Genomic DNA, 257,975 nt, shown 5'->3' on the forward strand with positions numbered 1-257,975 from the left:
GCCGGGATCGAACCTGGGTCTCTGGTGCTATGAGCGCTGTAAGGCAGCAACTCTACTGCTGCACCACCGTGCCTTAGTCATTGAGCACCCCCAACACTTAGTGTTTTGCTCATCTTCATCTACCCTTCACTCATGCTCTTGTTCATGCTCTGCTATAGAACTTGCTCCAATAATGTAGAAACATGGAAATGCAGATGCTGGTTTACACAAAAGGAAAATCTGATGCTGCCTGACCTACTGAGTTACTCCAGCACCTTGTGTCCTTTCCTCCAATAATGTCCCATTTCAACCTTCCCGATCCTTCCAAGACATTTCCTCACGAGGGGTAATAATCTTTTACGTTACTACCAGTGGATAACAATATCTGTGAGATATCCATACATAAGGCACCGTCAAAGTACACATTGCTGCTGACTTACCGGAATTAGCTGTAGCATTCTTTTATTTGCTTGGAAAGTCATTGTGGTAATCTCCGCTGTGAATCAGAAATGTGAAAGTGATATTGATTTGTAATTTGGCAGAGAAGTCATGAAGCTGAGTGATTCCTGGAGGAGCTTCTGTATAGATTGGTTTAAAAGCATAGGTTTCATAAGTAAGCTGCCGCCCGAAATGAAATCTATGGGTTAGGAGGTCTGAAAGAAAAGTTTGCTTTGTGGAAAAGCAGTGGAGAACATTCTGAACTTAGACCTAAATTTACTTTTCATTATTTTGGACCTGCATTTTCTATTCCCACAACACAATTCATCTCTCTGGCCTGTTTTTTTTATCCCCTGTTGTTTGTTTCCTGCAGTCACCTTCTTTCATGAAGCTGAGCATTAATTTTAGCAGAGCCTTTTTTTAGTCCTTGCTGTCTGCCTATTCCATGAACCTGTTTAAGATCACTGGTGAGAGAAACATTGGGCAGTCTGGAACTAAGTGTACAGTGTTTGCAATGCCGAGACAACAGAAATAGCTGATGTGGAATTGCTTAAAATACAATTGGCCAGATCCTTCCAAAACTCACTGGGAGTAGCCATTGTAATGACTGGCACTGACAAGGATTTTCTCTTCAGAAGGCAGACAAGCTGGTGTATTTGTATGATGCATGTACACATGTGAGGTATGGTTAAATGACTGGATAAAAGATAAGCAGTGTGTTATTACATTACCTCAACATTACAACAGCTGGACAAGTAATGTACGAGTATAAAACATTAGAATGCAAGTGCGTAACAAACATGAATAATCCGCTCTGCCTCTCATGCCAGTTCTATCGTTCAATGAGAACATGGCTGATGCGCAATCTGTTCTCTGCACTAACCCTATTTCCATTGCAACTAAAGCCATTCACTTAACTCTTTACTCCAACTCTTTCCATGAACTCTACTGCAAGAAGCATAATGGTTTCAGCTCCATGGAAACACCGTCATTGGCAATTTCCCCTCCAAGTCCTGGTGATGGTACATCGCCACTCTGTCCCGTATGACCAATCTTCCACAAGCCACTTGGGCAGAGAATTCCAGAGATCTTCCACTCTTGGGGTGAAAATATTCCTCCTCGTCTCCGTCTTCAACAGTTAACCCTTTATGTTGAACAGCGACCTTTGGATCTAGACATTCCACCAGTGGGAAACACCACCTTTGTTCACGTAAAGTGTTTGAAATACGTTACAGCTTAGTCCCGAGATGTGACCAATGGATCTCACGTGAAGAAACAATCGGTGGAGTGATTTTTTGTGAAAACCCAAAGCTGCAGTTCATTGTGTCTTCTCTAAGAAACATAATGGTGTCAATTAAGAAGACGTTCATATGAGCAAACAAAATTAGCAACCACCTCAGCAATTTAGTTTAGCTCAGAGATACAGCAGGAAGACATGCCCTTCCATCCACTGAGTCCATGCTGACCATCAATCACCCATTCACACGAGTGCTGTGTTAAATCTGTCTCATCCGCTCTTTACACACCAGGGGCAATGTACAGAGGTCAATTAATCCACAATCCTGCACGTCTTTAGGATGTGGATGGAAACCAGAGCACCTGGAGGAAACTCACCCAGTCACAGAGAGAACGTGCAAACTCCACATACTCAGTATCCAAGGTCAGGATCGAAACCAGGTATTTCCCATTGTGAGGCAGCAGCTCCATCAGCTGTGCCACTATGCCTCCCAGTTTGGAACACAAATAATATTAATGAATGTAGCAGTGGCTCATACTTAACATGGCGAGAGTGGGCCTAGAAGGGACTAGTCTGCAGGGAAAAAAGTGCCACAAACCACAAACAGCTGCTCGAGTGGTTTGGGCAAGAGTGATAAAGTGGGAAGGGCTAATTTTTCATGTGTATTGCGTTGAGAAAAGAAAACCAAAGGGACGAACTGGTTTCAGTTTAATGAGTCCGAGATTATGGCCAATGAACTATACACACTGCAGGGATATTTTTTTCTGTCTTTGAGAGATGTCTTGGTGGGAAAGTTATCAGAAGAATACAAAATATCTGCTCCAGTCAAGGTGTGGTTATGTTGGAAGCCTGGGTGTATGTGAATAGGTGCGTGAGGCTTTCAGTTCAAAAAGAGAGGGCAATGGAATGAGTTTCGGCATGTAGGGTTGGTTCGTAATTTTCTAATGGCTGAAAGAGCAAAAGATGTTTTGTTCAGCAATGTAAAAATTACAGACTCATTCAATCCCAAACCATCAGAAATAGTGCAGAGCTACAGATTTAAAACTGGAAATCAGAACCAATGGAAAACGGCCAGCAAGCACTTCTCCTGGTCGAAGGTCCTGCCTCTTCATTGCATATTGTGTGCATTTGTTTCCTTGACTGTGCGGTGCCTTTGTTTGCTGTTTAATTGATGAGCAAATTTAAAGTTACCAAATGCAGAACATTGCATTTGATCTTGTGTCTTGAGTATTGAGAAATGATTCACGGTTTTGTCCTGTGCAATTGATTAATATATTGGCAGCTTGCACTCATCGTGGTGTTTTGAATGCTAATGTTTCAAAGCAGAGTCCTCAACATATGGATGAAACCAGCTTGAGTAACTGCCACATCTGTAATGGAAGACATCAAACATACCTAAGTCAATTTAAAACAACAGGGCAGCAACAGTCAATAAAAAAATATCCTCCGTACAAGCATCTAAAGCCAAAGTGGTGAATTAAAGCAAACCCAGTGTGATTCCTTCACCAAGAAGTGCTTTTCACAGCAAGAAGGCACAGAGTGGAGGTGGAAGCAGCGAGAACAAGGCAGAACTGGTGCTTATGTATCATTTTTATGTGGTTAAGGCAGAAAGTAGAATTAGTTTAATTCAAATGTATCGCTATATGCAGCAACATCAGCATCAATAACATGAAGATTGCTCAAACGTGGACTAGGGTACATATCTTGGTAAGTTCAGCCGAGCACTACTGACAAAAACAGCAGCGAACTTGAACTCATGTTCAGTTGAAATGCTGAATAATTTAGGCTGGCTGAAATATTTAGTGTGTTATGTGATCCAGCGAGTAAAATCACCATTGATTAAATTGACCACACTAATTGAGCAGCAGTGATGAGCAAAGATTGGTTCAATGAACTGAAGACTAGAAAAGGGAGCTCAGTATAATGCTTCCAAACCACTGGGATATATTATTGAAAGAGTATGCATTGATGCTCTAAGATACATCTGAACATAGTGCCCATCAAGACAAGTGAAAATAACCTAGCATCATCTTCAACTTGGCCGATATATATGCATTGATGAACCAAATGGAGGAAGAGTTAGATGAATTAGAATAAAATCGAATTCCATTGAAAATAGTATGGGCAGTCACAGTATATAAAGCAAACAAAATTGCTTGACTATGTAATGTTTACAAAGGCACATTAGACCAGGCAGTTGATAATAAGTGTTTAAGAAGGAACTGCAGATGCTGGAAAATCGAAGGTACACAAAAATGCTGGGGAAACTCAGCGGGTGCAGCAGCATCTATGGAGTGAAGGAAATAGGCAACGTTTCGGGCCGAAACGTTGCCTATTTCCTTCGCTCCATAGATGCTGCTGCACCCGCTGAGTTTCTCCAGCATTTTTGTGTACCTTCCAGTTGACAATAAGCCTTGACTATTATCTAGCTCACAGAATTTAGAGACAGAATTGGCAGAAGTTAATGTTTTAACCAAGCTAGTCTGTCACATGCACAGGTTCAGTCGAATATTGACAAGGAAAGATGGAAATATTTGATGATTAATACACACGAGATCCGGCAATCATTTTTAAAATACCATATGGTGTAATATCATTACCAAAGATCTTTCAAGCTACATTGAGCAGGACATGATGCATAATAATCTGCCAAGATGATGTACTAATGGCCGTAAGTACTGAAAATCCAATCCTTCAATTGAATTTGCGTCATGTACTTGGGCAAAGAATGAGAGAAATTATGCTCAAATTGAAAATAAGGGACATTTCAAATTGTCTTCTCCATTAAAAAAAAAAGAATTCCCGTCAGTGTGACATTTCACCTCAGTGTTGCGCCCAGTGCCTTTTTATTGTAATTTGTGGTAAATCAGCAACACCAAAATGGCTGAAGACGCAAAGTTGACCAATTCCTTTATTTCAATGTGATCACATTGCAATACATAAAAGTTTGAAACAAAATTCATTTTACCAAAGGACTGGCAAGGTTAAAATGTGAGAGTTCATATTTAGGGACAAGTATGAACATCACTTTGAAAATAATAACATGCGTTTTCTGAAAGTAGCCAAGAGGACAGCAAGGTATTGTTCCAAAATGACCATGAGAAAACTTTGAGTGGATAGATTGAATCAAATTAATTGTTTAGAGGAAGACGATGAAGCTGCATTGAGTTGTCAGGGGAATCAGATTGTGACACATGGAGGCACAAAGCTGACATTTTGTTAGTGCTGACACCCTCTGCGAGCGCACACCGGGGGCTCTAACACCAAGACCCGGTGTGCGACCTCGCACCACCCGGCGTGGCTTTAATGGCCGCGGGACAATCTCCATCGCCAGCCGGGGGCTATGACCTTGACTCTGACCTCGGGGGGAGGGAGAGCAGTGGAGAGATACGTTTATTTGGCCTTCCATCACAGCTATGTGATGGATGTTTATGTTAAACATTATGTTGTGTCTGGGGAATCTATTTGTGCACATGTATGGCTGCAGAAACGTCATTTTGATAGTGCTGACATCATTTTGGAAGAGATTCACAATGAACATCCTGGCAAACATAAGCCTGTTGATCATGGGTTTTTATCATTAACTAAAAGGCCAGTAAAGTGTTGGTGGCACAGTGGCACAGCAGTAGAGTTGCTGCCTTACAGTAGCAGAGACCTGGGTCCCGGGTTTGATCCTGACTACGGATGCTGCCTGTACTACGTGTGTACGTTCTCCCCTTGACCCACGTGGGTTTTCTCCAAGGTCTTCAGTTTCCTCCCACACTCCAAAGACTTACAGGTTAGTAGGTTAGTTGGCTTGGTGTAAATGTGAATTATCCCACGTGTGTGTCGGATTGTGTTAATGTGCGGGGATCGCTGCTCGGTGCGGACTCGGTGGGCCGAAGGGCCTGTTTCCGCACTGTATCTCAAAACTAAACTAAACTAAATGGCTTGGGTAAGTCAGGGAAAACACTTTCCAGAACTGGAAATGAACAACAGAATCTTTCCAAGGACAATCTATTGAACATTGTGTGTTAAACCTTTTAATAATCAGCAAAATTAACCAAGAGAAAATGTTTTGGGTGTTGCACTACAACGGTGAAGTATGAAAGAACTGAAATCCACTTACTTATCTCAAGACATAAGAAGAGCTAATATTGGACAACGATCTTCAATTTCTTTCATGTCCATTTAAGTTATTTAAGAAACGGTGTTTCACCATATCATTCAGTATCAAGTGATAAATGAGAATGATCAATACAGCACTGAAGAAACAGGGGTTATCAATGGTGCTTGAGGGCAGAATGAGAAGACAATTTGAAAACCTCTTACTTAACGGTTCATCCAAGAAGGCAGACGGAGGGTGAAGAGGAAAGTCGGTGGCTGTAAACTCTCCACAAACTTACCTCCGTGGAAAACAACTTCATGCTCCGTAATCAGCTCAGGAAGTTGGACGTGGCAACCTGGGTGCAAGGAAGCTTGAGCTGACAGATGGAGCATTTGTGGTGGTTGTGGGTGGTGGTGCGGGCGGAGGCGGCTGCGGCAGTCCCTACAGTAGCTGGCGGTGCAAGTGAATGGAGTACAGCCTGAGGCAGCTGCATGAAGCCGTGAGTGGAAGGAGCTGACAGCATGGATTCATTGATGCAATACCGCCAGGACACCAGGCCTAAAGGGCCTGTCCCACGAGCATGCGACTGCATGCGGCGAGCGTGACCAAACCGGAAGCGGGGGCCGCGCAGAGGTCGAGTGAGTGACGTGAAGTTCGAGCGAAGTCCGTGGGAAGTTCGCTTGTGACATACGGTGTCAAGATGCTGCGTATGCCCGTCGAGGCGGTGCGTACGGTGTCGAGGCGGCTGCGGGCCGGCAGGCCGTTGCCGCGCGGTATTTGTGAACACTGTCAGTCAGAGATGGGAGTGTTAGGCTCATTAACAATGAGCTGATAAATTGTGCAGCTGGTTGTTGAATTAGCTCGACATGAGAGAATTGGGAGAAGTGGAAAATAATATGAATTAAATGATCATTGCATCCCACTGGATGTTAGCGTGGGTCACAGAATTGGTCATAGATTGATATTATCTATCTCTGCTCCATTATGCCCGTAAAGAAGACCCAGAAATTGGCCTCTAGATCCACAACTGCTTCACATCTGTCAGAAGCGAAGTTTGCAGGATTTATCTGGACCTAATTTAGAGAAATGGAATTATTATTATTTTTTAAAAGAAACTTTCTCTCTTTTTAGAGAACAAGCTGCTGTCTGATGGATGCAGGTTTTCGAAGAGAAGAGATGAATAGTCGTGTGTTCTATGCTGATTGGATGAGCCGGCTTGAATCGATTTCACTCGGTGTAAATACTTTATGCTTCATAAATTTAATCTTTTTGTATGAAATTAAAGTTGTACGATACACCACATTCATACCAGGATAATGAAACGATACATACCATGATAATTAACACATTCATTCACATTAAATTCGTACAAGTTATACAAGTTTTATTGATCTTGCTATTGAGTGCACACGATCTGCATCAACATTCACAGCCTGGAGCCTCTGGTGAAGGAGAAGATTTAAACTGGCCGTCATATTCACGGCGTTTTCATTGCGAGTGCCACTGTCGGTGCCAGATGCAATGCCAGAATGTTTCAAGAATGGCGATGCTTGGCCTGGCAGCCAGCAAGCAAGTAATTAAGTTGTCAGCCAATTATTTCATTCTTGACCCAGCTGGCCAGGCTCCAACAGCCAGGTTTCACAACCCAAGATGATTAACAATGCACAATAAACAAACTGCTGCAGCAATCCAGCAGGTCAGGCAGATTCTGTGGAAGGGAGTGGACATTTTAGGTTGGAACCTTCCATCGAGAGCCTTCAGCAGTCTATTTATTTGGCTGAAAGAATATCTAAAATCTCTAGTGTTTAAAAAATGTAATGTGACTCTTTTGTTGGAGGGATTTGATCCTACATGGAAAAAGCCATAACTCCCATATCCTGCATCCTCCTTTGGAATATGCACCATGACCTGTGGAAGGTTTACAAAGCAATTTGTTCATAGTTTAAGTACTTCACCATAACATCTGTGTTTCCCTGCTTCCTTTGTTCCACAGTTTGTGACTAAGGCTTGGTATTAAGCTCCAAAATGCTTTGAACCACTTTGCCTCCTTATCATCCCTGATGATGCCAAGATTGTTCCTTTAGCAACCAGGTAGTCAAATGCCATAATGTTTTTTTTTTGATGTTTTGTTGGTTCATAAATTGATAATTAATAGTTGCAGAATTAGGTGATTCAGCCCATCAAGTTTACTCAGCCAAGTCTACACAATCATGCCTGATCTATCTTTCCTTCTCAACTGCCTTCTCCCCATAACCCCTGACATCCGTACTAATCAAGAATCTATCTATCTCTGCCTTAAAAATATCCATTGACTTGGCCTCCACAGCCTCCTGTGTTGATGAATTCCACAGATTCACCATCCTTCACCTTCACGTTGGCCTTCACCTTCAGGGAATTCATTACTTTAATTACATTAAGTGGCTTTCACTACAACCGAGGTTGAGTGGTGCCATCTGCATTTTGCAGTTTTGCTCAAGGGTAAACTGGGCGGATGAGCAGTCCTCTCCTAGTCAGACAATTCACCATGCCAAAAAATGCCTTTTAAAAGCATTGTTCTTTTCTCAAGAAATGGCTCCAAATTAATGAGTGCAGATAAATGCTGAATAACCCATCCCAAATCCAGTGAAAAGAAACACAAATCAGCCACGCCTCCTACCTGGGATTCAGTGACATCATCAGGAAGTACACCTGGCTGATTTCAGGTGAGACAGAAAGTGGTAATCACTCCCAACATTACATGTGTTGGATCACAAATGATGTAGGTCCATCGTTGAGACATTGGTGAACCCAGTACATCAATTACCCAGCAATTAGAGGTAGCCTGGGTAAGTGCATAAGGCAGATAGACATAGATGAAAATATTAATAGTCATACAGCTCAGAAACAGGCAGTTTGACCCAACACATCCATATTTACCTTTTTGTCAATTTAAACTAATCTCATTTACTTCCTTCTGTATCTTGACTATTTCTGTCCATCTAAATGCCTCTTTAACCGAGGAATTACAATCTAATTCCAATGTTGTTCTTTCATTTATTGAATGTTTTCATGTTTGTTTATGATATAATCTATTGACTTCAGTGTATGCAAATCTGTTGTGCTGTTTCAAATAAGAATTTAATTCTTCCCTTTTGTTACGTATGACAATTAAACACTCTTGACTATCTTGACCCCTGTAGGTATGTTGCAAAACTTACCTTCAGCGGCGCTGCAGTTCTGCGACTTTGGTGCCTTTGAGAGGGGGGGGGGCGGGTTTAAAACACGATTTTCTCTAGGCTGTTGAAATCGATGTTGTTCAGCCTACTTAGTTGCTGACGAAAAATCGCTGTGAAATTCGTTCGCTGCAGGTATTTTTAAACTAAATTGGGTTATTTAATTGTTATAGTAAATTAAAAATCATCCTCTAAAGCCGTGAACGCCGACAACGGGATGGATCTCATGTAGGGGACAAGGCAAGGTATGTTGTTTATTTTTACATTAAAAAGGGCTTCTTAAGATCCCTTTATACAAAATGTTATGTTGCGAGTAGCTGACTTGGGGGCCCATTCAATCCCGCAGTATCTTTCATGCCATATGGGCTTCACATTCACCGCCATGACAGCATTCCAAACCAGCACGTTCTACAAAATCCCACTTGCAAGCTGATTTAAATCACTAAATCCCTTCCATTTGACCTATAAATTAATGTCAATGAGATTTAAAAATCATGTTTTATTGTGAATTCTTGTGTGACTGCTCTTTGGACACTTAGGCTATTTAAAAATGTCAATCTTTCCTTAAGAAATGGATAGATGTTTAGATCTAGTAATTGAATTTTGGAATTAGCTACAATTGGGTAACTAACTAATTATATGCTTTAATTTCAGGTCATCCAAGTAAGATTGTTTAATATTTGTTTCAGAATGCTTCAACCAATAATAACTGAAAATTTCTTTCAGTTCTTGTAATTTTTAATAAAGTTATGGGCTTTAGACTGGTCTTGGTCACAGCTTTTGTGTTAAGTCAATGGAAAATCAATAGGGAACAAGATGCTAATTTCCGAGTATGAAAATGGCCATAACCTTTTTAATACTGAAGATATGAAAGTGAATTAGGTGTCAAATTAAACTTCTTTTTATGCTTTATCTGATGGGATAAATTGCAGACTTGATTTTTAAAATCTCAAAATTTTGTAACATTGCTAACTCCTGGGCTCCTCTGACACCGAGTTCCAGATATGAACCACTCTGTGTTCAAAACATGCCGCTCGGCTCCTCTCACCTTGAAAGTGTGCCTTATTGTTTTCAAGATTAAGTTTTTAAGATTAAGTCGGGATGAGAGGAGAATTGGCAGAGCTGGAAAAAGGCCTGTTCCCATGTTATAAAATTCTACATTAGCCAATGCCTTTGACGGAGAGGAGAAAAATACAAGCCACAATGGGATTTGAGAGGGGAAAGCTTAAAGGTTACCTACCAGGAGGGCATCTACAGACTGCCCCACCCGACGATGACTGGGTATCAGTAACATCTTAGCTGCACAGGCAGGACTGGGTGCAGCTCGGAGCAATGAAGTCCCATGGCTGACTGGGTATCGCAGTCTTCAGCAGGTGTGCTTGGCAGATTTGTGATTCAGCAATCTGGTAAAAGCCTAAAAGGGATTAAAAGATTAAATAGTTTCAGATTAAAGTATTAGCTTTTGGCAGATAACTTTAAACTGTCAATCTCTAAAGTGAAGAATGCGCTGGAAATAATCAGCAGGTTAGGCCACATCTGTGAAGGGAGAGATAAACACTTTCAACATCCCTTCCTATATAAATGTTTGTAAATGATGATGTTAATGGCATTAAAGTCTGATGAACGATATGATGAAAGAATTGGTCGACTGGGCTTGTATTCACTGGAATATAGAAGGACAGGCTAGATGCAGGATAAATGTTCCCGATGTTGGGGAAGTCCAGAACCAAGGGAAAAAAGTTTAAGAATAAGGGGTAGGCCATTTAGGACTGAGATGAGGAAACATTTTTTCACCCAGAGTTGTGAATCTGTAGAATTCTCTGCCACAGAAGGCAGTGGAGGCCAATTCACTGGATGTTTTAAAGAGGGAGTTAGATTTAGCTCTTAAGCCTAAAAGAATCAAGGGATATGGGGAAAAAGTAGGTACGGGGTACTGATTTTAGATGGTCAGCCATGATCACATTGAATGGCAGTGCTGGCTCAAAGGGTCGAATGGCCTACTCCTGCACCTACATCTTTCTATGTTTCTATCAAAGTTAGGCCTTGGTGGTGTTTTCTCCCAGTGTGAATATCAAACGCTCGCACACGACAGATGTTTTAAAGTCATAAGTTCCAATTACTTGTCCAAAGTGCTGCTTACTGTCCCTGTTAAACATCACCACCTCCTATGCAGCTGAATAGTCTCTGACAATCATTGTTTGATGTTAAAGGTAGGCAGCGTCACCCAGTCAGGCAACTACAAGCCTGGCCCAGGAATTCTGTGACCTCACAGGCCACGGGGTTCATTGTGAATGTACATGGACTCCTGGTGAACAGTGGTAAATTAGTGGATCAAATTATCATATGGGAGGGACTCCCACTTTCCATCTCCCTTTGGCAGGAATTTAGTCATACAGCAGAGAAAAAGGGCCCTTCAGCCCACTTTGTCCATGCAAACTCACGTATGTTAATCCCATTTACCTGCATTTAGGCCAATTGGATTGACCATCAACCATGCTGTCCCCCACCCCACTATCACGAGCACAAGCCTCCCTCCTTCTCTCCGCAGCTCTGATATGAGTGAGACATGAATGTTATGTTGTGCTCATTCGAACAAAATAAATAATAATCATGGGCTCCGTTCCTTACACCCGTCAGTAGCTTACATCGCGTCCACTCCCTGTTTTACGAACATTTGATTAATTCATTTTTGCTATAATACCTTTGCCTCTTTGAAGCACTCCTTTGATTTACAAAGCTATTTTTCACCACAATAACCCTCCCTTTTTCCTTTACAAAATTCTTCTTTACAAGATTTTTTTCCAACAACATATACCTTTCGTAAATCGAGGAATGGCTGCCCTAACTTAATGACCTCACTACAATATTGAAACATTGAATGTCACCCAATAAAATGTTGAGTCATAAAGTGGTCAGATAGCATGGAAAATGGGCCCTGTGTCCTAGCTGAGTTCACACCAAATATCAAGCAACCCTCACACTAACCCCATTCTATTTCATATGTGTTTTGATGTATTCATTGCTTGTCAGCATTGTACAGATCTGAAATTAATGTCAATCCCCAATTGCTACGTTGCCAGGCTATTTCAGTAGGCAAGGTCAACATTTCTGGGTCGAGGGTCACCCGTAGGTCACCTTCAGACTTTCCCCTGAAGGAAATCGGTGAACCAGCAAGAGGAATATACCGACTCCATCAACTGATGCCGAAAAAAATACCTTTGTCCCTGAGAATCACCAGTCAACGACCGAGAGTAACCGGTCGCCGACCTTGAAAGTGACCGATCACTGACCCGAAGAGTAACTGGCCATTGTCTCTGCAAGTGACCAGTCACCGACCACTAGTCACTAACCCTGTGAATGACCAGACACTGTCCATGAGCATGGTCACTGAGACCGAGAGTGACCACAAAACGCTGGAGTAACTCAGCGGGTCAGGCAGCATCTTTGGAGAGAAGGAATGGGTGACGTTTCGAGTCAAGACCCTTCTTCATACACTGTACTGATATTGTTTTGTTTTTTCACATTCCCATCAATTTTGTCACATTTTTAAACCCACGTACACGCTAGAACTATTTACTGTGGTCATTGTATCTACCCATCTACTTGTCTTTGGGATGAGGGACAAATCTGGAGCACCTGCAGGGAACCAGCGTGCAAACTCCCCACCAACAGTACCAGATCAGGAATGAACTTGGGTCACTGGCGATGTAAACCAGCTGCTCTACTTGCCTTGCCATTGTGTTGCTTAGCTCATTGAGAGAGGAAGAGGAGACAGGTGGAAAAAGCAATGTAGATGGCGTCTGGGCACTGTGCTTTGGGACGGTATTCTTCATCAACTCAATGCATTCTCATTGCTTAGAGGTTGGATGCTGAGCTTGGCATAAAAATACAATGCCTGGGTTCATGAGAAAGGGAGGAGCCCATTTTGTTTTCCTGCTTCTACCCATTTAAATAGTAAAGCCCAATATTGCCTGGGATGTACCCTATCTCAAGTAAACAGTGTGGGTCTTTAGTTGGAATTTGGGTGAGTCGGTTTTGTACCAATGGAAAAGAAGGCACAAAATGGAAATCAAAAATCTGCAGATGCTTTAACTCTGAAACAAGAACTAAATAATAGAACCTGACAAGGGGGACAATAGCTGGCAAAGCTGCTGCCACACAGGGCCAGGGACCTGGGTCGATCCTGACCTGGAGTGCTGTCTGTGTGGAGTTTGCACGTTCTCCCTAAGACCGTGTGAATTTCCTCTGGGTGCTCCGGTTTCCTCCCACATCCCAGACATTTGGGTTTGTAGGTTAATTGGCTTCTGTAAATTGCCGCTAGTGGGGACAGAGTCGATACAAAAGGTGGGATAACACAGAACTAGTGTGAACGAGTGATCGATGGTTAGCATGGACTCGGTGGGATGAAGAGCCAGTTTCCATGCTGTACTTGCAATCAGTTTCACCGGGGATCAATTTCAATGCTGTTGGTTATTTCTCTCCTATACGAGATATGTCTCTAGCATCATCCACTTCATCCTGCACTGCTTCAGTGTTGTGTCCAAACACTCTTCTGTGGTGTAAATATGAAGCTTTTACCAACGCTAACCCATTCTTACGGTGATGCTGAGTTTCTGATAGTACAAGGACTGAATGATTGCATACACACAAGCACACACATCCCTTGGCTCATGTCTACAGTGTACATCAACTGGAAGTGTTTTACTCAATGAGAACACTGATGTTTACGAATAACTTCCTTGAATCATCTATCCTAAAACCGCAGGATCACATAACATCCAAAATAACACAACCCCCACCCTGCCCCCCTCCATAATTACACTAATCCTACACTAATCCCAGTTTTTTAATTCTCTACCAAGTTCAAAAAGCAAAGTGCTGAATTAACTCAGCAGGCCAGGCAGCATCTATGGTGGGCAATGGACAGGCAATGTTTAGGGTTGATTCACTTCAAACTTTGTGTGTTCCCATCAAGTTGATTCAGCATCTAATACCTATACACATTTGGGCAATTTTCAGCAGCAAATTGTGCTCGGGCTGTGAGAGAAAACTCACGCAGTCACAGAGAGAATGCAAACTCCAGAAAGACAGCAATGGAATTGATAATTGAACCGGGGTTGCTGGAGCTGTGAGCTGCCAGTTCTATTGGCTGTGCCACTGTGGTATCCCAGGGGAGCAAGTATAATTGATCAGGTTTTGGACCTGCGTGCAGGACATTCTGCATGGACAAGGAAATGACAAAGCTGCCTTATATAACCAGGTCACTTTTAAATGTGCACCTGTCTGATTGGTAGAGGTGAGACTGCAATTTTGGAAATGTTCTGAATTGTTTGAAGGTTAGAGAGCTACCCTATGTCACATTGCAAGAGAGCACATTACAAAAGCCATTTAATGAGGGGAAGGAACAGTGAAAGGCTCCTTAGTTCTGACTTCAGCCTAGATTGGACAAAACTGTTGACAAATGAATCTGCCTGGCTTGCTTCTCGTTTTAGAAACATTTGCATGCTTCAGCTCAGGCTAGTTAGTACACCACTGTCAGACAATTCATCGCCAGCTACCTGCGATTCATTCTAAATGGAACAAATAGTCAATAAAGGAGAAAGTGAGACGTGCATCGATGCAGAAGCTTATCACAGCTCGCAGAAATGTCCCAGAGGTCTTCAAGCACATAGAAGTACCATCAATATTGCTCTGCAGCCAACCACAGCAGCTGTGCTGGACAAACGTGCTTCCATTAACTGCATTGCATATCTCTAGATTCCCTCTACCCTGACTCTCAGACTAAAGAAGGGTCTCGACCCGAAACGTCACCCATTCCTTCTCTCCAGAGATGCTGCCTGACCCGCTGAGTTACTCCAGCATTTGGTGTCCACCTTCGATTTAAACCAGCATCTGCAGTTCTTTCCCACACTGAGAGTGACCAGTCACACAAACCCTGAGAGTGAATAGTCATTCTCCCTGAGAACTGTCCTTAGTTGTTGCCTTACAGAGCTTGCAGCGCCAGAGACCCGGGTTCAATCTTGATTACGGGTGCACTTTTTAGAGATTGTACTCTCTGCCCATGACCACGTGGATTTTCTCAGAGATTTTCAGTTTCCTCCCACACTCTAAAGACATATAGGTTTGTGGGCTAATTGGCTTGTCCTGAGTGTGTGTGGGTAGTGTTAATGTGCGTGGATCGCTGGTCAGTACGGACTCGATGGACTGAAGGGCCTGTTTCCGTGCAGTAACTCTAAACTAAACTAAATGATTATGGCTGACCCTGAGAATGGTCTGATACTGTCCATGAGAATGAATGGTCAATGATCATGGGAGTGACCATCTCTGGCTCTTTCCAATGACTTGTGTTCACCTGCTCGGCCGATTCCCCACTCACCGCACGCAATCACTGGAAAAGCCTGCACTCGGGAATAGATTGCAAGGCGGGTTCGTTGACATTTAGATGTGATTAGCTCATCTCGAACAATCTTTCATGTCAGTGTCTTGACATGAAAAGGCATGAGAAATTTTTTCCTAGAGCTGGAACTAAATATCTCCGAGCATCGTTTGAATAAATTATGAAGAAATCCTTCAGACTATATTTATTTATCAGCATAATGAAAATCAGTTCTGGGTTTTAATTATACATCAAAAGCACTCATCTCTTGATGTGTTAACATGGGATTACGGTAATCGGAATTGGGATGGTATATATTGGAAAACCAGTCAAAATTTGGGACAGAATTTTGGCATTTAGTGTACAATGAAGAATCAATGTTTTAAATAGGTCCCCAAAGGTATATTTCAATGTTAAGTAGTCGTGATTGCATATTCTAGGAAGTATTTTCTGCCATACATTTGGCATTGCATCTACACTATGCAGTGCAGTAACCAGAGTGCATATTGCATGCATAGTGTGAGGGTGTCGGAGTATTCAAGATTTGAATTTGTACTTCACTCGACTGCATCTAACAGGGCTGCAAGGACCACATTTGATGGCATCTTAGAACCATAGTCAAACAGCACTCAAAACGTCACTTGACAGCTTACACAGCAGTGAATTTCACATTCTGTGTTGCTCAGATGCTTGATGTTTTCCTCATATTTTTCACTGCTGACCATGAGGCAATGACCTCCATGCACCCTCTGTGATTCCTCACCCCAGTCTCTATCACAAGCCCAGTCTGGAAGCCAACAAAAGGATTTGTGATCAGCATCAGGATGTCATGGTGGAGGTGGCCTTCCCCACCTCACCTGCAACACAACGATCCATCTGGATTTTTCACTCTTTGAGCCTCTGGCAGTTTTCGATCTTGCCTCTTATAATTTTATTTGACCTCCATTATCACCCAATGTTCACTCTCATGCTGTTTTCAAGAAAGGATTTTCGTTAGTGACCAATTGACATTAATCCCGTCTTCCAGCACTTGGCCTGCATCTTCCTACGCCTGCGCGATTCAAGTGCTCATGTAGGCAGTACATAACTGTTGTCAGTGGCTCTGCTTCCACCACTCTCTCAGGCAGTGTGTTCTAGGTGAAAAAGATTCCCCCCCAGATCTCTTTTAAATGTCTTAGTCCTTGCCTTAAATCTATATCCTCTAGTTTTATCTACCTCTGATGCTGGGAAAAGTTACCCCTCATAATTTTATTTACCTCAATCGTGGCCCCTGTTAACTTCCCCCAGTCCAGGGAAAACAGACCTGGCCTCTCCAGTCTCTCTTCATAACTTAAATGTTCCATCCCAAGTAATGTCCTGGTGAGTCTCCTCTGCACACACTCCTCTGCACCATCATCATCTTCCTCTCATGTAGTAACTAGAATTTCTCGCAACCGACAAATGAAAGCCACTATCCTGTGTGTCTTCCAAACCACATTATCTACTTGCACTACCAACTTCAAAGATCTCAGTGTTATTACTGCAAAGTCCCTCTGTTCCTTAATAATCCACAAGAGCATGGTGTATGTCCTCACCTCAATGTTATTCCCAAAATATATCACCTCACATTTATCTGGATTAAATTATATCTGCCATTTCTCAGCCCTTTTATCAACACATTAATGGAACCTAAAACTACCCTCCACACTATCTTCTTGTCAGCTGCAAATTTATTGACCTAGAGCAGGTCATCTGAAAGAGGATCCCTTGTTAACCCAGCCAAGGCTGGTGGTTTTGGTTGACGAGGTTGAGGTGGGATGGAGATGAAAGTTGAATGTATCAAAACATATCTGCCATTTCTCAACTCACAGAGTTCCTGTTCCTGTTCCTGTTCATCCTTTGCTGGTTGACCCACATTGCTTCTTCAGTTTTCCAATTATCCGTATTTACAGATCCCTCTCTCCCTGTCTCTGAAACATCCTCCATCCTTTAACTCTCCAAGATCTTCTACAGTCCAGAGTGGGAGAGCCTTCCATGCAGCTTCCCATGTAGTGAGGTCTGGAATTCTAACCATGCACCCACTTCACACCTCGGATTCTCCTTAAAACTCACCTCCTTAAAGAAGCTGGTGGTTAGTCCTAATATTCGTGCGGCCTTGATCTTTGTGTATTAAAGGTACTTTGTGCATGCAAGTTGTTGTGCACTATTTAATTAGTCGGAGTAATGTGAAGCATAGGAATTATTTGATAGTTAGCAGAACTGATAGAAGGGTGGAGTGGAGTATTGATTGTAAAATAATCTGGTCTCCTCAAGGTTGAAGCACAGTAAACACAAAGACAGGATGCATGAAGGAATTTAATGGAAAAATTGTAAATGTAATTACTCAATTTTTTTTTAATGTGACATTACGATTGGTTGGAATGATATGTTAAACCCGATGATAATGTAACATATTCTTTCCAAAAAGAACTTTGTTTCAGTACGGAAGGAAAGTGCTGACTCAGTCAAAAGCAATTTGTATTGACTTTCTATTTTGTATAATTGCTTGCTGTTGTAAACAAGTCTCTACTGATAGATGAGAAATTGCATTCATAGATCAGAGGTGGCTGATATGCATCTCAGGGCTTGGACTTTTCATTTTTAATACCCGGTTTTATTTTTTATTAGTTCTGAAAGCATTCTGCTTCAAAGCATGAAATTAAGTTAACTCTGATCATCTCCTGCCTGCCCTATTAGCCTTGATCCTATCGTTCCTTTCTCATATCCCTTCCCAATCAGTATCTCGTCCTGTCCTATTATATTTCGTCCTTGTACTTCATGGAGCAGTTCTTATTGCTGCCACCCTTGGCCACAGTGCAGCTACATGACAACCTTACTCTTCCTCTCCTCCAGATTTTGTTATTCATTTATGGGATGTGCACGTTGCTTGCAAGATCAGCATTTACAACCCATCACATTGCCCTTCAGAAGGTGGCGATGAGTTGCTGCAGTCCTGATGAAGGCATATCCACAAAGTCGCCAGTTCTGCAATTTAGATCTAGCAGCACGGTGGCACGTTGGCGCAGCGTTATAGTTGCTGCCGTACAGCACCAAAGACCCGGGTTGGATCCTGACTACGGGTGCTGTCTGTACGGAGTTTGTACGTTCTTCCTGTGACCGCGTGGGTTTTCCGGTTTCCTCCCACATCCAAAGACATACAGGTTTAGACAATAAACAATAGATAATAGGTGCAGGAGTAGGCCATTCGACCCTTCGAGCCAGCACCGCCATTCAATGTGATCATGGCTGATCATCCCCAATCAGTACCCCGTTCCTGCCTTCTCCCCATATCCCCTGACTCTGCTATCTTTAAGAGCCCTATATAGCTCTCCCTTGAAAGTATCTTGAGAACCAGCCTCTACTGCCCTCCGAGGCAGAGAATTCCACAGACTCACAACTCTCTGTGTGAAAAAGTGTTTCCTCATCTTCGTTCTAAATGGCTTACCCCTTATTCTTAATCTGTGGCCCCTGGTTCTGGACTCTCCCAACATTTGTAGGTTAATTGGCTTTCGGTAAAGATTGTAAATTGTCCCAAGTGTGTAGGATAGTGCTAGTGTACGGGGGTCGCTGGTCCACGTGGCCTCGGTGGCCAAAGGGCCAGTTTTGAGCTGTATCTCTGAACTAAACAGCAATGAAGGATATGTAAAACATTTATTTTCACAAGGATGTTTTGTGACTTGGTGGGAACTTGCAGGTGATGTTTACGTGCACCTGCTGTCCGTGTCCACCTTCCAATCGAGGGCACCATTCTGTGAGGGTTGGTGAGCAACTATCATGCATTTGTAGATGATACATATTGTAATACCCAATGGTAGAGAGCGTAAAGTTCTTAGAGCTGATACCCAATAGTTCTAGTGGACATACTATTGACATAGTTCTAGAGGCTTGTGGTCATTTTATCAAACAGGTGTGAGAGGTTATGGGGAGAAGTTGGGAGATTGGGGTTAGGAGGGAGAGATAGATCTGCCATGATTGAATGGCAGAGTAGACTTGATGTGCCTAATGGCCTAATCCTATGCTTATCACATCACATAAGTGCAATGAATGGCATCCAGCTGCTTGTGACTTGTTGGCTGCACCCATCCAGGTAAATCATAGTCACACAACTCTCGAATCTCCTGTGGATGATACTCACTGGAAGATACATTAATCGAGGACGGCAGTGGCAGGAATATGCTGTGCTTGTCTGTAGACTTATAAAGCAGAGGCTCTGAGCCATCTTAATAGTTGCTCGATGACCTGCATGCTTGCCCTGTGTCACTTGCATCTTCAATGCTGAGCAAAAAAGCTCATCTTTAGTCTTGAGTCGCCAGGCTTTGTATCATTGCTTCAATGCATTGCTTCTCTGTCCTGTATCACAGAACTGTGTCACTTTGCTGTTTGACAACAGTCTATTATTATATTTGGTATGTTGTGCCGATGTACTGTACATTGTGAGCTCAGTGAAATGAGACTTGTTGTTTCCGACACACTCCCGATGACAAAGAGCTTGGGAATGCAGGTGGCAACCTCACACTGCCAGATGATGATGATGTGGCAAAACTAGTAGGGCACAATAACACAAAATAACAGCTGATTGTGGTACTGTCAAACAAGAAGGATCTCTGCACTGTTCCTGGACCGTTCAAAACTGTCACAGTGCCACATTGATATGTTGTAGTTCTAGACATATACAGTATATCCCAGCGCAATGATCACACTTGGACAGATAGTTCCATCTCATTCTTTGTTTTCTCTACAAGAACCATTCACTTGGAAGCTGATATCAAATAAAACACTGTTTGAGGTGTCACGTTACGAGCCTGATTCTATGACAATGCTCTCTCTTCCACAGCTCCATTTTTCCAGCTCTATAAGAGGAACAAGACAAGAGAAGACCAAACCAGCCATGGATAAGCGATTGAACTGAGGTTCAATGTAGCTGTGCTACTGTGGTATCCCAGGGGAGCAGGTATAATTGATCAGGGTTTGGCTGGGCGTGCAGGACAGGGCACAGGGTAACTTCCCACAGGGAAACACTGGGTAGACCTTTTGCATTGTAGGAAATGACAAAGCTGCATTATGTACTTTTAAATGCGCACCTGTCTGATTGGTGGAGGTGAGACTGTAATCTTAGAAATGTTCTGAATTGTTTGAAGGTTAGAGAGCTACCCTATGTCACATTGCAAGAAAGCACATTACAACAGCCACTTAATGAGGGGAAGGAACAGTGAAAGGCTCCTTAGTTCTGACTTCAGCCTAGATTGGACAAAACTGTTGACAAATGAATCTGCCAGGCTTGCTTCTCATTTTAGAAACATTTGCATGCTTCAGCTCAGGCTAGTTAGTACGCCACTGTCAGACAATTCATTGCCAGCTACCTGCGATTCATCCTTAATGGAGCAAATAGTCAATAAAGGAGAAAGCGAGACGTGCATCGATGCAGAAGCTTATCACAGCTCACAGAAATGTCCCAGAGGCCTTCAACTACAGAGAAGTGCCATCAATGTTGCTCTGCAGCCAACCACAGCAGCTGTGCTGGACAAACGTGCTTCCATTAACTGCACTGCGGTGAATAACCTGCTCCTGTGTTTTAATGGCGTTTATTGTGGAAGGTAGTTGGCAAGAACATCAGGAGCTTTCTCTGTTTTGATGTGGTAGCACCAAGAGGTTCTTAACATTCAGCTCGCAGGCAACACTTTTGTTTAATGTCTTGTTTTTAAATTAATCCCAGTGTAAATGCAGCACGGCCTGGGTGCTGGGATGGTTCCCCGACTTAGATGAGGTGCTGACTTTGCAATGCGCGGCACAATGCCTGGGTGGGTAAACTAAGCTTGATACGTGAATCCGCCAGCTTAGTGGGTTGTGAGATGCGGAGTGAGCCAAGCTGACACCAGCAACGGCATCGATCCTCGAACGAGCTGCTTCCGCAGAACCGTAGTGCAGGTGGCAGCAGAATCAAGGGATGGATTGGCAAACTGTCTCAGCTGAAGCTAATTGCGTTCAAACCTCAGTGAATGGAAATGTGAAATCCTGAAGGGCAGGCAGGATCTCTTAGTTATAATCTGGCTTCTGCCATGTCACTTCCTTTTAAGTATCCTTTGCAGATTTAGAATAGTAATTCCCTGATAGCCCATTCTCCTGATCAAATGCCATTACACCGATCACATTGCTCAGGAGACCTAAAATGGACCCTCTTAGTATGAAGTGTGTTATATAGATTGATGGAATATTCAGCTTTTGATTTTTTAGGTTTATTATTGTCAGGTGTACCAAGGTACTGTGAAAAGTTTTGTTAAGTGTGCTATACAATTATATTAGGTAACTAGACTACGTGGGACCTGTTAGGTCACATGTTCATGCGAGAGGGCTGGTCCCCATTGCAATATTCCATCTCTCTGCCAATTCCAATACTGGTGGCCAGTGGGGGGGGGGGGGGGGCTTTCTGAAGCGCTAGTATGGGTGTTGTGGGCCAAAGGGACTGGTTTCCAGAGGGCTAGTATGGACATTGTGGGCCGATTGGATTCTTGGCTTGGCAGCTCAGTCACTCAGGCCTGGTTGGCTGGCAGCTCAGTCACTCAGGCCTGGTGGGCTGGCAGCTCAGTCACTCAGGCCTGGTGGGCTGGCAGCACAGAAACTGCCAGATATTATGCCCAAAACAGGTGAGAGACTGTGAGAGAGAAGGGGAAGAGTGTGGATAATCAATTTTAGACATTTTTCATCTTTTTCTGCAGATCACAGCAATGGAGGAGGAAAGTATTTAAGAAGGAACTGCAGATGCTGGAAAATCGAAGGTAGACAAAAGTGCTGGAGAAACTCAGCGGGTGCAGCAGCATCTATGGAGCAAAGGAATTGGGCAACGTTTCGGGCTGAAACCCTTCTTCAAGGAGGAAAGTCAATCCTGGCCTGGATCTCACAGGGAGTCAATGAAGGGAGGGAGAAAAATAAGGGGTGATGTTTAATACTTGCAGGGGGAATACTTACTGATGGGCCGAAGGGATTCTTCCTGGGCAGGTACAGGCCTGATGGGCCAAAGGGGATCTTTCAAAAAAAAATTTGAGTGAAATCTCAGTAAAAGACACTTTTTGTGGACATTTTTTTCCTGGCATGGGGCTTTTGGGCCAAAATGCTCTTCCTGGGAAAATACGGACATTTTGGGCAAAAGGGACTGGTTTCTCAGCTAATAGGGGCTTTGTGGGCCGAAATTAGTGGTTTCAGGCATGCCGAGCAACTAATTTCCATTTCAATTTCAAGCAGAGGGCAGGCCAAACAGCTCATTGCATTTTCATTTCATTTCCATTTCCATTGCAGTTTCAGGCACAGGGCAGGCCATACAGCTCATTGGATTTTCATTTATTTTCAATTTCCATTGCAGTTTCAGGCAGAGGGCAGGTCAAACAGCTCATTGCATTTTCATTTTATTTCGATTTCCATTGCATTTTCAGGCTCAGTGCCGGCCAAACAGCTCATTGCATTTTCATTTCATTTCCATTTCCATTGGAGATTCAGGCACAGGGCAGGCCAAACAGCTCATTGCATTTTCATTAAGGGCTAACAAATCATTTATTGCAAGTACATTGCAGACTCACTGTTCAGTTGATTCACCGCTTAGAATCAGAATTGTGGCCTCTCCCTCGCATTCTTCCAGAGTGACTGACTCGCGTCCAGGCATCTGGGGTTCTATAGTCCTGGGGCGTTACCTTCATCATGGTGATTGACAGTCGAGAGGGCCAATCAGCTGATCACAAGATTTTTTACACACTCATATTTTTATTTTTATTGATCGGAAAAATCCTTGGGGCTGCCTCAGCGGAAGAGGACTGTGAGTAAGATGAGTAAAAAAATGTTATGAGTAAAAAATCATAGCGATATAGGGTAGCGTTTTTTCTAAAATCAATATGCAGCGCAAACAGGAAGTGGTCAAGATGAGACTTTTAGTTATATAGATACCATAATACTATATATGAGTACAATCAAGACAAATTCAAGAAGTACAACAGGTAAGCAAAGAGAAAGATGCAACATGCAGAATATAGTTTTCATTATTGTAGCATAACAGTTCCAGAGATAATATCCAATATCCGGAATGAGGTAGATTGGAGAATCCGGACTGTACCGCAACTAATTGGACCATTGCCAATGGTAATGCCAGCCAGTACCACCCCAGCCTAACTGAGAGGGTAGAGGTGAACTGGCCAGAGGTGAGTACAGTACTATTAAAACACATAGAAGAAAGAGACTGACAGACTGTGGGCGAGGCAGCCATTGCTGGCGCTGCCCGCTGGTATTACCCTCTCTATTCCCCTAATGATCTCCTACACCTCTATAAATCACCTCTAATAGATCATTGATCACGACTTGGCTCGGTGGATAATTGTTGGTGTCATCTTGTTGAGCCATTAGAGAATGCTTGTGGAACTGACATGGTTCATAGCTTGTTATAGCTTCCAACGATGAGTGATGTGATTAGAATGCAACAAACTCCTTTAAAATCACAGCGGTTTCCTCTTGGAGGCATGAAAGCACTTAAGGGAGGTAATTATTTGCCCAGTTAATACTGAGCACTAACACATAACGTTCACATCCACAAGGGCTTGATTCACTGTTTGCTAATATACTCCATCTCATGGGAAATTAGTGCCATGATTAAGATTCTGCTGTCAAACCTGTAGCTTAAAAGCTGCAATGACCTGGCCGATAATATTCTGACAGTGAAGACTGGAAACGTACAGAATGCATCCTCCGCAGGGGCTAGAATGCAGAAGAGTGTACATTTACTCCAGGCAACTCTCAGAACTCCCCTAAGTCGTAAAGTATAACCGCACGGAAACAGTCCTTACGCGCCAACACATCAATGCCAGACATGAAGATAGACGCAAAGTGCTGGAGTAACTCAGTTGGACAGGCAGCATCTTTGGAGAGAAGGAATGGGTGACGTTTTGGGTCGAGACCCTTCTTCACACCCTTCTCCATGCTCAGACTGAAGGAGGGTCTGGACCCGAAACGTCGCCCATTCCTTCTCTCCAAAGATGCTCCCTGTCCCACTGAGTTACTCCAGCATTTTGTGTCCACCTTCGATATAAACCAGCATCTGCAGTTCCTTCCTACACAAACTATATATTTCTGTTGATTTTGCTTGTCTCTTTCTGAAAATTTGCGTAGATATTAAGGAGCGAAACTCTCTCAGAAATACAGCATTTAAAATACAGGAGCCGCCCAGAAAGGTAACTGGATCTAATTCAGTGGATTTCATCTCCAACAATGGAGTCGGGTGCTAAAATAAATGTTTTAGTTAATGATACAAGGTTTTTGTGTGTGCATTATATAAGAGTGTGGTGTTGCAGTTACATTGCTCTGTAATTATCCTGCTTTTCGGATGGTTCAATTATTTAATCACCAGGATAGAGATAAAATGAATAAATCAACAAATTGTTAGATGACTCCCAAGCCTGGGTATCAAAAGCCGACAGCCCTGCGAAGGTGTGCTGTCTAAAGGAGATAAAGCATTGAACATATTCAAATGCTTGGCAAAGAATGGGAGGCAGACCCATCAACAAAATTAGCTTCTGTCAGTTTAGACGGAGTTGATGTGCATTCATCATTGCTTTATTCCATGTCACAAAGCAATCTAATGTCAAATACTCAATCAACTGAAATCGCATTTATTCTAGAGCCTTTACATTGGTGACAGGATTACTTTCCCCCACTATATTAAATGGCCTCTGCATTCCTCAGTGTCTTTTTAAAAGCTGAAAGAATCATTTATGGTCATATATGTAAATGTATGCAAACTTATGCTCGGGTAAACAGTTTTATATGTAGTTCTCTCACAGGGTTATTGGAGATTAGATTGAGCTCACATCAATCCAGGCTGATGCATTTGTTTAAGTATATTACCAGAAACAAACTGGTCAGAGTTAATCACAGTAACCCCCAACAGTTTACAATCGACCTTCATTTCCTCTTTGAACAAACTTAATTCAAACGGAAAGAACTCTCAGAAATGCGTGAGAAATTGATTAACATTATATATTTTTAAAACTTATTCGTAGTTTGTGACTGTTGCTGGTGAGGACAACATTTATTGCCCAGATCTAGCTAGTTTTGAGGATGCAACCTAGAAGAATCATTGCGTTTATGTGTGGTCCTATTTAGAGTTCGGCCCATCGCGTCTACTCCGCCATTCAATCATGGCTGACCTCTGCCTTCCAATCCCATTTTCCTGCCTTTTCACCATAACCCTTGACACCTGTTCCAATCAAGAATTTGCCTATCTCTACCTTAAAAATACTGTATCCGTTGACTTGGCCTCCACAGCCCTCAGTGGCAATGAGTTCCACAGATTAACTACCCTCTGACTAAAGAAGTTCATCCTGACCTCCTTTCTAAAAGGGTGCCCTTTAATTCTGAGGCTATGACCTCTGGTCCTAGATTCTCCCACTATTTTCCAAGAAGCACTGATATAAGAAATATCCACTATACAACTATAGGGGCCACCATAATTCTCCACATTACTTCTTCCATTTGACTCCCAAAGAGTTACTGGAGAAAAATCATGAGCAGTAAATTTGCTATCTATTTTTGCTACGTCTGCATTAACATATGCAGCAACACCTCCAGCCAAAAAATTGTCAGAATAAACGTTCTTTTGATTTTTACATGAACAAAATAATCCTCTTATTTTACGTCTTATAAAGTCATAGAGCTATAGAGCTGAACAGCATGGAGACAGGCCCTTTGGTCCAACTCGTTCATGCCAACCAAATTGCTTATCCAAGTGTGAGACACTTGCATGTGCCTGGCCCATATCCCTCCAAACCTTTCCGATCCATGTAGCTGTCTAAGCATCTTACAAATGCCATAATTCCACCCACCTCTAATACTTCCTCTGGAAGCCTGTTCCATATACACACACCACCGTCTGTGTGAAAAAGTTACCCATTGGATCTCTTCTAAATTATTCTCATCTCTCTAACGCCCTCCAGTTTTTGACTCCCCAGTACTGGGGAAATGAATGTGCCTATTCACCTTATCTATGCCCCTCGTGATTTTATTAAACTTCTAAAAAGGTCACTCATCAGCCTCTTACACTCCAGGGGATTGTCCCAGCATACCCAGCCTCTCTTTATAGCTTGAAGAAAGGTGCTGACCCGAAATGTCGTCTATCCATGATCTCCAGAGATGCTGCCCGACCCGCTGAACTATCCCAGCACTCTGTGTCTTCTCTTCATAGGAACACCCAGCTCTATGGCATCTACCAGCCACTGAGCCCAATTGAGATGCAACACGTCACTGTGTCGGGACTCCATTGCAGCAAGCACTATTTTTCAAAGGGTATTTAATTCATAATAGATTAATACTGCTTAAAAATAATTGAGAGAGCAAATGCAAACACTAAATTTTGCATTGTTTATAATCCCAGAATCTGGATCATGCAGAAAATTGTTTTATTTGTGCGAACAAAACAAAATGCATTAAAAATCGTGTCATGTTGTAATTATGATGCTACAGCACCAAGAGGATTAGTTCCGAAGCATTCTTTACAGCCCTCCAATAAATAAGATATTGCTTACAGTTCTTTTCAAGTGCTATATTTTTATTGCTTTCTGGTATTGTCTTAATAGCTTGACTTCATACATTTTTATCCTTTTCTACCCAGTTTTGCAAACAACCTTAATTTCCCAGGCAATATCATACTTCGCCATTCAAATTTAAATCTGCTCTGCAGTATAAATGTCGGATTGTTAATAACAGCAAAAGCTTTGAATTGAATCCTATTATTAATGATCACTATGAGAATGTCAATGTTATTCACTTCATTCAATTGAGCAATTTTTTGCCAGCTTTTTGTTATTCACTGTGCACCACATTGTCTATGTCTTTGGCATTGCAAAAAAATGGAGTTGGAACCCAATGCAGGCACAATGAATGCAAATCCATGTGATTAAACTTTCATTCCCTCAGTGGGAAGATTAGGGGCTCAACAAGGCCAAGAGAAATTTTAGGGACACCTGAACCAATTTTTAATCTGTCCAAATTTTGGAATGGTGGCTTAAACATTGCCATCACCATGCACACATCCATGTACTACAGCTACAAAGTTATATATTAAGGGATCCGGTGCCCCATGACCTCAGCCCCCCCCCCCCTCCCCCTCTCCAACTCCACCGTCTGCACCTATGTAAATTATATACATGTCCCTGAATAAATTAATATCAAGGATAAGTTGAGATACGCAAGACCAGAGCCAATGGCTGTTGGACACAAAGTGCTGGAGTAACTCAACACGTCAGGCAGCATCTGTAAAGAATATGGATGGGTGACGTTTCTACCCGAAACATCACCTATCCATGTTTTCAGAGATGCTGCCTGACCTGCTGAGTTATTCCATCACTTTGTGTCCTTTTGTGCATTAACCAGCAAATGGGGCTCGTAATGGCCGCCTCGCCAGCAGTCTGTCTGGTCCCTTCTGTTTTTATTATTTTAAATATGTCTTGAATGTTTGTTTTAATGTCTCTTGGTATGTTTTATGTGGGGGATGCAGGGGGGGATTGGGGGGAACCTTTTCCAGTCACTTACCTCGACGGAGATGCGATTTTTCTCCGTGTTGCAACTCCACTCCCCCCTCCCTTTGCAGCCTACAACGTGGAGTGGTGCGGCCTTTCATGGAGACCGGCCCGGAGCCTCAAGCCACGGGTGCGGCACGGACATACCATTGCAGAGCCTGTGATCTTTTGCCGAGGATCGCCAGTGTTGGAGCTCCGACTGCGGGGTCTGTTGACTTTAACACCGTGAAGCAGCGGTCTCCGGTAATAAGCGGCCGACTCGGGAGGTCCGATCCGTCCCCACACCGGAGTTTCGATCATACCGACGAGAGGGCTGGAACAGCGGACCATCGGCAACAGCCCCGTTCAAAGGCCCCGACCACGGGTGAACAAAGGGAGGAAGATGACTGAACTTTATTGCCTTCCATTACAGTGAGGAATGTAGATTCCACTGTGATTGATGTTTATGTTAAACTTTATTCTATGTGCTGTGCGTATTTTTGCTTTTTATTTAGTATGACTGAATGGCAACTCAAATTTCACTGTACCTTAATTAGTGCATGTGACAATTAAATTGAATCTTGAATCTAGAATCTTGAACTGCTGTTTCTTGTTTCTACACAATAGTTGTTGGACAAGTGCGGTTGTACAGTACGTGGTATAGTATCAAATGAGTTTAAGGCTATATAGTGTAAAGAATGGAAGGCCAGTGAGGAGTGCATCAAAACAGTTAAATGGGAATAGGAATACTTGATTGTACCATGTGACTAGGCACAGTGAAATTGTATGTTTGCCTACCCAATGCATACAAATAGCAGCCACCTACTGCACTGACAAAGTTACAAAGCATGCTGGCTTTGGATAAGGATCAGGAAGAGCATTTTAGGTGAGTTAAGTGGGAAAGAGGTAGAGTTCGTGAAGCAGCCTTTGTGACAGACAGTACATAGAATTAGAAACCCAGGCTGTAGTCTATGTAAGAATGCGTATTGTACCCATTGGTAGTTGTGGACTGTGCTGGAGAGGATACATTCACCCAGAGGTTAAATCCATGCTATAATGATGGCCTCACACAAGTTGAGAATGTGGATGCCTTTATGTATATTTTCTTCTCTCCCCTTTTATACACCGTCTTCTTTGTTTCACTGTCATGCTCTTCAAACTCACTTCGCTCTGGAAGTTCTCTCATTAACTCCACTTAAATGATTAATTAATGCCGAGCCCACAAGGTTGTGTAATCAAGTTTTAAACTGTAGCCTCATTAATCTGTTGCAGCTTAAAGACACTGCAGGGCAATTGCCAGGAATGGTCAACGCAGGCTGATTGTGACTTATGTCACAGCGTAGTAACAAAAAACTGCCAGCTTTCACAGCATCTATTTCCTCAACATCATCCAAAAATGTACTTTTATGTCTGTGGCCTTGTTCAGCTTTGGAAGGCCTCACAACGGACATGTCTGGATTCATGGCCTTCCGAGCTACAATTACTAAGATTCTGGGAAGTGTGAAGATCTTTCCAACTGCCTACCACCAACTACCCCCACTACTCACCCCCCTGCACCTGACCCAAGTGGCAAGTTCGGACAGTTGTATCAGCAGGCTATCTGATAATGATGTACATCAGGTCTCAGCTGCTATTCCGACTGGAGGCAGAGATTTATGTGCCCACTGGAGATTAGGCAGGCTGCCCACACGCTTATTAACACTGCCAGGATTAACTTTGCTGCCCTCCAGCACACCATGGTTAATCATGTGCTGTTCCCCCAAAGTGCACAAACCTTGATTCTACCAGTATTAATGTCGCACTACTTCTGGCAAAGCCACTCTCTCCCCTGTCCAATCTGCTCTATATAACCATATAACAATTACAGCACGGAAACAGGCCATCTCGGCCCTACAAGTCCGCGCCGAACAAATTTTTTTTCCCCTTAGTCCCACCTGCCTGCACTCATACCATAACCCTCCATTCCCTTCTCATCCATATGCCTATCCAATTTATTTTTAAGTGATACCAATGAACCTGCCTCCACCACTTCCACTGGAAGCTCATTCCACACCGCTACCACTCTCTGAGTAAAGAAGTTCCCCTCATATTACCCTTAAACTTCTGTCCCTTAATTCTGAAGTCATGTCCTCTTGTTTGAATCTTCCCTATTCTCAAAGGGAAAAGCTTGTCCACATCAACTCTGTCTATCCCTCTCATCATTTTAAAGACCTCTATCAAGTCCCCCCTTAACCTTCTGCGCTCCTGAGAATAAAGACCTAACTTATTCAACCTATCTCTGTAACTTAGTTGTTGAAACCCAGGCAACATTCTAGTAAATCTCCTCTGTACTCTCTCTATTTTGTTGACTATTTTGTTGCTCTGTTCTCTGATAGGACTGCTCCGCACGTTAAATGCCCTCGTCCCACATAGGAAACCTGAACGGAAACCTCTGGAGACTTTGTGCCCCACCCAAGGTTTCCGTGCGGTTCCCGGAGGTTTTTGTCAGTCTCCCCACCTGCTTCCACTACCTGCAACCTCCGGCAACCACCTGCAACCTCCGGGAGAGGGACAATTCTCTCCAATTCATCAGTAAAGGATTTGAACCACAGATCACTCCCAGTGTGGAGGGAATGGAACTCTGGTTCCTGTGTTAGTATTTCAGTCATTGAGTCACACAGCATGGAAACAGGCAACTCAGCCCTCACATCCATGCCAACCAGTGAGCAAATATCCGCATTAATCCCATCTTGGCCCGTTGCCTTCAATTGCTTATCTAGACAATAATGTCAGCAACTATGCTTACCCCAACTTTTCAGGCAGTGCATTCCAGGTCCTCACCACTCTCTAGGTGCAGGAAGTTCCCTTAGATCCTCTCAAAATCTCTTATCCTACTTTAAATCTTTGTCCTTATGTTTGATCAGCCTCTGATATTTGGAAAGGTTCTGCATTATATCCGATCTATACCCCTCATCATTTTATATACCCCAATCATGTCTCCTCTTAACCTTCTCTTCTCCGGGAAAATAGACCCAGCCTTTTCAATCTCCAGTCTCCAGACTATCCTTTTAAATGAAACATTCGGCCCAGCCAACATCCTGGTCAATCTCCTCTGTATTCTCCCCATGCTATCACACCATTGTGCAGTACCTTAACTACATGCAGTACTCAATTGAACTCCAACCTGTTTTACAAAGTTGCAGTATAACCTTCCTACTCTTGAATTCAATGACATGACTAATGGCAACCAACATCCTTCTTACCCATGTTATAATTGAAACACACAGAATAGTGAAAGGCTTGGATAGAGTGGATGTGGAGAGGAGGTTTCCACTAGTGAGAGAGTCTAGGACTAGACGTATTAGCTTCAGAATTAAAGGATGCTCTTGTGGGAAAGAGGATACATTTATTTAGCTAGAGGGTGGTGAGTCTGTGGAATTCTTTGCTACAGAAGGCTGTGGAGCCCAAGTCAGTGGATATTTTAAGGCAGAGATAGGTAAGATTCTTGATTAGTCCAGGTGTCAGAGGTTATGGGGAGAAGGCAGGAGAATAGGGTTCGGAGGGAGAGATAGATCAGCCATGATTGAATGGTGGAGTAGACTTGATGGGCCAAATGGCACAATTCTTCTGCCATCACTTATGACCTTATGATCTTCTAACTGCAGTAAGGTCATTAAGTTCAAAAGACCAATGTACGTACATATATTTTTTCCTGCCAACAGCAGAACTCTTTCCACTTCGTGTGGTTGTTCTTTTGTATCCATCCTCTGTGCTTTTTTTGCCATTCATTAGAAGACTGCAGAGGTACCATGACTATGTTGAGTGTTTTTGTGTCATTAGCTGACTTGCAGACAAAATTGACTTGTGAATGTCTGTAAGAACTGAACCAATTTGTTTTTCCAGGATGAACAGCACCTCATATTTCACTTGGGAAGCGGTATGAATATTGATTTCTTTAACCCTTGCATCCCCTCTCTCTCTGATCCTCCCCCACACTAGTCGTCGTACTAGTTGCACTGTCGTCCTGTTTCATTGTTTGTATCACTCATTATCAACTTCACCGCAGTCAACAATGGACCATTGTGGACTCCACCTTTCCTTGATCATCGTTGCTGGCTTTGATTTGTCCTGCATATCTTTCACACATTTGCTCCGTGTAACTTTTCATATCTCTCGTTTCCCTCTCCCCTGATTCTCAGTCTGAAGAAGAGTCTCGACCTGAAACTTCAACTATTCCTTTTCTCCAGAGTTGTGGCCTGACCTGCTGAGTTACTCCAGCTGTTGTGTCCATTAGTGTTGTAAACAGAGCACAGCGGATGAAGATCTGCATCTAACTCACTAGTGTCCTCGTGTGGCATCTGTTCTTGTATTAATAACTGAAAGCTCTTACCGCAGACTATATGAACTTTATTCCCAGCTCTATCTAAAGAGAGACTGTTTTGGGAATTTTGGAATTGATGCCACTGTGAGCTTATTCAACATGAGCATTGGATAATCAGTTAATGAAGCTCTGTTATATCTCAAGCAGATGTTGTAATATCGTATGATCAAACCAAGTAAAGTAATATTTTCAATAATAAAATCATGTCATATCGTTGTGAGCACAACATGAGCTCAAATGAGAAACATTGGGTTAAGATTTAAATGGGTAGTGTTGTATGAAGTCATTCACGGCAGCTCCATTTCCTTAACATCTGCCACTGTGTCCGCCTCAAAAATTAGGACGCTTCTGTGGCTGTGCATGTCTCTGAACTTTAAAGGCTTTCAGGACAGGTAGTGTGTTGTGCGCTGTTAATGAATCGACTGTGTGTGTGCTGTTAATTAATTAGTCCTTGGCATGCATTGTTAATTAATCTCAGCTGGTTGATCATTAGCTCTCAGTTTTTGGAAGATTTTTTTTCTCTGGTCTCAGCAGTGGGTGGTTTGGACCTGGGCCTAAGTATCAGTGTGAGCCGATGGATTGTTTCACCTTATACATCCAGCCTTAAGTTTCTATTTCACCAACAAAATCACGACAAAAGTCAGACAGCATCTCTGGAGAGAAGGAATGGGTGACATTTTGGGTCAAAACGAGTCTGAAGAATGGTCTCGACTCGAAACGTCACCCATTCATTCCCTCCATAGATCTTCATTAAACTGAACAACTGGCTTCAACGAACAGATGTGGTATTTGGTTCAGCAAGTGTGCAAGAGGAATATAGGAACTACGAGCAAGTGTTAAATGAATGGTATAATAAACAGTGAAACAAACCAATGTATCCACAAAGTGTAACATATGGTGTAATAACTAGGTGTAACAAAGAGCTGTGGCAATCAAGTGAAATTGTCGGTGATAATGAATGTGAGTCAGAACGCTTTGAAAGTTGTTTGCTGCTTAAAGAGTGAATGAAGAGGCCCTTAATCAACATTGTAATTATTTAATTATCAATTCATTGCTTCCAATTTTGTTATATTTCCATTATCACAACACTTAGAAGACTGAGCTCAGTGTGTACAACAGGAGGTGAAGATGAAATGATAATGAGTGTTTAATGCTGAGTTGACATCCTAAGCCTTACACATACTCACTCTTCCATTCCAGCTGCAAGGGGCAGGCTGCTGCATGCAGTGGAAGATCAGGTACAGATACATCACCCGGGAAACTGATGTATTTTGTGAGTTCTGGATTTTGAAGAGCAGCAGAAAAAGGGCCAGTAGAAAGAGCAGCAATGGGTTTTGCAAATGAATGGAGACCAGGTGAGAGAACTGGAAAGATGCCAGAACATAACATGCGATCGGGGGTTGAAGGAAGATTCACAAGGATGTTGCCAGGTGCAGAGGACTTGAGTTATGAGGAGAGGCTAGAACTATTTCCCTTGGAACAAGGAAGGCTGAGGGGTGACTTTACAGAGGTTTATAAAATTATGAGTGTCACAGATGGATTGTCACAGTCTTTCCCCCAGGTTTAAGGTGAGAGGGGAAAGACTTAAGTAGGACATGAGAGGTATATTTATCATTCAGAAGGCAGTGGGTATGTGGCTTGCAGGGAGGTTGCACCGTCCAGGGGAATTTCTGGAGCTCTTTCTCTAACATTCCACAGTTCTGATCTGAAATGTCAACACTGTTTCTGTCTTTGATGAAGCTGCTGGATGTTGAATACACTTTGTGCCTTACTTCAACACATTTAAAGTGGGGTTTATCTAGAAATCAATGTCCCAGCTACATTAGTACCACCTGCCTGTGTTTGGTCCATATCCCTCCAAACTTGTCCTATCCATGTACCCGTCTAACTGTTTCTTAAACGTTGGGATAGTCCCAACCTCAACTTTATGTGAAAACGTTACCCCTCAGATTCCTATTAAATCTTTTCCCCCATACCTTGAACCTCTGGTCCTCGATTCCCCTACTCTGGGCCAGAGACTCTTACTTTAAAGGGGCAGGTGGCAATATATTTAACCTTGTAGCCCACACACCCCAAAATATAACCAGGTTTAACAGCTCAGATTGCCACAAGAAACCAAAGATTCTGCAGGGGATGCTTAAAGGCCAAGCTGAGAGCTAAAGGAGATGTGAGGAGCTGACAGGTAATATTTTAAATGACTATCTCATTTCCTTTGCGAAGTCCTGTGTTTTGGATGCCTTCAAGAATCTTAAATACACAGGACAAAGTAGAGGCTTTGGCTCGATGAACCTGGAACTGGAACCAGTCCCAAGAGCTTTTGAACATTAATATTCAGATCATTGCTGGAATGAAATGCCATTGATCAGCTCTTCAAAGAGTGATAAAACCTCAACTATTTTCATCAGTACATGTCTGAATTATAATGGTTAACCTTCCCGCAGATCAGCATTTCCTTAATATCAATGGACTGCCTCATTTTACAATAAAATATAAGCAGGTTGTAGGCGATGCAGTCAAAAAGGGAACAGGTTTATTCATGAGATCAGTTGTACACAGATGGATGTGCCAAATCACCTGATTTTTTTTTTAATCACATGAGCTGCAATTGAATTGTAGGTCCGAACTTTTGAAATTTTGTATAGAAGAAGTGTGAAAACGCACACCACCAGATTCGGGGACAGTTTCTTCTCAGCAGTTATCAGGCAACTGAATTATCCTACCACACCCAGAGAGCTGTGCTGAACTACTATCTACCTCTTTGATGACCCTCGGACTATCCTTGATCGGACTTTGCTGGCTTTACCTTGCACTAAACGTTATTCCCTTGTACACTATAAATGTATCAATTGTAATCATGTATTGTCTTTCTGCTGACTGGTCAGCACGCAACAAAAGCTTTTCCCTGTACCTCGGTACACGTGACAATAAACTAAACTAAATAAATCTAAAACATACTGGCGATGGACAAGGATAAGATAAAGGAAGTTCCGTATGTGTACAACAACTTTTACCAACTTCTACAGATCCTTCCGAGATGCATCATAGCTTGGTTTGGCAATAACCCTGCCCAAGACTGCATGAGGTTGCAAATAATTGTGGACATAGTCCAGTACATCACGCAGACCAGCCTACCCACCATTGACTCCATCTACACTTCACGCGGCCTTGGGAATGCAGCCAACATAATCAAGATTCATTTACATCCTGATGAGGAAGTCATGATGTAGCTCTATAAGAGTTTGGTCAGGCCACATTTGGAGTATTCGTGCAGTTTCAGTTGCCCCTTTACAGAAATGATATGGAGGCTTTGGAGAGGGTGCAGAGGAGGTTTAACAGAATGCTGCATGGATTGGAGGATTTGGGCAACAAGGAGAGGTTGGATAGATTTGGATTATATTCTCTGCAACGTTGGAGGTTGAGAGGAAATGTGATAGAATTACATAAACCTATGAGAGACATAGATAGGGTAGACAGTCTGAATCTTTTTCCCAGGGTGGAATTATCAAACATAAGAGCTCTGAGCTATAAGGTGAGAGGGGGGAAGTTTAAAGGAGATGCGCAAGGTTGGTGGTGGAGGCAGAAACGGTGGTGGCATTTAAAAAGCTTTTGGATAGGCACATTGAAATACAGAGAATAGAGGGATATGGATCATGCGCAGGCAGATGAGCTGTTCGGCACAAACATTGTGTTTTTCTCCGTATCTTGGTACACGTGACAATAATAAATCAATGTCAATACAAATAGCTCAAGCTGATTCTTGCATTCTCTAGGTTAAAGGGTTAGCACAAGGTCTCTGAGCTATACAGTCAATGCAGTCAGGGTGGAATGCCTCATTGGAGAATCTATAGATCCACCAATGTATGTAGAGATCAGATTGTAAATTAGAGTTGAATTGGAGGTAGTACTGATTAATTGGGAGGCAGGATTATTTCGGAGAAGGGTGAAGATTGCTATTTTGGAAGATGAAGTTTCTAAAGTCTATAGATCTTTGACAATATATTTGTTGAAGGTGAAAAGATATATATGATTGGGTGTCTAGGGGTCTTCGTTTGAGAGATTGAATGGAGGGGAATGTCAAGACTTTAATGGACACTGGGGTGGGAATTCATCATAGAACTGAAGGTAAAGATAATGGGCACTCTTTTTGAAAAGTGGGAAATTCATTGCCCATTTATAAGGAAGGCATTCATCTGTCTTTAAAAATAACTAACTACTCCACAGTTCAAGGAAAGCCAGGTTGCACCCATTAACCAAGCAGGATTCTGCCAAATAGGGTGAAACTTTACAGGAACACTTAAAATACAAAAACTGTACATTCCCAAGTTGAATGTAGGAAACTCAGAACATTCCCAAGTTGAATGTAAGAAACTTGCATGTTTCAGACCCAAAACTGTCAAGGGCTAAGCAGCACACTTCACTGGAACCTTGGACATCAGCTGAAACATTCTGAACATGGACGCTCTGAAGAAGGGTCTCGACCCAAAATGTCACCCATTCCTTCTCTCGAGAGATGCTGCCCGTCCCACTGAGTTATTCCAGCATGTTGTCTTCAGTCTGAACATTCGCTTCATCTAACCTGGCTCATTTCCTCCACCTGCTGGTGGAAATCTTGCCCTGACCATTCTCAGTCTCGACCCTGACTCCTTGGCCAGGCCATGAGCAGAGCAGAGCAGAGCAGCCAGAATGGTGATCAGCCATCTGAGGCTCAGCTCCAAACTGCCCAGACAGACTTTGACATCCTGAGCAGTCACTGTTAACAATGCCCCTGATAACCAGAGGCACTTCAAAAAAATTAAAATGTCAATGAAAATATATAAATTATAATTGAAACATTAAAAAACCCAATTTACTGTTAATTAATTAAAAATAATTAAACATAGAGTCAATGGATATTTTTAAGGCAGAGATTGATAGATTCTTGATTAGTACAAGTGTCAGGGGATATTGGGGGAGAGGCAGGAGAACGGGGTTAGGATGGAGAGATAGATCAGCCATGAGTGAATGGCGGAGTAGACTTGATGGGCCAAATGGCCTAATTCTGCTCCTATAACTTATGAACATGAAATTTTAAAAAGACGTATTTTCGTAATCAAATGAATGGGAAGGGTTAGATACACCAGCCATGCTTGCATGACAAAGGGGAGAGATTTGAAGTACATCCATCTTCTCAGCTTAATAAGTCATGGACTTAGGATTCATTGGTGAGAGCAGGGCTGAGCGGGAAATCAGGTGAACCCACATGTGACTTCAGGTTCTGTACCACCACATTCTGCACTCAGCCAGAGAATTTGCAAACGCATTTCAATGGCCGCAGTTTTGCATCGAAATTGCAGCCTTTGGTTTGCTGTCAGCTTGATCTGGTCCAGTGATTCCCGATATAGGACACAAAATGTTGGAGTAACTCAGCGGGACAGGCAGTATCTCTAGAGAGAAGGAATGGGTGACGTTTCGGGTCGAGACCCTTCTTCAGTCTGAGAATCAGAGTAGAGGGAGTCTAGAGATATGTAGTGGTAAGGTGTGAAAATGGTAGATCAAAGCAGACGATGATAAGGAAATGTAGAATGGTTTATTGTTAGCTGAGGGGAAGGTGACAGCGGCATACAATCAGTAACATTAATCAGGATAGGCAAGGGTTACTTGAAGTTAAAGAAACCATTGGTTTGTAAGGTGCCCAAGCAAAACATGAGGTGGCATTCCTCCAAATTGTGTTGGGCCTCACACTGACAGTGGTGGAGGCCCAGGACAGGAAGGTCAGTGTGGGAATGGGAGGGGGAATTAAAGTGTTTAGCAGCCGGGAGATTCCCAATATAAGTTGGGAGTATATGGCAAAGATTGATATGCGTATGATATCCAAGGCAGACTCATGAATCTATTTTTAGCTCTGCCCTTTAGTGGAAGCTTGCACAAAGCAAAAAGGACTGCTTACATCCAACTCTCCTCTTTTCAACTAATAAATCACAAATGTGGATTTTAGTCATTGTTTGAATACATTGAACAATGCAGTAATCAGGTGGTTTACATGAGAGAAATGCATTCAACTGGAGACACTTGCTGGAATCTTGAGCAAAAACCAAACTGCCGGACGGAGGAACTCAGGAGGTCAGACAGCATCTGTGGATGGAAATGGACAGACGATGTTTCAGGTCAGGACCCTTTTACAAGTGCTAATACATTTCTGGAGAAAACTGGTGAACAACCAGGTAGGTCATTCATGAAGAACAAAGACAGTGGTTAAATTGTCTTCTGGTGCTCTGTGATTACAAACCTTTTTCAAGATCCTTCTTTATGTTTACAAAGCCCTTAACGGGCTTGCCCCCACCTACATCAAAAGTCTGCTAACCCACCACTCCACCTCCAGGTCCCTCAGATCGGCCGACTTGGGGTTACTGAACATCCCGCGGTCTAGGCATAAGCTCAGGGGCGACAGCATCCCTCTTCCCATCAGAACTGCCCCCTCCATCGACTCTTTCAAGTCGAGACTTAAAACTCATCTTTACTCTCAAGCCTTTCTTGACGTCTTCTGAGGGAGGGCTATATGTATGTATTTATGTATGTACTTAATCTATGAACCACTGTTGTATAACGTTAGTACCTCCACCAATGTAAGCACTTTGGTCAGCAAGAGTTGTTTTATAAATGTGCTATAGAAATAACAGTGACTTGACTTGATAAGTTCATGTTATAAGAGCAGAATGAGGTCATTCAGCCCATCGAGTCTACTCCGCCATTCAATCATCGCTGATAACCCCTGCCATCTTTACACCTCCCCATAACCCCTGCCATCTTTACTAATCAAGAATCTGTCAATCCCCAGCTTAAAAATATTCATTGACTTAGCCTCCGCAGCCATCTGTGGCAATGAATTCCACAGCTTCACCACCCCCTGATAAAATAAATTCCTTCTCTTCTCCATTCCAAAGGCATGCCTTTTATTCTGAGGCTACGGCCTCTGGTCCTGGACTCTCCCACAAGTGGAAACATCCTCTCCACAACCAATCTATCCAAGCCTTTCATTATTCGGTAAGAAAGATTTTTAAGCTGGAATCCAGCACACCAGGCAGGGATTGTGTACCTCAATTGTTCGATATGGAACATGATAAGCTGAGTGAGAGAGAAGATGTCTCCTCTGCATGACAACCCAGGAACTCATCCATGTCTGTGCGGTGGGAACCGGAAGCCAGGTTGTGGAAGCATTGTTAGAAAACAATTTAGTGGCCTACTAAGCACGGCAATTCCCAGGATATCCTCGGACCTCAAAGCTAATCTCCCAAAACCAGAAGCCAAAGGTACTCATTGACCAAGCCAAAGGTGATGAGCAATGAATTGGCATGGTCCAAACTTGTGAGGACTTTCACCAAGACAAGGCCATTATAAATGCTGAGCAGTGCTTACAAACCATACAGTTTAGTCATCTCCACAGGCTACTGATAGAGACAAGTGAGGCAGGTACATCCTTTTCAATTATAGAATGCATGCTTGAAGGGAAAGTGATCCTGACCATAACTGCTGCTCTGCATGTTCAACCTACTGTGAAGGCAAGCAGCTACATAATCTGCTTACTTGGCTTGGTACAGTGAGACAGAAGATTACGCTTGTAAAAGATTTGTGTCACTGATTAAGGTCATCAGGCAATTCAAATATCTGGCCTGCAGGACTCGCTGTAGCGCAGGCAAGTATAGATTAGTTGCAGGCTAGCTCCAGTCAACCCAACAATAAATGATTGTCTGAAGAAGGGTCTCGACCCAAAATGTCACCCATTCCTATCCAGAGATGTTGCCTGTCCCACTGAGTTACTCCAGCATGTTGTGTCTATCTTTGGTGTCCTTCCTACACATAATCGTTCAGTTCTCCGAAAGAGCTGCTCTTCGGTGCTGGATGTTAGTGTGTTGGAAATGAGTTCATCGCTCCACCGTGACCAGTATACTCCTTCCTAATGTGCTGGTCCCCAATGAACTGTGTACTGACCCTGAGTAGTCACTGGTGTTCTGATCACTAACACAAAAATCCCAATAAAGAAATGTACTGACACCTTGCCCGCACCTCAGTGACCCCCCTAGCCCAGACCCCAATGACCAGTGTACTGAGTCCTTCCCTGCCAGTCCTTTGTGACTAGTGTACCAAGACTTAATTGATCCATCTGTACATTAGACTTTAGAGATACAACGCGGAAAGAGGCTCTTCGGCCCACTGAGTCCGCGCCGACCAGCGTGCACCCCGTACACTAACACTATCTGACACACTAGGGATAATTTACAATGTTACCAAAGCCAATTAAGGTACAAACCTGTACATGTTTGGAATGTGAGAGGAAACCGGAACACCTGAATAAAACCCATGCGGTCACAGGGGGCACGTTAAAATGACATCCAGACAGCACGCATAGTCAGGGTGGAACCCAGGTCTCTGGCGTTGTAAGGCAGCAGCTCTAACCCTGTGCCACGGTGATGCTCCTGTGGTGCAGCTTCCAATGTACTCTGCTGGGTCTCCTGAACATTGGTTTTGAGTGCACCAGTGGCGTGCTAACCTGAGCAATGCAAAATGAGCTGCACCAGTTGGAGATGTGACGGAAGAGCCTGCGGGCAGAGCTTTGAATGATGTCTGAGCATTTTTTGTTCTTGTCTACCCGGCAAGGAGAAGCGAAGACTGGTCATCATTCGTTCCGTCAGGCACACGTCTCACACAGAGGAATTATGTTCGTCTCTCTGCTATTTTTGCTGAAGCAGTAACCCATTAAAAATATATCGTTTATAGCCAGATTAAATAAAACTAAGAGGAATATTGTAACTGAGGTGTTATTAACTGGTCATTTATACCAGCAATTATAGGCACCAAGAAAGTGTCTTACGATTACCCATCATTTGAGCACATATATCCAGTTATATGATCACCTCAAGGTTCATTCTCAGCTAGAATTTCTGTTTGAAGATCATTCTTTACTTTGGAGTTAAACATGGCAAGAACCTGGTGAAGTTATTTTCAAGACAAAATTCGGGAGGCCATGCGTCCGGTAGAACACTCTAAACATATGTTCGTTACGTGAAATGTGTGAAAGGTATGAGTGTCCGTGTGTGAGTGTGGGGTGATCAGCTGTGTGATCAGCTGTGTGAGTCATGGTGTGTGTGTGTGTGTGTGTGTGTGTGTGCGCAAGTTTGCGTATGATGTGACATCCACATGTGCATTTGTATGTATGTTTTATATGTATGTATGTTTCCACCCATTTTTGTGGTGAGTAATTGAATGAGATTTGCTGCTGTTAACAAGGGCCAAAATTGTTATAATTGCCTGTTTCCCAAAAGAGTGTGCTGTTGGGCATGCTGCTTGATTGTGCTTTTAAGATACATTGTCGCCCCAACCTTTCAAGGATAATTTTAGGTTTGAACCCCAATCTCTTTCAGTTCCCTTATCTTAATTTTTTTTAACTCTCAGGAATCATGCTTCCTTTCCATAGAACTGCAATGGGCAAAGTGAAATGTTGCTGGGCGGAATGTGACAGGAGAAGGGATTGTGTGGGTGGCAGCATCTGTCATGGTGGCTGGGAAAGAAGGGTTGAAACGGTGGATCCATTTTGTATTTCTTTACTGCCAGGCTGCAATGAAGACTTTCCAAATTCCTCATCCACCCCTCAAACAGAGATATCTTTGTTACAGTGTATGAAAGAACAGCAGATGCTGGTTTACACCGAAGATGGACACAAATTGCTGGAGTACCTCAGCGGCACAGTCAGTCGAGACCCAAAACGTCACCTATTCCATTTCTCCAGAGATGCTGCCTGTCCTGCTGAGTTACTCCAGCATTTTGTATCTTTGGTACTTCGGCCCAATTCAGTGAGTTGATTTATCTTAATTTTCTTCTCAAGCAAAACCAAGTTTTCCAACCCCTGCACTAGGTATCTTCTATCCCTCCAGAGGGCTTGGGTTTCCATGTACACTGCTCTGGATTGATTTAACTAACCTTCTTGCAAAATTCTATAGTTTCTGAAGTCTTCAAGCAAGTATGGAATGAAAAAAAAAACCCTCACAATATTTAGAAACAGCTCCTGATAATTCTTTAAGAATTGTTCTTCTTGAACATAGTTGAGCTTGGATTGAAATGGCCTGAAGCAATTCATCCAATCCCAGTGCAACAGTGTTGCCTTTAGGGGCATATATTTCCTATTTTATTCAGTAACACTCAAAAATGAATGAAAATTCCTGTAGACAACCATATTATGGTTTGATACAGAATAGCTCGGTAGAGTTAAATTACATTCAGCAAAAACAATTCTGCTTTTGCAGCACTCATCTCCCCATGGTCTGATATGCCAGCTTATACTAACTGACTTCAGTTCCGATCTGTGGTTTGGTTCATCACTAATAGATGTCAAGGTGATAGGACATTTTTTTCTTCTCTTTCGACTGGTTGTTAACGATGCTCCAACAGTTTCTTGAACTGCAGTAATGGCTTCCCCCCCCCCCAGCCTTATTTTCCAAATTACACAACCAATTACACAGTCATTAGTGGGAATAACATAGTAAAGTAATACTTCTCCATTGAGAGGTGTTAGATATTCTCTTCACATATGTGGAGTGTAGCAGTAAAGGGTATACGGAATGAAGGACAGGCAAACACTACATAGAACTGTTCCAATTAAAAGCATGGAGCTTTCCAGGTGACATGCCAATTTACTGGTGAAAGATGCACTAATTGGTGGGAAATTAGCATCCAACCTTATCCTTCTGTGGTTGGAAATTAGCTCCGACTGTGTCTTTAGCTTGTCCATTGGTTCAGAGTAGAGGCTCTGCTTGAAACAGTACAGAATTGCATAGATTAGGTTTTAGCCTGTGTTGGGTTACAACGGTCATCCATGTGGCAAAAGCTCTTGACAATGGCTTTTACCATCAACCTTTCCCCCTCACCAGCCACTACACCACCAGGGGCGCTGTACGATGGCAGCTCCGCCAGCAGTCTATTCGGTTTTTCACCTTTTTTTTAATTTTTAGTGTTTGTTAAAAGTTTGTGTAAATGTTCTGCGGTTTGTCTTATGTGGGGGGAGGAGGAGGGGATCGGGGGAAACTTTTTTTCAGGGTCTTACCTTGCCGGAGATGCAATTGATTTTCGAATCACATTCACCGATCACTCTATGGCCTACCATCGATGGAGCTGGAGGCCTCCTCGGATTACCGTGAGCACCACCGCGGGGCGCGAACTTAACATCGGAGCTGATCCCTTGCCTGGGATCGCTCCCCGCAGCCTACGGACTTACCATCAAGAGCTCGCAGTCTCAGGAGAGGCCGAGTTGGGAGCTCCAATGTCGCGGAAGGTTCAATTAGCCCCTAGAAAATATGTGCAGGAGTAGGCCTTTTGGCCCTTTGATGTTAGCACCGCTATTCAATATGATCATGGCTGACCATCCAAAATCAGTAACCCCTTCCTGCTTTTTCCCCATATCCCTTGATTCCGTTAACCCTAAGAGCTATATCTTGTATTCACTGGAATTTAGAAGGATGAGGGGTAATCTTATAGAAACATATAAAATTATAAAAGGACTGGACAAGCTAGATGCAGGAAAAATGTTCCCAATGTTGGGTGAGTCCAGAACCAGGGGCCACAGTCTTAGAATAAAGGCAAGGCCATTTAAGACTGAGGGGAGAAAAAACTTTTTCACCCAGAGAGTTGTGAATTTATGGAATTCCCTGCCACAGAGGGCAGTGGAGGCCAAATCACTGGATGGATTTAAGAGAGAGTTAGATACAGCTCTAAGGACTAGTGGAAACAAGGGATATGGGGAGAAGGCAGGCACGGGTGGGTTATTGATTGGGGATGATCAGCCATGATCACAATGAATGGTGGTGCTGGCTCGAAGAGCCGAATGGTCTTTTTCTGCACCTATTTTCTATATCTAACTCTCTCTTGAAAACCTGCAGTGAATTGGCCTACAATGCCTTCAGTCGCACAGAATTCCACAGATTCGCAACTCTGACTAGGTGACGTTTCGGGTCGACACCCTTGTTCAGACTAAGCATCAGGGGAGAGGGAAACTAGAGGTATGAAAAACTAGAGGTATGCCTCTCCCCTGAATTTAAAGTCAGTGTTAACCTGGGCAAAGCCTCTCAATCCATAGCACCAGTCCAAGCCAATGTAAAGAATGGGTATGAAATCCCAGGAGATTCCATCATCCTACCAGTCTTCCACGCATGTGTTGAGGAAGAGCAATGAGTTGGGAAGTTGTGGTGTAACTGAAGCCAGGGCACGAGGCCACAAAAAAATCCGCTCTTCTACAAATGGCAGTCGGAGCATTGGCAAATGTTGAGCAACACCTCCCACATGTTCTGAGCTTAGTTGTACCTTCTATCCATTGTGCGTGGATACCATTGTGGGTGCTGTTACTCACCTCTAATGACTTGTGACACAAAAATACTCTGCTGTCATTTTTAAGAATCTTACTGGGTAAAATAAGGAGAACCAGTCCCTGTGAGCAAGGAAAAGACAGTGAAAAGTCATTTCCAATCAATGCTCCATTAGCTCATTGGGTACTGGATTGCCAACTTGCCGACATCCTGCTCTTCCCTTTCTCACTTGTCTGCCGACAATTATAATTATTAAAATGCCAATGCACTCATTGCCACAATGGTGATTAATGTCACTGCTCCCCCAGCTGACAGTTTGCCTGGTCCCAAGTAACAGGTCTTCAAACAGCTTGGCAGCACAGGGCACGAGAGCAACTGCCCTGACAGACCTGCCCCGTAACCCTTTCATCCAGAAAATTGTCTTGAAACGACAGCAGGTTGGACAATGCTTGTAAGAAAAAAAAAGAAAAGGTTTACATTTTCTTGACATAGCCAGCTACAGATTGTTCCTCCTGTGGCACTGTCATGTGCTGCTTAAACAGTTGTCGTATACAGAGGCTTTCCTGTCAGCATGTTATCTTTCAGCCTGACTTTGCCTCTAACCCCAAACTCCCTCCCCCTCCCCCAACTTTTTCTATTGCTGAACGGATCTCTGTTCCATTCAGCCTTGTCAAGTTACATTAGCAGAATCATTTATCAAAGACATTATATTGTAAGAAGCATCAATGTATTCTGCGTCAATGCACTACAAGCTTAATTTGAGGACCTGAGATGGGATGAATGGTTTCGGGGTCACGATAACTTCCATAGATCTGAGGTCTCATAACTCAGGAAAGAAAAGGAGTTGGTGCAGGATATCGAGATGTGTGGAGGAAAAGGTACAACTGCAGGCAAAGTATGGGATCGGCAAGGAAAGGCTTGAGGGACAGAGTGGAATTAAGATAAAAGTTTTATTCCAGCATCATGAGCTTGGTTTAAATCTTGAGCAAGGCGATGACAGGCCAATATCTAATTTCCTCAGGGCTACCTGCATTTTTAACCATGGCATCTCTCAACCTGAGATTAAAATTTAACCTGCGACATACAACTTTACAGCCGGCATCCATCTTCTGCTTGGATTAACACCTTTGTTAAAAAATGAACTGAAACTCTTTACATGGGTTTTCGAAACGCTGATGAAATGTTTCGAGAACAGTAATTTCCACCTTTTTATTTTCTTCATATATCTTGGGCTGGAATTTTGTCAGGAAAGCTGGAACAATTGAGAGCAGTGGCAGATTCTGACTGAGGCGAGGATATTTACCAAAAATATAAAATGCCAAAGCCAACCAAATAACGTTCTTCAAACAGGCCATCACTGAATGCTCATTCAGATGTGCCGTGCAGGGTTTGCACAATCTCTTTGTGATCATTTGGGGGGTTCTGCTGAGTGCTCCAGTTTCATTGAATATCTCAAAAAAAGGCAGGTTAGTAGGTTAACTGGCCTCTGTAAATTACACCAAGGTGAGTGGTAAATTTTGTGGGAAAGTTTTGGGGAAAATGGGTTAGGGTTAGTGTAGGAATGGGTGCTTGATGGTTGGTGGACACTCGATGGACTGAAGTGTCTGTTTTTGTGTTGAATGTATGATTCTAATCACACGATAGGACTTGGAAAGGTATTTGTGGAGTTTTACGAGACTAAGGGAACATGTTGATTGAGTAATGCAGAACTGTTCTGGATAGCTGATCTAGGGCAACAATGATTACTGGCCTCCAACTGTAAAATCTATTTAATCTCTGAGTGACTCCCATCATTTCTAGTCCTTAGTTTGTAAATTAAAGTAGTTTGAAAGTTTATGCTTTATGCAACTTGACTACCAAATATTCATTGGCATACTACAATGACTTACTTCATAATAAATTTACACAGCAAACATGGTAAAGCAGCTCCGAGATCCTCATGCTGTATGGGATGGAAGCAGTTCCCAGTCAACAGTCATTAGCAATATCCAATCCTTTTGGGGGAGTGGCATGTATTGAGGGAAGACAGAATTAAACTCGCATAGACTTCTGTCTTGTTCAATATCCAAGCAACTATTGATGGAAAGTGCCCATGAGCTGCTTGTCTGTTGGTTGATGGTTAAATAGCACCATGGCATTCAGCGCCAAACTCATAAATGCAACAAGACCACCTTGTGTGAAACACCCCAAGCAGTTACTATTCAAGGTTTGTCCCAGAAGGAGTCAACACTTAAAAAAAAACAACTGTTGGGGTTTTCTTTAGGGTGCTATGGAGTTAGCATGGAATTGTACAGCATAGAAACTTACCCTTGGTTCCATCAGAACCACGCCAACCTTTTTGCCTATCTGCATTAATTCCATTTGCCTGTGGCATTAAGATTGTATCCTTCTATGCTTTGCATGTTTAAGTGTTTGACTAAATGTGTCTTAAATGTACCAATTGTATCCAATTCCATAAGCTGCATTGATAGAACATTCAAGATATCCCTCACCAGGGAAAAAAAGATGTTGACTATCTACTGTCTTGATGTGCCTTATAAGCTTATACTTTGATCAAGTCACCACTCAGCATCCTTTATGCCAGGGGAAACAAGCTCAGCCTGTCCCATCCCTCCCCATAACTAAAGTCCTCCAAACCGGCCCACATCCGCATAAATTTCCTCTGCACTCTCTGTAGTTCAAACCTATCCTTCCTATAGTGTGGTGACTAAACATGCACAAAATATTCCAAATAAAGTCTGACCAGGGTTTTAGAGACTGGTTCTGTTTTGTCCTGGTGGTATGTTCTTTCCTATTGACCAGGCATAAGCTCTTCCCGAATCTGCTGTTACAGGGAATATTGGAAAGAGTCTGGCAGAAGCTCCTCATCCCTAAGAAAAGGCTCAAAATTTGTATGGGAAAGTGATTAATTTATGTATAAGAAGCTGTTTATTAATCACATTGAATTAATATCTTTTATATGCACTTTTCCCAGTTTTTTTATTTCTGCAGGTATATTTTGCATTGGTGAACTTCTATGCTAGAATTTCTGGTAACACTTAGAGTCAAAGAGTCATACAGCATGGAAACAGGACTTTTGGCACAACTTGCCCACGCCAACCAACATGCCCCATCTACACAAGTCCCACCTGTTTGGCCCACAACTCTATCCATGTACCTTTCTAAATATTTCTTAAACGTTGAGATAGCACCTGCTTAGCTTTGAAAAACTGGACAAAATCAAATGGTTGGTTTAGATCTTTGCTTTACATAGTTTTCATTCACTCCAATCCAATCCCAGGTCTGAGAAACAAGAGACCAGCACCTAACCCATGACTCCAACAAGTCTGTCAGGTAAATCACCAACATTTGCTAGATTGCTTTCCTTTCTCCCAAAGTTGGTGGCTTGAATTATCAGTGACACACTATAGCCCCTATTCATCCTTCATTCTGTTCCCTGAGGTGTCGCATTGCAAGTTTGACTTCAGAAATTGAATGCTTTGGTTCAGCCACACTCCTACAATGCAAGATCTTTGAAACAAATCATCTATTGCACAATGTAATAATGCCCAGTGGAAATCAAGTCTGTGCTTTCTCATTGGCTTTAGGTGTCCAATGCAAAATGAGCCCAAGTCACTTTAATTGCCATTCGTGCAGGCTTAAAGCTACAGCATGAAACGTACATTGCTTTGGCACAACTGAAACTGTGGCCCAAATACCTCAAGGTGCAGAAGCTGAAGGAAATGTCAAGGTGAACTGTAGGAAGTGTTCTTCTTAAAGTAAGAATGAGCCAAGTTGTTGGAGAGAGATGAGAGTGGGCTTTATGCAATGAGAGATTTCACCTAAGATAGAAACAGTATCATTGTCAATAATGAATCCAAATAGCACGGAGCAGCCACTGGGTTAAATCACTCATTGAGAACAGGCAGCTTCTGACAATCTACTTGATTGATGAGATCCCTGACTTGAAACTCGAGGGTTTCAAACAAGTGCTGTAATTTGAACCTCTGAAATGTTAAGAGCAGAGTCTTCATGAATGCTGATTATTTAGAGGCTTTTGTTTAAAACAAAAGAGAGCAATAAATGACAATATGAACGAACAATTAATTCAGCTCTTTATGGAAAAGCTGGTAGAGCCACTGCCTCACACGCCAACGACGCAGGTTCGATCCTGACCTCCGATGCTGTCTGTGTAGAGTTTGCACGTACTCACTGTGACCACGTGGGTTTCCACAGTTTCCTGGCACATCCAAAAGCCGTGCAGATTTGCAGGTTAATTGGTCTCTGTAAATTGCCCTCAGTATGTCGGGAGTGAATGAGAAAGTAAGACATCATAGAACTACTGTGAATGGTTGATCGATGGTGAGCGTGGACTCAGTGGGCCATGGGGCCCGTTTCCATGCTGTATCTCGAAACTAAATTCAACAATTACGTATTTCACCAGAATTGTTCCTTTTTCTCACAACTCCCGGTTTATGGGCCGTTAAAGAGAAATAGCTGATTCTCCAGTCTTGACTGCATTGATCTTTAGCCTGATATGTAAGTATATGAAATGGAAGAGAGTTAGGTATTTCCAGCAGGTGGTCTCCGTGTTGGCAACAGATCTGCCACATGTACTTAACACTAAGGTAGCCTGAGAAACGTCTGCACCAATACCTCAGAAAAGGATTGGGAAGTCCCTCACGGTTAATACACAAGATACATCCCCTAACATGTCAGTGTTGAAGTAAAATTTTACAGAAAAATTCACATCTTCCAACAGCTCCCGGCATTTCTTTCTCAAGCTTTCTCTCTTATACTACAATCAGTTTGAAGAAGGTTCCCGGTCTACACCGACCAGCAATCCCCACACATTACACTACCCTACACATGTTGGGGCTAATTCTTTTTTACACTTATACCAAACCAATTAACCTACAAACCTGTATGTCTTTGGGATGTGGGAGGAAACCGAAGATCTCGGAGAAAACCCACGCAGATCACGGGGAGAACGTACAAACTCCGCACAGACTAGCACCCATTGTCAGGACCGAACCCGGGTCACTGGCGCTGCAAGGAAGTAGCTCTACTGCTACACCACCGTGCTGCCCTTCAATTACTTCAGCACTTAATGTTTTGCTCAAAATTTCAGCATCTGCATTTTCCTGGGTCGACATTTCTTCTTCCAACTATTCTTCCGGGAATGTTTTCCTCTCCCACCTGCTGTTTCCAAACAGTATTAAATAAGGTCATTGTGATAGAATGGTTTTAAAAATAAGTTGAAGGAGGCTGTTTGGGCCATCATGCCAATGTAGCTAAAAAAGGAATTGTTAAGGTTACATCCATTTCTATAGCTTAATTTGTGGCCGGTCTGGATAATCCCGCACTATCTCAGCCTTTAAGCACAATTATTCCTTACTCTTAATCTGAGGAAGGGTCTCGACCCGAAATGTCACCCATTCCTTCTATCCTGAGATGCTGCCTGTCCCGCTGAGTTACTCCAACATTTTGTGTCTATCTTCAGTTGAAACCAGCATCCGCAGTTCCTTTCTACACCATTCATTATTCCTTCTTAACCCCCTTATCTATTAGTCCCACTACCTACTTACTTTGTGGACAAGCATCCCCGATTCCCGGTTCCACATTTCCTAGCATCCTGCCATTTAGTCTGTATTTCCTTGCCATGTTTGTGTGGATTAAATTCCATTTCCCATGTTTGAGCCCACATAATCATTCCACTGATAGCATCCTCCAGCTCACAACTTTCTCCCTCGTTAACAATTAAACACTTTGTCAAACACTTCACTAAAATTAAACTTGACTGCTCAAAAATGTTCAACGCTCATTGACACTCCTTGTTAGCTCCTTAAGACATTCACTCATTAGATAGAAATGATGTTCCCTTGACAAATCTATGCTGTCTTTAATTAACCTCTCTTTCTAAGTAATGATTTAAACAGTCTATCTGCTTTTTTAACAATAATTTCATCGCTGCCAACAACAGGCTGATTGGTCAGTGGTTATAAAGTCCATTCCTTGCACCTTTTACAACCAGATGCCTGGGATGGACCATTCCGGTTATGAGGAGAAACTTGGTAATTTGGTTTGTTTTCCTTGGTGCAGATGAGACCCTAATGGGAGAATATTAAATTGTGAGGGGTGTACACAGGGCAGGTGGTAGGAAATTGCTCCCCACTGCAGCGGGATCAAAGGTTAGTGGGCATAGGTTTAGTATGAGAGGTTTGAGGAGGGTCGGGGGAAAGTCTTTTGTGCCAGGAGGGTGGTTGGATTCTGGAGCACACTGGCTGAGTGAGTGATGGACATGGGTATTCAAGAGCCAAGAGGGTTTAATTATCATATGTTCCAAAACGGAACAATGAAATTCTTACGGTGGCGAGCATAGAGTTGCTGCCTTACAGCGCCAGAGACCCGGGTTCAATCCTGACTTGTCTGTGCGGCGTTTGTACGTCCTCCCCGTGACCTGTGTGGAGTTACCTCGAGATCTTCGGTTTCCTCCCACAGTCCAAAGACGTACAGGTTTGTAGGTTAATTGGTTTGGTATAAAATGTGAAATGTCCTTAGTGTGTGTACGGGTAGAGTTGATGTTTGGGGATCGCTGGTCAATGCTGACTCGGTGGGCCGAAGGACCTGTTTCCGCACTATATCTCTAAACTAATCTAAGCAGCATAACTGGTAATGTAAACACAGTACTCAATAGATAACGTAATAAAAATCAAACAAAAAAGTTAAATTAAATTTAAAAAACAATATTAGTACAAAAAAAACAAAGGCCTGAAGTCCTGAGTGCAACCAAGACAGTTTGTAGCTCTAAGTGTGGTTGGTATTTGTAGTGTTCAATAGCTTGATTGCTATTGGGAAGAAGCTGTTTGTGAACCTGGAGGTCAAGGTTTTAGACTCCCACATCTCCTTCCCAATGGCAGGAGTGAAATGAGAATGTGTTCAGGATGATGTGGGTATTTGATGATTCTGGCTGCCTTTTTTGAGTCAGCACCTCCTATAGATCCCATCAATAGTGATTCTGTAACATTTAAGAAGCATCTGCTTGAGCACCTGAATTGCCAAGGCATGGAAGGCTATGGACCAAGTGCTGGTAAATGGTCAACATGGTTTGGAGGGATATGGACCAAACATGGGCAGATGGGACTAATGTAGCTGGGACATGTTGGCCGGTGTGGGCAAGTTGGGCCGGAGGGCCTGTTTCCACGCTGTATCACTCTATGACTCTATGGACATAGTGAGCTGATGAACATGTTCTTGTGTATTATGACTCCAGGCCTGTATACCTCATCTGCAATCTTCTAATCCTCAATCTCTTTGCCTGTTGTCAACTATTATAAACAATTGGCCAGATTTCCTCTCTGTTACCTCGTGCTTCTCTTGAGACTGAGCCTGCGGACTTATCCACTTTTATTATTGCTGGGCTCCTTAATATAACCTCCCCCTCAATGAATAATACTGGGTCATTTTGTTTTGACTGAATTAATAATTGCAATTGTATTTGTCATGCTATTAACTAACTATTAATTAAGTTGCAAATCATTGGTTAATACATGTCCCATACCACTGCTGTAATGAGGCCAAGTAGAATATTGATCAGTCTCAAATTAAATTAATCAATTTAAGACACAATGTATTAATTTGCACTTAATCTGGGATCAATAAAGGTTGAGAATTGACCATATCTCACAAGACTGGATCGTAACATTATGGCACAGGAGACCATCTTTCTGTGCTCTACAAAATCGAGCTGCTAAGCCTCTTCTCCCCTTCCAGCAGGAGGATCTAGCCCTGTGGTTGTGGCTTTAGACTTTAGAGTATAGTGTGGAAATAGGCCCTTCAGTCCACCAAGTCTGCATCAAGCACTGATCATCCCGTACTCTAACCTACAAGCCTGTATGTCTTTTGGAGTTGGGTGGAAACCGGAGCACCTGGAGAAAACCCACGTGGTCATAGGGAGTATGTACAAACTCCGTACAGACAGCACCCGTGGTCAGGATCAAACCTGGTTCTCTGGTGTTGTAAGGCAGCAACTCTGCCGCTGCACCTCTGTGCCGCCCCACTTCAATTATAATGAATGAGTGAATGATTGAATAAATTTATTGGTTAAGTATTCACATACAAGGAATTTGCCTTGGTGCCCCGCCCGCAAGTGACAACATGACATACAGTGACAGTTAGGAATGACACATAAAACATTAAACATTAATGATAAAACATTATCGATTAAACATGTGAATTAAATAAAATACCAGAGCAAATGGAGGCTACAGATTTTTGGTTATTGAATAGAGCTACCACTCGTGGAAAAAAGCTGTTTTTATGTCTGGCTGTGGCAGCTTTGACAGAGCGGAGTCGCCTTCCAAAGGAAGTGATTCAAAGAGTTTGTGGCCAGGGTGAGAGGGGTCAGAGATGATCTTGCCCGCTCGCTTCCTGGCCCTTGCAGTGTACAGTTCATCAATGGAGGGAAGGTTGCAGCCAATAACCTTCTCAGCTGATCGGACGATTCGCTGCAGCCTCCGGATGTCGTACTTGGTGGCTGAGTTAAACCAGACCATGATGGCGAAGGTGAGGACAGACTCTACGGTGGCCGTGTAGAATTGGACCATCATTGCCTGTGGCAGATTGTGCTCCCTCAGCTCCTGCAGGAAGTACATCCTCTGTTGTGCCTTTTTGAGTGTGGTGTCGATGGTGGCCCCCCATTTAAGGTGCTTGGAGATGATGGTTCCCAGGAACTTAAAAGACTCCACAGTCTATACATGCAAGTACTTTTTAAAAGTGGAGAGATTTTGCATTTACCATCCCTTCAACTAGTGGGTGAAAGAAAATCATCTCTTTTCCAATTTTTCTACCAATAGCTTAAATTTATGCCCCCATCTTCTGACCCCTCTGCTAAGGGAAAATATACCTTCTTATTTACTCTATCTAGCACCCCTCAATTTAATTAATCTCAATGAAATCTCTCAGAAAATCACCCCAACTTATCCAATCTTTCTAAGTGGCTGCACTTTTCTGGTCCAGGCAGTGTCTGCACAAATCACTTCTGCTCCCTATCCAATATAACCCTGTCTTTCATGTAATATAGTTACCAGAATTGTATGCAGAACTGTACATGGTGCTAAGTATTGCCCTAACTATTGTGTACCTTAACCTCCCAGCTCTCATATTCCATACCTCAGCAAATACAGGAAAGCATCCCATACGCCTTTTCAGCCATCATACTGACTAGCTCTGAGGATCAGTCGGCAGAGACTGTAAGGTTCCTCTGTTCCTTCACCTAACTTAATATTGTCCCACTTACTGCACATTCCTTTCTTTGTTGCACCTTCCCCAATGCACTACCTAACCTTGCTACCTCAGCTGGCCAGATGACCTCCATTTTCCTTCAGTCTAAAGCCTCCCTCTTCATCATCAACCACATGGCCATGTTCTTGTGACATCAGCATAATCAAGTCCCCTGGAGGACTAGAAATCGCTACTACAGTGAGATTCTGCTATTTAGTTTATTTTTGGTTTATAACCATAGAAACAGGCCATTCGGCCCACCGAGTCCGCGCCGACCAGCGATCCCCACACACTTACACTATCCTATACACACACACACGAGGAACAATTTACAATTATACAAAGCCTATTAACCTAAAACCTGTACGTGTTTGGAGTGTAGGATTGAAACCGGAGCGCCCGGAGAAACTCCACACAGATCACGGGGAGAATGTACAAACTCCATACAGACAGCATCCATAGTCAGGATTGAACCGGGTCTCTCTGGCACTGTAAGGCAGCGACTCTACCACTGCGCCACCTTGTCGCCCTGTTCTGGCACACCTGGGCCTTTGATGGTGCCAGACTGACAGATTTTCCTCACCGTTGGATGTTATTCCAATTACTACACCAACACTCTTTTAATTCACCTTTTTTACATGGTACACACAAGTGTAATACATTTTCCAGCAACCAGGTGAGTTTAAAGGGTGTGTGAAATGGTGCACCAGCATGTTGAGAAGATCCATGAATCAGAACCTGGTGAGCCAGTGCCAAACCATCAGAGTTTTCAAACCATTGGGTAGTGAGTTATTAGAAACATACTGCATATAATGTATAAAGCAAAGTACTGAGGAAATCCACAAAGACAGTTGTTGATTAATGGAGGCTTTTGTAAATGAAGGTTCATGCCGTCCTTCAAAAAAGAAGCCTTCAATAGGTCTCCTGTTTCACCAGAGGCCAAAACACCCACGACCACTGCTACACCACTATCAAAAACACCTATTGCTCCATCCCCCACCTGTATTTTTGAAAATCAAACCACTCGGCTCTGCTCATACTGGGTTGGATTCCACAATTGGAACTAATCCTAACATTCAGATCATTAGCCAGGGCTTGTACCTGTATGCATACACACTATGTGATTTAACAATGGATAGCTTGCTTGTACATTAACAATAGAATAAGAACCTACTAATATTGATGTATCCCATTCTTCCAAAGCAGTCCAAGCAGCACCCCCATGCAGTCAGTGACATAATGCCCACCCCATTGGGGATAAGCAATTATCCCAGGAGTCAGACAGTGTTTGTGTGTGTTATCTGCTGTGCATGAACTCAACAAAGAAGGTCGTGCTATTATGGTGTCCACGAGCTTTAAACAAACCAATGATGGGAAAAGGAATTGGAAGCATTGGGGTGATTTTATGAAGAGACACAATCTCGCCAGGTTGGATGAGGATGAAGGGTAAGAGGGTGTTTCTCAGTGTAGAGCTCAACCTCAGGCAATGGCCATTTTACTTCCCCCCCCCCCCTCCCCCCACCCTTACAGTAAAACTGAAGAAGGATCCCAACCTGAAATGTCACCTATCCATGTCCTCTAGAGATGCTGCAGGAATTGAGTTACTCCAGCACTTTGTGTCTTTTTTTGTAAGCCAGTTCCTTTTCTCCAGCCTTATTTATATGAAACAGATTTGTCTCCCCAAAACAAATGAGGGCGTCACAGAGCAAAGGCAGGAGCAGATGTCAGATCTGGTGTCCAGGTTTAGAGTGGATGTCCAGGGTCCAGGGTCACAGTTCTCTCTGTGAAGTGAGAAACATTTCACATTTGTGGTCAGGGACCCTTCATCAGAACTGAGAAAGCGAGAAAATATTTTCTCTGGTGCAAGGTCCTGGACCTAAAACATCAACTGTTTTTCTGTCCACTGATGCAGCCTTACTGATGCTGAGCGTTTCCAACATTTTTTTCTTACTTTGGATTTTCAACATTTGGATACAAGCCACATGCAAGTGGTTTCACCACTGGTAACGTATATGGTGCTTTGTGCATTCCATTCAATCCATAACCCTTAATATCGCCCGTCACCTTTCAAGGCTTCGTGGCATTAATTGTGAGATCACAGAGAGAAAAGCTATTGCTCAGATTACAATGTTGCTAAGGTTTGGATCACCATTCTACCTAGGTTGGAAAAAAATATTTTTTTTCCCTCCCTTTGGTGAAGAAATGAATACAGGATTAAATGTAAATCCTTTAAACCACAAGGCTGAATTAGAATCAGCCTACAAGGGGATCGAAGTCTGCCTCTCTGATGGTACAATGCATTTGATTGTTGCTATTTTAACACCTTTGAGATGCGGAGATGATTCCTTGCCTCCACGAAGTGTAATGAAATACTCTCTCTTGTGACTGCTGTCACACTTCCTAAATTATTCTCAATCCAGCTCCACAGCAAGATTGTTGTCCACAGCACAGCAAAATTGCAGAGTTCAGCAGCAGGACAGCACCCGTGGTCAGGATCAAACCTGGTTCTCTGGTGTTGTAAGGCAGCAACTCTGCCGCTGCACCACTGTGCCGCCCCACTTCAAGTATAATGAATGAGTGAATGAATTAATAAGTTTATTGGTTAAGTATTCACATACAAGGAAGTTGCCTTGGTGCCCCGCCCGCAAGTGACAACATGACATACAGTGGAATGACACATAAAACATTAAACATTAATGATAAAACATTATCGATTAAACATGTGAATTAAATAAAATACCAGAGCAAAAAGAGGCTACAGATTTTTGGTTATTGAATAGAGCAACCACTCATGGAAAAAAGCTGTTTTTATGTCTGGCTGTGGCAGCTTTGACAGAGCGGAGTCGCCTTCCAGAGGAAGTGATTCAAAGAGTTTGTGGCCAGGGTGAGAGGGGTCAGAGATGATCTTGCCCGCTCGCTTCCTGGCCCTTGCAGTGTACAGTTCATCAATGGAGGGAAGGTTGCAGCCAACAACCTTCTCAGCTGATCGAACGATTCGCTGCAGCCTCCGGATGTCGTACTTGGTGGCTGAGTTAAACCAGACCATGATGGAGAAGGTGAGGACAGACTCTACGATGGCCGTGTAGAATTGGACCATCATTGCCTGTGGCAGATTGTGCTCCCTCAGCTCCTGCAGGAAGTACATCCTCTGTTGTGCCTTTTTGACTGCGGAGTCGACGGTGGCCCCCCATTTAAGGTGCTTGGAGATGATGGTTCCCAGGAACTTAAAAGACTCCACAGTCTATACATGCAAGTACTTTTTCAAAGTGGAGAGATTTTGCATTTACAATCCCTTCAACTAGTGGGTGAAAGAAAATCATCTCTTTTCCAATTTTTCTACCAATAAATTTATGCCCCCATCTTCTGACCCATCTGCTAAGGGAAAATATACCTTCTTATTTACTCTATCTAGCACCCCTCAATCTAATTAATCTCAATGAAATCTCAGAAAATCACCCCAACTTATCCAATCTTTCCAAGTGGCTGCACTTTTCTTGTCCAGGCAGTGTCTGCACAATTCACTTCTGCTCCCTATCCAATATAACCCTGTCTTTCATGTAATATAGTTACCAGAATTATATGCAGAACTGTACATGATGCTAAGTATTGCCCTAACTATTGTGTACCTTAACCTCCCAGCTTTCATATTCCATACCTCAGCAAATACAGGAAAGCATTCCATACTCCTTTTCAGCCATCATATTGATTAGCTCCGAGGATCAGTCGGCAGAGACTGTAAGGTTCCTTGGTTCCTTCACCTAACTTAATATTGTCCCACTTACTGCACATTCCTTTCTTTGTTGCACCTTCCCCAATGCACTACCTAACCTTGCTACCTCAACTAGCCAGATGACCTCCATTTTCCTTCAGTCTAAAGCCTCCCTCTTCATCATCAACCACATGGCCAGTTCTTGTGACATCAGCATAATCAAGTCCCCTGGAGGACTAGAAATCGCTACTACAGTGAGATTCTGCTATTTAGTTTATTTTTGGTTTGTAACCATAGAAACAGGCCATTCGGCCCACCGAGTCTGCGCCGACCAGCGATCCCCACACACTTACACTATCCTATACACACACACACGAGGAACAATTTACAATTATACAAAGCCTATTAACCTAAAACCTGTACATGTTTGGAGTGTAGGATTGAAACCGGAGCGCCCGGAGAAACTCCACACAGATCATGGGGAGAATGTACAAACTCCATACAGACAGCATCCATAGTCAGGATCGAACCGGGTCTCTCTGGCACTGTAAGGCAGCGACTCTACCACTGCGCCACCTTGTCGCCCTGTTCTGGCACACCTGGGCCTTTGATGGTGCCAGACTGACAGATTTTCCTCACCGTTGGATGTTATTCCAATTACTACACCAACACTCTTTTAATTCACATTTTTTACATGGTACACACAAGTGTAATACATTTTCCAGCAACCAGGTGAGTTTAAAGGGTGTGTGAAATGGTGCACCAGCATGTTGAGAAGATCCATGAATCAGAACCTGGTGAGCCAGTGCCAAACCATCAGAGTTTTCAAACCATTGGGTAGTGAGTTATTAGAAACATACTGCATATAATGTATAAAGCAAAGTACTGAGGAAATCCACAAAGACAGTTGTTGATTAATGGAGGCTTTTGTAAATGAAGGTTCATGCCGTCCTTCAAAAAAGAAGCCTTCAATAGGTCTCCTGTTTCACCAGAGGCCAAAACACCCACGACCACTGCTACACCACTATCAAAAACACCTATTGCTCCATCCCCCACCTGTATTTTTGAAAATCAAACCACTCGGCTCTGCTCATACTGGGTTGGATTCCACAATTGGAACTAATCCTAACATTCAGATCATTAGCCAGGGCTTGTACCTGTATGCATACACACTATGTGATTTAACAATGGATAGCTTGCATGTACATTAACAATAGAATAAGAACCTACTAATATTGATGTATCCCATTCTTCCAAAGCAGTCCAAGCAGCACCCCCCTGCAGTCAGTGACATAATGCCCACCCCATTGGGGATAAGCAATTATCCCAGGGGTCAGACAGTGTTTGTGTGTGTTATCTGCTGTGCATGAACTCAACAAAGAAGGTCGTGCTATTATGGTGTCCACGAGCTTTAAACAAACCAATGATGGGAAAAGGAATTGGAAGCATTGGGGTGATTTTATGAAGAGACACAATCTCGCCAGGTTGGATGAGGATGAAGGGTAAGAGGGTGTTTCTCAGTGTAGAGCTCAACCTCAGGCAATGGCCATTTTACTTCCCCCCCCCCCTCCCCCCACCCTTACAGTAAAACTGAAGAAGGATCCCAACCTGAAATGTCACCTATCCATGTCCTCTAGAGATGCTGCAGGAATTGAGTTACTCCAGCACTTTGTGTCTTTTTTTGTAAGCCAGTTCCTTTTCTCCAGCCTTATTTATATGAAACAGATTTGTCTCCTCAAAACAAATGAGGGCGTCACAGAGCAAAGGCAGGAGCAGATGTCAGATCTGGTGTCCAGGTTTAGAGTGGATGTCCAGGGTCCAGGGTCACAGTTCTCTCTGTGAAGTGAGAAACATTTCACATTTGTGGTCAGGGACCCTTCATCAGAACTGAGAAAGCGAGAAAATAGCTTCTCTGGTGCAAGGTCCTGGACCGAAAACATCAACTGTTTTTCTGTCCACTGATGCAGCCTTACTGATGCTGAGCATTTCCAACATTTTTTTCTTACTTTGGATTTTCACATTTGGATACAAGCCACATGCAAGTGGTTTCACCACTGGTAACGTATATGGTGCTTTGTGCATTCCATTCAATCCATAACCCTTAATATCGCCCGTCACCTTTCAAGGCTTCGTGGCATTAATTGTGAGATCACAGAGAGAAAAGCTATTGCTCAGATTACAATGTTGCTAAGGTTTGGATCGCCATTCTACCTAGATTGGAAAAAAAAAAAAATTCCCTCCCTTTGGTGAAGAAATGAATACAGGATTAAATGTAAATCCTTTAAACCACAAGGCTGAATTAGAATCAGCCTACAAGGGGATCGAAGTCTGCCTCTCTGATGGTACAATGCATTTGATTGTTGCTATTTTAACACCTTTGAGATGCGGAGATGATTCCTTGCCTCCACGAAGTGTAATGAAATACTCTCTCTTGTGACTGCTGTCACACTTCCTAAATTATTCTCAATCCAGCTCCACAGCAAGATTGTTGTCCACAGCACAGCAAAATTGCAGAGTTCAGCAGCAGGACAGTTATAAATCTGCAACACTGCACACCACATAAACAGGCTTGGGTCTACATATCACCAAACCAATCAAGCTCCCATTGCATTCGATCTTCGAGGCAGCTCCCTGATAAAGAAATCACTATCCCCCAGTGACACCAGGAACAAATTCTGTGTCTGCTCATGCTCTTGTCAAAGTGATGAGGATCTGATGTCTTTTGAGACCCTGGGGGACCGAGTACAGTGAAATAAATTTTACAACTTTGGCCCAATGCAATTTCTTCCCGTAATAGATTTCACAATCGGTCTCAGCCTTGTATTTGAGCCACATTTCACACTGTTCCTTGATTGCTGTGTTCATTTGCTTCCATCCAGGTAGTAATATCTTCATAAGGTCTGACATTCCCATGTCTTGATGATATTAGAAAATCGGAGAGAAAATTGAACAAACCGCTTTAGATTTTGATAACATCGGTATGCTTCTGTCACCTCTCTGCTGTTCCTGATCCTCTGAGAACCATGTACTGTCTGTACGGGATCAATAGTGACAGTGTAATTCAATCCAGATGCTATTGCATTCTGATTATTTATGAACCAATAAACTTGTATCGCCGTGCTTCCTAGTTCCAAGAAAAGTTAACCCTTGCAATGACAGTAATATTCAACACCACAACTAAATATTTGTGAAATATCGTTTGCATAAGCTACAGGAATGTTTCTCTTCGACACTGCACGGGCATGGCAGTGAGGCAAAGTAACACAACTCACTGTGGAGCTGAGATAATGATCGTTGTCTGATCTGGCATTGAGACCAACACTTGAAAGGAGAAAGATTTTCATTTCTGGAGCTCTAAAACAGTGCCGTTATCTTCTTACTTCCATTTGCAAGCTTGGGCAAGATCTCTATAAGTTATTATCCAGAGGATGGTCCTTCTAGCCTTGACATTCTTGTTCAAATGTCTACAATGAGAATTGAATCCATAAGCTTCAGCTTCAGAGACACCAGTCCACAGCTCTCACCTGGGATAGACAACCGGTCAGTAACCACGTAGACTTGAGCGGCAAAGACCACCGTACTTGCTGCTCACTATTTGCATTTTCCGTAATCTTTGTACAGCTCCAGGCTCAATTTTTACCTGCTGTTTCCCATTGGATCTCTCCCTGATATAATTTACCCCAACGTTATAAGATGCATTTGCTTCATCTTAATCAAAACATATTTTTCATGATAACAATACTCCCACCTATGCACAGACATTTTTGATCTGTATCTTTTCACAACTGTAGACTTCTTCGGCTGATGCCATTGACATACTATGTAACATTTCTACTGTTATTTCGAGCACCAGCGTTAAGTACTTCATGCAGATTTAGTACATTCAGCATTAAGCACTTCATACGCATTCTACTCTGCCTCTGAACTTCAATGGACAGCAGCGGGGCCGTGGAGGGGTGTGGTGGAATGGAGCAAGGCAGGTGTGGACAGGATCAGCCAGAGTAGGGCAGAATAGGAGAGAGTGAAAAGAGGTAAATTCAGGTGGGGTGAGATGGGGCAGGGCAGGAGAGCATGAGTGGGATGGGTTAAGGGAGAGTAAGGTGGGTCAGTGTAGGACAGAATCTCTGGTGCTTAAATTGTGAGATACCGAACCCCTCTAAATGCCCAGTGTCGGCTAATGTAATAATGCAGTGGACCCAGGGCAGGAATCTCACCATCTGGAGGGTAGAACTGCTCGAGATTCTTTCAAAGCAACCTTTTTAGAGGATTCACTCTGCTGAAATGGCCAGGCAAAGGCAGATAAAATAGAGGGTCAGAGTTTTGAGGGATTGATGAGGAAATATGAAGTAAAAGAGTGACCACTGCCCAGTCCATCATTGACTCTGACCTCCCCACCATCGAAGGGATCTATCACAGTCGCTGCCTCAAAAAGGCAGCCAACATCATCAAGGACCCACACCATCCTGGCCATACACTCATCTCTCCGCTATCATCGGGAAGAAGGTACAGGAGCCTGAGATCTGTTACATCCAGGTTCAGGAACAGCTTCTTCCCCACAGCCATCAGGCTATTAAACTCGCTAACAAACAGACTCTGAACTGTAACAGCCCATTGCACTTTATCTGCTTATTTATGTGTATATTGAACTGAACGGTTCTGTATTTTTGCTTACAATTTGCTGTTGTGCTGCAGCAAGCAAGAATTTCATTGCCCTATCTGGGACACATGACAATAAACTCTCTTGACTTGATAAATTGTGAAGCAGAAACAAAAGACGAATGGCTGTCTCCTGCTTCCATTTCAAGTGTTTTTACATTGATAGGAGAATGGGGAGAGCCCAGACTGAAAATTAGGGAAGAGGATAACATACACAGCATTGGGGTTGTGAATGGGACCATCTATCAGTAGCAGAAAGATTGAAAATATCTTTGAATTGATGCTCGGTTTATGGGCATGAATCTGAAGCTAGAATGTTTCATTCATGCCTTTGATGAATGTTGGGGAATTCATCTTGAGTCTCTCCAGTCAGTGCAGATATATACCCACACTAGCGCAGTTCGGGTGTTCCAGAATTTTAACTCGGCGGTAATGAAGGAACTAAAAGTCAAAGTCAAGATTTGGTTGATTTTAATGGAAATGGCCTTCCCATGCGACTGTTGAGAAATGTACAACCCCTTTGTGTTATCCTTGGCACATGGGAGAGGTATATCGTGAATAGTTAGCAGGGTAAACAACTTCCACTCACTTACACCAGATCTTTGCTCATTCTCTGAGCACAATTCTATGATCACTTTCAGTGGGACCCACTCCTGTATGATGCTCACTCCAGTGGGACTGACTCCAGTTCTCTGATCACTCCCAGTGTGACTCATCCCAGTACAATAGTCAATCCCAATAAGACTCACTACAGTTTTCTGTTAGCTCTCAGCGCAGTTTCGACGAGGCCTAAAAAGTCTGTGTTGGATTTAAATCTTGTTGGACATTGGGAATTCCCTGACACCCATCCCTCATCCTGCTGCCAAAATGGGGAGAATGGGCAGGCCACTTAAACAAAACAGTAAACTAAACTCAAACTCACTCGATCTCGAATCTATGGCCTCATTTTCTGACATTACACTTACTGCTAATGTAGCAGGGGGTTGCGGAGGAGGATTGGCGAAGTATTTAGTATACTGGAGCATTGCAGGCAGAAACCACTGGACTCCCTGTATGTATATCCATCCCAACCAACATGCAAGCCAGGACAAGGCCACCACACTCTACCAAAGTACCTAAAATAAACCTGTCCTTTCTCTGGCACTAACTCCATTTGCTTTGTGAGCCGGAAAATTCACAGCAAAGTTTAAAGAAATTCTTGCCCGCAGTTTTTAATCCACGCTGCAATCAGTTATTAAAGCAATAAAAGAAAATGGATGAGTCTGTTAAAAGCCACCTGCAGACACTGGGGAACCAGGCCATGTGTGTTTGGTGACACTTTGAGTGAGAAATCTTTATTGAACCATTATTTCTTAAATTAATTTGGTCCATTTTTCATTCTCTCCCCGTGAACCTGCCACTGGATTAATTTCAATCGCCTGCCCCGGTAAGTGTTGATTATAGCATTTAAACACTGCTTATAGATTGCACATTTTTATCAAACCCGAAAAGCTAAATTGCATTTCACCACAGTGCAGAATTCCACTGTGGTGTCACTTCTCATTCACAATCCCTGTTATTTCCTATTGCTGCAATATTTAGTGAGGACTATTAAACCTCCATGGACCTGTTGGAACAACACTTTATGGTACTAGAAAGGAACAGCAGATGCTGGTTTAAAATGAGACAGACACAAAAAGCTGGAGTAATTATTACTATTCCTCTTCTCCAGAGATGCTGCTGACCCGCTGAGTTACTCCAGCTTTTAATGTATTTTATCATCGCTTTATGGCATTTTAGTTTTAGAGATACAGCTCAGAAACAGGCCCTTCGGCTAACCGAGTCTGCACCGACCAGCGATCCCACACTAGGGACAATTTACACTTTGTACCAAGCTAATTAACCTACAAACCTGTACACCTTTGAAGAGCGGGAGGAAACCGCAGATCTCGGAGAAAACCAACGCGGTCACGGGGAGAACGTACAAACTCAATATAGGTAGCACCCATAGTCGGGATTGAACCCGGATCGAACAAGGCAGCAACACTACCGCCATGCCACTCTAATGGTTGTGAGAGGGAAGTAAGGGAGCAATGGCTTGCACTGTGTTGCACTAGGCTCTTACATAGAAGATGGATAAGCTAAATAAATGGGTGTGTTTCATGCTGACAAGGGGTCATAGAGGCGAGTTCAATTGGGACATTTAAAGAGGCAGTAGATATATTTTGAAAGGTTAGGCAACTGTATCTAACCGACACGGGACAGGAGTTGAGACCTGGAACAGGTTATTCATTATCATATTGAATGATGGGCAGACTTGTGTTACGTGGCCTACTCCTACACCAATTACCTTCTATTATTACATTCTTAAGTTCCTAACCACATCCCTCTCCCCTCATCACTTTAATTACCTCAAATTAGCTTAACGATGGCCTGCCTCAGAGTGTATGGTGGGAGACTAATTTAATTGAATAAACTTGACATGTACATGCACAACCACTACTGTAAAACCAGAGCCAACTCAGATTTTCCAGCCTCCTGATGTCAGTTCAGAGAAGGCATGGATGTGCCCAGCTAAGCACATTTGAATTGTCACCAGAATTCCTGCAGGTACTACACTGTACACCTGCATCTTTGAATTCAATATAGTTCAAATGAGGGTTCTAATCTCCTGAAGCACAGAACAGTTGACAGTTTTTTTTTTCTCCTGAGATACTGTACATGGTAGACGTCAATTGAAAATTTGTGGGGAGATATGTTTTTGTCAGGCAACGATCGATATTACCTGCCATGGAAGCCAGGCCGCTAGCAGAAATTAAGGTGAGGTTGGATGATGCAGTCTACGAAACTGAGGTCTACACTGTAGAAATATTGCAAAACCTGATGAGTACCAAGGGTAGTAAGCTGCTCCTTGTTTAATTGCAGCCTCTTGAAGTGAACTCCACAAGAGTATCCATAATCACAGCATCGAGGCTGACAAAGTATCACGTAGAGACCACCATGCTTTGGACCATTTGAAACACCATGTTGTTAAATCAGAGATTGATCAGATTAGAGCAATCGCACTTTATTCTAGACCCAACTCTCTCGTCTGGACATAACTAAGCATTATCTACATGAGAGTGGAAAACGTACTTGTGAAATTATAACAATAAAGATTATGAAAATCAGAACTATTGTTTTACTTCATATGAAGGAGGATGTAGTGTTATTATGCAATGTCAGTATATTTAAATTCTTCAACTACAATGCGCATTTCCTCAATAAGAGTATTGTTCTGTGCATCTGCTTGTGCCATTGAAGAAACTAGCCATTGTTCAATCTGAGCTCACAAGATATAAAGGACACGATCAGTGGCGGACTGGCCAGGGTGTCAGCTTGCCCGATGGCAAGTGGGCCCCTGATGAAGTGGGCCCCCTATATCAAGTGGGCCCCTGATGAAGTGGGCCCCCTTTGTCTCCTGGCAACAAATATTTTTAGACACAGTCCGCCACTGGACACGATAGTCAAAGATCACAAGAGACATCCAAATTCTGAAGAAGCACTAAGTCGTCAAGAATACATCTCCAATATTCAAAATGTCCTTTATTAGAAATCTCCTTGCATTTCAATACCGAATCACTACAGTTTTCACTTTAATGCACGCTCCAGTTAACACTAATAAATTCTACAAAATCACAGATGGTTCCACAGTAATTATAGGCAGCAGGATGTTCTGACAGAGGAATGTTATTAATTTTCGACCTGCATGTTTCACTGACGTGTGAATTATTTGACAGTGCCCCAATGAGATCTGCTCCTAACAATATGGTTCTCTAGTCTTGTAATATAGAATTATTGCTGCTTCTATCAGTGAGCACCTGCATGTGTCAGAGCGGTGAATTGCTTGTAGTCACATAACAATGTTTGGACAACTCCATATTGGAAACAGTGTGAACTAACAATGACATACTCTAATTCACACTGTCACTTTAGGTTTAATATATTGTAATAATCTTTATGATGAATGCCATTTCTTTTCTGAGGTGGAACCTTTTTAAGTATTAGAGAATCTTCGATGTCGTTCCTCACATTAAGAGATGTTTTTCGAGTTGTTTATTCGGAGGGTAACAGACTCACTGGTCATTCTCAGGCTAGAAACGGAGCACTTCCATTCCCTGACACCCAACACTGTTGGGTACTCTGGCTGCCAGCCCCAGCAAATGGAAACTACTGGCGGATGAGAGATTTCTGGGGGTGGGGGGTGTCACGGAGGTTGTAGCTGCAAGAATGCCACGTGCCTATTTGAGGTCACCATGGAAAGCCCATCTCTAGTGGAACAAGCACTGGCTGAAGGGACATCAGAGATGGAGCCAGGATTTCCATTCATCAGCTATGAATTCATATGAATAACACATTAAGGGGCGGCAGTGGCACATGCTGCCTTATAGTACTAGAGATCTGAGTTTGATCCTGACTATGAGTGCTGTCTGTGTGGAATTTGTACGATCTCCCCAAGGGTTTTCTCCGGGTGCTCTGATTTCTTCCCACATTGAAAAGACGTACAGTTTTGTAGGCTAAAAAGCTTCGGTAAAATTGTAACTATTGCAAAATTGACCCTAGTGTGTAGGATGTGCTAGTATGGAGATCGCTGGTCAGCGCGGACTCGGTGGGTCAGAGGGCCTGTTTACGCACTGTATCTCTAAACTCTATCTTACAGCCAGCATATGGGGAGAAACCAGATATTGGTACTCAAAGTGACAGAGTTCACAGCACCTCCAAATCCACTTAAATCTGGTATTTTTTTTTGTTATTATTACATGTACCCAAGATACAGTGAAAATCTTTGCATGCTATTCAGCCAAATCATACTATACACGAGTATAGTCAAGCCACAAAGTACAACAGAGAAAAATAATCAGAGAATTAGAGAATAGCCAATTTTGATGGTATTTGACAGGGACTTGCTAACGCAGATTGGAGTAGGTTGTTTGTGGCAAAAGGGATGGACAGAAAGTGTGAAGCTTTTGGTGTGATAGAGAGAGTTCAAGACATGCATGATCCTGTTGGAGTGATGGACAAGGCAAGTGTGAGAAGGAACCCTGAATGATGAGAGCCTCTGGGCAGGGAAAAGGAGAAGGCATGAATCAGGTATAGGCAGAATGAGATCAAGTGTATCCCTAGAGGAGCATATTGAAGAAGGAAATCAGGAGGGCAAAAAGGGGGCATGAGATAACTCTGGTAGATAAAATTAAGGAGAATCTAAGGAGATTATGTATATATTAAGGGAAACTGAAGAGAGAAAAGGGCACTTCATAACCAAAGTCATCATCTATGTGTTGAGCCCAGAGAGATAGGCAAAGTCCTTAATCAATATGTGCTGACCATTAAGTAGCCAATTTTTCCATAAATCCAACAGTAATCCATTTTATTCACCTCACATTCTCATTAATTCCTCCCAGATGCTACCAATGACCTATACACACTCCAAAGACGTACGTTTGTAGGTTAATTGGCTTTGTAAAATTGTAACAAGTGTGTGTAGGATAGTTTTAGTGTGCGGAGATCTCTGGTTGGCGCAGACTCGGTGGGCCGAAGGGCCTGTTTGCATGCTGTTTGCCTAAACTAAACTAAACCGGGGCCAATTTACTGCGGTCAATTAATCTACCAACGCACGGGTTGTTGGGACATGAAAGGAAGCTGGACCACCCGGATGAGACTTGGTCACTGGAAGGACATACAAACTCCACACATCAGCACCAGAGGATTGGATCATACCTGTGTTGCTGGATTGTGAAGTGACTGTTCTCTAGCCTCACCACTATGCTTCCCCATTACAGTACAAGAGCACGCAAGAAAGTCCCCTGCAGCCACAGTGGAGGGCCGTGGAATTACCCTCCAGCTGACGGGACTCCAACCATCACCTCGCCGCGAATGCTTTGAAGACGGCCTTTCGTTGCTAATGGCAACCGGGCGGTGGAAAATGATCAGACACCCTGCTTGAAGCAGATCCATTAATTTCGAGGCAGGAAGGAAGGAGAGCATCTCTTTTGAGTTGTGAATTCATTAGAAAGCTGTGGATGACACTAATTTCACTGGAGGTGGCCTTCTGTTGCTGCAATTCAGCTGTCACCACTGAGCTTTGCTGATACGAAGGAATGCAAGGACGACTGATGAGCCAAAGTAATTAAACAATCCTTCGCAGTTGAGAAAAGACTGATATAATTGGAAGTAAATTAGCAGAAGAAACATACTTAACAGCGTATCGGGAATTAGAAACATAGAAAATATAGAAAATAGGTGCAGGAGGAGGCCATTCGGCCCTTCAAGCCAGCACCGCCATTTATTGTGATCATGGCTGATCGTCCCCTATCAATAACCCGTGCCTGCCTTCTCCCCATATCCCTTGACTCCACTAGCCCCTAGACCTCTATCTAACTCTCTCTTAAATCCTCATTTATAATTCATTAATTCATTCTTACACTGCGTCACATTGGGCTCAATGGCTTGCAATAAAAGTATTGTTTTTGTTTTAAATCACATGTGTCTGGTCAGATGAATTTGTCCAGAATATGTGCTGTGATTTCCAATGTGTTTAGTGGGCAAACAACAGTTCCCAGCCCAGCAGCGTAAGTAGCATCCTGGAGCAGGGACAATATTCATTCCCATTTAGAGTGCTGCCACTCCATGTCAGAACTCCTGATGCTGGGTGAGGAGCAAGAAGATCTTTGCCACGGAAGGGCAAGTCATTGGATATTTTAATGGCAGAGATAGATAGACTCTTGATTAGTACGGGTGTCATGGGGTTATGGGGAGAAGGCAGAAGAATGGGATTAGGAGGGAGAGATAGATCAGCCATGATTGAATGGCGTGTAGACTTGATCATATGAAATTAAGATCATTAGTGATAGGAGCAAAATTAGGCCATTCGGCCCATCAAGTCTATTCCGCCATTCAATCATGGCTGACCCCCCTCCCTTCTAACCCCATTCTCCTGCCTTCTCCCCATAACCTCTGATATCATTCTTGTAAACCTCCTCGGAACCCTCCCCAGAGCCAGAACATCCTTTCTCAGATATGGTGCCCACAATTGATCACAATATTCCAAATGTGGCCTTACCAGCACCTTATAGAGCCTCAGCATTACATCCCTGTTTTTGTATACCAGCCCTCTCGAAATAAATGTTAGCATTGCGTTTGCTTACTTTACTAACGATTCGACTTGCAGATTAAATTTTGGGGAATTCTGCACCAGCACTGCCAAGTCCCTTTGCACCTCCGATTTCTGGATTCTCTCCCAAGTTAGAAAATAGTCTATGTCTTTATTTCTACAACCAAATTGCATGACTCCATACTTTGCAACACTATATTCCATCTGCCTCTTCTCTGCCCACTCTCCCAACCTGTCCAAGTCTTCTGCAGAGTCCCTACTTTCTCTACACTACCTGCCATCCACCTATTTTTGGATCATGCGCGAACATGGCCACAAAACTTTTAATCCCCTCATCCAAATCATTACGTGAAGAGCAGTGGCCCCAGTACAGAGACCTGCGGAACTCCACTAGTCACTGGCAGCCAACCAGAAAAAGCACCCTTTATTGCCACTCTTTGCCTTCTGCCATCCAGCCAACCTGCTATCCATGCTAGTACTTGCCCTTTAATACCAAGGGCTCTCATCGTCCTTAGCAGCCTCCCGCAAAGGCTTTCTGAAAAGCTAGGCCGAACAGCCTAATTCTGTTCCTATCACTTATGAACATGAATGTCAGTGAAGGTCACACCTGTCAATGATCCCACAAATACTGAGGATGAAGAAAAGACAGAAAAGGCTCGAAAAACTCACCAAGTCAGGCTGCAGCTGGACACAAAATACTGGAGTAACTCAGCGGGACAGGCAGAATCTCTGGACCCAAAACGGATGATGTTTCAGGTTGAGACCCTTCTTCAGACTGGCTGAAGTCAGGCTGCATCTGTGACAAGAGAAATAGTTAATGTTATAGATATGGCACCCTTCATCGGAACACGGCAAATATGGATAAATATGTAGGAAAGAACTGCAGATGCTGGTGTAAATTGAAGGTAGACACAAAATGCTGGAGTAACTCAGCAGGACAGGTGAGAGGAGAGAGTTACAGTCCTTATTTTCCACTTTAACACAATTTATGAGATGTCATCAAACTTTACAGACGGCTGGTCCCCCATGGTGTTGGGGTGAGAGATTGCAACCTTCACGTGGTCCACCCTGTTTCAACAAATCAATCAACCCGACGTGCACAAACAAATAGGTCAAATAGACAATAGACAATAGGTGCAGGAGTAGACCATTCGAATGTCGGGTTGATTGCATTATAGAACAAGTTGACCTACAACTTTAGGCTGCGCACGCCATACGCAAGAAGAAGAAGACCATGGGGTTGGGAGAGAGGTGACATTAGGGAGAATGCGGTACAAGAACGCGGAAGAATTATTTCCAGAATTACAATCGCACTGTGTATTTTATGACTGTTCTCTTCTCTTCCATCTTGACCCTGTATTGATTAATAAATGTACGGACAATCAAGGCATCATCAATCAAGGGAATCTCAGTAACATGCCTTTTCCAATGCAAGGCACTGTCAATAGCCAAAGAAAGACGATTGATATCATGGGATTCTGATCGAGCATCCATCACGAACCAGCACATAAGTTATAGACCATTCATTACCCACTGGTGATTGATCTCTGACTTGGAAACTTCTTTCCTGCAGAGAGGAACGATCGGATTGCTGGAGATGCCAATATTACTGTGCTACACTCAGATCTCCACAATGATTTATCTCAGCACATCAGGATCGATTGGCCGATATTCGTAGCTTCCCAGTCCCATTGTCTTCACTAGAGAGTATACACACAATGGGGAGGATAGCAGGCTGCAGGAGGTGACTACACTATAGCCTATGGAGGGAATAGCAGCCGCCTCACAGATGAGAAGGAACAGGCAGGCACTGCAGGACACTCCCCAAGTACACCACACTCTCTAATTGGTATTCACATTCATCACACTCTCTTGTGCTAAAGTAGGAGGCCATTTGGCCTGTTGAGAATATGCCAGCCATCAGATCAATCCCATTACCCCCCCACCAACCTCCCCTTTCTTCCCTGACATTTATTCCCACATCCATCAACTCCTGCTCATTCTCTTGCCACCCAGGTTCAACCAGGAGTCATTTACAGTTCCTAACAAGCACGTTTTGGGATGTGGGAGGAAAAAAGGAAAACCCATTTGCTCGCAAGGAGAACATGCAGACACCACACAGTCAGCAGATAGGATTTAACCCAGCTTGCTAAAGGCACGAGGCAAAAATGCAAACTGCTGCATCTCTGTGCTGCACTGGAGAACGCTGAAGAAGATGTTGTTGCTTCAGGAGAATGCAGTGAGCCCACAGCTGTACAGGATGTGGACACAGAAGGACAAGCGAGCTACAACGATTGAGAATCCATTAGATAGGAGGGCAGAGACAATTTCAATAGTCACGAACGCGAGTCCAAGATTATATTTTGCCTCTCCGGCGGCAAGGCTAAGGGGAAGCTGCAAAACATGGTGAGAGGATGGATTGCCCATCAGGCCTGTCTTGATGAGGTTAGAAAGCCCAAATAAAATGGACATGCATTAAAAGGTGGTCCCTCATATCTGCTCCGTCAGGGCTGGTCTTTTATCTCTGCACCATATTCCTGAACTAACCCTATGTTTCTTCATTCCCTTAACATCTAAAGATCTATCAATGTCCGCCTTGAATATTCTCAGCAATTGAGGCTCCACAACCCTTGAGTAGGAAAATGTTAAGATTCACCAAAGATATTTCTTCTCATCTCAGTTCCAAACATCAACCCCTTGTTTTGAGATGTGGCCCAGGAAGTAAGTACTCAGCCTTGCTCCTTGTGTTGCCAGCAGGAGCTGGGACATTCTGCTGGGGGTTGGGTCAAGCTCGATGGGTGTTCAGGAGAGAAATCCCCAGAATGGGTATTCAGCGGGACCTCAGTGGTTTGGATGAGCTGGTGGCCTTCCCACACACAGTGCCAGTCGGTGTCGGTAGTCACTCCCAGAACCACCACTGGTCGAGTAGATCCTACACCCAGCGATTCTGCAAAGAGGCGTTGAGGTTAAGTGAGACAGCCAAATTGAGGAGGCAAACACTTGGCAGATGGTGTTTAATGGAGGCAATGATGAGGTTTTCCCTTTGGTAGGTAGATCATAAAAGCAGAATACCAACACACGGTAGAATCTGCATTTGTGTTGGGAAATAGTGGTGAAATTATATGCAACACAACAAGATAATATCCAGGATATTCAGAAGGCAAATGTAATTGTGTGCATAAAGTAGGGAAGACTAGCTACAGCAGTGCAGGGACTGAGATCACATCTGGAACGAGAATTTCACAATTATTTTGTCTGTTTTTCCCTTACGACATAAAAAGCCATTCAGGCCATCGAGCCTATGCTGGTTTTCGGAGCATTTCCACAAGTCCCATTCCTCCCACATTTCCCAGTAATCTCTTCTTTCTCTTTCACGACTCTCTCAGTCCCATCAACGCCACCCTCCAACTCTCCAGCTGATCCACTAAAACCAAGGGTTAATTACAGTGGTCTAGTAACTTACCATCATGTCTCGCGACCGCATAGGTTTCCTCTCCATGATGGAAGACACATATGAAGACTCAAAAGAACGTGCAAACTCCACATAGACAGTATCTAGCATCAGAATCAAACCTTACTGCAGCAGCATTTCCTTGTGGCACTGCTGGGATATACTTGCACTGGAGACATTACACAGAGGGTCATACGTCATGGAAACAGGCCCTTTGCTCAACTGAATCTATGACAATTACCAACCATCCATTTACACCAATGCTACCATGTATTAATCTCACTTTATTCTCCCCATATCCTGGGGATAATTACCTACACGTTAGGGGCACTTCAAAGTGTCCATTTCACCTACCAATCCGCAGATTTTTTGGACATGGGTGGAAACCGGAGCATCCGCAGGAAGTCCATGTCCAACATAGGGAGAACATGAACATGCAGAACATACAGACAGCACCAGTGATCTGATTGAACCTAGGTCACTCATGCTGTAAGGCAGCAGCTCTACTAGCTGTGCCAATGTATTATTCAGTAGTTTATTTCTTAAAAAGCATGTGAAGTATTGGAGATAATTAACATAGTCAAAAAAAAGCATGAAGACATCTTTGTATTTAGAAAAGCAGACAAATCAGCCGGCTTAGATAAAATATACCAAAGGGTTAAAAAAAAAAGCAAGGAAGGAAATGCAGCGCAGTCTGTGACTATAGACTTCTAGTATTCTTTAGGCACAGACACAGTGGTGGAGGTACTGCCGTTTAAATTGGAAGGGATAGAGTGAATAGCAACAATGCCAGTCAGCCTAACGACAGTCTTTATCATTGTGAAGAAAGGTAGGGCTCATCAAAGGTAGTCAGCATAGGCTTATTAAGGGATGTGATAGAACCCATCATTAAAATAAAAGCTCATGGGATCCACTTAAAGATTACATTGCATTAAAAATTAGCTCAGCGGGCGAGAGCAAAGTGTAATGTTTGATGGCAGCTTTAGTTACTGAAGACTGTGTGCATTGCAGATCAACATGGCTTATTAATACATCTTTTACTTTTTGTGGGTAAAATAAATGACTGGGACTTAAATTTAGGCCCACGAGAACAAAGTTGACAGCAAATACTAAAATTAACAATGTATTGTAGTTGATATTGAGGAAGGAAGTTCTGAACTGCAGATAATGTCAATGGAATGGTTAAGTGGGCACGAGACTGGCAAATGGAATTCATTATAGAGAACTGCCAGCTAATGTATTAGGAAAGGGAAAATAAGGCAAAGGAATGCACAATAAAAGGTAGGATGCAAAGCCGTGCAGTGGAACAACAGAATCTTGGGCTACTTTTCCACATATTCCTTGGAGATAGCAGGATAGGGAGATAAAGCTGTTAAGGAGGATTATGGTACACTTGCTTTCACAAGTCAATGCATGATAAACCAAGAGGTCAGGATCGAATCTGGGTCCCAGGGAGATCATGATACAAATTGTACAAAACATACATTGGGTGACAAGATGCAGAGGAGATTTACAAGATGTTGTCAGGTCCCGAGATTTGTAGTTATCAGCAGCCTGGCTAGGCTAGGGTTATCTGCTTTGCAACAAAGGATACTCTGGGGAAATTAATGGGGATAAAGGCAGAGTGAACATGAAGCATAATGTCTGAAGGGCTTGGATTTATATTAATTGGTATAAGGATTAGTGGGGAGTTGAGGAAAGGGTCATGGGTGATGAAAGCAAACCCCCAGCACATTGTAAACGTACCTGGATGAGCACCTGGCAGCCAGCGCTGGAATGAGAGATTAACCCAAGCAGTCCACCATTGGCTGATCAACCCCCAAACAGCCTCCTCTTGTGTTGCTATGACTCTATTGTGCAAATGAGATGCACCTGAAAGAATGGAACGTGTGGTGCTGAGTGATTGCTTTAGAGAATGATGCAACACAAGAGTCCAGTTGCCCCCTTGTTCCCATACTAGCTCTGCAGTAGGCTTATCAATTAGTCCATTCACCCTGCTGTTTCCAGACATTTTTTATTCAATTTCCTTTTGAATGTTACCATCAAACAAATCCACCATCCCAGAAATCTAGGACCTCCAGGGATTTGCAATGCTTTTAGCTGTAATCAAATCCTCATCTGTATCTTCGTGCTCTTGCTTGCACTTTTTGATGTATCATGAAAAGAGCCCCACCAGGGTCTGTCGAGCTTTGCCCAGCACCACCACATTTGCCCAGTGCATTTAGCCTCCTGCCATTAAATACATTATCTGAATTAGCAGAAAGACATGACGAGCTATAACATACATATTTCACTCTCTGTAACGACACCGCATGTGTGCACATATACATCATACAATTAAAAAGATTGGCTCACATATTCATATGATGTGCAGAATTAACCCCTCTACAATTGTTCCGACTGTCCTTTATCTTCTCGAACTAGCTCGTGTTGCAATGTGTCCACCTCTTGATCCGAGGTAGCTGCCACCTGAACCCTTAGTTCAGTAGAATCCTGTGTCATTTTATACACAGTCTCCTTGGGATTTCATGATCACGTAACTCTTCCATGTTCTCTCATATCTCTTGCAGGAAATAAATGATATGTGTGCATAACCCTGATTTTATCTCTTATTTTCATTAGCCCATTGTATCACTCATCTCAAACACGGCAACATCAGATTTCCCAGCGTGAGATTAGTTAGGTGGTGCTAAGCACACAAAATCTATTATGTTGCTTAAATTGTTTCTGTTTGTAGCTTGAATCATAATTTTGTTTCTGTCTCAACCAGTTGCTTTCCATTCTCCCGTTGTTTTGTTTGAATTAAGCTCAATTGAGGTCATTGTCTTCTCCACATCAGTAACTCACCCTGTTGTGAAACGTGGTTTCATCCTGAAGCTTAGCAGAGTATTGTTAATCATTTTCTCATTGTTAAATTTAAACTCTCATGTAATTGCTGCTCTTTGATTGGTATGGGTGCCAGGGGTAATGGGGAGAAGACAGGAGAATGGGGTTGAGAGGGAAAGATAGAATAGCCATGATTGAATGGCAGAGTAGAGTTGATGGGCCGAATGGTCTAATTCCGCTCAGATCACATGAACTTATGAATTTATGAACATGACAAGGCAGACCTCAGTACACTCAAAGACATCAAAGACAGCTCCCATCCTGCGTTTGGACTGTTCGACCTGCTGCCCTCTGGAAGGCGCTATAGGTGCATCAAATCCAGGACAAATAGACTCAGGAATAGTTGCTTTCCGAAAATTATAACTACTCTTAATTCAAATTCACACATGCACTGACTTCACAGCCCAACACCCGGACTTCCATCTGTATATATGTATATAGCGCCGCAGAATTGTGCACCTATCCCCCCCCCCCCCCTTCTCCCTTCTGTTTTTGTTTTTCTGTTTCTTGTTTTTTGTACTAAATTATATGTATGCACTGAGTACGAGCAGCTTTTAATTTCATTGTACATGTATAGTGACAATAAATGGCATATCTATCTATCTATCTATCTATCTATCTATCTATCTATCTATCTATCTATCTATCTACTCTGTCACAGCAGAGGATCCAAAACATTTCAAACCAGCCCATTGTCTATGAATTCAAAAAGTTGCTTTCACACGACTCAGACTGCATCAGTGGTTTGTGATATTCGAGATTCTCTTTTTCCATTTGTTTCGGGTGGCGCTGCGAGCGGCAGCCTCGTCAACAGCGTGTTCGTCCTTTCAACTTTTTTTTGTTTTTTAATGTCAAAATGTATGTCTAAATGTATGTTTTAGTGTGAGGGGTGGTGGGTTATGTTAAATTCTATCGTGTATTGTGTTCTTTTTGATTGTATGGCTGCATGGTAACTCAAATTTCACTGTACGATAATTGGTGCATGTGACAATAAAATGTGAACTTGAACTCCTACACTCAAGCTTTCTCATATGGGCAAATACCACTTTTTAATGATGGTACACCAATCAGGCCCATCCAATGCTTGTTATTCCCAGTGGTGAGTGTCAATGTGAAAACTCTTCTGGGATATGCTAAGTGAGTCTTTGAATCTCTTGACCATTTGTCCTCAGTCAACTCTCCAAAAAGTAACTACCGTGATGTTCAGTCATCGGACATGTCCTAATCTGTGAACCTTTCGACGATGAATAAATGCGGGGGAGGTTTGCATAGGACCAACACTGTGTGTTTGGAATCAAACTGCAAACAAAAGCTTTTCATTGTACCTCGGTTCAAGTGACAATAAGCAAAAGGTCCTCAAACATGCCAGGATCGGTTATAAGCAGGAAAGAACTGCAGATGCTGGTTTAAATCGAAGATAGACACAAAATGCTGGAGTAACTCAGCCGGGCAGGCAGCATCTCTGGGGAGAAGGAATGGGTGACGTTTTGGGTCGAGACCCTTCTTCAGACTGATGCATATATGCTCCTTTCCTCTAAAAAGAAGTTCCAAATTTATTCCAATCCATCCTTTATTATCAAAGTGCCCTAATGCAAGTGTCGCAGTTGCTCTTTATTCATTTCTGAAAGCCATGTTTCTGAATTGAAAGTTGTCTAGTTTTGGCAACCTCATGTATGGCATCTGGCTTGGCTATTAGCAGGAGAAAGGGGGTGTCAGCTTTGCGTTATGAAAGTAAACTTTATGATGTTATTAAGGTAGGTTTATGAAGGGACGTTTGAAAGGTCCTTTGTTCAGCCTGTGTGCTGGTAAATCCATGACTGTTATAGCTGGGTTGGGCTTCCAACTCAGCTCTTAATGAAGACAATAACTCTTTTTTATAATCCCATTTAAGTACCACAAGTTGCACTCACAGTGAAACTAGTTGAGTTGTTGGAAACCCATCAACTTTTACTACCGAAATTTAGTCATTTAGATACTAGAAACTTCAGTGAGGCATCATCTATTTTTTTTTTATGTGCTTTTAATATTCTATTTGCAAATTCCCAAAAGAATCATTTCTTCTAAATCTGCACCCAATGTCATAAAAATGTACACTCATATTCATATCCATATAAAAAAAAAGATGCAGGACAAATAAGGCATCAAGGTGCCTCTGGTGCTCAATTAGGTGCTTGGAGCCGACCTCATCTTTAGCCTTCGTTCCACTTTTTGAGCCTGATTTTCATAACTCTTAATTCCCCTCCTTCCAGAAATATACGTTTTTGAATATTCCTGATGATTCACCCTCACAGCACACAAATAAAGAACAACAAACTGACAGACCTCACGGAAAATAAATTCTCCCCCATCTCAGTTTTACAAGGTAACCCTGCCCCCTAATTCTGGACAACCCCATGAGGTGAAACATCCTCATGGTACCCACGCTGTCAAAATCCACTCAGAACCTATCATTTCAGTGAGAGCTCCTCGCTCTCTTTTAAACCCAGACAGCATGAACCCATTTGTTTATTGCTTAAACCCCACCCCCCCCCCCCCCCCCCCCCCCCCACTCATCCTAGGAATCAAGGTAGTGAGTTTTCACCATCTCCAAGGCATGCATATCCTTACTTACACAAGATCAAAAAATGGTCACAGAATTAAGGTGTGGTTTAATGGTTGTAGACCTCAGCTTTTGACCAAGTTGAATGGTCTTATCTTTTCACAGCACTGGAAAAATTCCAATTAGGCGAAAACTTCATCTCATGGTTGAAGCTTTTATATGTAAACCCGAGCGCCAGAATATTAATTCATCAAACACTTTCATCTAAATTTTACTTATTCAGGGGCAATAGATAAGGATGTGCTCTCTCCCCGATGCTATTTGCATTAGCCATAGAACCACTTGCTGAAAATATCAGGTCCCACCCAGGCATATATGGATACAATACTAGACATACTATGGACAAATGTTCCCTTTATGCGGATGATGTACTATTAAACATTACTAACCCCCGAACTAGTATCTCAAGTTTACTATCCATTATAGACCAATTCGGCACCTTCTCTGGCTACAGAATTAATTGGAATAAAAGCAAAATTATGCCACTAAACGAACAAGACGTCACCCAGCTCCAACAGTTCCCTTTTAGAATTGTTACTGACAAATTCAGATATCTCTGAGTTTACGTTATCAGGAAATATTCCCTTCTGTTTAAAACAATTTTCCTCCATTAATCACAAAACTTCATACATATTCAATTTTGGAAAACACTGCCTATTTCCCTCCTCGGCACATTGAATGCCTTAAAAATGATTTTTCTCCCGCTGCTTTTAAATTTATTTCAGACAATACCAATATATCTTCCCAAATCTTTCTTAAAAAAAAAATTGATTCCATTGTTACTAACTTCATTTGGGACTACAAAAGCCATTGAATACATAAAAGGCACCTATGCAAATCCAAAGAGAGTGGAGGACTACCCTTACCCAATTTCCTCTCTTACTACTGGGCAACAAATATTAAAACCATAATTTTCTGGTGGATGACTCACACCAACAGGCCAACTGGCCAAAATGGAAAGAGAAGATTGCTTGCCTTTCTCCATGGGCTCGATTGTCCTGTCTCCAATACCCCTGAATAAGTCAATGTACGATCATAACCCAATAATACATGGTACTATTCATAACTGGAAACAGTTGAAGTTCAGTCTCAAATTGAGGGACTTGTCTCTCCTTCTTCCTATTGCAAACAACCCCTCTTTTAAACCCTCTACTTTAGATGGTGCTTTTACCCAATGGAAGAACAAAGGAATCAGCACTGTTGGAGACCTATATTGGAAGTGGACTTTTTCCTCCTTCCAAGAGCTGCGGGTGAAATAGGATTTGAATACAAATCATTTTTTCAGATATCTTCAGGTTAGGGAATATGTGAAAACATACTTGCAAGACTACAACACTGCAAGTTTAGATAAACTCGATGAATATTCGAATAGAAATGCAGAGTCTGAACTGTTTTGACTATTTTACTGTTCTTTACTGTTCTTTTTACAATCCATGTTCTCGGGGTATCTAAATCAAAATTTTATTAGTTATTTATGTTATGACATCGGATGGAAGCTGCACACCAAATCTCATTGCACTTAAGTACAATGACAATAAAATATATTATTATTATTATTATTATTATAAGATACAGAAAAGTTGATATCCTACATTTACAATGTTCTTCAAAACATCAACACCCCATCATCTGAGGTTTACAGGCGTACATGGGAAGATGAGATGGGTCAACAAATCTCAAATGATATATGGGAAGAAAGCTTACAATATATCCATACTTGCTCCTTAATTGCCAGACATTGCCTGATACAGTTCAAAATGCTGCACAGGTTACCCTACTCAAAAACCAAACTGAAGAAAAATTTCCCCAGTGTTTCCCCTTTTTGCGATAAGTGTCAGTTCCAAGAAGCCTCTTTAATAGAATAGAATAGAATAGAATAGTTTCTTTATTGTCATTGTAACATGAACCATGTACAAGGAAATTAAAAAATGTCAGCCAATCAGTGCACCATTCAAACATTTCTAAAAGCTAACGATACACACAAGGTAAAATATTAAAAAAAGATAAACAACTAAAATAAATATCATGAAAATAGCATGCATAAACACCCAACCCTACATCCTTCTGTCGATTTCACAGTGTACCACAGTCCCTTAGTATGTATCGCCCCTGCGTTCCTTGGCAGCTACATTTAGTGCCTTTATAGCAGTGGGGTAAAAACTGTTTTTAAGTCTGTTTGTCCTTGTCCTTGTAGATCTGTACCGTCTGCCTGACGGCAACAGTTCAAACAGGGAGTGTCCGGGGTGGAAAATGTCCTTTATAATACTCTGGGATTTTTTGATGCAGCGGGAACTGTGTAGGTCCTCCAAGGTAAGGAGAGGGCAGCCGACAATCCTCTGGGCGTTGTCAATGGCCCTCTGGAGTGCTTGCCTCTGAGCCGCTGTGCAGCTGGTGTACCATACGCATACACAGTATGTTAGGATGCTCTCAATGGAGCACCGATAAAAGGACAGCAGCAGTCTCTGAGTGATGTTATTCTTCCTGAGCACCCTCAGGAAGTGCAGTCTCTGCTGGACCTTTTTCAGCAGCGCAGAGGTGTTCACGCTCCACGTCAGGTCCTCCTCAATATGGATTCCCAGGAAGCGGAAATCCGCCACCCTCTCCACACCGTGTTTTCTACTGTTTTTGGACGGAAGTATTCAGCATCCTCTCCAATATATTGAAAATCACATTAGAGCCAGACTCAAAACTGATAATACTGGGAATATCAGAGGCATGTAGTAAATTGACTGTTTTTCAGGGACGCTTTGTTGGCTACGGGCTAATATCAGCAAAAAAACTCATACTTAAAATCTGGAAAAATGCTGAAGTTCCTCCAGTGAAGATGTGGATTACAGAATGATGGACACATTACATCTAGAGAGAATTAAGTTTATCTTGAATGATAAACTGAAGCAATTTTTAAAAATATGGTCACCTTTTATTGATTTTCTCGAACAACACTATATTTGAGCACAAATTCGAAATTGCTCGTAGGGCTCGAGTGAGCAAGCGTATGGGTGGGTCGATGGGTATATCTCCCCTCTTTTCTTTTTTTGTCTTTCTCCTTCTTTCTCTCTCTTTTTAATTTATTGTCCTTTTTGGAAAGTGTTAAAATTGAAGCTGTTCACAAAGCTGTAAAACTGTCAATTTTTGTACAAATGCTTCAAATAAAAACATTGAAACCAAAATAAAAGTAATACAGAAGAATTTGTACTTTAATGCAATTTAACAATAATAAAAGTAGTGTTTTATTGGTTGTGGTGCACATGAAGATGCACTCTCGTGTAATAAAATCTAGACCAGGAAACTAATAATCACACATGTAGAGCTTGATGAAAACTACTGTAGTGACTGCTAACGGGTAGAACCGACATTCAAGAGAACGACGATGTGAAATGTCTGGGATATAGTTGGTCAATATCACAATGTTAAGAATTAAATAATAGTTGATGTGACTGTAATTCTGTTTAATAGTGATACCGTGATCAACCTGGGCTTTCACATTCAAGAGCACGACTGTTTGGTAATGTGGGAATCACAATGGGGAAGGGCTCATGGGATTGTGAGACATGGTTTAATACCTAGCAGGTAAAATGGCACATCTGAATGTAGATTACTCCATGACTTAGATTCTGGGCTCAAATCTGTTAGGATGGGTCATTAATACTCAATCTTCCAGCTCATCTTTGAGCCAAAGATTGACAACATCTAAGCAGCACTTAGACATGCACGTGAACAGGCAGAGAATGGATGGGTGTAGACTATGTGCTAGTAGATGGGATTAGTTTAAATTTGCATCATAGTCGGCATGGATATTGTGGGAGGAAAGGCCTGTCCCTGTGCTGTACTGTGTTATGTTGCATGTTCTGATAAGTGAGATGTTTTGTGTTATAATAAAGAAAAAAATTCATTTGTAACAAACCATCCCAAAAATGCATAACAGCCAGTGATGTGTATTCACTTGTAGGAATTGCAGTTACAATTTCACACTCAGCGATGTGTCACCAGGAACACAGAAGTGACAAGAAAATCTGCTTTAGGGACCTTGGTTTACTTGAACCAACAAACTCCTAAAGTAGAAGGAAGGTGTTGATCATTGAATGATGGCTGACAAGGATTACTTTAACATGTCTTACAGTCATGTCTATCTTGAAGGATATCCGGTACTATGTAATAATTCCTTATTCCCTGAATGCATGGTTAGGCTATTAAACATTCAAGTTAAAGAAAACTAGTTGTTTGATCGTTCAATAAATTAATATGTCAAAACCAAATTGAAACCAGAATGTCCATCAAGTAAAGAGCACAATATTTTGAGGGATAGAGAAAGAAAATATAAATATATTATTTAAAAGAAACAATCTTTTGAAAAGGTTTGGCTTTCCACATATAGAAGTACACTGGTAAACATACAAAGGTTATCAATCCAAGAACACATAAAATAAGAGCAGGACACAACAGTAGAATCCCTTGCATATTCTCTGCTATAGTAACATCATGGCTCACATATGTCTCAGCATTTTGAATGAATGAATAACTTTATGAATAAGTTTATTGGCCAAGTATTCACCTACAAGGAATTTGCCTTATAGCTCCGCCCGCAAGTGAAAACATGACATACAGTGACAGTTAGGAATGATACATAAAACATTAAACATTAATAATAAAACATTATAGATTAAACATGTGCATTAAATAAAATAACAGAGCCAAAGGCAGCTACAGATTTTTGGTTATTGAGTAGAGCCACTACTCGTGGAAAAAAAAAGTTGTTTTTATGTCTGGCTGTGGCAGCTTTGACAGTCAGGAGTCGCCTTCCAGAGGGAAGTGATTCAAAGAGTTTGTGGTCAGGGTGAGAGGGGTCAGAGATGAGCTTACCCTCTCGCTTCCTGACCCTTTCAGTGTACAGTTCGTCAATGGAGGGAAGGTTTTGCCTGCCTAAACCCTATATCCCATTGTTCCCATTATGTCCAAACATGTATCAATATCAGTCAATGATACACTCAATGGCTCAGCCTCCACAGTCCTCTGGGTAGCGATGCCAAATATTAAAAACCTCCGAATTAAGGTACTTTTCCTTAACTCTAAATCGCTAGCCCTTACCCCAAAGAACTTACTCTCAAATCTGGACTCCAGCTCAAGGAAACAATCTCTCAGTATCATCCTGCTCTCATTCTTCCAAATTCCAATGACTGGAGACCACTCTACCCCTCGTAGTACAATCGCCACAACCGCAAAATCAACCTCATGAATCTCACTGCATGATCTACAAATCAAGCGTGTCCTTCCTTAGAATTGCGTATAGTTCTCCAAATGTGATCTCATCAAAGCCTTGTACAGCTACATGTCATTTCCTCTCAACATCAAAGCCCTTGGAATAAACCTATAGTTTCTACAGACATGTTCCTGCACATCCATCTCAGTAGTTGGTGGCCAAGAGAATTCCCTGAAGAGCTTGGTTGCACCTTTCTTGCTTCTGAACTCTAACCAAATGGATTCTGTCCTTGGCTCCTAAATGGCATCTTCTCCCACCAAAGTTTAAATATCTTCCTCAGTTAACACCGATCACCCCCTCCCCCTTCCCCGCTCCCTCCTTTCTACTCTTTCTGATCACGTTATATTCAGGAATATCAAGTTCTGCCATTCCTTTTTTTTTTTGAGTTCCAATTATATTATTTCTCCAAACTTAATCACCACATTCTATATATTCACACACAAGCATTTGCAACCTGGAGAAACAAAGAACCACAGATATTGGTTTATACCAAAGATAGACACCAAGTGCTGGAGCACCTTAATGTGTCAGGCAGCATCTCTGGAGAAAAGGGATGGGTGATGTCCTTGCCTTTCTCTTGATATCGTCTTGTCTGCTGCCACTGCATTGTAACACTGCATTGCTTCCTACATTAGTGCTATCTATTACTTGCAGTTCTTTAGTCATCTTTTTCCCGTTTCTATTGCTACACAGAAGAGTTCATCCCTCTGCCAATTTAGTTTAAACACTACCCAGCCACAATAGTTAACCTCTCCATATGGACTTTGATTCTAGTCCTGTTGAACTGCAACCCTCCTGTCCGTGCGTTCCTAGAATCTGAAGCCCTCTTTCTTACACCCTGCCTCCAGCCGCTCATTAGACTACCTCACCTTCCTATTGCCACCTTCATTGCAGTACATCCAGGAATTGCTACCTTCAAGGTCATACCTTTTAACTCTTTTCTTGGTTACTTAAACTCTGATTCCAGGAGCTCATTTTTTATAACATTGGTAACATCCTTAGTTTCACAATTTCTGGCTTGCCCACTGCCTTCCTCAGAATATGTAGGAAGGAACTGCAGGCTGGTTTACACCGAAGATAGACACAAAATGCTGGAATAACTCAGCGGGACAGGCAGCATGTCTGGAGAGAAGGAATAGGTGACGTATGCCCCTGTCCCACTTAGGAAACCTGAACGGAAACCTCCGGAGACTTTGCGCCCCACCCAAGGTTTCCATGGGGTTCCCGGAGGTTTTTGTCAGTCTCCCTACCTGCTTCCACTACCTGCAACCTCCGGCAAACACCTGCAATCTCCAGGAACCGCATGGAAACCTTGGGTTGGGCGCAAAGTCTCCAGAGGTTTCCGTTCAGGTTTCCTAAGTGGGACAGAGGCATTAGGGTCGAGACCCTTCTTCAGATACTCCTTCTTCTGAAGAAGGGTCTCGACTCGAAGCGCCTTCCACAGAATATTCTGCACTCTCTCCATAATGTCATTTACCTGGCATTAGGAAGGCAGCAATTATGGCAATGATTCCCTGATTCCCCTCAATCCTCCACATTGATTATGATTGCCGCATTTCAAACGTTACTGCTTTTCCCAGTACCTTTACTCCCATGGTGTCATGCTCTACACTGCACGTCTTTAAGGTGAGGCCACCCAACCAGTTCCTTGGCAGAGTGCTGGCCTGAGAGTGTGACACCTCCAAGGAATCTTGCCCTTCCTGCAGTTCCCTACCATTTTGGTTGGCCACCAACTTGCCGAACGGCAACCACGTATCCCATTGATATTCCATTCCTCAACAAGTGGTAGTCACAAGAAGCTCTATAAATGTTCATTACGTTTATCTGCTGATACTTTTTTTTCCTCTAAATTTCACAATTTTTTTTACCCGAAACGTTCTTCAGATTTGGGTTACAAAGCTGTGGAGGTCAATACTGCAGGCAAAGAAAGAAATAAGGATTTATTCATACTTTGCTTTTCAAATCCTTCAAAGCACTTATGAGGTTCCAGAGAGCTTCTGAAGTGTCATTATTGTGGGTAAATGCAACAGCTAGATGAAGTGCAGCAAGTGCACAGCCAGGTATCACAATGAGAAAAAAGACCATGAAATGGCATTAGTTATAATGAAATAGGGATGAAGACACTCGAGAAACTCCCGTCCTGTTCTATTGCAGCAAGATCTTTTCCACTGACTAAATGTTGTTTTAGAGAACACCATCAATATGCCAAAATGTCCAATGGAAGCATAAACAGAATCAAGGCCACTTAAATATACTGCAAGGACCTATGCTGTTTTCTACCAAACAATTTCTGATTTATATTTTAATGCAAGCCATCTTTAAAGAAAAGATCACCAGTGTTGAGCTATTGGAATAGTGCAAGCAAGAATAGTCCAGCAATGACTCATCACAATGTTGGGAAATGTCTCACACAGGAAGATAAATTTGCACAATGAAAAAAAGAACTGAGTTAGCATTAATAGATGACGACAATTCTTCCTGACCTCATGCATTTATAACCAGAAATATACAGGCGCTAGATGTATTAAAGCCACAAATTTACATGTTAAAATCCTGGCAACAACAGGTGCTGAAGGCATAGTGGGTGTTAGCGAACCTGGAAATTTAATCCCATTACCCCCACCAATTCGAACAACACCCACAATGCATTCCAACCAAGTACTGTCCCAGCACCCACCTTGGGCTGCAAGATTATGCACATTCCCGTCAGACCTTGGATAGGTACTTTCAAAGTAAGCAATGAAAATAAGCATGAAGGTACAGCAGGCAGTGAAGAAAGCAAATGGCATGTTGGCCATCATAACAAGAGGAGTTGAATATAGGAGCAAATAGGTCCTTCTGCAGTTGTATAGGCCCCAGGTGAGACCATACCTGGAGTATTGTGTGCAGTTTTGGTCCTCTAATTTGAGGAAGGACATTCTTGCTATTGAGGGAGTGGAGCGTAGGTTTACAAGGTTAATCCCCGGGATGGCAGGACTGTCATATGCTGAGAGAATGGAGCTGGGCTTGTATACTCTGGAGTTTACAAGGGAGAGAGGATATCTTATTGAAACATATAAGATTATTAAGGGTTTGGACACGCTAGAGGCAGGAAACATGTTCCCAATGTTGGGGGAGTCCAGAACCAGGGGCCACTGTTTAAGAATAAGGGATAAGCCATTTAAAAAGGAGATGAGGAAACACTTTTTCACACAAAGAGTTGTGAGTCTGTGGAATTCTCTGCCTCAAAGGGCGGTGGAGGCCGGTTCTCTGGATACTTTCAAGATAAAGCTAGATAGGGCTCTTAAAGATAGCAGAGTCAGGGGATATGGGGAGAAGGCAGGAAAGGGGTACTGATTGGGGATGATCAGCCATGATCATATTGAATGGCGGTGCTGGCTCAAAGGGCCGAATGGCCTACTCCTGCACCTATTGTCTATTGTCTATTGATATTTTTCATCCAACCCCTCAGTAAAATCCTTATCCCTGTCTTACCTTTACTGACCCAAACCTGGAGTGGTGAATCAGGTGATGTAGAAGTTAGATTTGCTGTCCAATGCTGCAAGTGTTTCATTCAATATCTGACCACCCCATCGGGCACAAGGCTGTAATGAAACAAACATTCCATAGAAAACTTGCACTAAACACAACAAATCTTCTTGTCACTCTTCCCTTACAACTGCAGGAGATACAACATCTGCTCTAAACCTCTTCCACCATTTTAGAGATCCATTCATCCTACCACGGAAACAGCAATTGTGTTATAAGGTCATAAGGGATAAGAGTAGAATTAGGCCATTCGGCCCATCAAATCGACTCCGCCATTCAATCATGGCTGATCTATCTTTCCCTCCTAACCCCATTCTCCTGCCTTCTCCCCATAAACCTCTAACACCCTTACAAGATCAAGAATCTATCTATCTCTGCCTTGAAAATATCCCCTGACAGCCTCCACAGCCTTCTGTGGCAAAGAATTCCAGATTCACCATCCTCTAGCTAAAGAAATTTCTCCTCAAGTCCTTCCTAATAGAACGTCCTTTAATTCTGAGACTCTGACCTCCAGTCCTAGACTCTCTCACTAGTGGAAACATCCTCTCGACATCCACTCTATCCAAGCCTTTAACTATTCTGTGTGTTTCAATGAGGTTCCCCCTCAATTCTTCTAAACTCCAGCGAGTACAGGCCCAGTGCTGACACTCATCGTAGGTCCTATTTTCTGTCTCTTCCTCTCTATTTCTCTCACCCCATCTCTATACGTATAACGTGGCATTACCTGGCCCACCTTGACCTCACCAATTAAAGATATCTTTTTTGTCCCATCCATTCCTTTACATTTTCTCTGCAAGTTAAAACTAACTTGCTTTCTCACTTTCTCAGTTTGAAAAAAGGACATCAACCTGAAACATTAACTGTTTCACTTTCCACCAATGCTGCCTGGACTGGTAGGTGTATCCAAACTGTTTTTGTTTTTGGTTTAGATTTCCATTATTAACAGTTTATTGCTCTGCCATTTTCTGAATAGCTACAAATGGATTTGATCATTGCCCCCTCTTCAGTGAAAATCCCCATTTCTGACTTTAATGGAAGGAAGGTCATTGATAAAACACTTGAAGATTGATGGACCCAGGACACTGATGTCCAGCACTCCTCCAGTGATATCCTTGGCTGGGATGATCGACTTTGAACAACCACCTCATTTCTTTGAAAGGCACGACTCCATCCAATTGAGAGTTTTCCCCATTGATGCAAGTAGTTTTACCAAGGCACCTTGATTCCATACTAAGTCAACAGTAGCTACACTCACCCCTGGCACTTATATAGTCATAGAATCGTGCACCACAGAAACAATCCCTTCCACCCCCATGTCTATACATGCCAGTATTGTACACTGTGCTGTAGTTGAATTAGTTCTGCAGTGTAAGCATTTCAGCCTGACGGCAGGGATGTTGTCTGTCCCCCACCTAAGTGGGACAAGAGGCCTGTGGATATTTATTGCCACCCATTTAACTCCATGCAGCTTCTTCCCCTGCAAGGCAAAGATTTGTCGATAATTAGGAAATTATAGAAGGCAAAGCCATCAGAGTACTACATTCCATCTTCACACTGTATGGCAGGTTAGAGCCATCAGTCTAATGTAGTGGAACTGACTTGCAATTTCATAAAACCTGCTGTCAGCAACATTTTTGTAGGGTAATCTTATTTATTATGAAGTATTCTCCTAACCAGAATACCAAAGTAGCATCAACATAAAAGATGGCTTAGTAATAAGACAAAATGCATCTGAAATGTGCACACACTTCAAAGAGTCCTTATATTATAATCAATATATAAACAGTCACTTCTGTACTATACACCGGATATAAGCCATGGCAGGCACAGCTCTTCATTCCATTTGATACACTTTGTTCAAGGTACTGACCTTCCTAATACAGCTAAGATATGATGCAAAACTTTAAACTGAAGTTGATTAACTGTATTATAAAAATATAAAATGATTTACTGTACATGATGCAGGGATAAAGGGCCAGACATTTATTATACTCCATGAAAAACATAAAAGTCTCAGTGATTTACTGTATCACAAAGGCTCCTTCCTATAGTGTTCACTATACAGTTCAGGGCCCAAATGGACCAATGATTTACTGTACTGTACAAGAACCATTATGGACAGGAGTTTATTGCATGATATAAGCTGCCAAATTGCTGAGTGTCTTAAAGCATTTATAAAAATAATGGGTCAGCAATTTATTGTACAATTAAAATGTTAATGATTTCCTGCAGTAGATAGACCATGATTTACTGTATTATATAGAATATTCTGAGGACGTGATTTACTGTGTTATATCAAGGGCCCTCATGAGTTACTGTCCCATATCAAGGGCCCGATAGTGCTCATACATAAAGACTTATGATCGAGTAACTTGCTGCATGATATAAATGCCCTAATTGATCAGTGATTTCTAGCACAATAAATTGCCGTTTGCTGAGTCAGTGCTTCGCTATACATATGGAGGGCCAATAGCTTACTGCATGACAGGCCACACTATATCAAGTGCTCTAAAGGTCTGGCATTTACTGGACCATAGATAAGGTCCTTAAGGTCAGTGATTTGCTATGCTATAGAGGAGTCCTAATGCCTCAGCGATTTATTGTATTCTAAGGAACTCTGACAACAAAGGATTTACAGTGCTGTATGAATGGCCTGACTCACAGAATCAGAGAAAGATACTGCACATAGGTCACATGGCCCATTATGCATGTGCTTGATCTATGCCAAAGCTATCCCATTCCCCTGCTCATTCTCCATTGCCTTAAGTATTTTAACTGTGCAAGTACATATCTGTTTGCAATCACAATTCCATACAGTGCATTTCAGGTGAGAGCTGAGTTTTAATAAAAAAGCTTTCTCATATTTTATCTGTTTTTTTATGCCACTCTACTCCATGGGGCCTTCCGTTTCTACTTATTTCTTCTATCCAATGCACTGTAGATAGCCACAAAATGCTGGAGTAAATCAACAGGTCAGGCAACATCTCTGGAGAAAAGGAATAGGTGACAATTCGGGTTGCAACACTATACATGGACCACAACCCCATTACACCTCTGTGCTTAATAATCACAGCAGCTCACTATCAAATAGCAGCGAGACAATTGAGAGGTGTAGCTTGACTGACAAATCGTTCGCTTAGCTGTTATTTGAGAAGAATGGGGATAAATGGGTCCAGAAATAGACTAGAATAAGTGGGGCCCGTTGGGTCCCATGTTCACACGGGAGGGCTGGTCCCCCAATGATTCCACCTCTTCACCATTTCCAATATTGGTGGCCAGTGGTGGGGGGGGGAGGGGCTTTCTAGAGCGCTAGTAGGGATGTTGTGGGCCGAAGGGACTGGTTTTCAGAAGGATAGTATGGACATTGTGGGCCGAATGGATTCTTGGGCTGGCAGCTCAGTCAGTCAGGCCTGGTGGGCTGGCAGCTCAGTCAGTCAGGCCTGGTGGGCTGGCAGCTCAGGTCCTGGTGGGCTGGCAGTTCAGTCACTCAGGGCTGGTGGGCTAGCAGCTCAGTCACTCAGGGCTGGTGCGCTGGCAGCTCAGTCACTCAGGGCTAGTGGGTTGGTAGCTCAGTCACTCAGGGCTGGTCGGCTGACAGCTCAGTCACTCAAGGCCGGTGGGTTGACAGTTCACTCGCGGAAGTTCATTCTTGAAATTCCATCAAGCAGAGATATTTCTTGAAATTCCATTTCAAGCAGAGTGCAGGCCACCAAATTCAATTCATTGCATTTCAAGCAGAGTGCAGGCCACCAAATTCAATTTCATTGCATTTCAAGCAGAGTGCAGGCCACCAAATTCAATTTCATAGCATTCAAGGAGAGTGTAGCCCACCAAATTGCCAAACAACTCATTGCATTGTGGCCTAACATTTATTGCAAGTACATTGCAGACTCAGTTCAGTTGATTCACAGCGTAGAATCATAGTTGTGGTCTCTCCCCCGCGATCTTCTAGAGTGATTGACTAACGTCCAGGCATCCGGGAATTTATAGTCCTGCCCCCCGCCCTGCCCCCCCCCCCCCCCCCCCCCCCCCCCCCCCCCGGAAGGGGCGCTACCTTCACCCAGGTGATTGACAGGCGAGAGGACCAATCTGATGATCTCAAGATTTTTTAAACACGCATAACTTTTTAATTTTCATCGATCGGAAAAATCCTCGGGGCTGCCTCAGCGGAGGAGGACTGTGAGTAAGATGGCCAAAAATCATAGCGATAAAGGGTAGCGATTTTTCTAAAATCAATATTCAGCAGGCAGGAAGTGGTCAAGATGTTATATAGATATTGCTCCCCTGTGTTAAGCAAGGAATGGGCACCATCCGGCAGGGAATGAATACCATCCGGCAAGGAACTAATGGTTCAGCACAGCCCACAGAGAAGCAAAATCAGTGGTAACTGAAGGATGCCTTGGGACAGCAATGTAAGTGCTCATAGTCACAAGGGGACACAAAACATAGAAAAGCACAGCTCTGGAGGCCCTCCAATGCCTCCACATACTTCCTGAAATGGAGGGACCAGAAGTGTACGCATTACTCCAAATGCTGCCTAACCAAAGTCCTATCAAAACTGCATCACGACTGCTTGACTCTTATATTCATACTGCACAGAAAAGGGCTCTTCAGCCTACCACGTCCAGTAATCCCATTCATCCACATTAGGTCAATAGCCTTCTATGCCTTGGCTATTCCAATGCTTGTCTAGATGCCCCGTAAATGTAATGTGAGTACTTGCTTCCATCAGCCTTAGGCAATGCACTCAAGAAAATTACTGGTAGAAATATCCAGCAAGTAGGTTTTGAGAAGTTAAATATTTGTGGTGGGAGCATCTTCAAAGATAGGCTAATTCTATAAATAATGTACTTGGTCTAACCAGCCTCATGTTCAAAAACCGTGTGGCTATACGCTCCACAAACTTTCCGTTGTCAGGGGTGTCAAGAGAGTTTATTTGTCATATGCACACGATATGAACTAGAACAATGAAATTCTGACAGGCACAAGATCACGTTACAGGAGTAGAATTAGGCCATTCGGCCCATCGAGTCTATTCCGCCATTCAATCATGGCCAATCTCTGCCTCCTAATCCCATTTTCCTGCCTCCTCCCCATAACCCTTGACACCCGTTCTAATCAAGAATTTGTCTATTTCTACCTTAAAAATATCCACTGACTTGGTCTCCACAGCAATGAGTTCCACAGATTAATTACCTTCTGACTAAATGCAACAACATAATAGATGCAACAACAATTAATGACCATCAGTTACTCTCAGGAAACTAGACCATACTAGTGTGAACATCAAAGTACAGAGAGCAACCATAGTCGTGGTTCGGTAAGGTGGAGCTAAAGTTGGGAGGTGAATTCAAGAATCATTCTACAATACAACGTGCAATTGAAAAAAAAAGTGTGAAGCTAGCAGTGGAGAAACTAATCACTAATTTAGGGTTAAACCACAAGGTTAAGAATGAATCTTTACTATGGGGTTTAAATTCATTATTAATAAAAAGCTCTAATTGATATAATGATTTTAATTAATCATTCAAGGCTTAAACTATTTACATATTTGTTGAAGGATAAGATTTCCTTTTAGGGTTTCAGTTTACTTTTAGATTTCACCTTTAAAACCTGCTTCAGATATTGATTTCTCAAAACGCAGCTACCTATTGGTTCTGAGAAGTGCAGTGGCAGAATGGAAATCTCCTGGCTCCATTCACTAATCACCGGCAATTTGTCTCTTTCTTGCTGGTGTAGGTCCCAGGAGCTAGATATAATTGAATTACCTGTGCTCTCGGCCACAAGATAAAATGCTAAATACTTTCCTGCAGAAAAAATCCAACATCTAGCATGCGAGAGATCTCTGCATCGTATTCATCTAATCCGATTTACGGTTTAGCCTTTGCCATGTGTTCCTGCTAACTTGGCACTTGACCCCTGCCACCTGGGTTAACCTAACTCACTTTCTCTTTGTTTCTTTGTAAATTGTTCTAGCTCAAGCAACACGAAAGATGACATTTTCAATACCTAGCACAGGTTACATCATCAATCTTAGTGGCTTTAGACCTGTGGAAATATACTTCAGTATTGGCTCGGGTTTGACTTTCGCAAACGATTTTAATATCAAGGACAAAGAGTGGAGCACGACAAAGTAGGGTGTGGGAAATGCTTGCCGAGAAAATCAACCCAATTGTGCATTTTGTTTTTAAATGGCAACTTTGTGCATTGGCAGCTATGTGCGTGTTACTTAGAGCACACGAGCAATCAAAGCCTGGTTGCCTAGTGACCATTGGGAAATAGGCCCAGGCAGTTTGAGTAGCAACTCAACTTACTGAATTTTCCATTTGCCTGATGCACTCCATATCATCCTGTGCTGCAGATTCTGATTTTGCACTTACCTATCAACGGATATCGGCTGTTAAAGTCATGACCCACTACCTGCATGCTTCACTCACAGTAAAACAAGGATCAAATCCTGCAGAAATGTTGGGTAGGAGACATGAACTATGGCTTTCCCGCTAGCCCTCTGCCAAAATCATTTTGCTGACTACCATTTTTGTCCATAAGAATGACTAACAATGCTTGTAAAGAACTCTCTATTACACACTTCAGCACAAGATACTGTAATCAACTGGTGCCTTGACGAGTCCACTACATACAGTGGCTGGGGGGGGCACTCATAGTAAAGAGAACCCCTTGGGCCACACTGTCAACTGGGGACACACACACCAGTTATCAACTCAGCGGGACAGGCAGCATCACTGGAGAGAAGGAATGGGTGACGTTACGGGTCAAGATCCTTCTTCAGACTGAAACACTGGAGTAAAATTGAAAACTTCAGTGTTAAATTGCAGAAAAGATGGGGAATTGTTGGGGCAAAGGAAACATCATAGGGAAACAGGAACTAAAAAAAATCTAAAGGAAACAGGTGTCAGAGGTTGTGGGAAGAAGACAGGAGAATGTGGTTAGGTGGGAGAGATAGGAATAGGAATACTTGATTGTCACATGTGACCAGGCACAGTGAGATTCTTTGCTTGCATAAACAATGTATACAAATAGGTCTGCCATGATTGAATGGCAGAGTAGACTTGATGGACCAAATGGCCTGATTCTTCTCCTATTCCTTATGACCTTAATCTGGTTGAGGCCAGGGTGACTGAGGAAATTAACTGTTAATGGTGGTACAGGTAGTTAGAAACTGACAAAGCAGGGTGGTATGCTGTAAAAGCCAGGTTAGGGTTTGCTAACAGAGAGAGGGGGAAAAGCAAGCACAAAAAAAAGGTGAGCCACTATCCCAAATAAATGACAAACAATAAAATGTTTAAGAAAGAACTGCAAATGCTGGAAAAAGCAAAGGTAGACAAAAATGCTGGGGAAACTCAGCAGGTGAGACAGCATCTATGGAGCGAAGGAATAGGTGACCCTTCTTCAGAAAGTTCTAATCTAGACAGAAAAAAAATAAAGAGTTATCACAAGTTAGAAAATGGCTGGAAGGATGCAACATTCCAGACTGTAGATTAGATGCTATTTCTTAAGCTTGCATTTGGTCTTGTGACAGTTCAGTTGCCATCCCAATTATGGGGCAGAGTGGAAGTGAGATGGGGAAATAAACAGGCAGGCAACACAAAGGTCGGGTTTAGAGGAGCAATTTTGGTTGTACAGTTAATGAACTGATCCTGACACACACAACTAGGATGGGCTCTTATATCAGTTTGTTATATCATGGCTCTGTGTAAAACATGGGAAGGGGGGTTTTAAATTGGCATGGTCAGACAGTCAGAAATCTCATTTATCCAAGGTTAGTAGCAATTTTGTTTTAGCAAAACTGTCAAATATCAATCTACGCCATACCCTGAGCCAACCGTAACATTTTTTACATTACTTTTGATTTCTCAAGGAACATGAATTCTGTTCATTTTTGAATTTTGTGTAGATGTGACTTAACATTAGGTTGTTCAATTCTCCACCTAAAATTGTAGACAAGATCGAGGCTGCAGCGGTAACCAGTCCACGCATCAGGGGAACTAAAAGCTAATAACAGTATTACCCGGATAAGAGTATTGAATGAGATTTGGGGAAATATTGATAGCCATGTGAACATGAGGGAATAGTGGCCTGGAAATTGTATTGTTAGCTTCCAAAGGCATTGACACAACTTTGTGTATGCCATCCTAATTTTTAGTTTAGTTTAGTTTAGTTTAGAGATACAGCACGGAAACAGGCCCTTCGGCCCACCGGATCCGTGCCGACCAGCGATCCCCGCACATTAACACTATCCTACACCCACTAGGGACAATTTTTACATTTACCAAACCAATTAACCTACAAACCTGTACGTCTTTGGAATGTGGGAGGAAACCGAAGATCTCGGAGAAAACCTACGCTGGTCACGTCTTTTAAATGTTGTTATTGTACCTGCATCAACTACACTCCTCTGCCAGCACATTCCATATACCCACCACCATCTGTGTGGAAAATATTGCCCCTCAGGTTCCTATTAAATCTTCTCTTCTCACCTTAAACCCATGACCTCTTCTTGATTCCCCAACTCTGGGTGAAGGTCTCTGTGCATCACCCCATCTATTCCCCTCACAATATTACACAATACACAACTACATAAAATGTAACATAAACATCCACCACAGCGGCTCCACCACATTCCCCACTGTGATGGAAGGCAATAAAGACATAAGTTTTCTCCCCTACTTTTCTCCCGCGGTCGGGGCAGTCGAACCACCCACAGTCGGGGCGATCAAATCTCCCTCAGCCGGCGATCGAAGCTGCCGCGGCTTGGAGCTCCCGAAGTTGGTCCCTAACCAAGGAACCGCAAGCTCCACGATGTCGGAGAAAACCCACACGGTCACAGGGAGAACGTACTGTACAAAATCTTATACAGAGAGAGAGCACCCCTAGTCGGGATCGAACTCGGATCTCCGGCGTGCGGCAGGCGCTGTAAGACAGCAACTCTACCACTGCGTCACCATGCCACCCACCAAATTTTTAAAAGTGATCTCTTTACCTTGTGTCCCTCCCTCATGTTAACGGGGTGCGTCAGAACACTGTGCCACAGACACTGAGCAATCAGCTGTACAGCAGGCACTGGTTGAAAGGAATGATTGCTTTTCCACTCTGTAGGTTTTGACACAATGCCAGACGGCAGGTTCAGTACTCCCTGATTGTACTTGGATTCCTTTACTGTCTGGCAGCAGGCACAGCTTTTAAAAAATAATGAAAGGGGCCACGGCATTGAATTCCCCCCCCCCCCCCCCCCCCCCCACTCCCCCAACAGAAAACACAACTTTGGCAACAATGCACCACGTCAGCTTCTATTACTCTGCCAGCTGAGGCCCCACATGCCTTCCCACAGATGGAGACGTGAATAATTTCAATTCCCATTCATCTGGATTTCAAGGAGTTTTACCAACAGCGCACTGCCTAATTGCAACAACACTTGCCTGGTTAGCACCGCCTGAGGACCGATTTGTTCCTTCAAACTTAGTATTGCCGTGGAAGAAAGGCTTTCTCCCAAAACAAGTGTATGCAGTCTCTTAAATTCTGCCACTGTTTTGCCTGAAACCTTGTGCCCCAGCAGACCAATCATCTCCCCTGTCATTTTTCTGCCAACCACTTATCCTCAGGCAAATTTTCCGTTTCCCACCAGCATGTTGTTGACTGGAGTACCAGGAGGAAACCCAGCTGGCTACAAGGAGAACATGCAAACTCCTCACAGACAGCAACTGAGGTCAGGATTTAACATGGACTTTGGGAGCTCTGAGGCAGCAGCATAACCTGCTATCCTAGTGTGTCATCTAGAGGTCCAGCATGAATATTCTCACTGCCACAAGACCTGCAAAAAGACCCTCACTGTGCACAAGCCCATCACTGCTGTAAGGCCTCACCCTAATTTGCAGTGGACGTTCTTCACTGTGGACGGGATAGCGGATGGATTGAATGCCGACCCTGCTCTAAGATGAGAGATTCTGGATTTTTTTTTAAAGGTTTCGCATTTACTTGGCCCTCGCCCACAGCCCCGTCCAGATGTACAGAACAAATGCAATGTCCTTTCCCCTCCAATTCCTATTCCAGTGGAGCCAGCAATGACACCCAGTGACCCTCTACCCAGAAGTTCCGGCAGCAACAATGTCACCAGGACATCAAGTACAGGCGCCACGCTGCACACAAGCCAGTGACTATCCCACAGAGTCAGAAAACTCAGGTCCCTCTTGCAAACAATCCAATGGTTCAATGTTTTTTTATTATCATGTGTACCAAGGTACAGTGAAATGCAGTCATTTATATTAGAATGTCCCAACACACTTCAAGCCAAAAGGAATAGTTTGGTAGTGCTGTGACAAACATGATGTAGGAAATGTTGTTAGCGTCAAGTAGGCATAGCCCCGTGAGCTGAACCAGGTTCTCATTACTCCTCCACAACATCATGCCTTGGGTCCAACTGCAGCACAGAGCCTTTTATCTTCCCATGGTATTTAACAGTTGAGTCTGTCATTCAGTGGAAATTACAACCCTACCTCCCCACCCCACAAACTACCGAGTAGAAAGAAGAGATTGATTTAATATGCAATGGATCATGTTGGAATCACAGAGCCATCCATAAAGCACACAGCACACAAAAAAAACTGCCAGCTCTTCCTGGATATCTGTCCCATCACAGCAGCACTTGTGTCGTATGCTGTGGAATAATCTGTACTGTTGGCAGGGAAATGTAATATGTGGCTTTCCAGACCCTGGTTGTTATCATTGTTATAACTGGCATCTAACTGGGTAATCAGGCTGAAACATGGGTGCACAATGCAACTGGAACCCATCACCATGTACAAGCTGGTGTGTCAGTCCTATCCCTATTAACATTGTGCATAGCAATCCCTGCGCAAGGTGACGGCTTTAGCCATAATGACAGCAGTATCCCATTTACTGACGGCACAGTGGAGCAGCGGTAGAGATGCTGCCTTACAGCGCCAGAGACCCAGGTTTGATCCTGACCATGGATGCTGTCAGTACGGAGTTTGTATGTCCTCCCTGTGACCACGTGGGCTTTCTCTGGCTGCGCCGGTGTCCTCCCACACTCCGAAGACATACAGGTTTGTGGGTTAATTAGCTTCTGGAAATTGTAAATTGTCATTGGGCTGAAGCGCCTGTTTCCACGCTGTGTCTCCAGAGTCTAAAGTCACTCATCCCAAACTATGAAGACATATATAGCCATCCCCATTGGCTGGTTGCAGATCATCAGACATGACCCCAATGCTTAAATCTTCATCCGGGTGTTATCATCCCAATTATGGGTGGTTGTAGCAGGCAGAACGTTATGGACGACCCAGCCTGTGGGTCGTCGATAAATAACTGTATAAATAACAGTATAACTATTTATACTGTTTCATCAGGGACTGGATTGTTTTTTTATTGTTATTATGTGTGACATGTTTTACGTTTCATGTGCGATGCTCCGGTATTCCCTGTGAAACGTCTTCTCATTTTGCACTGTGCAACTGTTGCTTTGCAAGATGACAATAAAGGTTGATTTGATTTGATTTGATTTGATAAATACCCTGTAAGTTGCAACACAGTAGATAGAGTGGTAAAGATGGGATATGGTATGCTTGCTTTCATAGATTAGGGTATTGTATAAGAGTCAGGAAGTCATGTTATAGCTTTACAGGACTTTGGTCGGACCTCATTTGGTGTATCACGTGTAGTACGAGCCTCCCCATTACAGGAAAGATGTTGAGGTTTTGAAAAGGGTGCAGAGGTGGTTCACCACAATGATGCCTGGATTCGGGGGGGTAATAGATGCAGGGGGAGGTTGGACAGACTTGAATTGTTTTCTCTGGAATGCCGGAGGATGCAAAGAGACGATTGAAGTTTGTAAAATATAGCCAGCACTGTTTTCCCAGGATGGAAAAAGATAAAGACTAGAAGGAATAGCTTTAAGGGGAGAGGGACAACATTTAAAGGAGATGTGAGGGACAAGTTTTTTGTGTTTTACACCCAGGCTGCCGAGTGCCTGAAATGCGGTGCTGGAGGATGAGGCAATTAAGATAGTGGCATTTACATGACTTTTGGAAAGACATGGATATGCTGGGAATGGAGAGATATGGATACATGTGCAGACAGATAGGGGTTGGCCTTGGCATTATGTTCAGCACAGTCATTGTGGGCCATAGGGTTTTGTTTTGTGGCATACGTAAACATGGTCACATTAACACAAGTGTCAACACTGTTCATGAAGTGCTCCGTTGCTTTGGGCAAGAAGTGCTATGACCTTCAGCAGCAGTTTGGCAGTGACTGATGCACTGACCATGTATTTACAGTGTACTCATTTCAACAAATAAGAGAACGAAAATCAAGAGAAATGACCAGCACAACGCAGGTATTCCTTGATTTATAAACAGTCAATTTACAGATTTTCCCCAAAAAGTAATTTACTCTGTGGACATCTCACATCGACACAAAGCTATTTTTCTCAATACAGAAGAGCTCACTCCTCTACATTCATACACGGAATACTTTATATTGAGGAGCGCATGATGCATCCAAGTTGTGAAAGTTTGCTCAATGAAATTTTCTCCATAGACATAGCTCATTCAGAGATGGAGAAAAAGCTCCATTGCCTGTTTCACACATCAATGGCTAAACATAGAAACATAGAAACATAGAAATTAGGTGCAGGAGTAGGCCATTCGGCCCTTCGAGCCTGCACCACAATTCAATATGATCATGGCTGATCATCCAACTCAGTATCCCGTACCTGCCTTCACTTCATACCCTCTGATCCCCTTGGCCACAAGGGCCACATCTAACTCCCTCTTAAATATAGCCAATGAACTGGCCTCAACTACCCTCTGTGGCAGAGAGTTCCAAAGATTCACCACTCTCTGTGTGAAAAAAGTTCTCCTCGTCTCGGTTTTAAAGGATTTCCCCCTTATCCTTAAGCTGTGACCCCTTGTCCTGGACTTCTCCAACATCGGGAACAATCTTCCTGCATCTAGCCTGTCCAACCCCTTAAAAATTTTGTAAGTTTCTATAAGATCCCCTCTCAATCTCCTAAATTCTGACTCATAAAGTCAGAATCATGCCCTGACCTCAGTTAGTCCAGTACATAATTGTGGTGGAAATCCAATACATTCATCCCACTTTCCTCCAGTAACAAGTGGCAGATTAATGGAAACTCTGGGCAATGGCATAAATTAAATGGCCATTAAAACAAGATTTGGAATTTACGGTACATTTCACCACTTGGGGACCCTTTAACCTCAATGGCATAAAATAGGAAATGTCATTGGCAACTAGCTCAATGCAAACTTCACAAAGCACCCAGAGAATGTCTAGATATTGAAATGTTATGAGGTTAAGTGAGAAATATTTCGAAGAACTGGGAAAAATTCTGTTCATTTTCGACTGATCAGGGAAGGAAAGATGGGGACATTAATTGCTCACATACACGGTGGTGCTTCTGCACTGGATACAGTGCACACTCCCTTCTGCATTCTAATACTGTCCCCCGATATCCAGAGAAGCAGATGAACAAATAATCACCTGATTCAGGGATAGGAGTGACAAGTGAAAAGATGTTGTGCAAGCATTAATGAGTATACATATACACCTATCAACAGTGATAGCACAGTGCCAGATGACTGTACACAATCTACATTAAAGCAAATGTACACTCTTCACATCCCCAACGACGACTGTACATGCCCCACATCAACTGGCCTTTGCACAACCATCTGCCTATCAAAACCCCTTCACGCACATCCATCTGTTACCTGCCAGGCTTTGTCCACCCCCCCCCCCCACCCCCCTACAATCAGTCTGAAGAAGGGACCCAAGCAGAAATGTCACCTATTCATGTTTAGTTTAGAGATACGGCGCGGAAACTGACCCTTTCGGCCCACCGGGTCTGCGCCGACCAGCGATCCCCGCACATTAACACTATCCTATATCCACTTGGGACAATTTTTACATTTACCAAGCTAATTAACCTACATACCTCTAGGTCTTTGGAGTATGGGAGGAAACCGAAGAAAACTCGGAGAAAACCCACGCAGATCACAGGGAGAAGTACAAACTCAGTACAGACAGCACCCGTAGTCGGGATCGAGCCCGGGTCTCCAGCGCTGCATTCTCTGCAAGGCAGCAACTCTACCGCTGCGCCACCGTGCCACACATTCTCCAGAAATGCTGCCTGACCCACTGAGTTACTCCAGCACTTTGTGTCTTTTTCAGAAGTAATATGTTTAACTTTGAAGTAGGATTTGACGTGCAGTCACCACTTTGCTATTCCCTGCACTGATTCATTTATTATTCCCTTTCAGCCTCTAAAAAATGCCTGGGGGCTCCTTCCATATTGCAATATTTATGTGATTGATTATTTGGCCTGAAACTTTCCCTCTGACACAGTAGTTTAAGTCTTCTATTTTCATATCAGCCCCATACATGAGGTAATGGAAATAGTACAAACTGCAAGCATTCTGTATTGATTTAAAACAGTTATGTTCAATCCTAGAGTGTGCACCACATATTATACACCACTTCCCAGTGTTGTTACATTTGAAAGACATTTGCCAGTGGCCGGGATGGTGTTTCGACACACAAGCTAATCTCAGATTCAGTAGAGGTGATGAACAGGGATTGATGGATCGGGATTCTGTTCCAAAGATAGGCTGGAGTCCAAAATGCCGGAGTAATTTAGCGGGGACAGGCAGCATCTCTGGAGAGAAGGAATGGGGCAGAATGAATCAGTCTGAAGAAGGATCTCGACCCAAAACATCACCCACTCCTTCTCTCCAGAGATGCTATCTGTCCCGCTGAGTTACTCCAGCATTTTGTGTCTATCTTCAGTTCAATCCAGCACCTGCAGTTCCTTCCTAGACATGGACTCTGTTCCAATCTTGCTCCATTTTTCTTCCGTTATCTTGCAGATCGGTACTGGGTAACCACTTTCCCCACTGCCATGGGATGTGAAAACTGACCTCAGAATGGATGGAAAAGAGAGTATGGTGTGAAGGTGCTGATTAAAGCACAACTGTCAAAAACAAATTCATCAAGGGTTGACTGACCATCCAGGAGAGAAGTCCATGTCAAAAGCTGTTGGGGCCGAGATATCCTGATAAATGGAATGAAATCTCTGAGAGTTGCCACACTGCTGTGACATTCAGCAGTCTGTTATTGATCCCACAATCCGAGCAAAACAGAAGATTTACTGAGGCTGTTTAGCGTGAATAGTTTGGCCAGTTTTCAACGAGAACAATTGAATTGCCATTATCTAGGGGGCAGCTATGGGGCGATCTGCTTGAACCCATCTTTTCCAGATCTCTCAGGCAAATCAACCATATTCTTTAGTGAACAAGTATCTGACAGTAGTCGGGGGGAGTGCAAGCAATCTGATAATTTTGTCTGATGAAATCTGTGCAGCTAATTCAAAGACACAGAATCTCTGCATGTCCGACATTGAGACTTGGCTGCTTTGCCTTGTTTGCTCCTGTTACCGCACAGAAACAGGCCCTGCAGCCTGACACTTTCATACCGACTCAAATGCCTGCCTACGGCAATCCTACTTTCCTGCACTATTCACATACTATAACTGCCCAAATGCTTTTTAGACTCTGATTTTTGTGTCTACTTCTGATTTAAACCAGCATCTGCAGTTCTTTCCTACACATATTGAGTATAAGAGTTGAACAACAATGTATAAGAGTTGAACAATATAGCAAAGATGTGGCAGCACTAGAAGGATCGAAGTAGCGATTCACCAGAATGTTGCCTGAAATTGAGCAGTCAAGTTAAAGCAAGATATTGGATAGGCTGGGATTGTTCTCACTAGAGCACAGGAGATTCAAGGGTCACCTTGCAGAGGCATAAATTTAAGAAGGGTACAGAGAGGGTGGATGGTCCCTGTCTTTTTCCAAGGGGGGAGGAATCTAAGAGGATGTAGGTATAAGGTGAGAGGAGAAATATTTAAAGAGGGTCATTGAGCAACCTTTTCTCATGGATGGCGATGGAATATGGAACAAGCTGTGGAATGAAGTAGTAGAGGCAGGACAAATCAGAGTCTAAAAAGCATTTGGGCAGTTATAGTTTGTGAATAGTGCAGGAAAGGTGGGATTGCCAAAGGATGCATCTTTAGAAAGGAGATGAGAAGGAATTTCTTTAGTCAGAGGGAGTGAATCTGTGGAATTCATCACCACAGATGGCTGTGGAGGCCAAGTCATTGGGTCTTTTTATAGTGGAGATTGACAGATTCTAGCTCAGGAAGGGTGTCAAAGGTTATGGGGAGAAGGTGGGAGAATGGAGTTGAGAGGGAAAGATGGATCAGCCATAATTGAATGGTGGAATAGACTCGATGGGCCGAACGGCATCATTCTGCTCCCACAATTTGTGAACGCCTAACATTAATTACCATAACAGCATCCCTCTTTGATATCCTCAGGGAATGTTATAAACTTCACTTTGTTTCAGAGACTGACGCCCGTGCCTACAGGCACAGAGCTCACACCCGTCAGGCTGTGGTCCATTACTTACTGGGTTCTGTAGCGCAAGGCCCACAGGATCATACCCACACGCAGTTCTCTCGGTTAACTAAAGGCAACTGTTTTGTTGCAATCTCACCAACTACTCATCTCCGCCTGCAGAGTCAGTTCAAACACATAGATTAATAATTGTGGGCCATCGTAGGGACTCACTGAGGTAGATCAGTCAAACTCCATACTGCTCAAGCCTCATGAGCCAATGCAGAAATCACATTGCAGGAACAATGTCACCATTAGATTTGATTTGATTTGATTTGATTGAAATTTTGTTGCCTGCAGTCATACACAATAATAATAAATAACAAAACATACAATAAACACAAATTAACATCCACCACAGTGAATTCACCAAGCACCTCCTCACTGTGATGGAGGCAAAAGTCTTAGTCTCTGTCTCTTCCCTCCTTGTTCTCCCTCTGCGCTGAGGCGATCAATCCAGGCCGAAGATGCCGTCCTCCAGTCCAGCGGACCTCCGTGGTGATGTCGCCGCTGCCGAAAGCCGGTACGCCGTCTCCGTTCCGAGTCGGCCCGCCACAGCCTCAGCTCCGAGTCGGGCCGCTGCTGAAAGCTGGAACGCTGCCTCAGCGAGTCGGGCCACCGCTGCCTCAGCTCCGAGTCCAGCTGCCTCAGCTCCGAGTCCCGCTGCCTCAGCTCCGAGTCGGGCCGCTGCCGAAAGCTGGAATGCCGCATAACAGCGAGTCGGGCCGCCGCCACCACAGCCCCGAAGTCGGCCAGCCTCGCGTCGTAAGTCCTGGCTGGCTCTGCCTCCGGAGCCTCGAGGTCGGTCGCAGTTGGAGACCGCCAGCTCCGCCATTAGGCCTCAGGCCCCCCCATAACACAACCTAATAAACTAAAATAAAAATAAAACAAGACAAAAAAACAACAAAAAAAAGTAAAAACAGACTGACTGCAGGCGAGCCACAGCTGTTCAACAGCACCGCCACTTCCGGATATGAACTTTAAGAGCCCTCGCTTCCCTCTCCCTTCTCGGGTGTCTCATAGATCTGTCATTAGAGCAATGACAGAACAGTGCCAGGCAAGATTGGAGTAGCTGAGGATGTTATTCTTAACCATGCACCAGCTCTCACTGTGTATAGGAGATTAAAATAGAATGTTGTAATCTTTCCTAAGATCTTCCATCCAATAGAATTTCTTGTCATCAATTTGCCAGCAAGTTTAATTTATATTCACCAAAGGATATTTAGCAATCTTTTGAAATGTCGAGCTTTGTGGACCACTAAATCTCTATCTCCAGAGACTCAACAGTTCTGAGTCATTTGTATTTTGCTCTGCTACTGTTTTATTTTACTAATAAACCCAGGTCATAAAATTGTTGCTGACTGAAGCGTTCACACAGCAACCGGGGGAAAAGGTAGCGTGGCTGCACTTAACATGTCGGCGTCACTTAAAGACAGATGAGCTTCAAAGATAAATCTGGAAAGAAGGGTAGAAACGGCAAGGGCAGAAATCAACAGGGCAGATAGTCGCCCACACTGCCATTGTACCAAAATTGTCTGTCTTCTATCTCACTACTGTATTTCCACACTCTCCCCATACCATTCGATGACTTTTGTATTTAGAAATTTCTCACTCATTCTTTAATTACTTGGCCTCTGTAGATTTGCAGTCAAATGGCATGGAAACAGGCCCTTCGGCCCAACCTGTCCAGTCCGACCAACATGCCACTATTTGGTTCACCACAGGTTCACCAATCTGAGTTGGCCCCTATCTTTGTCTAAAACTATTTTCCGTTTTGCTAGACCTAGTGCACCTTATTATAGAACCCTCAATCAGGGAAACATTCCCCTTACAACTAGTCTGTCTGCCCCTGAGAAATCTCTTTCAATTAGATTCTCTCTTTTTCTTATCGCTGGAGAATACAACCTAGTCAACCTAACCTCTCCTTATACAACAGCTCCATCACCTCAGCAATCAGTCTAGATTTCTCCATGGCAAATGTATCATTACAAAGCCAAGCCAAATGTGTACACTATACACTTGATGAGGCGTCACCAAGGTTTTCCATAACTGAAGCAAGATGTTGTTGCATGATTCCTCATGGTGTAAAGGCCAATATATAATTTACGTCCTTAACTGGTACATTAACACATGACGAGCGTTTGAAGGCACTGGACCTATACTCACTGGAGTTTAGAATGAAGATGAGGGGAGACCTCATTGAAGTTTACCGAACAGTGAAAGGCCTGGATGGAGTAGATTTGAAGAGGATGTTTTCATTAATGGGAGAGTCTGGGACTGGAGGGCACAGCCTCAGAATAAAAGGACGTATCTTTAGAAAGGAGATGAAGAGGAATTATTTTAGTCAGTGGGCGGTGAATCTGTGGAATGGTGAAGAACAGAGGCTCAAGCACTGCTTCCTGTGAGTTTCCCCACTCTTCACAGCCTAACAACTTAAGAAAGCTATGTTTATCCCACTCTGCTTTCTGGCCATTGACAAATGTTCAATTCACATCATTACAATACCTCTATTTCTGTGTCCTTTAACCTATTTGTCCATGACATGACATTCACTAGCCCCCCCCCCTTAACTATTGAATTGATTTTATTAGCCAAATATGTATACATACAAGAAATTTGCCTTGGTGCTTTGCTCGCAAGTAACAACACGATATACAGTAGACAATTAAAAATAAAACATTATAATTTAAACATGTGAAGAAGTAAATAAAATACCAGATCACAAGGAGGCTACTGGTCATAGAACAAACTGCCTTTTGTAAATTAGTATTGAATCTGTCCAAATAAGTTTTTCTCTTCAGGATGCTAAGTTTACAGGACATCCTATTCCCATAATTTTATAGACCGGTCTTGCCCTCATATTCCATCATCTCTATTATCATAAAGACCATAAGCTGAAATGCCATGCCTAATCCCTGTACTACTTGAAGGGTCAAATAAGACATTCAACAGAAGATGAATTTCTGATTGCAGGACTATGGTCCGGAGAGGCTTCAGATCCTTCAAGGTTCAAGGAACATTCAGATGAAAGGTTAGTCTGTTTCCTATCTGTGGGTGGTCTCTAGCACAGGGTCACATACGGAGGAATCTCAATAATTGAGCTGAGAATGTCCCTTCATCATTCCCCTGAAAATATCCAGCTAGGATAGACACAAAATACTAGAGCAACTCAGAAGAGCAGGCAGCATCTCTGGATAGAAGGAATGGGTGATGTTTCGGGTCGAGACCCTTCTTCAGACCCAGCCAGAGCCTATTCCAGTTCCAGTCCTAATCTTCCACTGGGCCAACAGTTGTTTTGCTTTCTTTGGGCTTGCAATTCTCACATTGGTGCTTCACCCCCTTGAGCACTGATGCCATTAATATATACATGTGAAAGTATTCAGTTCTGCAAGTTAAATTATTTTTTGTTTCCGCAGACATTTTCATCGGATGAAACAAACGTCATTTTATTTTCAGAATGAATACGTTCAACTGGAAAAAATCAATAGGACCATTCAGTTCAATGCAATTCAATAACATAATGATTATTAAAAAGCTTGTTAGATGTTCTTTATCAATATGGAACACCTCAATTGCATTGCATTGGGATAAATTGTAATGCATTGCAAAAAAGTTTTAATTACACAGCAGATGCAATTAAAAAAAATAAAAATTATCTTTAATTTATTCATAAAAGTCCATTATTGTAATGGTAACTGGTTGGATTCTGATACGGTGCACAGTAGCAACAGTGGTTCAGATTATTCCACAGTGGCAATCTGCCTGTAGTTAATATGATCTACTTCATTGACTGACTAAATTGGTGATTTTAGTTTCTAGGCAGTAATTGCTCAGCTCCCCGTTTAATGTGCATCTAAAGCAATTCTGCTGGAGATAATGGTTAAAATACAATTTTCAATTCAGCAGAACTCTCCAGGTAAGAAAATAACTAAATACATTCAGCCATCTCTTTATTCACTTCTCTCTTGTTTTCCCTCAGATATATGCACCTCCTCGAACACTACTGTCTTATTATTCATCACATCTATCTTTTTCTTACCTCAAAATGTTTTGCTCTGTCACCCCAATGTAGGATTTCCCCACCAACTCCCCTGTTGCTGATTGCTAACAGGCGTTCTCCCAAAGAACATTCGTTTTTACACTGATTAACTGTGGCTAACTGGAGGCAGCATTATTACCTTGAGGGTAAATCACTTAAATGGTGCAGAAAAAAGGGAGCAGTAATTTAACCAGTTATTGCGAGGACGAGGAAAGATCCAATTAAGATTAGGGGCTTTGAAGATTCCAAATAATTACAGAGCAAGTGCTAATAGAGTAAGCGGTCACATTTGACCCATGCATTTATCAACGCCTGCCAACTATCATCTGTACGTTTGAAGTTTTGTTTCAATACATCATATTATGCAAGTTAGAATGAACACATGGAGGCATTATCCACCCAATAAAACAGCGCTTTGTCCATATTGGTGCCCTGTCCAAAACGTCCATCGATTCTTCCTCAGTCATCTTAGTCAAGTCATGCAATGCACAGAACACAGTGGCATCGTTAATAGTGTTTAAGAAGGAACTGCAGATGCTGGAAAATCGAAGGTACACAAAAACGCTGGAGAAACTCAGCGGGTGCAGCAGCATCTATGGAGCGAAGGAAATAGGCTCACATGTTACAGACATCGTTAATAGAATTGCTCTCTCACAGTACCAGAGACCCAGATTCAAATCAGACTTCCAGTGCTGTCTGCATGGAGTTTGCACATTCTCCCTGTGATGGCAATGGGCTTCCTCCTGATGCTCAAATTTCCTCCCGTATCCCAAAGACATGCGGATCGGTAACTTAACTGACCTTGTCGTATGGATGACTAGCAGAATCTTGGGAGAGTTGATAAGAATGCAGGATCGATGGGATCAATGTTTGATTAGTGTAAATAAGTGGATGGTTCTCAGTACATACTCAGTGGACCGGAGAGTCTGTTTTTCATGCTATGCCTCTCTGTGGCTCTATAATAATTATCGATAGCATTTAAAAATGATTTTTAAATCAAGGATTAATGGGTACTAATGTATTTGCTAATAATTTAGATACTAATTAATTATTTCAATGTACACATTAAAATAGCAGTGACAGATTATCCGCTGTGGAGCAATAGCATCTCAGTGCATATTCGCGATATTGGTGTAACAGTTCAGAAGTGTTTTAACATGCCAATGCCTGCTGGTGTGAGATGCAGAACTCTGATCTCAGTCGTGGAATTATTCGCGTTGTGGAGCCTATGGAGAATGTGCCGGGCTCCTGGACTTAAAACTACAGTCAACACGAGGTCTCAACAAACTATTGTAGGTGGTGAGGCAGAAGAATGAAAGAGAGAGAGGAGAGAAGAGAAGTAAATGGGGTCATATATGCATCTCACCTACTGTGACCAGGAGTTCCTAGTGAATGAAGTTTGTGGCTGAATGGTGCTGCTGTGTATCAGTGGCCAGAATGCCCCATTTGGTGAGGTGGAGCTGGTCAAAATGGTAGGTGCTGCGAGGTAAATGGGGCCTTGAAGCATCAATCCGTGCTTTAAGCATTATCATGACTTGACAAAGTAAGAACCATAACAACTATTCTTCAAATATCCCTTTATTAACTCCCATAGTCTGAATCTCTTAGATACCACCGCGCACACACCTTCCCCAAACATTACCCCCCCCCCCTTCCCGAACAAATGCAACAGCTGATTATGGCAAGGCCAGGACATTGCCTCAACAAGCTTCTGCAGTACTGTCAGGGGCCAGAGTTGATTTACTTCTGACAGCCACAACCATCTTCCTTTGTACAAGAAGGGTTTTGGCCCGAAACGTTGCCTATTTCCTTCGCTCCATAGATGCTGCTGCACCTGCTGAGTTCCTCCAGCATTTTTTTGTGTTCCTTTGTACAAGGTTCAGCTTTAACCAGTGGAGCATGCTCTTTATGATGCCCGATGAATTCAGTTCCATTGAGCCGATATTCGTTCAAATGCTGCTTCATTGGCCATTCAGCTCCTCAATCCTTGTGTGTGCTAAGGCTATGATGGAAGTGTGGAAGTGAGTGACCCAGGCGAAACCCATATAGATTATTGGTGAATAAGTAGCACTTAATAGCATAGTTGACTTCAGCTCCTATCACTTTGCTAATGATTTGATGGTAATTAGACAGATTGCATTTGACCTTTTTGTTGCCAGCACACAGCTGGGCAATTTTCCACATTGTCGGCTTAATGCCAGTGTTCTGGAACTGTTCTGGAACAGCCTGGCTAATTACCACCAAATCATCAGCAGAGTTATAATAAAAGTAGAAAATCCTGGAAATACTCAGCAGGTCAGGCCACATTGGCGGGATGCGAAATAGAGCTAATGTTTCAGGTCAAAGACCTGTCATCAGAATTGGAAAGGAGATAAACAGAGCTGATAAAGCTGCAATACTGGTGGGGGAGGGCAGGATAACTGAAAGGATAAAACTACGGTGACCATAGATATAAGTTGTGAACATTGTTATCATGTCAAAGGATGAATGAGAGCACAGATAAAAGAATAGAAACAAAAGAATGCAGTAGTTGCAACAGAGCAGGAAGAACTCCTAACATTGTCTGTCCATTTCCTTCATCAGTGCTGCCTGACCTGCTGAGTTCTCCGGCAGGTTTGTTTTTTGCTCAAGATTCCAGTATCTTTAGTGTCTTATGGCTCCAACAAGGTCAGATTCGGCTTCTCCTCGTGCCTAGAGAAAACAGGGAGAAAATGGAGGAAAAATAACAAACCAGTTGAGCCGGTATCACAGATTCTTTCCCCTGACTAGTCTGAAGAAGGGTCTCGATCCGAAACGTCACCAATTCCTTCTCTCCAGAAATGCTGCCAGTCCCGCTGAGTTACTCCAGCTTTTGGTGTTTATCACAGACCCTGATACAAACAACTAAGGCAAATTACCTGAAATTGTGGGGTTCAAGCTGGGATGGTGCTGCCAACCACTCTTGCTAATTGACCCCCATCCAAAGTATATTCAGTGCTTTGGCTACTTTTATTCATTAAAAGGAGAATGACAATGTAACAGTGATATAAGAATGTAATGATGTCTCTGGGTATGTGTGAATATTAGTCTGTGAATTGGTCACTATGAGTCTGGGAGTATGTTATACGAGCAGAGAATGTCTGTGATTATGTCCGAGATTAAGTTACCACTGGCATGGGATGGCTCAGAGTATTATTACAGGAAACTCGAGAGTATGTAAATATTAGAACAAGATGTTTGTTGTCGGAAACTATTGATTCTGAGATTCTGTGAGAGCACCTTCTTTAGCAGACAATATCAAGGTTTTTTTTTTATCAACGTGAGCAATACATTTCTTTAAAACTAAACATATGAGCAACTGGACAATATTTGCACAGGAAATCTAGGGTGAGTCAGTATTGGCAGGCATGCCTGGAGATTGTCAATATTAGCACTTGAGAACTAGGATATGAAAATATTGATACAAGATGTATGGTAGTGTATCAACATCAGCATAGATGTCTGGAAGTGTATTGATATTGGTACTAGATATCTGGGAGAATGCCAATATTAGCATAGGACATCTGACCATTTGTTAGCGTTACAAAGACTGTTTGAGGATATGTCAATGTAAGCACAGGATGGCTTAGATTGTGTTCATTATAAAAAGATGCCTGGGGGTGTTTCAATGCTTGGTAGTCTATCAACAATAATAGATGATGTCTGAATAGGCAGCCAATGTCTCCGTGTGTGTCAATGTTATCAGAGGATGCCTGGTAGAGTGTCAATATTAGCGGAGATGTCTGGCAGTGTGCCAGCGTTAGCATGGAAAATCAGTTTATTTGAAAGTATTAGCAGGCAATTTCTTGGATTTTGTATTGGAAAAAGGATGGATGTCTCAATGTTACCCAGGGAGCGTCGTGATGCGTCAATATGAACAAGGATGTAAGATGTCGTCAGAATATCCGATGTTAACATTAGGGATACCCGATATAACCAGATTGTAACTAGGAAAACTCAGCCCTATAGTCCATGCCGACACAATTTTTTTTCCCCCTTAGGCCTGTGTTAACCCTCCACATTAGCATAAATGATACCCGAATATCCACCACAAAGTGATGCGGACGTTCCCCCTCATATTACCCCTAAACTTCTGTCCCTAAGCGGGTCATACAGTAACTTAATGGGTCGGGCAGCATCTCTGGAGAAAAAGGATGGCTGATGTTTTGGGTCAAGTAGAGGGTGGGAGTGAGGGGGGAAGATGGGATCTCAAGAAAAAACAGTTTGGAGATCTGTGGTACTGGTAAGATGACTGGGAAGGAAGTAGGAAACAACGAGGGAGGGGAGAGGGGATGATCAGATGAAGTTACTTAAAATTAGAGAATTCAATGTTCATACTGCTAAGTCGTAAGCCAACCAATCAAAATGTGAGGTGCTGTTTCTCCAATTTGCATACGACCTCACTCTGGCAATGGAGGAGGTCCAGGACAGAAATGTCAGTATGGGAATGGGAAGGGGAGTTAAAATGGTTGGCAACCCGGAGAAACATGTTGATACCACCAGGTAATGTCTGGCAGTGTGTTGATTTTCAAATTACATGTCTGGGTGCATGTCCATAATAGTAGGTGATGATCGGGGAATCTGATTCTCAGCTTATCAAAGAGTGCGTTAATATGGGATACCAGGATGTGTGTCATCATTATGAGATCTGTCAATTTTAAGGTATGATGTCTTGGAATTCTTAGAACTCTTAAAGATAGTGGAGTCAGGGGATATGGCAAGAAGGCAGGAACGGGGTACTGATTGTGGATGATCAGCCATGACCATATTGAATGGCTCGAAGTGCCGAATGTCCTTCTCCTGCACCTATTGTCTAATATATTGCGTTTACAGGGGATATTTCAATATGTGTTGTGTTAGACAGCCATAGAGTCATAGAGTGAGACAGTGTGGTAACAGGCCCTTTGGCCCAACTTGCCCACACCAGCCAACATGTCCCAGCTACGCAAGTCCCACCTGCCTGCACTTGGTCCATATCCCTCCAAACCTGTCCTATCCATGTAACTGTGTTAGAAAAAGCAAAAATTGCATATGTGGAAATTTGAAATAAAACAGAAAATGCTGGAGACACTCAGCAGAAAAACAGTTAACGCTTTAGATTCGACTCCCCGTTCAAGTTCTGACGAAGGACCAAACCTTAACTTGAACTGTATTTTTCATTTACAAATGCTTCCCCACCTGCTGAGCGTTCCCAACATTTTCTGCTATTATCTCACGGCAGTATTAGCAGGAGATATCTGGGAGCGTGTAAATATTAGCTGTGGATTCCACAGTGTGCTGAAATTATCAGGGGATGCCTGTGATTTTGTCAATATTAGCAGGGAATGTGTGCAAATACATCACTAATATCACTAAATACTGTTCTGGAGCCTCAGTAATGAATAATTATTGGAAAGTTGGTTAATTATTTTAACTATTTTTAATCTGGCCTTTTTATGAAGTTAATTTAAACCCCATAAAAAACTTAATGACTACTTACGATATTTATCATGCAGGCTCTCTCAAATCCACATTCACTGCTCTACCCTTCCTGCTTTCCTGTCCTTGTTACACCACCACATAGAAACATAGAAAAATAGGTGCAGGAGTAGGCCATTCGGCCCTTCGAGCCTGCACCACCATTCAATATGATCATGGCTGATCATCCAACTCAGTATCCTGTACCTGCTTTCTCTCCATACCCCCTGATTCCTTTAGCCACAAGGGCCACATCTAACTCCCTCTTAAATATAGCCAGTGAACTGGCCTCAACTACCTTCTGTGGCAGATAATTCCAGAGATTCACCACTCACCATGTGTAAATTTTTTTTTTCTCATCTCAGTCCTAAAAGATTTCCCCTTTATCCTTAAACTGTGACCCCTTGTTCTGGACTTCCCCAACATCGGGAACAATCTTCCTGCATCCAGCCTGTCCAACCCCTTAAGAATTTTGTAAGTTTCTATAAGATTCCCCCTCAATCTTCTAAATTCTAGCGAGTACAAGCCGAGTCTATACAGTCTTTCTTCATGTGAAAGTCCTGACATCTCAGGAATCAGTCTGGTGAATCTTCTCTGTACTCCCTCTATGGCAAGAATTCCTCAGATTAGGAGACCAAAACTGTACGCAATACTCCAGGTGTGGACAGCATTTAGCTGGACAGCATTGACACAACTCGTGCCTTTAGTTACAACCACTCCCTTGAAGCACCTGAGACCCAGATTCCATCCTGAACTTCGGTGATATCTGCATGAAATTTCCATGTTCTCCTTGTGATCATATGGGTTTCCTCTGGTCGTTCCCGTTTCCTGCCACATTCCAAATACATACACATGAAGAAGATTGATTATCCACTTCATATTGCCATTAGTGTGTGGGTGAGTGTTAAAATCTCTGTGGGGTTACCAGGAATATTGGGAGAATAACATAGAGCAGTAAAATAGGATCAGTGTAATTAGGTGCTTGATGGTCATGGACTTGATAGGCCAAAAGGCTTGTTTCCATGCTGAGTTGTCTGCTGTTGGGGAATTTAACGTGGAGCTTGTAACTTACAAAGATGTAAGATGAGTGTTGATCCTCAAGCTGGAATTGGACATTGTTGTAATGGTACAGGAGGCCAGGGATAGACAGCTTAGATATTAAAAAATAGATGGTGAATTGTAGTTATACACAAAGTAGCAATGTTACAAAATGTTGAGATTTAAAAAATCAAGTCTGCAATTTATCCCATCAGATAAAGCATAACAATAAGTTTAATTTGACACCAAATTCACTTTCATATCTCAAGTATTAAAAAAGTTATGGCCATTTTCATACTCGGAAATTAGCATCTTGTTCCCTATTGATTTTCAATGGACATTACAAAAAAGCTGTGATCTTGGATAGTCAAAAGCCCATTTCTTAAGGAAAGATTAACATTTTTAAATAGCCTAAGTGTCCAAAGATTATTCACAAATAATTCACAATATAACATGATTTTTATATCTAATTTACATTAATTTATAGGCCAAATGGAAGGAATTTAGTGTTCAATTGCTGTAAATAAATGCCCATTTAAATCGGCTTTCTAGTGGGTTCATGTGAACGCGCTGGTTTAGAACGTTGACATCGCGCTGGATTAGTGCCCTCAAATGCCGAGAAAAATACTGCGGGATATAAAAAGCCCAAAATGAACTACTCGCTATAGATAATTTGATATATAGGGTTATCTATATGCCCCATTTAATGTAAAAATAAGGTACATACCTTTAATTGTTTGCTTTATAAAACCCGTGGGCTGCGAGAGGTTGCGGAATGAGACAGTAATTTTAAAACTATTATAACTATATTATCGAGGCCTATAAAACTAATAATACCTTTTGCGACCGGGTCTTGCAGCGATTTTTCGTTAATGATTTACTAGGCTGAACATCTGCGATTAGTACAGCCTAGTAAAAATCGCGTTTTAAGCCCGCCCCCTCCAAACAGCGCCAAAATCGCGGACATGGCTGTGGGCAGATTCCCAATGACGATTCAGGTAGGTTTTGTAACATACCTACACAAAGTGTTGGAGTAATTCAGCGGGTCAGGCAGCATCTCTGGGGGGAAAAGGATGGGTGATGTTTCTGGTCAGGTCCCTTCTTCGGACTGAAAGTAGAGTCGAAGGAACTGGAGACAAGAAAAGCCCAGAACAAAGCAGGTCCGGCTACAGATAACAAAGAAAGTGTGGAGCCCATAACGGCCCATTGTTAGTTGGGGAAGAGGTGTTAACAAAGGGATACAATGAATTGTAGTGGCAGGAAAATGGAGACTCAGCTTCACTCCTGCACACTGAATTGATGAAAACTCATTGTTTGGGATGCAGTTAGAGAGGTGATGGGTGAGAGGGCAATATATGTTAAGGTATTGGATGAGTGAGTGGAGGATAGAGGGTGTGATCAGCTGAACGAGGATTGACAATGTGCAGTCTGGAGTTAACATGAAGGGCATGGTTGAGGCTAAAGTCGGGCAGTCCTGAGTTGAATGATGAAATGGAAGTGGAGGTTGGCAGGTGTGGTGATTACAATATGGGATTGAAAGTTCAGATCAGGTCATAAGTGTTGCCATGTTTGCAAACAATCAAGTGTAGCTTACTTTAAGAAGAATGACTTGCATATACGCCTGGATTAATGCATTAGGTAGACCATCAAAGGGATTGGCTGATTCTAATACTCCCCATTAATAGATTCCGTGCTGCAATATTCTGCACCATAAATCCACGGAGAAAACATTTTTATGCTAATTCTTAAATTCACGTTTCCAACTGTATTAATTTATATTCTTTTTAAAAAGGCTTTCTCAGCAAACTTTGGAATATTTTGATGTATTATTAAGGAAGCCATAAAACAAATTTGTTTCTAGTTTGACTGCTCAAGCAGTCAGACAAAAAAAATATATGAGTTGGCAACGAAGAAGGTTTAACTAGGATTTCACCTTTTAGTGCCGTTGCATAATAACGGAGCAGTTTGTAAGAAATGACAGGATATTAATAGGATGGTAAAGAAGGCATGTGATACGCGTGCCTTCATTGCTTGGGGCATTCAATATAAAAGTCATATTGCAGCTCTGTAGGACTTTGATTAGGCTGCATTTGGAGTATTGCGTGCAGTTCTGGTTACCCCATTGCAGGAAAGATGTGGAGGCTTTGGAGAGGGTGCAGAGGAGGTTTAACAGAATGTTGCCTGGATTAGAGCTACAGGGAGAGGTTGGATAAACTTGGATTCATTTCTCTGAAACGTCAGAGGTTGAGGGGAGACTTAATTGGAATTATATAGAATTATGAAAGGCATAGACAGGATAAATAATCAGAACCTTTTCCCCTGGGTGGAAATGTCCAATACTAGAGGTCATAGCTATAAGGTGAGAGGGAGAGTTTAATGGGGATATGCAGGGCAACTTTGTTCTGCAAAGTTATGCCCCTGTCCCACTTAGGAAACCTGAACGGAAACCTCCAGAGACTTTGCGCCCCACCCAAGGTTTCCGTGTGGTTCTCGGAGGTTGCAGGTGGTTGCCGGAGGTTAGAAACATAGAAAACATAGAAATTAGGTGCAGGAGTAGGCCATTCGGCCCTTCGAGCCTGCACCGCCATTCAATATGATCATGGCTGATCATCCAACTCAGTATCCCGTACCTGCCTTCTCTCCATACCCCCTGATCCCCTTAGCCACAAGGGCCACATCTAACTCCCTCTTAAATATAGCCAATGAACTGGCCTCAACTACCCTCTGTGGCAGAGAGTTCCAGAGATTCACCACTCTCTGTGTGAAAAAAGTTCTTCTCATCTCGGTTTTAAAGGATTTCCCCTTTATCCTTAAGCTGTGACCCCTTGTCCTGGCTTTCCCTAACATCGGGAACAATCTTCCTGCATCTAGCCTGTCCAACCCCTTAAGAATTTTGTAAGTTTCTATAAGATCCCCTCTCAATCTTCTAAATTCTAGAGAGTATAAACCAAGTCTATCCAGTCTTTCTTCATAAGACAGTCCTGACATCCCAGGAATCAGTCTGGTGAACCGTCTCTGCACTCCCTCTATGACAATAATGTCCTTCCTCAGATTTGGAGACCAAAACTGTACGCAATACTCCAGGTGTGGTCTCACCAAGACCCTGTACAACTGCAGTAGAACCTCTCTGCTCCTATACTCAAATCCTTTTGCAATGAAAGCTAACATACCATTCGCTTTCTTTACTGCCTGTTGCACCTGCATGCCTACCTTCAATGACTGGTGTACCATGACACCCAGGTCTCGCTGCATCTCCCCCTTTCCCAATCGGCCACCATTTAGATAATATTTCCCAATCGGCCACCATTTAGATAATAAGGTTGCAGGTAGTGGATGCAGGTAGGGAGACTGACAAAAACCTCCGGGAACTGCACGGAAACCTTGGGTGGGGCGCAAAGTCTCCAGAGGTTTCCGTTCAGGTTTCCTAAGTGGGACAGGGGCATTAGAGTTGGAGAAGATTAGCTGTAGGATTACAGTAAACGGGTGATTGATGTTCATAGTGATCTCAGTAGGCTGAAGGGACTGTTTCTGTGCTGATCTAATCTAGTCTCTAATCTAATCACCACAGATGACCATGTAATATTCTAATAGAATGTATACAAACATCTTTTTGCCACTGTGATGAAATGAACTGGTGAAAGCAGCTCACGCAGAATGAAACAGACCCTTCAGCCCGCCAAGTTCATGCTGATCAAGCACACATCAACACTCATCCCATTTAATTCCTGCAAACTGGTGGACAGGTTTCAATCCAGGATGCTGGAGCTGTGAGGCAGCAGAGCTACTGAACAACTCCACCTGATCAGATGCTACTTGAAGGAGAGCTCAATCAGTCGAACCCTTAATTTTTAAACTCCACAGCTTTAACTTCTAATCTCCTTCCTGCTTTATCTGGTTTTGTGGAAGTGTGTTGTTTCTCAATGGGATACAATTCCTTCCCGCCTTTCAGGATTATGCATTGGAAAGATGAGAGGCATGTGGTTAACAGACATAGTAGAGGTTTATTCAAGCAGCATGGCTCCCATGTTCCTATACTGGCAGCATATGTTAACTGCATGGATATCATCTTTCCATGTATCATCTCGAATGGGGCACAGCATGGATCAGAAATCTGTCCTAGGTTTGGGATCACATCAAACTATGCATTTACCCGCCTGCAAGAATGCAATGAATCGCATTAATTGCACAGTTGTTATGCCCCTGTCCCACTTAGGAAACCTGAACGGAAACCACTGGAGACTTTGCGCCCCACCCTAGGTGTCCCTGCGGTTCCCAGAGGTTTTTGTCAGTCTCCCTACCTGCTTCCACTACCTGCAACCTCCGGCAACCACCTGCAACCTCAGTGAACCGCACGGAAACCTTGGATGGGGTGCAAAGTCTCCAGAGGTTTCCGTTCAGGTTTCCTAAGTGGGACAGGGGCATAACAACCACATAACTACAACTGCCTTTCCAGGTGAAACAACAGTTCACTTTCACTTCTTCCAATCTGGAGTTCACCAAGTGCTCTCCATTGCACTGGAGAAACCAAATGCGAGGAGCACGTACAGAGTCTACAGGAGTGACCCCGAGCCTCCTGTCCTTTAATTCTCCCACTCTGCCCTGTCTTTCTGTAAACCTGAAGCACAAACGTACGTTCGAAAAGCTGCACGTCAGCTCTTGTCTTGGCATGATGGAGCCTTCCAGGCTCAATACTCTAATCCAACTTCAGGTAAATTGCTCCCGTTATTTATATTAGAACTGGCCATTTCTGCTATAATTCAGCCAACTGCGATATTGGCAGTTTTTCTCTCCTAATGGACTGTGACCGGCCCGGCACACCCTACAGACCTGCATTTCACAACTTCTACATTCCTTTGGTTTTCTTACTTGTGAATTGTCCCCAATTCAGCCCAGAAACTTACAAAATTCTTAAGGGGTTGGACAGGCTAGATGCAGGAAGATTGTTCCCGATGTTAGGGAAGTCCAGGACAAGGGGTCACAGCTTAAGGATAAGGGGGAAATCCTTTAAAACCGAGATGTGAAGAACTTTTTTCACACAGAGAGTGGTGAATCTCTGGAACTCTCTGCCACAGAGGGTAGTTGAGGCCAGTTCATTGGCTATATTTAAGAGGGAGTTAGATGTGGCCTTTGTGGCTAAGGGGATCAGGGGGTATGGAGAGAAGGCAGGTACGGGATACTGAGTTGGATGATCAGCCATGATCATATTGAATGGCGATGCAGGCTCGAAGGGCCGAATGGCCTACTCCTGCACCTAATTTCTATGTTTCTAATTCATTGTTTATAAACAACGGCCATGTTACCTCTCCCTAACTACACCCATTAACCCATCAACCTCATTGACTGCTTATCAACTTTGCTCACCCTAGCAGAGATATTCCCTTTGTCCCATCCATCCTCCCTACAACTAAATACTCATTTTCTTTCTCTCTTTTTCACTGTTGGAAAAGAGTCTTCAACCTGAAACATTCATTCTGTTTCTTTTTTCTGCAATTGCTGCTTGACCTGTTGAGTGTTTCCAGCATTTTCTGTTATTATTCTTTTTTTTTTTAATTTATCTTGTGAACACTTTAAGGCATTTCATTATGATAAAGAATGACATTAATACCATAACAACTTTCAATTGTTAGTCAAGCACAAAATGCGCCATCTGGATTAATCTATTTTATTTGTGGGTCGCTACAGTTAATGATGTTTTAAGTCAAGATCCTCTGTATTATGGAATTGCTAAACAAGGTTATACTGTGGGTGGGTAGACAACACTTTGGTTCCTGCCTCAAACTAAATGTATTATAGCAAATAACAAGGACAATAGAAATACTTATACTTGAACATCAACTAAAACAGGCATTGCCATGTTATTAGATAATCAGTTAAAACTTCACCCAGTGCAGATTACCAAATGAAATGTTGGCCTTTATTACATTCAGAATGAAATATTAAAGTAGATAAATCTTGTTACAACTGTACAGACGCATAGAGGCCGCCGAGACACGAGAGACATGTGCTCCGGAGATGTACATACGATCGATACGGGAACCACCCCCCTCAGACCTCCGCGAAAAAGCGTTGGAATCAGGGTGGAGGTTCCATCATGCATCAACCAACTCAAAGGATTCAATCAAACCTCTCAACTTCTTAGCTACAGCAGGGGCACACTGAGTACCAGCGCGATCTGGCACCTCAAGGGTGCAATTGGAATCCCTCCCAAGGAAGACACACTCTCCGCAATCAATAGTGTTCAGCAGAGCAGTCACCTCCTGAAGTCAGCACGCCTTCATCGTGCCGGTGCTGGGGGCGTACACGTTAATGAAATGTAACGGCATGCCATCAAGCCTCACGGCCAGATAGAGCAAACAGCCTGGCACAACTTCCTGCACCTTCAGGGTCTCTGGCTGGAAAGTCAGGGCCAACAGGAAAGCCACTCCACTTGAAATTTGTGCTGAGCTGGCTCATGTAGACCCCCCCCCCTTCCCACTCCAGGAGCCAGGTGGGTTCATCACTAACAATAGCATGCATCTCTTGCAGAAAACTCGCTGCATATTTCCTCTCTCTGAGGATTCATAGATGATAAAATCTACAAAGGTCTCCCCTTCTGCCATTTGCGTTTAGGCTAGCAACTGTGATCTACATGTTGAAGACACACTAGGGTATTTTTCTCACACTCCTCATAGGAGTCCTCTTAGGAGCTTCAAAAAGTCCCCGAACTGATGCTTCTCAGACTCGGGAAGACCACTATCGCTACTGCGAAGGATAGCATCGTGCCCAGGTAGATCCCGGCAGGCACCAGCTGACTGGACTTTACTCCTATTGCAATTGTTTGCTTTCAGAAACTCCCGAATCTCCCCTCGAGACACCGCCCTGGAATCCGTGCAATCTGCCAACCCACTGACACCTGTAGCAACATCTTCCTCCTCACTGCGCTCAGGGCCATCGTCTGAGTTCGGAGCTCAGCTACGTTAGCTGGCTACATCACGCTCCCGCTCCTCCGGCGTGCTCCCACCCCTGGGAATAGTGTCGAGGGAGTATCCCGATACCTCTGTCAGCGATGAGCTGGCCAGTGAATGACCAGGCTCCTGCACTATCCCACCGCCCCCTACAACTGGGCCGGGCAACGGAAATACAAGAGGCATCCCCAGGACCCACGTTGAGCAGGCACCCCCCGGAATCCGACTGAGGGCCATGTGCCGAAATAGCCCCATCCCCCTCCGCACCCAGGGTACCCACTCCAGCAGCATCACCCAGAGAGTCTCCAGCCTCCGTCACCTGGGGGAGTAACCTCACTAGGGCCCATTGAAGAAGCCGGTGTTTCTGGAGTCTCCCCTACTACCTCAGCCGGTGGAGCAGGCAGCACACCCCTCAACCACTCTTGTGGCTCTAATGAGGAGCACAGGCTTGGAACCCCCCCCCCCCCCCCCCCCCCTGCAATGGAGACTCCACCTCCGGGTTGTCTCTGCTCATCCTTTGCCCCAGGGGCCACAATCCAGAGAGCCAACCCCAACAACTGGTGAGATAACGCCCTCGGAAGGCCCCTGAAATGAAGGGGCATCCTCCGGCCCAGAAGACACTAGTCCCGGGCCACCGGCCTCGACACGGGTGGAAGGTCTCGAGGTAGGCTGCCCCGTGACTGTGGGCCCAGGGCCCTGCCCTCCCTCACAGGGCCCACACCCTTTTGTCCCGCTGATGTGTGGCAGTACGATGACCTCCATAAAGGAAGGGTCCTCCGCTTCCACACTTTCCATCCCCTCGTTCAACTGCCCCTGCCTCCTTCTGAACCTCATCAGCTCCTTGCTGAACCCAACCAGGTGCCTCTTGGACCTCTCTAGGGCCAACAAGCACCCTTTGGGTGGACTCAGGTGTGGGCGTGGGCCCATCTGCTTGCAGGTGACTCACTTGGAGGTGTTTATTCTTCCCCTCTGCATCTGCCATCCCTCCCCCCTCCCCCTCCCCCTGCGCCCCGCCATCATCCAACTCCACAGGTACAGAACGTGGGGATCGGGGAACGGCACTGCCCTGGACCGCTGAGGTGAAGCTGGCAGCCCCAGATAGGCCAGTAATGCTGTCCTGGGCTGGGATTTCTCGCAGCAGCCCGGCCACTGGGACAATCTCTGCAGAAGTGTCCAAACTCCTTGCACGCATTACACCGTAGCCTCCCCGTAACTCCAACGCACGCGGTAGGGGAGCCCATCGTGCTCCACAAAGAAGCACCCCTCCGCACCCGACCACCTACCCACCTTCATAAACACCCGCCTCTTAAAAATCAGGGTCCCTTTAAGACACGGGTTACTCCGGGCTGCATAAGCCTAATCGGCCTGGACCGCACCACCCCAATCTTTGCCAGGTGTGGAAGGAGCACATCCCGGATGAGAGTGGGAATACAGCGCAGGAGACCCACGGTTCCACCGGTACAAAGATCCCTCCCACTGTGAACCTCTTCTCTAGAGCTAGGTCCACATCCTGCTGTGACTTTAGTATAATCTCACACCTCTCCCCTGCAACCTCGGAAGAGGCAATCACATCCTTTTGGAAAAGATCATGCAGACCCATTGCTATTGCATCCCTGGTCCACTGGTACCCGGTTTGGACCATGATCCCGTATTGGATTCCCCCCCCCCCCGCCCCCTCCCCGCAAGTCAACATAAGGCCTCGCTCCTCGAGTGACCCCGAAGCCGCAGCCGAAACTTCAGCTGTGCAGCTCCAAGCATGAGCCCCGCTGCCATCCTGACAGGGGTACAAACTGTCGGATTCTGAAAGTACCTTCTCTACACAACAGCAACCAATATCGAGATTGGCAGCTCTTGGGACGGCTTTTCTCAGGCCTTCCGAGACACCATAATTACATTTTACCGGAAACTGTCTGGATTCAAAAAGTATCCTCCACTCTCTTCTTTTGAGCCCCCAGGCGACCTGCGCTGGGCAAAACGGTATGGGAGCAGGGTTACGGTGCTAGAAACAACATAAACACCTCCTCTTTCAGACTCCTGGTCTACAGGCACAATTGGCAATCCGCCAGCCACTGCCGCTCCCACGGCACTTCAGAAGAGTGCTAGAATTCCTCACTAAATGGAGAAATCCTTCAACAAAAGAAAGTTTCTGCAGTCCGACGTTGTCAAACTTTGAAATCTCACTGCCTCTGTCCCTCTTCCTTCGACAAAAACCTTGCTTCAAAACTCCAGTCATCGGAGCAGAGACACCACCTCTCCCTCTCCCTCTCCCTCCCTCTCTTTCTCTTTCTCATTACCTCTCTCTCTTTCTCTCTCTCTCTCTCTCTCTCTAGTATCTCTAAACTAAACTAGTGTGTTAACGGGAGATTTGACAAAACAAGAAAAGCATACTTTGACAAAGTCAGAGTGGCAACCCCTGATTTTAAAGAACTAGATGATACATCAAAACTAAGAATAATCCTTGGCGAAGGAAATACGGCACATCTTGGTGCACAATACGTAACAGCATGCCATAACCTGAGAGACGGTGAATGACCAACATGCACATATGTACGCAGACACTAATTGACATTAACTAACACTAAGAAATTAATATTGAATTGCTAAACTTGCTATTGTGTTGTATTGCTTACAGCTGCAAGAATGTGTAGCAATCAATAAAGGGCTATAGGCCTATTGCGAGTTTATGTACAGGGACATATCTATCCATGCACTGTATACTTGTATTTATACTTATGCATTTTAATCATGTGTGTCATGTTTTATACTTTGGCAATGTAACAATGTTTTTTTATCATGCCAATAAAGTTTTTAAATTGAAACTGAAATTGAGAGAGAGAGAGAGAGAAGAGAGAGAGAGATAGAGAAAGCGAGAGAGAGAGAGAAAGGGACAGAACCAAACAGAGTGACAGGACGGTGGGTGGGGGAGGCCGAGCCGCACTGTTGTGGAGGGTGGGGGTACGAGTCCACTCTACAATTTAGAAAGTGAACAGGTGATCTCTTCCCCCTCCCCCCTCTCTCTCTCTCTCTCTCTCTCTCTCTCTTGCTCTCTCCTCCCTCTCCAGGAAATTGTAAGCAGCTGTTTTGAAGAGGAAACGAAAGTGAAAGAAGGAAACAGAGTGAGAACGCCAGAGAGAAAGAGAAATACAGAGACAGAGGGAGAGAGAGGCAGAGAGTGAGAGAGGGGGAGAGAAAGAAGGAGAGAGAAAGAGAGAGAGGAAGAGAGAGAGAGAGAGAGAAAGAGAGAGAGAGAGAGAGAGAAAGTGAGAGGGAGACAGAGACTGTGTGAGAGAGAGAGAAAGGGGGAGAGAGGGGAGAAAGTGAGAGAGAGAAAAGAGAGAAACAGAGAGAGACAGAACCAAACAGAGAGCTACTTGCCGGTGGGTAATGTTGCCGAGCCGCAATGTTGTGGAGGGTGGGAGGGGGGGTGGATGTAATAATAATAATAATAATAATAATACATTTTATTTGTATAGCGCTTTTCAAGGACTCAAAGTATACGAGTCCACTCTTTGATTTAGAAAGTGGTAAAACATAGAACTAGTGCGTGAACGGGCGATCGCTGGTCGGCACGGACTCGGTGGGCCGAAGGGCCTGTTTCCGCGCTGTATCTCCAAACTAAACTAGTGCGTGAACGGGCGATCGCTGGTTGGCGTGGACTCACTTCATCTCTTTCTTAATCCCACTATTTCTGTCTCCCCTTCTCTCTCTCCCCACAGACCATGGAGAGTGCGGAAAGACTGAAGATCGAGGTTCTCCTCCTCCTCTACTCCCATCCTGATGGAGTCCCGCTCGACGAACTCCAGGCCCAGTTCCTCAACTTCCACGGCTGCCACTTCGACCCGTTTGCCTGCGGTTACCATTCCCTGAACTCCCTGCTCGAGGATATGGACGGAACTGTGCATTTGTGCGAACACCCCTCCCCGAGGCTCCGGGCTAGTGTTGCAGGCTCCCCGGCCTACTCCGGGCCTAGTCGAAGCCAGAAGCCACGGCCTACCCTGCCTGCAATCCTCCCTCAGTATCTCCTAGCCTTCCTGGGGCCTAGTCTCCTCCATCAGCCTTCCTGGGCTGGCCTAGTCCCACCCCGTCATCCTCCCCTCTCGTTCGGGGCTCCCGAGGCCTACACTCGGGCCAGCTTTGCGGCCTGCCATCCACCCCGCTTTCCTGCAGCCCCCGGGGGCGTGAGTGAGGCTCCCCCAACGTTAGGCTCTCCCTCAGGCCAGATCGTAGGGTGGCCCAGGCTGCGGACCAGGCCGCAGGCCCTGAATCCCGGCCTAGCTCCCCAGTCTTCAAATGGGGCCAACGTCACAGACCCCAAGCAGAAGACTTTGACCTACAGCCAGGCCGTGCAACAGGGTGCAGCCGGAGGGAGGAGAGGGGGGGAGGGAGGAGTGAGAGAGGGCTGGAGAGGTGATTTCAACCTACAATCTAGGCCAGGAACGAGCCTGAATCTAAACGGACCCAGAAATCTATCAACTCGGACAAATTTGCCGCAAGAAAGCCTGGAGGGCTGGAGAGAGAAGGCCTCAACAGTACAAAAAGGTGCGTAGATTTAGATTTAGAATTAGATTTGTACCATTCAAATAGAGTAAAACAAGGTGGAAACAGGTACTTAGGACCAACTTGCCCACACCGGCCAATATGCCCCATTTACACTAGTCCTACCTGCCCGCGTTTGGCCCATCTCCCTCCAAACCTGTGGCCCAGTGGTAATGTTGCTGCCTCACATCACCAGAGACCCGGGTTCGATCCCGACCACGGGTGCTGTCTGTACGGAGTCTGCACGTTTTCCCCGTGACCTGCGTAGGTTTTCTCTGGGCGCTTCGGTTTCCTCCCACACTCCAAAAAGGTTTGTATGTCAATTGGCTTTGGTGTACAATTGTAAATTGTCCCCTAGTGTGTGTGTGTGTGTGTGTGTGTGTGTGTAGGAATGTGTTAGTGTGCGGGGATCGCTGGTCGGCACAGACTCGGTGGGCCGAAGGGCCTGTTTCCGCGCTGGATCTCTGAACTAAACTAGTGTGTGAACGGGGGAATTCTTGCGGTTGGTGTTAGGTGGAGCTGTACTTGAACCGTGCTGCGATTCATGCCGATAAAATGTTTTCCGTGGCGCCACTTACAGGGAATTGTGTACCTGCGATCCCAGTTCCCTCCGCTCCACGACACTCCACGTCCCCATTTGAAACCTTTGAAGTTTTACGCCCACTTTCTAAGTCTCTGCAACAATCTCCTTTCTCCAAAGGCCCTCAATCCTCGTCGCCTCCAGATCCGGGTCGGGGGGAAGTCTTGGAGAATCCAGGGGGGGTTCGTGAGAAGATCCTGGAGCTCCTGGATCGAATGCCGGATGGAATGAGTTTCTTCGAGCTGCGGCGGTCGTGCGCAGAGATTTGCGGCAGATCCACGTTCACCGGAGATTGCCCCAACTTGAAAACCTGGCTGGGAACAGTCGGGATCGAGGTGTCGGTGCTAGGATTGGGAGTCCAGGCGCGCATCCATCCCGGAGATGTATCCGGACGCAAACATCTCTCCGGTAAGTCGGACCTGCGTGTAGAAACGTACACCCTCTTCCCCTCTCGTCGCCCCTCTGTCCCCTCCTGAGATTCTCTCCCAGTTTTTGAGTCGCACGTTTTCGGGTCTTGGCCGCTGGGATTAGAGAGAGAGGGAGAGACGGGGGGGAATAAGAGATCCTGGACCATTGGGAACACTGCAATCCGACCGGCATTTCCAACTCTCTCGCCTCTGGAGCATCTATGAGTCCGGGAAGAAAAATTCCAGACTTCCCGAACTCCATTCAATGGTCAATACTGACCAATAGTCTCGCCCTCGCTCCCTCCCCCTTTCCCACCTTCTCTCCCTCTCTCTCTCCCACCTTCTCTCCCTCTCCCCATTCTCTCCCACCTCTCCCCCTCTCTCTCCCTCCCTCTCTCCCACCTTCTCACCCCCTCTATCTCTCCTTTCCTCTCTTCCACCTCCCTCTCCCTCTCTCTCTCTACCTTCCTCTCTCCCACCTTCTCTCCCTCCCTCCCTCTCTCCCACCATCTCTCCCTCCCATCTCTCCCTTCCATCGCCTCCATCTCCACCCAGAGAGTTGTGGACACAGCTCAGACCATCACGCACACACCGAGCAAGAGGTACAGAAGTGTAAAAACGCACACCTCCAGATTCCGGGACAGTTTCTTCCCGGCTGTTATCAGGAACTGAACCATCCTCTCACCAACTAGAGAGCGGTCCTGACCTCCCATCTACCTTATTGGAGGCCCACGAACTATCTTTAATCGGACTTCAACTTGCACTAAAAGTTATTCCCTTTATCCTGTATCTGTACACTGTGGACAGCTCGATTGCAATCATGCATAGTCTTTCCGCTGACTGGATAGCCTGCAATAAAAATGCTTTTCGCTGCCCCTTGGTACTCCTGAGAATAAACTATTGATAAAACTTCCAGAGGGAGAGAGAGAGAGAGGGAGAAACATAGAAAATAGGTGTAGGAGTAGGCCATTCAGCTCTTCGAGCCAGCACCGCCATTCAATATGATCATGACAGATCATCCAAAATCAGTACCCTGTTCCTGCTCTTTCCCCATATCCCTTGATTCCATTAGCCCTAAGAGCTAAATCTTGAAAACATGCTCGGTGCGGCAGAGAATCCCACAGATACACTCTTGCTTGATGCGGCAGAGAATCCCACTGATTCACAATTCTCTGGGTGGAAAGGTTTCTCCTCATCTCAGTCCTAAATGGCCGACCCCTTATTCTTAAACTGTGTGTGTGGTCCCTGGTTCTGGATTCTCCCAATATGGGGAACATGTTTCCTGCATCTAGCCTGTCCAATCCCTTAAGAAGTTTAGATGTTTCTATAAGATCCCTCATCCTTCTAAATTGCAGCGAATACAAGCCCAGTCGACCCATTCTTTCAATGTATGTCAGTCCCGCCATCCAGGTAATTAACCTGGTGAACCTATGCTGCACTCCCTCAATAGCAAGAATGTCCATCGTCAAATTAGGAGGCCAGAACTGGAGCTTTGTCGTTGGACAAGGGACGGGCGTCCGCCACAAGCTCGGCCGGGTGGCTGGAGCCGCCAGGGCCAGAGTCTCATCCCACCTCACCAGATGTTGGCCGGAGGGCGGCCAATTGCCAGATGGCCTTACCTGCGAGCCAACGACTAGAGTAGGCTTGCCAACTGTCCCGTACTGGCCGGGACATCCTTTATATTGGTTAAATTGGTTTGTCCCATACGGTTTAAATTGGTTTGTCCCATGTTCTCCTGCCACTACTCGGGTCAAGGGGACTGTTGGGTCGGAGCACCGTGTCCGGCCCTGCCTCACCCGTCCCGACGTAGTGCAGCCTATGGAGTGCAGCAGCAGCACCTCATACGTGGCACCGTCGGTCGGCAGCCCGGCCAGCTGTCCAACCTTCGGACCTTCGCTTACCACCGACACCACCACCCCTCCTTCTCACGGCCGATCATCGGTTCAGGAGTTGAATGGGGCGCCGGACTTTGCGCGCGATGTCACGCGGCCAAACACCTCAGCTGGCCCGCCGTGCGGGGTGGGCTTTGTGTGCAGTTCAGCACCCGGACCAACTCATCATTCAACCAGCCACGGCCGAATCGGTCAACGTGTTGCCGTTGGGAATTTGTCCCATATTTTGATCTTTTGTCCTTATTCTGGAGTGAGAAACACACTCGGGACAATATACAGAAGCCAATGAACCTACACACCTGCACGTCTTTGGAATGTGGGAGGTAACCGGTGCACCAGGAGAAAACCCACTCGTTCACAGGGAGAGCGTACAAACACTGTACAGACAGCACCCAAGGTCAAGATCGAACCAGGGTTTCTGGTGCTGTAAGGTAGCAACTTTACTGCTGCGATCATCTGGTTAATTCCTGAAATGAAGGGAAGCCTTATGAAAAATGCTGAACAGGTTGGGCTTGTACTCATTGGAGTTTGGCAGAGTGAAGGTTGCTTTTACTGAGAAATATAAGATTCTGAGGAGGCTTTAAATAGTAGATACTGAGAGGATGTCCGTCTGCTCCTCCTGTGACAACATCATTCAGCATTTCCTCTCCCTTCAGGAGTGAACACTTCTTCAGTTGTAACACCAGTTCATGGCTCGTCCTCCGAGTCAGAGGTTGGGAGTCAAGTCCCACTCCACAGACTTGAGCACTGAAATTAGGGATGATGCTCCAGTGTCTAAGTTGTCAATTCACAGATAGGGCATTAAACCCCACTGCAATTTCAGGAACATGTGAGTCGCAGTGACACCGCTTTAAAGAGGAGGGAAGCTACCACGAGTGTGCAGGTCAGGTTAATGTCTTGACATCATTAAAACTAAAAATAATTTAGTTCATTTCAGTTTGTTTGTGGGTGTTTGCTATGCGCAGTTTGCCTGCAGCATATTCTGTATTGTAACAGTAGCTCAAAACCTCAACCTTTGTTGAGGTTGTCAGACGTGCTATATAAGTGCAACCCTTTCTCTCTTTCAGAATTGGGTAGCTCTCAGTAGGTTTATGGTTGAAAATTTTCAGAAGCAGGCGTACATTGCATTTATTTGTTCCCTTTTCCATTACACTTCAAAGAGAAAGCAGAGGCCAAGACATTGCAAAGATGTGTGGGTTTGTAGGCTAATTGGCTTCTGTAAGTTGACCCTAGTGTGCAGGGAATGGATACAAAAGTGGAACAACATAGAACTTGTGTGAATGGGTGATCATAGAAAATAGGTGCAGGAGGAGGCCATTCGGCCCTTCGAGCCAGCACCGCCATTCATTGTGATCATGGCTGATCGTCCCCTATCAATAACCCATGCCTGCCTTCTCACCATATAACAAATATAACAATTACAGCACGGAAACAGGCCATCTCTGCCCTTCTAGTCCATGTCGAACACTTACCATATAACCATATAACAATTACAGCACGGAAACAGGCCATCTCGACCCTTCTAGTCCGTGCCGAACACATAATCCCCCTAGTCCCATATACCTGCGCTCAGACCATAACCCTCCATTCCCTTCCCATCCATATAACTATCCAATTTATTTTTAAATGATAAAAACGAACCTGCCTCCACCACCTTCACTGGAAGCTCATTGCACACAGCTACCACTCTCTGAGTAAAGAAGTTCCCCCTCATGTTACCCCTAAACTTCAGTCCCTTAATTCTCATGTCATGTCTTCTCCCCATATCCCTTGACTCCACTAGCCCCCTGATCGATGGTCAGTGTGGACTTGGTGTACCTGCTTCCATGCTGTATCTCTAAATTCTAAACTCAATATAGATGAATCTGAAGAAGTCCCAACCCAAAACGTCACCTATCCATTCTCGCCAGAGATGCTGCCTGACCCACTGAGTTAGTCCAGCATTGTGTGTCTATCTTCAATATAGATGAGATTGGAAGTCAAAGAAAAGATAAACAAGTAGTAGCAAGGCAATGCTGTTTGGCACCAACCTGCTCTGTGAATCAATAAGAACATTGCTGATCTTTTACTTCAACATCACTACCCTACGCTAGCCCCAGAATCCCTTGACCAACTTCAAGTGGAAAATTCCATCAATCCCCGTTTTGAGTATGCTCAGTGACTGAGTTTCCGCAGTCCCCTTGGATAGGTATGTCCAAAAATTAATTTGAAGACATAGAGATGGGAAGTCAAGAGGTAGAACTGGTCACGGAAGAAATTCCAGATCTAGATGCCCAAAGGAGCAACTGCAGCAGGAGGAGAGAGGGGTGTGGGGAGGAAGGTGGAGGCAGGGTCGAAACATAAAATAGTATAAGGAGTATTTTTAATATAATCTCCACTTCATAAGGCAAACCTTGAACTCTCCGGAGGTGTGCTGCAACGTGAATGGACTTGGACGTTATTAATTGGTAAGGGAGAAAGAGGGAGTCAGCTTCAGTTTGGTTTCCCAGCTCAGTAATTCCGCAGTCACTGCAGCGTTTTGTATTCAGGTGGGTTGTTTAGCTGAGTGCTGTTCAGGGTGGAAATGTGCATTCAAATCACTACTGCCTTTTTACTGGTGAACGGACAATGCCAAGAAGCTCAGCTATTGACTGCACATCTTGAACTTCAAATCTAATTGTGTAGATTTGATTTCTGGTCAGATTTCATTGCACTACTTATCTCCTCTTTCAGATGTCAGATAATTCCGCAGGTCGGCAGTGATGACTTGGGACCTCATCCCAAACTCTGTCCTTGCCTTGTTCAGGAGGTGGCATCTCCCCAGTAGATTGAGCAACTGATTCAAAGGGGCTCGTAGATTTGTCACCCTCGGTTCTGCATGTGTTTCAAGAGCAAGAGGAAAGCACACAGTTTTGGTCAGCACATTGCAGGAATGATCAGGTCGCTAGTGAGGTGTGTTTGCAACGCGCTGGGATTTGCAGTAATTCGGTGAAAAATGGTCACCTCTGTCTGTGACATTTTGACTGGCCCCTGATTCTGGAAACCGCACATGCAAAAACCATCTGCAGGTTCACTACAGGATTGGATGACTGTATCTCTTTTTCCATCAGCTTGCCAATCATTTCCTGCTCTAGTCCCACAGGAAAAATACTCCAAACCAGTCATTATTCTCATTGTTTCTCACTGCAAACATATACTTCCCAGTTGCTCAGCACTTTAAACCCCCCCCCCCCCCCCCCCCCCCCCCCCCCCCCCCCCCCCCCCCCCCCCCCCCCTCCCCCTCCCATTCTCAATCGGACCTTTCTGTCCTGGGCCTCCTCCATTGTCAGAGTGAGGCCCAGCCCAAATTGGAGGAACAGCACCTCATATTTCGCTTGGGTAGCCTACAACCCAGTGGTATGAACATTGACTTCTCTAACTTCAAATAGTCCTCTCTCTCCATCCCCTCCCCTTCCCAGTTCTCCCACCAGTCTTAATGTCTCCGACTACATTCTATCTCTGTCCCGCCCACTCCCCTGACATCAGTCTGAAGAAGGGTCTCAACCCGAAAAGTCACCCATTCCTTCTATCCAGAGATGTTGCCTGTCCCGCTGTTACTCCAGCATTTTGTCTACCTTTCAACCGGCATCTGCAGTTCTTTCCTATACTTCCTGTAATATGCCGACCAAAACCACTGGTGTTGCAGCTTTTTGTACACAGTTCAAACATAATATTCCTTCCCTGATGTTCCATGTCTCAGTTATTGCAAGAAAGAACCCCATGGTTGCCTTAACAAGTGCATGAAAATCAAAGAAAAACTGAAGAAATGGGACGTGCACACTTTTCTTTTGAAGAAAATTGCACATGATCAGTGACTACAAGCCACTAATCAACATAAGTTCAATAGGGAAACATCCTTTGAGTAGCACTCAGTGGCAAAATACTGCTGATGCTAGAACTCTAAATTAAGAACAGAAAATGCTGGAAAACTGCATCTGAAGAAGGGTCTCGGACTTGAAACATTAACTGTTTCCCTTTTTTTTGCAGATGCTGCCTGACCTGCTGAGTTTACCCGGCATTTTCTGCCCTCTTTGCTACATTCAGGGCTATGTGGTTCCAATGCCTTCTGACTGTATTTCTGGAGAAACAGAACTATTTTCTTCAAGCTGTTATAAGGCAACTGAACCATCCTCTCACCAACTAGAGAGCGGCCCAGACCTCCCATCTACCACACTGGAGACCTTCAAACTATCTTTAATCGGAATTTCTCTTGCACTAAACGTTATACCCTTGATTCTGCATCTGTATGCTGTGGACAGTTTGATTACAATCATCTTTAGTCTTTTCGTTGACTGGATAGCACGCAACACAAAAGCTTTCCAGGGTGCCTCAGTAACTGTGATAATAAACTAAATTAAACCATCCACCTCTGCCAACAAGGCCGTGAATCCAGCAGCCAAGTTCATTTTTTTCCCCATCATCTTTCATTGGTTCCCAAGTTAGGTTTAGACTGAAGCTACGATGCACCTCCCAACACTGGCTAACGTTAACTAACGTAAGTTGCTAACAATAGACAATAGATGCAGGAGTAGGCCATTCGGCCCTTCGAGTCAGCACCACCATTCAATGTGATAATGGCTGATCATCCCCAATCAGTACCCCGTTCCTGCCTTCTCCCCATATCCCCTGACTCCGCTATTTTTAAGTGCCCTATCTAGCTCTCTCTTGAAAGCATCCAGAGAACCTGCCTCTACCGCCCTCTGAGGCAGAGAATCCCACAATGGACAGAGGCATAGACAAGGAGACAGTCAGAACTTTTTATCAAATAATACTTTAGAACTTTAGTGTCAAATAATAGAGGGATTAACTACAAGGTCAGAGAGGGATAGTTTAAAGTAGACATGTGGGGCGCTTTTTTACGGAGCGGTAGGTGCCAGGGATGGTGCTGAAAGGAGATACAAAAGTGGCATTTACGAGGCTTTTATACAGACATATGAGTATGCAGGGAATAGTGGGATTTGGAGCTCATGCAGGCAGAAGGGATTAGATTAAGTGGCCATCATGTGCGACCTAGACATTGTGGGCTGAAGTAACTATTGCTTCTCGTCTCCCGTTTCCCTTATCCCTAACCAGTCTGAAGAAGGGTTTCAACCCGAAACGTCACTCATTCCTTCTCTCCAGAGATGCTGCCTGTCCCGCTGAGTTACTCCAGGTTTTTGTGACTATTGCTGTGCTGTACTGTTCCATGTTCTATGTAATACTGGCCCTCCTGCTGAGATGTGCAGTATTGGGGCAGGAACCTTGGTTCAAAGATCATTAAAATGACTGGCAGCATGGAATTGACATCCTGCCCACATCTCTGCGGGGGCATGATTGAAATCCTTGTCGTTATTCCTCCTCTCGACGTTGACGTTTTCTAAGTTACCTTTCGGGGAGAAACTAACTTTTTTCCAATTGCTTGCTTTTCGTGAATAAAATGAGAAAATGGCCATCAAGCAGAAGGGCCAGTTTCTGTGCTTATCGACCCCCAAAACTGTCGGCTTCTAAAAGTCTATATATAAATCCATTGTATTTCATAATGACTATTCTTATGTCCTAGTGAAAACTGAGCACCAAGGGATGCAAAGCTATTTTCAATTCTGTTGTCAGACCATGTCTCCAATTACTATTCTGTCTGCTCCTTTGCGCTGTAATGACCACATTTGGAAACAGATCAGGTCAGAGTTCCACAATCAGAATGTGTCTCTCTCTTACACCAAGCCTTCTTGTGCCAGCCTAGGTGATAGACAGTTCATTGCAATCAATACAGCCCAGCACCAAAATCCCATTTAGTTTCTCTTTAAAAGATCTTGGGGTTACTTCCACACTCTTGGGTAATATTGCAAACCATAACCTTTTCAATCCATTTTGGGCAGCTCAGTTCCAGTGAAGCATTGCACAAGCCTGCATTCCGCTATGCCATCCTGGTAGGCCTGATTGATTCAATTGAGGTGTGGATTAACAGATCGTATTAATAGAGCCTAATATTACCAAAAGCCATATTTAATCCTGTGGTAACTTACTTATTGCAGATCATGAAACAAACACTTCAAACGCTAATTTGAGGAAGGACATCCTTGTGATTGAGGCAGTGCCGCGTAGGTTCATGAGATTGATCCCTGGGATGGCGGGACTGTCTTATGAGGAAAAATTGGAAAGATTAGGCTTGTATTCACTGGAGTTTAGAAGGATGAGGAGGGATCTTATGGAAACATATAAAATTATAAAAGGACTGGACAAGCTAGATGCAGGAAAAATGTTCCCAATGTTGGGCGAGTCCAGAACCAGGGGCCACAGACTTAGAATAAAGAGGAGGCCATTTAAGACTGAGGTAAGCAAAAACTTTTTCACCCAGAGAGTTGTGAATTTGTGGAATTCCCTGCCACAGATAGCAGTGGAGGCCAAATCACTGGATGGATTTAAGAGGGTTAGATAGAGCTCTAGGGGCTAGTGGAATCAAGGGATATGGGGAGAAGGCAGGCATAGGTTATTGATTGGGGACGATCAGCCATGATCACAATGAATGGGGGTGCTGGCTCGAAGGGCCGAATGGCCTCCTCCTGCACCTATTTTCTATGTTTCTAGAACTTAAACTATCGTAAGCCACCACCATTTATTTTGGTAAAGATTGACACGGAGTACTGGAGTAACTCAGCTGGTCAGGCAGCATCTCTGGAGAAAATGGATACGTGTCATTTCAGGTCGGGACCCATCTTCAGGCATTGCAACATTTATTTTGGTGTCAGTTTTCGTAATTTTCTCCCCGCATGTGAGCCCGATGGTCAACTGACCAATGAACTACCTCCACAGGAGTCCACCCTCTGGTATTCCCCACCTCACACCACACCTAGCCATTTCCAAGATCGAGGTTCATTCCCTGTGGAAAGCTGCACACAGTAATCCACATCTTGAGATCCACTAGGAATTGATCTGTGGTGTTAGCTGGGCAACAATGGACCCATATAACCATATAACAATTACAGCACGGAAACAGGCCATCTCGGCCCTACAAGGCCGTCACGAACACTTATTCTACCCTAGTCCCATTTACCTTTTACCTGCACTCAGACCATAACCCTCCATTTCTTTCTCATCCATATACCTATCCAATTTATTTTTAAATGATAAAATCGAACCTGCCTCCACCACTTCCACTGGAAGCTCATTCCACACAGCTACCACTCTCTGAGTAAAGAGGTTCCCCCTCATGTTACCCCTAAACTTCTGTCCCTTAATTCTGAAGTCATGTTCTGGGAGGTCTGCTTTCCAACTACATTTGTTGGCCCAGATGCTCTAAATCACTTGGACTGGGCTTGGGGAAAGGTTGAGCACAACTTAACATTGTTGCGAGGTTGGGTCCAAGCAGGTAGTGCAGCCGAGAAAGCTCAACACGAGCCAGGGGTGCGTGTGTGAGGATCTACCAGCAATTAACATGTTAGGATTCACTGCAGTGTGCGAGCACACATTCTCCCTGCAACCATGTCAGTTTCCAAAGATGTGCAGTGTTGGCAGATTAATTAATTATAGTCTTGTCAATACTGCAAAGGTATAGACTTAACAACGCCATGAAAGTAAAAGATGCAGTGTACTGCTTTGTGTTTCTTATATATAATTTTTTTGAAAAGTTTACTTTTGAAGTAAAATGTCCCAAATTAAGAGAGGCTGGGGAAGGAAGGACAGCAGCAAGATGCTCTAGAAGATATACCAGTGCTGGTGAAAGAGATATGTAGCAGGAATGCCAGAACAAATATATAGTGACCATCTAGGTAGGTCAAAGTGATCACTGCAGCACTAAATAAACATGTGCAGAAACAAGGACATTTTCAAAAAAAAGACACAAAGTGCTGGAGTAACTCAGTGGGTCGTTTCGGGTCGGGACCTTTCATCGGACTTCAGACTATATATTGTGCTCTTCAATGCCGACACTTGCTCAGAATCATACAGAAACAGCAGGCTTCCACGCCCCACTTCCTTTACTAGACAGTTCAAACATTCATAGAGCCACACATGGGAATTCCATAATTCCATTGCTTTCCATTGCACTTGGTCCAGAGCGCTCAATGCAAAGTGGTTAAAGTGTTCATGTGGACGCTTCCTAAATGGTGCTGGCGATCCAACTTCAAGCACTCTCTCTCTGTGAGGGAGGGGTAGCGGATGGAGTGTCCCGGGGGGGCCACGCGGGCCCAATCCGCCCGCTGAACAACCGGAATGACGACCGGTGACCACAGCGCGCCCCGGTAGGTCCGACTCGCCCCACAGCCAGGCCTCCCAGGGGACTCACTGCTGTGAAGCCACATGGCCTGTCCGAGACTCAGTGGCGGTGGTGGGGCCTCGCTGTGGATGGGGGCGGGAGGGGAATCAATGGGGACCCGGTGTGACAGGGCGAAGGGGGACCCAGTGTGGGTTTAGAATCCTCTCCCCAGGCGATAAGTCGGTGTGTTTGTTCATTTGTTCCGGTGAAGGCGCTGTGCACACAAACTACGTAGACAGCACCCGAGGTCACGATCAAACCCATATCTCTACCAATCTCTACCGCTGTAAGGCAGCAACTCTATCGCTGCGCCACCGTGCCACCCTTTCCTAGCCATAGATAGGAACTGACCTAAAACCTGATAGACTCTGGTCAGTCTGGACCAAGGGCAGGACATTTGCACCAACAGACTGCTCACCCCTCGCCACAGCCCATTACTGGACAAGACTGATGAAGGAAGTGATTGCAGTCTAAATGCTTAAGTTATTACCATCTGATGCGAGGGTGGTACCAAAACTAATCAGTTTCCTGTTAATAATCCCATGGCAGTGATATCAATTGATTTATAAGCCTCTGGGTCATCGAGAGATCAGTTTGGAGATTTGGTCGGAGTTACCTATTTAACTTAAAAATTCAAAAGATTCCTGATATCGGAAAAAGATATGCTATCATCTTCTAGAGATGGCTTTATGGAGTTTTAGGATATTAAATGTTCCATTATCAAGCACCACTGCTCGATAATGAAATACAACAGCATCCTTTATAATCTATAATGGTTGCTTGTTAATTTGTTGCTATGATGAGTGATTGGTGATTGATTCAACTTGATCATCGACCAGATCATCCCTATGGGGACTTTGTTAATCTCATCATTCTTGTGAAAGTGCCTTCTCTTACCTTTCCCAGCTGCTCGTCGAACATGCCCCAATGACCAATATCAAAAGCTTCAAAATTAATCAGCTCTTCCCAGAGTTAAAGCAATCAGATTTGGCATCCACATCAAATTCAGAGCTTCTCTCCAATATTAATGGAGCTCGTTATGAAATATTTAGTCAATCTCTCTCTGAGCCACAGTTTTGTTTTCCAAATATAATTTGATGACAAACCCTCATGCACATGATGATGCCCCAGTTACCTCCCATCCGCTCCTGAATGGGCCTGTCCCACTTATGCGACTCTTTGGGCGACTGCCAGGGAGTAATTTTAATGGAATTCACCTGGCGACAACCTACGACATCACCTATGACATCACCTACGACAACACCCACATCAACCAACGATAGCAAAAATTGTCGCTACTGTCGCCGAAAAAATGTCAACATGGGAAATCCCCGCTCCCATCCATCCATCCCAACTACGGCACAAAAGTCTAATGTGTAGGAAGGCTGAAGGAGGGTCTTCTATCTAGAGGTTCATGGATGAAAGTGTCGGTCCAGGTCCGCATCCAGCGCGGAGTGGAGGCGCCGGCCCCAGCTCGACTCTGCCTGTCCCGTTGGCGGGATGGACGGGATTGAGGTGCAGTTGGTGCTTCTTTTCCCCACCCGGGGACGGTCCAGCAGCGGCTGGTTAGGGACGAGGCTCATGTCCACATCCATGCAGCGGAATGGCCACCGAAAGTGTTCATCCCGAGCGACCGAACTGGCTTATTCTACATCCACTGGTTACTGACTGCTCTGTTGAGGGATGTACTTCAGGTTTGCCTTTACTCTATATACTTTGCACTCTGCAGTTTAAGAGTTATAGAGTCAAAGAGTTATACAGTACAGAAACAGGCCCTTTGTTCCCCCAATGTCTATGCCAAAGCACTTATTTACATTAATCCCATTTTACTGTGCCCATATTCTCATCACCTCCCATAAAATTCTACTATTCACCTTTAGACTTGAGGTGATTTATGGTGGACAGTTAATCTATCACCAACATGCCCCTGCAGTGTGTGAGGAAACAGTAGCCCAAGGGAGAACATGCAAACTCAATACTGACAGCACTGGAGGCCAGGTTTGAATAGAGGTCTACAAAAGTGCTGGGGAAACTCAGCGGGTGCAGCAGCATCTATGGAGCGAAGGAAATAGGCAACGTTTCGAGCCAAATCCTTTCTTCAGACTGATGGAGGGTGGGGAAAGGAGAAAGGAGGAGGAAGAGCCTGAGGGCTGAGGGAGTGCTAAGAAGGGGAGGAGACAGCAAGGGCTAACGGAATTGGGAGAATTCAATGTTTATGCCACTAGGATGCAGACTGCCCAAGCGGAATATGAGGTGCTGCTCCTCCAATTTCCGGTGGTGCTCACTCTGGCCATGGAGGAGGCCCAGGACAGAGAGGTCGGATACGGATTGGGAGGGGAGTTGAAGTGCTGAGCCACCGGGGGGTCAGGTTGGTTAATGCGGACCGAGCGGAGGTGTTCGGCGGGACGGACCGAGCGTGGCCCTACTGACTGCAGCACTCCCTTAGTGGCAATACTGTTTGTATGTCGCACATCCTCCAGAAACCATAGGTTACATACTTGGCTGTTTGGGCAGAGAGCAGCTTCTGTAGTTTACACTTTGCTGGTCTCAGGGTTGGTCCCTTTCTAGTGCCAGAAACCCAGTAACAGGAGGCAATGAGGACCAATGTGGGTTGATTAATTGTAATTTGTACATCCTTGTGTTTGTGCATAGACTGCAGATACTGTGGCTCACACATACTCTGCAGATTCACAGTTTGCATTTAGACTGCTGATTCAGTTCTTTGAGATTACACTAATTTGCCCTTGAATTGTCCCCCATTTCTTCATGTGACTGTAAATATACATATTTGCTTTCATATCAGCCTGACATTGCTTAATCTCTTTTATAGCTACCAGAATCTGTGTAGTGAGGAGCCACGCTAATCTGTGAACGCACCCTTCTCATCAGCCGTTATATCTCTATCTGCACGCTTGTATGCCTTTTCTGCCAACTCTGCAAATGCAGGTGCTGTGATGACTTCAGTGTTCATGTTCTGCCAAATCAAGCCTTTGCTGTTAACTGGTCTTAGCCAATAGCACAATCAATCAGTTTTAACTTCACCTCTGTGATGCCCAGGCACTTGAGAATACAAAGCAGAGAAGCAGATGAAATAAATTGCCATCTAGTTGGCCATGTGCAATTGTCAGGTCTTCTGGGGTCCTGAAACAGGTTATTGGATGGAGTTGCAGGATAAATTGCATTGTTCAACATTGAGCTTCATTTTATAAATCCCTATGGTAGGCAGCGTTTAGTCTTTTTTAAGTTTAGTTTAGTTTAGAGATACAACGCGGAAACAGGCCCTTCGGCCCACCGAGCCAACGCTGACCAGCGATCCCCACACACTAACACAATCCTACACACACTTGGGTCCATTTACAATTATACCAAGCCAATTAACCTACAAACCTGCCCGTCTTTGGAGGAACCCGGAGAAATCCCACGCAGGTCACGGTGAGAACGCACAAACTCCATACAGACAAACACCCATAGTCAGGATTGAACCCGGGTCTCTGGCGCTGTAAAGCAGCAACTCTACCGCTGCGCCACTGTGCCGCCCTTGCATGCATGTGTGAGTTGATGCATGTTATGGGAGAACATTAGAAAAATATGGTAAAGCAACCCCACCAGCCTCCTCAAGCCATGCCATTTACAAATCAGTTTCTAATTTTATAGCGTGTGATCAATTCATTCACAGAGGATGTGTTAATCATTAAAATATTTTAATAGGGATGCCTTCCTGTATTTTAAATGATTCTCTCATTACCCTCAATTGATTGATTCTTTCATTACCCTCAGATCAGTGTGTTATCTGATCTCCAGAAACCTGGCAGGCAAAGATAGGAGACAGGGCTGATTCGATGAAATAAATGGCTTCAGAGTGAGTCAAGAGTGTTTAATTGTGCTGGGTGCCAAAACTGGGGACCATTAAATTCTTACTTGCAGTAACATAAAAGCTCTATTTAGACAGTACTCATAGATAACATAATAAAACAAACAACAACAACAAGAAAGTTGGTCCAAATATGATAAACTAACCAGAAATCAACCCCCAACCAGCATGGCCTCACTGCATCCTCAAATCAAGAGACCGTTTTCTGAGGTCTTCCCACCATTGGGTCCCTGCCCAAGAAGTCTCTGCTTCCCACTGAGCATCCTGGCCATAACAGAACTACTCCCCATCCCTACAACAAGGGCCCTGCCCCCATCTGTCATGACAAAGACTCCACACCAGACCATGTATTTACACACCCACACCCAACACACACACTCACACACACACACACACTGACACACCTGGCCACACACAGAACGCCCACACACTCCCCACACCGCCCACACACACGGGCCCACACCCCACATAATTTGGCAGCATTGCACTAGAAAATGATCCTGAGAGTGGTGATCTCTGGAACTCTCTGCCACAGAGGGTATTTCATTGGCTATTTAAGAGGGAGTTAGACGCCCCTAAGGGGATCAGGGGGTATGGAGAGAAGGCAGGTACGGGATACTATGGATGATCAGCCATGATATATTGAATTTGGCAGGCTCGAATCGCCTACTCCTGCAGAATTTCTATGTTTCTGTTTCTGATTTACACCCCGTCAATGCTATAATCCCACAGCATTTAACTCTAGAAAACCAGCCCTGGTTTTATGGTTCTGGAGTTGCAATTACTCTCATATTAGGACATCGACCATGGAAAAGTGCAGCACAGGAACATGACCTTTGCCTCACGATGACCGTGTCGAGTATGATATCAGATTAAAATAATCACTTCTGCCTGCACATGCTTCATATCACTCTATTCCCATTATTCCACTAGGAACAATTTATTAGACTATAAGACATAGGAACAGAATTAGGCCATTCAGTCCATTGAGTCTACTCCGCCATTTGATCATGGCTGATCCATTTTTCCCTCTCAACCCAATTCTCCCCAGACCACAACCCCAAACATCACGATTAGTTTCAACCACAAACAAGGGGAGTTTTGGATTGAGCTGTGTTTGAAATGTAATGCTCTACAGATCTCTTGCTTGTGTAAACTGGGGTTGTCAGAAGTAGAATGGGAGCTGGGCACCGAGATTATTTTCGAATGACATCTTGCACACAATTATTTTGCTCTATTTTCCAGTTTTCTGCCCCCCACCCCCCACTACAGTGAGTTTGAAGAAGGGCCCTGACCTGAAACATCAGCTGCCCATTCCCTCCACAGATGCTGCCTGACTCGTTAAGTTGCTCCGACATTTTGTGTTTAGCTCACAATTTCAGCATCTGCAGTTCCTTGTGCCTCAGTATTTTGTTCTTGCTATCAGTTGGATTCCAGGTTTAACAAAAGCCAGCCAGATCCGCTGCATCTTGGGAGAACTACTAACTGAAATGAGGTGGTTGGGAAAGGGAAGCAATTTTCCGCATTAATTGTGGATAAACGGAGGACAATTGCTTAGCCCACCCTCGACATTCTCCCTTCATGATGGATCGCCCAAGTGGCTCCATGCAATGATCCACTGCCAGTCCCCTTCCAGACCTACATATTCCTCCAAAGCCTTCCTTCCCCACCTTCTTTCATCTTCTTGCCTCGACCATGCCTGTCCCCAGCTCCTCCATCAGGGCCACCTGATCCACGACTACCCAATCTCTCTTTCTTGGAGCACAGGAGGATGAGGGGGTGATCTTAAAGAGGTATATAAAACCACGAGAGGAATAGATAGAGTGAATGAGCCTTTTACCCAGGATAGGGGAATCAAAAACCAGAGGACATAGTTTTAAGGTGAGAGGGACAACATTTAATATGAACTTGAGGGGCAACCTTTTCCCTCAGAAGGTGGTGGGGATATGAAATAACCTGACAGGGAAGGTAGTTGAGGCAAGTACTATAACAGCATTTAAAACACACTCTCTGAAATTCATTCCTGATACAGGATCTTGAGGCAAAATGTTGACCATCCCATTGCCTCCACAGATGCTGCCTAACCCCTCCAGCAGTTTATTTTTTGCTTTTGATTGCAGTATCTGTTCTCATTTCTTCCTTTAGTCCTGTGCCCTTCTGTGGACTTATCTTGCCCATCTGACCCAACCCTCTTCCTATTTCCCAACACGGACTGATATTGCGAATGTTCCCTTCGATGGTATTACCCTCCTTCCTTTCACCTCCTTCCTTTAAACTTCCCATTTGATGACCTTGGAAATGTCACAAGTTCACAAGTTGCAGGAGTAGCATTAGGTCATTCGGCCCATCGAGTCTACTCCACCATTCAATCATGGCTGATATCTGCCTCCTAATCCCATTTTCCTGCCTTCGCCCCATATCTTTGATACGCTTTCTAATCAAGAATTTGTCTATCTATCTCTGCCTTAAAAATATCCACTAGCTTGGCCTCCACAGCCCTCTGTGGCATTGTGTTCCACAGATTAACTACCTTCTGACTAAAGAAGATCCTCCTCACCTCCTTTTGAAAAGAGTGCCCTTTAATTCTGAGGCTATGACCTCTGGTCCTAAATTCTCCCACCAGTGGGAACATCCTCTCCACATCCACTCTATCTATGCCTTTCATTATTCTGTAAGTTGCAATGAGGTTCCCCCCCTCAACCTTCTAAACTCCAGCGAGTAGAGTCCCAGTGCTGTCAAACGCTCATCATATGCTAACCCACTCATTCATGGAATCATTCTTGTAAGCCTCCTCTGGACCCTCTCCAGAACCTGCACATCCTTCCACAGATATGAGGCCCAAATTTGCTCACAGTACTCATGGAAAACATAGAAAACAGGTGCAGGAGGAGGCCATTCGGCCCTTCGAGCCAGTACCACCATTCATTGTGATCATGGCTGATCGTCCCCAATCAATAGCCCATGCCTGCCTTTTAATCCTCCAAGACAGGATTAAAATCTTGGAACCCCCTTGCCCAGCAACGTGATGGGATATCTTCATGGATTGGAGCAGTTAAAAACCCCTACCTCTCAAGGGCTGTCGGGGATGGCGATAAATACTCATCTTGTTGATGACACCCACATCCACCATCATTACCCCTCCTGAGATGATGATAAAGGCGCAATTGCAAGGAAAAGTTCTGTGGAAAGTAAGGTGAAGAAATATATAAAAGAGCTTCAGTTATCAAGTTCTGTTTGATAATAACCCTATTGTGTGCCTTAGGATGTTATATTGATAAAGGTGCTTTATGAATGTTACTTTTTGTTGTTTGGTGGAGAATTCTGAAGTGCAAAACAATTATTGTTGATGGTTCAGAAGGATAGATGTAGGGAATGGATTGAAGATTAATCGAATATCAATGGTGTGCCGAGATTAAAAAACAAAGTAAGCAATCCAATGCATTAAGGGGAGGTAATGCAGCTTGACAAAGGCAGGGAATATTGGCAGATAGACACTAAATGTCAAGTCAAGTCAAGTTTATTTGTCACATACACATACAAGCTGTGCAGTGAAATGAAAAGCGGCAATGCTCGCGGACTTTGTGCAAAAAGACAAACAAACAAACAAACTACAAACAGGATCACTTATTCTGGAGAATAATGCTGGAGAAACTCAGTGGGTGAGGCAACATCTATGGAGAAGAGGAATTGGCGATGTTGCCAAAACGTCGCCAATTCCTTCTCTCCATAGATGCTGCCTCACCCGCTGAGTTTCTCCAGCATTTTGTGTCTACCTTTGATTTTACCACCATCTGCAGTTCTTTCTTAAACAGGTAATATTGGCAGACAGGACTTAGAGTGGGACAGTATGTGGGTGCTTGATATCCTTCCAGAAACCTGCTGCAATAAGTTTGGGAAGCGGATTTGATTCTTTCTCACACGAGTGATTCATGAATATTTCAGCAAATTATTTGCATTTGGCCTTTTATATCTTTACCCGAACACTGCTGAGTAATGCAAGTCGAGGGCGCGGGGATCACTGGTACTCAGCTGTATCGAGCAGACAGGACATAGAAGGATGACTGCATCAATACATTGAAATATTCATCAGTAATGCAAATGCTGACCTTCCGAAGCAGTGTTCATTTTCTATAAAAAGCAATGTCTTCCCGCTGTCAAATAACATTTGAAGAAGCCAAAGCATTGTTGTTTAAATCTGAAGAGATTTGCTCCAAAGCCTAACTCTCTTAATTGAGCGAAAAATTATTCATTGCACCAACCAAGTGGATTCCTGCCTTGGCTGATACCATGGTGCCGATTTACCTTGGTGAGCAGGTTAGCAGTCAGAATTCCCACATGGCTACAGGGAGGATCTGCAAACCTCACCCAGACTGCACCAGAGGTTAGCATTGAACCCAGGTCACTGCAGATGTGCGGCAGCAGCTCTACTAGCTGTGCCAAGGGGTTGTGGTAGACATAGATAGATGTGCATTCATGGCCAATCTACATGTTGACCTAAGAGATTGTAGGTGCTGGAAGTTTGAGCAAAAAAACAAAATGTTGGAGGAACTCAGTGGGTCAGGTAGCATCTGCGGAGGGAAATAGACAGACAACACTATGGATTGGGGATTCTTGCAGAAGGGTCATCTCTCTCTTCATCAATCTGAAGAAAGGGTCCCAACCCAAAAAGTCGTCCATCCATTTCCCTCCACAGATGCTGCTTTACTCCGGATTTCTTCCCGTGGTTTGTATTTTGCTCAAGATTGCAGCATCATGTGTCTCCACGGCTGTATTGATGAACAGCATGGGACTAGGCTCAGCTCCTTGACATTTAACTCCAGGTCATTGTATTCGCTAGTGGTATTGTTTATATAGAGACTGCTGGGATTGATCATATCCATTATCTGGGTGTTTAAAGTCCCTAGCTACACATTGGATGGCTGTCAGGTATTTACAGCAGGTATTGAAAGTTTCTGGACATATGAACCCGACATCAGAATAAATTTAAATTTCACGCAATTATATAGATAAGAAAATTAGAGGAAGGCTATGTAGACTGGCTTTGTTCCTGTGATTCACAATACTAATCTTGTTCCCAGACTGTTACAAAGTCATCAAAAGTAAGCTGCAAGCTCGCCTCATCATGAAGCCTAAAACTAGGTATGAGGACACAAGAGGAGAGAGTAAATTTGAACAATTTGATCTACCAGATGCCCACATGCCACACACATATGCCAATGAAGTAGGGTCCAACCAAATTTGAGCATCACTTGCTCCCTTTGCCTCTCGAACCAGTTGGTGGAGACTTGGGGCAAGTTCAATTAGTGATGGGATTGGCTCCTGATGTATGGAGTGGATCTACGAGGAAGGTTTTAGTCAATAACTAATACCGTAAAACTTAAAATACTGTGAAATCTCATCAGTTCTGCTGCACCGAGCTTGACTCTCCAGTCACCTTTCAAACTTAATATCAACAGATGTGTGCAGCACACTGCAGTCTGGTAGGGGTCGGTGAGCAGCTGAATATCCCTAAAGTGATTTGATAATGTTGCTTTGTGCAATACTAATTGAGCTGGCCAGCTGCTCGCCAGCGAGAGGACTTGACCCCTGTCAGTAATGGAAGCTGAGCAGAACAAAGGACAGATTTGTTTATCTGACCTCCCAGCTTCTTTGCAATGACTATTTCTTCACAGCAGTCTTCACAGTAGACTCATTGATGATGCCCTTGGGTGAACAACTTTTTCCACAATGAAGGCTGCGTCTCCTCGCAGAAAACCTAAGAGGAATTCTAGATTTTATTGGCAATCGAGCTGAAGTACAGGTCCATAGCTGGCCATCACGATCTCGATGCTTGTTCTTTTCATTAGTTTGTGTGTGGACTGCTGCAGGGATATTCAACAGCAGAAAGCCACTTTGCCACACCAGTGCTGGTCCGTATCTCCAACCTGATGTTGAACAATGTGTAGGAAGGAACTATAGATACTGGTTTTAAACCAAACACAAATCAAGTAACATCACTTGGCCAATTCAGCCACAAAGACAAAATGGCGTCTCCATTTGATAACAGTGGGCATTGGTGTATATGTTCAACATAACAGCTCAATACTGACAGTCTTGTTATTCTTCAGCTTGTTTCCCACTGGTTAACCAACAAGTCCCACGACTTTAGCCATAGCATTTCACAAGCCATTGGGGTGGGCAACAGGTACAGATACTGAGTTGGATGATCAGCTATGATCATATTGAATGGCGGTGCAGGCTCGAAGGACGAATGGCCTACTCCTGCACCTATTTTCTATGTTTCTATAATGAAACTGAACTCTTGCCACAGTCATTAGAGCAATGTCTGATGAAGAAGAGGTGGGGGGGGGGGGGGGGGGGGGGGGGGGGGTGGTGGTTACTGACAGATTTGGGTAAAAAAAAAAAAAGTTAAATAAACTTCTAAATGCTCTGGCAAACCAAAGAGAATAGAAATATATTGAAATAAAGAAAATAAAGATATTGGAATAAGTAGCTCACAAAGAACAGTTAATGAAAGGCAAAAACAGCTGCCTGAGCAGTCATCTCAATTACAACATGGTGTGAATTGTCTGAAAGATCAACAGGCATCAAGTTTTACACTGCAAATCATTGTAGTTTGCACTGGGTGGGATGCATTGTCAGGCTTGTTTTTAAGACAGTCAGCTAGCCCATGGGTGAATTTGTGCAAAGTGCCCAGGAAGAAAAGGGAGAATGGGAATTTGTAGGTAAAAATCCCAAAACTGCGAATGCTGGCAGCTGATTGTAGAATCAGCACTGAGACAAAGCCACGGAGCAGGGGTTGGCACTTGATGCCACTTGTTTACATTGTAGACATCATGGATATATTCAAGGTTAGGGACAAGGTACACACAGCAAGATTTGAAGGTAATTATTGCAGGATAAACATCAAATTCTGATTCAGATACTCTTCTCAAAAGTGTGAAAGTTCGTAGAAACATTAATTAACAAGTTTTCATTCTGCTAATAAACTCAAAAAAATATCAAAGCATTTTTTTGTTGTGTAAATGCTTCGACAGTTAATATTCCTGTATCGGGTAAACAGGAAGCGAGCTGGTAAAATAACAGATACGTGATGTTAATTCAATTAGCATGTGGGATTAAGGCAGTGCTGTCAAACCATTTGACAGAATGCCTCATCGCCAGAACTCACCGACACCTTGCTTGGCTGGCAGCAAGAGGGGCCTGCCCATCAGACCCTTCCTGCACATCAGAATCTCACTCCCAATGCACGATACCCTCGGGATCGCTTTTAATCTCGGCCAGAGGACCTCTCACCTCTTTGTGAACTGTGTATTCATGAAGACTATATGGAGAAAGACACAGGGTTTCCGTGTGAAATCCCCTACGCAGGGTAAAAGATACTGTCCATCCTGAGAAGTTATGCAACTGAGGACCGTCTGATCTACAGGCTGGCCCTTTTTTCTTTATAATACAAAATGCATTTATTTACAACAAACAAAAATACAGAGTAGTAATACGATCAAGGACTGCCTATATTGGCAGTTTACAAACAAACAGTTATCAAATTAAAATATTGTCAACTTTATCAACAATACACTTGACCTCCCGCGGCGACCAGGATTCACAGAAGGGCTCCAGAGTCCCCGACAGGCTGTCCCTTGGGACGTACACCGAGACAAGCAGCAGGTGCTGCTGTAAGGTAGACAAAAGTGCTGGAGAAACTCAGCGGGTGCAGCAGCATCTATGGAACGAAGGAAATACGCAACGTTTCGGTCCGAAACCCTTCTTCACGGCCGTCGCGGACCCGGATCCGTCCCCACTCCTATTCCCAGAGCGGGGCTAAGACGATTGGAGATAGACACAAAATGCAGGAGAAACTCAGCGGGACTGGCAGCATCTCTGGAGAGAAGCAATGGGTGATGTTTCGTGTCGAGACTCTTCTTTAGTCTGAAAGAAGGGTCTGGACCCGAAACATCATCCATTCCTTCTCTCCAGAGATGCTGCCGGTCCCGCTGAGTTACTCCTGCATTATGTGTCTATCTTCAAATGACGTCACACGCTCCAGACAGCTCTGCGGACGCATGATGACGCGCGCGACTGTCGCTCGTCAGTCACTACCAGCCTGTAGTGTAAATGACGGCCAAATGGCACAGGCCCTTAACTCTCCAGCTTCCACTTTGGAGGTTACACCTTACAAGTTACCATTCAAATCTGCGGCATTTCACCGCATTCCCTGCTTTTATATTGAATTTCCATTGTGCTCCCATGGATTCCTCCATTATGGTGGATGGTGGTGATTCCATTGTACTTATCCCTGCACTGAAATTGTTCCTTAAATGGTAAAAGCTGCACAGCACATTCCTGTAAAAGCTGGTATTAAACTAAACAAAACACATTGCCCAGTCATCCGGTTTAACAGGATTATGTAGATCAGATCACAATAAAACATTCCAGCATCCGACATTACAGAACAAAAGCTCACAGCTTGGGTGGAAAAGTAGCTGTGGCGAAGGGTCCAGGACAACATTTAAAATAGTTTGGCGTGGCATTAGGGAGTGTTTTACATTCAGCAGCAAATGTATCACCAGCAGATAAAAGCATAACTTGTGTTTAAACAACATGCAATATCTCAGTGGGTGTTTCAGAGAAGCTGCCGCGAATAATGTGACACAAGCCACCATTAAAAACTCAACCAAAGATGTGGGTCCAAACACTAACATAAAGAGAGGTGGAGAGTTTCAGGGAGCGAATACTGAATCACTTGGCCAAGGCAGCAGAAAGCAGGACAACGGTGGCACGGTGACAATTGGAAATGCATCAGATACCAGGATGAAGGAGCTCAGGGATCAAGGAGAAGCTTTCTCTGTGAATGAAAAACGAATGTCGTAGGTTCTGACACTTCAATCTAATTTCAGTCGGCAAATCAAACATTTTCACATGGAAGAAATTAATGTCACGACATAGAAATGATGGGGGTGAATCAGGAAGGGAAGTGCCCAGCCCATTCTAGTCCATGGAACAAGTCATGCCTAGGTTATTCAAGGACTCCCCACAGTCCACCTTTCTGGGTCGTTCTATAAATACTTCTGCAACCTCCACCTTTTTTTTTATATGTTCGGATATAACAAAAGCTGTAGTCCATTAATCATGACTATTTCTGGTTTTATTTCTGTGCCCTCTGACTAAATCCTCCACACAGCACAGAAGTGGGACCTAATCCTGTCGGCAGTTTGTTTGCTTGGAGAAGGGAGTGAGAGATAGGATGGAACGAAGCTGCTCTCTGACTGTGACCGCACTCACAGGGAGGAGAAGGCTGACTCGGGAGAATGATTTCCCAATTAGGATGTACAAGCTGAAGGACAGATTGTTGCTTCATAGCAGACCGGACAGAACGTGGAAGGGATCAGGCATTTGGAGACGCGCTACAAAATATGGATTGCCCTCAGGGTACTCTCTTGGTAGAGATTTGTATCTAGGGATAGTGATCTGCCTCAGGGTATAATCGGATGCCTGCAGCAAGAATACATAACATGGTGAATTAAAAATCAACTTCAAGATTGACTAAAATTCTTGTTTCAAGATGCTACGGGACCACAGTGTCTAAGCTGAACCTTTCATACAGTACATTCAGAAAGTATTCAGACCCCTTCACTTTTTCCACATTTTGTTACAGCCTTGTTCTAAAATGGATTAAATTCATTTTTTATCATCAATCTACACACAATACGCCATAATCAAAAAGCGAAAACAGGCGTTTACAAATTTTTGCAAAGTAATTAAAAATAAAGAACTGAAATATCACATTTACAGTAGTATTCAGACCCTTTACTCCGTAGTTTGTTGAGGCACCTTTGGCAGCGATTACAGCCTCAAGTCTTCTTGGGTATGACGCTACAAGCTTGGTACACCTGTATTTGGGTAATTTCTCTCATTATTCTCTGCAGATCCTCTCAAGCTCTGTCAGGTTGGATGGGCAGGGTCGATGCACAGCTATTTTCAGGCCCCACCAGAGATGTTCGATTGGGTTCAAGGACATTCACAGACTCGTCACAAAGCCACTCCTGTGTTGTCTTGGCTGTGTGCTTAGGGTCGTCGTCCTGTTGGAAGGTGAACCTCTGCCCCAGTCCGAGGTCCAGAACGCTCTGGAGCAGGTTTTCATCAAGGATCTTTCTGTACTTTCCACCGTTCATCTTTCCCTCAATCCTGACTAGTCTCCCTGTTCCTGCCGCTGAAAAACATCCCTACAGCATGATGCTACCACCACCATGCTTCACCATAGGAATGGTATTGGCCAGCTGATGAGCAGCGCCTGGTTTCCTCCAGACGTGACGCTTGGCATTCAGGCCAAAGATTTCAATCTTGGTTTCATCAGACCAGGGAATCGTGTTTCTCATGGTCTGAGCATCCTTTAGGTGCCTTTTGGCAAACTCCAAGCGGCTGTCATGTGCCTTTTACTGAGGAGTGGCTTCCGTCTGGCCACTATACCATAAAGGCCTGATTGGTGGAGTGCTGCAGATATAGTTATCCTTCTGGAAGGGTCTCCCATCTCCACAGAGGAACTCTGGCACTCTGTCAGGGTGACCATCGGGTTCTTGGTCACCTCCCTGACCAAGGCCCTTCTCCCCCCATTGTTCAGTTTGGCCGGGCGGCCAGCTCTGTGAAGAATCCTGGTTGTTCCAAAGTTCTTCCATTTAAGAATGGCGGAGGCCACTGCGCTCTTCGGGACCAGTAATGCTGCAGAAATTGTTTTATACCCTTCCCCAGATCTGTGTCTCGACACAATCCCGTCTCGGAGGTCTGCGCACAATTTTGTTCAATTTTGAGTGTCATAGGAAAGGGTCTGAATACTAATGTAAATGTGATATTTCAGTTATTTATTTTTAATTACTTTGCAAACATTTCTAAACGCCTGTTTTCGCATTTTTATTATGGGGTATTGTGTGTAGATTGATGACAAAATAAATAATTTAATCCATTTTATAAAAAGGCTGTAACGTAACAAAATTTGGAAAAAATGAAAGGGTCTGAATACTTTCTGAATGCCACTGTAACTACTATAAAGTGGAGAGGAAATCTTGAGGTTGTAGCGGCGCCTGCTGGCGTACGCAGAGATCGAACCCGGCGTTCGGAACCCCCGGTCACGTCACTCAGGAGGGGCCGTTTGTTTCCCGCGGTTTTTTACTTTACTTCAGCACTGACCACCGCTGTGGGCAGACGTGTCTGAAGAACCTGTATGCTGGAAATCTAACTGTTGAATAAAGATCTGTTGAAAACCCCAGTTATCGTTCCTCAGACCACTAAAAGGTATTATTTTGTTGAAAATACCTGTACATGCTTTTCATCTGAACCCCCATGCAATGTGACAATGTCATCTAAGTTACAACCCATTGAAAGATAGCAAGATGACTGTGGCATGTTTGCAGGTGTGAATATTAGTAGAAACATCCATTAACAAGTTTTTAAACTGCTAATAAACTTTAAAAAATCAAATAATTTTGGTTGTGTAAAATGCTTGGACAGTTAATATCTCTATATCGAAAAATAAACCCCAGCAACAAGTTGGTACAATTACAGGGAAAGTAATGTTAATGTGCAACTTGGTTCAGTTTCTAGGTCAGTGCATCTTTGTGGTCGGTTCTTTGTTGAAGTCGACACATCTAGCAGTCTATGACTGCCTAACTTTTCAAACGGATCGCTAAGCAGAGAGGAGGAAATTCCACACCACATTGTTATATCCCAGCATCGCTTTGGTTCCACTGTTGCTTTGTTGGAGAGACTTCTTTGATTTAGACTCAATAACAACATAATGCGTTTCATATTGCAGAAATCTGCCTCTTACCATGCCAACTGCTGTGATGAAAAGCCTGCATTTCAAAAGTCTTTCTCAATCCCCATAACCCTTTAAGATCAGTATAATCCACCTAGCTTACCTATTGAATAATTTATTTGGGTGAATATTTACAATGTTTTTATGTCCAAAGATTCATCCTCCACCAATTAGCATCACCAAGAGGAAAAGGCAAGATTTTCCAGAACGTGGGTTAAAATATTCAGTTCGCATAATTTTTATATTTTTGTTCTGCATCAGAATAATATAAAAACAAAAGTGTACTGTGACAGACTGCCTGTGCACCTGTCCACGCATAGTATATGTAGGAAAGAACTGCATAAAATCATGAGAGGAATAGATTCGGTAGGTACACAGAAGCTCTTGGCCAGAGTAGGTGAATCGAGGACCAGAGGACATGGGTTTAAGGTGAAGGGAGAAAGATTTAATAGGAATCTGAGGGGTAACTTTTCCCACACAAAGAGTGGTGGGTGTGTGGAACAAGCTGCCAGAGGAGGTAGTTGAGGCAGGGACTATCCCAAGATTTAAGAAACAGTTAGACAGGTGCATGGATATGACAGATTTGGAGGGATATGGAGGCAGGCAGGTGAGACTAGTGTAGCTGGGACATGTTGTCCAGTATGGGTGTTAGGCCGAAGGGTCTGTTTTGAGATGGTTTACACAAAGAAGAAGATACTGAGAGTCTGTCCTAATCCAATCGCTTAGTCTTTACCATTGCCCTTACAGGCTTGCCATAGTCCTGACACTTCTTCTTAGATAGTAGACAATAGGTGCAGGAGTAGGCCATTCGGCCCTTCAAGCCAGCATCGCCATTCAATGTGATCATGGGTGATCATCCCCAATCAGTACCCCGTTCCAGCCTTCCCACCATATCACCCGACTCCGCTATGTAGCTCTCTCTTGAAATAGTCTCTTATAATTGAGCAATGACTTGCTTCCACTTTGCTTTTTTTTTTGCTCTGAGTTGACTGATGAGACCAATGTAGAAATCCTACACTTTTCCACAGATGGAACAGGAAGTGTCTGACAGGGCAGGTAATTTATGTGGTGTACTCTTTCCAACATTTTGCAGGGCTTTGCTGAGCTCCTGATGACTGGACCTGAGGTTCTGCCGAATGCTTCTTTTCCATTTTTAGCATTCACAGACAAGGTGCTGGGAACTTTGGCCGGCGAGAGGACTGTGGGGGTGATGCATTTCTGCATATCAATTTTGAGCATATGTTGATCCTTTTCCTCCCATGACAGAGCTCAGAACAGATTCTGTTTAGGAGTCTGGTGTCGGATGTGGTTGGCCCAACAAAGCCAATTGACACTAACTAGGGCCTCAATGCTGAGGATGTTGGCAGTGGAGAGAACACTGGTTTACTGCCATGGAGGAGGCATTGGTGGTAATTTTCCAAGGACTTGCGGCGTCTGCTGTAGCTACTCTAGGACTTAGAATCATATCGGAGGACAAGAGTCACTGCTGCCTCGTAAAAGATGAGACTATCAAACCCGCCCCCACCTTTCCTCTAAATCAAAAATATAATGTATATATATATAAATATACACACACACACACCACATATATACACATACACACATACAATCAGTACAAGTCTTGCTCCACCCCGCATTGTACCATCAACGTACAAATATTTCTCCATGTGTCTCCATGGAAAGAGAATCAATGCTCTGTTCCATGCCTACTTGGAACAAACCACAATGAGTACAACTATATTCCTTCTTGGAAAATGCAGTTCATAAAGAGGTGGACATTCATCTTAATTACACCACAGTAATCCCAAGGACTGCATGTTGTGAAACTCAGCCTCTAAAGGGCCTGTCCCACTTGGGCGTTATTTGCGCGTCATTTACACGACATCATTTACGCGTCACGACACATGCGGGATTCTCAAAATCCTCGCACGCCACCTGCGTGATGCACAAATGATGCCCAAGTGGGACAGGCCCTTAACTAATGGGGAGGACCCTTCTTGCTGCCAGCCAAGTTCTGGCGATGATATTCTGCAAGGTAACCTTGAGACTCTGTTCAGGAAACCATCCGACTGGATTTACCGTGTCCTTCTTCTGCAGGACCTTGAGTGCTGACCACTGCCAGATGGATGGAACCATTTTAAGTTTATTTGGCCTTCCATCACAGCAATGTGATGGATGTTTATGTAAATCATGTTGTGTCTTGGGTCTATTTGTTTGTAATGTATGGCTGCAGAAACGGCATTTCGTTTGGACCTCAAGGGGTCCAAATGACAATTAAATGTATCTTGTATCTTGTATCCTGTCTGCAGAAACTTTTCCATGAAGAATCAGTATTGTCACACAGTTCAGATGAATCAAACATTGCACAGCAATAAGGTCAGAACTATCCAGACCTGCCCTCACTGTGATCCAGCAAGACCTTGCAGATCATGAACCACTTCCCAATTCTCAGAATTACCCCTCAGTGACAATGAACATTGATAATAAAATTCCGTACACCAGGAAGTCTAGTTGACAAAATTGACAAAAGCCTATTTGAAAATGCTCAAACATGGTAGCAACTTTTCCACTTTATCGCTCATATTTTTCTATGACATAGAAGGAGGTGATTTAACTCGAGTCTATGCTGGCTTTCAGAGCATTTTCATCAGTCCCATTCTTCCATTTAATTTCCCTTGCAGCTCTTCTCTCTCACTTATCCACGAGCTCCCTTCTTATTTTCCTGCCATCTATTTAAACAACAGGCAGTTTTCAGTTGCCAATTAACCATCGACAAATTTTGGGATGGGAGAGAAAAATGGAGTTCCCAGAGGAAATCCATATGGTCACATGCAAGCTCCGCACAGACAGCAGCCGAGGTCAAGATTGAACTGTGTATCTTTAGCACTACTCGCTGGAGCTGGGTATCTGTAAATAGGCGATAATTGGTGAATCCAAACCCTGTGACCTAGTGCCAATAATGCTAATTACCAGGCTTTTTGAAAGTTTAGTTATGCATTTGACACTAACCACAAGTTTGATATTAACATAGAGTCATAGACAGGCATTGTGGAGACAGGCCCTTCGGCCCAACTCGCCCACACCGCCAACAATGTCCTAGTTAAACTAGTCCCACTAGCATGCTCTTGGTCCATATCCCTCCAAACCTGTCCTATCCATGTACCTGTCTAACTGTTTCTTAAACTATAAGATAGTCCCAGCCTCAACTACCTCCTCTGGCAGCTTGTTCCATACACCCACCACCCTTTGTGTGAAAAAGTTACCTCTCGGATTCCTATTAAATCCTTCCCCCTTCACCTTGAACCGAAGTCCTCTGGTCCTGATTCCCCTATGGGCAAAATACTTACTTTAAAGGGGCAGGTGAAAATACATTGGCATCTACCCGATCTATTCCTCTCATGATTTTATACACCTCTATAAGATCTCCCCTCATCCTCCTACGCTCCATGGAATGGAGACCCAGCCTACTCAACCTCCCCCTATAGCTCACACCCTCAAGTCCTGGCAACATCCTCGTAAATCTTTTCGGAACCCTTTCAAGCTTGACAATATTTTTCCTACATGATGGTGCCCAGAACTGAACACTATATTCTAAATGCGGTCTCACCAACATCTTATACAACAGCAACATGACCTCCCAACTTCTATACTCAATACTCTGACTGATGAAGGTCAATGTGCCAAAAGCCTTTTTGACCATCTTATCTCCCTGCGACTCGACCTTCAAGGAAACATGCACCTGTACACCTAGATCCCTCTGCTCTACAACACAGTCCAGAGGCCTACCATTTACTGTGTAGGTCCTGGCCTTATTCGACGTCCCAAAATGCAACACCTCACACTTCTCTGTATTAAATTCCATCAACCATTCCTGTGCCCACCTGGCCAATCGATCCAGATCCTGCTGCAATAATTCACAACCATCTTCACTATCTGCAAAACAACTAACTTTTGTATTATCAGCAAACTTGCTAATCTTGCCCTGTATGTTCTCATCCAAATCAGTGATGTAGATGACAAACAGTAACGGACCCCGCACCGAACCCTGAGGCACACCACTAGTCACAGGTATCCAGTCTGAGAAAAGACTTCCACCATTTCCCTCTGCTTCCTTCCATGGAGCCAATTTGCTATCCGTTCAGCTATCTCTCCTTGGATCCCATGCAATCTAACCTTCCAGAGCAGCCTACCATGCAGAAACATGTGGAATGCTTTATTGAAGTCCATGTACACAACATCTACAGCTCTGTCCTCATCAATCTTTTTGGTCACATCTTTAAAAAAAAAAATCAGATTTGTGAGACACGACCTCCCACGTACAAAACCATGCTGACTATCCCTAATCAGCGCTTGCCCATCCAAATGCCTGTATATCCTATCCCTCAGAATACTCTCCAGTAACTTGCCAACTACAGACGTTAAGCTCACCCGCTTATAGTTCCCAGCATTTTCCCTGCAGCCCTTCTTGAAAAGAGGCACAACATTTGCCACCCTCCAGTCCTCCGGCGCCTCTCCTGTATTTAAGGACGACTCGTAAATTTCAACCAGGGCTCCCGCAATTTCCTCTCTAGTTTCCCACAATGTACTTAGATATATCAGATCAGGGCCTGGAGATTTGTCTACCTTCAAACACGACAGTACCTTCAGTACTTCTTCGACAGTAACACTGACTGCTCTCAAGCCACTTCCAGTGACTGTTCCAATTTCTTCCGTCCTACTGTCTTTCTCCCCGGTAAATACAGGGGAGAAATACTCATCTGGTACCTTGCCCAACCCTTGTGGCTCCACACAGAGGTGACCGCTTTGACTCCTGAGAGGTCCCACTCTCTCTCTAGTTACCCTTTTCCTCCTTATGTATTTATACAATCTTTTGGGATTGTCCTTAATGCTACCTGCAAAAGCTATCTCCTGGCCCCTTTTTGCCCATCTGATTTATTTTTTTAGTTTACTCTTTTGTTCCCGAAACTCTTCCAGGGATGCACTCAATCCCAGCTGCCTATACCCGTCCAATGCATCCTTCTTGTTTTTGACTAACGTCTCGATTTTCCTCGTGTTCAACACTGCGGGGACATGGGTTTATTCATTGTGTTATTTTGCTAATCTTGTCAATCGACTGACAACCAAGATTTCTTGGACATCACGGACACTTAAGATTAGAACAAAACGTGTCATTGTGTAGCCTACTGCTTCCTTGATTAATATCAATCATCTTCATGCCTCTCAATGGATATTCCATTTCAGTACACAGCATGATTTTTAAAAGTTAATTTAAAATTCATTTTAAAATCTCCAATGGTTACTTGCAGCATGCCGACATATAAAGCTTCTAAGAAGGGTTGAAGCTTCTAAGCTTGATCAATTTTGTGTGAGGGTCACATCATCTGCCTTTATAGTAAAGTGTCCACCCCCGCTAATGTTAGTTAAATATGAGATATTGAGATTCTGCCTGCAACTCATCTAGATCTTTTGCTTCTCCATCATATTCCATGATGTAGAAAGTGCTATTTTACCACTAATTTCCTTTAAACTATTCTCCCCATATTCACATTAACCACAGTCACGGGCACTGTGAAGGAGCAGCACTACCAGTTGTGCACTGTGGATCTCTTGAATTTGATGAATACAGGAAGGAACCCCAAGACATTACTTAATCGTCCACTTAGAACGTAGAAATCTTCCAACATAGAAATCCATACCATACTCACTACAGTTACAGAATTATAGTGATTTGCACCGTTTCAGATTTTTGTGCTGATATATTTTCTTGCCCGTAATGGGCACCACTATTTACAGTATCTCCTTCAGGAACTGACAACGTGGCAGGTGGACGATGCGACGAGCAGAGGGTGGAATCAGTAAATGATGGTGAAAGGGAAGAGTTGAGACTGACATCAACGGAGGGATTTTCAATCAGGAGGGAAATCAGCAAAGTGCTTCTTGTAATTAAAAAGGTCCTTCACCTGCACTTGGCATGCTGCGAGATGTCAGTTCAGCTCAGACACCATTCCGCTGGTGTACCTGCTAATAGCTTCAGGGAAACACCAGGCCTGCATTTTCTGTTCTCCAAGTGCTGACAGATTTTCGCTCTGCCACTCATGCGATGAAGGGGGAGAAAATTGGAGATTGCTGGAAAATATAACCTGGGTCAGTCTGACTGGTATGAACATACAAGTGAGAAACTGCAGTTGGAATTCAACATTAATTTGGAAACCGAGCAAGAAATGAACCATGATGGAGACTGGAATGCTTGTTTGCGGGATATAGATTTACTCAGCCACACAAGATATTAAACAATTGACCAGGTGTTTAAGAAGGAACTGCAGATGCTGGAAAATCGAAGGTACACAAAAATGCTGGAGAAACTCAGCGGGTGCAGCAGCATCTATGGAGCGAAGGAAATAGGCAACGTTTCGGGGTCGAAACCCTGGTGTATCACAGGTCAGTCTTAATATCTCTGAATAAAATAAAAGTTGACCAAGGTTTTGGTACCTTCTTTCTATTCATTGACCCTTCTGGATCTTCACAGTAATGAACATTAGGTCGGTATAACTCAACTACGATGCCCCTACTAGGTTTTTGGGTACCCTACGGTTGTGAGAGTGTACAATGAATGGGAGTCTTTCTTTCCTTCACTCAACAGTGAACAATCTGTCTCTGTATGCTTACTGGGGCCATATATGAAGGAAGGGTAAAGATGGCTAGGCAATGAGATGGATAACGATTTGCGGGACAACCAGATGGAGGCGACGGCTGCAACAGGCCTTTATGGCCAGATGTAGTTGGGACAGTGAAATGGTGCCAATACCAGGCGACTCTTGCTTATCGACTGGCTGTTTCTATGCGCTCTGTACCAAACCAGGGATTGTACTTGTGTATGGTAATAATGATACTGATCTGTAAGAATCTCACAGTGCCTTGGTACACATATAACCATATAACAATTACAGCACGGAAACAGGCCATCTCGGCCCTTCTAGTCCGTGCCGAACACGTATTCTCCCCTAGTCCCATCTACCTGCACTCAGACCATAACCCTCCATTCCTTTCCCGTCCATATAACTATCCAATTTATTTTTAAATGATAAAATCGAACCTGCCTCTACCATCTTCACTGGAAGCTCATTCCACACCGCTACCACTCTCTGAGTAAAGAAGTTCCCCCTCATGTTACCCCTAAACTTCTGCCCCTTAATTCTCGTCATGTCCTCTTGTTTGAATCTTCCCTACTCTCGGTGGGAAAAGCTTATCCACGTCAACTCTGTCTATCCCTCTCATCATTTTAAAGACCTCTATCAAGTCCCCCCTTAACCTTCTGCGCTCCAAAGAATAAAGACCTAATTTGTTCAACCTTTCTCTGTAACTTAGTTGCTGAAACCCAGGCAACATTCTAGTAAATCTCCTCTGTACTCTCTCTATTGTGTTGACATCCTTCCTATAATTAGGCGACCAAAATTGTGCACCATACTCCAGAATTGGCCTCACCAATGCCTTGTACAATTTTAACATTACATCCCAACTTCTATACTCAATGCTCTGATTTCTAAAGGCCAGCACACCAAAAGCTTTCTTTACCACCCTATCTACATGAGATTCCACCTTCAGGGAACTGTGCACAGTCATTCCTAGGTCCCTCTGTTCAACTGCATTCCTCAATTCACTACCATTTACCATGTACATCCTATTTTGATTTGTCCTGCCAAGATGTAGCACCTCACACTTATCAGCATTAAACTCCATCTGCCATCTTTCAGCCCACTCTTCCAACTGGCCTAAATCTCTCTGTAGACTTTGAAAATCTACTTCATTATCCACAACACCACCTATCTTAGTATCATCTGTATACTTACTAATCCAATTTACCACACCATCATCCAGATCATTGATGTACATGACAAACAACAGTGGACCCAACACAGATCCCCGTGGCACCCCACTAGTCACTGGCCTCCAACCTGACAAACAGCCATCCACCATTACTCTCTGGCATCTCCCATTCAGCCACTGTTGAATCCATCTTGCTACTCCATCATTAATACCCAACAATTGAACCTTCTTAACCAACCTTCCACGAGGAACCTTGTCAAAGGCCTTACTGAAGTCCATATATACAACATCCACTGCTTTACCCTCATCAATTTCCCGAGTAACCTCTTCAAAAAATTCAAGAAGATTAGTCAAACATGACCTTCCAGGCACAAATCCATGTTGACTGTTCCTAATCAGACCCTGTTTATCCAGATGCTTATATATATTATCTCTAAGTATCCTTTCCATTAATTTGCCCACCACTGACGTCAAACTAACAGGTCTATAATTGCTAGGTTTACTCTTAGAACCCTTTTTAAACAATGGAACAACATGCGCAGTATGCCAATCCTCCGGCACCATTCCCGTTTCTAATGACATTTGAAATATTTCTGTCATAGCCCCTGCTATTTCTACACTAACTTCCCTCAATGTCCTAGGGAATATCCTGTCCGGACCTGGAGACTTATCCACTTTTATATTTTTCAAAAGTGGCAGTACTTCCTCTTCTTTGAATCTCATAGTTTACTCACATGATAATAAAGGAACTATGGAACCACTATCTTGCCTGCTATATTTTTATCGGAAGAATGAACATTTGAGTGAGGGAATGAAAGACTACGTTGCGATCCAGCAAGAGATTAACACCTACAGCAATTAAGATAAACTACCCAAGTGAAACATGAGGTGCTGTTCCTCCATTTGCACTGGGCCTCACTGACAATGGAGAAGGCCCAGGACAGAAAGGTCAGATTGGGAATGGGAGGGGGAGTTGAAGTGCTGGGCAACCAGGATATTAGATAGGTTACGACAGACTGAGCAGAGGTGTTCAGCGAAACAATCGCCGAGCCTGCGCTTGGTCTCACGGTTGTAGGGGTTGACAGCTGGTTTTTCGACGGCAGCATCTTCAGTTGTCCGGGCCCGAGATCGGCCAGGAAGGCGGTGAGTGTTGGTGCTGCTCCTCATGATAGCAATGGCGTCGCGGGACTGGGCCTCGTGGTGCTCGGGCAGGCGGCGTGGGCCAGCGGTGGAGCCCTGGGTCTGCGGACGGTCGAGTCGAGGGGTGTCGGTGGAAGGATCAGTCTGGGGGCAACCAAGTTTGCGATCCTTTGTGGAGTCCATGTAGGAAAGAAAATCTTACACATTTCCCTTAACCTGTTGTGCGATGACACAACTTTACAAGCGAGAACCTGGTCAGTCCAAATTGGAGAAATGTCAAACATGCATGTTAAAATTTATAGCCAGCAAGCCGCCTGCAGTCAGTTACAACATAGATTGAATTCTTGTCCTTTATCTTTTTGACAGCATTGGCACCTGGACCTTGCTCAGAGTTGGTTTTATTTATTAAATGGTGATTGTTTTTTGAAGTTTCCCCTAATTACTGAATACCTGTAGCGCTATGAATCTTGAGTCTCCCATTCATTCTGCAAAATGCTAATCAAGGTTTTATGCACTTCAGCATAAAAGTGCAGTGGCAGTAAACAAAAGTTACAAATGTGTATAGCTAGTAGACAAAGTCAAAATGAACAATGGATCAACCAAGCCAAATTCCTGGGCTTAATGCATTTTCAGTCAATTAACCATCGCAGTCCTATATCCTTCACATATTGTATATTCTTTGACCTCCGGCTAGGTTGCTTTTTGAGTCCAATTCCAATTCCAATTCAAACGTCAAGGCTTCAAAAGGAGAATAATTGACGAACAAATTAGCAAAACCCTTTGTGAATCATATCTTGGAGAAACAGCCCAATGCTAAACAAAAGCCTCCTCAAATTTACAGCTCCAGCAAAGAGAAGAACCTAGAATTTTATTGGAAAGTGTTGCAAGAATTTCAAAATCAGCAGTTTTTATTCCAGATCCTGTGTGTGAGGATTCATAAGTTTATGTCACATGAGCAGACTAGGCCAATCGGCCCATCGAGTGTACAACGCCATTCAATCATGGCTGTTATATTTTTTCCCTCGGGCTGTTATATTTTTTTCCTCTCAGCCCCATTCTCCTGCCTTCTCCCCGTAACCTCTTTCTATACTAACTAATCAAGAACCCATCATTTTCCGCTTTAAAAATACCCGAAGACTTGGCTTCCGCAGCCATCTTTGGCAATGAATTCCACAGATTCACCACCCTCTGACTTGAGAATTCCCGCCTCATCTCCTTTCTCAAGGTATGTCCTTTTATTGTGATGCTGTGCCCTCTGGTCCTCGACTCTCCATGCAGTTCCAGTTATAAATCTGCAACCAGCAGCCAATCGTGACTACTCATTGCCCTGACCTGAACTGACCTTTGACGTCACTACACATCCCACCATTGATGCATTGAAATTTCCACCTCAACCGATCCCCACCATCTCTCTACAAAACAACGGCCTTTGAATGAATGAACAGGTGGACTACCCCAATGCATTTGGTTTCTTTAGCTTCATGACAGCACAGTGGGAAACTACAAAGAAACATGGAAACATAGAAAATAGGTGCAGGAGTAGGCCATTCGGCCCTTCGAGCCTGCAACGCCATTCGATATGATCATGGCTGATCATCGAACTCAGTATCCCATCCCTGCCTTCTCTCCATACCCTCGATCCCTTTAGCCACAAGGGCCACATCTAAATCCCTCTTAAATATAGCCAATGAACTGGCCTCAACTACCTTCTGTGACAGAGAATTCCACAGATTCACCACTCTCTGTGTAAAAAATGATTTTCTCATCTCGGTCCTAAAAGACTTCCCTCTTATCCTTAAACTGTGACCCCTAGTTCTGGACTTCCCCAACATCGGGAATAATCTTCCTGCATCTAGCCTGTCCAACCCCTTAAGAATTTTGTAAGTTTCTATAAGATCCCCCCTCAATCTTCTAAATTCTAGCGTGTACAAGCTGAGTCTATCCAGTCTTTCTTCATATGAAAGTCCTGCCATCCCAGGAATCAGTCTGGTGAACCTTCTCTGTACTCCCTCTATGGCAAGAATGTATTTCCTCAGATTAGGAGACCAAAACTGTACGCAATACTCCAGGTGTGGTCTCACCAAGACCCTGTACAACTGCAGTAGAACCTGCAAAGAGGTTCAACCTATCAGGTTCCAACTACCAGGAAAGTTGGGTATTCTTTAAATGCTGCAGTTCCTGGCCACAAATGAGCAAATGAATTTTGTGCCAGTACGTGAAAACATGCATTGCATATCAATAGACAATAGACAATAGGTGCAGGAGTAGTATCAGTTAACATGGCTGTGTTGCTGACAACCGTCACCTTCTAACATGGAAGACCCATGATTAATCCAATGAACTACATGTTTCCTGCACGTAGGAAGAATGCAGGGTACAAATTATACTCTTTCATACAAAACCATATCCTCCCACCCCATTCTCAGGACTTTTAAAACCTCTCACGGTAGAAGGTCAGTAACTTCACTTCCATTTAGCACCATAAACTCTGAAGCAAGTTGTTACCAATACAACTTGAGCTGCTGCGAGCACTCGTACATCAGAAAGCAATGGGTTCAGGCTTCTATTCCAAAACTGAAATGTGCAATCATGCCTTAAAGACCAGTTCTGGTGATGGTGCTTTATTACAGAGTTGAAGAATCTTAAGTTTGATTTTAAAACCTGAACTGGAGATTCTGTTCCGATGATCACTGAGTGTGCTATCAACCTAGCTGCAGAACAAATCACTTACTTGTTTAGCTATTCTTCATGTCAGCTTATTCTGTGCAACCACTAATGATCATTAAACATAGTCACAGATGCAATACAACGCTGAGGTTGTCACTGACAGTGCAGAAATAAGCAATATTACAACAACACAGAAATAAAAACTATTCAGTAATACACACAATGCAAAACTGAAATCACTAATACTGCAGTAATTTACACATCACAGTAAATTTCACTATAGAAATATACAATACAAATACTATTGTAATGCATATAATCAAACAAACGCTATTATGCTCATATATACACTGAAACAAATATTAAATTAATAGACAATGATAATCAGCAAGGCTCCTGTTAAAACAGTTACATTAATCTTAATAATAGCTACTTCCTGAACCAATTATCTTTCACAACCCTTTTCCAGACATACCGTCACATACTCTTACTCAACGATACCTCATTTAGTTATCCTGTTATTGTACTTTAAATTTTTTTGCACTACTTCAGATTGTATTATAATCTTGCACCATTCTGTTGTTTTGTACTGGTTGTTACATTTAGTGGTGAATTTATCATTACTATGTGTAAACTGTTTACATGTGAACAAGGGATTTCATTGCACCCTGGTGGATATGACAACGGACACATCTGGAATCTAATATCACAGCAATAAACAGTATTACTGAAAAGAAAGTAAATACAATGAAAATGTTCACATTCTCACACTCTGATACTGGAACAAACATTAATAATCCACCATAAACAGCTGGAAGTGCTGGTTGTCACTCTCTCGTAAGCTTTACTGCTTTAAGCAGCAAACAATTTTCAATGGGAAAGCTTTGATGTCAATTTAAGCTTCACTGTGGAAACATTTTATCCTTAGGCATTCACCCTGATCAGTCTAGTCAGGAAGCAAGAGGTATTGCCATGGCCTACAAGCTGCATCAGCATCAGGGGCTGAGTTACTTCAGCATTTTGTGTATATCTTCAGTTTAAAGCAGCATCTGCAGTTCATTCCTGCACACAGCATCGGGGGGGGGGGGGTTCTTGCTGTTCATCGAATCAAGACCCTCATGTTGCAGAGCTAATACAGACTGAATATGAGCCACCCCAGTCCACGGTTACAAGTCTACCATTAGAAATAGATTTCCTGTCACCCGTTAGGATTAATTTACCTTCATGTTTGCTAGGTTGTCTGACGCATGGGTCTATAACTGTGCAAGCAAAGCCCAAACACAGCTTTCATTGTAATTCCAAGAGCATCTGCTGCCTGCTGTCCAACTTACTTAAAATGACTATTGAAAAACTAGCTTACCTGGGAGCTTTGTGCTATTGTGCATTTTAAACAAGTTGAATGGAGTGAATAAGGACACTGAGGGACCTGTTAGAATAAAGGTGATTGCCAGACCAAGGCAATGTGGACAACTCACTGTCTAAGCTTCACATAATCAAAGTGGCAGCGAAGAGCCTTGGTGGTTGATATGGAGGCACGGATCATGCATACAGTGTACTTGTCAAACACAAGCAAGGAAGACTTCCAGTTCTGGGATCAAAGCCAAACAATTACCTCGATCCAAGTAGCAGATCGGGCCTGAATGAAGGAAGGTTGATGTATTTTTAGTTTAATAATTTATTGAAGAATATTACATTTGCATAATGTGTTATTTTTATAGGAATATGACGTGAAATATTGTGCGCTGATGGCTTTGAGAAAAAAAATGTTTTGATTGATTTCTTTGGCGAGTTACCAGATAGTTGTTGCTTCCTCATCAATAGTTATAGACATGGCCAGTCTGGCCCTGCCTCAACCGCCTCAGAACAGGGGTCGGACGGTGCAAAGCCCTCATGTAGATTTGGGGGTACAACAACGATGGCCCAACCGAATGTGACTATGGAGCACTTACTTACCTGCCCCCTCCTCCCAGAGCCCTGCAAACCAGAAGATCTCAATGTCTTCAACCCATGTGCCAGAGCCTGTGTTATGCAGCGGCTTGGAAAAGTGTAGCGACACAACAAGAAGAAGAATAGCTAACCAGATAACACGTGGCGATTTCAGCAATCAGTGGGTTTTCAGCAATGTTTTGATAGCGATTTCCGTGCCTACGTTGGGGGAATGGGTGGATTCTGGCGTTGGGGAGCAGACCCAACGCGTCTGCACTTGGTCTAGTATCTTATAACAGCATCAGATCCATTCAGAACCCCAAGGGAACATTCCTATAATTTCCATTTCCACTTATTTTTATTTCCCTGCATCTCTGCAACTTATCCTCTCTCATACATGTCCATCAATTCCCTTTTGATGTTTTTGGTCTCTTAACCCACACTTGAGGGGTAATTTACAGTAACCAATAAACAAGTAAGCACATTGTCCAGATGCACAAGAAAGGCAGAACATCCAGAGGAAGCCCAGTCACAGAGAAAATGTGCAAAGCCCACATGGACAGAACCTGAGGCCTGAGTCGAACCAAAATTCTTGGAGGTGTGAGGAAGATGAAACATGTGCTGCGCCACCACGCCACCCTAAGTACATGTTGCTGTTTATTTTACAGTTTAAAACCTGTCGCCAATCTCGTTACTTCAGCCACAATGTTTGCAGCTGGCGAGTCCAATTGTTGAACCACATTCCTTTAGTCGACTGAATGGTCCCAAGTTCTTTTCTACATCTATTCTGGTCTGGTCAAGGATTGTCGCAATTATGGCCAACTGACCAAATAAGACGTCACTGCAATTGTTAGTTGGTTACAGGATGTTCAAGGCAGAACATCCATAAGGATTCTTCTGCCCTTTCACTTTAAACATGTGAAGCTCATTAATGGTCCTGAAAAGCAGCAAATAATCCGGAGTCCAAAAGGATCACACATGATCCTTAAATGGTTACTCGATTTAAAAAATATTTTGAGAACCAAAAGTTATTCACTTCTCATTTGCTTCTCACTTCTCAGATTCCTTTTTTAGGTTTAGTTAGAGATACAGCACGGAAACAGGCCCTTCGGCCCACCAAGTCCACGTCGACCAGTGATCCCTGCACATTAACACTATCCTACCTACATTACGGACAATTTTTACATTTACCAAGCCAATGCACTTATGTCTGTACATCTTTGGAGTGTGAGAGGAAACCGAAGATCTCTGAGAGAACTCATGTGGAGAACGTACAAACTCCGTACAGACAGCACCCGTAGTCGGGCCTCCGGCGCTGCATTTGTTGTAAAGCAGCAACTCTACCACTGCCGTTTCTTGTCAGTATTGAGTTAACTTGTGTCCACCAGAGCAGTAGTTACAAATTTGAGGTTTCTATCTGTCCACTGAGCTAGAAGGGGTTAATACCAGCTCTCCCTCTCCACTGGCTCCCTGTGCGGTTCCGTATACATTTCAAGACCCTCCGCTATGTCTACAAAGCCCTCAATGGGCTTGCCCCCTCCTACATTAAAAGTCTTCTCACCCACCACCACACTCCAGGTCCCTCAGATCGGCCGACTTGGGGCTGCTGAACATCCCGCGATCTTTGCATAAGCTCAGGGGCGACCGCGCCTTTGCAGCTACAGCTCCTAGACTGTGGAACAGCATCCCCCTTCCCATCAGAACTGCCCCCTCCATCAACTGCTTTAAGTCAAGACTAAAATCTTATCTATACTCCCATGCCTTTCCTGACGTCCACTGAGCGAGGGTTATATGTATATATGCATGTTGTTTGTTTGTCTATACTATTCTTATAACAAATGTAAAGCACTTTGGCCAACGAGAGTTGTTTTTTAAATGTGCCATATAAATAAATGTGACTTGACTTGCTTTCTAATAACGGGGCCGCACAAACTCTTTTCTTTTCTGTCCTCCATGTTGTTTTTCATGCATGCTTCTAACACTGGAGAACAGGATTCCTCTCCCTCCCGTGTGTGGTTATAACAACGTCTGGAATGTTCTGGAATGTTCTGTCATGTTTGGAATATTTTAATCCCGTGGGTCCAGTTTCCTATGAAACAGGATTATAATCCGTGGATTTGTACAACTTTACCATGTTAACAAGGTCCCAAAGCACTTCATATTGCAGTTAATTTTGAAGTGTAGTGATTTGTTAGTAGGGGATTATTTTGCTACAAAAGCTGCCACTTCGGATGCATAAAATTATCTCTGCACAAAATCATTACAGTTGCAAACCTTTCCGCTCTGAAGAGTGGAACCATGTAGTAGAATACTGAAGGATTTGTTTTACATACTACAATGGTATCTGAAAATAGTATTTGCATTGCTTCAGTGCTCACCCTGCAAGCTGGCTCACTAGCTCGGTAACAAATTCCCATTGCACAGACATCACCAAGAAGCGCTGTTATGGCAGCAGCCTACTAAAGTGTTCCAAAATTGTGTAAAATACTTTGCTTTGCGTGCTATCCAGGTAAAACATCCATACAGGAACACAATCAGTCAAAACGGAACATAGTGTTACAGCTACAAATTATAGATACAAGAAAGAATACAAGAGCCATAACAAGGTAGGTTTGGGGGGGGGGGGTCAGAAATACATCCTTAGCTCAGAGGAGGTGTGTTCAAGAGTCGATAAGAAGCTGCCCTTGCATCTGGTGGTACGTGCTTTCAATCTTTTGGTATGTTCTGCGTGATAAATAGAGGGATGAGAGCGAATGACCTGCATGCGAGTGGTCCTTCCTGTTTTTCCGATGCAGCCTGAAGGGTAGATGGGGGAGGAGGCTGCTTCAAAAGTCTTTGCAATTTCTTGCAATCTTGGGCAGAGCTGTTGCCAAACCAGGTTGTGATGCATTCCAATAGGATGCATGCGAAAGAAACAAGGAACTGCAGATGCTCGCTTACACAGAAAGACAGAGTGTTGGAGTGACTCAGCAGGTTAATATGGATAGGTGACATTTCAGGACCTTTCTTCAGATTGATTGTGGGTGGGGGGGGGGGGAGAAATCTAGAAGAGAATAGGGGCAAGGCAAAATCTATTACTTCTCCGAAGAGGTGGATACAGGTGAGGGGGAATTTTGACAAACACCAGATAAGATGAAAAGATGGAAGGTATGAGACAAAAGGATTGACAAGTTGCAAATTGTAAAGTCAGAGGAAGAAATGTAGGTGGAGGAGGGGAAAAATAGGCATGAATCCAAGTTGGGCAACGGTGAGAGAGTGGGGGTTTTGGTAGACCTAAAATTGGAGAATTCAATATTCATACCGTTGGATTGTAAGCTGCCCTTGCGGAATATGAGGGACTGTACCCTCAGTGTGCTTGTGACCTCACTCTGGCAATGAAGGAGGCCCAGGGCAGAAAGGTCAATATTGAGAATGGGAAGAGGATTTAAAATAGTTAGCAACCAGGAGATCCAGTGGGCCTTGGCAGAACCTGCGCAAGTGAGGGGCAAAATGGTCACCGAGTCTTGCCGATATAATGGAGGAAGGCCATATCAGGAGCACCTGATGTAGTAGATGTGGTTAGAGGTGCACATGAACCTCTTTCTCAGCTGGTACGACTGTCGGAGTCCCTGGATGGAAGTGAGGGAGGAGGTACAAGGACAGGTGTTACATCTCCTGCGGTTGCAGGGGAATGTACCTGGGGAGGTGGTCGTTTGGGTGGGAAGGAATGAATTAAAGGGATGAAATGAAGAAGTTGCAGAGGGAGCAGTCTCTGCACAAAGCTGTCAGGGGTGGTGATGGAAAGATGTGACTGCTGACGGGATCATGTTGGAGATGATAGAAATGTTGGAGAATGATGTGTTGGGTGTGGAGGCTGGTGGGTGAAAGATGAGGATTAGAGGAACACTGTTTTTACAGGTGGGAAGACAAACCAAATTAGTGTGACTACATTCTGGATTGTGGCGATTAGTTTAGATTGAAAGGGATAACTGTGACAATGGGTGGGGGAAGATATAGGGTTGATATGAAAGCAATCCTGACTAGGATTTATCCCACAATCATACTTAAAACAGATGCTCTCATCGTTACCTTATCATTTGAGAGATCTTGCTCTGCATAGATACGTTTCCTTGCTTCCTGGATTGCAAAATTGACATGACTTTCCAAGTACATAATTGGCGATACAGCACTTCAATAAGTTCCGAGTTTGTGAAAGATCTTGTCTAAATGCAAATCTTTTTCTCTCATCAGTTTAGGATGTTATATTGCTTTTACGATGTAGTGACTGTTTCCATGTAAGTGATGGTTTATGAACAATACCTGCTGCATTAAGGTTTGTTATGATGACGGCTTTACTGAATTGGTTATTTCCTAACAGCTTGTTTCCTTCCCTGATGCGGGCTGCAGTGAGTGACAGTCTACCCTGATACTTTGCTGTGAGCATTTCATCAGCATAACAATTCTATTCCAACACGCTTATTTTGAAGGACTTTTATTTCAATGGAATTATAGGTTGCCAAGTGCTTGGAATTGAATTTGATTTTCACCAGTTGTTCTGTCAGTCACTGAATAATTTATTAACGATTAGTGAAGTCACTAGCAGTACACTCAAACGTTGTACAGATGAGTCAATTAAATTAGCATGTGTTTTGTCTCATTGTGTGATAATATTCAATTGTCTTTGTGAAAAGTTGAATACTATACAAGTTCATCAATCCATCACACTTACTCAGTCTTTGGCAAGGTTTTCTAGTTCTTAGAGTCCCTCTCTAATCACAATCTGCAGGCTATTAAAACCTGAGCTCAGCATCACCAAACACTTCCCTCCGAGTAGCATCCTGTTCTGCTCAACACTTTCCAACTATGGTGCGACTTTACCCCCCCGGGGGCCTTGCTGCAGTTTCAAGTTTCTTTTAGAAACACACAAAACTCATAACAGTTTGGATCCTCTATCTGATGCCAACTGAGGCATGTAGAATAGTTATATGGATGGGAAGGGAATGGAGGGTTATGGTCTGAGCGCAGGTATATGGGACTAGGGGAGATTATGTGTTCGGCACAGACTAGAAGGGTCGAGATGGCCTGTTTCCGTGCTGTAATTGTTATATTGTTATATGGTTATATAGAATGGAAGGATCGAGGCTGAATTCAAGACACATTTGTCAGTAAATTTATCAAACACTATTGTGGATGCTCGGGCTGCGTGTTAGGTTCTGAAAACTGATGTTAGGTTCCTTGGGCATGAAAATCAGGAGCCAAAACATCAGCTGAAGAAGGGTCTTGAGCCAAAACGTCACCAATTCATTCTCCCCAGAGATGCTGCCTGTCCAGCTGAGTTACTCCAGCTTTTTGTGTCTATCTTCAGCTGTTAGACAAGAGTGCGGAAACAGGCCCTTCGGCTCTCAGAGTCTACACTGACCAGAGATCAGTCCATACACTAGCACTACCCTACATACTAGGGACAATTTTACAACTTTTTTACTGAAGCCAAGTACGTTTTTGGAGTGTTTGGACGAAACCCGAGCACCTGGAGAGAACCCATGCAGTCACAGGGAGAACGTACAAACTCCGCACAAACAGCATCCATAGCCAGGATCAAACCTGGTATTACAAACCTGTAATAGCCCTGTCCCACAGTGCGAGTCCATTCCAAGAGCTTTCTCGTTAAAAAAATCAAACTAGTGGTAAGCACAGAGAATGAACGTAGCGGGTATGTCGGAGCTTCCAACGTCTCTTAGCGGCACAACGATAGCTAATACCGGAGAAGGGGAACAGGATGATCTGATGAAATGACACAGCAGATCAGAGGTGCTGAGTAGCCTGCACCAGAATAGTGAAAGGCTTGGATAGAGTGGATGTGGAGAGGATGTTTCCACAAGTGTGAGAGTCTAGGACTAGAGGTCATAGCCTCAGAATTATTTTAGGAAGATGAGGAGAAATTTCTTTAATCAGAGGGTGGTGAATCTGTGGAATTCTTTGCCACAGAAGGCTGTGAAGGCCAAGTCGGTGGTTATTTAAGGCAGAGATAGATAGATTCTTGATTAGTACAGGTCAGAGTTTATGGGAAGAAGGCAGGAGAATGGGGTTGGATGGGAGAGATAGATCAGCCATGATTGAATGGCAGAGTAGACTTGATGGGCCAAATGGCCTAATTCTACTCCTACTCTTTATGAGCCATGTGCGAGGTAGAGGGAACAGAAGGTAACAGGAGCAAACACCCCAGTAACTTCATTGGTTAAATTGCACCTACGAATATGTAAAATGAAAAGCCATTTTGATATTGTTCAGGGCGAGGGAGAGATTGGATGAAAATCAACAGATGTTCCTCGACAGCAGACCGAGTTCGATTTTGTCTTCTTCACCCAATGCTAAACGCGCTCTCAATTCTCAGTGAAGGCCCTTTCAGTACAAGAGGCCTACTTGTACCCCACAGGCTTGAAATGCAATGGAATGCAAGGTTGCTGCAGAGGCTTGCTGCTCCCACAAGGATGTGCATCGTAATCACCCTGCTCTGGCAGTATACTACACACCCTCAAGGGCCAAATCCTGTCAAGTAAGAAAGGATCTGGTAAAATTCAGTTATACATTGCACAAGGGCTGCTAATCTCAGGAAAAGAACATGGCTTAATCTACCCTCTTGAGTGGAGGGAACAGAACCTGTGACCACATTCAGTGAAAACAGGAGATCTCCCTCCAGTTGACTGAGTCTTATTCGTGGTACAATGGGCGCCACTGGGCAAAAACAGGTGCCAAAAAACAGGCAAAAAATCTGTCCACACTCCTGAAAACACAGATTAAACTGTGCTGGGTGAGGATAAGCTAGTTTTGGGTGAATGACGCAGGCATTGATAGTCCATCATACATGAGGCGCGAGGTGTCTCGTGCAACAGCAACAGAGGAAACGTACACACAGGTCTTCCTTCGATGATCTCCCCCATTTGCAGAGAGTGGAGGTTGTGAGTTGTGGACTCTGAAGGGCCTGTTTCTATTCAAAAACTATAAAAACCTCTAAAACTATAAAAACTTACAACTAAATAACTGATGGAAGTCAGTTCTGAATGCTGAAAGAGGAGAGGTGAAGGAGGGGAAGGGGAGGAGGAGACATATTTGAATCTGGCATCATGTTAGAAGGGTGATGCGCTGATTCCTGAGAGCAGAAGATAGCACATGTTTGAGAGGATTCAGGTCAAGGGTCAGGAAGTGGGGACAGGGCAAGACCAATATTACAGAAAATTGTCCAAACAACCAGTACAGGGAGAAAACCTTGGCTGAGGAGAAAGAACGACATAGAAAACAACACTAGGATGGGCAAGGGTAATGTCAAAACAGTTGCAACGGATAGAGGTCATTGTGGGAATAGATAAGTTATAGTCGGAAATCGGGTTTAATCTAGATGGCTGTGGAAGTCACTGGATTTAAGGACAAGTCTCACTTACGCGATTTTCTCGGCGACTTGTCCGCACCCACCATAGTCGCAACAGGTCGCCGAAAATGTTCAACATGTTGAAAATCCAGCGGCGACCAGAAAAAGGTACGACATGTCGCAAGGTGACGCGTGTATGGTCGTGAGTGGTCGTCCAAAGAGTCGTACCTTTTTCTGTGGGACTGGCCTTTATCTGAACACCTACAATCTGAGAATAAATTTAAAACAAGTTGAGGAGCTGGTCTTTCATAGATACAATAATAATAAATGGATGCCAGATTCAATGTCATAAATTCAATTAAATTTTGCACATGCTGAATTGCCGATGATTACCTAATTTCCGAGATGGGGCTGTGTCTCAGGCTCCCTTGCTGATTGCCAGGGTGGTCTGGCAGAAAGATACTGGTGGGCTGAGCTTCAACATAAATCGGCAGTGGCAGCTGTCAAAACACAACAATGAAGTACTGAAAGTGCCATGAGTTATGTATCAGTCTCATGGTAATGTCTGGTCTCAAAGGGAAGTTCATTAGCACTTAAATATGAAGAAATCAGCACAGCTTGTGTACCATTTCTCCTCAGCCAAAGCCATTAAAGATGCTACCATTTCTAGAATATGGCTCATTTATCATTTCATTTTTTTAAATTTACCTTACTGATCATAATATCGTTAAGAAATTTTTGCTGAGCATTTTGTACAATACTTCCTACTCTAGTTTCACTCACAAACACTTTGTTCAGCTGTTAAAGCTAACGGAAGTTTTATATGGCAAGGGCCATCTGCTGGTGGGAATACATTTCCTCAGTTCAAGAGATATAGATGATCCCACACCAGGATGTGGAACTGATCAATTCAGAGGTTTTATTACACAATGTCTAATTTGATGGAATCCCATGTATAACAAGATTAGGCAAGATCAATGCCTTTCGGCTTCTTGTCCGATGACAATTCATGAGAGCCAGATAATTTAGCTTAAATAAGCTTTAAGGCTAAAAGATGGGGAATGTATGAAATCCTCTACCCAGAGGGTTTTGTTTAGTTTAGATTTTAGAGATACAGCGCATAAACAGGCCTTTCGGCCCACTGAGTCCACACTGACCAGCGATCCCCGCAAGCTAACACTAGGGACAATTTACAATTATACCAAGCCAATTAGCCCACAAACCTGTAGATCTTTGGAAGCAAGATCACTGGGGTAGATAAAGAGAAGCATTAGGGTCCATGGGGAACTGGCAAAGAAGAGATGAGTAGAAAGGAAGTGCAGATGCTGGTTTATACCGAAGATAAAACACAAAGTACTGGAGTAACTCAGCGGGTTAGACAGCATCTCTGGAGAAAAGGGATGGGTGACGTTTTGGGTTGGGACCCTTCTTCAGACTGAAAATAGAGGAGAGGGAATTGGAGGTAGGAAAAGGCCAGAAGAAAGCAGGGCCAGCAACAGAAGAGATGAGGTCTGGACCACAATGTTTCTAGTCTTTCAATGATGGACTACAGGGAGAGATGCTTCTTTTTCACGAAGTAGAGACTACAAGACGTATATGGCACATGGCTTTCATCAGTTCATAAGGTACAGGAGCAGAATTAGGCCTTTCGGCCTACCAAGTACATTCTGCCATTGAATCATGGCCGATCTATCTTTCCCTCTCAACCTCATTCTCCTGCCTCACCCCATAACCCCTGGCACCCGTAATCAAGAATCTAACAATCGCCGCCTTAAATTATCATGTGACTTAGCCTCCACAGCTTTCTGTGAAGCAAGTGGCTAGCACGGAGCAAAAGCTTTCCGCTGTACCTTGGTATACATGACAATAAACTAAACTCTGCAGCTGTCCAGATGTTTTGCCAAAGGTGATTCCTCAGCCACATCACCACCCCTACAGAAACTCCAGCAGAGTGACCAGTTTTGCAGGGATTACAGGCTTCATTCTGTTATGGGGTGCCACTGAGAGAATCAACTTTGCAGCCACCACTTGTCATTTCTTCACTATAAACACAACCAACAAGAATCCCGTCCTTCGGTGACGGGCTGATGACGACTCGTGTGGGTCAGTGCTCACTATCCTGGCAATACAGAATGTTTTCAGTCTCTGACAGTTGTTGTGTCAATGACATTTAACCTTTCTGATAAACAGAACGATGATCGGCCGTTGGGTGGAGTCCTAACTCATCTCTACTTTGCATCCCAACATCGAGCAATGCAGCTGCCAAATTCTCGAAAGATATCTGAATACAAAATTTAACCCCTCAAGCTTGCTCCAACTTTTTAAAATATCGTGGCTGATCTGAATGGTCCAGGATTCTCGGTTGATAAACCTTCCATTTTGGGATACAGCTCTGTAAATATTGATGCATGAAGCAATATCATGCTTGCGTCTCTTTCTTCCCGTTTCTTAAAGTGTGCCTCCCATAATTGGCACTCATGTTCCTAACCATTTGGTCTCCCATAACTTAACTTATCCCAGAGAGCTTTTTGTCTTAGAGTCAAGTCAAGTCAAGTTTTATTCGTCACTTGCACTTAAAGTGCAGTGAAATGAATTTTCCAGCAGCGGTACAATAAAAAAGAGTATTCCAAGAGATATACAAGCATTTAGATGGGGAAGGGCTAATTACGGATAGTCTACATGGTTTTGTAAGTGGGAGATGGCGTCTCACAAATCTGACTGAGTTTCTTGAAGATGTGACCAAAAAGGTTGGGCTGTAGTCATTGTATATATGGACTTCAGTATGGCATTTGACAAGGTTCCACATAGTAGGCTGCTCTGGAAGGATCCAAGGAGAGCTAGCCAACTGTATAGAAAATTGGCTTTAACAACTCCATCTACACTTCACACCGTTGAAAGGCACTACTTACTGCAAATGGTGGCTTAGGTGCTTTGGCTTGAACTTGAAAGGCACTACTTACTGCAAATGGTGGCTTGGGTGATTTGGCTTGAAGTTGAAAGGCATTTCTTACTGCAAATCGTGGCGGGTGCTTTGACATGAAGGCACTACTTACTGCAAATGGTGGCATGAAGTTGAAAGGCACTACTTACTGCAAATGGTGGCTTGGGTGCTTTGGATTGAAGTTGATAGGCACTACTTACTGCAAAAGATGGCGGGTGCTTTGTCTTGAAGTTGAAAGGCACTATTTACTGCAAATGGTGGCTTGGGTGCTTTGGATTGAAGTTGAAAGGCACTACTTACTGCAAATGGTGGCTTGGGTGCTTTGGCTTGAAGCTGAAAGGCACTACTTACTGCAAATGGTGGCTTGGGTGCTTTGGCTTGAAGTTAAAAGGCACTACTGCAAATGCACTTACTTCCTGTTTGCACTGTATATTGATTTTAGATAAAACGCTACCACTTATTGCTGTGATTTTTGGCCATCTTACTCAGTCCCCCTCTCTGCTGAGCAGGTGCAGAGACTGTTCTTCCCCTCAATGAAAAATGAAAATGAAAATATAGTTTGTTTAACATTTTTTGAGAAAGGCTCTCCTGTCAATCACAACATGAAGTTGAAAGGCACTACTTTTGCAGGGTGGCTTGGGGCTTTGGGGTTTAAAAACTTACCAGAAGTGTGGGTGCTTTGGCTCAGGCTACTCTGCAAATGATGCTTTGCTTGGGAAGGAGAGGTCATGACTGAAGGCACTACTGTCTGAGGTGGCATGTGAATCAACTGCAAATGGTGGCTGAATGTCTACTGAACTGAGTTTGGTGTTTTGTGTGGCTTTTATGGTGGTTTCACCCTAAAATGCACTGGTATGAAAATGCACTTGAATTTGGTGCCTTGCACCCTGCTGAAAGTGGTATGAAACTGCACTTGAATTTGGCTCGCCTTTTTTGAAGTGGTTGGAAAGTCCCCCTCCGCTGAATTTGGTGCAGGCATTGCACCCTGCTTGAAAAATAAAAGGAACATGGTTTTGAATTTTTTGGCCTTGCACCCTGCTTGAATGAATTTCAAGGAATAGAGGGTCATGAGTAGGAAACTGCCAGAATTTTGTGGCCTTGCACCTTGCTCATAGTGAGTGAGCTGCCAGCAGATTTGGTCTTGCACCCTGCTGATGGAATTTCAAGGAGTCATGAGCTGCCAGCCCCCCAAGTGAAGCCATACCAGCACTCCAGAACCAGCACCCCCACACTGGCCACCAATATTGGAATTGGTGGTATATTGCATCGGGGTCCAGCCCTCCCGCGTGAACATGGGACCCAAAGGGTCCCACTTAGTCTAGTAATGTATAGTCTTTCCGCTGACTGGATAGCATGGAACAAAAAAAGCTTTTCACTGTACCTCGGTACACATGACAATAAACTAAACTAATCAAGAGCTGATTACAGAACAATCTACAATGGTTCAACCTTTTGAATAAGTACGTGCGACCACAATGTTTGCTGAGTTCGGATCCCGTATCACACAAGTAGATCTAAAAAGGATCCCAATACACAAGCAAATAAGAAGCCAAGGATCTTGTGTATAAGAGCTTCTGAAGAAAGATTTGATAATGATCTACACTGCACGCACAAGATCAATCTTGATGCAAAAACTTCACAACTATTGTCAAAAACTTCTGTCGTGGAGATGTCCTCTGGAATCTCTTCAGTTAGTAGCGCCACTAAGACTTTAGGCAAATTCCTCCTCCTTTCCACATTCTCACTTTGCTGAGATGAAGAGCCATCTTGCTCCAGTTATCTTTCTCAAGATCCTTGGACTATACAGCTCCTTCTTGTTTAATCTTTACTTTCTCCTAAAAATTCACACGCATGCTGCTTATGTCAAGTTTAGCTGCTGCTGCTTATGTCAAGTTTAGTTGCCGTCTAAATTACTTTGTTGTTTTGATGTGATCTGGTACAAATGAATTCAAGTATCATAGTACCAATATTATTTTCTGCAACTTTGGTGGTTCTCCATGGTTTACCTAGCCTACATTTGTCAGTGATAGGCATACAATTGAATTCACTCTGTGATAGACTGTTTCAAGTGACTGCTCCATTAAGAAAGCCAAGTCCCACGAAGTTAGCCTTTGGTCCTATTCACTAAAAGACATGTTAGCAATCAATATTTTTCACACAGCGAGAGCAAGGTAAGCATGATTTAAAACGGGACCTTTCTTTTTATAAGCTAACATTATAGATTAATGCACACCACAGGTATTCCAGTATTTTAAAAATGCCAGGATTGCCTTAATGTAACCCATTTCATAACCTCCGGACAACCCAAATTACAGTCAAGGGTGTCGTTTTAAAAGAAGCATCAGATTTAATGTGGGAAAAATAGCAATTTCTGCAGATTTACAAGTATCTTCCTCAATAGTGTAGTGACAAACTTTTTCCAAGTGCGAGTAATGTGTTTATATAGATGTTATGCTGTTATAAGTAAGAATTTTACGGTTCCATTTTTGGTACGTGTGACAATTAAACATTCTAGATTCCTCACAGATCAGGTGAAGCATGTTTCTTGATAATGGCCTTTAGGTAAATGTGAAAAAATAAATACACTAAAGTGTACAGATAAAACAGTTGGGTAAATCAGGTAATTACTTTTCCTCTGCCTCAGAATAATGTTAATTTATTACGTGACCCATAATAGATGCGGTGTTTTGTTATGAAGGAAATGCACGAGTGAATGTATGTGGAAAATGTTGCAAAATGTAATCGATTTCATTTTTTAATATCCTCATTCATTATTCAAATATAACTGTCAATTTGTCTAGTATTTGATTAATAGTTGCAGTCAGCACTAGTTCAAGACAAGCAGAGCAAACATCGTTGTGTTAACCCACTGAGGTGCTGCTTGAATATGTTGCTTGAGGTTTCAGATACATGTAGATACTAGTGTTTGTTATGTTTGCCATTGAATAGTATTTGCAGCTATCAAAGGCTTTGTGTCCAACAAACTACAATAATCAAGAAATCTCTGTCTACAGACTATTTGACACAATGAACTTCCGCAAAGTAGTTACTGTAATTGTGGAATTTTGCAAGTAAAACCACATTGCATATTAGGTCAGAATGTATGGAAAAAAGACACAAAGTGCTGGATTAACTCCACAGGTCTCCGGAGAACTTGGATAGGTGACATTTTGATTGTATGGTATTAGGCATAATCATAAACATTGGTCAATATTACAACATCCGCATTTAGATGCACTAGAAACTGCAGATGCTGGAATCTTAAGCAAAACATGAAGTGCCAGAGGAACTCAGTGGATCAGGTACATCTATCGAGGAATGTACAATATTTTGAAAATTACAATATTTTTGGCCGTGACTCTTCCTCAGACTGCAGGCCTCGTCACATATGGCTTGTTTGGACTGCACTGGTCCCCCAGTCAAAGTTCAGAAAGAAAGCAAGACACCAACACCACGGCAGCAAAGGACTGAAAGCAGAAGTGATGGATAAAGCTTTGCATTGCAAAGAACAAGCTTTCATGGTAAGTGAACAATGGGGAATGATTTTCCACTTTCTCATACTTAAGATCTGCTGATTACGACCTTCAGGTATGGATGGTTAAGAAATAAAGTTAGCATTGGAGCTAGGAATCAGACCCCCATAAGTGTCAAGTTTGATTAGGATTCTCCTGCATAAAAATTAGATCACAAAGCATGACATTTTGTTCGCAGGGCCAATTTAATTCTAATGAGAAGCTAACTGTAAAGAAAAATCGAGATTGACGTTGAATTGCAGAGTCTATGAGTTTTCTTCATCTCGTTGCACACTTGGACATGTTTTGGACTTAGTCCCAGATGCATGGCCCATGGAGTGCTTTAATGTAATATAGTGGCCTTCCTCAGCTCCCGTTTCCACTTCCCTCCTCCCTCTGATATTGGTCCCTCTGCCCAAAGTATGTGGTCCTTGTGCAGCACCCTCCAACCACTAATCTACTGAGCTGCCACACACCCCTCCCCTTGCTTTATTGACTCACACTCCCAATCCTTGCCAGATGCTTGAGGGGGGGATCTTATAGAAACTAACAAAATTCTTAAGGGGTTGGACAGGCTAGATGCAGGAAGATTGTTCCCGATGTTGGGGAAGTCCAGAACAAGGGGTCACAGTTTAAGGATAAGGGGGAAATCTTTTAGGACCGAGATGAGGAAAACATTTTTCACACAGAGAGTGGTGAATCTCTGGAATTATCTGCCACAGAAGGTAGTTGAGGCCAGTTCATTGGCTATATTTAAGAGGGAGTTAGATGCGGCCCTTGTGGCTAAAGGGATCAGGGGGTATGGAGAGAAGGCAGGTACAGGATACTGAGTTGGATGATGAGCCATGATCATATTGAATGGCGGTGCAGGCTCGAAGGGCCAAATGGCCTACTCCTGCACCTATTTTCTATGTTTCTATCCCTATCCATCTAGTTGTGGCTGGCTCACGCCAGCATGGCCTGAACCTAAAGTCCCATTCCCAATGCCACCATTCCAATACAGGGCTGACCTGATCCTTCCCCATCCTGGCATGACCTCCACCCTTCCAATTCTCCACCCTGATCCTGTACCACATTTTATTCCCAATCCTGACTGAGTTCCAAATTCCCAGTCCCTGACTGATCCCTATCCCTCTGGTCCTGGACGAAACCCAAATCAAAAATCCACAAGCACCAGAATCTGAAATTAAAGCAGAAATTCTTGAAACACTCAGCAAGTCAGGTAGCGTCTCTGGGAAGAGAAACCAAGTTAATGTCTAACATTTAAAGCATTGAACACATTGTTTTTACTTCCATTACTTGATCTGTCCCAGCCCCAACCTTGTGTCTACTCTTGTGAACTGCACTGCTGATCTTTAGTTTTTAAACTGTAATGTACACATGGCACTGTTTGGCTGTATCAGTGCGTACTTGTCAACATTTGATGGGTCAGGCTATTCCTTTGTTCTAAGGCTCTCCTGTAAACATTGGACCCACCAATGCCACCATCTTGTCGAGCTGTTGCAGCAACAATAAATCATACACTATTTATTCAATAAAATATCAATGTGCTGAAAAAAATAATAAAAAAATCACACAACTACCTACTATTCCTGGGAGCGGTGGTAGTGATCATGTGAAAAGTCACGTTATGGAGGCATGTACAGTTCACAGGTTATGTAAAAGCTGTATTATTTGAACAGTAGTTTTGGAGGATTTTCTTCCACCAGCTATTCCATGATGCAAGCTCATAAGTGATAGGAGCAGAATTAGGCTTTTCGGCCCATCACGTCTACTCCACCATTCAGATCTATCTTTCCCTTCTAACCCCATTTCCTGCCTTCTCTCCCTAACACCCCTAACACCCTCAGTTCTGTGGGAAGGTGGATGGGTCTCATGCAAGCCCCTGTGATTGGGTTTTTTCCCAATGCTGGAACAAATAGCAATGATACAACTTCTTCCAGTAAGTGCAGAAAAACATGCGATCTACCTCCTGTATTTGTACTGACACGAGTGGGGACAATCACAGGATAGGGCTGGCATTAACTGCATTTTCTCAGCGCTGCTAACCAGTTAAAGAACAATCTTCGAGAATATGTTCAACAGGAGAATGCATGATACTGGGGAAATGCAGATAAATTACCGATAAAGTGACAACATTATGCCAGGAAAGATTCACTGAAATCAAAGCTGGGATTATGAATTTGAGGGTACAAGAGGGGATGCCTTAAGAGGTTAAACTAACCTTGATGAAGATGGATGAGGCTTGTCACGCATGATGAAGCAAGAGAAAGTCATCGGGGAGTTTTGAGTACAAAACATGCCAGCTGTACTTAAAGTCAGGAAATTCCCAAGGCACGCCCGAAGCAAGATATAGGACAAGGCTAAAAAATAGCAAAAACTCTTGTCGTGGAACTCAGAGAGGAAGCACTAGGCTGAGTTTTGGCAGCTACTGGGAAGACCTACAGCTACTGTAGAAAAAGTAATGATTTTACTGTAAAATGTCATGGAAAAAACTGCCTGCACAAAGACGTGCTGCTAGAGCAAGGTCAGAAGAAGTTTCTCTCATGTTTTGAATAACTGAGACGCGTGCTGGAATTGGCCCAACGTGAGCTCTGGAGGAGTGAGCAGGATTATAAACTCATTGTAAGTGCAACCTCTGCTGGGCAGAAAAGCGAACTTGAATTTGGACGCCATTGAGCGCAATGATAATGATGAAGACACGTTCCACATGAAGGAACATTGCACATATCAGTGCTAGCCAGTAATCAACATGTGTTAATTGCAAATCATCCTTGGAAATTCAGTGGTAAGATACAGCAGATGCTGGCTATCTGAAAGGTAAAAAAATGAAAATGACGTAAATACTTTTCAGGTCAATGACCTTTCATCAGAACAGGTGGCATTTTGCAAAAGGCAATCTAGTAATTGTCACTCTTTCTCTCTCCTGCTGACTGACCAACTAAGTATTTTGTGCATCTTCTGCCGTTATGGGACGATACACAATTTGAAGGAGAGTACCAAGTCAAGTTTGACGAAGTACAGGATCCACTTCAATAAGTCATTTCCACCTTTGCTATGTGTAGGAATAAACTGTTAATTGAATGCTTCATCAAAACCAAATCACCATAATTACTTGCAGTGACCGCTAGTTTATGCATTTCTGTTTCAAAACTTCATGTGCTATGCTAGTTCCAAATGGCAAACAATTCTTATGACATTGCGCTAATGTTAATAACCCATTTTGGACATAATCGTTTCTGGTTTTGAATTACCTGAGAAAAATCTGCAGAATTGGAGAAATGGAAAACTCCTCCTCCATAAAACATTTTAGCAAAAGGAATCAGCCAGCTGTCACCAAACAAAACCATGTGTTCATTATGGTAACAGATACAAGAAGTAGGTCATAGCCAAAGAGAAATTAAGCACGGAAACAAGTCTTTTCGGCCACCAAGTTCGTATCGACATTCATGCCCAAACAAATGCCACCAAAGCTAATTAAATCAAGTGGATTCTGATAAAAAACCATACCTGGATGGTGATACAGTAGTGTTGTTTGAGGACAGAGGAATCAATCAAAAGCACTGCTTATGGGTTGTGTGTGAAGAGAGGTAAAAGGAGAATAAACAGAAGACAACAGTATCTGTCTGGGCATTGGTTTGTATCAACAAGCATCCATCCTCAGTACAGAATCTTATACTTAATAAACACTCATACCATTACATGTAAAATTGGTTGCAGCTCATCTCGTCTTGTCCAGGGACTATTGCAGTATTACAGGACATAAACAAGTACAGGTACTGCAAAAACTTGCAAGAATTGACAATGCATGACTCAGAGAAGGAATCACTTACACATCTATTCTAAGACATTATAATCGCAAGAAAGGTGGCATACGTTAAGCTGGCATCTGTATCGTTGTTGTAATTAGTTGGGTTAGTATTAAGGGCATTCATATTTCTAGAGACGGCAAGCGAGTCATCTTGGCTGATAATTCTTTTGTTCTCCGGTTTACATCTGCTCCAGTGAAAAAACAGCTTTTATGTAACGGTTGTAAATTCATATGTAGTATTTGCTCAATTAAATATTAATACGATATCTAGGAGTTCCCAGCTGCACATTCTGCTTACCATGGGATCAATACACTGGTAACCATGTGATGACGAGGTAGATGAAAATCTGAGCAAATAGCAACTGCTTTTTTTTTTTTAAAACCTAGCTGAATAAATGGAATACATTAAGAATAGTTGAAATAATTTTTTTTTATGATCATGTACATATTAATAGTAAATAATTGTCTGGGATTATGGATTTAAAAAAAAACAAAACCTAATGATATTAAAGATTTATTTGGTAGGAGTCGATTCTGTTCTGAAACTGTTGTTCAGGGAACATGTAAAGAAAACCTATTAATTATTAAAGAGATAAATAACTGATTCAAGGGAATTGTCGGGGGGGAAAAAAATCATCATTCTGAACAGCATGAGTTCAGATGCTTTCTACTGGAATCATAAAGAGGCTTGGGAAGACTTGTTCTCTTGTGTTTATAAAAGATCTAAACATCTTCATTTAAAATCTAAAAATAAGGAAGTGGGAGTCCTCATAACCATCTCTCTCTTGTTACAGAGCTCTGATTCACCCATATCATCTTTGAATTGCACTAGAAGAGAGAGAAAGGTCTTGAGAACAGGTGCCAGTTGACACCCTCTCTCTGTCGCAACATAAAGGACTATACGCTTAGACTAATCATCTCAAATCAGGATCCCGCACATGGATGCAATCACATTAATATTTAGGCCTGATCATGTTTTTAAAGTTGTATCATAAAAAGATTTTTTCTTGCGCAAAACAGTCTTAATTTAATTCTGTAACCAAACATCAGAACTCCAACAGTACAGCCTCCCCCTCTATTACTCTGGAGCAACAGCCTGGATTTGTGCTCAGTTCCCTGCAGTAGGACAAACTTAAACCTTCTAACTCAAAGTTATGAGTGCTACCATTGAGACGTTTAGAAATCCAGCATGGAAACAAGCTCTTCGGCTAACAGAGTCCACACCAACCAGCACTAACCACCCGTATATTAATACTATCCTACACACTAGGGACAATTTACAATTTTTACCAAAGCCAATTAGCCTACAAACCTGTATGGCTTTGGAGTGTGGGAGGAAACCAGAGCACCAGGAGAAATCCCACAAGGTCACAGGGTGAATGTGCAAACTCCGTACAGACAGTACCCATAGCCAGGATCGAACACAGGTCTCTGGAGCTGTAAGGCAGCAACTCTACCACTGTACCACCGTGCCTCTACATCAAATGGGAGAACAGAGTTAAAAGTTGGGAAATTATGATGTGTCCTTCATCGAGAAACATAAAGGTGTGGATTAACTCAAAAGATATAATCATACAGTATGAATGATTATTAAATACAGTATTAAAGGAGTAGTTGGATCTATTTCTGGAGAGAAAAACATTTATAGGATATAGTGTAAAGCTCAGATCAGTCCTTCCTTACTTTTTCACTTCCCTGTTGTTTCGGAGTCTGATGAAAATGAGAATTCAAGTCACAACTCAGAGATAATCCTGGATCCATTGTGCTAGGACACAATGCTCCATAGTTGGTAGCGTGGCTTTTCAGATGAGCAAACTTGCCTGCCTCTTCTAGTAGATGCAAGAGATCGTGATATAATTGGAAGAAGAGCTTAAACATGGAAAAGTGCTGACCACACTGTCACTTTTGCTGAAGTTACAAGAGAGCAATTAAAGCGGTAGCTGCTAAAGCACAACTAATCCAGAATAGTGACTTTTATAGCCCAATTACTATAATTCCATACTAAAACTAGCAAGGTTATAAGAGTTACATCACGTTAAGGGGAGGCTCTTAAACTCTGAGAATTCTTGATCAATTGGTCAGGCAACTGTATCCAAGAGATACGTCTATATTTAACAACATTAGATTCATCAAATCAAATTATTTTCTTTACAGAAAAGGAGAACAAAAAGAGAGAATAATAATGTTCTGAAGGCCTTAGTAACGTGCCAGAGGTATGGCACATCAACTCTCAATGAACCAATTATCACATCAGACTTCATAGAAGATTCGCAAATGCAAAGGGTTGGTAAATGTAACTCCTTTATTCAAATGTTATTTAAATATACTCATATGTAACCCAGACAACAACTCAAGACTCTACTGTAATTGGACTACTGATAGGCCTTGTGAGCCAAGGTGGATAGTAATCAAAACAAAATCTTGTTTCAGACAATGCTCGAGTTATTAGACATTTGTAGGTCTTCCTAATTGGCTGCGATTTAGTGAGTGTTAAAAGGTTGCATTGCAGTGAACATTTATTCACAATGTGCCATTATTAAATGAATTTAGCCATCATTAAGAAGCCTTGTTCCCGCATATCTTTTCACATTTAATGCTGTTCAATTGATAGTCATTATGACCAACCTGTTTTTCGTTTTAGTTTTAGAGATAAGCTTGGAAACAGGCCCTTTGGTGTACTGAGTGTGCACCAACCAACAACCTAGTTGTTATACACTAGGGACAACTTAGAGAAGCTAATTAAACTCCAAATCTGCTTTTTGTTTTAAATTGGGAAGGAACCAGATAACCCAGACAAACCCCACGTGGTCCACAGCAAGAACGTACAAACTCCGTTCAGACAACACCCGGGGTCTGGATCGAACCCAGGTGCTGCAAAGCAGAAACTCTGCCACTGTAAAGCAGCAACTCTACCACTGCACCACCCTGTTATCAGTCATCACAGAAGCAGGAAGAGTTACAGTTACCACCAGAAGCAGATGATGCTGTCCTGACCAACATCATCTCAAATACTGGTACTGTTAGATGGGTGTATCTCATGAAGGAAGACATCCGATACTAAATACTTCACCTCTGGATGAGGGAATTGTTCTAGAGAACACTGTTAGATCGTTATTCTGAGTTACTTTGTGCAGTCAGAAGGGATTCATACAATGTAGGATCATGGGGGAATCCATTTCCAGATTTTCTTGGAACCTGTACAGAGCTGGAATTGCCTCACCAGTATAATTGCAATGCTTAAGAAACACACAGCTGACCGTGCAGATTTCTGCCTCATTTGACATACGATTTCAGTACAACAGAACTTAACTAGGTTGATGTCTAGTAAAGGAAGATTTCAGTTCTTTATGAACACTAAGATGTCCCAACGGACTTCAATCAAGGAGCCGGCAGGGCAGCTATGTTCCAGGAGTTATTTGCCAAGCTATTCAGAGGTCTGCATGTGGTGTGATCAGAGCAACAGCGAATACCAACATCATTCTCCGCACGCGAGAGTCCAGCGTGCCTTTTTTTTTTAAATAATTAATTAATTGATTTTTGTTAGAAGTAAGTACAATACTGTGGTACCTCACTACCTAATACTTGTTGACATATTACATTTCATATACAACTTCTTATTTTTTAATTTAATAGCAAAACAGGAATAAGGAAGAAAAGAGTAGAAAAGAAGAGATTGACACAAGTGGTGCGGGAGATAGAAAGATAGTCCAAAAGAAGGAAGTCAGTGCAACGCTCCAGACTTCTGTCCTCCGTCAGGCTGTCAAAAGATCATAAGTGATAGCAGTATAATTAAGCCATTCAGCCCAACAAGTCTACCCTGCCATGCAATCATGGCTCATCTATCTCTTCCGGCTAACCCCATTTCCCTGCTTTCTCCCCATAACCTCTGACACCCGTAGTAATCTATCTCTGCCTTAAATATATCCACTGACTTGGCCTCCACAGCCTTCTGTGGCAAAGAATTCCACAGATTCATCACCCTGACTAAAGAAATTCCTCCTCATCTCCTTCCTAAAGTAGCATTCTTTACTTCTGAGCCTATGCCTAGTCCTAGACGCTCCCACTAGTGGAAACATCCTCTCCACGTCCATTCTATCGAAGCCTTTCACCATTCTGTATTTTTCAATGAGATCCCCTGTCATTCTTCTACACTCCAGCGGCACAGAGCCTCCTGTACCTATGGAACTGTGCCGCGCACAAAGCCGCCTGTCACTGGCAGGGGTCCATCAAGCGTTGTTATGTATAGATCCTCTGTCCACAATAAAGCATGCATTGATTAAGATTTTGCTTGTGTGGTCTCCGATTCCAAAACCAAACAGTTGCGATCAAAACACCTAGAGTAAGGGCGACTGGTTGCATTACATTCTGCAAGAGAGACTGCAAAGCACACAGCTAATTCCGATGTACATGCATAGAAACAGTAGGAAAGCTCCTGTGGCTTCTGGAACTCAAGCTTTGTCCTAGGCAGTGTACCAGAGTCTGTTTCCCTCATTGCAGACTCATCAGTTGGGATTTTGCTATCAGCTCAGCCCACCAAGGGAAGGAGCTCGCTGTCCCGCTTCACTACAGCACATCTCCTATCCTGGAAATGCCCATTCCTGCAGCCATGTGCCACCCATAAGCGAGGCAAGGTTACAAACATTATTTGAAAATATGAAAAAAGGAAGATTAACAATGAATTGGTAATGGTAATTTGAGTATTAACCTTAAATTTTATGAATTAATGTTATGTCGGATAAAAGATTTTATCCAGTTGTGCAATCATTTCTATTTCCTGGGGATATGCTGAGCACAGCATATTTAGTTTAACTTACTTAGCATTATGTTAATGCTTTCTGTTCCCTTGTTCTGTGTCTCAGCGAATAAATGCAAGTCAGGCAACTATAGTGATATACGTACATGTAAGGAGTGTTAGGATGTAACATGTTGCGTAGTGATTCCTTGGATGGAAAGGGTTAAATGGGATGGCATGGGAAATAGAGGGCAACAAGAGAACGACAAAGGAGCTACAGGGGATTCAAGCCAAAAGGGAGGAATGGGTGCATTCAGCAGTAACTTTGAGTGAACAGACAGATGCATTTTGATGTATTTACTATGAATTGTTGATTGTGAAATGTTGCTGATATGGAGAGGGTATAACACAGCCTGGGGGACACTTGGTGGTTGGGACTTTACCCTCAGACTGGGTCACGACCGGTGCCAAGGGAAAACTACAAGCCGTGCTGCATACACACCCGCCTGAGACTGGCTGGGCTCCACCAAGCGTTGTTTTGTATGGATACTTTGTCCACAATAAAGCATGCATTGATTAAGACTGTGTTTGTGCGATGTCTGATTCCAAAACCAACCAATTGCCATCAAAACACCATAAGTGCTACTTGTTGCATTATATTATGTAAGAAAAACAGCAAAACACAACGCTAATTCCTACGTACATGCATAGAAACATCATGTTACTAAACCTCTGCAATATCATCCACCCACCCACCCATCTGCTCCACCTGTGGTGGACATTGTGGTGCTCACAATGGCCCCTTCACCCACCCACCTTAACTCCAAGGGATCGCCCAAGAAGGAAAGGGGAAAGAAACTGTGCTCTTCCAGAACAAGTATATTATCCCCTACTTGTGAGAGACTTGCATATATCTGTGAGACATTTCATGAGAAGTTTACACTGCCAGGATTACTATAAGAGGCCCATCTAGTCTTTCACGTCCATAAGGCCATTTAAGGTCAGCAACAGCTGTTGAAAGAGTCCTGTATTAAAGACTAATCTATGCTCAGAGCAGCAGATCACTATTGCCAGCCTTTCCTACTGAACTATTATTTAATATCAGAAAGAAAGGTGAACAAGTGCAGACATTATAAAAAGGTACAATGCTCACACAGCAAAATTCCAACAATGTCATACCGTGATTAAGTCGAGTCAGGTCTCATAAGTACACCAGTGATCGGATGCTTTCATTACCCCCCCAGCACACTACAAAATTATCAAACATCAAAAGAATAGTGTGGGGGCTAGCTATCTTTCATACCTTGCTAGTTGAGAAATGCCTGCCAACCATATTTGCTTCTTGGTAGAAGACTCACAGGAGGCTTGAGGCTTAAAGCATGTTGTTCCAGCACTACAATGGTCTCTCACCACAGAAGCCGTGTTCCAAGAATAGGACTAGTGCGAGTGTTTGTAATGTGTAATCTTTCTCCTTTTAATATACAGATTGAGCTGCAAAGAGAGGGGGGGATTGGTAGTTTCTCCTCCAAATGATGTGTTAAGCTTACTTAGTGCATTCCTTAAGCAGCTAAAATAATGACCATTTGTATATGATGCCCAAACATTCCATTTAATCTAGATGAAACAAATAAAGTAGCACATTTGCTTATTTGCAAGCTCTTTGTGTCGCCATCCTGCATTGCATAAATATATTCTAATTATCCATTTGTCTACTGGAGTGCAACTGCTCTTAAGTGGGCCATTTGAAGAACATATGGATGATTTGCAAATGCCAGGACTAACAGTATGTGCCAAAGCAGTATTATCCCACTGGAGATTTGTTCAAAATTCAGCAGGTGAACTACTTTAAGAAGGCAAATGAATAATGCACAATAACATTCAGAGATGTGGAAATGGAACATTGTTATGACACTAATTCAGTTTATTTAGAGATACAATGCAGAAACAGGCCCTTCAGACCACCAAGTCCACACCTACCAACGATCCCCGCACATTAGCACACACTAAAGACATTTACACTTATATCAAGCCAATTAACCTACAAAACTGTATGTCTTTGGAATGTGGGTGGAAACCGAAGATCTTGGAGAAAACCCACGCAGGTCACGGGGAAAATGTACGAACTCCGTACAAACAACACCCATTTGCGGGATGGAACCAGTCTCCGGTGCTGCAAGCGCTGTAAGGCAGCAACTCTACCAATGCTCCACCGTGCCACCCCTAATTCTTCTTCTTTACCAGTTCCTCGGGATTAAGGATGACTTGGCTCCATTCCAATTTTGTGGATCCTAACGTGACTGATGACATCCATGTGGGGCTACTGACTTTTCCACAGATAGGGCAGGAGGTGTCCGAGTGGGCAGATTGGCAGCTTGTTTGGTTCACCTCTTATACCATATACACAGTGCTGCCACATGCTGCTGATGCATGGTCTTGAGATTTTCAACGCTATCTATATTCTTCACTTTGAGGTCAAAATTCCCAATAGAGATTGGGAAAGTCACATTTTTTTCCAAGGAAACTTTCAACATACTTGAACCTTTAACTCTGTGTGTCTGATACACTCTTTCCATGATAGAGTTTGGATGGTGTGTCTGTTTCTGGATTGGAATTGACTGGTTTGGAGTCTGGCATTGGGCCTGTGAGCAACTTGGCCTGCAATGCCGAGGAAATTGGTCTGTGGGAGGACATTATGTTGGTTCTTCCTGCCGGAGAGCTCCATGGAGCCAAGTTTCCCCATGTATAACAACTCTGCTCTACTCAGTTCGAACTTTTTCAATTGCATATCATTGTTTTTTTAATGTGTTGCGAGGATGAATTTATTGGGCACAGACTCTCGATGGCTTTAAATTCTCCAATGAAATAACCTCCAAAGTCCTCAAGTGTCAACTAACAATGATGCTGGAAATTAGTTGACTTTTAACCTCCCTAGAACTGTGCTATTAAGTCATGTTTTAGGTTTCTAATGGAGGCCCATCTGAGATCAGCTCAAGTAGAGATTAATTGAAGTGGGTCAGCATTTTTATGCTCATCGTTAAACTATATCCCCATTTCGATTCTCCTTTCGCATCTGGGGAGAGTTGATGGGAACGTAGGGAGAATTAAATGAGATTAATGTAGGGTCATTGCATGTGGTGTATGATAGTCAGCGCCTGATACCATGCCACATGTATCTATGACTCTATGGAGTGCAAACCACCCCCTGTCATTATTGAAATAAATTTGTCAAAACTGGCCAAAGTTAGTGCCACACAGACTCCATGTGAACAGACCGCTCATTTATTTATGTGTCCTTCAGTGACTGCCACTTTTGGCTCCAATCTGGTGAGAACATTACTTCTTTGAATGAGATTAATGCAGTTTAAAGGAATCAAGGTACAGGGTATGTCAACATTCCCACCTGCCAGCTTTCTGTCCCAGTTTCCACCACGATGCCTTTCTTCACAAAGCATTAGTGCTTTGTTTAGCCTGTGTAACCTACCCATTTACAGGGATTATTAGGTTTGAGAAGTATTTTTTTTTAAATTCCTACCTTGTTGTTGACAGAAACTGCTGTCCAGAAGTTCTATTGTTCCTAATGGTTGTGCTATAAGGGCACAGCAGTTGGGAACCATTGAGGTGTAAATGTCGCAATCTATAATAAGTTTGGAGGGCAAGAGCAAAGATACTAGTATCTTTCGGCAGGACGGCGAGTCAGTGACAAACAAGTCCGAGTGGGCCTGTGGTGTGGATAGGGTGCTGGCAGGCAAAGGCTCCTCTAGTATCTTTGCTGGCAGGTGTCATTGAGCACTAATGTTTGGTAGCGTTGCTGTGGATTGTGATTAAGATTGGACACTGTCACAGTATTGTTGAGGGGCAAGGGCAGGGGATTAGGCCGGGGGGGGGATAATTGGTGGTGGGAGGGGAAAAATACTTGAAACTTGAAACTCTTAGCAGTAAGGAAGGAAGGGGGGCAGATTGGCATGATGATGGTGATAATGTTGGGAGAATGCTTTGGGAAAGACATTATCAGCAGACCTCAATGTGTCAGGAGAGCAAGAATGACTGATGCCAGGATATGCCTGGTCAAATTTCAGTGAAGTGACATTGTTCTCATCAGGTTTCCCTCCAAGAATTAATACCATTTTGATGTAAACATTGAAAAAAGCAAATGTCACTGAATTCTGAGACATGAGGACACAGTATGCTTCAGCCACTCTTGCTCTAATGCACTCCCCTGCTGCAGGAAAGAGCTTTTTGCAATTACTTTCACATATTTAATGGATTTCTGTGGTAAGCACGGAGCTCCATCTGAACGCATGATGGTTGATGACAGGATGCCGAAAACATCAATAATAAACCCAATTTGGTGCTTTCAGAGGTAACTGATTCTGGAAGGCACAGCAGTGAGCAGCTGGGCTTTGAGCAGTATCTGTGGTTTATGCTGGGAAAGGATATAACACAAAGGATTTATTTTCAATTCAGAATATAAAAATCATAAAGAAAGCCATGATTCCCGAAAGTGCCTTTTGAATCAAGGTAACTGCATGTTTCACAGCAGCAAGAACATCAAATATGTTTGAAAGAGAACTCCAGCCTAAACTTCAACCTCTCAATACCTCAGTGATGTGGTGGAATAAATTCATCACACCTCTTTCCATTCTGTTAGCTACCATGCTGGTTGCAAAGTTGTCCAAAGGTCAAGTAGATACAAATAAATTGGTGATATAATATAAAAGACTTACAGACAGAATGAAACTAAATAAGCTGTGGGGCATTTTTCCTTTATAGACTGGTGTACACTCCATAAGCAAGTGCCGTTGCAAGGACAGAAGTGCCACCACAAGCAATATCATCAAGCACAACATGAGAGTGGGGAAGTAATAGTTCTCCTTTTGAGACATACACATGGTGGCTAGTGGGTTTCTTTTCAATTAGTGATATCAGGAAGAAACATATTATGTTCCAATTTCAGTGTGGAAAGGGATGAGCCTAATTGCCAGTGTTAATGCCTGAATGTAGAAGGCTTGGATTAAATTCAGCAACAGGTTGAAAAGTGGCAAGTAATCACTGCAGCAGTGCCATACAATTACTATCTTAATGGAAGCTAACCACCGTCTGCTAGTATTCCAAGGCATTGCCATTCCTAAATTCCACTAAAATCAACAACATGGAGTTTATCACTGACCACCATTTCTAATCATTGCTACTTTAGTACCTTTGGGTTTCAATTTACATGGCTAGATTTATTTATTCACTGAAAAGGCCATTTATTCCTCTCTGCTTTCTATGAGAACAACATTTGTGTTGTGGATTACTGTATGCTGTGTTTTTGTGTTTTTTTTTTAAATTTGTATGACTAAGGAAAATAGTATTTTGTTGTCTTTAATTGAAGACAATGACAATAAATTGAACTGAATCCAAATTCCATTCTCCCAGTTACTCTGTCATATATGCTCCAATTATAAAACCTTCTACACGGGTGCATTTGAGATATCGTCCTTATTCCTTAGCTGCAGCTTCCACTCTTTCTTAACTGACTGAGCTCCATCTATTGCCAGAATTCTTTTCTCCGAACCACTCTTCTCCCAGTCAAAGCAAGTATGGAATTCTCCAAGGCCTCAAATCCACTTCACCAATCTTCATATTTAATAGATTATCCAATACGATTCTACTCCTCGACCCTTTTGGCATTTTCAAGGAACCATTCCCTTTACAAATCTGTCACCTGCCCTTTCATCACTATCAACCACTCCTATTCTCATGGTACTTTCTGATGCAACCATAACAGCTGCAACCCTTTCTCTTTTACCTCATTCCTTTCCACCATCTAGGATCCCCAAAAAATACTTACAGGCAATACAGCGATACACTCACACCTTCTTCAATCTGGTGTGTTGCATATGGCGTTCACCATGTGGTCTCCTCAACATCAGGAAAGCACATATGCAGATTGAGTGATCAGAACATTTAAGGCGCACTTCTCAGTTCACGGGGCAATTCTAAGCTTTCAGTTACCTACAACTTTAATTCTCCATCCTATTCCCACTGTGACCTATTTGTCTAAAATCATACACTATTTCAAAGATACACAAAAAAGCTGGAGAAACTCAGCGGGTGCAGCAGCATCTATGGAGCAAAGGAAATAGGCGCTCGGGAGTCGCGTAACTATTTAGCATGTGGGAACACGGGAAACCTCACCCGGCCCGGACACGGAAAGGATTGACAGATTGATAGCTCTTTCTCGATTCTGTGGGTGGTGGTGCATGGCCGTTCTTAGTTGGTGGAGCGATTTGTCTGGTTAATTCCGATAACGAACGAGACGCACTGTAACGCACTTTATTTTGGAGTTAGCTAATCTTCCCTTGCACGTCTCCAGTTGGTTCAGAATGCTGCTGCTCGCCTTTTAACTGGAACACGCAAGAGGGAGCACATAACGTCTATTCTGGCCTCCCTCCACTGGCTGCCTGTGTACTTTAGAGTTCATTTTAAGATTATTTTATTTGTTTTTAAATCTTTAAATGGTCCTGCCCCGCCTTACCTCTCTGAGCTGCTTCATCCCTACGCTCCTGCTCGGTGCCTCAGGTCAACTGATCAGCTGCTCCTGGAGGTACCGAGGTCTAAGCGGAAGCTCAGAGGGGATAGAGCCTTTTCTGTTGCTGCTCCGACATTATGGAACACTCTACCTTTGCACATTAGACAGGCCCCTCACTGTCCATTTTCAAAACTAGTCTTAAAACCCTTTTCTATTCCTTGGCTTTCGACCCTGCATGAGACTTTGCTCCTGTTTTAGTGTTTCTATAGTTTTTTGTTGTTTTTACTGTCTTTTAATGTTTTTATTGTTTTGTTTTATGTTTATGATTAGTCATGTACAGCACTTTGTTGCAACAGTGGTTGTTTTTAAAGTGATCTATAAATACGTTCAGTTCAGTTCAGAGACTCCCACATGCTAAATAGCTACGCGACTCCCGAGCACCTATTTCCTTCACTCCATAGATGCTGCTGCACCCGCTGAGTTTCTCCAGCTTTTTTGTGTACCTTCGATTATCCAGCATCTGCAGTTCCTTCTTAAACACTATTTCAAAGAGTTGGTAAGGTTGAGAAATAATAATTAATCGTCTGCCTGGACACATGGCAACCTTACAGATTCAATATATAATTCAACAGTTTTAGGTAACTTCTATTTTTTGTTTATAATCAAATTGGCTCATTTCAATGGGAGGTTATTCATTTGTATAATAATTCATGTTCTCTCTCCCCTATCTGCTGGGTTTTTCCTGTACAACCCTGATGTGCAATTCCCAGTTTTTATATAACATTTTGTTTACTTTATCTCGCATTCTCTGCAAAATCCATCAATAAACTATTAACCCGATGGTTTCACAAACATCAGAATCACCTTGACAATCCTGACTTAATCCTACCTTCGTGCAATTGTGAACCTAACTTATTTTCTCACTTTGTCAATCCTGATTTTTTTTAATATTTAACTTCTGTTTCTCTCTCTCTCTACAGAAGCTGCCTGACCAGCTGAGCATTTTCAGCATTTGTTTAAAAAATTCAGATTTGGAACACATACATTTTTTTTTTTTAATTATAGCATTTATTTCTTATCCCCGGTTGTCCTTGAGAAAATGGTGATGAGTGACTTACTTGGATTTTTGCAGAGTTTCTGTGGTGAAGTCGGAGTGCAGGTTCCAGGACTCGGTGGCTTTGTCAAGGTGGTGTGCAACTTGGCAGTGCCCCCGCCCTGGCGTTGCTACTGCAGTTTGAGCGGTGCTGTTGGTCGCTTAAGTAAGTAATCGTTCACAATGCATTGGACAGATATTACACCTTGCAGACACATGAAGCTCTTTAGTCGCACTGTTCTGACCTCGGGGTGAAAGGTCAGGTAATTTTAACACATTTTAAAGTTCATTTTGGAAACTTCCCTCTGCATAAAACATGATGCTGCAGAACATAGTTTGCGGGCACATTACAGCGTGTCATTTGTATGGGTGAAAATACATCCCATACAAACTATGCAATCCCAATTGAAATGCAGTGCGCGACCCCCGTGGGATGAAGGTGGAGATCGAGGAGTCGATTCTCAGCAGGAGGGAAGTCTTTGCAAAGCTCGGTATTCTATTAGGTTTAATGAGTGTTTCGATAGCCGCGGTGGTGTTGTTTTGTGCTGTGCACGGTGAGGAGGGTGTGTCAACAAGGGTTGCTGGAGGATCCCAGTGCAGGATGTCCTCCTCTACCCGTGCTCTTCAGTCTTCACCCTACTGGAGGCCACCACAGTTGGGTTGGGCTTCGGCCAGTGGAGATAAAGTCTCCTCGTTGCAGCCCTGGTCTCGGTGACATACATGGAAACTTGTGAAGTGTTTCAGAGACTCTTGGGTGAAGTTGAAGCCCCTTGCACTCGCTGGCGAGTGGTGTGACCCAAAGATTAGCTCCTCTAGTATCTTTGGTGTGACCTGGTCACCAAGTGGGGAGAAAGATGTTGGAACTGCCTGCCGTCGGTGCGGGTTGTTTCACGCGGCCTGTGTGTGTGTACAGCAATGTTTCCACCAAAGATTATAGAGCAGTATCTTTGGTTTCCACTATTTGGACATTTTTTTCCAAACTATCTTGGTGTAAGACCAGTGTAGAAGAATGACGATTTTGACTTTAGGAATGTTAGTCGTACTCATTTTAATAACCTTCTTAGATTATAATTAATTCAGTAATCTGGGAGAGAAAGTAGCAAGGATTTTTTCTTAAAGAGATTATGCATTCAGTGAACAGAGCTCTTAAATCAGATGGGTGTATCTGTGTAGCTTCATCAGTATGGAAGCTTCTATGGTCTATCCAGTCTTTCTTCATAAGACAGTCCTGACATCCCAGGAATCAGTCTGGTGAACCGTTCTCTGCACTCCCTCTATGGCAATAACCTATTTGTAGATGAGATGGATCCCCCTAGCCACAAGGCCACATCTAACTCCCCCTTAAATATAGCCAATGAACTGGCCTCAACTACCCTCTGTGGCAGAGAGTTCCAGAGATTCATCACTCTCTGCGTGAAAAAGTTCTTCTCATCTCGGTTTTAAAGGATAGGTGATGCTAATGCTTCTGTTCAAAGTCGGATTGTCTGCCTACAAAACTCAGACCCTGTACAACTGCAGTAGTAAACTCTCTGCTCTTCACTTTTGATTCGCTTTTTTTTCTGCTAAGTCAATAACCATGCAAAGTATCTCCCCCTTTTGACATTTAGATAATTCTGTCTGTTTTTGATCAAAAGGGGCTATATGCATTGCCAAAATTGCCCCAAAGCCTATTCAGCAGTCTCCTAGCAATTATTAGTGTCATTTGGAGAGTCCAGATCATTAATATATGTGAGCTGGGGCCCAGTACTGAGCCTTGACCCCACTAGTCAGTACTTGAAAAGGGTAAGGTACTCCTCAGGTTTGCCAGCCATATCCACACAATATGAACCCCCAATATCTCTAGTTTGAAATTTCTTATTGTTGACGAAATGGGTTATCACAAAACACGCTATGGACATTTTATGAATTCAATTTAATGGCATGCTGGTATGTTCTTAACTAGAGATTTTTGCATAAGTGGTCTCCAATATAAAACCTTCATAAATGTTACCTGCCAAGCTGAAAGCTTCTTGTTAGTGCCACAGTGCACCCACATTAAGTGTGAAGAAAGATATTTATTTCGTGCATGCTTTGTTTTTTTGACTTAGCCAAGACTTCTGCACTTGAACTGGAAATGAACACACTTGGCCATTGAGGGTATCTGAAGCTGTCACAATTCCCACAGTTGTATATTCTGCCTGCGCTTGCACTCCATCCAGCCTTGTTTGAAATACCATATGGCCACAATTTGTCACAAATGAATCAAAGATCTCGGCATTCAAATCACATGCGCAGAGAAAATAGGAGCAGGAGTAAGCCCTTCGAGCCAGCACTGTCATTCAATATGGCCATGCAAAATCAGTACCTCGTTCCTGCTTTCTCCCCATATCCCTTGATTCTGTTAGCCCTAAGAGCTATATCTAAAGGTCCTGTCCCACTCTCTCTTTCTCATATTTCTCTCTAAGAATATGGAGAGAAGAGCAGGGTGTACTGGAAAAATGATTCGATTTTGAGAAACATCTGAAAATACCTTTGATCAATGAATTCTGTGCAATATGTAAAAGTAGTACAAAATATAAATTCTTGAAAATATGAACTGGGAAAGTAGTTCAGAAATCAAAGGTGTGAGCCTAAAATGTGGCTCCATTAAGGTTGCCCTTCACAATGTGCCTTGGGCCATTTTGCATGTCTGCAAAGGATCAGACCTGACTGAAAGTTCTCAGCAGAAGATATAGATATGCCATTTATTGTCACTATACATGTACAGTGAAAATGAAAGCTGCTCGTACTCAGTGCATACATACAATTTAGCACAAAAAACAAGAAACAGAAAAAACAAAAAACAGAAGGGAGAAGGGGGGGGGATGGGGGCGGGAATAGGTGCACAATTTCTGCGGCGCTACATACATATATACATAGAAAGGTAGTACATTGGTCAGCAAAGTACTCCCTTTGGTCTTCGCACTGACATGGCAGCCTATCTCATGTCCTCGACCGCTAACAACTCTTTGACTCAGCCAGAGCTGCTGCTCTGGAACTTGAAAAGTGCACCAAACTGCACTTTGTCCTTTGATCGGAAATGACAGCCAAGCAAGGGATATTGGAAGGAAAAAGGAGCACCCAGAAGAAAATATGATCATTAGTAAATCTTCAATGGATTTCAAGGACATGTTAGATTGAACTTTCTGCTTTTAGCACGTTTAACAATTTTGACGTGCTAGTTCTAACCAAAATGTCAGTGATAACCCCACAGTTCCCCAACCTGGGCAGTGACTGACTGCCTTGTCATCTCAGATTTGCATATTTCCTGAGCTAGTGCAATTGGTCAATGTTTGCAGTGTAGTTTTTTGTTTTTTTTTTAGTCTTTTATTAAATGTGTAATAATTTGGAATGATTTTGCTTGTACAATAATATGAGCGTTTTAATTCTAGATCAATACACCAACTCCTAATATAAAAGTCATTTAAGTGCACAATCATTTCCCAATTACATTAATGGATATTTTTTTATGTCCAGAAGGTGCAGCATAATATTTGAAGCTTCCATGAAATGCTAATTAATGGAAACTCGTAGAGATGACTGGACTGATGGCCCCAAGGTTCCTTGTGTACAATCAATCCCACCGAGCCCAGAGTACAAAAACGGAGGGAAATGCTAGCCGTCCTTTCTCACATTTCTTATTGGCCAATTACAAGAATTGTTTCAACCTTCGGCTCCTATGTCCGTTCCCTTCACGGATGCTGCTTGACTCGCTGAGTTCCTCCAGCATTTTTTATTGCTGAAGATTTCCAGAATCTGTAGTTTCTAGTGTGTGCATTCAGTACTTTTGCTTGGGCTGATCTGTGGAATAATGCATGGTCAAGTAGCACGCAGCACAGAAACGGTCACTAAGCCATGCCAACCATCACTCACCCATTACACAAATCTCATTTTACGTTCCCCGTGTCCCAGCCAAATCATAGCCCCCCATCCCCCACTGGATTTTACCAGGTCTGGTGGCCATTTAACCCACTACGTGAATGTTTTGGGGATATGGGAGGAAACAGGAGCACCCAGAAGAAATTTGTGCAGTCATGGAGAAAGTGTAAATTCCACACAAAGAGCACCAGTGGTCAGGGTTAAACCCCGATCAGCGAGACAGAAGCTCGTACCACTGTGCTGCTGAGCAGGTTCCCCAGTGCCTGACTAGTCATAGTCATACATAATGAAAACAGACCCCTTCAGCCCAAGTTGCCCACGCCGACGAACATGTCAGATCCACACTAGTCCCGCCTGTCTGTGTTTGGCCTCTAAACCTATCCTATCCATGTACCTGTCTAAATGTTTCTTACATATTGCAATAGTACCTGCCTCAATTACCTCCTCCTGCAGCTTGTTTCATACACCCACCACCCTTTGTGTGAAAATAAACTTACCCCTCAGGTTCTTGTTAAATCTTTCCCCCCCCTTGCCTTAAACCTATATCCTCTGGTTCTCGATTTCCCCTACTCTAGGCAAAAGACTTGGGGCTCTGTCCAATAGGACAGAAGTGGAAATATAATTTAAGAAATGTTTTTGCTCTTCACTGCCCGGGAGATTTTTAGTTCAGTTTTAGAAAAGTGATTGAAAACCATGCTGCTTGAAATGCGAAATAAAGCAGAAAACATCATGGCAGAGTCTGAAGAGCTTAAAGCTTCGGGTATTTTTGAATTGCCAACTTTGGTTTATTTTTCTCAGGCTTTCAATAACATGACCTACTGCCTCAACCGCCCTGCCAATCAAACCATCCAGTACTGCTGCTCCAAGATTTTTTGACGTCGAAATTTGATGTTATTGCCCGTAGTGATTTCTTTTGTGCGTCCTTCACGGCATCGACTAGGAGATTAATCCTTTATTGCGGGCTAACCTGAACACTTGACAATTCCATTTCCAGGGATGGAAAATGCAACCTGTCTTTTGTATCTCTGTATTTCAATGGACTTGCTGAATGGCAATGATTTCTTTTCTGGGACTTTTGAGTACAAAGTTAGTCAAAGGCGACACCGTGGCACAGCGTTGGAGTTGCTGCCTTGCAGTGTTAGAGACCCTGGTTCAATCGTGACTATGGATCCTCTCAGTACATTCTCTCCGTGACCTGCGTGGGGTTTCTTTGGGTGCTCCGGTTTCCTCCCATGTTCCAAAGCCATACAGGTTTGTAGGTTAATTGGCTTAGTATAGTTGTAAATTGTCCCTAGTGTGCGTGGGATAGTGTTGGTGTGCAGGGATCGGTGGTCGGTGTAGACTCGGTGGGCTGAAAGGTCTGTTTCCACGCTGTATCCCTAAACTGACTAATTAACTGTTTAAGAAGGGACTGCAGATGCTGGAAAATCGAAGGTACACAAAAAAGCTGGAGAAACTCAGTGGGTGCAGCAGCATCTATGGAGCGAAGGAAATAGGCAACGTTTCGGGACGAAACCCTTCTTAAGACTTCGGCTCGAAACGTTGCCTATTTCCTTCGCTGCTGCACCCGCTGAGTTTCTCCAGCTTTTTTGTCTAATTAACCGCCTCTTGCTGTGTTGGACTGGGGGTGATCGTATTAAATAATGTCCCAGAAAAATCCAATGTGGATAAAACATTTTAGGTTTGGGAATCTAATCAAAACAGTCACTGTACTAAATGTAGTGATTAAAATGGGTTCCTTCTTCCTTGCTGGATTAGCATCAATTAGCAAAAAACATTGCTAATGCACTATTTAAAAGGTAGATAGGAGCTAATCAGATTTTATTGGTTGAGAGAATATCCTAATCCTACAGGAAATAAATGCTGATCATTTATTCATTGTCCAGTGCCAGCAAAATGATGCCAAATAATAGCACTTAATTATGAGTCAACATCAATATAGAGTTCCCTCTGCTCCAATTTCTACTCACTGCACTTCAATAAAAGGTTTCTAGCTAATCTATATTGATTGAAATACAAATGCAGGCTATTGGAAGTGGTTGCTTTTGGGATGGATTCCTGAGAAACAGCTCTGCTGAATCCACCCATTGTCTGGGCCCACAGAGAGCAACTGGCTGTTAGAAATTGAAACCGAGGGAATCCACACATCTTCAGAGAAAACATAATATAATAATATTTATCATATACATAATCTTTGCATAATTTTTGTCGACATGATAACAGCATGGGCTACAATGTTTTCAAAAGCCCGCTCAAATATCTTTGTTGTAAATTAAATATATACCTATGGTGATGTAGCATGAAAGATTGTTATATTTATGTTAAAGCCAATTAAAAAAATTATGAATCTCTACATTGAAATAAAAACAAATATTTGGTTAGGCAGCCTCTGTCTAGAGAAAAACTGCATTATGTTTCAAACTTTTGGGTGTGTATAAGAATGACGATGATTCTCTCAGGAAAACGATGACATAGCCCCCTTATTGCCAGCCCTCGTATATAAGGTCATTGATCATTTAGAAGGTAGGAAACCATTACGATGAGTTCAGTGGCTATCAATGTCAGCTTTACTGTTGCACTCTCTTAAGCCCAGTGAAGATCTACAAGATGCAGCTCTTGATGCAATGCATTCTTACCTACACCACTTGGTCATGGTGGTGGTGCAGCGGTAAGAGGTGCTTCCTTTAAGCGCCGGAGACCCGGGTTCGATCCCGACTATGGGTGCTGTCTGTACGGAGTTTGGACGTTCTCCCCGTGGCTGGGTGGGTTTTCTCAGAGATCTTCGGTTTCCTCCTATACTCCAAAAACGTCCAGGTATGTAGGTTAATTGGCTTGGTGTATGTGTAAATTGTCCCTAGTGTGTGTAGGATAGTGTTAATATGCGGGGATTGCTGGTCGGTTTGGACTCGGTGGGTCAAAGGGCCTGTGTCCGTGCTTTATCTCTAAACCATCTGATAATATCCTTCAAACCCCTATATACAATTATCACAGGATGTTTTATCTAATGTTTTCTCTGAAGACCAGTTCATTCAATTTGCTTGTAATTAATTTATTTTCTACTATTTTGGACATTTCAACGTTCTATTCGTTTTTTAATTTTCTTTACTGCTTGGTCACATTAAGCATTGCGTTTAATGAGATCTCTTCATCCTTGGTTATCTTAGCAACTTTAATGTTGCCCCCTTTCAGTCAATTATGTTTCATGGAGCTGATGAGAATCCACATGGGACGTTTTTTAATCTATGTTGAAATTAAGCTTGGTGAAGATTGTGTTCATATGCAGGATTTCTAAGGCTATTCTCTTCATTTCAGCTTTTTTTTGTGTGATTCATTTGCAATCATGTTTTGGAAGAAGTTCCCAGCTTTAAATAACTAATTATTCTACCTTTGTAAAGACAGTTCATTTTCTTATGGAAATAAGAAAGTTATACATAATAAGTTATACTGATGATTAATATGCACTAAGGGTTGGATGCTTGCACCAAGTTATCATAGGGAAATAAGTTGGCCCCAAACATCTTTTGGTTTGTAATAGGTGAAAAGCTGAAAGGAATCCTGAAGTGTTTATGCAACCAAGATGTTATTCTCGTTGCCTTGGAGACAGAAAGCAGCACTTGATGGTGTCGAGTGCGATGCAATATTTACCAGGTTGTGCGGACCTGAGCTGGGACCTCTGCTGTTTGTGATATATATATTTGTGTGTGTGTATGTGTGTGTGTGTGTGTGTGTGTGTGTGTGTATATATATATATAAATGACGTGGACGGGTTAGTAAGTTTGCAGATAACACCAACATTTCTGGGGTCGCAGACTGTGAGGAAGGCTGTCGCAAAGTACAGCAGGATATAGATCAGCTACAGAAATGGGTGGAGAAATGGCAGATGGAGTTTAATCAGAGAAAACAAGGTGGTGTACTTGGGGTGGTCAAATGTAAGGGGGAAATATACAATTAATGGCATGACCCTTAATAGCATTGATTGGGATCCAAGTCCATAACTCTCTGAAAGTGGCAATGCAAGTAGATAGCGTGCTGAGGAAGGCACGTTTACTTTCATAGGTCAGGGCATTGCGTGTAAGGGTCAGGAAGTGGTGATGCAGCTTTATAGGACTTTTGCATGAAGTACTGGTGATCCTATTGCAAGAAGGATGTGCAGGCTATGGAAAGAGTGCAGAGGAGATTAGCTAAAATGATAGACACAAAATGTTGGAGGAACTGAGTGGGCCAGGCAGCATCTCTGGAGAGAAGGAATGGGTGTCGTTTCGGATCAAGACTCTTCGGACTGAAAGTCACGGGAAAGGATGCCTGAATCGGGTAGTATCAATACAGGGAGTCGTTGGACAGGCGTAGATGGGTTTCAACTGAAGTATATAAAATTATGAGGCAGTCAGACCTTTTTTTCCAAGAATGAAAAAATCAAATACTAAAGGACATCATTTTAAGTTGCGAGGGGCAAATTTTAAAGAGATGTGTGGGAGAAGTTTTTTAACACTGGGTGGAGATTACCTGAAAGGTGCTGCCAGTGTAGGTGATTGAGGCAGGTGTGACAGTGGCATTTAGATTCAGATTCAGATTCAGATTCAATTTTAATTGTCATTGTCAGTGTACAGTACAAGAGACAACGAAATGCATTTAGCATCTCCCTTGAAGAGCGACATAGCAAACGATTTGAATAAAAAATAATAAGTGTCCGGGGGGGGGGTGATTGGCAGTCACCGAGGTACGTTGTTGAGTAGAGTGACAGCCGCTGGAAAGAAGCTGTTCCTTGACCTGCTGGTTCGGCAACGGAGAGACCTGTAGCGCCTCCCGGATGGTAGGAGGGTAAACAGTCCATGGTTGGGGTGAGAGCAGTCCTTGGCGATGCTGAGCGCCCTCTGCAGACAGCGCTTGCTTTGGACAGACTCAATGGAGGGGAGCGTGGAACCGGTGATGCGTTGGGCAATTTTCACCACCCTCTGCAATGCCTTCCGGTCGGAGACAGAGCAGTTGCCATACCATACTGTGATGCAGTTGGTAAGGATGCTCTCGATGGTACAGCGGTAGAAGTTCACCAGGATCTGAGGAGACAGATGGACCTTCTTCAGTCTCCTCAGGAAGAAGAGACGCTGATGAGCCTTCTTGATCAGAGTAGAGGTATTGTGGGTCCAAGAGAGGTCATCGGAGATGTTGACTCCCAGGAACCTGAAGCTAGAAACACGTTCCACCTCCGTCCCGTTGATGTGGATGGGGGTGTGCGTGTCGCCTCTAGACTTCCTGAAGTCTACAATGAGCTCCTTGGTCTTCTTGGAGTTAAGGGCCAGGTTGTTGTCAGCGCACCATGCTGTTAAGTGCTGGACCTCCTCCCTGTAGGCCAGCTCATCGTTGTTGCTGATGAGGCCATTTAAGAGCCATTTCAATAGCACTATGGATATGTAAGGAATGGAAGGATATTGATTAAGTGCAAGCACATTAGAGATGGTCTTGGCATCATGGACATTGTGGGACGAAGGGCCTGTTCTTTTGCTGTGCTGAATTATTTTCAGCCCTTTCACAGGTTATTGCAAAAAATAAGGGTTTGTCTATGGGGTGAAGTATAATCAAAGGCAGCTAGGTTTTGTAGAACTAACTGGTGAATCTTTTTGGGTTCATCATGACGGTACAAAAATCAGTATAACTGTCATATAATGAATCTGACTTTGGGGTAGGTGTGGGTATCACTTGTGTTATAGAATCTATGAACAACTAACTTGCATTTGTCTCTTGCACCCTCCAGTCCAGTAAGGATAATTATGTCATGATTGAAAGAGGTTGTGACCATTATTGGTGGGATTACTCTGTTATTGAAAGTTCTCATTTGCAGGCATTTTTCTCTGGTCATGGACCTTAAAACTGATTTCTGGAACAAAATTGTCTATTCCAACTATGGAGGCAGCATGACCATAACAATGGTGTTGCACTTGGATTACCCCTCTACATAATTGGACAATTGATAGAATGGTTGTCTGGTCACCTGATAGTGACTGAGGAGACCAAACCCTTCCGGTGATGGCCACGTGGACCGCTAGCGAGTCAACGTTACCTAAAGCAAACCCTAGTTCCGATATCTGACGTACATGCACTCCGCTTTTGGGAATTGTTCAGAAGATGGTGTTGGCCAGAGGTTGATCAAGATCTTGAATGTCCTGAAAACCTGGACTACGTACAGGCCACAATGATGCAGCTATGTTGCAGCCAGTTCTTCTCCTTGAGCATGTGTGTTGACTTCTTTCATTGTTATTGGACTATTTTCTTGTGCTGGTCGACAGTAGCGCTTCCAATCTCTCTAAGTGGCTATTACAATTCTGCATCCCCTATAGTATGGACATTAGACCCTTGGGGTTCTTACATGACACGTTATCCCTACATTACAGGGTTACTAGGTCCCCAGTTCAGGTCCGAGCAGTTTCACTCTGAAGAAAGCTGATGTACTGTAACATCCCCATATCATTCTCTGAGTGATGAGGAGGAGGAATGTTCTGTCCACATGGTGAAGGAAATTTTGAAGTGATAGCCTTTGGATAGAGGGTCCAAATTATTATTCAATTATCAGCTGCCATTCTTTATATCATTCATACCATCAAAAATTCCCTGGATGAGATACTGATGGTCCATGATTATGGATATGTTTAAACTTGGGTAGCCCAAATTGGAAGGGAGAAAACCACTGGAGGAGAATAGGTGCTTACAGGTTGCATGGTGGGAAAGAGATGGTCTCCCCTGCAGGAGCCACAGAGTACACTGACCACCAAGTCGTGGGGGATAATCAAGATGCAGTTTTGGGAAGATTGTAGAAAGACTCCGGTAATACATGTATATGCATCTCCAATATCAAATCTCCAATATCAATAGCCGCTGAGTTACTCCAGCTTTTTGTATCTATCTCCAATATCAAAAGATTTGTGTTTTTACATTTTTAGAACGATGTGCAGATTGGATTATAGCATCAACTCCATGATACAGCCACTGCTGGACAGGGCATGGGTCTGAAGACAGCAGAGCCCAAAACTGAATAGATGATACAGGTCCTATTGGCAGAGGTAATCCTTCAGAGTTTAGGCCATCTGGAAAGGTCACCACAAGGAGAACAAAAAGATCTTATTTTAATTGAGGAGATCTCAGATGTTAAGAAACTCAGCAGATTGACTGAAATCATTGCTGATAACTGTATTTGTATGTAAATGTTACTTAGAATTATATAAATAGTTGTATACATGGAGGCAATGGTGCTTTGGTTCAAATGCCAAATACATAATTTGTTCGAGAGTTGTGTACCTATGTATGATTAATAATATTTTGAAATAGCAGCCATTCCTATTATAGACACAAAAAGCTGGATTAACTCATCGGGACAGGCAGCATCTATGGTGAGAAGGAATGGGTGACGTTTCGGGTTGAGACCCTTCTTCAGATGGATGTTGGGGGGGGGGGGGGGGAAGAAAGGAAGAGGTGGAGACAGTTGGCTTGTGGGAGAGCTGGGAAAGGGGAGGGGAAGGAGGGAGAAAGCAAAGACTATCTGAAATGATAGGTAAGTCAGTTCTGAATCCAATTCATCAAGTTACTGTAGATCCCAGGAATCTTAATCTTCCTGATCCGTTTACGATAAGGGACTTTACCAAATGTCTTACTAATATCCTTATTACTTGTCTTGCTGAACAGCAACTACAAATATTGCATTCACACTACTCCTACGCGGACTCAAATTAACTGCTTATCCCCAGCCCCTGGGAGATTGCACTGGATCTCTCTTACTTGTGATTTTAATTTAATACCGTGCGATTTTGTGATGACAGTGGAGCATTTCATGTACCAAAAATCAATATTTACCAGTGCTTGGTACTTAATATGGGAACAAACTGAACTAATGAACCTGTTGTTGAGCTGTAGGTGGAAGCAAAACCTTTATCATTTCCTTCCACCAAAGCTCATTCCATGCTGGTTGACTAAACAATTGCATGCTCAGGATATTAGACATGCTGGCAGAGGGGATTTCTCGGGAACATTCGCCACCCACGCTGAGTGAGCTGCTGCTCTGTTTAGGATGCTTTTACAACCCTCGGTTCCTCTGAGAAGAAACTGAAATTATTTCTGATCGTAGTTTGTTATTGCTGGAAATGCTAATGAACGTTGAACTCTGGAGAAATAATCTCTCCACTTTTCTTTTCTCCCTCCCATTGCTCTCCTAATACGTATTGTCACAGGCAGCACACAATCTGCCCAAGGGTGGTTGCCATCTGCAGTGTTGTACACTAGGAGAACAAAGAATAAAGGCGAATAGCTCCCTTGCGCGGCATTGTGTCTGTATGCCCTATTGATCAAATGTCGAGCTGAGAATTGATTGCATTGCGACCTCCTTTGCCTGACAACCCCTTTGTCTCACCTTTTGAGATCAGGCTATTAATACATTCAGAACTTTGATGCTGTGACTTTGTCATTAATAAGTGATTGATGAGGCTGAGCTCTTGAACATCGGGATGGCAGATTACTGTGAAAAATGCTACTGAATGACTAAGCTGTTTTGAAGTGGAACCATTTCTGGATGGAGGTTGATTGCCATTGAAAATGACAAGGATGAAAATGCTTAGCTGCAGCATTTGTATTTTTCAGTTAGGTTGACATTTAGTTAATTGACCTCACTGGTCCAGATAGTTTGCTGTCGAGTACTCCACTGACAGAGAAGAGTAGTCTTTTGCTGCTGGAAGGTGCAGATGATTGGCACACAGATGAACCACAAACTACTCTCCAAGTGGCTTGTTAATAGTGTGCTGCAGTAGAATAGCAAACTAATGCAGGACAGAAGAGCTTGTGATTGGGCCTTTTTATTTTACAGAGGAATGCAACTTATAATTTTCCAACTTATTTTCTTCATTTTTTAGCAATTAGTCAGTTCCTTTTGAAATTGAGTTAAATGTTATTTTATGGAGATTTGACTATTGGCATTAATTGCCCTTGAAAAGTTGGTGGTGAGCTGCAGTCTTGACCTGCATTCTTCCAATGAAGATATTTCTGCTGGAGAGGGAGAGCCAAGACCTAGATGTGAGGACGATGGAGGAATAGCAATGTATATCGATGATAGTGGCATGCTACATGGGGAGATGACAGTAGGTTGTGGCATTCCTCTGCACCTGCTTCCCTCGAATTCTGTTGTAGATATCAGTAGTATGAACAATTGCCAAGGAAAGTAACTGCAGTCCATTTTTGTGTATGGTATACAGTAAGCGCTGTACTTTTAGAGATGGATGTTTGGGATAGTGGACTACTTTGTTTTATGTAGTGTCAGGCTGCATGGGTGTTTCTGGAGTTGCACGCATCCAAGCAAATGGGAAGGATTCTGTAATGCTCCTGACGTGCCCTCGTAGGTTTTACAGTGAGTCATCTTTGCATCCTGCAGTGTATATGTGTGGCTGGTGTAGTTGCATTTCTACTCAATGATGACCCATTCTTTCTTGTCCCCCTCCCCAACCCACCACCACCCCTAAGAATGTTGTTTGGGAGCACGGTGACAGGAATACCATTGAAATGTTAGAGTAGGTGGTTAGACACTTGTTGAGATGAGTAATGGGTCGGTCTTACTGTACGAGCTAATTCGAGAGCTCTCCCGAGTTTAAAAAAAAATCAAACTCGTGGTAAGCATGTAGAATGTACGTAGCGGGTACGTCGGAGCTCGGGACATCTCTTAGCAGCTCGTAACGCTAACGGCAGGTACTCGGGAGACGCGGTAAGCTCGTGAAGACTTGTGAAGATTTTTCAACATGTTGAAAAATGTCCACATGAGCCACGAGTACCTACGAGCGGCTATTACCGTAATTCTCCGAGTTCGAATCAGGTGAAACGCGGGAGAATTAGCTCCTACAGTGGGACAGCCCCTTAATGCCTGGAACTTGCCACTTATCAGCGTATGCCTGGACGTTGAATTGCTTGTATTCCCTGCAGGCATGTACGAAAAACACTGGTCAATTGCAATTCATTTTTCTGCTGTTGTCAAATGAAAGTCATGTTGACAGGTGGATGTCAAAACAGCAGAGATGCAGGAGATTACGGGTGCTGCAATCTGGGTAGAAAAATAAACTTCTGGAGGATTAGGAAAATAAAGATACTGGAATCTGGAACAAAAAGCTAACTGCTTGGGGAGCTCATTGGGACAGGCAGCATTTGTGGAGGGAAAGGGCATTCAACATGGGGAAATGGCACATCCAGAGGAGGGAGCTCAACCCAAAACATCAACTGTCCATTTCCCTCTGCAGGTGCTGCCTGACCCAGTTGAGTTCCTCCAGCAATTTGTTTTCTGCTCCAGATTCCAGCATCTGTAGAACTCTCTGCCACAGAGGGTGGTTGAGGCCTGTTCATTGGCTATATTTAAGAAAGAGTTAGATGTGGCCCTTGTGGCTAAAGGGATCGGGGGGTATGGAGAGAAGGCAGGTACAGGATAGTGAGTTGGATGATCAGCCATGATCATATTGAATGGCAGTGCAGGCTCGAAGGACCGAATGGCCTACTCCTGCACCTATTTCTATGTTTCCATCTAGTCTTTTATGTTTCCATTTTACTGCTGCAAGAACTCAGTGGGCTGAACAGTATCTGTAAAAGTAAAAGCATTTGATATCAAAACAGCATTTGACTGAACATAGCATCAAGAAACACTAGCAATGGAGGTTTAAAGACATCAAGGTTATGACCTATTATTCTCAAATCCAGGACATCATTGTAAGGGTCCCTCAGGGCATTACCCCTGGTCAACCATCTTCAACTGCTTCAAAATCAGAAGTGAGAAAGTTTATTGATTACAGCACGATGTTGCTAAGATGAGCTGGAGTAACTCAGCGGGTTAGGCAGCACCTCTGGAGAAAAGGAATAAGTGACATTTCAGGTCAGAATCCTTCTTCAGTCTCAATGTTCCCTTCTATTTCCAGTTTCTCCTCAAAGCTATTGCAGTGGGTCAACATAATTGCTTTCAGGCCTCTGCTTTGATCACTAGGAAACTAGCTCCCAGGAACAATAATTTAATTAGATGGCCTGAGCAGAACATTGAATTGCAACTGGTCATTGCCCCCAGGTGTTCACTTAGGTAGAGAAGCACAAGGAGCAGATTTGAAGCTGAGAGCTCGAGGTGGCTCTGGGAGAGCTTTGGGGGGCTATGTGCTGGAAGATTGGGGAGTCTGGTACAGATGGGAAAGATATTGCCCAAAAAACCATGAAAGTAATGAATCACTTGTAGGTGATAATACTTGTAGAATAACTCCTAAAAAGCTGCCGGTGCTCTCCAGAAAATAGTTATGGCCAATAATCGTGCATTCATTTGCTTTTCAATGAAAGTTTAATGTATAAAAAGCAATAAGTTGAAGAACACATCCAGTGTCATTACCTGACAGGTCAGAGAGTGCTTTGTAATTTAGCTTTTAGATGAAGATTACTGCTATAAAAATACCCTAAAGTAAAATGTTGAAAGGTCGCTTTCAGTAAGAAATGAACCATTAAGCATCAGTAATAAAGCAATGTACATCAACAGACCTTGGGCCAGATTGGATTTTGATATTGAAATACATTTTAAATGCAGCATTGTATTAACATCTCCAGTGTGTTACATGTGGATATGCTAGAGCTAGTTAAGATTGGAACTCATAAATAGAAAGCAACTGCAGTCTAAAATTACATCGGGGATTAAGAGAAGAAGTAATATTATCACAGACTTTGCGATGGTGAGTTTTTGTTAGTGGAAATGTGAATTTGATTTTAAAAGGATAAGGCAGGGTTTATTGTGTTACATCCTATCAATAATCCAAACATGGTCAATTTGTTATTGCAGGATTGTGTGTCTCTTGTCTCTATAATAAAATATTTTATGGATCAGAGATTCCAGCTTTGCAGTTGATGGAAAGCCCAGTAGCATTTTCATAGATCTGATAACATACCTGCAGTTCAGCCTGGAGAAAGGACAGTGATATACTCCAGCCAGTACCGTTTTAATTCATTTTTGTGTCAATTATTAACTGGAAGAAATTAATGACATACTGAATGAGATTAAAAGGGAGATTTTCTTAACCATGAGATAGGAACTGTACAAATTAATCTTTATGAAAAGCAACTAAAGCAATGAACGCACTTCAGCTGCTGTGACTATAAAGTTGGCGTATCCTGATTTTATTTGGGATAGTGAAAAGACTCAATATTGTTCATCATGCTTACTCTGAAAGGTTTAAATACAAGCTTGAAATTAAAAATCACTAATAAGATAAATAGGTAATCATGTTGTGAAAACAGAGACACAAGGGACTGCAGATGATGGAATCTTATGTCGAATACAAAGTGCTGGAGTATTGTTGTGGGTCAAGCAGCATCTCTGAAGGGTGTGGATAGGTGATATTTTGGGTTGGCACCCTTCTTCCGACAAAATGCTGCCTATCCACATCCTCCAGAAATGCTGCGTGACTCCCTGAGTTGCTCCAGAACCTTGGTTCCATTGTGAAAAGAGTAACTTAAAGACTCATGCTACGTAATTGTTGAGGTGAGATGTTTGCTTGTCCCTCTGTAGAGAAGGACCTGAGGGACGTTGACACAAAGACAGAGGTTAGGATTAATGTTTGATTGTTGTACTGGTTTGTTTTACTAAAAGCCGTGTCTACACTCGCCTCTCACGGATTATTAAATAATGGGCAAAGCTGTCCAAGACATTTATAATAGTGAATCATGTCTCAGTTTTGACCAATCCTAATCTGGGAGTGAAAACAACCAGAGTTTGTATCATCGCTGGAGTAAGACCAGTTGAATGCAATTTTCACTGATCTAAGAGGACCACGCCAGGCAGAAATGACCATGGCATCTTTCAAAGAAAATCCTGTACTATTCATGTACTAATTCTGGTTTGTTTTGCAGCAGCTTTTCATCCATTGGAGCTCCATTTGACAAATCACTTCCATTGTAATACTCTTGGTGGAAATCGGTGGTGGAAATACAACCTTGCGACTGGGATCTCAGAATGATCAGAGCACCTGAAGATCCAGTGGACCAGCCGGTAACTCTTCACAATATTGTTTTTATAATTTTGTTTCAAGATATCTGACTGGCCGGATATCTACTTGCAAATACAGCTGGAATTTGTTTGCTGGTTAAAGAGTATGGGATCTGCTGTTTTCCTGCTGCTGTATTGCAACATCATTCTCCGATCAGTGCTGATAATGCTCCTTGCAAATTAGAGGAACAGTACCTCATATTTTGCTTACAAGCCAGTGGTGTGAACGTTGAACGCTCTGATTTTATGTAACCCTTGCATTTCCCTCCCTCTTCTTAAACCCTTAACCCCCCCCCGCCCCCCCGCCACCTCCCCATGCAAGCCGTCCAACAAGTTCCACTGTTTGCATCCTTGTATCCCTCTGTTATCACCACTTCCCCAGCCAATAATGGGCCATTATAGGCTCCAATCTTCTTGGTCATCTGTTGCCAGCCCAGATTTGTTCTGGTCTGTTCTTACCTCGAGTTCCCTCCCCTCTACTTTCAGTCTGAAGAAGGGTCCCGACCCGAAACGCCACCCATCCTTTTCCTCCAGAGATGCTGCGTGACTGGCTGAGTTACTCTGGCACTGTTACTCCAGCACTGTGTCTTTCTCTGATAAAGCATTTCTCCTCCCTCCCCATTAAGGCATGAGGAGACGCAAAGTAATTATTTATTGATTGCCCTTCAGCAGTATGATCTGCAGCTTGTGGTGTGAAACTGTTCTATTCCCAATCTCTGTTCTGTTAGACAATCATCCTTGGGAGGCATTATTGGTTTTGTCAACCGCAAACTAAAGGAAAATGTTGACGTGGACTTCTGATCCTGAGATATTCAACATTATGAATGCTTGTGAGAAGCTTCATTGACATGGATTAGGCTCTGAGGCTTATCAGGGGTTCAATGACACTTGCAACTGCACAGTGATATATATATATATTTTTTTGCATATTTACACATGCAGGCCCTGCCATGTTTTGGCAGCATGTCCAAAGTCCGGTCCAATAAATAACATTGAACCAGACCGGGGTAAGTGGCATTGGACTGGGGTAAATAGCATTTCCAAATTAATGTATGTAACCTGACACGTGTGGATAATGTAGTACAGAGAAGTCAATATGGCAAGGTACACAAAATGCTGGAGAAACTCAGCGGGTGCAGCAGCATCTATGGAGCGAAGGAGATAGGCAACGTTTCGGGCCGAAACCCTTCATCAGTCAATGTGGCAACATGAGTCTTCCTCCAAAACGTAGGAGATTACATGAAGATTAGGGAAGAGTGATATTAAGGGAGAATCTATATCTGATTCATTATATTTTGTACTTGGCACATGAAAGTGATGTTCAATTACTTCTCTTTTCAGAGTCCTTTCTACTACATGTCTCTGAGAATGCAAGATGTCACTGGTGATGGTGGTGTGTTAAAGGAGGTTCTCCGACATGGATCGGGCAGAATTATCCCACTTACTGCATCAGTCTCTGGTACAGTCAATCATGGGGTATTCTGAACTGATGTTAGTTTCAAGAAAGGGGTGATCACATATTGTTAGATTCTGCCTTGCAATTTAGTGCAGTGCAAGGTCAAATGTATTCCATTTGTCTTCCTTCCTCTGTTATCCATCCCCATCCCCCACCAGTTGACCTATCCAGTCATTCATTGACTGTCATGGCAAGGAAAAGATCTCCAGTTTCAGGTTGGTCCCAGTAAATGAACAGCAGCCAGGATTTTTAAAGTGGTAGTTCCTGTAATAAAGGCAAACCACGTAAGAATTATGTAAGGCAAACAAATATGGCAGGTTGTGAGTGTCAAGAGTGGATCATTGATGAAATTCCTTCTCTAATGTCCTTCCTTGCCGGCCCATCTACAATGCAGGAGTAGTAACTTCAATTTGGATGGGTTAACTGGTTGAAAATTATATTTAACAAGCAATGAATCCATCTTATGTATGTTTGGATTAGATGGTGAAGGAGATGAATTGAGCAGATTTCACACCCAGCTTGCTCTTGGAAAGCACTGAAATGGCTAGACTTCTCCACTCTCTAGTTCCCCTCAGTGCCTCTGGAAGAATTTCTGCCCTGAATCACTGGTCTGTACTCGCTTGCAGAAATGGCTGTGGTCATAATGCCCACAGTGACTGAGTGACAGAATTGGTCATCTCTCTGAAATCTTTGAATCTGTTTTGGCAAATTTCTTGTTAGGGTTTGCAGCTGAGCTTAATTTTTTCTGCACATCTTTCTTGCAGTTCATTACAGTGCGTACAGTGAATACACCGACAAGCCCTTTGATTCCAATGTGCAGAGGAATATGCCAAGGTTCATGAAGATCGGCCATGGTGCGTACAAGTTGCACCATGTGGGATGTAAATGTAGATTGTGAGAACTCTTGCTGATGCTTTGGGAGTGATGTGTTGTGAGTTGACATTGCACCTCTACACTCAGCTTCAGACCTGGTGTTGCTGGGACAGAGTGAATGAAAGCCCTCCAACTCGTGTTAGAACTGCTTTCTACCTGCCACCACACTCTCATTCACAACTTTATCTGAGGGGGTTATAATGTTGCTGCATGTTCCCACCTTGCTGCAATAACGCATCAGCTTCCATACAGCGAGTAAAGATAGGTTATTAAAGTTGTAAAATGATTCACCATATGGATTATTGAAAATGTTGTTATTGTAATTCTAATCCAATTTGCTCTTTAGACTTCAGAGATACAGCATGAAAAAGTATGCCTTTCAACCCACTGAGTCCGCGCAGACCAGTGATCATCCTGGTGCACTAGCACTAGGGCCAATTTGCAATTTTTACCTAAGCCAATTAACCTGTAAACCTGTTCATCTTTGGAGTGTGGGACGAAACTGGAGCACCTGGAGAAAACCCACTGGGTCACAGCGAGAATGTACAAACACTACACAAACAGCATCCGTTGTCAGGATTGAACCCTGTCTCTGGCGCTGTAATGCCCCTGTCCCACTTAGGAAACCTGAACGAAAACCTCTGGAGACTTTGTGCCCCACCAAAGGTTTCCTTTCGGTTCTCGGAGGTTGCAGGTGGTTGCCGGAGGTTGCAGGTAGTGGAAGCAGGTAGGGAGACTGAAAAATACCTCTGGGAACCGTACGGAAACCTTGGGTGGGGTGCAAAGTCTCCAGAGGTTTCCGTTCAGGTTTCCTAAGTGGAACAGGGGCATTTTTTTTGGCAGCAACTCTACTGCTGTGCCACTACTCTCGGTCTTGTGCACCTTGTGGAAAGGCTGAAACTATGGGGCTGATCCAGTGGACTGATTTTTACCTTGCGGCTTGCAGCCAACCAGCCTTCAAGCAGTAATTCAAAATCAGGAGCTCTTGTTGTGATCACAAACCATGTATCCACACCCTGCAGATTCCCTCAGATCCATATCTGTCCACTTACAATACAATACAAATTTATTATCATTTGAGCCCCAGTGAGACTCAAACGAAATGTTGTTTCCACAGCCATACAAACAAAGACACTGTCTTACAGACATATACATAATTAAATCCACACAAACATCCATCACAGTGAAGCCACTGTGATGGAAGGCAAGTCTTTTCTCTTCCCTGTTCTCCGTGTCTCTCCCGATGTCCAAGCCCCAGGCGGGCGATGATGAGTCCCACGGCCATTTTAGGCCGCGCGGGGCGATTTACGGCCCCGCTCCCGTGTAGCGGTTGTAGATCTGTGCGCTATTAGTCAGTGACACTGGATGGTGGACGTTGGAGTAAAGATACTGAGGACTGTGGGCAAAAGTCTAGTGATTAATGGGGATTACAGACAAAGGTGGGGGTTATCCTACACCAGTAAATGGTGCCTTCTGGCAGTGATTGCAATTAATCGTGTCTCTCTAATATAAACTACTGTGTGAACCGAGGGCCCTCGAGTTGAGGTCTATCATGTACTTTCTCTAACTGCAAAGTCTAAATAGGGAAGATGGGCACAAAAAACTGGAGTAACTCAGCAGGTCAGACAGCATCTCTGGGTCGACACGAAACGTCACCTATTCCTTTTCTCCAGAGATGCTGTATGACCTGCTGAGTTACTCCAGATTTTTGTGTCCATCTTTGGTTTAAACCAGCATCTGCAGTTCCTTCCTACACAAGTCTTAAGTGGAGGCTGGGTTCTGTTGCACAGAGTTCAAAGCAAGGGAATAAGCTTAGTTCTCCTTACACTCGCAGACTGACGTGGAACGATCCGGAGGTCAGTTTCTCATAAACACTCCTGCATGCTGCTTAAAGCTATTGAAGTGTAGTTCTTATTTCTTCCACGCACCCCAGCCTCTCAAAGTGACCTCTGTTAATTTGAAGCAAGCCAATGTTGAGAAATAATGCTATTTATGAGATGGAGCATGGATTCACACCACTGAGTCTGTTTACTCCTGGAGAAACACAGTGCACCAGCACCATCTAGGCACAAATCCTGAGTACTTCATCTCCTGGGCTTTCACGTACAGTATTTGAACTGCTCCTGCTAGCAATAAGAGATGGTTTGTGTGTATGAACTCTGGGATCCTGCATTTCCAATACCTTCTGTCAGGATAGGCAGCTAGCTTCACTTGTAGGTCAAATGCAGGCTAGTGATAAAAGGGAATGTTAAATCCTAAGGACCATTGTTTTGTGGGTTGGGACATTGTGAATGAAAAATATTTTTAGTTGGCTACTGTGAAATGAGGTTCTACAGTCTAGGACGAAGTTAGTAGCAGCCTTGGAGGTGTAACTGCAGCCTCTTGTGCCATACTTGAAATGGGGCCACATTTTGGGACATTGGAAATTGGAGTAACTTGGGAGCATTTGATTCCAGAGCCTGAAAACGCTTGTGGTCCACTTTCCCTCAGGAAGGTCACCATATTACTGAACACACAAAACCTCAATCTTTCACACAAGAAGGACCTTTAGAAGCTACAATCAACAGTGCTGGAAATTGAGATCGTGAAAATGACTGGTGTGTAACTGGTCTCTGCTTATGTTGGCTGCTCCCATGAGGCACCGTGAAGTATTGACAGGGTCAATAGACGACAAGCTAGTCTATGTGATGGACTGGCCAGCATTCACAACTCGCTGTAATTTCTTGTGGTATTGTGCAGAGCATTTGCCATACCCAGCTGCATAGCATCGGGATATGATGCTTTATAAAAATCAGTGAGATTGTGAATAGGCTGAGTTTCCTTGAGGAAGTGGAAGCATTGGTGTGCTATTTGCCCTACTCTGGTGGCGTCATCTGCAAATTTGTACATGGAATCGGTGTAGAATTTGGTCAATGTCGAGTTTGTATAAGGACAATACCAAGGGGGTGGGAACGCAGTCTTGCAGGTCTTGGGAATTATCCAGTTTTGGGAATTATCATGGAGGACATGTCGCCCATTCTTACTGATTGCATTCTGCTGCTTAGGAAGTCAGCGATCACGTGGTTGCTGTGTTGTGGAGTCAGGAAGTGGTTGCTGAGTCCCAGGTCTCGGAATTTGGAGATGCGTTTGGTTGGAATTGAAGACTCCTATTTATTGACTTTATCTGACATGGGTATTGTCCAGATTTTCCAGGAATGAGTGGAGGGAGGGTCAGGGCAACAATGCTTGTCATGGACCTGTTGCTGCATCAAGTGAAATGAAGTGGGACTAAGCTGCCTGGGATAGTGTTAATCTGTGCCATGACCAGCCTCTCTAAACACATCATGATGGATGTCAGAGCCACCAAGGTAGTAGTCATTAAGGCACGTAACCTTGCGTTTCTTTGGCACCAGGATTGTAGTGGTCGTTTTTAAAGCAGATAGGAACCTCGGATTGGTGTTGGGAGAAGTTAAATATGTCTGCGAATACTCCTGCAAGAGGACATGGCCAGAGACTCCATCTGGGCCAGTTGCTTTTCATGGATTTATTCTCAGGAAGGTCAATCTGCCAACCATAATGTGTAGGAAGGAACTGCAGATGCTGGTTTACACTGAAGATTAACACAAAATGCTGGTGTAACCTAACAGGTCAGGCAGCATCTCGGGAGAAAAGGAATAGGTGATGTTTTGGGTCGAGACCCTTCTTCAGAAGCCGATTTCTGAGCTCAGGCTGAAGAAAGGTAAAGCTGCACCTGATGTTCCTCCCTCCCCCCCCCCCCCCCCCCCCCCCCCCCCCCGCCATTGAAAACAAGCATAGAATCTGGTGCCTGCTGTGTTTCAGATATAACGCTGCTTGGTATGGAACTAGCAATGCCTACAATGAAAAAAGGCGAGTTCTCCCGCTTTCTCTTTAAGCCACAATATGCATATGGGGTAATGGGCTGTCCCCCGCGGATCCCACCGAACGCCACTATAATGTTTGAAATGGAGGTCCTGGATTTTCTGGATACAGTGGAGTCCGATGAATACTTCTCTATGTCACAGGTAAGCAATTCTGCAACAGGCAGAGTAGGTGATATTTCTGCTGTTGTAGTTTGTGACGGTCTTGGACGTGGATTGCTTATCTTGTTAATTTAAAGCTGCCTGAGCTACCAGCCTGACACCTATCCTTTCAATTCAGTCCTGTTCTATGTGTGCTTGTACTTGTTTATATTTCCTGTCAAATGTTCTGGGTCCGGAGATTTAAGCTGCACTGCTTTTAGCATGACAGCCTTTCAGATAGATGAACGTGATTGTCATTGGTTTTAAAGCCAGAGTCGGAGGGAATGCAAATCAACTATCTGCATCGGAGCACAACACCCCACCCACACAGTAGCAGGAGTTAAGTATTTTGAACACAGTCATTGTTTCTATGTTTATTACACAGTGGACCATTTTTGAAGATTTTTCATTGAACTTGCTTTGCACCAGTTTCTGTTCATGCCTTCTTTTGGTAAAATGGTATGATCCTGTAATTCTTGCATTGTCTTCTATCTCTAAATAATTTGTGAAAAAAATGTTAAAAAAATGCAGACGCCTTACATCTGAAATATAAACAGAAAATGCTGGAAATCTTTAGCTGGTCGGTCAGCATCTGTGGGAAGGGAAACCATTAATGTTTTGTCGTGAATGTGCTGCCTGACCTGCTAGGTCTTTCTAGCATTTTCTGTTTTTATTCTGTATCTTCTTCTTGTGTATGGCATGCATAGCCTAAAGTTGTCGGACAACTTGTTGTATTTGATCTTATTTGATTGTGCACGCCACGTTGATTGCATTCGTCGATACAGGGCGGACCACGTGAAGGTTGCAATCTCCCATCCCTTTATTCTGTATGATTTGCATGTTCACCATCACTTTCACTCTTTTGCTTGTCTACTTTCTGAGCTGAATGGGGAAGTAATGTGAAGTAATGTTCTGGAATTAAATACAAATTGCTGATTAAATGACCAGCTCTTTTTCCTTTTTGTGCTCTTCTCTCCATTAATTATAGTTTCTCTGAACTGTTTACTGTCAGATTATTATTCATTGTCTCTGCGTTATTTCCAGTGGCTTTGTAATGTTTTAATTAAATCTTTCATGTCATTGAAGGGTGGTCTGTCCCATTTGCTGTAATAGCTCACCTCAAGCTCGGTGCAGACCTACTCTATTCTGACCACATCCCAGCACAGTCAGGATATGGACTATAACTAGGCTTTGTGAACTAGTCTCTGGATCCTGAGTGCTCCTGTGCCAGGTTTGCATCGCTAATGTTGTTTAAGTGATAGGAGCAGAACCAGGTCATTTGACCCATCAAGTCTACTCTGCCATTCAATTATGGCTAATCTATCTTTCCCTTTTAACTCCATTCTCGTGCCGTCTCCCCATAACCCCTGACACCCGTACGAATTAAGAATCTATTTATCTCTGCTCTAAAACTTTCCATGGACGGCCTTCACAGCCCTCTGTGGCAGTGAATTGCACAGATTCTCCACCTTCCGACTATGTTATTACACGTAAAGAATGTTAACTGTGGCAAAGAAGCATTATTTTCTCAGGGTGCGAGCAGAGACATCAGGGTGTTCCTTCTTTAGGTGATCCCTTGTGTAAAGAATTGTCCAATAAAAAGCTGAGAGAACTGGGAATTGATGCTTAGCCATTTGATGAGAGTTGGTGGGTTGACTTGCTTAATTGACGTAAATGAATACCAGCGAAAATATTTGCAAAGTTAGAGAGGATTAGAATGAATCCATTGAATAGTTAAACTTGATAAAGTATAAAACACTGAAATTAGTTCAGATGGCACACACTTGTGAAAAGTTTCATAACAGCACATTGAAGAATAGCAATAGTTAGGAGAAATGGAGCTCAAGTGAGTGTAAGTCAAGTGAGTGGCTAAGGGGATCAGGGGGTATGGAGAGAAGGCAGGTACGGGATACTGAGTTGGATGATCAGCCATGATCATATTGAATGGCGGTGCAGGCTCGAAGGGCCGAATGGCCTACTCCTGCACCTAATTTCTATGTTTCTATGTACCTTTCTGTGGAGTGCAGAGTGAGATGGGCTACGTTGGGCATATTCCCCAGGAATGGATCAACGGAGAGTGATCTGAACAAAGAGAAATTAGTAAGAAAAGTGGCCGGTAAATCTTATCCACCGGATTGAGAATTGAGGGGAAATTGTTGAATGTTGAAGTGAAATTTGAGTCTTTAAGACCTGTCCAGAAGATAAATATTTTCAGGGAATCTTTGAGACACGTATATCCCAGAAGGGCATAGATAAAGAATGGGCCGTTTAAAAGCGAGATGTTATTTATGAAGGAGGCGTAGTAATGGATGTGGGGAATTTTATTTTTAAGGACAAGGTTGAAGTATCAATCATTTCAACTCCACACCAGCAAAGTGTTGATATATGTTGTGATGACTGATTTGTTGTCCTTTATGATATCCTCTGCAGTCCAGTAATCCTTATGCCTCCTGTGGTGACCCAGTGATGAAAGCCAACTATGGACAGAATGCTGGAGACCATTTGGTTGTGAGTGTGGTGAAGGAGAGAAAGAGAAAGGCTTGATTTGCCTGGTTGAAGGGAACATAGTAATCTGTTGCGTAGGAAGGAACTGCAGATGCTGGTTTAAATCCAAGGTAGACACAAAATGTTGGAGTAACTCAGCAGGACAGGCAGCATCTCTGGAGAGAAGGAATGGTGACGTTTCATTTCGAGACCCTTCTTCAGATAGTAATCCTGTTCCTATGACATGGGACAGGGAGAGCAACCTAGTTACAATCTTGGACATGGAGAAGCTTTCCTCACACCTTTACCCATCTTACCTATTTTCAACCTCCACTGTGTTGTTTTAAACCACCTAACCCCATACTGATACGGGGCCCATTGCCACCCATCTGCCTACCAGGGTACCAAGGACAAACCTTGTGAATATTGGCGCTCTACAGAGGAAACCCCTGTAATTTCATCTGTTTACAATAGACCACTGGTGTGGTTACAACTTCTTTTCAAAGACACAACAATATGTCAGTAAATGGTGAAAATGTAAAATGGTCTAGCAGTTTCTCTCATCCAGTGGGGTCCACTCTGATTAAGAAGGCAATTTATGAATGAGGACTTGATTTAAAGCAACTGATGTCTTCTTAATCAGGACGGGGTATGACCTCCCTTTGACAGTATTTATTGCTCTCCCTTTGACTATGTTTTGTTCCTTCGCTTTAGGAAGAGCAGGTTAAATACCCTTTGGACAAACTGCCGAATGTGGCCAATACAGAGAGGGAGTTGGGGAACCATTTCTTCCACCAGAAACGATACGAGGATGCAAAGGACCAGTACAAGAAGGTACAGAGTAATGTGTGGAAAAATAACACAGCATACTGACACCGTGAGTTACATATAAAGCTTGGTATGGATGTAGGACTAACAACCCAGAGGCTGCAGCGATTAGCACACCTCCAGATGCAGGGACAGTTTCTTCCCAGCCATTATCAGGCAACTGAACCATCCTACCAACAACTAGTCCTGTGCTACTATCTACCTCATTGGTGACCCTCGGACTATCTTAATCGGTCTTTACTGGACTTTATCTTGCACTAAACGTTATTCCCTTTATCATGCATCTGTACACTGTGGATGGCTCGATTGTAATCATCTTTTGTATTAATGCTGACTGGTTAGCACGCAACAAAAAGCTTTTTGCATACCTCGGTACACGTGACAATAAACTTATCTCAAACTCAATAGTTCTATCTCTGGTCACCTTTCTGCATAGATATTCTTGCAATCCAGAATGAGCCACATTTCTAGTTCAGCCAAGTTGTTCCAGTAAATAATTGGCAGTGTTTGAAATTCTCGTCAGTAGTGCTTTTGACTGCAACTTGCCTCTGATGTTTTGGCTTTGGCAAAACTCGCTAGCTCCAGGCCTCATCACAGCTCCAAGCCTCAGTCTAAACCAGCTGAATTCCAGACTCCGTGAGCTGGGACTGACTGCCCTGAACATGAAATAGCGCAGACTCGCTGTTGTTCGAAGTCGTGCATCCCACAAAGGAAGATGGTTGTGATTATTAGAGGTCGGTCATCTCTGTTGAAGGTTATTGCGGAGGGAGTTACTGAAGGGCAGTCTCCTTGCCTCAAACACCTTCGGCTGCTTCATCTGGAAGACGTAGAAGTTCTCACTCTGTGATGTTCATTTGCAATTCTTAAAAACAATTTAAGCAAGCTATGCCTGCATTCAACAAGTCCTGGACAACATTCGAGCATTGGCAGATCAAAGTTAAGTAACGTTCTCACCACACAAACACCAGGGAATGATCTATTCCCCCAGTAGATGGTCTAACCATATCCCAAATCTAAACATCATCCAAAAGGACACAAAGTCCTGGAATAAGTCAGTGGGTCAGGTAGCATATCTGGAGAACATAGATAGGTGAGGTTTTGGGGCTGGATCCTAATTCAGCTTGGAGTCTGACTTTGTGTCTTTTTATGTAAAAAGTCATATCTGCCGTCCCTTATTTCTACATTTTCCCATCATCCTGCAGGTCCCTTTTGACTTGAACCTTAAATGGAACAGCCACATGGATAATAAATATTGGCCATGCCACAAGCACTTGCAAAGTTATAAATAATCTTTTTAAAAGCTTCTCATCCTCTAATCCTTAGTGTACCTTTTTGGCTGAGTGATTCATATATATCAATGCAAGTATGCGTCTCAAGGATCAGCCCAATAAAGACACTTCCTGGAACAGCTGCCAAGCAGAGTGACTTTCTTGATTTTGTGTGATGGGTGATGTGGGAGGTTATTTTATTATTGTCACATGTACTGAGGTACAGTGAAAAGTGATGTAGAATCTACTTGGCTTTAAAGCATGCAATTTTAACGAAACAATTGGAGTAGCAGCTTAATGGTACATTTCAGGACATCTCTGTCAATAACACATAGAATGTGCAGAATGTATCCGGTGGTAATAAAAATAGAAAATGATAAATTGTCAGGCAGCATATATGGAGAGAGAAACAGTTACCGGTTCAGATGAATGATCCTTCATCAAAATTGGCAAGGGGGAGGGGGGGGGGGGGAGAGGTGATGGGAATATATATGTATTTTAGGTTGAAGACATTTCTGCTCCAAAATTGCCTCTGTAATTGTTTAAAAATTGCCTCAAATAGTTACTCTGATTTCATTTGAAATTTGGGAACATGTGCTTCCAACATGTTGACTCAAGAGCCTGCAAATGCTGAATCTGGAGTAGGAAGTGGCGGTTGATATTTAAGGTCAGGACCCACTAAATCTGGATAGATGAAGTCTGTTCACAGATGGAACCCCCCACACAGAGTTCCTCCAGCAGATTGTTTGTTGCTTCTGATATGTCGTTGGGTGAGGTTCCCTAAAGGAACAGACAAGTTAGAAATGTTATCTTCAGTCGTCTAATTAATATATTTCTATGTAATACCAGAACGTAATCCCATTTTCCCCCTGTTTATCCTCTCTGACCATTCTGAATTATATTTGATGCTCCTTACTTTGCTCTAGGGTTGCTATATTGTAGCATCTATGGCAAAACGAGTGAAGAAATCAGGATCTAAATTGCTAATCCCTGGGTTTTAATTGCAAGTCTGTTTTCCCCACACCTCCGCTCGCCACAGCAGGCCAGACTGAGAGGAGAAGGAGCAGTGGTAGAAGTGCCCCACGTATTCTCCATTTCATCTTATTTTCATTATTTCTCTGCAGGCCCTGTCCGTGTTTGCCAACCGCCAACCGGCTAATGAGGCCCAAAACCAGAAATTTCACTCCTCCAAACTGTTGCTGTTCCTGAACCTCTCCATAATCTACTTGAAGTTGGACTTACCAAGCCGTGCACTGGTTTATGGGGAGAGGGCTTTACAGATTGAAAGCAAACATCCCAAGGCACTGTTCAGGTGTGGCCAGGTGAGTAGATTACACTCTGTACAGCTTCTAGCTGAGTAGGCCCGCATTTTACCATAAGACATAGGAGCAGGATTAGGCGACACATCCCATCAAGTCTACTCCGCCAATCGATCATGGCTGATCTATTTTTCCCTCTCAGCCCAATTCTCCTGCCCTCTTCCCGTAACCTTTGATGCCCATACTAATCACAAACTTATCAATTTCCACTTTATGAATACCTAGTGACTTGGCCTGCCCCACCATCTGTGAGAATGAATTCCACAGATTCACCACCATCTAGCTAAAGAAATTCCTCCTCATCTCCAATCTAAAGGTATGTTCTTTTTTTCTGAGGCTGTGCCCACTGATCCTAGATTCTCCCACTACTGGAAACATTCTCTCCACATCCACTAAGCCTTTCATTATTTGATTTTACCTTTCTGAAATCAGTTGAAACGGAGGGATCGTCATGGAACAGAACCGGCTATAGCCAACAGATTGTAAGTCTCTCCAGCCTGTAATTTACTGGATTAGTCCTATACTCCTTCTTAAAGAAAGAAACAACATTAGCTATTCTCCAATCCAGTGGAACCTTGCCTTTAGCTAAAGAGGATACTTGCGTATCGTTCCGTATCCCTCTATGCCCAACTCCTTCTGTGAAGTTGCCTCTTAAATATTGTTATTGTTCCATCACTTCCACTGGCTGCTCATATCAGTTATCCAACCACTCTGGTTGTCATCTTTTTTTTAAATGCCTTCCTCTCATCGTAAACCTATGCCCCAAGGTTGAGAGATGCACCTGCCATGAGATACAGACATTTCATATCTACCGTCTCCATATCTTTTTTTTTTTTACCCCTATCATGTCAACTCTCAGACTGATCCCATCCAACCTCTCCTGATAACTAAAGCCCTCAAAATCCAAGCAACATCCTTGTGAATTTCTTCTGCACCCTCATTAGGTGATTCTAGCATCGATCCTTCAGGCACGCAAACCTCCATTCTGGAAAAGAACAGTTTATCACAACTTTGCTTTTCTCCCTTAAGCCGGTGTTCATGCTACCATTTGATCCTTTTATTCCCCAAGTTCAGTTTTTGTAAACCAGCCTCTTTATGTGAGATTCTCGTCAGACTCTTTATGAAATTCCATTTCAACATCCTCTGCATTTCCTCCAGCATTCTTGGTCAGTCGAACGCTCTTTGATTTTAACAATTCTGTGCTGACCCTCTTTCAAAATGGTTTGAAATGTAAAAAAATAACTGCAGCTGGTGGAAATCTGAAACAAAAATAGAAAAGCTGGACAAGGCAACATCTGTGCAAAGAGAACAGTCAACGTTTCAGGTCTGCAACCCTTCGCCAGAACCTATTCATGGTTTTCCTGTTTTTATTTCTGCAAGTTTTCCCACCACCAAGTTGAAAATGACCAGTCCAAGTTTGCCAGAATGTGTTTGCAAATCTCCTCTGATCAAGGGAATTGCTTTGCTATTTTCCACTTCTCCAGAAGCTCTCCTTTATCTAGGAAAACTATGAAAGCCATTCCACCCTGTCTACCTCCACCTCGTATAAGAACTTAGAATATATTTTATTTACAGAGGATGCCTTTTACTTTACAATTAACTCAATTCCTCATCAATTTTTCACTTCTTCCATTGTCTCTTCTGCTAAGGTTTTGGCAACAACATATTTTGTGGTTAAAAACTGATTTTTTGAAAATTAATTATACCGCAGCCTTCGTTTCTCCTTCTATGTCACGAAGTTGCACAACTCCTCCTTTTTCCTAGTTACCATTTGCATACCCAGTTGAAGACTTTTAGATTCCCTAGCACACGATTATCCCACTTTATTCAACTTGTTTTCTTCTTTATCTGTTCTTTCAAGACTCCTATATAAAGCCCAGTTCTTATTTTGAGTTATTTCGTTGGTATGTGTCTTGCACCTCTTTTGTTTCATTGTCCCTCTGTGTCTTTGTCCAACCTTTGGTTATTCTCCTGGTTTCCCCCCCTTGTGTGACTGTACAAAGCCTGCACTCTAAAGATTTTTTTAACCCATTGTCCCATTATATTTGAATCTGCCAATCTTTGTTCTCATTTAGCCTGGACGGTTTCCTTCGTCTCATTGAAATAAACCCTGCTCAGGTTAATATGTTCTCGTGAGATTGCTCCCTGCTTTATTTACTCATCAAAATGTTATGACATGAAGAAAGTATCAGACTTGAAGAAAACACACAAAATTGCACAAAGGATATGGGAGGCAAGTCAAAAGATTTGACTGCATATTAAAAAAATAATAAATATTAATTAGAAAAGAAAAACTAAAGGACAAGACAATATTAGCTGTAAATCTAAAACCATAATTTCCTTGGCTTGTTTGTGTAGGGGAGGGGGGGGGGGGATTTAAAGTGAGTCTCTGGGTTGGCCATTCAATAAATGAAATGAGGGAATTAAAGAAAATAAGGAAATGGTCCAAGCTCGAAACAGGTATTTTGCATATTTTCACTAAAGCAGATACAAATAGCACCCTATAATGAGGTCTCCCCTCATCCTTCCAAACTCCAGCAAGTACAGGTCCAGTGCCTTCAAATGCTTATCATAAGTTAACCCAATTATTCCTGGGATCTTTCTTGTAAACCTCCTCTGGACCCACTCCAATGCCAGCACATCTTTCCTTGGATTTCATCATCCCCATTTCTGGCTGTCTGCCTTCCAAGTCTCCAACCTTACTGTTTCCCAGCCCCGCACAGCCTGGTTTTACCATCTCCCCAAAATCCATAAACACAACAGCCCTGGGAGACCCATTGTTTCTGCCTGCTCCTGTTCCACTGAAATGATTTCCACGAACCTCCAATCCATCCTATCCCCCCCCCCCCCCGTCCCTGGTCAAATCTCTCCCGCCCTATGTCCAAGATACCTCACATGCCCTTCGTCTCTTTAATGACTTGCACTCTCCGAGCCCCCACTCTCTCATCTTTACTATGGACGTTCATTCACGTTCATTCACTCTACACTTCCATCCCCCACCAGGAAGGCCTTAAAGCCCTCCATTTCTTCCTGGACTGCAGAACCATCCAATTTCCCCTCTACTAACTACGCCTAGCGGAGCTGATCCTCGCCCTTAACATCTCCTTCGACTCCTCTCACTTCCTCCAAGTCCAAGGCGTGGCTATGGACACCCGCATGGGCCTCAGCTATGCCTGCCTCTTTGTAGGGTACGTTGAACAATCCCTGTTCTGGGCGTACACTGGCCCTATCCCCAAACTCTATCTCCGTTGCATTAACGATTGCATCGGTGCTATCTCCTGCACCCATGCAGAACTCATGGACTTCATCAACTTCATCACCAATTTCCATCCTGCACTCAAATTTACTTGGACCATCTACGAAACCTTCCTCCCCTTTCTTGATCTCACAGTCTCCATCACAGGAAATAGACTATTGACTGATGTCTATTACAAACCCACTGATTCCCACAACTATCTTGACTTCTTCTTCTCACCCTGCTTCCTACCAAGACTTTATCCCCTATTCCCAATTCCTCTGTCTACGCCGCATCTGTGCCCAAGATGAGGTGTTCCATCCGAGATGTCCTAATTCTCTAGGGATTTGGGGGTGCCCCTCTCCCATTATAGATGAAGCCCTCACTCGTGTCTCCTTGGTACCCCGCAGCTCCGCCCTTGCTCCCCTTAACCCTAGTCGCAATAGAGACAGAGTCCCCCTAGTCCTTGCCTTTCACCCCATCAACCGTCGCATATAGCACATAATCCACTGAAATTTTCACCACCTCCAACGGGATCCCAACACTAGTCACATCTTCCAATCTCCACCCCTTTCCACCTTCCGCAGAGACAGTTCCGTCCGCAACTTCCTGGCCCCTCCCCAGATACCTTCCCCTGCATCCGCAGAAGATGCAACCACCTGTCCCTAGACCCCCTCCCTTGATTCTGCCCAGGGAACCCGACAGTCCTTTCAGGTTAGGCAGAGGTTCACTTGCAGCTCCTCCAACCTCATCTATATCCGTTGTTCAAGATGTGGACTCTTATACATCAAACGTAACCTGTGCGATCATTTCTCTGAACACCTTCACTCAGTCCGCCTGAATCTAACTGATCTCCTGGTTGCTAAACACTTTAATTCCCGTTCCCACACAGACCTTTCTGTCCTAGGTCTCCTCCATTGTCAGAGTGAGGCTAAAGGCAAATTGGAGGAACAGCATCTCATATTTTGCTTATAGCTCGGTGGTGCCAATATTGATTTCTCTAACTTCAGGTAGCCTCAGCAGTTCCCCTCCCCTACCCAAGATGCAGTGGCTTCTCGTTTTCACCCAACAAACAGCTATCAATGGCATGTTTCCTTTATCATCATAACTTTTTTGTATATCTTTCATTCATTGTTCTTTCTATATCGTCGTCTATATCTCTTGGTTCCCTTATCCCTAACCAGTCTGAAGAAGGGTCTTGACCCGAAACGACACCCATTCCTTCTCTCCTACCCCACTGTATGAACATTGACTTCTCTAGCTTCAAGTAACCCTTGCTTTCCCTCTCTCTCTACCCTCCTCCTTCCTCCCAGTTCTCCGGCCGGTCTTACTGACTCCAACTACATTTTATATCTGTTTGCTTTGTTGCCTTCTCCCAGCTAATAATGATCTATTCTACATTTTCTTTGACCTCCATTTCCTTTGTCCTGTTACACTTCCTTATCTATGTATCTCCCTCTCCCGACAGATTCAAGATTCAAGATTCAATTTAATTGTCATTTGGACCCCTTGAGGTCCAAACGAAATGCCGTTTCTGCAGCCATACATTACAAACAAATAGACCCAAGACACAACATAATTTACATAAACATCCATCACATCGCTGTGATGGAAGGCCAAAAAAACTTATCTCTCCACTGCACTCTCCTCCCCCCCGATGTCAGAGTCAAAGTCAAAGCCACCGGCTGGCGATGGCGATTGTCCCGCGGCCATTAAAGCCACGCCGGGTGGTGCAAGGTCGCACACCGGGTCTTGGTGTTAGAGTCCCCGGCGTGCGTTCGCAGAGTCCCGCGGCCATTCCAAGCCGCGCGGGGCGGTGCTGTAGGAGCTCTTCGACCCCGCAACTCGGGCGGGAGAAGTCGCCGTTGCGAGAGCCCTGAAAAGCGGTCTCCCTCCAGGGACCCGCGGGCTCCCGGTGCCGCCGTCCGCCAGACCCGCAGTTGCAGCCTCCGAATCTCCGGAGGTCAGGCCACAGCAGCAGCAGCGCTCCACCACCGCTCCACCCGCTCTGGACTCGGCCAGCTCCGCGACGGTGACGGTGAGTCGTCGGCACCAGAGTCCCCGGTCTTCTCCTGTTGGAGGCCGCTCCTCGTTGCAGCCCCAACGGCAACGGAGACCCGACAAGAAAAGGTCGGGTCTCCCGTGCAGGAGAGATTTAAAAGATTCCCCCTCCGTCCCACCCCCACCCCCACACACACACCCCAACAAAAAATAACAAAAACTACATAGAAACATAGACAAAAAATAATAAAAACGCGGACGGGCTGCAGAGGCCGCTGCTGACGAGAGTCGCGCCGCCTACCGGAGACAGCTGTCTGAAGAAGGGTCTCGACCCAATACATCACCCATTCCTTCTCTCTAGAGATGCTACCTGTCCCGCTGTTAATCTAGCTTTTTGTATCTATCTCTCATCTAACTGATTGAAGACATTTGAGAAATCTTTAATCGGATTTTATCTTGCACTAAATGTTGGACCCTTTATCTGTACACTGTGAATAGTTTGATTGTAATCTTTTCTTTGACTGGATAGCATGCAACAAACCTTTCACTGTACCTCAGGGCACATGACAACAATAATATCCTAAACTAATAGCATGCAAATAAAGCATTTCACTGTATCTCAGTACACACAACAACAATAGAACATAGAAAACATAGAAAAATAGGTGCAGGAGTAGGCCATTTGGCCCTTCGAGCCAGCATCGCCATTCAGTATGATCATGTCTGATTATCTAAAATCAGTATCCCGTTTCTGTTTTTTCCCCATATTCCTTTAGCCCTAAGAGCTGTATCTAACTCCCTCTTGAAAGCATTCAGTGAATTGGCCTCCATCGCCTTCTGTGGCAGAGAATTCCACAGATTCACAACTCTCTGGGTGAAAACGTTTTTCTTCATCTCATGCCTTAAACTGTGGCTCCTGGTTCTGGACTCCCCCAACATCGGGAAAATGTTTCCTACATCTAGCCTGTCTAATCCTTTAAGAATGTTATATGTTTCTATGAGATCTCCTCTCATCATTCTAAATTCCAGTGAACATTGTATATCAATATAAATCTGCACAACCCTGTTGAGATGTAACCAGACCTATAACCTCTCTTTTCTCTGCCATGTATCTAGCCACACATTAATCTGCTTTGCCTTCTTTTTCTCACCAGAACATGACACTGGTAGCACAGGAGATTAATGGAGGACCTGAGCTTCAACTTCTTTGCTGGCATCTGAAACAGTGACTGTGTTAGGTCAATCGTTGTGTCCTCTTTGTTGTGGTATAAAATGTTTCCTAACATCTGTGTTCTCCAATGCCCCTGCAACAGATTATTCACCTTGATATCTTCACCGTAGGGATCAAGAGGCAAAGGAACGAGGAACTTGATTGAAGGTTGCAGAAAGTCCTGTCTCCCTCCTGCTTTGGAATCTGCTGTGATTACTATCCATGTCTCTTCTCCCCCCCACTTTGTATATTGCAGAGTGTCATGTTCTCAATGATCTCAATCTATTGTGATCCATTCCACCATGGCTTTGATGCCAAGTATGTGTTTGAGAGAGGCACACATTCAAAAATAATCCTGCACTTCCTGACCTTTAGATGACGTCCTCTTTCCATCTTATGCGCTCTCCGCTTGTACGTAACCCTCGTGGCTAACCAAGTTGTTTGTGTGGTCCGTCTTGTGCCAGGCCTGTATGCTGCTGCTGGAGTACGACAAAGCCAAAGATTTCCTCATTAAAGCACAGAAACTGGAGCCGTTCAACCCGGACATCAACTCTGCCCTGGTGAAGCTTGACGGGTGAGAATGGTCTCTCCTGGAAAACTCTGATCTGCAGATCATTGTATAGGCACATCATTGTAATATTTGAAATAATGCAGGGACCGTTTTCAGACACTGCACGTGGTAAGGAAGCCTTGCCCACTGTGGAAAGTATTTTGGTAAACTGAGCACATGATTTTCCGATTGCATCAAATCTACACAGCCAGAAAATGTCCCCAGTCAGTACGTGTTATCATAAAAAATAATTCACAATTTGTACTTTTTATGTTATGGTTGTTTTAATTATATTATTGAAGTAATATTTTCTTTGTGGCATCAAGTCTTGCTTGAGTTGAGGCTGGGTTCTGGAATATTGGTTTGTGGGAACTGGGCAACAGCCCTCCTGTTTTTCTGAGTAAATTAGGAGACATTTCAAGGTTAATATGAAAATGTCAAAGATTCTCTGTAAACCAAATTCTGGAACAAAATACATTAAAGCAGTATATGGGATATTCAACAGAAAAGAATGAAACATCTGAAATTCTGGTGTTTCTTTTGAGACTGTTTGCTTTGGAATTTGAAATCCAGGTAGAGCCAAAATTTGGTAAACGGGCAGAGTGTTAACACTGAGGATAGCTGAGCAACACTGCTACAAGATCAGGGATGTATGAGTAATGCCTCCTCCATCCTGAGGGACAACAATGTGCTGTGTATCGTTGTATTACACTGATTCTGGCACTAGGTGGGGCTAGTGGACTTCATTGTGATGGATATGAGTGGAAACGGTGATGTTGCATAGTGTGGATAGTATCTTTATTGTTATGCCACTGTTTTAAAAACTTGTACATGAAACTTAATTATATTACGCATTGGATTACCAACACTGTGACTTGGGTTGATCTAGTTTGGATCTAACACCTTGATTTTAAAACCACCTGCTATGAACTTTTTACTGCTGTAATCTAGAAGAGAGTGGTGAGGAAACTGCAAGGTGCATCACTCTCACTCACATGCATCTCACCTGATAACTAGTCAGGATGGGATTGATTTTATTTTTCATATATGTCAACTGCAAATGAGCTGAGAATTAAAGGGGTGGTAGCCAATAGAAAGGAGAAGTTTCCATAACTAATGCTGAAAGCATGGAGTTTCCAGCTGCTAAATGTCTCCATTTGATCATTTTGCTTTTCACCCAGCTGTTTTCGAGAGTGGAACTTGAAGGAGAAGGAAATGTGCAGCAGGATGTTTGCTGCTTCGAAACATGCGACAGTGAAAGACTAAGGTGAGCAATTAGTGACTACTTTCTATTTAAACAAAGTCGCTTTCCTTAGTCACTTGGGATCAAGGATGACTTTCAGAAGATAGACACAAAAAGCTGGAGTAACTCAGCAGGGCAGGCAGCATCTCTGAACAGAAGGAATGGGTGATGTTTTGGGTCAAGACCCTTCCTCTGACTTACTTGCACTCCAGTTTTGAAGGCTGATCATCCCAATGTGGGCCATACAAGGTGATGGTACTGGATGGCTGAATGGGTGGGCAGTTCGAATGGTTTATCTTCTTTTCACTGGGCTTTTGCTTGCCCCCACCAGAGACTCGAGGTTCTCAATGCCCTCCTGAATGCTCAAGGGCCAGATATTGTCAAGATTCAGAAAGGTTGTTATATTTTTCTTCAAGTAGGCTTGGAGGACATCCTTGCACATGTAATTTTCTGCCAGGATTGTTAACTTGAGAGAAGTTGCTTCATTTACGCTGCCTGTGGGTTTTGAGGTGTTTGCAGTGATTTTGTTGGTGGTCGGTATCCTGCCATTGCCTGAAGGTGGTCCATGACCCTGACGTATGCAGGAGGGCGAGGACCATTGCTGTTCTGTAAATTAGGATTACGGATGGGTTTGTGATATTTTAAATGTTTTTTCCAAAGATGGCTAAAGGCTGTGCTCACACATCTGCTGCACAGTGAATTTCAATGTCGATGTCTGCCGTCACTAGATGGTAGCCCCCAATATAGAGGAACCAGTTTATATCTTCTTGTAAATTTTAGTCAGGGGTGTGTTGTTATGCAGCAGGGCAGGTTGGTTGAGGACCTTGTTTTGCAATCATTTAGTGTAAGCTCCGTTCTCTCTAGTTCCTTCAGTGAGTGAGTTAGTGGTGATTTGGAACTTGAGTGTGTGCACACACAGGCATCGTCTGTGCATCACAACTAATTGACTAAGGTTGGGGTGAGCTTTGTTTTGGGGCGAGAGGGAAGAAGTTTATCTTGTGAATCAACTCCAATCCAGAGGGGAGAATCCCATCTTCTATATCCTGCTTTGTGGGTGAACCTGTAAAGTTGTTCGCATGCTGGTAGCATTGAACGTGGGATGGCTGTTCTTCCCCCATTCGGATCTCCCCAAGTTCACACTGGTTCACTGAACACTGTTTTTTTTTTATAGGAAACGACACACACTGTACCTAATTATTGACTTTTCCCCACTCGTTTAATCTACTAACACCAAAGTGTAATCAATGTATAGTCTGCTTATCTATCATTATGTCCACACTTGCCACCCATCTGTATTTTCCTTTGAAGGGAACATTCTTTTTTTAGCCTGTTTACCCTCTATCCGCCTCCCCACTGACCATATTATCAAGCAAAAACTATTTGTATTGATTAAGTCTTGGCGCTTCTTGACGCTATGAAATGCTCCAAATACCTGTATTCATATCCCTGTGGCCATTAATTACTTGAGTCAATTAGTTTTCTGTCTATTCCTCGCATCCAAATCATGGTTCAAAGGAAGGGAATCTCTTTTCCTATGTCGTCTTTTATCATTGTTTGAAAAAGGAGTGAGGCATCAGAAAGGAAATTATCTGTGGTCAGTAAAATTTTAACGTCCGTTTAAGCCAAAGTCAGCGTGGTTTTGTGAAGGAGCGATCTTGCCTGAGAAATCCTTTGCAGCTTTTTGAGGCAGTAAAAAGCGGGATAGCCAAAAGAGTCAGTGGATGGTGTTTACTTGGATTTTCAGAAGGCCTTTGTTAAGGTGCCACACATGAGGCAGCTAAACCAGATGGGAGCCCATGATATTAGAGGTAAGGTACTAGCATGGATAGAAGATTGGACGAATGGCAGAAGGCAAAGAGTGGGAAAAAAGGGGGGCTTTTCTGGTTTACAAGCCAGTGACTAGTGGTGTTTCACAGGGGTCCGAATAAAAGGATGTACCTTTAGAATAGAGGTAAGGAGGAATTTATTTAGGGTGGTGAATCTGTAGAACCCGTTGCCACAGATAGCTATGGAGGCCAAGGCATTGGGTATTTTTAAAACGGAGATTAATAGGGTCTTATTAATAAGGATGTCAAAGGTTACTGTGAGAAGCCAGGAAAATGGGGTTGAGAAGGGAATAATAGATCAGGCATGACTGAATGACAGAGGAGAATTGATGGGCTTAATGGTTTAATTCTGCTCCTGGGTCTTATGGTCCTGAGGCTCATTTGGCTTTAATCTCTCTTGTTCACAGTGGAAGGCCCCAAACTGGCCCCTGTAGATCGTTCTGGTCATTAACCCCCGCACCTCAGACATATTTACGTTCAGCACCACCTTCCACCTCTTCATCCAAGTCTCATTCAGTCCACGAGTTTAATCTGCCAATAATTTCACAAGCCCCAGCTCATCATAAACCATCCCATCCATGAGGCATTAAAGCACTGGCCTGTGTGTCACCTCATCACACTGACATTACTGACAGCCCAGGAGAAGTTTGTGATGACTCTTCTTAGACAACCCTTGCCTGTTCTTGTCCTCTTCATTTGCTGGCACCGATCATTAGCCCCACATCACATGGTCATCCCCTCACCACTGCTCCATGTTTGTGCTGGCCAGCTCTGATGGATTCAACAAACTCTGTTTTGTGTAAAGCAATAGTTTTGGAGCAAATGCAAAAAGTGCTTTTGCCACTGAGTACACTGCGTACTGTCTCTGGGGCCTCAGCACTAATCATCATCTCACCTTTTGTGAATTTTGTAAATAATTCCAGGAGAGAGCTTGACAAAAAGCTGTAATGTATATCCATTCAGGCTGAAGAGGGGGACGCGGAGACCTAGATGCATGTTGAGGCCATTTGAGGGAAATTAACGAGGTTATAAACGTCTAACCTCTGCGTCCCTTCTTTCATTTTTAACATTCTTCTGTTGTGGCTCAGTGGTTCCCCACTCACCTCTATCAGAAGGTCATGGATCCAAACTGCACCTCGGTGATTTGATGATCTGGAGCTATTTAGACATATCAGCTATGTGACAGTACTTCACATCTGTGGTGCCTTCACTTAAAGCCCTGTCCCACGGTACAAGTTCATTCCAAGAGCTCTCCCGAGTTTAAAAAAAAAAAATCAAACTCGTGGTAAGCACGGAGAATGAACGTAGCGGGTACGTCGGAGCTCGGGGACGTCTCTTAGCGTTAACGGCAGGCACTCGGGAAGACTCGCTAACAACAGGTAAGCACGGGAAGACTCGTGAAAATTTTTCAACATGATGAAAAATGTCCACGAGAGCCCTGAATACCGACGAGTGGCCATTACCGTAAATCTCCGAGTTCGAATCAGGGCAAACTCGGGGGAACTCTTGGAATTAACTTGTATCGTGGGACAGGGCTTTTAAGTGAACGATCAAATTGAGACCCCTTTCTCCTGTTTGGCTGAACAAATATCATAATACAATCTGAAAAGGGACAGAGAAGAACATCTTGGTATCCTGACAAATATTTATAACTCAACTTATCACTTTTTTTTTAAATTAGATTTTCCTGTCATTATCTCATAGCTGTGGATAGAGGCTGTTCTGAGCAAGTTAACTACTAAATTTATCTGTATTGTAATAAAGATTGCTTCAAAAATATTTGGTTGTAAAACAATTTGGGATGCTCTGGAGGTGGAATATGGTCTCTTTTATTTTGTTTTAATTTTGGTTGTAGTGGACATGGCTGGAATTGGTAATGGTAACACCATATACCTATCCCAGTTGCTTTGAGAATGTAATGGACCTTTTCCTTGGAGCACAGTGACATTTCTGCTCTGCAGTGTGTTTAGGTGGGTAATAGCAGGATGTTGACACTAATGAAGGAGTAATGCAGTTTAGAATGCGTGTCGATGAAGGATGTTGGAACATCTTGTAGTTGGTTCCAAGTGTGAGAGGTTGCAGGAAGAGAAATCTATAATAGTCATCATGAGAGGTTGTTAAACATACTTCAGGTACATGGTCCCAGGAGCAAATGTTAAATGAATAGTCAGGGCACGAATAAAGCAAAGTGGACCAAACTAGGATTATTTTGGCTGAATATCCAAAGAAAGAAGTTCTATCATAATCCTGATAAATCTTTCATCACGCAATAAATGCTAATAGGGACAAATTCCTTATGGTACCCTCAACTGCGGTCGGAGACCCGGGTTCGATCCCGACCTCGGGTGCTGTCTGTACGGAGTTTGTATGATCTCCCCATGACCACGTGGGTTTTCTCCGAGATCTTTGGTTTCCTCCCACACGGTCAGAAATAGCTGGAGGGGAGAAAAGGCACATTCAGGCACTGTGTTAAATTGGCTTCACAGTTGCCTGCTCTGATTGAGGGGGAGTTTAAACAGTGTAGTTTGAGTGTTCAACACAGAAAGTTCCACTTTTGTCCTGCCCTCAGCCAGCGCAACCACCCAAAGCAGTTATTAATACACCTTTTAGCACTGTTTGTGCTGAACTGCTTTACCTACAGAGCAGTAACCCAACTCCAAGGCATTTCGTTGAATATGATTTGTTCTGCTTTGAAGCACTGTTGAACCACGTTTATTGTTGAGAGGCAGAAAATAAATATGTCGCTTGCAAACCAAGTAAAAAGTTAACTTTAAATTGAATTGGAAAACGAACCTTTGTGAGTGAGCAGCAATTTTTCTAAATATGCTGTTGATTTTGCAGCAGTTCGACTGCTCCTGACATTTGAGAACCTTTGAAGTGTGGCAGGATTTGTCTGAGTATTATTGTGCATTACATTCCCTAAAATTAGCATGGCTGTGAATTTTATTTGTGATTCAGCAGGGATTCATCAGTTGGGTTGCCCACCACAGTGGAGACTATTGTGAGGGAGCTCCACTGAGGGTTAGGGGCTGAATGTTCACACATCAACTGGAAACTGGAGCGCTTCTAATTTTCACACAGTAGAAAGGGGAGAGGACACACTGCCCATAAATTCAGGCTGCCTTAACTTAAGAAGCAGATTATCACTCCATCAATTTTCACTCCTGAAACGGATTCTGTTTCCTGCAGAAATATCCCAGTAATCTCTTGCAGTTGACATGGTTTGAATGTTTGCAGCTGGACTATGATATCCAGTATAACTGCTCTTGGGTTTAATAAGGTTTTTCGGATACCCGATCAGTCAACCTCTGCAAACCACCTACAGATCAGGTTTGAAATATTTTCTCAATCGAACCATAAACCTTACATGATAAACGCTACAAAAATCTAAAAAGTAGAATTGAATGTTGAGATTAGAAAGTTCATACCTGGTTAAGATGAATGTTGAGGTGGGGAGGAATTCTTCTTGCTGTTGTGACATGCTGAATTAAATTTGGATTTTGAACTGTCTCTCTGATCTCATGTCAGTGTAACTGAACCTGCTTTGTTAATTACATTTTAAATTTATGAAACAAAGATTGCCTGGTCCGTTAAGTTTCAATCGCTTGTTAACTACCGGCCCTCTTGTTGGAGCTGCTTATAACTATAGATATCAACATACTACGTCTCATCCTCTCCTTACCTGTGGGTGTTCAATTCCTCATCGGTTTTGGTTTTGATTCTTTTGGTGAATTGAGCACAAGCAGCTGTGCATTGGAGGTACAAACCGTGGGCTGGATTTGCCCAGGGGTCGGTGTCCAGAACACCAACGGTCGGAATGATGGGTAGCTGGACCTTGTATATTTCCTGCTCCCTAAATTCACTGGAAAAATGATTATAGCATTGTGTGACATCTCAACGAAAGCAAAATAAAACTCTATTGAGGTATTGATAATAGTTAAATAACAATAGTCTTGAAAATCTACCAGTCTCATACCTCTCCTAAGGACTTGTGTTAGGAAAGCAATTGGTATATTAGTCTTTAGTACCAGAGGATCTGAATGTAAAAGGAAGGAAGGAAGTCTTATTGAAATAGGATAGAGCCTTGGTGGGACCACACATGGAGTTCTGTGTATACTTTTGATCTCCTTACTTAAAAAAGGATGTATTTGATGTATTTCAATGAAGGGAGTGTGGCAAAGTTTAATTAGTCTGGTTCCAAGAATGGTGGGTTGTTGAAAGACGAGTCTTACTCTAGATGTGGTCAGTGTTTTCTGAAATTTAGAAGAATGAGTGGAAATCTAGAAAATTCTTGCAGGGCTTGCGAGCTGGTTGCAGGGAGGATGTTTTCATTGGCTAAAGTGTCCAGAATCGGGAGGCTCAAATTCAGAATAAGGGGTAGGTTGTTTAGAACAAAGGTGTGGAGAGATTTCTTCACACTGGGTGGTGGATGTTAGGAATTTTCTAACCCAGCGGGCAGTAGAGGCCCAGTCATTGAGTTCATTCAAAATAGATTGATAGATTTCTGGATATTAGTGTAATCGAGGGATGTGGGGATAGGGCGGGAAAACGGTGCTGAGGCAAAGGATCAAGTGAACAACGATTGGCAGAAGAGGCTCAGCATGTCAATGAGCTCCTTCTGCTCCCAATTCCTATCTAATTGCTTGCTGAATGTTTCAACTCCCTGTTCACATGCTAAGCATCTGTGCCTCATTCCCATTTTCCACTTAGACCTTTTGCACTGCTGTTATTGCTTAACACGAAACGGGATACATTTTTCCCATTTCTTTTATCGTCTGCACCTTGCCGCTCATTCCCACTAACACAGCTGTGTAAAGTCATCATTCATTGTTCAAGCCCAGAGTTCCATCCAGTTGACCATAGAATTCTCATCTATGCCTTTAGAGGCATGCTTGCCTTATCTTGCTAATCTTCACCCATCTTGCATCTTCACATATCCCTCGTAGCTTCCACTGCGTAACTTAATTCCTTCAATCACTCTTCAGCTCTTCATCCCCTTCCCTCTGAAAATTCTTCTTTGTATCTTCATCATTGACTCTCCCTTTGCAGTGCTATATACTTGCAGTTTTTTGTCTTCTCTCTCTCAGGCCTAATGCAGGATCTTGACTCGAATTGTCGATCTACACCTTTTGCTTCCACAATATGCTTGAGGCGCTAAATTCGTCCAGTGTTCCGTCTTTATTCCACATTCCAGCATCTGTCGCCACTTTTGCCTCGGTCTGGTCCTACTGTTGTGCAAGTTACGCCAATCTCTGTCTCCTTGAGTGGATAATCACAAGCCATCCAAGCTTTTCCCTCCACAATCATCCAATAATCTCTTCCCCACTTTCCAACATGTCTTCATGCACTGTGGATACATGTGATAGAAACATGTTTATTTTTGCTCTGTTTCTGAATGATCAATATTAAAACATTTGTATCAAGATTTGTTATCTAAATCAGGCGTTTGGAGCCTACGATACTGATAACAAGGGAAATGTGCTCAGATTTGATGCTGTGCCAAGCACCTTCTCTTTTAGCCATTTCCTTATTATTTTTCACATGTCACCAAGCTATTTAATCCCTACTGCTTTGACGCTGTAGTTCTTTATATTTGGTTGTTTACCGCTCTTGGCCATTAAAGGGATTTAAGGTTCTGTTCTAATTTAAGGACTGACAACCTGATGCAATGCAGAGGTGCTGCTCCATCATCTTTCAGCTGAGAATTAATTTGAGATCCCACCCGCCTGACGGATGTTACTAAAAGCAAACCTAATGACGTAGTATGAGCAGGAAATTCCCCCGTTGATCTGCCGGCAGCTAGCTCTCTCTCTCAGCATTGAACAGTTTCAGCTCATTTATATTGTGTGTGTGTGGAAATGGGCTGGAAGAAGCTTTTTTTTTTTTTTTTTGGAAAAGGATCGGCCCCCCAGCTCTATTACAGTCATCCACTGTGAACGGGATCTTGTAGAGGAAGGAAGCTGAGAGATGGAAAGGAAGGGTCGGTTACATCTAGAGGTGGGTCGTCTCAGCCTAACCTCGCTGGTGGATACTTGACGGGACTCAGTTGATTGCCCATTCTGTCGGCCACTGAAGCAGATGGAGAGCAACTTGATCATGTGAGATTCCTGCTGACAGATTAGGTTCGAACAAATCCTTGGGGTTAAATTATATTCCAGTGATTTATACATTGCTGATACTTGTTCTTTTCTTGACAGGACTCCAGCAAATCTGATGAAGGCCCAGTGAAGGAATGGAATCTGTTTGTACAGTAAATATTAAACCTACAAATGTTTCGATTGGAAGCATAATTCAATATGTTAACGTATTTTGGCAAAGCTGGTTAATTGTTTTCTAGGCAACCCGCATGTTTCGGGCGGCACCTCTCCTGTTCCTGAGAAATAGTTGGGACAATTTAAAAGAGTGTCAACTAACTATGTAGTTTTGGACGTCTAGCACTGCACATGCACTCTGTCAGTTTCTTGAGCAATCATTGTGAAGTGGAAAAACTGAGCTGCTCAATTGAAACTGCAGTGTTCAATATTTTGTGATGGGGACCAAGCTCCTTGGATAATTTGATTTTTTTTCCTTAATAAAGCCACTGGTTGGTGGTATCATTTAGATTTTAAGTGCGTACGTATATGCTGCTAGTGCAATGGACATTTGCTCTCACACTGGTAGAGAGGCACCAGTAACCTCAAAGGAGTGAATCAGCTGAAAGCTGGCAGTCATTTTTCTGTGTATATTCTATTGTGGAGAGGTATGTTTAATTTTGGTTTAAATAAACAGTACGGTTACTTAAAGTTGTCTGGCCTTTGCAAAGCTTCAATTGAATAGATAAACTACACACAGCTTTGAATTCATATCATGGGTCATCTCTGTGAAGTGGGTCCCATTATAAAGAAGCAGAAACAAAGAACTGCAGATACTGGTTAATACACAAAAGGACACAAAGTGCCGGAGTAACTCAGCGGGTCAGGCAACATTTCTGAAAAACATGGAAGGTGATGTTTCAGGTCAAAATCCTTCTTCCTATCCATGTTCCCCAGAGATGCTGCCTGACCTGCTGAGTTACTCCGGCACTTGGTACTTAACTGACCTTATTTTAACCTTTTATTTTCCAGACTTTTAAATATTTTAACCCGTTTAATTTTTATTTGAGAAGCAACATTTGAGACGGAAAGTTTGGCTCGGTCATGACCTTCTCCCACCTCACTGCCATAATATCTACCTGCCACCTCAGATGACCAGTGGAGAAGCTATCAGTGCCTTTTGTACACTCTTGTACATTCTCCCAACCATTTCTCAACTGAAAGTAGTCGTCTGGATATTTCTATTCTGTGCCTATGTACTTTAGTTAACTCTCAGTTTGTAAGTATCGTGACTAATTCGGAGACCTGCTATCTCAGCCCACTTTTGCTGAATTTAAAGTGAGAAACAAAATGTATCCAGTGTGACCCCTAGAATAACTGATTCCCAAAATTATAGTGAAGATAGACACACAAAGCTGGAGTAACTCAGCGGGACAGGCAGCATCTCTGGAGAGAATGAAGGAATCATCGGGTGGAACATTCCAATTCAGATTAGTTTATTGTCATATATACCAGAGTGCAATGAAATTCCTTGTTTGCACGTAGCTCATATAATAAACAATGCACATGACAATGATGAATAAAATAATAAATACAATACAGTGGCGCTGGCCTGTGTGGAAAGGATGGGAAATTGCACATCGCTTTAACGAATCGGATCAAGGGGCTTAAACACCTTAAAATCTCCAACAATTAAAACTAAATGAAAGTGGAATCCATGCAATATATTTTGAAACTGAATAACATTTCATATTAAAGGAAGCCTACACTTGTAATAAGAACATTTTCTGCAGCGAATGTGGTGCCACCCACCAAGCAGGTACAACCAGATGAAATTAACTGAGCAATTTTGGGTAGGGACTCCTGAATTCCTGTGTTAGCCTCACTTCACCCTTGTTCTTGCCTGGATTCACTTAGCATTTACATGCTAAGGGGATCACCATTGGCATCTGTGTTACTTCATCGGTAAATTCTGGCCCGTTGGCTCCTGCAAAGTGAGTGATGTGTGAAATCATCCATTAATAGCTCTTGATTTGCTTGAAAGTCACTCGAGAGGCAAAGCCAATAGTTTCTAGTTAGAAACACATTGGGAATTGCACAGCAGCAATACCCCAGAATGAGGATTCTTTCTCAACACTCTGTGTGTGCCTTATCCCACCACCCACCTCCTTTACAATCAGTGTGAAGAAGGGTCGCAACCCGATAGATCACCTATCCATTTTCTCCAGAAATGCTGCCTGACCCGCTGAGTTACTCTAGCACTTTGAGTAATTTTTAGTATTAATCAGCGTCTGCAGTTCCTTGTTTCTGCTCTCCTTTTTCTCTCAGTTGGTATTTTCCCCACCGTGTTACCCTGTCCGCTGTGTGTGGTGACAGATCCTGTCTTCCAAGGAACCAAGCATGAATGGACCCTGATCCATTCTGGGAAATAGGAGTGGCAGATGTTTCAATGAGGCCTTTGGTCGTGAAGTGTTGAGTTGACCAATCAATCAACAATGAAGGTACACAAAAAAGCTGAAGAAACTCAGCGGGTGCAGCAGCATCTATGGAGCGAAGGAAAAAGGCATTGCCTTTTTCCTTCGCTCCATAGATGCTGCTGCACCCGCTGAGTTTCTCCAGCTTTTTTGTGTACCTTCGATTTTCCAGCATCTGCAGTTCCTTCTTAAACAATCAACAATTAAGACTGGGATCAGACTTTTAGAATAGTTTTCCTTTCTTCTCCCCGCTACCCCCCATCAGTCTGAAGAAGGGTTTCGGCCCAAAACGTTGCCTATTTACTTTACTCCATAGATGCTGCTGCACCCGCTGAGTTTCTCCAGCATTTTTGTGTACCTTTTAGAATAGTTAGTTGACTAAGGACTCAGAACCATGGGGTTCGCTGGAGAATGAGGAGCTGACAGCCATGAGAAGTGAAAAGACTGAACTGTTTGGAACAGAAGGCGTTGGAGATTTTTTCTTTTAAAGATTTCCCACAGGACTTTCTTCAAGTAAAACATAAAACAAAAGTCAGTGGAATTTGGGTATGAGACTTCAATAAATCAGTTGTGAAATAAAATGCTTCCCTTCTGCCAGATCTGTAATCTTTGTGCTATATTTACTGTATGATATTTAAACAGGATATCCTAGTTAAGCTGGACATCTATGTTACTGTAGGTTTTGTGGATGGGTAATGAGAAGCAAGAGACTAGTCTGGGCCACGGGTGTGTTACAAATGTCGCTTGACATCTCTGAGGTCACCTGATGTACTCATAAATCAGTATTTTGTTTTATTTTTTTGGTGCTTTTTGTAAATGGCTTGGAATGTTCAGGACTCGTGTTAGCACCTCATATTAGGTTGGGTGCAGGCTTCTTTACTGGAGAGTAAGCTGCCTGTTCAACTGTCTCGAATCCTGCCCACAACTCCAAAAATGATGCAGGACTGACATTATCTCGATCAGTCCTCCAACATCAATGAGCAAACTGTCACGCTAGTGTCATGGAACCAGAGCCACCAGCTGCTGATTGAAAGTTGTCCAATTTAGCTATTCAATCTTTTGGGTTAAAGAGTCGTGGGGAAATATAGCGAAGAAACTGACCCCTCAGCCTGCCAATTCCATACCAGCCATCAACCACCCATCTACAGTCGTCTTACACTGATCCTAGTTTGTATTCTCTCCACATCCCCATTAACCTCCCCCGGATTCAAGCACTCACCTACGCAAAGGGGGAAATTTACAGTGGCCTCTTAACCTACCAATGCACACATCTTTGGTGTGTGGGCAGAAGCCAGATCACCTAAGAGAAACCTACACAGTCGCAGGGAGAACATGCAGACTCCACAATGACAGATTACAGATCAATTTCTTGTCATATACATCATATTGCAATGAAAATCCTTGTTCATGTGAAGCTCCTAGAGTAAAGAGTAAATATGCAGTAATGATAAATGGAAACTTAAATATAGCAAGTGCAAAACAGCAGCACGTGCAAGATTGTAGTGCAAAAACGGATTAGTGCAAAAGAATATTAAAATAGAATAACCGTTAAACTGGAGTTAAGAGTAAGAGTGTGTGGCTACATGTCTGGGCATGGGCGTTTGTAAAGTGATGGGTTCAGGAATTGGTTAGCAGGAGGTGATTATCTCTGTTCACCACTGTCTGCGGGTTCAGGTGATGAAGCTACTATTTTAGAGTCTGGCTAGACCCCGGGCTTTCAAGCTCCTGTACTCTGCTTCTCTGGTTGTAAGGTAGCTAACCTGGATGATTATTTGTTGAGAGAAAAGGGAAAGGCTCCATTTGCATCTGAACAATGTCCTTAATGATACTTCCAGAAAACCGGCCATTTTTTCCTGATGCAACACATCAAATGAAGATGGACTGGATGGCAGGAGGTGTACTACTGTATCTCTGTTCACCACTGTAAATCATTGTAAATGCGGGTTGGAGGGGTTTATGTGAAGGGGGCTGAAGGGGGTAAAGCAGTTATTCTATACGGGGGCTAAGATGCAGTAAGCTCCGCAGCGCTGTGGCCATTAGAATACCCCTTTCTAGCGCGGCCCACGTTCAGCTCCGGATTCTCGGCGGCGTCGCGACAGGGTCTCTGGCGCTGTGAGACAACTGCCTCCTCTGGTTGTAGTTGCCGGGGTCGTGCTCCAACCGGCGCCGCCCGCGGCCGGATGATTAGCTCCGCGAGGTGGGTTGTCAAATAGGAAGGACTAAGAATTTTTTCACCCCTACACCACCACCACCACATAAAATCCCTTTGTCTCTACATGCTCCATTTGTCACCGGGGAAGAGGCAGCTAGAACAATTTCAGTACTAAAAATCTTCCATTCTGAAATCCGAAAATGTCCGAAATCCGACAAGTGTCTGGTCCCAAGGCTTTCGGATAAAAGGTTGTGCACCTGTACTTCCAGCGAGAGGATGAAATGAGGGCTTTGTACATGGTTTCTATAGGTTTATGCTCATTGCAGATTCCTGCATTCCTTATTTATGGACATGACCTATGCTAACTCTGAAACCTGCTACACTTCTCTGAGCTCTGCTTTGCTTCAACTCTGCCGTCCAAAGCATTTATCATTCCCCGTGCTCTCCCATTTGCTTCAGCCGACCAAAACCTCTGGATTTCCCTCCAGAACTCTCCCTGCTTCTCTGCTGTTTTTCCCGTTGAGGCCCCCTTTAAAATGTACCATTTTGTCCTGGCCATTCCCCCTTGATTTTATGTTTAGTCCCATGTCCGTTTGTCGTGTTTCTCTGGTCTGTTTTTTAATGTTAAACCAACATTTTTCTTGTTGGTTGCGTTTTCAATTTGCTACCTTTGCAGCCCACATCAATTTAATGCAAGAAGATGCCTGAGAAAAGAAGGGAATAAGCAGGGATTTACCAGCATGTTGACCAAAAATTTGTATTGATATGGTACCTTTATTGTAGAATAATAGTTGCTGTCTTGAACAATATGTAATCAGTCCTTTACCCCCTCTGCCCCCCCATGCATTGTGTGTCTCCTCCACTAATGATCATGCCCCAAGGGACAGAAACGTAATGTGCTTGCTCGGGTAGTACTTCAAGTTGTGCATTTTCTGTAACGAGGGTAGGTCAAATCATCTGCCCCAAGAAATAGAAAGCCACTCTCTTGTTATTGCACATAGCCACTTCCCACTTCCCAGTCCTTATTGCAAAATAGAACTTCAGAAATAGGAGCAGTAGCTATTTGCGCCTCTGGTCCATGCCACTGCTGATCAAGATCATTGCTGATTTTCTACCTTGGCTCAATTTTTTTCAGCGCTGTTCCCATATCCCTTGTTACCTTAAAATTCAGAAATGTATGAAAATCTGTTTTGAATGAGCGCGCACGGTATCTGAGCTCTCCCGGGTAGAGAATTCCAAGAAGTACTAAATACATTTCTCCTCTCAGTCCACCACTTCTTGGGTCCTCTGCCAGGGGAAACCACCGCTCCATATGTCTTTGTTGTAAAATTCACTTAATATCGCTGAAATATTCAGGGGGTAAAGGAATGGCTGGTAGAAATAGAAGATCCTTAACACATCTGCTAAACTTCCCTCAGTTGAAGAATTGTCCCAGCAGACTGGAAGGTAGCAAATGGAGTCATGCAAATTTTTTTTAAAGTGGGAGATGAAAGTAGAGAATTCCTTTGGGAGTGTTTGAGCCTGAATGCTGCTAGGCAATTTTGGAGAGTATGGAAATCAGGGATATGATCTCTGGATTAAGGGTTGGCCATTTGAGGCAGAACTGAGGAGAAATATCCTTATGTGAAATGGCATTCTCTACCTCAGAGGGTTTTACATGCTCAACTATTCAAGACATTCAAGATTAAGACTAGTTGATTTTTGGGCATTAAGGAATCAGATGGCATTGTAGGTTGTGATCTGAGGCACTAGATAATTCATGATGTTGTCGACTGGCAGATAGACCTCAAAGGGCCATTTCGGCTCCACTTGCTGTGTGACATGACACTCTGATGTTCTAGGAACTGGAGCTAAGGAATAAGCTTCATGTGTTTGAAGTGTTGCTCACCATGAAAGATAGTCAAAGCACTAACCCTGACACAGGCTTTTATCTTGTGCAAAATCTGGAGAGCTGCTGCCTTTAAAGAGTATCAATATACAGAATGTTTTTTGTAACTACAGATTGTTAATATAAATGAGGCCTGGAAGGGTTCAATGTATTTTGAACATCTCAGCATATTCTTCCAGAATTTTTTGACTAGACTTTAGGATTTTTACATCTTTAATCATAAACATTGCAACGAAAAAATCTTTAGAAATTTGAACTATTTACAAATAAAGGGCCCTTGTACATTGATTAATGTTAGTTTCTGCGAGTACCCTGATTTAAACTTCAGTTAATCTAACCAGTTTTGCAAACAGTGTCAAATTTAATTTAAGTTGCATGCTTTTTTGGACCAAAGAGTTTAGCTTGGCACAGGCAGCAGCACTTCAAAAGTAATCACTGAAGAAGCAGGACACGGGGTGACTATCCCAGTGCCAAGCAGCCTCACCCCCTGGTCGGGAGCAGAGTAAATGAGTCAGAGGCCACAGAGAAACTCCTTGTGACACCTTGCTCGGACTAGTGATGAGATGAACCCTTCCTGGCAGGCTTCTGCGGATCAGTCAGCGGGGCTAAAGGGAAATGAAGAATGCGCTGGAGATTCTCCGGGGAGTCATTCAAATGAACAAATTGTAATCTTGTTATACTGAGATCTCTTGGCTACTTATCTTGCATGCTCCAGTTTGAAGGTTCAAACGTATGAAACGGGAGAAGGATTGGGCTATTTGGCCCCTGGGGTCTGTTGCACAATTGAACTAATTGTAACATCAACCCTGTACTACTCTCTACACCTCAAAACATTTCAGCCTCTCGCTTATCAAACATCTATCTGCCTTTTGTGGAGGCCAAGTCAATGGATATTTTGAAGGAGATGGATAGATTCTTGATTAGTACAGGTGTCAGGGTTTATGGGGAGAAGGCAGGCGAATGGGGTTAGGAGGGAGAGATGGATCAGCCATGATTGAATGGCGTCGACTTGATGAACCGAATGGCCTAATTCTGCTCCTATCACTTATGAACATGAAAATTGGGAGATGCAAACCCTGACCTGAGAGGGATACCTTCCATTCTTTCATCAGGCTCCCAGGGTCTCGCCACTTCTTCCTCCCTGTCTTCCACAAGGCAAATGCTCAGCTTTTTCTGACCCTGCACCAAATCTCTGGGATATGGAGCAGCTCAGGAGCCTGCTCCATTTCATCTTTAACATATTTAGGCAGACTTTCAGGTCACCTTCTGTGAAGTTGGAAGACCCTTTGCCTTGCCATGTTTCAGTGGAATCTGTCAAGCAACTATATAAATGCAAACTTATTTGCTGTGACAGTTTCCCAGAGGGGGTTCCCAGTTGCTGTAAATCTTCACCACAACGGAGGGGTCGGTGACAGGTGGCTGTACTGTGCAGACAGCAGCTTCATCTGATGAATGAAGAGTACAGGACTGAGAGATGAATGATTTGCTTTTATCTTCTGCCAGAACTACTATTGTGACAGGAGAAGAATTGGGAACAGTAATGGAAGGTATACATTTTCTTTAATCTGTAATCTAATGGCAGCGATGATGTGAGAAGATTTGAGTTTGTCTTGGTTTGAGTACATCCAGTGCTGTTTTTAGAGCTTGGCTCTATTTGCAGCCAAGATATTTCTGGGTGCGGAAGAAAAGCCACAATAAGAACACTGCTCCACCTTTGTTTTTTTCTGAATGGGAACTGATGGGTTTCTTTAGATCCAGGGAATAAACCCAGTGCTCTTCATCATCAAGAGACTGATGAGCAGTCAATAAACGTCTGCTAAATAGTGGAGGGTTTAGAAATACACGTGTGTCCTTAAAATCCTTATTTAAAATCTATTATGGAGATCTGAGCATAATTAACATGACCAGCATTTATTGCCTTTCAGAACTGCCCGTGGTGCGTGGTAGAGTTGCTGCCTTATAGCGCCAGAGACCTGGTTTCGATCCTGACTATGGGTGCTATCTCTATGGAGATTGTACGTTCTCCCCGTGACCTGCGTGGGTTTTCTCTGAAATCGTCGATTTCCTCCCACACTCCAAAGACATACAGTAAATATAAATTGTCCCTAGTATGTGCAGGCCGAATTGCTAAACAAAACTAAACTGCCCATGACCAGGTGACAACAAGAAGCGTTCCACAGTCCTTTTGATGATGACAATCCCACAGAGCGAAAGGAGTCCTCGATTCAAGGTAATGACATGACATCCTTTTGGAACCCTAGGTACCTTCCCCTTTCCTGTGGCATCGCAATATAAAAATCTCAGACTCCAGCTCATCAACTAGGTGTTGAAGTTACTTGATCTGTGGTCTCTTGGAGTATAATAATAGTAATAATAATACATTTTATTTATGGGCGCCTTTCAAGAGTCTCAAGGTGGACACCTTACAAAATTTTAGCAAGTAGAGGAAAAACATGTAAGGGGAATGAAATAAATAGCAGAGACATGACTAGTGGTGTGTCACAAATTAAAAACATAATTCAATTCAAAACACAATATGAGGCAATTCAAGCACAGATGAAAAGGGAGGGGGACGTGGGGCTAAGGATAGGCAGAGGTGAAGCGATGGGTCTTGAGGCGGGACTGGAAGATGGTGAGGGACACAGAATTGCAGATCAGTTGGGGGAGGGAGTTCCAGAGCCTGGGAGCTGCCCTGGAGAAGGCTCTGTCCCCAAAACTGCAGAGGTTGGACTTGTGGATGGAGAGGAGACCGGCTGATGTGGATCTGAGGGACCGTGAGGGTTGGTAGGGGAGAGGAGGTCAGAGATATGGGGGGGCCAGATGGTGGAGGGCTTTGTAGGTGAGGACCAGGCTTTTGTAGGTGATCCGGTGCGAGATGGGAAGCCAGTGAAGTTGTTTGAGGACTGGAGTGATGTGATGCCAGGATTTGGTGTGGGTGATGAGTCGGGCGGCTGCGTTCTGGACCAGTTGGAATAGGTTGATGTAAGTGGAGCTGATGCCAAGGAGAAGTGAGTTGCAGTAGTCCAGTCGGGAGGAGATGAAGGCATGGATGAGTCTTTCAGCAGTGGGAGGTGTGAGAGAGGGTCAGAGTTTGGCGATGTTGCGGAGATGAAAGAAGGAGGTTTTAATGACATGGCGGATGTGAGTATAGTTGTGCTCATTAAGTTTCCACCAGCTCCCACCTAATACAGCTGCAAAACACATCACCTGTCCTGGATGCCTGTCTTCATTTAGAACATAGAGCGCAGGAACAGGACCTTCTGCCCATGATGTCTGAGCTGAACATGATGCCAGGGCCAACACCTATCTGCCTGCACATAATCCATATCCCGCCATTCCCTGCATATCTGTATGCCTATCCAAAAGTCTTTTAAAATGCCATTATTGTATCTGCCTCCACTACCACCCCTGTCAACGCATTCCAGTCGCTCGCCATCCACTGTGTAAAAAAACTTGTCCCGCACGTCTCCTTTAAACTTTGCCCTGCCTTAAAGCTTCATCCTCTAGTATTTGTTATTTTCATTTGGGGGAAAAAAGGTTCTGACTGTCTGCTCTATCTATGCCTCTCATCAATTTATATACTCCTGTCAGGTTTCCCCTCAACCCCCGGCATACCGGAGAATTAGATCGAAGTCTGTCCAACCTCTCCCTGTAGCCAATGCTCTCTAATCCAGGCAGCATTCCGGTTTTATTTCATTAAATTTTGGATTGACAGACACAGGTTGCTGGACGTTGTCTATATGGACTTTAGCAAATCCTTTGACAAATTCCCATGTAGATTACCTGGATAAGTTCACATGGGATGCAGAGAGCTTTGCAATTGGATGCAAAATTGGCTTGATGGAGGTAGTCGGAGAGTGGTAGTAAAGGATTTGTTTTCAGGTTGGAGGCCTGTGATTAGAAAGTGCCGCAGATATCAGAGCTGGGTTCACTCTTGTTCCTCATCTATGTTAATGATCTGGATGAAAATATAGTTATTGTGCTGAGTACCTTTGCGGATAACACTAAAATTGGTGGTATAGTGGATACTAAAGAAGGTTCTTGAAGATTACAACAGAATTAGATCAATTTGGAAAGATGGCCAAGAAAATAGCAGATAGAAGTTAACTCGGGTAAGTACAGAATGATGCATTTTGTTACGTTAAACCAGGGCAGGATGCATCAGTAAATAGTAGGGATCTGGATGGTATTGTAGCACAGAAATACTTTGGGGTTGTGGTACATATTTTCCTCAAAGTTACAACACAGGTAAACAGGATGGTAAAGAAAGCATTTGGCGTACTTGCCTTGGTTGGTCAAGGCTTTGAGCACAAGTCTTGGGATGTCATGTTACAACTGTACGAGACATTGTGTGCAGTTCTGGTCATCCAGCTACAGGAAGGATAGCATTAAGATGGAAATGGTGCAGAAGAGATTCACAAGGATGGTACTGAGACTGGATGGCTTGAGTTATATAAAGAGATTGCATAGGCTAGTACTTTTTTCCTCCTGGAACGTAGGATGCTGAGGAGTGTCCTTTTAGATGATATATCAAATAATGAGGGGCATAGATAAGATGAATGATCACAGTGTTTTTCCCTGGGTAGGGGTATCTAAAACTAAAGGGCGCAGATTTAGGGTAAAGATCCAAAGAGGACCTGAGGGACAACTTTTCACACAGAGGGTAGTATGTATATGGAGTGAGCTGCTGAGGAAGTGGTAAAGGTGGGTACAATTACAGTATTTGAAAGACATTTGGACAGGTGCATGGGTAGTAAAGGTTCAGATGGTTATGGGTCAAATGCTGGCAAATCGAACTAGCTCAAGTAGACAAATTGGTCGGCATGGATGAGTTGGTGTGAAGGACACATTTTCTGTGCTGTTTTAACTTTATGATTCTCTGCATTTAATTCATTATACATAAATGTACTGCCTCCCCAAAGCACATGGTCGGTTGCACTGCTCTTACATGGCACTATGTGCATGAATTGGTCGCTCTGCTTCCTGCATTCCAGCACCAAACCTGGTTCAAACTGAACCTGGTTTGTGATTGCATTAATCACAAGAGCAAGAAGGTTATATTCCAACTTTTTAAAACATTGGTCAGACCTCTGCTCAGGTACTTGTCAGCACACTATGGCAAGGGAGGAGATTCACCAGGATGTTGCCTGGGATGAAATGCTTCACTTATGAGGAGAGACTGGAGAGGCTGTGTCTTTTTTCCTGGAGAGAGAAGGTTAAGAAGTAAAATGACTGAGGTATATAAAATTATGAGCGGTATAGCTAGGGCAGAATGCAGGAAATTCTTTCCCACATCATAGGTAGATAAAACTAGAAGACATGCAATAGGTTTAGGGTAAGGGGTAGGAGGTTTCAAGGGGATCTATGGAGGGCTTTTTGAACCCAGAAAAGGATGAGTACCTGGAAGACGACCAAAAGAGTGGTGGAAGCAGAGTCACTGACAACATTGAAGAAGAGTTGTGACAAACACTTGAATCACCTGGGCATTATAGACTGGATGATTGGATCAATGCGGATGTGTGTCATTGGTTGGCATTTCAATAGTGGGCCAAATGGCCTGTTTCCTTGCTTCATGACTGGCTCTATGTGATATTTCAGAATAAACCTATTAGTCCATCAGCAATGTTTAATTAAATTCAGCCTTCTCGTGGGAGCTGAATGTGAGGACAATTCAGATACTGGATGTTAAAAATAGCAGGAACACCCAAGCTGCCTCCCCTGATGTTATTTTAAATATTCTTTCTCAGTTTACTCTCCCCACTTATGTTGTTTTCATTAGTTGCCTTTAATTTTTGAAGGCCTTTGTGCATTAGCCAAAGTAAGCTTGATAAACCCACTGGCTGCATCCTGCATACCCTCCGTCTGCACCTTCACATCAAAGAAAGCATACTTGCCGGGAAGCCCAGGGCATTCTTCATAAAAACCCGCACGTTGGTTCATTTAAGTAGTTTGACGCAACTTTATATTACGTATGCAGTAAATATTTTAAATTTAGACCCTCTTCCTGTATCAATGTGGAACAGTTGGAATGTGTAAGCAGGAACTGCAGATGCTGGTTTAAACCGAAGAAAGACTGAAGAAGGGCCTCGACCTGAAACGTCACCCATTCCTTCTCCCCAGAGATGCTGCCTGTCCCACTGAGTTACTCCAGCTTTTTGTGTGTATCTTTGGAACAGTTGGAAAATGCATAGATTCTGTTAATAAATGACTTGGGCATGCACAAATGATGCATGTTGTTGAAACCGTTGTACCTGGGCTGATGCAGATACATCAGAATAATTCTATCTCCTTGAAACCTCTCCTCTGGTTCAGGTGCTCTATAAAGTTGCTCGACTGATAAATTAAGTGACCGTCTGAAGAAGGGATCCAAAAAGTCGCCTATCTATGTTCCCCAGAGATGTTGCCTGGCCAACACTCCAGCACTTTGTCCCCTTTCAAGTAAATGCCTTGTTTGCAAATTAACCTTCAAAAAAGCTGCTTTTGGTTGCAAGGAGTCGTGCTAAAATAGTCATAGTGAGTGAGTGCTCCAGAGGAATGGTTTAAGAATGAATGAGCCTAGATGGGAGGAGAACTCCAACGATTTACCACCTTCTGGCCCAGAAGTTCTGGGCAACAATTTCTTCTCATCTCAGTCATGAGTAATGTCCCATTACCTTGAGATTCAGACCCCTGGTTGTAGACATGCCAAGCAGAAGGAGCCTCAACTGACCTAAAGGAGGTCACACAGCAGAGGATGTAGTGAGCTCGCAGAGGGGAGGAAAGGCAATGAAGCTGCAGATTAGGAGACAGTTTGTTGAAAAGTAGCAAGGCCGGCTGTAAAGGTTAAATAAAGCACTGAATGACCGAATCGATCTGGAGGGTAGGGATGAGCGAAAGTCCTTGCATTTGAATCCATTCTTGCGCTGGGAAGTGTTTCAGAGTTAAGGTAATAACTCGAAGAATGGAAGGAGCCGGTTCTTTGCCCCCTTGTGCCTGCTTTATTCCCATACCACTTCATTACCCTTGTACCAAAAATCTCTGATTTCATGCCTGAATTTGGGTGATCACGGTGGCGCAGCAGTAGAATTGCCACCTTACAGCTCTTGCAGTGCCAGAGACCCAGGTTCGATCCCGGCTACGGGTGCTGTCTGTACGGAGTTTGTACGTTCTCCCCGTGACGTGCGTGGGCTTTCTCCGAGATCTTCGGTTTCCTCCCACACTCCAAAGACGTACAGGTTTGTAGGTTAAATGGCTTGGTAAATGTAAAGGTTGTATGTGGTGGGTGTCGGATAGTCTCTGGTTGGCACGGACTCGGTGGGCTGAAGGGCCTGTTTCCACGCTGTATCTCTAAACTAAACTAAAAAATAACCAGCTTTTAGTAGACAATTCCGAACTTCACCACCATCTGGGTAAAACCTTGCCCTCACCTCTGTCCTGAATGGCAGTCCTTTATCTTGTGACTGTGACTCCTGGCTCTAAACACCTCAACCAGGGGAAGTGAACTGTATCCTATTGCAGGTCGACTGTGTTTAGTTTGGCAAAATACGGCAGTCTAAAACCAGCAACCTAACTTTGTGTGAATATGGCTTTGGTGTTTCATTTATCTCAGGAAATTGCAGTGCTGAAATGTTATCACCACTGCATGCTTAGTCCTGTCAGTGGTAGGATCATTGTGTGGAGATTCGCACAGTGATTACCAGTTGAGGTCATCCTGTTGTAACGAAACCTTAGAAAAACTCCAGAACCGAACAGCGTTAATAAAGAGAACACAATGAACAGAGCAGCTTTCAGAAAAGCTTGTTTTAAAACCATGGGAGTTAAAACAGTGCAAATATATTAGAAAAATACACGAGAAGGGAAAACCATCAAATAAAAAAGGAATGCTTTGAATAATAGAGACTGTAAATTTAATACCTACACTGGAAGTGGATGGTTAACATCAAACCTAGCCGGCTAAAAATAGTTGTTCGGCAAAACAAAAGTGGTTTATAATGTAAAAGTACATGGAAGGGGAAGAGTGGAAAATATGTCAGATGTAATTTACAAGTTGCTCCGCTGATAACTGGGTAAGAAAAATTGGATTTCTTAACAGAGCTGCTCACTCCCAGCCTATCGTACAAAGCCATGGAAGGTAAATCTTTCAGGGCAAATCATGCAGGATAGAACGTTAGCGAGGACAAAATAGGTTAAACAGAGCAAGGGACTGAGTGAAGCTTTCTACTCTGTGTAGCTTTGCTCCAGACTTACAAGGCCCTTCAGGCATTAGGTTCAGGGGCACTGTGGCCCTTTGCCCTGCTGTTGTAATTAAACTTCTCAACAAATTATACTTCAGAAAGTAACACAAGTTTTGCTGCCCCTCGGCTCCCATCACCTTATTTCCCCAAGTTGAAGGTGATGTGTGTGAAAAGTCTTTGGTTCAGCTCCAGGTTGCTAAGCTGCTAATTCTATCGAACTGGTGCAGTTTTCAAATGGTTCAACCGATCCACAGGCAGTCAGTTAACACACAATCAAGAGGACAATGGTGTTTTATACTAACTGAATGGATTGCAAGCCAATACCTGAACTAAGTGTGGAGGTAGTGAGTCGCCCGGTGATTTATTTACTTTTTAAAGAGCTTGACATGTTGACAGCTCGGAAGAAAATAATTAAGTGAAATGTGGTGGAATCAAATTAGCCCAGCTCTTGACCTCTTAGTAGCTGAAGGTCAGGTTAGGACAGATGTGTGATGCAGTGCCAATGGTAGTGTAGCCTGCCAACAGCCTGTGCTCATGTCCACACATGAATGATGGGCAGTCAGACAAGGTGAGAGAGAACTCAGCAAGAGCCAGTGCCTTCTGGGGGTAGAGAAAGCAGCATGTTCCTTCCACAAAATGGACTATATTGTCTTGAATTTTAAGCCAGTCACAAAATGGCTGATTAAATAGTCTGAGGCAGTTTATACAAACAGGTCGTTTCCAGGAATCAAAGGAAACTGGTCCAAACACAACATTTCTTGGTACACTGGTCATGCATTCACAGAGCATAAACTGTGCCTATTTGGAATACGTTATCTAATGTGGAAAACTCATAAACACGGACTATTGAAGATATCAAAAATGCTGCATTCAAGACCCATAATTGTTGGAAAAAAAAGACATTTTAATGACCTTTCACAGCTTGCTAAAGTCTTGCGGTACATTGCAATATGCAGAGACCCACACTCTCTATCACCCTTGATCTACTACTATAATCTCAAGGAACGAGTTTCGATTTATTCAGCTCCTGATCACATTATCAGGAGAATTAGCCTTCAGATTGCTATTTCCCAAAGTACACCTTTGTGCAATAATTTATCGATGAAGTGAATAAAGAAAAATGGATGGATCTTCAATCCCAGCCAATTGGCTAATACATAGAAACAAGGAATTGCAGATGCTGGTTAATACAAGAAAGGACACAAACTCCTGGAGTAACTCACCAGGTCAGGCAGCATCTCTGAAGAATGTGGATAGGAACCATGTATGGTCAAGATACTCCTTCAGACATATAATTTGCTAATATTATTGACAATCACTCTTGCAGTTCACACCGGTCTGAGGGGCTGTGCAACAGCTCTTCCAACAAAGTGTGATGAAGTGAACAGTTGTCGTTATCCTGGCGAACCACTAAGATTTCTCAAATTGTTCGGAACATCGGAATATGTGAAACCTGTTAATTTTCAGGAATTGCAATTAATCTGTCGGGCGCTTCATGAGAAGTGCAGCAAAGGTTCCTGTATCTGTAATATTCACAATTACAAAAGATTGCCCATTTCAAGATCACAAACATTTATATGTCACTAAGTTAAACTCAAGGAAAGAACTCAGTCTGTTCTTTTTTTCAACCATCTCTCCTCTGGCCACTACAGCAGCCTGGAACAGGATGGGGTTACTCACAGCACGAGAATGGGCGTGATTGCTTCCATGGGCTAACTTCATTCAACAATCCTTTTCAGCAATGTTACCATCACTGGCATCGCCTGAGATGTCAAGAAAGGGGAGGGAAGAGTCAAATATAAACTAAACATCCACTGGTGTGACCTCTGTGACCAAGGCAAATCTTGTTGTGAATGATATGCACTATGCTCCATCTGCTTACTAATAGCATAAACTCATGAAACACTGGTTCTTAAAATACAAAATCCGCCTGCACCAAATACAGCTCCATGCCAGGTTTTGGCAGGGTTTTGTTCCTGAGAACTGTTTGTACCCCCAAACAGTCCACAAGTTGGAAATGTGACCTCAGTGATATATTTAAATAAAAACATCGGGCAACAGCCATTTAAAC

At 43.3% G+C, this 257,975-nt stretch overlaps 2 protein-coding genes and 1 long non-coding RNA gene across 5 annotated transcripts; 2 read left to right on the forward strand and 1 right to left on the reverse strand.

Moving 5' to 3' along the window:
- Positions 1-106,140: 106,140 nt before the first annotated feature.
- LOC129710746 (uncharacterized) lies at positions 106,141-196,027 on the reverse strand. The gene is made up of 4 exons (XR_008725723.1): positions 195,905-196,027; positions 143,635-143,747; positions 110,172-110,268; positions 106,141-108,170 (listed from the first exon to the last, which is right to left on the reverse strand). It is a non-coding gene; the product is annotated as an uncharacterized LOC129710746 (long non-coding RNA).
- LOC129710744 (uncharacterized) lies at positions 124,345-133,940 on the forward strand. The gene is made up of 4 exons (XM_055657957.1): positions 124,345-124,411; positions 124,751-125,573; positions 126,271-126,558; positions 132,455-133,940. Exons 2-4 carry the CDS (start codon positions 124,754-124,756, stop codon positions 132,463-132,465), a joined length of 1,119 nt encoding a protein of 372 aa, XP_055513932.1. The 5' UTR covers positions 124,345-124,411; positions 124,751-124,753; the 3' UTR covers positions 132,466-133,940.
- Positions 196,028-196,231: 204 nt separating the features above from the next.
- On the forward strand, positions 196,232-243,359 carry fkbp6 (FKBP prolyl isomerase 6). 3 transcript variants are annotated; one of them, XM_055657958.1, is made up of 10 exons: positions 196,232-196,370; positions 212,659-212,797; positions 214,136-214,253; positions 215,015-215,104; positions 218,943-219,145; positions 222,341-222,460; positions 224,847-225,044; positions 231,952-232,061; positions 233,219-233,304; positions 241,304-243,275. In XM_055657958.1, the coding sequence occupies exons 2-9, from the start codon at positions 212,762-212,764 to the stop codon at positions 233,301-233,303; spliced, it is 960 nt and encodes a 319-aa protein (XP_055513933.1). In that variant the 5' UTR covers positions 196,232-196,370; positions 212,659-212,761; the 3' UTR covers position 233,304; positions 241,304-243,275. The 3 variants fall into 3 exon arrangements, with proteins under 3 accessions (XP_055513933.1, XP_055513935.1, XP_055513934.1); XM_055657959.1 differs by having other exon boundaries at positions 196,281-196,370; positions 212,662-212,797; positions 241,304-243,276; XM_055657960.1 differs by lacking the exon at positions 215,015-215,104 and having other exon boundaries at positions 241,304-243,359.
- Positions 243,360-257,975: the final 14,616 nt, after the last annotated feature.

Source organism: Leucoraja erinacea, chromosome 28 (assembly GCF_028641065.1).
Source record: "Leucoraja erinacea ecotype New England chromosome 28, Leri_hhj_1, whole genome shotgun sequence".
In the NCBI taxonomy this organism is placed as follows: domain Eukaryota; kingdom Metazoa; phylum Chordata; class Chondrichthyes; order Rajiformes; family Rajidae; genus Leucoraja; species Leucoraja erinaceus.

Excerpts from the sequence above, each read along its gene's own strand:
- LOC129710744 (XM_055657957.1), top strand. The coding sequence starts at position 124,754 with ATGGAGAGTGCGGAAAGACTGAAGATCGAGGTTCTCCTCCTCCTCTAC. Across the intron at positions 125,574-126,270 it reads GGCCTCAACAGTACAAAAAG|GCCCTCAATCCTCGTCGCCT; the intron begins GTGCGTAGATTT and ends CTTTCTCCAAAG.
- fkbp6 (XM_055657958.1), top strand. The coding sequence starts at position 212,762 with ATGATCAGAGCACCTGAAGATCCAGTGGACCAGCCG. Across the intron at positions 225,045-231,951 it reads CACTGTTCAGGTGTGGCCAG|GCCTGTATGCTGCTGCTGGA; the intron begins GTGAGTAGATTA and ends GTCTTGTGCCAG. Across the intron at positions 232,062-233,218 it reads GCCCTGGTGAAGCTTGACGG|CTGTTTTCGAGAGTGGAACT; the intron begins GTGAGAATGGTC and ends CTTTTCACCCAG.